The 244,882-nt window shown below is 40.6% G+C and overlaps 13 protein-coding genes across 24 annotated transcripts; 5 read left to right on the top strand and 8 right to left on the bottom strand.

The window, feature by feature from the left end:
• The first annotated feature begins 849 nt into the window (after nucleotides 1-849).
• rbmx (RNA binding motif protein X-linked) lies at nucleotides 850-4,549 on the top strand. Its single transcript, XM_018660312.2, is given in 9 exon segments — nucleotides 850-903; nucleotides 905-968; nucleotides 1,690-1,796; nucleotides 1,879-2,044; nucleotides 2,188-2,331; nucleotides 2,563-2,680; nucleotides 2,812-2,940; nucleotides 3,026-3,117; nucleotides 3,927-4,549. Coding segments are annotated over 9 exon segments (1,155 nt in total). The 5' UTR covers nucleotides 850-858; the 3' UTR covers nucleotides 4,217-4,549.
• A 1,884-nt stretch (nucleotides 4,550-6,433) lies between these two features.
• Nucleotides 6,434-30,231, top strand: arhgef6 (Rac/Cdc42 guanine nucleotide exchange factor (GEF) 6). 2 transcript variants are annotated; one of them, XM_018660309.2, is made up of 22 exons: nucleotides 6,434-6,739; nucleotides 7,868-7,951; nucleotides 9,924-10,008; nucleotides 12,761-12,882; nucleotides 13,059-13,263; nucleotides 13,983-14,035; nucleotides 14,694-14,788; nucleotides 15,044-15,139; nucleotides 15,976-16,098; nucleotides 18,205-18,343; nucleotides 18,587-18,646; nucleotides 19,839-19,985; nucleotides 21,256-21,342; nucleotides 21,693-21,774; nucleotides 22,258-22,373; nucleotides 22,601-22,780; nucleotides 24,028-24,048; nucleotides 25,753-25,849; nucleotides 26,271-26,357; nucleotides 26,555-26,654; nucleotides 26,887-26,941; nucleotides 27,663-30,231. In XM_018660309.2, the coding sequence occupies exons 1-22, from the start codon at nucleotides 6,575-6,577 to the stop codon at nucleotides 27,783-27,785; spliced, it is 2,322 nt and encodes a 773-aa protein (XP_018515825.1). In that variant the 5' UTR covers nucleotides 6,434-6,574; the 3' UTR covers nucleotides 27,786-30,231. The 2 variants fall into 2 exon arrangements, with proteins under 2 accessions (XP_018515825.1, XP_018515826.1); XM_018660310.2 differs by lacking the exon at nucleotides 24,028-24,048.
• cd40lg (CD40 ligand) lies at nucleotides 28,926-33,879 on the bottom strand. Its single transcript, XM_018660311.2, has 4 exons — nucleotides 33,579-33,879; nucleotides 32,972-33,017; nucleotides 32,773-32,862; nucleotides 28,926-32,650 (listed from the first exon to the last, which is right to left on the bottom strand). Exons 1-4 carry the CDS (start codon nucleotides 33,774-33,776, stop codon nucleotides 32,277-32,279), a joined length of 708 nt encoding a protein of 235 aa, XP_018515827.1. The 5' UTR covers nucleotides 33,777-33,879; the 3' UTR covers nucleotides 28,926-32,276.
• A 1,590-nt stretch (nucleotides 33,880-35,469) lies between these two features.
• Nucleotides 35,470-42,047, bottom strand: tmtops3a (teleost multiple tissue opsin 3a). Its single transcript, XM_051072465.1, is given in 5 exon segments — nucleotides 35,470-36,093; nucleotides 36,095-36,151; nucleotides 36,726-36,959; nucleotides 39,677-40,005; nucleotides 41,334-42,047. Coding segments are annotated over 5 exon segments (1,161 nt in total). The 5' UTR covers nucleotides 41,707-42,047; the 3' UTR covers nucleotides 35,470-35,925.
• A 4,734-nt stretch (nucleotides 42,048-46,781) lies between these two features.
• On the bottom strand, nucleotides 46,782-50,455 carry vgll1 (vestigial like family member 1). Its single transcript, XM_018660160.2, is given in 5 exon segments — nucleotides 46,782-48,337; nucleotides 49,056-49,231; nucleotides 49,233-49,419; nucleotides 49,522-49,724; nucleotides 50,216-50,455. Coding segments are annotated over 4 exon segments (591 nt in total). The 5' UTR covers nucleotides 49,712-49,724; nucleotides 50,216-50,455; the 3' UTR covers nucleotides 46,782-48,299.
• Nucleotides 50,456-50,941: 486 nt separating this feature from the next.
• On the bottom strand, nucleotides 50,942-58,803 carry adgrg4a (adhesion G protein-coupled receptor G4a). Its single transcript, XM_018660159.2, has 20 exons — nucleotides 58,723-58,803; nucleotides 58,409-58,494; nucleotides 58,255-58,326; nucleotides 58,122-58,149; nucleotides 57,942-57,964; nucleotides 57,630-57,772; nucleotides 57,409-57,538; nucleotides 56,366-56,472; nucleotides 56,009-56,225; nucleotides 55,741-55,906; nucleotides 55,221-55,364; nucleotides 54,213-54,347; nucleotides 54,058-54,103; nucleotides 53,774-53,877; nucleotides 53,325-53,446; nucleotides 52,644-52,912; nucleotides 52,362-52,464; nucleotides 51,860-52,140; nucleotides 51,652-51,753; nucleotides 50,942-51,520 (listed from the first exon to the last, which is right to left on the bottom strand). Exons 3-20 carry the CDS (start codon nucleotides 58,293-58,295, stop codon nucleotides 51,378-51,380), a joined length of 2,304 nt encoding a protein of 767 aa, XP_018515675.1. The 5' UTR covers nucleotides 58,296-58,326; nucleotides 58,409-58,494; nucleotides 58,723-58,803; the 3' UTR covers nucleotides 50,942-51,377.
• Nucleotides 58,804-58,930: 127 nt separating this feature from the next.
• On the bottom strand, nucleotides 58,931-62,327 carry LOC127139004 (uncharacterized). Its single transcript, XM_051072608.1, has 9 exons — nucleotides 62,180-62,327; nucleotides 61,962-62,072; nucleotides 61,018-61,644; nucleotides 60,669-60,751; nucleotides 60,512-60,570; nucleotides 60,156-60,210; nucleotides 59,882-59,919; nucleotides 59,554-59,702; nucleotides 58,931-58,998 (listed from the first exon to the last, which is right to left on the bottom strand). Exons 2-9 carry the CDS (start codon nucleotides 62,026-62,028, stop codon nucleotides 58,931-58,933), a joined length of 1,146 nt encoding a protein of 381 aa, XP_050928565.1. The 5' UTR covers nucleotides 62,029-62,072; nucleotides 62,180-62,327.
• A 6,348-nt stretch (nucleotides 62,328-68,675) lies between these two features.
• On the top strand, nucleotides 68,676-95,875 carry map7d3 (MAP7 domain containing 3). 9 transcript variants are annotated; one of them, XM_018660236.1, is made up of 20 exons: nucleotides 68,676-68,829; nucleotides 76,343-76,444; nucleotides 76,788-76,868; nucleotides 77,226-77,389; nucleotides 77,746-77,857; nucleotides 78,811-78,894; nucleotides 79,667-79,774; nucleotides 80,529-80,618; nucleotides 81,065-81,163; nucleotides 83,130-83,255; nucleotides 85,159-85,298; nucleotides 88,023-88,153; nucleotides 88,296-88,516; nucleotides 90,120-90,249; nucleotides 90,474-90,759; nucleotides 90,986-91,039; nucleotides 91,154-91,223; nucleotides 91,414-91,591; nucleotides 92,504-92,796; nucleotides 92,878-95,875. In XM_018660236.1, the coding sequence occupies exons 1-20, from the start codon at nucleotides 68,691-68,693 to the stop codon at nucleotides 92,883-92,885; spliced, it is 2,616 nt and encodes an 871-aa protein (XP_018515752.1). In that variant the 5' UTR covers nucleotides 68,676-68,690; the 3' UTR covers nucleotides 92,886-95,875. The 9 variants fall into 9 exon arrangements, with proteins under 9 accessions (XP_018515752.1, XP_018515753.1, XP_018515756.1 ...); XM_018660237.2 differs by having other exon boundaries at nucleotides 85,183-85,298; XM_018660240.2 differs by lacking the exon at nucleotides 83,130-83,255.
• A 47-nt stretch (nucleotides 95,876-95,922) lies between these two features.
• fhl1a (four and a half LIM domains 1a) lies at nucleotides 95,923-109,361 on the bottom strand. 3 transcript variants are annotated; one of them, XM_018660248.2, is made up of 6 exons: nucleotides 109,193-109,361; nucleotides 99,297-99,478; nucleotides 98,300-98,477; nucleotides 97,218-97,387; nucleotides 96,882-97,068; nucleotides 95,923-96,750 (listed from the first exon to the last, which is right to left on the bottom strand). In XM_018660248.2, the coding sequence occupies exons 2-6, from the start codon at nucleotides 99,450-99,452 to the stop codon at nucleotides 96,596-96,598; spliced, it is 846 nt and encodes a 281-aa protein (XP_018515764.1). In that variant the 5' UTR covers nucleotides 99,453-99,478; nucleotides 109,193-109,361; the 3' UTR covers nucleotides 95,923-96,595. The 3 variants fall into 3 exon arrangements, with proteins under 3 accessions (XP_018515764.1, XP_018515763.1, XP_018515765.1); XM_018660247.2 differs by having other exon boundaries at nucleotides 109,154-109,318; XM_018660249.2 differs by lacking the exon at nucleotides 109,193-109,361 and adding an exon at nucleotides 102,360-102,523.
• Nucleotides 109,362-111,924: 2,563 nt separating this feature from the next.
• Nucleotides 111,925-126,199, bottom strand: slc9a6a (solute carrier family 9 member A6a). The gene is made up of 16 exons (XM_018660246.2): nucleotides 125,551-126,199; nucleotides 123,833-124,032; nucleotides 122,568-122,645; nucleotides 122,238-122,314; nucleotides 121,924-122,036; nucleotides 121,346-121,451; nucleotides 119,460-119,601; nucleotides 118,965-119,070; nucleotides 118,583-118,671; nucleotides 117,848-117,961; nucleotides 117,467-117,578; nucleotides 117,087-117,240; nucleotides 116,791-116,821; nucleotides 116,596-116,681; nucleotides 115,810-115,915; nucleotides 111,925-115,535 (listed from the first exon to the last, which is right to left on the bottom strand). Exons 1-16 carry the CDS (start codon nucleotides 125,843-125,845, stop codon nucleotides 115,266-115,268), a joined length of 2,079 nt encoding a protein of 692 aa, XP_018515762.1. The 5' UTR covers nucleotides 125,846-126,199; the 3' UTR covers nucleotides 111,925-115,265.
• Nucleotides 126,200-126,645: 446 nt separating this feature from the next.
• Nucleotides 126,646-134,812, top strand: taf7 (TAF7 RNA polymerase II, TATA box binding protein (TBP)-associated factor). The gene is made up of 12 exons (XM_018660298.2): nucleotides 126,646-127,004; nucleotides 127,984-128,060; nucleotides 128,156-128,234; nucleotides 128,763-128,896; nucleotides 129,096-129,216; nucleotides 129,362-129,420; nucleotides 129,909-129,981; nucleotides 130,614-130,727; nucleotides 131,607-131,801; nucleotides 133,223-133,335; nucleotides 133,902-133,961; nucleotides 134,354-134,812. Exons 1-12 carry the CDS (start codon nucleotides 126,986-126,988, stop codon nucleotides 134,396-134,398), a joined length of 1,089 nt encoding a protein of 362 aa, XP_018515814.1. The 5' UTR covers nucleotides 126,646-126,985; the 3' UTR covers nucleotides 134,399-134,812.
• Nucleotides 134,813-134,875: 63 nt separating this feature from the next.
• Nucleotides 134,876-146,901, top strand: LOC108872548 (uncharacterized). Its single transcript, XM_018660292.2, has 9 exons — nucleotides 134,876-135,013; nucleotides 135,189-135,545; nucleotides 136,620-136,799; nucleotides 137,167-137,355; nucleotides 138,442-138,618; nucleotides 139,234-139,375; nucleotides 141,780-142,369; nucleotides 143,126-143,270; nucleotides 143,911-146,901. Exons 2-9 carry the CDS (start codon nucleotides 135,237-135,239, stop codon nucleotides 144,630-144,632), a joined length of 2,454 nt encoding a protein of 817 aa, XP_018515808.1. The 5' UTR covers nucleotides 134,876-135,013; nucleotides 135,189-135,236; the 3' UTR covers nucleotides 144,633-146,901.
• drp2 (dystrophin related protein 2) lies at nucleotides 144,917-222,323 on the bottom strand. The gene is given in 25 exon segments (XM_051072466.1): nucleotides 144,917-148,449; nucleotides 148,924-149,010; nucleotides 149,154-149,271; nucleotides 151,731-151,983; nucleotides 154,149-154,295; nucleotides 156,757-156,822; nucleotides 161,751-161,816; nucleotides 163,580-163,716; nucleotides 164,641-164,752; nucleotides 165,314-165,480; nucleotides 168,007-168,164; nucleotides 170,826-170,911; nucleotides 173,642-173,706; nucleotides 173,708-173,844; nucleotides 175,446-175,520; nucleotides 176,120-176,181; nucleotides 177,776-177,836; nucleotides 179,426-179,504; nucleotides 184,458-184,604; nucleotides 186,982-187,138; nucleotides 188,476-188,587; nucleotides 189,151-189,271; nucleotides 201,569-201,726; nucleotides 217,820-217,994; nucleotides 222,118-222,323. Coding segments are annotated over 22 exon segments (2,427 nt in total). The 5' UTR covers nucleotides 189,266-189,271; nucleotides 201,569-201,726; nucleotides 217,820-217,994; nucleotides 222,118-222,323; the 3' UTR covers nucleotides 144,917-148,429.
• Nucleotides 222,324-244,882: the final 22,559 nt, after the last annotated feature.

Consider the following 244,882-nt stretch of genomic DNA (forward strand, 5'->3'; position numbering starts at 1 on the left):
TTTCTTCTTTTCTTTAAAAATCACTTGAAATGACAAAGGAACTTTTAGTTCCCATCCATTTAAAGATGTGTTTTGCTCATAATTACTTCACTTGGATGCTGTTGTGTGGAATGATGTACAGTATGTGCAGAGTTTGAGTTCATATTTATGTGCTAAAGGGGAAAATATTCTCTGAGCTCGTCTTAAATCTAAATAAAAGTTTGTTGAGTTTTGAAAGAGGAGTAGAGATAACATAAGAGGTTATTGAACTTAATGTGTTAAAGCTGGAGATTTTTGCACATTTTGGTGGGAATCCATCAGAAGATGATTGCTTTGAATGTGTTCATGTTACAGTACAAAATTATAGAATAAAATCATCTTATTTCGTGGTTTTGGACTGTAGGTGGCAGTGTTAGGTAGTGGAGCGTCTACTCTGCCGAAGAGAGACGGAAGAAGAAGAAAAAGGAGGAGGAGCGGGGGGGAGAGAGAGAAACCGTTGTTCACCGAAGCTCATCCACATCCGCGGCGTAGCGTAGATAGCCGCTAGCTGCTCGCTTTCACCCTTAACATATATTTCACCGTGGTATTGTTGTTCATGTTTTAAAAGTAGCGTGTTTGTATTTACACAGTTAAACAGTTTCGTTAGTGGCGGGAATATTTGCTAGCTAGCGTTAGCTAAGTAACTAACTACAACCACTGGCACGTTTATCGCCATTTTGCGCATTCAACAGCCCAAGACTTTCGCCAGCAGCAAGGTAACAACCACAGACATGTCTGGATGCTGAGGACTGGAACCGCTTTGCATGCTTATACCCAACGGTCAAAATCCCAGTGACTTAATACGACCCTTGTTTTGTCGCAGGTGGTGGATTTTGCAGCATGGCAGAGGCAGACCGACCAGGGAAGCTCTTCATCGGTGGACTGCAACACGGAGACCACCGAGAAGGCCCTGGAGCAGTACTTCAGTAAATATGGCAGGATTGTCGAAGGTGTGAATGGAGCCACTGGCCATCTTATTCTCAATTATTACCGTGTTTCATTCTGGATGAAATATAAAATGTTAAAAACGTTCAACAGTATTACTTTACTTTTCAAATTGGTCAGTTTTTGCTGGTCCGTGCTTTTCAATGTGGGCCAAATGTGTGTCCTAACTTGGCTGTCTAAAGTTACCCAATGTCTGCTTGGGTGAATTTCAGCGAGGCCCGTTTTCTGAATGAGTTTTTCAAAAATCTGTGAACAGTTTATTCGTACCTATTTTTGATATTAGACGTGTTTAAAAATAGATTGAAATATTAATGTGAACTTAAACTTTTGGTACAAAGTTGTCTAGATTTTTAAATATTATTATTATTATGGTGCACAATTGGCTATTTTTTCCATCTTACTCCAGTCCACCAATTTCACATCACTTAACATGATGTGAAACTATTATAGCTACCCATAGAAGTTGTACTGACTTACAGTTGAACTGTAAAATTATCATTTTACAGTTCAACTGTAAAATTAAAAAGTTCTGCACAGAGAAGGAAGCATATTGGATTTGGCTTTTAGCTTAGTCAGTAAAGTGGGGGTCAGAACTGAGAATATGCAAATTTAAACTGCTGTAAAACAGGTTTTTGTTGTACTGATGTCAGTCAAAAATGTTTTCAGCCGAAACTTGTAGTCACAAAGTAACAAGCTCTGTTCTCACTCCACGTTTCTTCATTTCAGTTCTTTTGATGAAGGACCGTGAAACAAACAAATCAAGAGGGTTTGCTTTTGTTACTTTTGAGAGTCCTGCTGATGCAAAAGATGCAGCTCGCGAGATGAATGGAAAGGTAAGCACAGTCTTTAATCAGCCATGAACTTTAAGAAATCTACTTGAAACTGTGATTGCAATGGTTAGTTTCTCTACCACAGTCTCTCGATGGCAAACCTATCAAAGTGGAGCAAGCTACAAAGCCTCAGTTTGAGAGCGGTGGCAGACGAGGGCCTCCACCCATACACTCGCGCAGTCGTGGTCCACCCAGAGGCCCCCGTGGTTCCCGGGGAGGCCCTGGTGGTATGAGGGGCCCACCATCCAGAGGTTATTTTTTATGAATTTTATTTGGTTGGTTAAGTGTGTAAAATTATAGAATGTTTACAATAGTAAGACAGCCTACCAATGTATTTTCTGCAATGCTTTGTTTGAACATAGTATATTAATATATTCATGTCTTGTCTGTTAAGACTACTATGATAATTCAGGGAACGTAGAACCCTTCTTTAAAGGGATGTCGTCCAGAGGCCCCCCTCCAATGAAGAGAGGACCCCCAGTACGTAATGGAGGCCCCCCACCCAAGAGACCTGCCCCATCTGGTCCCATGAGTAGACGTAAGTGTGAGGGAATTCTGTTGGTACTATGTCAATGTAAATTCACCCAGAGTTGTGTAATTGTACTGGCTGGATACCCACTGATTCCCTGCTTTGATGTGGATTGGAATTAAAGATTTAATGGTCTCAGAATTTATCTTCTAGCTCTCCTCCAGCTAGATGAGCTGCTTGTATCTCAGGGTTGTTTGGTGGATTAATGAGTCTGGTTTGTCTTTGCTTTGCATATACTAGCACCCATGTCGAGGGACAGGGATCCCTATGGTCCGCCGCCTCCTCGCAGAGACTCCATGATGTCCAGGAGGGATGATTATCCATCACCACGAGATGACCATTACAACTCAAAAGACAGGTAGGACATTGCAAAAACGTTTTTGCATTTCTTGAGATTAAAAAAGTACTTAAAATATTTGTTTATAATTTCTGCACAGTGTACTCCTGCTTACAATTTATACCTTAACTGAATTGTGTCTTGTTTTACAGCTACTCCAGTCGGGATTATAATTCCAGAGATTCCAGGGACTATGGACCCCCTCCCAGAGATTACTCATACAGAGAATACTCCAATTCCAGTTCTCGAGATGACTATGGGTCTATGTCAAGAGGATACAGGTATGTGTATGAGTTGATACTGAAGGTTAGAAAATGAGATTGTATCACACCTGGTCATCAAATATAAACTCCTTTTATTGTGTAGTGATCGTGATGGTTATGGGGGAGGCCGGGAACCCAGAAGTTATATGGACCGTCCAAGTGGTGGCTCCTACCGAGATTCATATGATGGTTACGGTAAGATATGACTCCATTAGTGTAACAACAAAAGATAACTGTGGCTGCGGCACAAAGAGGAGCTGCACAAATAACCAAACAAATCATAGCATTCACTCCCGCAATCTCCACAAGAAGCTGCAGTTTTTTCCCCTCCCCAGAGGAAACAACATTGTAGGCAGCCTCTTAATTTTTTTTTTTTCCTTTACCTTTGCCGCATCCCTGACCTGCAACCCATGTTGCATATTTTCATTCTATTAGAAATCTATAACCATTGGCATCTCAACTTCAAAATGAAATTCTATTGAAAAGATGTCTCATTACCGTTGCATTCATCAAAAGAATGTTTGTGGCAATGTCATGCAGAAATTACGCAGAATATTTAATGTGCCCCAGAGAGTTTTCAACCATAAGGAGCCCCAAAAAGTCCCTGGAAACATCTGTTGACCACTCAGAATGTGTTGCCTAGCAAAGCACTCCCTCAAGGAGTAACCTTCACAAAACCATCAAGACAACTCCTGAAAACCTCGTCCTTAACCAGCAGTTCTAACTCTTGGAGCTCTAAAAGGAAAATGGCTTCTCAAATCAATGGCATGCTGACATGGGTAACACTGCCCATTTATTCCATGTGCTTGGATATGTTACTGCCCATATCAACTAAATATCCATTTTAAATTTTAAGATCGTTACCATCATGGGACATTTAAACATGTCGTCCATTAAATTTATTTGTCACAGAATGAATTCTATTGGCAAAAAATGAGCACTTGACAGTGCAAGAAAATGTATAAATTAAACCTTGCCAATTACCTGACCCATTGACCCTGCAGGTAACTCTCGCAGCGCCCCACCATCACGGGGCCCCCCACCATCCTATGGTGGGAGCAGTGGAAGCAGTCGTTACGATGACTATGGCAGCAGTTCCCGGGATGGCTATGGCAGTCGTGACAGTTACCCCAGCAGTCGGAGTGACCCATATCCACCTAGCCGTGGTGAGCGAATGGGCAGGCAGGAGAGGGGCCCAGCTCCCCCTGTCGAGAGAGGCTACCCTCCTCGTGATTCATACAGCAGCTCAAGTCCGTGGAGGGCCACGTGGTGGCCGTGGTGGCAATCGAGCTGATAGAGGAATGGCTCGCAGCAGATACTGAACTGAACTTGGAAATCACATTAAAGCAAACGTTAGTTTCCGTGCACAGTAAAACACGTGTTTTGGAAGAAATCTGACAACAAGACCAACTAGCCATGTCTGTGGAAATATGAAGCTTAGCTTTGAACTGTATCTTGACTTTCCCAGTTTTTTATGTGTAAATTTTTTTTTAAGTATTTCTCTTGCTCATGTAACAGTACAGTTACCAAGTGAGTGTTCGTTTTTGTACATTCAGTGCTGTTGGAATCTGCAATGCCCTATAAGTCTGGCTTTCCTACTCTAATAAAGCTTTTAGTTGTACCTTGACCACTGCTCATCGATTTTCAAAACAAGATCAGAGACAGTAACGTGAATGCTAATGAACAAGATGATCTCCTTTACCAAGTTCTCTGCAGAGCTTAGGTGAGTCACTGCTTGTGCTATATAAATAGCCAAGTGAGTTGAGTTCATTTTTAACACAAATGTACTTCCAACTGGACGCTGCTGTTTTCAAGGGTTAGGCAAATGTTACTGTCAAAATGTTCCAATGTAGTTCCCTTGGAAATGGATCCATCACCCTAGAGCCATTTGATGGCATGCAACGACAAAACCAAAGGCAACAACAACCAAATGCAACTCGACTGATAGTCAACAGCTGGTAAGCAAAGCAAACCTCTTTGTTTCTCATCTGTAAATGAGTTTCTCATTGTCCTGTATTGCAGTCTCCACTCAAAAGGGTGCTGTTCAAGACAACTTTTGCCTCAGGGGAAAAAAGAAAAAAAGGAGGTCGACTAAATGAGCCTTTTCCATTGTAGTCCGTTTTCATCAGCTAAAATTGTCAAATGTGCAGCAGCATCCCAAGACATTTCGTCCCTTTTCAACAATGAAACTTTTAACAGCCATTTTGCCAACTGAGCCCTCAAAACAATACCCTTTTTTTGCCAAACCAATCGTCCAACCTCAGTAAAATGATTGGCACCAGTGCATTTTTTTGTCTAGTTATTTGTAACAAGTTTTTCTTGGTTAAAAATTAAAAGCCATTTTTAAATTAAGAGCCATTTTCTCAGTATCAAAACCTTTTCCACAAGCATGCCAATTCAAACAATGGAGACCTCTGGAAGAACACCATCGTCCTAACTACCAAACTGGAAACAATCGCTGAAGCGAATTTGCAGTCGGACCAAGGACTACAATATCATCTTAAGATATTTTATAAATACATGATTAAGACTAGGGCAATTTGTTAATATTGTGTTCTCATTGCAGGATGAACGGCTCTCCAAGGCAACTGCCCTTGCAACATACCTGAATTGTGTCCTCAAGGCATTGGACCAATGAAGCCACAGTGCACCAGTGCAGGTACTCACCAACCAGACTAGTCCTTATCTCTTAATTACCTATTTTGAACAACCTAAGAACTATACCAGTAGAAGTTAGCATGGAGGAACACCATTAGAGGTCATGAATTCTCAACTGTCGATATGTAATCAGTTGTTTTTAATGTTATCTGTATTTCAGATGCTGGCACAGGCTTCTGGTGGAAGTGATGGTTGAGACTTCAAGCAGATCGACGTGTTGAGAGTGGAAGAACACAGACTGAGGATTTGCTCAAATAAACAATCTCTGCTGTTTTCAATAAAGGCATTAAAAAGAGCTTTGTTATGTTTTTTTGTTTTGTTTTTTTGTTTTTTTTTTGTCATGAAAGCAGGATGCAATTAGTACAATTCTCCACAAAAGTATTTCAGATATTAACAAGTGAGTGTTTTAAATGGAGCTAACGGTGTCTGGTTTGATCTTTTGTTATAGTTTTTTATAACCTCCACTGTGAAGTCACTGAAGTTTTAGATCATGTGATTGCCTTCTGTAAATATACAGTCAGCATAATAGCATGGGTTTCCATGCTAGTGTCACATCGAATGTCAGCAGACTCCCATGTCAGGTCCCACTGATCACATATCCAGAGTACAGTAGGTGCATATTTTTCTTGAAAAATATGTGATGCACAACAGATATCAGGTCTCTGGTGGTGTTTTCTGATCCACGCTGCGGTTTAACTTGTAATATAATATAAGAGAAAAATGCCCTCTGCCAGCATGTGCTACTTCACGCAGGGAAAAAAGAGACTCCTGTCTATTGTTGAGGTGCCTATTTGCCAGTAGGGGTGATCATCAGTTTTGCGTGTAGAAACAGCGTCGTCCTTCCCCCCACCGCCTCTTTTTTTTTTTTTTTTTTTTAAACTTGTAGCAGAAGTGCGGATGTGAGTTGCATATTGATACGGAACAGGCCGCCAGTTTTTTATTTATTTATTTTTTTTAGCAATGCGTGCTTAGGCAATGATCATTTTGTGGAGCTATGAATCCAGAGGAGCAGACTGTAACGTGGTTGATATCACTAGGAGTGCTCAGCTCGCCTAAGAAGAATATAGCGGACCCGGAGGAGTTTTTGAAAACATCGCTCAAGGATGGGGTCGTCCTGTGCAAGCTCACGGAGCGGCTCATACCTGGCTTCACTCCCAAGGTGAGTAGCTGATTTAAGTTAACTTAAGTCAACAAATGGCGAGCGATCAACCGCTCTGGTTGTAAGGAAGGGAGGGGTTTGATGAAAGTGATACCGACAAGAACTTCTCCCTGCAGCAGGCCTTTCATTTTTTCCCCCTGTAGCTCGCGGTACTCGGGGTCGCGTAAGTTTTTTTTGATGTTGTCGTTCCGCGCGAGGCGCTTTGTGCATCGAATTAAAGGTGCATTTTAGCGACTTTTCAGATGCGAGATATCAAGATGTGGTTTCCTGTGGAGCGAAGCAAAAATGTTCCGCATTCTTGACACGAGCGAGTCGGTGTGAACACCCACCAAAAGCAGGACAAACTGAGTAGCAAGAGAGCGTGAAACATGACCACAGGCCGTACAGGGGAGGTGGAGCAGGGAGGGGGATTTCAACTACACTCGCAGTGTTTAAAACAACTTTTTTTATTTATAACTCGAGAAACACAGTCAACGTGAATCGCATATGTTTAGTTGTCAAGATTACAAAAGTTGATCATGATAAATAACAGTTGCAAAGACGGTTCGTCACTTCCTCCTGAAAGACTCGGCTCTTCCCGATGCGACCTCCTCTTTCAGAAAGCGGCGTCAATGTAAGTGGAAACAACGAGAATAAAACCGGAAGTAGTAACTTCTCTCTTGCGTGCTTTACTTTTCTGCTTAGTTTGTTGCTCGTTCTCCCGACTGTCATACATTTCTCTTAAAATAAATGGTTGGGCTTTTATTACAAGCAGCGACAAGTCTCATTTGCCCTTCAATATATATTTTTAACCGTTGGAACGCGGAGGTTAAAAGGGATTTTATTTTGAAAGTTGAAAAAGTGAGCGGATGTTTTGCTTAAATCTGGTTACTTTGACGTTTTCTGTGGCGTTTATGGTTATGTGTGCATGAAGGAGACACAGGAAGAATCCACAGTTATTTTGTCAAACTGCGGGTTACCTCATTCGGATTACTACGATTGTGTTACTTTATGCGCTTTTACATGTAACTAGAAGGACAGTAGCGTCGGTCCGGAGCGTTAGCGAAGTGCTTGTGTCAGATGTCTATCTCATAGACTAAACCGAGGTATTTGTTTATATATTTATTTCGTCTGTGTGTGTGTGCTCAGTATTGCCAGGATCCGAGGACTGAAGCCGACTGCATTTCCAACATCAGGGAGTTTTTAAGAGGATGCTCATCCTTGAAAGTGGAGGTAAGTTGAATTCAAGTGTGTTGTCTGTCAAGTTTCATGCACCAAACCTTACGGTGTGTTTTGACACGGGCTGATCTTTCTCTGTCATTATCTCCTTACTTATCCCTCTTAGCCCACTGCAGTTCACGGAGGAGACTTAAACGCACATTCTTCATGCTTGTGTTGTGACCCAGCTTACCCTGCTTGGCATATGTTTTCCTCACACGTCCATGTGGAGTGAGCCACATTAACAGGCATGCTGTCAGTCACTCCCACTGACCAGATCAGAGGGGAACTGTTGGCCTAAATGGGCACAACTTAGGTTTCAACAGTGTTTACTTCCAATAAAATGCCATTTCTCTTTCACGCTGCAGTGCCTTGATTTTTGTTTTGTTGCAAGTTAATAAATTCCCTATGGGCATACACTGCAGACCTGTATTGCTAAAAACATGTCCCTTCTATTAGAAAGGGTCAAATCATTTGCAGATGTTGGGAGTTTTCTCTGTCTCTGCACCAGCCTGTTTGTGACTGCCACAACTGGACAGCAGTTTTTTCCTCCAGCTTTATAAATAATCTTTTCTGGTCTTGAATCACATCAGTTGGTTTCTTTAAACAACTAATTGAGTCAGCAAGCCTGGCTCACTGCAAAGTCAAGTGGCTCAGTAGTTCTGCCCAGCTGGCTTGTTATGTCTGGGAGGTCCCCTTTGCTTTTATCCATCATCCCTGCCTTAGCCCATAATTAGACCTTTTGTGGCCAGCCAGTAACTCTTGGGCAGAGGTTTTTTGGAGAGTCACTGTCAAATGTATCAGCCAGGGGATGTCTGTGGCGTTACAGTGAGCCCTGCCCATCCTTTGGTCAGTGATGTGATCATGGTTAGGGAACTTTTTCTTTCTTTTTCTTTTGCCACAGCAAATAGTGACTGCTTGTCCTGTGACTGCACAAAGAGAGCAGTCATACTGCTTTCACTTCTGCCCTGAGATGCAGAAAGAGGAAGCACCAATTACTGCTCCAGGCCTCAGATTTTTTTTTTGCTGTGTTATTAACTGCATGAGATGATTTGTCTGCTCTGATTTTATACACGACAACAGTCATTTAGAGTAACATGTATTCATAACACGTGTCATCAAAACTGCTTACCCTAACCACGGTCAAGGTCTCAGTCCTGACAACAGTTGTTTCTGATCGAGGTCAATACGGTGATGTAAGACCCATTCACGCTTTCATTTTGTTTTATCAGTGCAAATGGATTTTTCCAGTCTTTTCTATCTTTAAAACCAGTGGTGCAAAAATCATTATGCATAAAGCTAACATTGTATCCTCACCATTTTTTTTACAAGATGAAAAGCAAAATGAGTAAATTCTGGTAATCAAGTAGAGCCCTAAGGCTGGTCCCATACCTAAAGATGTAGTGGTCACACCTGCTTTAACTCTGAATGAGGTCATACACAACTCATGACCAAGGCTGTACTACTCAAACTCTATATTTAAGATGTTTTATTTAAAATGTGAAACCTTACACGCTGGAGGAAAGAAGATAGCTGTCTGAGACAGAGTGAGCGAGCGAGCAGTGTGAGTGTGTGAGCATCTATGAATCGCAAATGAGTCTGGCACTGTCTGTTTTATTACAAACCACTAAGTCACAAAATATGGGTCATGCTCAACATGTCAGTTTTTATCTCGGTCTTGTTATAGGCTTTTTTTTTTTCAAAACCCTGTGTGTATTTCATTGTGTGTGTGTTTCTTTCTATTGTTTGTGTTGCAGCCTGGAATGACTCTCTCTCTCTCTCTCTTTCTCTCTCTCACTCTGTCTGTGTGCACTTAGCAAGCATTACTTAGATCAGTGCAATCAGTGGAAAAAGTTGTAATTTTGACGTTCTCTTCTGCCACATCTGATGCATTCCAGTTTGTATGGACAGATGGTTTGGGGATTTTTTGATTCATTTTTTTATTTTTTGGGTCTGATAGCATCTTCTCTTTTCCTCCTCCATCCAGGGGTTTGAACCAGAGTGGTTATACACTGGCGAGAATTTTGGCAAAGTACTGACCACTTTGCTGGCGGTCAACTTTGCCACACAAGGTAAGAGCTTTCTCTGTACTTCCTATTCCCCAAACTGCGGACTGCTTGATAGTATTTACACTTGTAGTAAATGTCAGTCCCCATAAATGTGCCTGTCATGAGTAAACAGTGTGTGAAGCTACATATTAGTAGTGGCTAGCTGGTCTTTTTCCTCATCTGTATGCTATGATGGTGGTTTTGCATTTTTCACTTTTGTCCACGCAGCCATTCCAAATCATGATTGGGTGTGTTGCCCATGGGCAGCTGGCATGGCAGTGTGTGTTTGTGTCATGCTGGGTGCCATATTTACTCATGTGCATCCATAGCCTGATACGCTATGAATAATAGCCATCTTTGTCGATTTTATTTGAACATTCAAATTAAGCTCCAGTGTGACGCAAAATGCCTTATGTGACTGAATATACTGTATGTGTGAGTGTATGCATTTCAGACACACATACACCACCACCACCCCCGCTCAAGTACATTTCCTCAATAAGGACACAGCATAAAATGGTTCGCAGTGCAGCAGCCCCACAGCAGTTTAGGGCTAATTGCTTTGCTCGAGAGTCCTTGTGTGGGGGCACTGAAGAGGTAATACCAGTTCCTCCCCCTAGTTTCCAGCTTGCAGCTGCCTGAGACCCAGCAGCCATAGAATTATTCAGTCAGCATTTTTAGACCAATCTGCCACCTCTGCATGCTTTATAATAGATGCATAATGTTCCAGGCTATTTGAGAACATGTGTTTGTGTGACATTCCCGTATGTAAACAGAGTAACAGGATATGCACCTAGATGACAGTGAAGATGGATTATGATATTAGGGCTGTGGCTAATGATTATTTCCATGGTTGATTATTCTGCTGATTATGTTTCAGATGAACTGACCAGTCTATAGATGTCAGAGTGTTGTGAAAATAGACCACTGCAGTTTGCCAGAGCCTTTTTGTCTGAATCCAGATATTCGATTTACAGTTATGTAAAACAGACAAAGGCCCAAAATCATCACAATTTAGAGGCTATCAGCAGGAAATGTTTGGCATTTTTTGCTTGATAAATGACTTTAAATGATTAATTCCCCATCAAAATTATTGTGAATCCACTTTCAGTGTTTTGATCCATCAGTGAATCGGCTAATTGTTTCCACACTACATGACGTTACCTGCTGCATCTTAATTCCTTTTGTGATTTGTTACACTTGCCATCACTTTGTTAATGCATGATCAATCTCTTGAGTGCACATAAATGGAGGAGAGGATGCATGCCACAATGTGAGATGTGGAGCAAAAGCCACTGCTGGTGCTGGGCTCTGCTTGATATGCAAATCTTTTATAGGCTGTCTGTGCCCAGCAGCTGTTGCTCCCATCTTCAGAAGTGAAGTTGATTTGAAGTGGATTAGTCACAAGTTAGCTGATGCGATCAAACACAAGAGGACCTCTCTGTTTTTTGTTTTTTTTTCATGTTCCTCAACCAGGCCTTATTTTTCCCCTGCCCCACGAGTTTCTGCGCTCAGCGTTTGTTTGTTTAGGGTAAATGCTTTGAACATTGCTTGCGCACAGAAATAACAGCGGTAACCACAGAGCTTAGCTGACAGACGGGCTTGTTAGGATTCTCTGTGTGTGTGTGTGTGGGGAGTGGCATGTGGGATCCATGAGTCCCACCAAGCAGTACATGTGGACTGTCCCGCTGCCTTCTGTGTCATTTTCACTGTATCAGCCATGCCTCAGTGCGATGCACCCTGACGTCTCAGCATATGGAAGGCAGTAGGGACTTTCCAGCAGTCTTCCCATCTTAACATACATTACATAGATTCCAGATGATATGCTGATAAAACAAAATCACACAAAAAGTGTTACCATAGCACTTTTTACTGCCTGTAAGTGAAAGTGCACCAAAGCGTTTGTCAACTTTATAGCCTCTGAGCTGAACTCCTTATTGGATCTGAATTAAAGGTTACTAAGGCTAATGGCAGCACGCTCATTATTTTTTTATTCTCCTGTAATTTTCAATAGGATTAGACAGTTGACCTGGCTGGCATCCAGTTGGCATTTGAGAGGGAGCCTTCAGTGGGTGTGTTCCTGCTCGTTAGCCTGTAAGAGGCTGCAGGGCTGCCATGTGTCACTTTTCAAGTGAGCACTGGCAACAAAATTGCTACCTCCGTCAGTGCATCTCAAGGATTGCACTCACACACTGCAGGACAGCTGGCAGCTACTGACCTTAAATCACTGCTCCTCTGCTGCAGTGGCTCAGCGATGACACTGTAGAGGGTTTGTAACATAAATTTGATTTAGATTTTTGTCTCTCCACAAGTCACCCTCTAGACTGCATGTCGGATAAGAGGCAGCGCTGGAGGAAATTATGTTAAATAACACACAGACTGAATGAGCGACCGCTCAGACATATTTATATAATAATCTATAAGCAGCATGTTGCCTTCCTTTTTGCAGCTGCTTGATCTTTTTTTTGGAGCGCTTTGCCAGTTTTGGTTAAATCAGATGATTTCTATCTGGCATTGTAAATGTGTGTGCCCGTGTGTGCACATGTTCACTGTCCTGAGGCTGTGCAGAGTGAACGGACCATACTCGCATGAATTATCATCAAGTTGTCATCCCCCAAAGTATGTGCACCTGCGTCAACTGTGATGATGATGATGATGATGATGCTGATGATGCTGATGATGCTGTGTATATGGGTGCGTGTTTTCAAGGAGAAGTTCAAATGCCAGTTCAACCGAAATAACAGAAGCTTCATATTTCCCCTGTGTGTGTCCATAGACTGTGCTGCTGAGAGGTCATGTCCGCAGTCTGGCGCCCCCTCTCCTAGTCAGTCGACGTCTTCACACACACTCTCCTCTGCCAAATCCAAAGGCTCTCTGCGCAGACAATCCAAATCAGTGGTATGGTCTCTTTTCTTTATATCTACATTTTCTGTCTTTCTGTTTGTGTTTCTGCTTTCTTCTCACTTCTCGTGCTTGAAGCTTTCCCCATTTTGTACATTGTTTGCATTTAATTTGTCAGATCATTTAGTACACACTCCATGACATTTGAGTTTGCTGACATCCACTCTAACCAGGAGATGTCTGAGAACGGCGGAGGTGGGCAGCTGATGGTGAAGGCTCGCTTCAACTTCAAACAGAATAACGAGGATGAGCTGTCCTTCAGTAAAGGTGAATTGATCCTTGTGACGCGGCAGGAGGAGGGAGGATGGTGGGAGGGAACTCTCAACGGCAAGACAGGCTGGTTTCCCAGTAACTACGTCCGGGAGGTCAAACCCTGCGGTGAGTTGGGCCACTCAATAAGGACCCTGAATTCATGAGTTTGATGGTGCTATTTAACACCTTATTTTGGAAGTGTAATGATCTTGCTATAGTAGATATTATGGTGCAGTGGCAAGAAATTTTATGATGAAAAATGTCCTGCAAAATAGATATATGACCACTTGATTTTTTTGACATTATTTGTGTTTCAACACGTATCATAAACACTTATTAACTGTGAATGAAATGTGTATGTGCAGGAGAGAATATGAGACAGGAATGCTGAGGTCTCATTAAGATGCGTCTGTTTCAAATGATGTAACCGTCAGTGCCCACATACTCACATGCCAGTGATAAACATGGTGACAGTGGAGGAGGTCATAATAATGTGCCCCCAGTGTTGTAGACAGCGGCGGCTCTGAGGCCATTAAATACATTGCAACATGTGGACAGAGAATTTTTTTTCACTAATATTATCCACCATTTAAAAAATGTATTTGTCTTTTGTATTTTTAGTCTGAAAAAAAGATTTTTATCTGTTGTATTCAGTGACTAGTGTGAACCATTTACCAAATATTCTCTTTAAGAAATGATCATAAAATGTCAAATTGATCGATGAGTTTCTTGTTATTACCCGAATGTTTAGTATAATCTTTAAAAAAAATCTTTTTTCTGATTATTATGAGTTAGTTCTGAGGAACGTGACAGTCCTTATATACAATTACTTATCTCCTCTACAGAGAAGCCAGTGTCTCCTAAAGGAACTCCACTGACCAAGAACTACTACAGTGTGGTGAGTGTGAATTCTCAGATGGTTTTTTCTGTGTGCTATTCTCTGTCAGTTAGCTTACATTAACAAGACCTGTTTGTTCATACAGATCGAACTCTAGCTGGGTTTTTTTTGTATGTTCTGTGTCTGTTATATATACAGTATGTATGGTGGTCAAAATGCAGGTTTGGTTACTATTAATAAATACTGAGTGATTTGTCCTGATCAAACACAGCAGTAAGGACATCATACATTTGACATCATGTTATTTGCTCAGTCATTATTATCATATATCACTCTGTTAGTAAAACAAAATGAGATGAGCTCTGGATTCTAGTTCATTGTTCTATTATTTATGTCTGTCACAAATGCTTTATGACCCTCTAATCAGTATGCCCTTATCAGTCTCGTTGTGTTGTCTCATTTTTAACTCAACAGATAAGTAACTTCTCCTTTTCAAATCACACTCTGTTGCCTCTGTATGACTGTCTTCTCACTGTTTAAGTGAACTAAAAATAAAGTGTCGATGTAGTACTGTGGACCAGTAAAGACCAAAAAAACACCCAGATTTTCAGACATTTTCTGTATTATAAAGCAGATTTTACATTCTGGAAGTACTGTGTTTTCCTGGAGTCTGACAACATTAACATGAAGCATGCTGCTGATTGTGTTGCTTTTGCAGGTGGTACAGGACATCTTGGAACATGAGCGGGAGTTTGTCAAAGAATTACATACAGTGCTGAGCTGTTACCTACGACCCTTGCAAGCCAGTGACAAGTAAGGGCAATGACGAGAAAACGTGACAGATCCATTAATGGGCACAAGTTAAGGCAGAGGGCAGTGTGGATTACCAGGAAAATCTCTGGGTTGATTGGATGAACCAAAAATTCTTGAATTTCACTGTCTTAATTTCTACTACACTACATAAGAAATAAAGGTTTTCAGAAATGTGTCAATATTGTATTCTTTTGTTGTGCATGTTGCAGTACAGTCATTGTTGCCTCAAATTAAGCTAAATGTGTTTGTATTCAGGCTGAGCAGTGCTGACAGCGCCACCCTGTGTGGAAACCTGGAGGAGATCCTCACCTTCCAGCAAGGACTATGTGTGGCTTTGGAAGACTGCACCAAGTAAGTCATGCTGGACACGGACCTCCATGAAAACCTTTATAGTTTGATCAGTTATATTCGACTTCAGTTAGAGCTATGTCAGTGTTTGGACCACAGTGTACACTCTCCTGTGCTTCTTCTGTAAGACATACTCAAGTGCCTTCAGAAGACAGTTTTAGATTTCATTTATTTTTTAGCTCATTTACTACACTGTACACAAACTATACATACAGACTATACAGTGCTCTGCAAAGCATACCATGCTTGATTATATTTTTGCAATCACTTCCTTCCTCCCAAGCATCTCTTCCTTTTCACTTCTCTATGAAGCAAATGTCAACTTGCAAAAACTGATATATTGTTTTAAATAAGCAATTTATGATAGTGAGTATGAAACCCAGTATACATTTATCAAAGTTGCTATCTTTGCACATATCGATTTGAAAAAGTCCTCAGGTGCATTCATGCACTGGTTGAGAAACTCTTGAGTTCCAAAACTGCTGGAAACAAATGTCTGCCTTCAGGGGAAGGAAAATATGTTCATACATCTAAGAAGGCATGGTATACTTTTGAAAAAGGCCTGCAGGAATGTGAGGTGTGTACAGTGTAGTACAGGGTTTTCAAAAAATGCAAGAACAGTCTTATATGCTCCTTGTCAGTAAAAACGTCTTTGGCAGGATAGATCTTATAGACAGCCTGAATAACGGTAGCTTATCAGTTATTTGGAAATGATACATTATGTCATCATTACAAACTCTTGATCTTTTTCCATACCTCTGTGTCATTTCCCCACCCTATTTCATTTTCTTCACTCTTTCTACCTCTGTGACCTTGTCCCCATATCTCCGACTTTGCAGAGTCCCAGAGGGCCAGCAGCGAGTGGCAGGCTGCTATTTAAACCTGATGTGTCAGATCAAGACTCTGTACCTGGCTTACTGTTCCAGCCACCCTTCAGCTGTCTGCATCCTCACTGACCACAGGTCTGTAGCCCCTCTGTCTCATCACAACGACTTTGATTAATGTAGTGTAACTTTCGGGGCTCACAGTCCTGCATTTTTTTAATTGTTTTTTATTGACTTAAATGTCCCTCATGGTTCTAGACTCACTCATCTGATGAGGTCTACAACTTTGTACTAGTCTTTCAAACAATTATCCACTGGTTCCCACCCGAGGGTTTGGGATTCCCACAAAGAGTCACAAGATGATCATGACCCGTTGAATTCATAAGATAAGATAAGATAATCCTTTATTAGTCCCACAATGTAAATTGAACCATTGTGGGACTAATAAAGGATTATCTTATCTTATCTGATGTTATGAATTGAACAGGTCATGAATTGATTTCCTCACTAGGAAATGAGCCTTTGAACTCTTATTTTAGCTTTTTTCTTGTGACGTCTGCATAGTCTTGAGGCTCTTAAAAATTATTAATATTTAACAGTCTGAGAAGAGAAAATCAATATTTGATCAAACTCAACTGGTGCTCCCTGTAATGTCAAAGGCCAAAAAAATTTCTTTTATAAAGCTGAGAAAAATTGTCATGGGTCACCGTTGTGGTATTTCTAGGACTACTGCATGTTGTTTTCTGCTGATAAGTTGTATTTTAACTTTTAGCCACAAGGTGTCAGGCTTCCCATCTGTAAATCAAGAGACTGAACTGACTGAGTAGCTGCACCAAGTTCTTGTGTGCTGAGTTTCCTTCACTCCATTTCTCATTAATATATATAATTCTCATTGAGTGGGAACTGCTGTTATGAATCTGCATTGCACAGATCACAGTCACTGTGAAATGGCAAAATGGTCATGGTGCAGTTTAAACGATACAGGCTTGAGTAATGTAGAAGCGGCTCGGCAGGTTCTACACTGGGAGGTGCAGGTTAAGTTGAATTACACACAGGAAGAAGCCAACTGTCTGTTGACAGGATGTATAGTTGTGGTTACGGTGACAGGCAAGCAAGGCGCTTTTTCACAGTAAGCACATTTGCGTTTCAGTAGAAAGAACCCTTCTTTGTAACATTCACATTTACTCAATGTTACCAGGTAGTGCTGCTCCAGGATACTGTATGATTTAAGTTCTGAATCTGTCGAAGCAAGTTGGCAAGTTTGCAGTGAAGTGAACATGTTGCATTTGTTTTGGCAAATTGCAAAAAAAACAAATTGCTGACTAATTTACATCTTTCTAACTTTCTTAACACCATCAGAGTTGCAAGTGGTCTTTTTACACATTGACCACAGATCTGATATATGATCACAGTGTTGGTGTTTTTTGCAGCAATGACACATAAATGGAGACAAAGTGGTTACATACAGTATGAAACCCACTCTCCACAACTCATTAGAAAGTGATTGATTTTATTTAATAGGTATCATATCAAAGATATTATTTTAATACTGTACCATGGAAATGAATCGAGTATATAGCAACATGTTGCCACAAAGCTGTTTTGTATTTTAGCTCTAACTTTCTGACAAAGGTGGGATTATATGAAATTATGGGGGTCTATTTGATGCAGACCCCTTCTTTTCCCTGGCAGTTAAGGTCGACTGCTGCTATCTGCTGTTAAAAGCCAAACTGCAACTCTGTCTATTGTTAAATACTGAAAAGAGTAGTCCTGTCATTTTCTTTTATATACATCCTGTTACTATTCTTAACTCTGTATCACAGAAGGGCGTATAATCAATATACAGTATATGATGATGTGGTTTCCTGCTATGCGCTATACATAGTGAATAAATATAGTATATAATTAAAGTGTGCATTTTTCAAATAAATATTTAGCAGTTTTTTTTTCAACTCAACCCACACAGATAACATTGTGCAATAATTAATGTTGAATTAGATTCAATTTATTCCAAGCAGTAATGCAATAAAATGATTAAATTCTTGTGATCGCATTAAAGGTTTTATGGTACCATTGAATTCTCCTGTCATCAGAAATCTGCATCTTTTGAAGTGTCTTTGAGCCATGACCTATCAGAGTGCTCTGTACTCTGTATTCCTGTTGAAAAAAAATCTAAAATCATAAATAAAAAATCATTACCCAGAGCTGTGCATTAAAAGTGTGTGTTTGTGTGTGTTTTAACAGTGAGGAACTAGACAAGTTCATGGAGAGCCAGGGAGCAAGTGCTCCAGGGATCCTGACCCTGACCTCCAGTCTCAGTAAGCCCTTCATGAGGTTCGACAAGTACCCGACCCTGCTGCAGGAGCTGGAGAGACATGTGGAGGTACAGGATGAAATGCCTAAATATATACTGAAATAAACAAAGAACTGACCACTAAAATCTGACAGTGTATATAAATGGAAAGCTAAGAACCCTGTGAATGGGTCTTTGTCTTCAAGTCTCTGACTTCCTTTCTATATCACAGGATATCTAGTATTCACACTTTCCTTGCCTTAAGATTTAGGGGGCAGCGGCCCGATTTGAGCTGCTGTGTATGATTTAATGTGTTGTTCATTTCCACCACAGGAAGCCCACCCAGACTACACTGACATTGTAAAGGCAACAGCTGCATTTAGGAGCCTAGTGGTAAGTGTGGAAATTCAGAGGGCTCTTCATACTTAAATGAGCCTTAACCTATATAATCTTTGCTCGTCTCCAGGAAGGATTAGGCCTCCTCTTTTTTTATCAGCACAGAACAAGCCTCAGTCAAACAACCTGTAAGCCTCTCATGTCAATTTTCAATTACTGGACTGCAGGATTTTCTGGATTTCTTGTTTTTGTTCATTTATTAATTTTTGTCCCCCAGCAAATTTCAAGACACTGCTTTGTGTTGATGATGTCACCCTCTTTGTCGTAGTACTTCACAATCAAGCACAGCTTAATGAATGTGCCTGAGCTTTTTTTTTTCTTTCTTTTTTTTGGTGTATGTGTTCTCTGCTGCATGTTAAGTGATAAGGTTGTTCCTATTGTGGGTGTGAACTGAAATGCCATCTTAGAGGAGTTGGATTTGAAATGAGCAACCGCATTGCACTTGAGCGAACATTATTCTGAGACACAATTTCCCCAGTATAGCGCTGAGTTCTTTGTAAGAATACATAAGGTGAGTCACACGTGTTTCTTCAACAGAGCCGCACAGGAAAGTGGGGGAAAAAAAAGCATTCACGCGCCACTGACAATTGTAATTTGCAAGTCTCCAGTTTTTGTGTTTGTGTGTTTTGAATGTGTGGTTGGGTGGGCAGACACCAAGAAATGCTAGTTACCTCTCTGCAGTGCTCTATATACTGAACCTTTTTTTGCATCCTTTCTTGTATAATGCGCAGTGGAAAATGGCAGATGTTGCATTGTCATTTTTCCTGCTTGAAGAGGGAGAACCCCTGCTTAGCACCTGAAAATGTACTTTTTTATGTTTCAGGTTACTCCTTATACCTTTGAGAAAGAAGTAAAAGAAAAAACACATAGAAATTACATTGACAATAAATATTGGAAGTAAACAGTTACATTTTCTGAAGCCATACCTATGGTGGTCGAAAATCCCCTGCTGTTGATTCTTCAGTATTTCTAAAAGTCACGTAACCACAAGAGTAGGTGTCACAGTTTTGACATTATGGGTTTTGGACTGAAAGTCTTTGAATCCAGAAATCTGCAAATTGATATGAATAATAATATTTGTCCAAAGCAGCCCTGGGAATCTAACTGTTTCAGTGAATTATGAAATAATGTGTCATGTTCATATGCTGATGTATATACATATTTTGTATGTGTCCACATGCGTGTTTAGACGCAGTGCCAGGAACTGCGGAAGCGCAAAAACCTGGAGCTCCAGATCTTGTCGGAACCAGTGCGGGGCTGGGAGGGGGACAGCATGAAGAGTCTGGGTCACGTAGCCTACATGTCCCAGGTCCACGTGAAAAATGGGTCCAGTGAGGTGAGAGACGTTTCTGGTTTGACGCAGTGCTGGGTGACCAGAGCTAGCATCAGTAGTCCTTTTTTTGCCATCTAATTGGTAGGAGTTGGCAGTCCTAGTGAGACATGAAGATTAGAGTCCTGTGGGTTCCATTCAGTCAAAGAGGAGAGCTAGGCATCTTAGGGAGAAAACTGTCAAAGGATTTACTGCTTTACTGGGCACAAAATTTGCCTTAGAATGCACAAACAGTTCTGTGTGCGTCTTTTCTCATCTTCTGAATTCTTTGGTATAGTTTAACCAGTCTTTTCTTGAAACCTTAAAATGATCATATCTGTTTCTCAGTTAAGCGGACTGGGTATCTTTCCTGTGGTGACACACAATTGTCATAACTGTCTTCAAATTTACCCCACTATCTAAACTGCTGCATTGGCTTTCTTTAGTTAAAGAAAAGTACAATAAAGATAAATAAAACAGAGTTTTTCCCTTTCGTGATTCCCCCCATGTGACTTAGTCATCCATCAAAAATGTTTTATATTGGTTCATTTTATATTTCATATTTTTTACTGGATTTAGAATGCATGTTGTTTTTGATGCAGGTAAGCACATAGAGGAAGTGTGAACGTCACCTTTAGGTGAAGTGTTCCAGATGTGTTTGACTAACGCGAAGTCTCACTATTACGGGCTAACCCGGCAGTGTGTCATTATTTAAAAGAAATGTTTCTAAATGTGTGACAGGGTTCCATGTGTCTGTAAATCGTGTGTTCAAGACCGCCCTCCTTCGTTGCTACTTCAGTATCCCCACACAAGTGTCAAAACAGAAACCCATGTAGGCCATTTGCAGACTGAGAAGCCAACTCCTCTTTTTGTGTGGTTTCTGTGTAGGGGTCGACTTTGAGTTGGTGGTTGGAAGAAAGCCCAATATATAGACTTGGATTCACCCTGTTATAATCACTGCCAACCGCTTTCCAACCACCAGATCGGTCACCGTACTTGTTTCATAACTCAACCTTTCTTGTTAACTCATCTCGGTTTCCATTCATGTAAAACAACAACAGCTTTGCTAAACTGGTAACTAGTTGCTACCTGGAGCTAAAATATGCCAGTGTGAGCTTTAATGTTGGTTTCGCATCAGTGGGTGCAAAATAAACTGGCACACATTTGGTTTTTGATGAGCAATATGATGAACAGGTGCGGCTGCAGCCACATTCCTGTCAGTGAAGGAGACTAACTAGTTGCAGCCTAAACTAAAAGGTCACATTGCAACCAAGTCTTTCTTGTTTCTCTCTTACAGGAAAAAGAGGAGCGCTATTTAATGCTTTTCCCTAATGTGTTGGTAATGCTCTCTGCCAGTCCCCGAATGAGTGGCTTTATTTATCAGGTGAGCTACAGTGTATATGTCCCCTACATTAATCCTTAATATGATCCTCAATTTACCTCCAGTGGAATCTAGTGAAGCACAGGGTTTTGTCCAAGATTTCTGTTGCTTCCCCAGTGAAATGGTGATGAATGGAATTTCATTTGCAGTAATTTAAAGGATTTAATAGCAACTCTTAATATTTGAACAACTATCTGCATGGATAGATACCACTAAAAGTTTGAGTGAGAATACCACTTATCATTTTTATGCGCACATAATTCCATCTTATTCCATGAATTTCAGGTGATAACAACATACCATGGCTACATACATGATGTCTTATGTCCTCTCCCTTTCTTTGTCTCATTCAGGGAAAACTGCCACTGACAGGCACCACAGTAACAAGACATGTAGAGGATGCAGACACTGCCCACTATGCCTTTGAAATCACAGGTTTGCATCTGAAGCTCTGGAGAAATATATAACCCATCTTCATTAGTTTAGCTGAGGATACAGCAGTAATACAGTAGAATGAGTTGAACCTCAGACCAGCTGCGGGACTGTGACTTCAAAAGAGTTGTTGCTTCAACCTCAACTAACTAATTCATAGGACAGTGCTCTGAAAATTTCAGTTTGTACTAGCCGCCGAGGTAGCCCCTCTCCCGGTAAAATATTCATGCTGGTGTCTGTACATAGTTAATAAAAATGTAATAGATTTGCCCTATTTTTTCTAAGAGAGCAGTCTACTGCACACATGAAATGAGAGAAAGCATTAACAGATAAACAGTGCTACAGCCACACAGCGTGAAATACTAAATTGCTGAAATAGACTGACATAATTGCCAGATCTCTATTTTTGTGGTTTTGCTATGTGTTGACTCTTGTCAGCCGTATGTAACTTTCACTGAAGGAAGTGTGTTTGTGCGTGTGTTGCAGGAAGTATGATCGATCGTATTACAGTGTTCTGCAGTAGTCCTCAGGAGCTGCAGGAGTGGCTGGAGCACCTTCAGCCCTTCTCCAAAGGAGGTAGCCCTGCAGGCACCATCTCAAAGGTCAGGACACATCACACACACACACACTCTCTCTCTCACACATATACAGTGTAAAGTCAAAACAGTACTAACAATAAACCCTACACCATGCTGAAGTGTGAAAAACCTTTTGAAGAGATTCTCACTCTAAAGTGATAAACATGACACTCCTCTTTCACTGCACATATCACTGCATATATGATTGTCACATACTTGCTTGTCTTCTCTCCTTTGCGTGTCCCACATAGACTGTAGAAGGAAAGCCACTGAGCATGGTCGGCACCCCTACTCACCTGTCCCACCTGGGCAGCCTCAGCGCCATCAGCCGTGGCCCCCTGGAGCCGCCAAAGATCAGCAAGCCCTGGTCTCTCAGCTGTCTGCGTCCCGCACCTCCCCTCAAACCCTCCGCTGCCCTGGGCTACAAAGAGGTAGGACGTTGAAGAGACAGCGCAGACAAACCCACACAAACTTGATATGCATCTCAGCAAAAGCAGTCAAACAGTAAATTGTTACTCAGAAACCACAAGAAGTCCCCCTTCTCTACAAGTCCCCCTCTGTTTCTTTTTCTATCTCTACTTTATTCAACCCTCCAGTTTTCTGTTTTACGCAAAGGTTTCCACCAAACACACAAGTACAATTGACATGCTCACATACCTTTAATCCATTAATTGACACCTATTCAGCAGGTAAAAGTACTCTCATTAGATGAGAATAGATTGAGTTGTCCAATCACACAGTAACTGTGCTGCTCATCAAAGAAACAAACCTTTATTAACCACTCCCTGGTGACATTTGACATGTTTACAATAACTTCAACTCTATGTGGTCACAGGCTCTTAAAGCCTTGTATTGCACTGTGATAACAACAGGAAAACGCTTCCCACATACAGATTAGCGCTTTGAACAAAGCGTGGGCCAGCTAGATAAAGCATACGGTGACTGTGGAAGTCAGCAGCAGCAAATATTAGTATAACATTATTGATTATACAGCAGATAGGACAGATTTGAAGCTACTGCCCGAAACATCAGAGGTTATGCTGTTTTTCTGAGGAAGTTCATTCCAGTAACAGCAGCAAGATCACCAAGTCTGTGACTGGGACTGAGTTGAACCACTGCTTATGAGCCACTTGTCTTCGGTGAGAGTGACAACGCTCTCTCTGTCATCCTCGTGGGAGGCACAAGTTTTCACATACAGTAGTTATCAGTCAGCACTTTAAAACTTTCAGTTTTCAGGGTCTCCCACAGTCTGGTGATGTGTTGAGATGTATATATATATATATATATATATACAGCCTCGATACGCTTTAATACTAAATATACTTGTATATAAACTCTATATATAAACTCATTCTTGTCAATGTGAGAATAAAATAGGCTTGCAGCTAGCTGGGTCTTTTTTCTCTGCCATGCAGAGATTGCATGCATAGTCCTCTGAATGCATAACCTTCTTGCTGCCAGTTTCCCCATTTCTCCACGTCTTTGTTTATTTTTTAAGTTTTTTTTGTTTTGTTTTTTTACATTAAATAATCACTTTAGGCTGCATAGACAAAGAATAGGTGAATGGCAGAGTGGGTGTAAAAATGTTCACCATTAACTCTCTATCACATCCTTCTCTCATCGTATTTTTCATGCACATTTCCCCTTTTTCTCTCTTTCTCCCTCTTGCCTTCTGTAGAGGATGTCTTATATCATGAAGGTAAGGGTAGATTACACTGTGTTTCTATCCGTGTGTGTGGGTAAGGATGTGGGTTGGGTTGTGGGGGTGGGGGGTCGAATAGGGTTGCCTGTGTGTGCGTGTGCGTGTGTGTTTGCCCCAGTGTTGAGCTAGCATGCCATTGCTCTGTTTGCTTCACTCCTCCCTCATTGTCAACTGTTGGTTTCCTGTTTTCTGTGGCCCTGCGTGTCTGCATTTTTTTCTCTCTCTCTCATTCCCTGTAGTGAGTCAAAGCGCCACTCACCAAAAAAAAAACTTTCTCATCTAAAAAAAAAAATAGTAACTTGTACTAGTGTTGCTATTTTGGAAATCTAGACACAGAATGCAAAGTGCAGTCAAATCTACTGTCATTCATCCCTAAATGTATTTGCAAATGTCACATTTGAATAATCAGCAGCCCAAATATGCTGTCATAGGTCACATAATCTCTCTCTCTTTCCAAGTTGGGCTCATGTCTCTGGAAAACCTGGTGGGAACTGTTCCATGCATAATGGTGCACAGATTTATTAGACATCACAATAAAACACACCAATCTTCGCCAGGTGACGTTAAACAAAACTGCAAACTCCTTGTGTCTGTAAGCATCTTGTGAATTTCCTCTACTCTGGAGTGACCATAAAAATCAATAATTCAGTTTTGAAATATCACAGAACATGTGTGCGCTGTGCCTAATCCATCGCCGGTGTATTACAAGCAGGTGGATGGTGTGAAACGCAGGCAGTCTCGGCACCAAAATTGCAGCGTGCCTCCGAATTGCCCTTGGCATGCCACCTCATGCCACCTCTCCTCCCACTGAGTCCCCAGAACACCTGATGCTGCTGCTGCTGCACTGACGTGAATCCCAGAGTCTCTTCAAAGGTTCAGAGAGACGTGATTCAGTCAGTTATTCCTCCTGATTCTTAAAGAGTCTGCGGTTAAGTTTCAGGATACCCCGTGAAAGGGTTTACTACCTTATTACCCATTGCGTATTTCCCTGAGATTCTCCGTTCCAGCCAAGGGCGTGGTACAAATGACACGGTGTAAAGCATTATGAGAAAGTATTGCGCATAATTTGCAAGTTAACTCCATAGTGTCAGACTCGTATAAGCACGTCAGCAGTTACTCTCAGTAAGTTAATTATTCATCACACCTCGGCTTTTAATGTACCCAGGCGAGAAAGCAGTCATTGCACCTGTTTTCACCCTAAAATCAACCCAGCAGAGAAAAGGAAAGTCTGCCACTCATAAAACCATAAAACCACATCATTGTGGTTTTATATAGTTTAAGAATAATGTATACCTTTTTCCCTGTCTTTGTAAACATTGTAGCTCACAGGTAAAGCTTGAGTATTTTATTCTTCTGCCCTGACCTGCCCTGAGGTACCTGTAAAAATGTGGATATTTTATTTAATTAAATCTTTGGTTTTCTTTATGCTTTTTGTATAACTTTTATCAGGCAGGATTCACGTTAGCACAGATCGAATACATGGGTGGTTTGGTCACAGTCATCACCACGTGCTTGCTGCCTTGTTTGTTGATGGTTATTTTGTTCCTTGATGTTGTTTGTTTTATAAGGGATGCGCGTCCCTGTGAGCTTGCATTCTGTTTGGTTTGGAGTCTTGGCTTTTACAGGTGTGTGTAGCAGTGTGTTTGTGTGTGTGTGTTTGAGGAGAGAGATGGTCTAAATTTTCACTTTGCGCTCCTCTAGGACTCCAGTAAGAGCCCGCGGCCCATGAAGAAGTTCCTGCCGGGCAACAGGAAGAAAGAGCGGAAGCCCTCTGACGACGAGGTTCAAATTAGGAAAAGTAGGAGTTTGATTTTACTGTTTTATCAAGGTTTATAGGAGGCATGAGAGCTTGCCTTATACAGGCCTCTGTTGCTTTACAAATACAAATTTCAGTTGTTTTTGTGGTTTTAATGCTGCTGTTGGTCATGATGGTAATTGACGGTTGTTTTCATGTTGAAAATAAAACTGAAAGTCGTGTATACAGTTGAGCTATAACTGGAATTAAATCGGTTTGACAAAAAGTGCTGTAGTGTTGTGTGAGCCAGTGTGTCATTTTGGAAACCACCCCTGAGGTCTCTGCAGCCCATTCTTTACATGAATAGTATAGAGGAGTGTGCATATTACAAGACCCCAGGGATATGTGTGACGCCACAACACCACCTGCTCAACGAAACCCCCAAGTGTGTATTTATGATATTGGCAATCTCTGCTTTTGTCAGGCACAGCCGCTCTAGAGGAGGATGCTCAGATACTGAGGGTGATTGAGGCGTACTGCACAGGAGCCAGCCTGCACCAGACCACTACAGGTTTGTGTGTGTGTGTGTGTGTGTGTGTGTGTGTGTGTGTGGTTTTTTTGACAACAGACAAATTGTTAATTTAATTCCTTCCTAGATTGCATGTCTTCAACAACTGATACAGCCATGAATCAAGCTTTCCCATTAATTTGTGTGTGTGTGTGTGTGTGTGTGTGTGTGTGTGTGTGTGTGTGTGTGTGTATATGCAGCGGTGCGGAAAGAGTGCATCCCTCAGGTGCTTCTGCCAGAGGAAGAGAAGATCATTGTGGAGGAGATGAAGAGCAACGGGCAGACAGTTATTGAGGAAAAGTAAGCATGTTATTACTTCCATTTACTTGTTGTGACAAAAAAAGAATTTGTCATTATTTGTGTTTGGATCTTGATTTTCTCTGTAATTAGATTCAGAAATATGATATTGATCCTGTTCAGGCTGCTGAGGCATGAATCTTCACACAGAATGACCTTGATTTTGAAGCCAGCATAACCTTTGTATACAAATGTGTTAGGAAATGGTGCTTTATTTTCTGTTTCTCTCTTTCAGGAGCCTAGTTGATGCTGTGTACGCTTTGAAAGATGAGGTTCACGAACTGAAAAAGGTGCGAGTTTTGTTTGACCAATGCACTGAATGTGCTTGAATGTGCTTGAATGTGTTGAATGTGTGAAGACAGTGTCGCTGAAGTCAGCAACACACCTTTCTGTCCCACTTGTTAACGGACTGTGCTTGTTTACATTTTTGGTGGGTTACAGACACAGTTGAATGTACTCAGATGTAGGATTGTTTTTTTTTTGTTGTTGTTTTTGAGGAGGTCAGATATCAATACATGAAAATGAAAAAATCTGATAATGTTTATGGCATTCATTTCTTTAACAGAAATACATAATAAACAATTTCCAATGTTATTTACAATTAACAACTTTATCATCAAAAGTAACAGCAAATATGATGATAATTGTAGATTTTCAAGGGAAAACTAAAAATTAAAATGTATAAATAATTGAAAACTAGAAATAAAAGTACTCAAAACTAAATTAACACTCATTGAGGAAAAAACTAACTCAAATATAAAATGACACCAATGAATTATTACTGCATTATTTACCACTACAACTACATTTGCCCTATTTTGCATTCATAAGCCCTGATAAACATTTAATCAGTGCTTTATAACATACTACAATATGCCACCATATGCCAATATTCATTAAAGTATTAACCATTTATTAAATGTTTCTATGCAACCTATTAAGGCTAAATAGGGCCTGTATATTTGAGTCACACATTCTGTTAAATACTGCTGTTGTCTGGGTGTTTTACAGGAGAATAAGTGGATGAAGCAGTTTCTGGAGGAGGAGCAGAAGTCTCGGAAAGAGCTGGAGAGAGTGGTCAGAAAACTGGCCAAGCAGAAGAATGATTGTGCTTGGGATGACGGCAGCCACTGAACACATCCCCTACTGCCATCCTCATCCTAGTTTGGCTGTGAGTGTATGGGTACATTTGTGAGAGCATGCTTGCAGAGGGACAGGAAGAGTCAGGTGTGTTTGTGTGTGTGTTTTTGTGTATCTGTCTATGTCGCGTCTCCATATTTCAATCACACATAGCGGAGTCGGACTCTCTGACGACGATACTTGGAGTTTTCCCTCGCTTCAAGTGCAGGAGCTTGATTTTGACATTATGATGAAATCTTATCTGTCTTCCTGATCCAGCCTCACTAGATGAGACTACAAATATGCTTCCTACTGAAGCAGCTCAGCTAAACCAAGACTGATTCAAAATGGGATGTTTCAAACATAACTGCCTCCTGGCTACTAGCACTGTGAACACTCCCCAGAAAATAGAGCAATCCTGGACAAGGACAAAACAAGTTCTCCGCTGCTTCTTTTGCTTCATTTGGAAATAGAAAAGGAGTCTGAAGCCATCGAGTCCAATGGGTGTTCTCATGCATGCACTTCTGTTACCAAGACAGATTTTCTTCTCTTCGCATCATGACGTTTTTGTCATTGTCATATTTTATTTCTCACAAGGGCCCTGACTGGGGGGAAAAGGATTTATTGAGCTTTCATGAGCATGTGTGATTCGCATTTTTCTAACATCCTAGACATTCACATTACGAGTCTCCAGGCTGTTTTGTAGGCGTTTAAGCAAGTCAGACAGGTTAGCTCATTGTCTTACATTCAGTTGTTTCCAAATGCAGTTCCCTTGACTGTTTATTTAAAACCTGCATGAATGTACAGTGTTTCTACAGTACGAATTCTGCATCAGAAATGTGATAATCAAGATATTCAGATATATAGTCCAAAGCTATCAGGGATGCAGCTGCATAATAAAATAGAAAAGGCTTAACTATGTATCATTTATTATAGAGTATGCAAATAATGTCACCCCTGCTCTTCTCACTAAAAATATATTCAATTATCATTTTACCATATTTAGCCTGGCTTTATTTTGGATTTTTAAAAAATACTCTTTATTTATTGTTCACCCAAGCATTTAATTGTGGTGTTAGCCGTATAGATATAGTTTTGCTGCCTTTATATCTGTCTGAAATTTTATTAAACTACACTGATGTGTAAAGGCAGAAAAAATATCCTTGTATGGCCAAGGGAAAATAGACATGTTTTTCATCACAAAAGAGGAAATATGACTTAAATAATGAGTCTGAGGTTTTTGTGTGCATCCTCTACGGCCTCCTAGCAAGTTCCCGCAGAGCTGATGGAGACAGACTGAGGAAATAAACGGAGAGATTTATTTGTTGGCATAGAGTAGAGCTCAACTGTTTAAGTGCCTCCCAAAGGGGTCAATAAACTTAAAGAGAGTTTAAGACCAGACTGGGACTAAACGCGTGATTTATACTGAAAGTGTCGGAGATGGATAGTTGTAATATTTTAATGAGAATGGCTCAAGCTTATTGGTCGTATATCGGGTCTGAAAAAACAAACAGGGCTCTGCTTGCTATTTAAGATGCAGCCTCTTTGCAAGGACCCACAGCGGTACATTTCCTCATGTGGTTGAGCTGTGTGTGCACTGTCAACACTGTTATCTACTGCAGAGCAGCAGTGGATGCTATTGAAATGCAATAAGTGACTGCTTTACTGACTGACCTCTGGGTTAGTCCCAGCATGGTTGGCCAGATTTGGATAAACTGCAATAATGAATGAATTAACCCAATTTATTAACCAAAAGGGCCAGGCCATGTGGTTTAGCCACCACGCTGTTAGGCTGCTCATTATGTTCCATTTGCCTTTATTTAATCAAGTCTCTTGCTATTGATGATTGTTTCAAGTTTCGCTGACCAGGTCCAAATTTTCATTACAAATGATACAAAATGTAATAATACTGTAATACTGTACAACCCCTGTTGGGAAGTGCTGTTTTTGGTGCACCTCTTTACAGGGAGGTCAGAGCACTGTGTAGGGTACAAGGCAGCACTGGTACACCTGCAGCAGAGTCGCTGTCTTGCTCGAGGGCACTAAAGCAAGGTAAATTCTTGCACAGGTGCACTGTTCCTGTCTGGACATACAGTTAGCAAGCAGATTCTCTTACAGAGACTCCACCACCTGTAAAGATGTGTGACTCTGTCTCATCATATCTTTGCTGTTGAGATTAACGTTGCTTTTTCTGTATTTTAAATTGTTTTCATCAAGTATAACTTACTGTAGTTTTCAATTCCCAATAGCCTCAGTGAGCACTTACTGGTGGGAGGGGGCTGAACTCCGGTTTCATCTTTCTTTATTTGAAATTACGTCTCCAGACCACTGTGTGTATTATTTTTGAAAGGTTGTTCTATGCAATTATTGTTGTTGCAAGTATTGTATTGCTTTTTTTTCTAGACACTCTGTACTTTATGTTTGGTATGGTCATTCTTTTATTAAAAATTTAATATAACAAGTGGAGTTTAACTTTCGACATCAATTTCACAAAGTGAGAAATGGAAAACTCCAAAAGATTTCAAACCCGTTTTACGAACCACACGGCATGAACCGAGTGTTCCCTCATTCATACTGGAAAATCCACCAAGTGAGGCTTTTCCATGCAGCACTCAGCACATGTGCGGTTCAGGAATTTGTAGGTTGATTCAGATTCGGTAGCAAGAAACCCTTTACATGGAAGGAGTGACTAGAATAGATGACATCCTGTGAGAGTGCGTCGCCTCTGCATCTGTACACACCTCCATAGATATTCACATTTTCCATGCTGTTCTACTCATGTGAAACACTGTCTGAAGTGCTGACTTTAGATTTGCACTGCATTGCATTCTACTTTTGATGTCTTGCAAGGAGGGGTAGAACTTTTTTAGATTACTCACCCAGTATTTTTAAAACCTTGTATTAGTCACCAAACAGGTTAAAGTTACTTTTAACTCATACCTGTAGAACATGGTGTAGGAAGTGATTAAATAAAAAAACAGGTCAGCGTCTGAACTGTACGTGTGTATTTACACAGGTGATTTTTCATGTTTTCCCCCTTTCATTTACTACAAATCCAGAATACTTCACATTACTGAAAACTATCAAAAACCATGCTGTAGTGTTTCAGATTTTGTAATACTTTTTCCTCCCTTTTAGGCCGCCAATGGTCTAAATTCAATTTTACATAGTAATCAAATGGCACTGACTCAAATATTGCTTTAGTAGTGTAATCCATCACAGTGAATCTTAACTCTGTGGAATATATAATGACTATAGTCATTTGTGTGTACTGTACCAGCACAACAGTAAAGAGCAGGAATGAAAAAAGTTCATTGTGATGGATTACACAACTCAAGTTTCAAGAGTCTGAAAAATAATAATGATTCATGCACTGTATGGAAATGAATGGAAACCAATGGCTGCTTGGAAAGAGGGAAAAATATATGACAAAAGTGGAAAGTCTGCAGCTTGCTTTGAGATAATTATCAGCAGTAGAATAACATGTAGGTGATTTAGAAAAACACTTGCGTTGTCCTTAAAATAATCACATGCTGACACTGAAATTGTTTCCCACAGAGGTGATCTTTCCCATACCACTGAAAACCACAAGCAGTTTGATGCACATAGATATATATATATATATGTATATAAATACACACATACACTTTCAAAATGATAGGTATTAATGATGATAGTTAACCCTCTAAAGAGGTAACCTACATCTTGAATGGTCTTGTTTCTTGTGGCTTAACATCATGAGAAGATGCATGTTTGCCGTGTGGTTTCCTGTGTCCTAGAAATTCAAAACCATAGTGGAACAGACTGAACTAGAACACACCATGCAGTGGGTTTTGTACATTATGATGATAAAAGTCTGAGTTTTGAGTAGGAAATAGAGGATTATTTTGGTTATGTCAGAAGAGTATTGGTGGTCTTCAACAAATTTAACTATGCTCATAATGATGACCTGAATATTTTTAACCTGTTTGGTAACCCTGACCCTTAAGCATCTCAACACTGATTATTTTTAGGACTAAAACTTTTTTCTTTTTTTTAACCAAAAATGGCAACACATCTTTTTTTTTTACACTATTTAAAATATTCTGCATGTGCACACAGTATGCCGGTGTAATCCAACACTAAAAATATATAATATGTGGTGCTTTAGTCTAATGTCTGTATCTCCTTTACTTCTAACTCTCTCCTTAAATGGGTAGATGCAAGACAAACTGATGAGAGAAGAAATATTTTAGATTAAATAGAAAAGTTTCATTTCACAGTCATACATTCTCATTTACATCAATAAATACAGAACAACCATTCTCAATACTACCACAGAAATACAACACACAATTATATCTAATTTAATAAATTATAGTTTAGGAATGTGGTCTTTGTCTCTGAAATCCATGAAAATGATTACCGATCCAGAGTATTTAACAGTGTTCTCAGTAGATTTATATCCAAGTCCATCCACCTAAAAAGTCTTCAGCTTAGGTCCGTGCACATGCTCATATAAAAGTCCTACAGTTGGTACATCCCAAAGGTTGTGGCTCCTTCAGTATAGCTCACCAGTGAAAGGTTTTCTGTCCAGACACCGAGCTGGTTTCCCTTCTCCAGTCTGATCACCTCTCCCTGTGTGGCCGTGCACAGACCAGACGATTTCCCAGGGTGGCTGCCCAGGCTGCAGTAGGCCTGCATCACAATCTTTTCCTTTTCTGTCTTGCTCTTCCTCAGCATGATTCTGCTGGTCAGTGGGTTCACCGCGTCACCCTTGGAGAATGTCACCCTGGAGTAGACGTAGTAGTCACCAGACTGCAGGACGGTCAACCAACTGCCATAGAAATAGTTGATGTTCCTACGAACTGAGTGGTTCGTGTCCCACTGGAGATAACCAGCTGGAGAAATAGAGGGAGACGTTAAAGCAATATTCTTGAAAATGCTATCAGTCTTGACTTTTTGGCCATTTCTGATTGCATTTTTTAAAATTCTAAATATATAAATTTCATAAATTCCTCACATGTAGCTTTATCTGCTGTTTCCGAGAGAACCACCATGCCTGCCAAGGCTTTGTAGAAAGTTTCCTGTTTTTCTGCCGAGTGAAAGGCAGCTGGAGAAGAGAGTAAAGATCTGGTCAGACACATTTTTGAGACTGGATTTTTGTATGGAACTTAATGTACAAGATTACTTTCAAGAAGAAACAAATGACATGAATGTACCTTTTCCTCCTTCAGTTGAGGGAGGATTTTGTGGTGATTGTTTTTCCTGCAGGGATGAATAAAGTAGATCAGTAACAGGTAGGACAATATGCTGCATGTAGATTCTCCTATGATACTTATTATATATGTATAATATTCCTAATGAAATATCTTTCTATATTCATAAAACATTGTCACAAAATGCTTGTCTTGTAACAAGACACTGCTGTTAATATGACACTTCACCTGCTTTTTGAAGAGCATTTCCTGTGTTTCAGATCAGATGTGTGAATTTAAACAGATCTATTTCAGTACCCTGGTATGAGCAAACTAATGTGCAGTGCTACATACAGTTGTTTCATGGTTTAGAATAAAAGCGAGTTAATTTGCAAATTAAATTGAAATAATTGTTTAATAATTGTCTTTTCTTTTATTTAAACTTGATTTTTAAGTTTAATAGTAGTTGAAGATTTTAAAAAATAATAATTTTTAAACCATCACCTTTATAAATAAAAATATGAAGTATAAATATTTTAACTTGTAATGCCTTTGAAGATTGTTGCATAATTGCTTTAAAAATACACACAGTAGAGTTAGCATTATCTTTTCTATAAGAGAGAATATTTACCATTTTTTCAGTGTACAGATAGATGAATCCTCCAACAGACAGCAATAAATGCAGCACCACTACACCAACCAAGAATCGGATGAGAGGCTTGTTGTGGCCTGGTGATGGAAGTGGAGCTGGGATGAGGACCGGGTGGGACCTGTTGAGGCGCGGAGGCACCGGCGGAGGAGCCAGGCTGGTCTGGTAAGTGTTGATCATGGTAGAGAGGAGTGATGAAATGTAGAGTTGCCTGGCGTCCCTGACATGCCATGCACTTATGAACTGCTGCTCTCACAAGCAACTGAGTTTTACTCTCACTACTTCCTGGAAGCTCTGAAGCCTTGAAGATGTGACCTTTGGTGAGTGCATGTGTGTATGTGTGCATACATGTGAGATACCTTGTTGCATTTTTTTATCCTTCCTTTCTGTAAGATGTCACAATGCTATGTGACCTTGAATTACTCAGTATTTCTGTCAGTGTGGCAACACCTCTGTTCTTGGCAAGTAAAAACCAAATTTCTATGATATGTAGTGTAATGTAGTATTGCGTATAATAACTTAAAAGTATTTAAAGTAGGTGACATTACACAGAGCATACCCAGAATACCTATGTATTGAATGTCCAATGGTATTTTCACTCAGTTTTGATGCTGTAGTCGTTTTTTGAGACAGGGCAGCTGCAGCAAATAGATGTGAGTTTAAGAGTCATACTAGAAGCAGGAAATAACACATTTACCAGACATTTCTCTTAATAAAACATCAATGTGATTTCTCAGTGACCACTTCAGAAAATATATGTCCAATCATTTCTCACAATTTTCACAATGTTGTTTTAACTATTTTAGATTATATTTGCCTTTTAAAAAGTATACATCGGACAAACCACTGATTAGTACAGCCTGTTAAATGTTTCCTGAATTCAGTTCAGTTCACTTTGACTTGAAAGAAATTTATTCAGATGCGTGGCGAGGTAGTAGTCTGTGAAAATAACCACAGAATATCTAACTCTGCTTGGTTGTGGTCGCGCCCTTGTCTGGGATGTGACCCACTAATGTTTTTCATCGTAGCCACACATCCTGATGAAGCTACTGTGAAACATTTCTAATGTGGCATGTTCACCCAATTAGTCACAGAGTGCTGTATAAAACTTTAGTTAACTACATCTGCATCATTATCGTATGATAGTTAAGCTGAATACAGACAGAGACTGTTGAACAGCTAACATTTTAGTTTAACTAACAATAAATTATTGATAGTTTTAGGGTAAAACATGAGTTTCTTGTGTTTAACACAGGCTCAAAAATAGCTATACTGGGTAAATAACCCAAGAAACAGAAACAAATACACACACATACAAAAATAACAGTAACACTACTGGTAAAAGTTAATCCAGTACTGGTGGTGCTTTTAAACCACACTGTATGCCACACAACCACACAATATGTATAATATACTGTACAATACAGTATGTGTGCTGTACAGTGACAATAACAATAACTAGAAATGGATGGATATATAAGAGAAAGCATTTCTGATCCACAAAAGTTTATTGATTTCTCTAAACTTGAATTTTTCCTTTTCTCCTTTTTTTATGTACACAGCATATATATATATATATATAGTTGTGGTGATGCAGCTGCTGGGAGACAACAGCAATGTTCATATAAATAGCATGTTTCATGTAGACATCTTTTGCAATGGCTCATGGCCTCCCCTAGTGGTTCAAAAATACCCTCAGCTGTAAACATATGCATACCGAGTATTTATACATCCAGACAATATGTATAAATACTCTGTCTCCCTTATGTTAAATTACCCCTTTTTCTCTCCATTAAGTAGCATATTCCATATTGTGGAAAAAGAGACAAGAAAACAGGATGTTACAAAATTAAAGACACTTGTACGTGGATGTCTAAATGATAAGCAGGGTTGGACTTTATTTTTATGTAAAGCATGAAAGACATTCAATGATTTGTAATTTTTAAAAATATGTACATCTCAGAGAGTCTCTCAGAGAACTGAGAGCTGCTAAAACTTGTCAAACACATACATAACATATTTTCAGAGCATAAATTCAAAATATATACTGTACACTGGCATTTCCATGTGTGCTGGAAGTTCAACACAGGACCAAGTAAAATTAGCTTTTAAGTAAGAGGGTGAACTGCATGGCACTGAGTTTACATTCAAATGTTAAAGAGCTGACTGTGACATTCATCATCATATGTAAAATCAATGGCAGGGTGTTGAGAGATAGAAGGCAAATATGTGTCTTTTAGTTGCACTTTGGATCCTGGACATTCAAACACAGAAAAAAACACATTAGTTTTAACTTTCACAGTCTGTCTGAAAAAGATGACAAAAACTCTTATGGAGTGTAGTGGACGACAAGTGTGTGGCGTTCAATGTGCCGGCTGCAGAGGGCAGCATTTCTGGAGCTGCTGTGGATCTGAGGTTGCACAGAGCTGAGGGAGGCTCGTCTGTGAATGGGGAAGAAACCATAAAGCTGTGTCCTCGGTGTCGGGTGATCCTCTCCTTTGAACAGACTTTGGTTCCCCGCTGCACTTTATGAAGGCCACAAAGCATCTATAAAACTGTGTAAAAGCACAAAATAGAGGATGATCACTCCCAGTAAACAATGATTTGGTAGTTTAGGTCATTTTCCGTTCAAAAGACATTTAGAAATCAAAGTTAAAATTGGGATAAATTTGGTTGGAAAAGTGAACGTTTTCATTTAACCAGTATTTGAACAAACAGCAGTGTCAAGCAGGACCTAATTAAACATTAAAATATAGTCACAGAAATGCTGTTTAAGCAATAGTTATGTGCAACCTAGACAATAAAAACACTTTGCCAGGGTTTCCTCAAGATAAAATGTCATGTATTCTCAGTAGAAACATGTCATGGCCATAAATGGCTACAAGGGAAGGAGAGCTCTTGAAAGAAAGCATGCCATCTAGTGTGCTGTCTGTAGCACCTGATGAGTGGTGATAAAGGCACTGAGAGAAATGACTGATGAGACTGAGCTGCATCCTCAGTCCCACAGAAGCACAGCTGAGTATTCAGTCATATACAACAGATGTAAAACACACTTCAATCTAGTGGCAAATGCAGCAGAGACAGGGATACTGGGTCATCATTCGTCACCGCCCTGCCCAGGTCTCTCACCTGGTTGTTGAAGAACATGTAGATGACAGGGTTGATGACGGTGCTGAACTTGGCCAGGACCGAGGGCACCACACTAGCCATGGGAGTGACCAGTCCCAGGCGCCCGAAGGTAGCCATCAGGGCCATGATGCCGTAGGGCATCCAGCACAGCATGTAGCAGGACACCATGGACAGCACCATCACCAAAATGTGCTGCTCTCTGCGCTGAGCTGCCAGCAGATTGATCTTACCCACCTAGAGACGTGAAAAAGGAGGAGAGGAAGAAGTACAGCAGTTAAATCTTTTTTGACAATAATTTTTACCCATCACAGACTTAAATACTGAGTTTTCCTTGCTTTGCCATGTTTTTGCTACATTCATTATCTGACATTGTCCTGTTACTGATTACATCAAATCCACACTGTGTATGTAGCATTTGTAAATTTCTGTCTTTGGATCCCATCCAGTGATATTATTTTTAAAAAAGACACACGCAGCAGTGCATCTAAATTCACTCCTCCCTCACCTGATAAAGATCCCACCTGTTGACATTTTCTATTCTGCAATAACAAGCCAAAATAACAGTTGACAATTATTGTCAAATATGTATTAAGGTCACAAGGTAGTGTAAATTCAATTAGAAAACAATTAGACTTGCAATGTGATCTGTGAATGACTGCTGGATCTATTAGATCACTTCAGATGTTACAGTATCCATAGAAACACTCATTAGAAAAATACTACATGGTTTAAGTTTGGCCAGCAGCAGTGTGGCACCATACATACATACTCTGCCGTGCTTCATTACATTTGTCCTGCTGGTTTCCTCTGATGTACTGTACATGTGGGCTAAAATTAGCTCAGATATGTCATAAGCCAAATGGTTACAGCCGTGTCTCATCTGCTGCGACTCACTTCCTTGGTATTGATTTCATACCTCTGTGGTCACCGCCTTGTGTAATTACCACTGTGATGCTCATCACCATGCATCATGAATGAATAAGGAATGTCTGCCTGATGACCCACCCACCCACACACACACACACACACAGACTTCCAACCCTCCCCCCAGAGGAGAAAACCCTGCCCTCTCTGTCAAGTTACTGCATATCTGTCACACACTCAATTACCCCTCATGTTGTGTAGAATTAGGTCATAACCTCTGTTGCTCTGTATCCTCGATCTCCTATCATGTGATAACTATTCTGACAACGTTCAATCAGCAGTGATTTCTGCATAGCTGAACTTGTGTTCTGTTTTAAATATTACCTACAGAGAGACTGTGAGAAGCATCTCGGTTAAATCACAGTAGCAGCTGATTTTGATAGAAAAACTTAAGATGTAATTCAACAGAGGGACTAAAATATGACAGATAAACTCAAGAAGACTACAGAATTGTGCTCCAGTAGTTGAAATACATATATATTTTTCAAATGAGTCTTTTGGAATAAAATTGTATATTTTTGTTTGGAAATGTGTCCAATATCAATTCAAAAAGACACAGTTAGGTAAGAATAAATCTGTGAAGTGTGTGTGAGTTCATAGAAGAAGCTTTACAGACAGCATCGTGAATTCAATCTAAATGCGATGCTGTCATGCGAAGAAAAAAAAAATCCAAGATTGATCCGCCGTGATGCTGTTGAATAAATGTCATCGCTCCCTCTGACGTGTCAGTTTCAGTCACCTTTGAGAAGCCACCAGAAGGCTCTACACACTGATTGCTCCATTTCTAAGAAAAGCCTAAGGCAGGGCTCTCAGTTGGAGGGTGAGTAGTGCACGTTTGAGCCCCCACTCCCACCCCCCATTCAGCAATACAGTAATCAAGTCTGCAAAGCCCTGACTCCTCTGCTCTCCTGGTCTGACTCCCTTAGGTGCATAGAGGCAAAAAAAAAGATGGAGGTGCTTACATAATAGCAGGTATCCATTAGTAACGGGTTGCTTCCACAACCTAAAAATACCTTCTAGGTGATTCATTAATAGGAGTAGTAGCAGCCAAGAGCATGGAGGGACACAACATCAATTGGGAGCCCTTTATTATCACTTATTTGTGTGACTGGCAGGTTTATGTAAGCCCCACCGAGGTGGGGATGAGTCACTGGAAACAGAGGGGGGGGGGGTCATTGCCCTCAAGAACACAGCTGGGTTCTGAAGCCACCCACTCCCCCGAAGACATTTTCCCTATTTCTATCTCCTGCTGGATAAATTGACTGTAAGATTGTAAACACAGAGCTCTGGCTTCTAGGATTATCTGGCTTGATGTTGCTTGAAATTACCTTGAAAACACATGACCAAGTGTCTGTGGGAGTTTGACAGGCATCAGTCAACCTCTGAGCCACAATCTTACATCCCAAGCAGCAGAGTCCACTTTAGCAGAGCTATTAAGACTTCATAGCTGAGCAGATGGACGTGGTGAAAGGCAGCACATTATCCTGAGAAAATTACAGGTCTGTACATGCAGTTTGTGCCATATGTGTTTTATACTGAACCTTTGTAAATGAGTGTATGGTTTGCTGAGAGTGCAGAGAATGCCAAAGATAATGTGCTCGTACAATGTGTCCAGCCATATTAAATACAACAGTGGAAAAACCTGCAAATTGAGTGGAGAAACACAATGGCCGTGCCTCCATACATAGGGCATGCGGTCACTAACTGGTTTGATGTATGCAAAAATGATGTGAACCATATGCAATCGGTAGATTTCAACCCAACTGAATGCCTATGGGAGATTTTGGTCCAACGTGTTAGACAGAGCTCTCCACCACCATCATCAAAATGCCAATATCTTTTAGAAGAATGGTATTCCACCCCTCCGGTAGAGTTTGTGAGGCTTGTATAAACAATACTGAGGCACACTGAAGCTATTCTGCTGGCTGGTGGTGGCCTTACTAAGAGATTTTATGTTGGTATTTCTTTTAATATGTTACCCATCTGTGCAGAGAAGGAAGGACAAGTGAAACATCGGTGACCCTCACCCTCCTGATTGCAACAAGGATTCTGCCGTAAGAGTAGACCATAAGCAGAAGGGGCAGCAGCAGACAGAAGATGAACAGACACAACACATATGACACGCTGGTGGGCGAGCGGAGGTGCCACTGGACGGAACACGTGGTGCCAGGTCCCTCTGGCCCGTAGCTGCTCCAACCCAGGAAAGGCGGCAACGTCCAGAAGAGAGAGTAGAGCCAGGAGCCTCCGACACAGAACCAGGCTTTCCTGAAGTCTGAGATGTCAGCCTGGGAGGAACGCAGTACAGTGGTGTAGCGCTCGTAGGAGAGAATGGACAGAGACACCAGGGACACAATCCCTTGTGAAGAAAGAGAGGAGAAAACAGTCAGGTCAGTATCAGTTGGTCCACCAGTTTGGCTCAGATTGAAATATGATTTGATGGATTACCATGACATTTCCTACACACATTTGTAGTTCATACACACTGAATCCTAAAAACTTTGGTGATCAATTTCCTCTAGTGCCACCATGAGGTTTAATTTGTGGTTAGCGGATGGGTCACCATGAACTTTGGCTGCAGATATTCAACCCCTGACATTAAGCACCATCATCACAAACATTTCCCAGAATGCCCCCAGTCAGCCAGCAGAGAGAAGGTATAATCTTGTCATTCACAACTCCTCACCCATGTAAACAAATAGTTGAATTTAAAAAAAATAAGTGACCTTCTCATTCAAAAAGTCTTGGTCCAAAGTTAGGTTGAATTTGCCCTTTAACATGTAACGATGTTTGTGAATGTGTGTGTGAGAGAGATTGTGTGTTTATCTTTCCTCCACATTGAATAGCGCATGAATGTGTGTGTGTGTGTGTGTGTGTGTGTGTGTGTGTGTGTGTCAGCTGTGACTCATCAGTAAAATGAGATTATACAAGTTTTTCTTTTGTCCAACCAGCACAAAAACAGGATGCACAAAACCTTCAACAAGCTTTAGTTAAAGTTCTTATCTGCCCTCTGTAGGCCTGCTGTGTTTGTGCACTGTAGAGTATGGTGGGGGTGGTGTTCAGGATTCAAAAGAGGAAAAAAAGGTCAAGGGAGCAAAACTAAGTCCATCAAATGACACATTGGATCAATCATCCTCACTTCTGCAGCAGTGCTGTATGTCACCGTCTTCCTCATCATGGTGTTGTAAATCTCAGAGCTGTGTTTGGTCTTAATTTCTCAAATAACCATAGTCTTAAGTAGCCAGTCAAATGTACTGATGATATTGTCATTTAAAAGAAACTGAAGAATCTGTCTTCTGTGATGTCCTCCCTTGTCTTTTGGTTGATTCAACCAGTGGTGTAAAGTAGCTGGGCAAAATACATGTATTAATGTACTGCACTTAAGTTCAATTTTAAAATACTTGTAGTAGTATTTTCACAATATGCTGCTTTACAGATTCACTCTTCTACATTTCAGAGAGACATATTGTCCACTACATGGACTCTACAGGTACTACTTACATTGCACGTTGAGATTTTAGACGATAGAACCTCTTCTTCCATATCTGCCTATGACTAAATCATCAGTAATGCCATGTCTAACTTTAAACTTTCTGAATTCATCAACTTTTAACTCAAGTTAGTGGAAAACAGTCGACGACAGACAAAAGATTCTATATTTGCTGTCACTGCACGTGTGTGACTTACCAAAGAGGGAATTGGCGAACCCGTACCACTTGCAGCCGTACTCTCCGATGAGCCACCTCCCGTGCAGACTCGCAGCAAAACTGAAGGGTGTCCCGAAAAGACAAACGAGGATGTCGCTCAGGCTGATGTTCAACAGGATGAGATTGATGGGCGTCCAGAGGGAGCGAAACTTCGCGAAAACGAGCAGAGCCAGGAAGTTGTTGAGGATACCCGCCACTAAGATGAAGCCGAGGCATACCGCCACCACCGTGTGGCCGGTCCGGCTCAGCCCGCCGGGGCTCTGGGACGTCGTCGGGGAGTCCGTGCTGAGGTTTGAGCTGGAGAGAGAGCTGTCTGTGGTGCTGAAATTACAACCGCGTATGTGGACGACCATAGCAGTGAGAGGGGAGCATAGGAGCCGGACACACACTCACGCTCACTCACACACCGACACACACACACACATAAACAGCGAGAAGTCCTGCACAGACCCGGTACAACAGCTCTGCCCGCTGCGAGGGCCAATATAACACAGTCATAAGAGTGTCAGGAGAGTTGACTGTGCCCTGTGCTCTTCTTTATACCTGCACCCTTATAACAAATGCAAACACCCCCCACCTCCTTTTCTCCCTGCCACACACAAACACTCACTTCCCTTTCTTTCTTACCCTCTCTTCAGTTATTATAATGTGTCCTTTTGAGCACAATGGCCTGTGTAAATAGAATAAATCTACCAATTTATTGCTTTCAAGCTGCAAATGCAATGCCTTTCAAGGCGTTGTGCTGAGCTCATTTTCAGACGTGAATCAAATTCGCACAGTTACACCGACTTCCACTGGGTTTTTCGGATTTTTCACGGCAGATATAGGCCAGATCAAGCGATTATCCAAAATGAAGTTATAATTTTTACAGTCACACTGGAGAGAATTACTCCCGGCGTTCCGCTTCAGAAGTACAAATTTTGGTCTCATGGTTTTTGCTAAGCTGTGCATTTCATATTCATCGCTGCTTTCTGTGCCAGACTTCTCCTGTGTGTGTGTGTGTGTGTGTGTGTGTAGACGCATACAGTTGGTTCAACTGAGCGCAAAGTAAGTCACCAACAAAGAAAGTTTTGCACCTGATCAGCATTTTCTTTTTTGCACAGTCTCCCATACAATGAACTAACCAATGTTTTTGTGTGTTTTATCCTATTTAAATCACATCAACCATTTTCCAAATTGTCCTTACAGACAGCCACCACTTCCCATCTATTTCTGGATTGTGTGAACTTATAGAAACATCTTTCAGATCATGTAGAAAATCTAAGTCTAAATTGGTACAATTCAGATGTTACTGCACGTTAATGCAGTGAGGACATCTGCCATGCAGCACACATGATGCTCACAGCCATGGATTACATCATTCAAATCAGAATGAACAAATGGAAATCACTTGTCAATAGTCAGTAGTGATTGACCAGCCTGATTATGCCGGACACAAGGGAGGAAGAGGGATTATGGTTTCAAGCCTGAATGGCTGCTGAATCCATGAGTGCCTCCTGGTGAACTGCAGATTGTCTCCTGTTCCTGCTCCACGCCTGCTGCCAATCTTCTTCCAAAGTCCCTTCGATCCATAGCTGCTGCAGCTTTTTTTGCACCTGATATTGGCTTTGTTACACCACTGACTCCTTGTGAGCCCTATAAGGCAAAGAGAAATGAGGTGTTGCTCTAATGGGCACCTGCTTTTATTTACTGATCCTGAATTGGAAGCCTGCAGGTTTGGTTCAGATTTACTCTGAACCAAAACTCTTCTGCGCTTTCTATTCATTTTTACATCTGTATCAGTGTATGTCTGCATTAGTGCAGCAACAAAAAGGAAATTCTGTTAAACAAAATATTGCTTATGTAACTTGTGTGTAATTGTGTGCTTTTTTTTTTTTTTTTTCATTTTTAAATTCTGTCAGCCACAATGACGTATGATTTTAACAAACAGAAATGACATTGTGACTCTGATCAGTCAAGGATGACAGTGTCCTGATTTTTTTTTTTTTTCACATTACTTCTATGACGCTGTCAAGTTAAGCTTTAGGAGCTGCGTGTTTCAAATAAAGTCAAATGAGGAATCAAAGACTGTTCAGGGACCCAACGGACAGCTACAGCTGATGTAACTCTGATTTAATGTGTTAGCAGGTAACCTGAGAATCATACATACATACATTTTGGAGGATGTGATGAGGAATGTTGCAGTGTGTGCACTGAATAAGAGTTCTTTAAATGCAAGGTTAGCTCATACCATAAAAAATCATAGAGTGAAATATTAGAGGGATTGAGCTGCATCTCCTCTGAAGACAAAGTCCACCTGAAGGATTTTCCTCCACATTTCCAACAAGAACAAACTAGTTCAGAATACACACCAATTTAAGAAGGAGATACAATAAGAACAGCTATCTGCAACACTTGGTAGAAATACCAAAACAGCCCACTGTTCTTGAGCTATTTTTGTACAAAGGACAGATAAAATATTTTCAGAGGTGGGTGGACATAGAGAGCAAATCAATAGAAAATGATTGGCTGATACTGAGGGAAAGGTTAGAAAGTGGAGAGATCAATTAATAATTAAAGGACTGTGAGGATTAAGCAATTTCATCCAAATACCAACAGAATACCTAAAAAGACAGTGTTATGGCACAGCTACTGAGTGAGATTTTATCACTGGATTGTTTTGTCAAGCTTACATTATCTGAGCCAGGTCTGAATAATGTCGGCATGATGGGATTCAGCAGAAAATAAGTCCTGCTTCATGTTGATTATGCCTAGTAATTGTAATGTCTTGATGACTACAGTGTGTTAAATACCATCTTCAGTAAGTTTCCAGTGTGGTCAAATGACACATTACCATAATAGTGACATCATTGAAACTCTTGGCTAGTTTGTCCTGTCATGTACATATACTTGCAAGATGGTTTCTGAATAACAGAGGCATTTAAAGGCTAGGAAACATTAAGTGAAATAAGTAATGTAAGCTAACTCTTTTGGTGAAATTACTGCGCAAACACTGAGACCATGCATGGCATTCACAAAAGAGGAAAAATGTAGCCCTTATCTTGTAATTATGACTTACTATCTCATCAATACAAGAAAAGATCTCATATTTAACATTTAATGTAAAATATTTCTTTAACATATTAATATTTAAACTTCTATTCATTAAATATATATATAGGAAACTCTCCAAACAATTATAACATTCATATTACTCAGTGATATTGATATCTCTCACTGTCTCAAACCAAGGAGGAAACAAAAGTGAACTGAACCAGATAGTGTCCTCTCAAAAGACCATGATTGATAATCACCATAACCTTTTCTCATAATTACCAGATCAGCATCTCATCTCATAATTATAAGACCCTAAGTCATAATTATGACATACTTTGTGAATGCAGTATGCTTCAATAATGATTATACTCTAAACTTCCATACTGTCTTTCAAACATTGTGTTCAAGGCCACTACATATAAAAAGCAAGCAGCAGGTCATTATCTAAACTCAGATAATACACTTTTGTCCACCTCATGTATGACCATGAGGGCAGGATAAATGACAGAAACTACATCCTCCAACATGACCTCTCTGAGACAGTTTTTTTTTTTTTTTTATATAAAACTGAACATTAATCCTCCCTTAAGAAAGGATTAATTACAATATCAGACTGCACTCATTTTAGCTAGGTGTGCCTAATAAACTGACAACTGGTTATATATAAGAAGTCTATATATAGACTGTGTAGGCATCATGCACATATGCTTTTGTGCACAATTATTGCCAACAAATGTGTTATGTGACTGTTCATCAGTGACAACAGGCTAAGATATTTCCACGCACTGGCACTGTCCCATTTTTAATACAGGCATAGTTTGACGCTTTAGCCTGATTATGAGATGTTGGATCCCTGGGCACAGTGCACAGTCACATGAAATGCCTACACTTGGCTTGGGGGTCCATAAGCCCTCAGGAACACTGCCCAGTGAGCCAGTTGGGTAACCCAACCATGGTTTATGCAATACCAGATGGGAAAAACTGATATTAGCACAGCACCATCTATAATCCCCCCTCATCATGTGGAGACAGATACACCCCCATCTGTGGTCATGAATGGTGTCTGCAGTTAGATGTGGATATTGTCATCATGTCTCCTGACTGACAATTAAAAAGAGCAAATTGTTGAGCTAACATTGAACATATCTGACTTATGATGTGTTGCAGATGGATAATCTCAGTTTCATTATGACTGGAAATGGATAAGAAGGAACAAATCCAGTCCAATGTGAAAACAAAGCTTTTATTGTCCCTTGTTTTTAGATAATTACCAACAGTGTGAGGAACTCAGACATGAAGTATTTAAATCTTTCTTTTCAAGCACATGAATTTCAGCTTTGCAATGGCCATACTTGGGCATGCTTCTAGGGATGGAAAATAGTTCACCACTTTGATCCAGACTAAAACATCTCAACTGCTATTGCTTGGATTGGCTGAAAATTTTAGACCGATATTCATGGTGCCCAGACATGGAGTTCTGTGATCCAACTTGCCACTTCCTCTTGCACCACAATGAGACTAACATCTGTGGTTTTGAATTAAATGATTCAACAACTATTGGTTTGTCAAAATATCAGTTTGTGTGATACTTACAAAACTAATTACATCAGCTGTAACTTGTGTTTACTGCTAATTAAAATATGTTAGCATGCTCATATGCTAAAATAAGATGGTGAACATCATGCCAGCTAAACATCAGCATGCTATCATTGTCATTGTCAACATGTGAGAATGCTAATTGTAGCATTAAGCTCAAAGTAGTACTCAGCCTAGCTACAGCCTCACACAGCTCCATCTGTAACATGGATGTAGGCCATTAGTCTTGTTAGCACCATGCTAACAAGATGTGTAACTTCCTCAAGTTAACTTCATAGTAAATTTCTGTCTACTTCCAAATATTAACACGTTTCAAAAAGTGTCATCTAGGTGTAAAACTTTAATAAACCTCCTCACAAAGTCTCAGGTAAAGCTTGTATTGAAACAAACAAACAAACCCAAAGTGTGAATATGTCCCAATAATGAAGAGAGACCTCTAAACTTCTAATTCAATACAGCCACTGTAGTGGCCCCAGTTTTGATTAGGCTATTGCACCATCTGAATGAAACAGGTCAGGTGGATGTGTAAAAAGATAAAATCACAAACAGGTGAATAGAGCTGAGGATGTGCAATGTGTGTACTCACACATTGAAGCTTGAAGCCTGACACTTTCTGTGTCATTTAGGAATTCACTGTTTGTGCTGCACTCTAATGTAGCTCTGGTGAGTTCACTCATTAGACTCCACACAGCAGCAGATCTCTGTTCAGCAGTAAGAAAACAAATTTACACCTGTTCCTGGGTTGAGTGTGGGAGGAAAACTTGACTGTCAATTAAAGAGACCCAGAGAACCGTGCTTTTAGTTTAATTGCATCAGTTTTTATTTTAAAAACAAAAATTATTTCTATTTCCCAATGCCATTTTTGATCAACTCTTTGTTAATTAAGCATAGCCAGTTACAGGGTGTGATTGGCTGTCGGTTCACTCTGATCAAGGCACTTGGCAACGTGTAATTTATTTATTTATTTATCACTGAACCCCTAGGATTTCCACATTCTCAATAAGTAAAGGAAGTATTAAAATTATTTACCTGAGAAAAAGTTTGGATAAAACACTACACTGCTCCATTACAAGTAAAAGCCCTGCATTCATCAATTTTATAGTCTAAAAGTATGAAAGTATCAGTGACTAAATGTACTTCAAAGTATCAAAAAATTATTCATTGAGGAGAATAACCATTTGTTGATCATTATTATTTGAGTGCTACTGTATTGTTGTAGTTGGGTGAGCTGAAGCTAATTGAACTATTTTGCACTGTTGGATAGTTTTCTCCATTTTAATGTGTATTTTAAAGAGTGTTTTGTGATGTTAAATCTTAATCTAAAATGTAACTATAAATATAGCTGTCAATAAAATGCAGTGATATAAAATATGTGCTATTTCCCTTTGAAATATGGTAGAATCGAAGAATAATGTAGCATAAAGTGGAAGTCTGTCAAAATTGTACTTGAGTAAATGGTAGTTATTTTCCATCAGTCATCATATGTCTTTTATGTCTTTGTACATCAAACATCGTATACAGTACATCATTTAGATTGTGGTATCAATCTTGCCATTAGGTGTCACTATTGTTCACTTGAACAATAGTGACACCTAATAATGACAATAGTGGATTGCTCTCTGACGCTCATTACTATACAAAGCCACTGACAGTATGGTATTTGATAGCATTTCACTTCATACAGTTTTTACTTTTTACTCTTTTTTTTAAGTTTGAGTATGATTCCATTTTTGTACAGTACACAACACTTTTCAAAGATTAGCTTAAATTTAAGATGACAGAAAACAAGTCATTAACATTACATCACTATTCTTCATCACTAAAATCAACGACTAAAACTCCTCCAGGTCAACTACAGACAGATATTAACATCAATATTTATACACTCAAGAGGCTCACAATGTTGTAATGTAATACTGGTCCATTTACTGGTGTAGGCCCATTAAGATAAGTGCCTGATAGGCACAAGAAAATGCCCTTCATCCAACTCCACCGCAAAGGGAGCAACAACATATACAGTGCTCAGAGATCTACTAGAGGAATGTCAGAGTTGAAGAACAGGTTTGTCAGAGAGTGTTCCCTTTTAGAAAGGTTGTTCCAGTTGGTACATGCTGACGTACTGAGCTCATATCACTGAGAAATGGAGAGAGTAAGGGAATGGAAGCGCTGCAGTCTCTTCTCAGATGACAGTCAAGAGGCCTGTTGGACGAGTAAAACGGCTGACAGCCACCCAAATGAACAGAAAGGCATCTGTTTTAAATGTATGTTGTGTAGTTGAAGCCGTTCTCTATCTCTGCTGCTCCAGTCACTCTCTTCAGTACCAGTACAAATCCTTCTTGTCCAGACGCCGCTCTGACAGAAAGGAGACAAAACATAATGACTTCTATCCAGCTCTAATGGCTGTACATGAATAAGACTGTATCTTTTTCAAACAGTGGCATGTCTTAGAACAACACAGACAAATTTCTGAGCATTTGCCAAGGAATGAGGAAGTCTGGAACTAATAAACACATCCCTAACACATAGTCCCTAAAGAACACCAGATAGGATTAGTTAATGATAGGTTGTGTAATGATCTGTAAACCCTCATACTTCATACTTTTTACTTCTATTATTGATTAACTCAAAGTCAGGTGCTTAATTGTTGCTTTTAAGTGAAGAGGTAGTGCATTACGCCTGCTCTGTAGGTATGCATCATGACCAACAAATGAACATGAATGTTAATGTTAATGTGCTCTGGAAAAACTCAGTTGAGTAATGACTAATGAATTTCCTGTACTTTCATAAAAATAGAAACACACAGGTGCATAATAAGGAAGTAACACGGGTTACGTGCCATGTAGCTACTGATTAGGAGTTCATGCTGTGTTCCAGTAACATCCAAAAATGCTGAAATCTACACTTCCCATCATGCAACTTGTTTATAATAATAATTTATTTGGGATTTGGAAATCTCCCACAGAGCCACATAGGACAAAGTGTTATCAGTTTATTTATCTGAGGTGCAGGTATTTTTATCTCACTGACTGAAAAGCTTTTCTAAGATGCTGTATTGTAGCTGCAGACTTACCAGGTTCAAATGCTACAGCAGGGTCTACAGACTCTCTGAACCCTTGAGGCATCGTCCAGCTGGGAAGCAGTTCTGGCTTGGAGCTGGAGGCTATGCCGGGTCCCATCTCACCCCGGTCACTGTGCAGCAGGTTGAGTAGGGACGTGGCGTATTGCTGTCCAGTGAGGCTCAGCCCTTCTTGGGACAGGGGGTGATATGCGATAGATGGCAAACCCGGGCCCTCTCCTGCCCTGGTGGCGAGCTGAGTGCCATGAGCCAGGGGCATCGTCTGCGGGGCCGAAGGCAAGGAGACGTCCTGCTAAAGGAGGGGCCTGTGACTCTGTGTAAGAGTCAAGGGCACTGCCCTGACAGGTGCTGGTGTCTTCTGCAGGCGAATAGAGAAAGAAGCCATGCAGTGAGGATGGATGGGGTTGATTGTCTTGTTTGTAGTCAGGTAGGTCACAAGCTGTTGATTTTATGTGCTTACCTGATTTAATAGTTTTACGTAGTTTCTTTGCCTTTGCTGCCGGAGCCTTGGCCTTGCAGTTTTTACCTAGAGCTCGTGTGAAGTGAGCATCCACCATGCTGTTGATGTCTCCCTGGAAATAAGTCAGGATGACACACTGAGAATGCTCCTCCACCTTCACAGCTCTCGGACTTTCTGTTCTGTCCTCCATGGGTCAGTGGTGACTGAAAACAGAGACAAAACAAGATCATGTCAACTTACTGTTGAAAAGGCACGTCAAACTGAACTCTTCTTAAGTGGAGTTGACTCCCTCCTTATCTGTTTATCAGAAGCACTTTTTACACTTAACTTGTCCTGGATGATTCATGTCATGGACTGCTGACTGCCTTTGAGGCACTCTGATTAGTTTCCCATGAAATGTCCAAACATAAAAGTCAATAACCTTTCACTTTAGAAAATCTTATGGCCATAGAAATTGTGTCTTTTGGTAACATCTTGTACTCACAGTGCATGACAGTCTCCATAATGGCAAGTGAATTTGTACAATAAGCTGTTCAAGGATTACATCAACATTTGTGCTTGAACAGTAGTGAACACGTAGTCACGTAGAAGTGATAGCAAATAAAATATTGTATATAACCTCAATGAACGTCTGATAATTCCATCATCATTTTTTCCATACACATTTAATTTTGAAGTAACGCACTTCCCTTACCTGCCCTGATGATTGACCAAAGATGACCAGGGAGTGAGTCCTGGCATTGACTGGTTGATCAAAGTAAAGGTGAGCAGCAGTCAAAATAGTTGGAAAAAATGTCACCTGGTTTCAGCTTAAACATCAGAGTCATTGATTAGATTCGAAGAACCACCATCGGTCACCTTCCCTCTCTTCCTCTAAGCTACAGACAAAACATTTTTCGCTACTACAGATCCTGCAGACGTACTCGATGTCTTAGACTGGGAGGGCGTGTGGTGCTTCACAGCTATGAACAAAATGCCATCCAGCGAGTTCCTCCAGAACCTGAACGCCACCTTATTATAACATTCCTCAGCCATAGTGTCAAGAAGTTGAAGACAGTTTAACTGTAGCTGTAAAGTTATTTGCTGGTGAGATGTCTGCAGGTGTATGAGGCTAGTGTCATATTAAATTAAAAAAAAAAAAATCAACATCATGGATATAATAACATAAAGTAAAACCTCTTGAGCTGTGAGACAGTATAACATGAATATTTTACACAGCAAAGATTTCTACCAATAATCACAGACACAAAAAAAACATATAAAGAACCAATGATGTCTTCAGCTGTTCATAACCTTTTTTTTAAATGCCCATGGTAACAATAACAGATCGAACTGTTTCACGCCAGTGTCTTTTTATCATTGAAGATAATAAAACATTAATTCTGATCCAAAATAGAGGCAAATAACCACAGTTTCTCATTTATCTTTTATTTTTCATTGTGCAGATTTCATGTGCAAAACAAAGACAAAAGTATACTGGAAACATTAAATCACAAAAGAAGGTTTCAACAAAACTGATGTTTTTGTTGTTGTTTTAATCACAGTAACAGCGGAATAAATTTTACTGAAATTTGAGAGCAACTATATAGAAAGATGGTTTAATGTCTTACAAATAACCAAAATACTTTTGCTCTCAGAGACTGTCCTTTTCATTCAGTTTCCCTTCCATTCCATTTAAATGAAAACATCTTACAACCACCACTGCTACATTACATTTACATTACATCACTTTACTATTTTTACACACAGAGAAGAATATTTTTCCAGGCTTTAACCACTCAGTTATACATTAAGAGCAGTCTACAACAGAGATGGTTCATCTCTGAATGAATGAATGAACGGCCTACTCATGCCCCCTAGTGGTGATGATTTTGCACTGAGCTTGTGGAGGAGTCGGAGACCTTCCTGATGGTGAAGGTGCTGTTAGAGGCGCCAGAGTTAGAGTTAACAAGATTGTTCTTTTTGCCGCGACCACCCACTGTTACAGAGTGGCTCCAGTCTGAACACAGGGGACAAAAAAAGAGAGAAAACAATGGACCATGACTCTGTTGAAATACATCCTATCACCATCTGGCCAATATACTACGATACTGTATGTCCGCAAACATTGCTTCACTTTACAACAGGTACCTGAGTAATCACCAAGTCTGAAACGTCCGCAGCAGAGGTGGATTCTCCACTGTTTCCTCACATTCTCCTTCATCAAACAGTGGAACAGAAAAACAAAGAACCCTGGGACACAAGAGCAGAGATAGTAAACACAGTCGTCATAACAGAATTATAAATGTGTTGTAAATGACATGCTCCCCTGTAACTAATAACTACAGCTCATACTCACCCTGCAGAGTGTTGAAGATGGTGAACAGGTACATCAGAACAACTCTACCCGGCCCAAAGGAAAAGAAGCCCATTGACCAAGTCAGGCCTAACAGAACGGTGAGACTGGCCACTGCCCTCAAGTCCTGCAGGGAGCTGCGGCTGTTTGCTGAGGGCATATTGGCACTCATCTGTCTGATCTGGATCAGAACCACGATGAACACAGAGGTGTTGCACAGCAGGATCAGAAGAACAAATGCCACCACCGTCACGTAGAAGAAGACATCATTCTGCAGCCAGCAGCTGGGGGTGGGGGGTTGGTCATGTCATTTACACTAGGATTTATGATGAATGCCATCATAAGATGCCACTAAGTGATTTCTGAAAATTTCTCAATATCCCTGGTACAACTTTTCATTTTATGTATTTTATCAGGCACTTAAGATCTAAAGATCTCACAATTTTATAACACTATTCAGACTCCCAAAATAGACTTTCAACTACAGCCCAGTGCTTGTACTTACAACGGGTCACTGGATTCAATGACTGTAGCCTCTTTAGCGATAGCGTTGCCATAAGCATCTTTATCTATAGCCAGCACCAGGCTAACTATAACCAGAGGGACACCTGTAAAAAAACACACACAAAATCCTAATTCACTCTGCTCACTCAGATCAGAGAAAACTAAACATATTCTACCAACCCCGACCAATCAAAATGCATTCCTGATCCCAATAAGCCAATCAAAGCAAACGAACCCTGGACTTTTGCCTTTTTAGTAAAGAGTGCTTAAAGTCCTGTCTTACCCCATCCTACAGCACAGAACTTGAAGATGTAGGAAGGAATATATGTGTTGAAGACCTTGACCAGGGCGAGATACATGTGTATGGCCTCCAGGCCCATCCAGGTGAAAGAGGCCAGCAGGAAGTAGTGCAGCGTTGCAGCGGTGGCAATGCACAGGCCGTAGTTGGAGAAGGATGAGAGCCAGGAGTCAAGAAGGAAGAGCATGCTCAGCCCCAGCAGGGCGGCTGACAGGTTGATGAGGATCTTCGATGGGTAGTCCCGACGCAGCTTCCTGAAGTGTACAGGAGAAATACATTCAGAGATTTCATTGAAATGAAAAAAAAAAAAAAAAACAGTTCTTACTCAAGGTCTAATGTTGAACAGTGTCATGATAATTTCAAGAAAGCTCCAGAAAAGCTGGTAAGCGGACCTTGAGTTGGAACTGTTTTGTCAGATTTTTATTTCCAAAATCAAGAATGAACTTTGATATTTAAGATTCAAACTTTTATTATAAAACACACATTCTGTAAATTTAAAGTGTTCTGGTTATTTCACTAACTAACTTTAACCCTAGTCTCTAATTTAAAACAATGCAGCAGCATCACAGCTAATGTGCAGTCTCCACACATTAAGGTTCTTCCTTCATTCTCTTTTGCGAATTGTTTCAATGTGATGAGTCACTAGTGTCAGTGTATGTGACTCACTCAAAAGTGAGGTAGGTGAGTAGAGTGATGCCCAGAAAGATGGAGGATATACCACAACCAAGATATGAAATCAAAGTCAGAATCAGACTGTCAGTCTCACTGGTGTTGGTTCTGGATACATCCTGAAACATAATATACAAAGAGGACAAAATTTATATTTAAAGCCTGTATTTTAACATATCCAATGTTAGTGTCCCCTGGTGGTAGCATCAAAACTATGGCACTATGGCAGGCAGTAGTGTAAGATGTGAAAACCATCATAATTATTTGAATAATAATCATGAAATTACCTTTCAAAAAAATCACATTGTAGCTTTAACATCATCATCTTGCATCACTGGCAGAAAGAAAAGCAGTCAGCCACTGAGCAGACTGCACACATTATGCTGGTGCTTGTGGGGGTTGTTTGTTCCCTGGTTTGATTTATAAAAAGCAGCCCAATGACTCACCAGGAGCACAGCGAAATGTGTGAGGTGATCACAGAGACAGCTGGTCTGATAAGAAGAAATACTCCGCGTTTCACAACCTCTGCTGTTCCAACCACCCTGCCCACCTGACACACAGACACACACAAACACACACCGACAAAAACACACGCAATGTTTGATTAAAAGCTCAGGCGTTCAGGGGACTCACTGGTTCCTAAAAAGTTCTACAAGGCTCAGACTACAAATCATCTAAATCCAAATGTAAACACATAAAATATATATACAATAGATAATGATCAACTCACTGTTCTTCTGGAAATCCCAAAACATACATTGTACTGTGTCTCCTGACTGTAAAAAAAAACAAAAAAAAAAACAAAAAACAAACAGGGAAGTGATGATGATCAAATACAAAACCCTTCCTCTTAATGAGCTGAAATGCATGGCACTAATTTCTCACCAGTTTGGGATTTTGATGAGTGAGGGTCACCACCACTCGATCCGTCAGGTTGAAGACATGAGTGTTATTGATACTGGCAGATACTATAAAGGAGTTCAATGTCCAGTTGCTCTGTGTTGCATTCATGTATGGGTCCTGGTAAACATTAAATAGTGGTTACATTAACTGTGGCAGGACTATAAATTACAGTAGTTAAGTAGCGGTAGCAATGTTTTACTGACTTCGTTGGTCAATAAAATATGCTACAGAAAGAGCTCAGATTTGTCATATTTAAACCATTTTGATACTAGAGTTGTTTTGTTGTTGTTTCTTGTGGAATAGTTTGTCATTTTGGTAAATTTTGCTCATTCTCTTAGGTTAAATGGAAAGACCACAGTACTTCTCTCATATCTGTGCAGTTAAAAAGGTTCTACAGCTAGGAACTGGTTAGCTTAGCTTTGCCTAAAGACTGGAAACAGGGGGAGACAGCCAGTCTGGCTCTGTCCAAAGGAAACAAAATCCATCCACCATATCTTGTTTGTTGAGTCGAATCAATCAATTAAAAACCAAACTGCAAGAACAGGGAGTCACTGCACCCAGCCAAGAAATAGAAAACTCTTATTTTTCATCTATGCTTTTAGAAAAGGTTTTAACAAACAAGATGTATAAATTGCTGAGCTTTAGAGGTGCTGGCACATGAATTTTGCTACTTTTGGGTGGAGCCAAACTAACTGTTTCCTCTGTTTCAGTCTTTAAGCTAAGCGAAGCTCCTGACTATAGCTTGATTTTTACTCCACAGATATGAAAGTGGTATTAATTCTCTGATCTAACTCCAGGAAAGAAGGCGAATAATTGTATTTTCCCAAATGTTGAACTGCCCCTTTAAAATGACACAGTAGAGCATTATATATTATAGTTTCTTCAGTCTTTCTGAAATAGTAGCAAGTAGCAAAAGTAAGAACAATGAAAATGAGAAAAGAAAAGAACAAGATGACAAATAGCAGCAAGAGAAGAGTTAAATGAGGGTACCTGAAAGAGGTCATTTGTTCCATAAAACTGAAACTGAACACGACTTGTGTTTTTTGTGAAAAAGTTGTAGAGCGTGGAGGGCAGAGAGATAGTTGCATTGGTGTTTGGGAGTGGTTCACTCACAAAACTCTTGTTCACAAAGGTCTGAAAGACAAAAATAATGATACTGATAATAATGTTTGTGGATCACAATGCTACAGTATATTTACGTTTTAAATATATAGCATTTGTTTCCTGTGTCAATCTAAAAATGGTGTTTCAAATCTAAATCTTGTCACTGAAGCTGTTTTTCGTTGACTACTAGTTTTCCCATGATTGTCATTTGCTTTATCATTGAAGCTTAATGTGCCATGAGGCCACAATATCTGTTTATTAACTCTATTTCCTGCATTTCCTGACCATTCAAGCATGTTAATGCAACACAAATTGACCTTAAGCAGTCAGGTGGAACCAATTTTGGAGTTACAAAAATATCTAAATGCCCTCACAATAGTATATCATCACATTCATAATGCCTTACCTTTGGAATCAGGACAGATGAAACTGATGATGCGCCAAAGGTGAGGCCACTGAATCTATCTGTATCTGCGTTTATCATGGAAAGCGCCAGTGAGGGAGCTGTTACACTTACAGATTCACCTTGGAAATCCATATTGTCCCCCATTCTATCTGTCAGATTAAGGATACTTTTGCCAGAAACAAAAGACAGATAGATTAACAAGACAATAATACTAAAAAAGAAAAAATCTACTGAGACTGATCAAACTCCCACTTCCCTCTCTACTCACTTATTAGCCACAGGTGTGACATTAGTCTTGGAAAGCAGGAGATCAGCAATGATATTGACAATGGCAGCACCAACAGCAGGCCGGATGACACTGACATCAACCACTTCATTGAGCTTCTCCACTACTGAATTCAACTCAGAAGAAGTGAGCCTGTCACTGTTACCTAACTGAACATCCACAAGGTCCTGAATTATGTCCACAACTTCAGCTCCGTTACCTAGAAATCAATAATGTCATAAATGCTTTTCAATGTGTATATATATATACAATAGCTTTAGTTGATGCTTTTCTGAAACTGCCTTATTCCTTTTTATACAGTATTATAGGAATAGACCTGTACATGACTAATGACCTTACCAGCAGTGACTGTAATATTGTCAAGGTCTGATATGATCACAAGTTGGTTGCAGTGTCTCATATCAGGCTCAGCCCAGCTGGTCGTGTCAGTTTCAATGTGTAACTTACTGAAAAGAGAAGACAGTCAGAGGGAACAGAACTGAAAGAGGCAATAAAGACAATAAATATTCTCTCTAGTCCATTTCTGATTGGTTGGGTTCTCGTTTAATTTGTCCCACAAAGTATATTCTACCTCTAGCTTGCCTCCTCAGCTAGTAAGATCATTGTCAGTTTCCAACAAAGGGTGGTAAAAAATACAAACCACCTGTCAACTGTGGATGATTGTCGTAATAAGCGTCAAGCCAGTCTTTCACTAAGAGGCCATAAAACTGATTACCCATATTACTCAATCATTTCCCTTGGAGTGATATTTGTATCAAACTTGGCAGAGATGATGTAAGGAAAATTGAAGCCCTTCATTACACTAATAATTCACTCATAGGAAATTGATTTTCGTCTGAGCTGCAGGCTGGCAGGGATCCATGAGCATGTGTGGGGTCAGAGCTTGTGTGCAGAGTGGGAGGAGTGGTTGGAACAGGACAATGTAATTGAGGGAATTTTCTCGTCTTGCCGAGCGGTCTCTATGGAAACAGATTGTTCTGACGAAGATGAACAGGATCTGTACAAGTAAATACAGCAATATAACCCCCAAAAATCTACTTTTTCCACGTATTTCATCACCAGGATGAATATCAGCTTGAATGACTCACCCTCAGCATGGTATGAATAGACCCCTGAATATTACCACATTTCGTCTCAATTATAAACCAAGAAATGGTATATTATTATATGAAAGACACTGTGTAACACTCTCCTTTATAATACCAAACAATAAAATGTCAAATCTTTATGTACATTATGATAAGCTATGCTAATAGAGAAGAGTTTTGAATCATTTTTGACATGAGTTTGGGTCATAATTTTGCAATGTGGTAATTATGTTTTTATTGTCTCTGGCCAAATACCAAATCCTCTGGGTAAAAAGGAAATTGGTCATGTCTTACCAAAGCCTGTAAGCTCTTTCTGACTTTGGTTTTTTGCATGCCATTTCTTGATTGACTTGTGGAAATGCTTCAGGCCAAATATACTCCCCATAGATAGTTGAAGTAGTTTCTTCCAAGCAATTTTTTGGCACTGAAAAAGAAAAGGAAATACTTGATGTTGCCATGTCTTATTCCATAACTAAACATATATTTCTCTTCTTACTCTTAGAAAGCCATTTTACCTATGTGGTTGATTTCCACATCCATAGCTTGAATTACAATGGATCCATTTGCATACTTTGATGTCAGTGCAGCATTAATGAAAGCTCTAATTTCTGCAGCACTGTTGAGGTTGTATTCCTGAACATGGAAGGTACAGTAGTATCTGTCAATGAAACATACAGTTAATGGTAACAATAACACTGGTTTGAACCACAATGGTTCACTTTAGTCAGTTCTGAATGAAATACAAATTAAGTTGTGTACAGTATGACAAAACAGGCAGTACAGGTAGCTTTTAGTATAATAATTCTTGTCTCTCTCCAGTCACCTACTGTTTTTGTTGGTTGTAGGAAGTCTGAAAGAAAAGAGACCAGAGAGATAATGAAATGCAAATATCAATTGTTGCAGTGGTATGTGATATTATTCCTGGGATTACCCAAAACTGTAAAATGAATGGCATTTATATTATTTTTATTTATTGATCTTGTTACTAAACTGAAGGGCACACTCACTGTCTGTCCATTGTTTTGTTCCATGTTCCTATGAAATGTTACAGATGATTACAAACCAATCAGAGCTTTAATATAACAATATTAAAAGCAGGATGCTAGTTAAGCAACAATAAATTAACCCTGTGCTACCCACCTGCCGACATTCTCCTTTATGTTTAGATTCAGTACAAGCATGGTTCGATTCACCTTCCAGAGCTTCCTTCACCTTATGTCAATGGATAACAATTCAGTGTAAGTATATTTTCAGGAAAAAATAGTTTTCAACTACAATAATGTGAGTTTCTTACCCATTTCTCAATGATATCCTTTGGGTATGTAGGGCTGCCAGTCATAGTTAAGTTCATATTAACTCTTAAGAATGTATCTGGCCCAACTGCAGGGAAGAAAAGACAGATGGTTTGTGTGTTTTGTCACAATAATGACAAATTCAAAAGGCAATTCTGAATCAAACCAAACATCTGGCGAAAAAGTTGTTCTGTCATTTGTTCTTCCATGCTGCTTTACAGCAAAAATATGAAGAATGTCCTCTTGTGGGAGGGTAAAGATCATAACTGAAGAGGAATGAAGAAGCTGCATTAACTGAGCTGTTTGGTGAACTGACCTACAGTCTCATTGAGATCTGGCTCTCCTGTTGTCGAAATGTTAGCTGGGCGAGCTGGAGGGCTTTGAGTTGGACCAGTTTTCTGTGAATGGAATGGCACAAACAGACTGATAAAGAAAATGGAATTAATAGTGTGTTTATGAACCAATATGTCAAAGTCCATAGTGCTGGAAAGCACCAGCACTACACGACATGATCATTCTTTCTTTCATCCCTTACCCGATGTAGTTACACCAGTACTGACAGTTGTTGATGGTTCTGTCATGGGGAATAACTCTGAAAGAAACAATATATTTATTGTTATTTATTATTGTTGTTATAATTGTATATATTAGAAATAGCATAACATCTGACAGAAATGGAAATATTGTAATCTTCTTATAATGAAGTGTCCCTCATTTCTTGTCATTTATTAAGTAATTTCAGAAACACAGAAATGTGCTCTCGGGCTTTTACGTACTTCCTGTTTTCATATATGCAACATCCTTTTAATTCAGCCACTTAACAGTTGCAGTGAAAGTGCATGGTAAATTGAATCAATTTAATGGATTTGTTAATGTTCACACCTCAAGTGGACGTTTCAAGTCAAACCCAGAATTTGCTTTAATGTCTATAAAACTGAACAAATATTATTCATTATACATTATGTTTGTAAATACACTTCAAGAGATCGACGTCATGTGATGTGAACATACATCCTTTTTAAGACAATAATAATGGTCATAAAAATGTGTGTTGGTTAATCTTTGATGAATTATCCATTTACAACAATGGATGCATTTTGCATGTGTACATGAGAAGCCTGTCATGTGCTGTACAGACTATACGTACCCGCAGGAAGTATGCTGATGCTAGAGGGGTCAGCTGTCAGGTTGAGGAAGTTGTAAAAGAAGGGCAAACTCAACCGTGCAGTAATATCTGTCTGAACCTCTCCTACATTAGCAGCAGGATCCACATTCACATAGACTTCACAGCTAAAACTGGAAGTAAACCACAAGAACAGGAGTTAAATCTACATGTAAACTCTTCTACACCTACAGGTTTGGATAATATTTGGCTTTGTCCATCTTCCCTTGTGCCATGCAGGCCTCATGTGCACTGCAATTATTAAGATCCTTCTCAAGTCAGAAAGTTTTTATAGGTCTTGAATTCATCTCACCACATGTCACAGGTGGAGTCTGATAATGCTCTTGATCCCTGAAAATACAGACATCTTTATTAAGGGGTTGTATGATTTTACTCAATCAATCACAGCTGGTTGCTCTTAATATAATAATACCTCAATGCTCTCATACATCATTCATTTCCTCAGTAAATAACATTACCCCAGTCTAAAAAAGTCTTTCATCTGTTCTCTAATCTGATCGGATTTGAGGATATTGCTGCTTCTTTTCCATGGAAAATCAAACTGTGGACTCTTAATAGTGCTGTACCTGAGGTTGTTGCACATGTAGAGCAGCTGAATTATTAACCACGCGGCAGATATGGCTATATGGAAACACAGATAACAGAAATTACAGACAGGAGTGCTCTCAAAGACTGCAGTCATGTTAGAGTATACACTACATTTAAACTTATAAAGTACCAATCACCTCATTTACTGCCAATACACACACAGCTATTCTGTATTGATGAGAAACCAGCTGAAAGTGGTAGAAGTATATCATAGTATAACATTTACATTGGGCATTTTTGATACTTTAAGTATGTTTACCTACATAAATGACCTGTATACTTCCTCTACTACTGCCACTTGAGAGGAGTGTTCCACTAACAGAAGTTGTGTTACCTTGGGGATGACACTGAAATGTCATGGACAGAGATGTTATGAGGGAAAATGCTCTCCAGCTGATAAGAGATGACAACAGAGGAAGATTAATTTGAATGGTTTGTTCAGAGGCAGTGGCTACCAAATTCCAATGACATGTTCAAGTAATTCTTCATACCCAGTTTCTGGTGACTCCCACCAGTGTGACTGAACAGTTTCCAGATGCCAGTGTCCACATTTTGATTTTGTAGAGTGACCATGCTAGGCAAAGAAAAAGAAGCAAAGAGAATGACTGCTTTAAAATATGCACTTCCACTGCTGAACTAAGGAATGTGTGGTTTACCTTTTCTTTGACCTTTAACTGTGAATACTGAGCCACATAGTGTATTATCTGCACACTTATTCAACTCTCACCTACAGTAGATTGCCTTATAAGGAAAACTGGTGAGGAAACTATTTTTTAGAATCTAGACAGCTCAAAGGGAATGAATGTGACATGCAGTAGAAAGAGGTCATACTGTATTTACCACAATATAGGCTGTTGTCAGGCACAGGAAAGCAGTCATGTGTCCAGTGCCTGAGGTCCCAGCTCACCACATCTCCATCTGCACAGCTCTGCCTCCTCAGGTCCTCAGCATTCCATTCTCTGGCCCATATCCTGAACAGACCAATCTCACCGATAAGGTCATTCTCAGTCTCTGGCTGCACTTTACCATTTGCGTCCACATTATGAGAAACCCCCAAAGTGAGCGTGCCGTTTGGGGCCAGTCGTTGGGCTAGGGTGCGATTCACTGGGGCCTCACCCAGAATGGTGTTGTTGATGTAGACCCTCAGCCTCTGAGCTTGGCTCGACCAGGTGAGACAGACAGAGTACCATTCCTTCAGTCTCAGATTGCTTTCCAGGGTCTGTTCCACTCCAAACAGCAATACAGTGAGCTGTGTAGTTGTGCCCCTAATCCCAAGCTCTACATCTATACCTCCTGGTGCTTTGTAGACAAAAGCTGTCCACTTTGCTGCAATATTGTGGCGTAAGAGTATGCATACACTCAGCTCTGTAAGGGCCGGTACCACAACTTTGGAGTCTAGCTGCCACAGACACGGACGAATACCAAACTGCCCCTTCTTACCCCACAGGCTGGTACCAACAGAGGCATCTGTAATGACAAATTGGTAGAGAAAACACAGACAGATGAATATGTAAACTAGAAGTTTTCAACCATAAAAATGTTGAAAGTAATATGAGATCTAATTTTTTAAAATGGATCCCATCAAATAATCAGTTATTCTCAGTGGCTTTCATTGCAGTTCAGATCTTAGTTGCCCCCACAAATGGCAGTAAAATGTCACAAATACAATAAAAAGACAATAGGACACACTTTTTGTATTTGCAGCTATTACTCTGTGTGATATTTTGTACTACTTCAAAAACTGTCAAGCACTTTAAAGTTATTTAATTGGTCTGAAATCTTACTTGAACCCAGAAGACACAGTGATAGCTGTATACACAGGCAGATGGTTAAAGGAGACGGGGAGCTCATGACAGCAAACAAAAGGCTCTCACTGTCAGTCAAGTGGTCATCTGCTGAAAGGTGACAATAATTTAAAAAATTGTTTTTATTACAGTCACCATTAAGAAATAACACATATCTAACTTACATCCGTGTGGCCAAATAAATAACTGAGACTTACCATGCTCCTCTCCTTGCTATGATCCAATCCAAATTTTAAACTATTTTGTGAGAAATTAAGCAGTCAGTATTAGTTCATGTGAAGCTGGCTGAGCCACTGCTGACTGGTGTCACTTTATTTCTCTATAAGAAGACCTCCACGCCCTCTCCCTTTAGTTCCTTGAGTTACTCATTAATCACTGGCAATAAACGTAACTAACAAGCACGATAACGATTAAAATCATGACTTTGTGAAACCACTGCAAATGTGAATCTCAGAATTCTGTCATTTAAGTTCTTTATGCTCTGTAATTGCGCCTGGTTTTAGTATTTAGAGTTTCAGTGACTTAGTAAATTTTAATGTGAAGAATTATCCTTACAGGGCTTAAAGTTTAAAGACAAGACTCAGGGATGTTGAGAAGCAGTCGTTGACACACACCCTTGTTTGTGTAGATGCAGATACAGATGCACCACTGTATAACAAGCTTGATATTTAGGGTTCTTATGCAAATGTCCTTTTTTAAAATTCCTTCTGATTCTGATTTATCACATTAATATAAAATGTCATCCATCTAGATTTTGAATGCTTCTAATGCTGTTTTACCATAGAAACATTATACTTCACTGAGGAGAGAGCATATTAAACAAGTTCAATATGCTCTTGGTTTGGCTCAGACTACAGGTCTGTGAGGATGTGTAAATTTTCTGCAAACAGTCAAAATAATATTCTTGTATTACTCTTGTGCTTTGCAATAATCATCAGGTGATAAGTGCACAAACACATCTAATTGGCTTTTCTGTGTGACGTGTGACATGTGACGGTCATGTCTGCCTTCTTCTCAGCAATATAGACCTGAAAGAATGGCAAGTCCATAATGCAGCCCTCCTTTAAGTCTAAACAATTTAAACAGCCAATGTATGTCAATAACTCCACCTTTTTTATGTCCATAATATCCTGTCAGCGGTGGTGTAATGGTTTGAACAAGACATGATGTTTTTTTGGTCAATTTTATGGCTCCATGCTACCACTATGTGGTCAAACAGTATATTGCAACTGTATAATTACGTCTAATTCAGTTTGGGGAGTGTTTAATGATTCACAGCATAGGTCTCAGCCTCAGCTTGACTCTCCTCAGTGAAAGTAATGACAAAGGACAATACAATACTGGTAGCAATAGCAAAGATTTTATATCAGTTTGTAGACACACAGACACACGCAGACACACAAAGCATCTTTGTTGGCAACAGGCTTATTAACAAGGGTCTCATTCATGCATTTTATTTCCCTTCCCTCCTCCTCCGTCCCTCCCTGTCTGGGAGGCTGAAGCCAAGAAAAAAAAAAAAAACGGGTTCCCCTGAAGAAATGTGAGAAGACCAGGTGTGACGTGGGATGCCCAGGTGGGGGACCTGAAAGTCTCGCATTCATTGGTGCATCTGGTTGAGAGTTTAGTTAGGAACCTCTCTTGCGTCACAAGTGATGCAGAATTAGGGGGATTCCCAAAGATCTTTCCCACTACTGTCTCCCTCTGCTGAACAGGGAGCAGCTTTAAGGGAGGCAAACTACACCTGACGACCACTGGTAGGGGCAGCAGATTTGAGAGGACACTATTTACATTTATACTGATCATTTGAAACTTGCCAGTAAGTTCTTATTGCTTTTCCCTGCTATACTGCAGCTTCTGAGGATATGCTGTTCTTTTGTTATCAGCTATCTATATGTGGGTTTCCCTCATTCAGAGAGAATACATACTTTTTTTTAAGGTTGCGGTTTCATTGTGGCAAGGAAGAGGTTACTACTTGGTGAAGGATCATGGACATTTTGCCAATTGGAGTTTGTCTCTGTGCTGCTCTGCTTTTGGTTAGTCTGACCTTCAAAGAAATTTCAGTTTACAGATTTGACTGTGTGATGCTGTGTGGTTACCTGGTAATCATTAATTTCGATGGTGGTACCTTTACTCAAGTACTGTATTTAAGTGGAATATTGATGTACAAGCAACTTATTTAGTTTCATGTTACAATTTTAAGTACATTACGCTGATAGTCTGGAAATGCAGGACCTTTACTCAGATTTAAGTATTTCTCTCCTACTGCTTATTTTAAATGTGTATTTCTTCAGGTTTGGTGTATGCAGGTGCAATCTGAGCAGAGCTGTGATCAAACAGAGTTCTTACACCCTAATGGCACCTGTGTTGCATGTCCTGTGTGTGGACCTGGAGAACAGCTCTCAGAGGTAACACATTCAGCACATTAAAGTGCTAGCACTGTTTTTTTCTTTGTAGATCTTGGCTCCAAGTTTAAATTGTGCGTCATTCTCAGGACTGTGGCTTTGGAGATGGTGGTGAAGGTGTGTGTATGCTGTGCGAAGGAGGGAGGTTCAGCCCTGATACAAGTGTGGCTCCCTGCAGAAGATGCACCCAGTGCAATCTGCTGAACCGTCTGGAGAAGACAGCATGTTCACTCACCAGTGATGCCCTGTGTGGACAGTGCCTCCCAGGGTGAGATACACCCACAGTGCCAGCTTGCTAAACTAAACATCCATCATTTGATAAGGGCTAGAATTTGTTTAGGTTTTAAGTGTGCAAATGTGGTTGTGTGTACAGGTATTATGAACTCAGGAGTATGACTGGGGAAGTGGAGCTGCCCTGTGTGCCTTGTTACAACCATGACACGGTCCATAAAGAGTGTTTGCTTTTCACAGCTCAAGGCTCTAAAGGAGGTACGATCCAGACACAAACCATGGACTGAATGACAGCACAGTCTTAATGAGCTTGTATAAATAGCTTTTTTGATTGGTGATTTTTCAGAAATGTAGTCAAGGAAAAGTTAAATGTATTGTTCTCTGACAGAGACAACGGTCACTGTGCCCAAGGGAAATTTCAAAGAACCTGAAGAGAGGAGTGAGTAACTGAAAATTCACAAAATACTTGTTTCTTACATTCAATTTGACTTGACATATTTTGTATTTGTTTAATCAAGGGGTAAAAGAAGAAACATTTTCAATGGTCCTGATTGCTTCAGCAACAGCTTCCTCAATCTTCCTCACTGCTCTGCTGCTTTGGGCCTTTCTACTGACTGCTGAGAGGTTCAGTGAGTTGTACGCATAGTGTTTGAGATTTCTGCTCCTTTTCTCCATTTGTCTGTCGTTTGCTTGGCTAAACTTGGACCATATACACTTGTTGCAATATTCAGAGCAGGTTCCAGAGTATTGTCCTGGGCCCGAGGGACTATTGTCTGCAGCAGATCTTCAGTACTCACCTTTGTCCAGCCACACAGAGAGAACAGTGGAACAATCAGAGGCTCCTTCACAGACAGGTGCTCCAGCTGATGATTCCTCGAGGTACAGTATTTTCCAAATACCACATACTAAACAATTACTCACTCAGTTTACCTCTATCAGCCCCTAAGTAATTGTTTACAATAATTGCATCCCTTCCCAGAGGCCCAAACTCACTGAACCATGAGAATGAGGTGCATCCTACTTCTATTGTGATTAATGTCACCACCAACATCAAGCCCTCCAGTCAGAGGAAAGAGGACATCACAGAGGGGGACCAGCAAAGTAGCTGTTACACCACAGAGGAGGTAGTGTGGTCTAATACGTCTATATTGTTAGGTTCATGGCAGTGATAGTGCTAAAAACACACATTTTTCCTCTAAATAAAATACACTGTTGTTCATAAAAACTCACTGCTTGAGAATTCAAAATGAAACAGAATTTTGTAGCGATCATACTGATATACTGTGGTTACTAAACAGTGACTCTAATAATACCATTGCTGTAAGGTCATGTGGTTAGTATGGTCTGCACACATTGAGCCATGCAGATAGTTTTGGTTTTATTTGTTGAGGTTTCAATGTGTCCACTGCTCAGACTTCTGCCATCTCCCCGGTACATCTGGAATGAACTGAAGACCAAAGCACGGAAAAATTACATTTGGAAAAAGCAGTAGCAATGTTCCTTCCCAGAGGCAATGTGCCAAGTAATCCACAGACCTCACTGTCAATAGTTTTCCTGAGTTCTTTTAAAGAACTGCTTTTAAAGAAAGGGAGAAAGAAAGAAAGAAAAGAGAACTATTAATCAAAGGTCCACAGTCTGTATCAGTTTCTGAGAAGCAGTTGTTATGCCTTTGTACCAGATTAATTGATTAATCTGTCAAATGCTGTCAAATCCCAAGCTATTCCATTGTAATGATATGAAACAAAGAAAAGCTGTAAATGGAAAAGATTTGGTCTTCTACTTGATTAATGACATGTATAGCTGACATTAATAAATTAACAAACTAATGTATTAATCAGTTTATCAGAGTCAGTTGTGACTTTGTCTTACCTTCTTGTCTTATCTATGTCAATATCAGATGGAGCAAAACCTGCAGGCAATATGGGAGCTGGCTCAGAGTATGTATGTTTTCCTCAAACCATAGCACCTGTGCCATATGCAGAATAACTGAAATCACTCACTGATTTTGACCATAAAAGGGCCCATGAATTTTGTGGGTACATTTTGGGCTCATTTCTAAAGTTCATGCTGAAGATTGTTCTTTGACTCTGTCCAGGTCACAGTATTGAGGTGCTCGACTATGACTCAGTCCAGGACTTGTCCCTGCTGCTTGACTCCGCTGACAACAGGAACATGTTGAGGAGACTGGGGTGGTCTTTGGGTGTCCCACCTCAGGTCATCGCTCATCTCCAGGGCTTCCAGGACCTCTTTCAATATCTGCGCACCTCCACCTACACACTGCTCCCCCAGCTGGCCCAGGCTGCCGCACTCCTGCCTAATCCTGAAGTTGTTGCTAGGATACACAGAGCTGTGGTTAACAAATGACCACTTAGACCCTAAGGATGTGTTACCATGACTTCAACTGTTACACAGTATTTCTGACCCACTTTGTATGATGACACTGTTACCAACTGGATCACCCAATACACCTGACACATATTGTTGAAACACAAAGACATTCTTCCCACTGAACTTGATTAATTTTGAATGAAATGTGATGTTTTTGTACCTGAGAGACTGACCTCCAACACCTTGTTGTCTCTTTTGTGTGTTCTACAAGTGCCATCTGAATAAATCAATCATTTTAAGTCATTATTATTGCATATTAAATAACACAATATCCAGGTCACTGCAACTGAACCCTGCATGCGGTGTTACTTCCTGTTTACCGTGTAAAATAGATGAGAGGCCCTCTGGCTGAAGCATGTGAGACAGACCAGGACAGAGGATGCAGTGTTCATAGCAAGAGAAAGAACATAGAGCCCTGAGAAAATGTGTTATTCTCTCACTGGGAGAAGTTTGCCAACTGACCATTTTCCCTGATCTCCGATTCTGCAGATTCTTCAGCACATTAAATCTGGTAAGGATAAGATTTCTTGTTCTCTTTTGCTACTTTTCAAAAGCAAATGATGATTGAAATGTCTTATTTACGATCTATCTTCCTTCTGCTCTGAAAACTCTTAATCTCAGGATCCTGATGAAAAATATTTTATATCATGAAAATATTCTATTTGTTTAACTGAACAACTTCTTCTTGTTCCATTAAGTATTATAGCTGCTTTTATATCACTGAAACTTACTCACTGGTGTTGTCAGCATCTCTTGTGGCTAAGCTTTCAATTTATTAACACGCAATAACTAGCTCACTAACGCTAGGGGGCACTCTTTACAGTCATGGCAAATGTGTGTGTGTATTTTTCTGGCAACTCCTTAGATCGTGTATTAAAAAGATGAATCACTACTAAGTAATATTTGGCGTATTAGCGCAACTTTTCGTCATTGGTGAAAAGTAAGTACTTTTACTTAAGTACTGTTCAGTATCTATCTCGCAGTCATCAACAGACACAGTCCAGTAACATACATTATTATGAAACGGTCCGCCCTGCATGATGAGCATAACTTTAACTTTTGATACTTTAAGTATATCTTGATGTTACTACTTTTGTAGCTACTTTTGCTTAAGTGAAATTATGTTTGTAGAACTTTTACGTGTCACATTTTTATTATTGCTATAATTACCTACTTACTAAGTAGTGCTCGTTTATGGTTGGAAGCATCACGTAAACAGAAAGGAGTTGAAAAATGCTACAGTCTCTCCCGTCATTGTCCTTGAGAATGTGGAAGCTCGAATGACATGGAATTTTTTTTATTTTTTATTTTTATTTTTTTTTTTTTTACTGTAAGCTCTTGACCTAATAAAAAAAAACTCTGCAGTGTTGCGTTTGTTGTCCACAAACTAAAAAAAAAAATTTTTTATGTTTAAGATGAATGGCTTTGACATATATATATATATATATATATATATATATGTGTGTGTGTGTGTGTGTGTGTGTGTGTGTGTGTGTGTGTGTGTGTGTGTGTGTGTGTGTGTGTATACATACACACACACACACACACACACACACACACACACACACACAGGGATAGCTGCAGTTGTTTCCATTCACACAGCAGCATTTTGAGTGTTTTGCTCTTCCGCCCTTTGAGACGCGAAAATGTGTCAGAGTGAGACCTCTTAATATACAACTACTCTTTGATGTCCACGTCCCCGTGGTGTCCGAGTTCTACCGGCTGCGATGTGTTACGCGCCCCTGCTTTAGAAAAAACAGAGAAGGAAAACTTCATAGAAATGGCGGAGGGTGCAACGACTCTCAAAGGCTTGCGAGCCCAAATGGGTAAGAAAAACCTTGGCAGTCGTGGTTACTTGTTAACTCATTTGTGTCTCGCAGGGTAGTAAGCACTTTGTGATGTTTGCTGGCAACTGCCGCCGCTCACCGGGTTATTTGAACGTGTTGTAACGCGGCCAGCTTTTCTGGCTAATAACGTTAGCTCGCTGTCCGGTTATTTGCCGACAATGGACGCGGAAAATTATATTACACGTTATAAAGTGGTTTGAACTCAACAAACCTATTGAGCTTATAGTGAGATATTATCGTAGAAGCCACAACGAGCAGGTTTAACTGAGTGAAAGTTAAGTAGCTACTAGTTGTTAGCTAAAGTTGCAACGTTTTATGTTGTTTCCCCAGAACCGGTTGACATATCACGACTTAACTTGTCTGGCGCTTAGCTCACCTAGCTCTGCTTTAGCTTTGATTTTATCGCATTTTAATCACGTTGTTTGACGAAGTGCTGATGTTTGAATGTGTGAGTATACACAGACAAACTCTGTGTGCTTTGTAAACGGAGCTAACTGCTTTGTAACTGACAAACGACAGTAGCTTAGATAGCGTTGCTCATCACTCGGGGATTATTGTCAAAAGTGATCTGCTGTCCCTGTCAGGAAGAGTTCAGGAACCGCATTGCTCTTAAAGTTGACAGCGATCTGTGTTAGTGCCCACCGTAGAAACCAACAGCTTGTTTTCTCTGACCACAGATCAGCCGGTTCGTGGTAACGATACATTTGCAGTTTTATAGCCTCCTGCTTAAAACTCTTCCTATTCAAAGTGCTCTGTTCTCTCCTATAACCATCGGCTGCCAGTTATGCATATATATTGACATATGGCATAACCCCCTCCAGTCTGCAGGGAGTGTAACTATAACAATGTCTGACCTAAATTTGAGATAAAGCTGGATTGTCAGACACAGAAGTCTGATAGGAGAATACCGTGTGTCTGCACGTTGCTTTTCTTGAAATGTCTCGATGCAGTGATAAGTAAAAGCCACATTGCATTTATGTAAATAATACTATGTGGGCCAATTCTGGCAGCAAAGTCTTTATCACTGCTTTTCAGCTATGCCTCAGCTGGCCTCTTTTAGGCAGACTTAGACATGGATGTTTACTGTGTCTGCATCTGCGGGCATGAATGCACAGTTTGTTATGACTCGAGCTGCAGTTGGACTGACGGTTTTTTAGTGTTAAGAGGGAGTTTTCTGCATACCCAGTGTGGGTGTAGGCATGTTTTACTCCTGGCAACAACTGGACCATATTTAGTGCAGCTCTTGTTCCTGTTTCCCTTCACTTTTCCATTCAGTATTTTCAATCTGGAATTCACATCCACCCACTTCTGTGGTTTTATGAAAATATCCACCAAGTTTAAAGTGATGCTGAAATGATGGAGTCCTGGCTTTGTGAGGAATAAAAGGATCTTCTGGACAAAAGTTTTGCTCGGCCCTCAGTCAGGGCAGGGGACTGACAATAATAAAATAATGTTAGGAATCTAGCTCGTGTGCACGGCCATTTCCACAAGAATGTGAGCAAGGAGAAAATGTACCCTGCTATTATGAAGGAAGATCACACTGCTGCAAGTCACACTGCAAGGTTATCCTCATCCTGGCTAAGGATCTGGTACTGCAGAATTAAAAGCATGAGAAATATTTCTGAACTGGTCTGATTTGACCAGAGGAGGAAATGGACCAGCCTCAGTTTCAGTGTGCACAGCGTCCTGGATCTGTCCACTTAGCCTTGCTTTTCCAGCACAAGTTTCCCACCCTCGTCGTTCTAAGGTTTTAAATTGACTAGTAGGATGTGTTACAGTATACACGCACACACACCAAAGATTTGAATGGCAAAACGTGTCAATTTGTATAAGCTATAACTATGATCAGTGTGTTATGTGAAGTCTTGTTCATAAGGCATCAGTTTATGGTTATACATCATAATTATTTCTAGTTTTTTTTTTTTTTTTGGGGGGGGGGGGAGTGGGGTTAATTGTTGTTTTTCTTTCATTTTAACTCTGGTCCTTAATTCCCCTTTGAAGCCAGTTAAAAATTCATCTCATGAGAGTCACTTTCTCTTGTTGATTGCAAACAACTTCATAAAAATGGGAAGCACCTTGTCTTTGGGGCACAGTGTCAAAGTTTAATGTGGTGCATTAGCCACAGACAGCATTAATATCAGATGTTTGAATGAGGGGTTTAGCAGATGTCAGAATTTATGTATTTCTCCTAAAATGTTGGAACAGGGATGTTTGGTTCGGCACTGTTGGTTCCAACTTGTTTTGGTTTAGTAAGGCTTATAATCCAAATAATTACAGGTTGTAATAGATAAGTTTTTAAGACCATATTATACTATATACTGACCATATTTTTTCTCAACCAAGATTAAGCAATAAAACAAAATAATAAATAATAAAGCTGTAAGTACTCCCAATCACTTCTTTTATCTTAAAGAAACAGATAATAGAGTCAAGAGGAATTGTATTAATAATTATAATCAATAGTGGATTTGCAAATGATTAAATCCTTTTAATACCCATCTCTGCAAGAGTCTGTAGTCCCTATGAAACTGGGATGTGTAATCATTATCCTACTAGTACTGGAAATAGCCAAGGCTTACCTTTGCATGAACAGGTCTAGAGTAATCCCACAGAAGATCTAGTGTGTTTGTGTGTGCATGTGAGTGCATGTTTGTGAGCATGCATCAGCGGTGTTATCTGAGGACCTGAAATCTTGAGCCAGCAATGCGTAGCTCTGTGCTGTGGAAAGCCAAGAATGTTAATGTTTTCTTCACAATATAAGGCGGTCTCACTGATCTGAGTAAAATAAATTAAAGAAAAAGAACTATTTGTTGGCTCAGGTTTTTTCACAGTAAATTCACCTGTTATATTTGGAGTGAAAAGTCCCTGCATGCCATTACTGCTCAATGCCAAATGGTCGTCCACCCGCAGACACTTCCTGTGCAACAAGCTACGTAATTATACCATGCTGCAAGGCACTATAAAGGCTGCAGTTAGCAGTAGGGACAGAAAAAATACATGACCAGCTAATCTAACTCCTACTTCTCTCTTATATTGTGTGTGTGCTTGTGTGTGTTTGTGAGATTCCCAAAATACAAAGCTCTTGCCTGCTATTTAGGGAACTAGCATTTGATCAGTGCTAGCATCAGACTGGAAGTATAATGAAGGCTGGCCTGTTTCCTGTTTAGTGTTTTTGTCTGGACTGCAGAGCCAGGTCATCACTGGACCCCTTGGTGGTGTTTACTGCTGCCATAATAACCCAGCAGCCCCTCAGTGTGTATGTGCTGCAGCCAGAATGTTTTTCTGGTGTTTTCTGTGCATCTCCTACTTCCTTAAATAGTTGCATGATGTTGTCATCAGTATCACAGTAGCTGTGCCAATTTCTATTCAATGAATATGTCACAATATGACCAACTGGATTAATCACAGGCTAAAATACATTGAGCTACATCACATGAAACTACATGATGATTTCTTTTGATGACTGCATGATGAATGAGCAGATATGGCACAATTCACCCACTACAGACAGAGTATTTAACTCTAAATTTTTTTCCAAGACTACCACCTACACTGAGCAATGGATTATCTAGCTCAGATAATTCCATCCATCAGTCTGGTGTATATTTTGTTGCCAGATGAACTCTATCCTGTTGAAGCAGAGTGTGTCTGCAGCAGCGATGATGTATGCTAATGTGTGCAAATCTCCATAGTGATGGAGTGACGAGAGACAGTCCTTCTGATTGGCTCTTTCTTTTATTTCTGTGAGCACACCTGGCTCTCTTGAGGTCTGTTGGGAAAACAGGACCTCTTCCCCCATCTCATCAGAGCACTTCAATCAACACATGAATGTGCATGTCAGCAGAGAGTATGTTCTTTTTATTCCAAGGTTTCTGTTTATGACTTGGTCTTATTTTGCTGCTTTCTTATCTCTAAAAAGTAATAGGTTCACTGAGTGGGTGCATCTTCTGTGGTTGTTTCACCCAGGAATTCAGCAAGATCTTAACACCATCATTGTTTGTGACAGAAAGGTTTATTAAACTGGATATTAAAGCTCTTGATTTACCTCTAAAGCAAGAGTCTGTATAGTTTTAGGTAAACAGCTGTTACCTACTTAGCTCCTTTGCTTTCCTGTCTGCTTTTACTTCCCTCTAAAAATAACAGTGCATTTGCTAATGCCAGTTAGCTTGAAGTGTGAAGTCTGTCCTGCCATGATTCATCAAAATATAGCCCCTTCATCGACTGTACTCTGAATCTACCAACCATGGGTTACAATATGAGTATCAATTCATTCACAAGGTGATTCTGCTGATAAATACACTGCATATTACACAGTCCAAATGTGAAATAATTGTTGCTTGTGAGTTGACACTTGTCAGATGAGTCAGCCTTCAAAGCTTTACCACTCTGTTCTGTTTATTTGACTATGAATCATCTCATTTTAGAGTCCATGTCTGCCTTTATACAGGTCTAAGTTGAGAGGCACTTCATTCATCCCGAGCTGCTCTGTTAATCACTAAGCAACAGTTACCTTGTTACAGAGTGCTTGGCATTCTTTTTTTTTTCAGCCTTTTTTTGCCCTCATATGAAGGTGGAGATAAATGGAAAAAAGTGAGATATGATGTGAAACAAAGATTCTGGGCCAGATTCAAGGTCAGGACATTTCAGTTACATGATCTGCATAACTGATCACTGAGCCATCAAGATTCAGCAGTTTAGCATCTTTTTTGTTCCAGACAGATAAATGCGTTTTAATTTTGAATGTGATTCCTTCATGCCCATGAAATAGATTGTTTTTTTCCTCTGAATACAGACCAGCTTCTTTAGGCCACAGTGCCCTGTCTGTTTTTCCAATCTATTCTCTTGAATAAAGAGAATGTCTGTGTTGTCAGGAGGTTAATAGCGGTTTCTCCAGTGTCCTAGAATCTATCTGCTAACTTATACTGATACTTATACTAAACAGAGTGCAGTGTGATACTCTGCTCACATGCATGATAGTTTGCTAAATAAATACAGAGCAAACTTTGTATTATTTTGAGTTTCTGCATGTTTTATAGTATGTTTGGTGTTTAGTCTATTATTTGTGGTGTTGTAGGGCTCCCACCACATGCACAGTGGCACAGAACTGGTGATTAGTGGAGAAATTGGTGAAATTAGTTACTCTTGTGTATTGAAAAGTGCAGTCAAATCACAGGCATCTTCACTGACCCAACATTTGGCTTACTCACCAGTGCAGTTGATGGAGGAAGTCTATAGGGACTCAGCTGCAGACTTTGACCTTTCAGAATCATTGACTGGAGAGCATTGATGCTGCTGCAGAATACAGATAATCAGTTCCTTGGCAATCACTTGCCCTGTTAGCTCTCTCTCTCTGTTTGGCTCCTGGTCTACCTGATATATGGTTTGTTATAGCTACATTAAGAAGATTGTTTTGTCAAAAATGTGTGTTAAATAAGCAGTTTTAAAACATCTGTACAGATTTTCCTTTGGTTCAGATGTGCAGTTCAGGTGTAAAAGCATATTTGATAGTTATCTACGTGTACAAAGCTTTTCACTGAATTTGTTCATCTAAGCAGGGCCTTTTGTCATTTCTGCTTTCCAGAGAAATCCAGATTTGTAGAATTTTAATGACATTTCTGATTATGACATTATTGCAGGGAGATCATATAAATTTGTGTGATTGTTGTTGTGTGATACTTATCAATATTGCCAGATAAAATTATACCCACCCCTATTTTTGATATGACCTATGGCAAAGAAGAGCAGATTTTAAAATTGAACATCTGCATTATGTTGGAAAGAAACAATAGAAATGTAGGAGTACTAGAGACTTTGTTATAGAGGAGCGGCTACTACAACCTGAACATAGCAAGACCATAAAAAATGAAGCAGTACATGTTGAGCCAGTGTAATGACACAACAGCTGTCATCAATTGCAGATAGAGACTGTCACGTTTTAGTCTTGCTCCCAGTAAGACAGTGTTGTTAGTGTGGTTATGCCCTCCTTGGAGGGTGCATATGATCATGACTCATCACACCATGCCACAAGTGTGTTATACCAAGCAAATAGAAATTGTGTGTTTCTTATCTTGTCTCTTCCCCTTTGGAAGATGAGCTAGAGGCAGTACCATTCTACAGAGTACAACAGTAGTTTGGCTTTTTTCTGACACTATATCAGACAGATGAAGCTGTTTTTTTCCTCTCATTTTGATGAACAAATCTGATTTTCATTTATTTTTCCACATTTTTCCTACCTTCCAAGTTGTTGTTGCTTTCATTGATTTAGGTAAAATACGGCATTAGTAAGGCATGTGAATGCATGGCTTTTCACCAGCCCAACCAGAGCTTTCTAAACAATGCGCAAAACATGAATCAGTGGGATGTTAAGTACATGTGATTTGTACTACAGTAAATGGGGTAAAATTTGTAGAAGGACTGTGGTCACGGTGACATAAGTATGAATATAATTGAAAGTTTAATTATCATTATTATTAATTTTAATGATTGTGGCAACAGTAGAATTTTATGTTAGTGATGGAGATGGTGAGAGACTTTCAGAACACAGCTCAAAGTTTTCATCAATAATGTGAATATCACATGACTGACCATCGTTTTGCCCCTTAGTCAGCAGTTCTGTAATGCTGAATACACAGAGGGAAAGAGACCAGAGAAAAGGCTGATATTACAGCTCATAAAGCTTGATCATGTCCACACCGTTTCCTTCCTTCCTGCCCCTTGTATCGCCTAACTGTGATTTTTCCTGTGTATAGTTTTGACTGAAGAAAGTTCCTTTGACCCTGTGGTGGTCCTGGTGGAGAGAATTGATGTATTTGCTACCTTTTTAAAAGCACATTTGTAACCCCTGCCTTAATCTGAAATTGCTCAATAGCCTGTTCATATCAGAAAAAAACATTTGTGTGCACACTCATATTTTCTCATTGTGGTGATAGAAATCACATCCACAAAGAAAATCAGTCCAAACAGTAAAATAAATCAATTTGCTGTAAGGATGATATATGTATTGACACAGGAAGGCTTATGTTGATATTCTGGTTTGTCAAGATGGATTAGCCAGTGCAGTGGAAATTTGTCCTATATTTGTTATGCTGTGCACCCCTGGGCATATCAGCGTTTTACCAGGAAGGTCACAACGGTTTGATTCCAGACATGTTTCTTACAGCAGCCCATCCCTCCCAGCTTGTCAGAGAAGGCTGTGTATGGCTGGCTACAGGGTTTACCATGAGCGGGGGGTTATGTCTGATGGCTGAATAGCTGGATTGTTCTGTTCCTTCAAATCCGCTGGATCTCTCTAGAACTAGCATTCCTATGGAGAGCAAACAAAGCACAGAGGAAAAACAGCTGATTTTAACTCCAGTAGCTCGGAGTATTCCATCCAAAGCTATTCTGATTCCTTCATATTATGTGATGTACCTGCTTTGTCAGACATGACATTATGTGACTCTAGTTCTCTGTGTGTAAACTACGAGTGTCTTGTCTGTTTTCCCACACACAGCTGCAGCTGCACAGGCACAAGCTGAGGAGCGGCGCAGCCTGGCAGGGAACAGTCCAGGACCTACAACCAACACACCAGCTAAACCTCAAGGGTGTAGGCCAGGTAAATGACACCACACCTTGACACAGAAACAGATTGGTTCTCACAGATACTGCCCCGTCCCCACTCTATTGTCTTCCATAATCTGAACCTATTAGATGCAACACAATCCACTTCCACCACCCTCTCAGTGTGGCTTGCTGCAGGTAAACCTAAGTCGTCATCTTATTACTGTAGCAGCTGACAAATCTCATTAATGACAGTCACAGGCATACATCTGCCTACTTGATTCAAAGCCTTTGTAATGCTACACTGCATTGTAATCTTCCCTTGTGTTCTCTATATATGCATTGCTACATGTTTTACTCTTTAATCACACACTGTATTCACATGTATGTTTTTGCAGTCCTTGACGGCGCCACACTAAGAATAGACGACCGACTGCGAGTGGCAAAAGAGAGGCGAGAGGAGGCAGAGAGACAACAGGGTAAGAGGGTGATGCCAGTTTTGTGTGAAATTATTTTAGCCAAAGCCAGCTCTAATCTCTTTAACTGCATGTGAAGTTTTCCCTGTTAAATGCACAGAGATAACAAAATGTATTTCTTGTTAAAACAGAAAATTGTAGTATTTTGGTGCCAATAATTTTCTCATTAACCACAGTTTCACTAAAGTAATTATTATTAAATATGATGAATTCCATCATGTACAGATATTTTAGAAAGTCCTTGTTGTTCTTAACAGAGGGATTATTACTTTAAGGCTTTTTGCAAATATAACAAGACAACATACTAATAAATAACTTTTTTCCTCTGTCCATGCTTGCACATACTGTATATGCGGTCAGCTTTGCGAGAGTCTCAGATCATGGAGCGGGAGCGCAAGGCCAAGCTGCAGGTGGAGCGTCAGATGGAGGAGCGTCAGAAAAAGGTTGAGGAACAGCGAAGGAAGGAGGAGCAGAAACGATTGGCTGTGGAGGAGAAGAGGAAGCAGAAACAGGAAGAGGAAAAGGTAGCTGCAGCCTGGGTAGAAGCAGAGTCTGTGAGCCTTAGAACTTACTGTTGCTCAGTTAATTTGACTCGTGGACAAAAAAGAATTACATTTGCATAGAAATATGAGTTTATGTTGCAGTGTTTCCGTTATAGATTAAAAAAAGAGAAAACCTATTGTCATTCTCCATATACAATATTCAGTATAAAGGGGAAGTGCTATTGTGAAATAACAAATATCAGATACAATAACAAAAACAAGTACAAACTTACGTAGTACAAAAGTTAAATGCAGTGAATGCTTTAGGTTTAGAGATGAATGTTGTTCTGCTCTACATGACTTGCATTTTCTCTTCCTCTGCCCTTGCTGTGTTGCAGGAGCACTATGAGGCGGTGATGCGGCGGACATTGGAACGTAGTCAGAGAGTGGAGCAGAGGCAGAAAAGATGGTCTTGGGGAGGACTGTCCACAGACTCCGATGGACGAACAGGTAGAGGGTCTTTGCTTCACCTCACCTTTCTTTTTTGCTTTTCTGTTTAGTTTGACTTCAATCATCCACTTGCAGCAGCGCCTTAAAGAGGCAGTTGGGATATGTGGAGAGTGCCTCACATCTTGAAAAAAGATGTGAAAATTCACAGTGTGATTGTGATTGTGTTTCACCCAGCTGTTTCCCATCTTTTCGTTATTCAAAACAATACAATACAGCGAGGTGACTGCACCTTTTTACTTTTTCACCAGGAAAATCTAGGAGAGTAAGATGCTGCAGTCACATTCAGGGTAAATAGCATCACTTCAAGAAATTATCAGAAGCAGCTATATTAACTAGACCTTGATAGTAGCTAGTTGGGTGTCAGTCAGGCATAAATGCATAACATACATTTTTTTAAAGCTTGTCACCTTAATAAGTTCAAATCAAAATGCCCAAACTACGATGTAAAACTGTGAAAGTGGTGCTGTCAGATGTTACCTATCTGTCAACAACTGTAAAAGCCCAGTTCTGGTTTTTCAATAAAGCAAACTCATAAAATCCAATTCATTGACTGAATTTAGAAAAATTACATGTAAATAACAGCTGTACCTGTCGTCTGTAATGCTCTCACAATGCAACATGCATGAGATCACGCAATTCCTCTATACAGCTCCTAACATTGTCTTCTGCAGAAATCTGCTTAAATATAACATTTGTAACTTTAAACCACACGGGCCATTTAGATAACATTTTGTTCATATTGTTGCGGTATCAACTGATGTCTCCAGAGTTAATTTGGTGCCAAAGTTGTAAATACTCAGGCCAGTGTATTTAGTTCTTTAGTCACTAGGTGTAAAATAAAGTCTGATGGCAGACAGCCAGGTTTCTCCATCATCTCTCTCTCCTTGTATGAGGGATGTGCCTCATCTTCTTGTATTTTATCGCTCCTCCCTGAGAGCTGTCTTTTCCCACAGGAGACTCTGATGCCAGCGCCTCATCTCCAGTAACTATAGTTATCTCCCCTGCCTCACCAGAAAAGCCACCAAGGAGTCGACAAGGTTCTATTTGTTGATAATTTGCTCACAAATGTAGCAACACAGCATGGGCTGGCACTGGTACTACAGATAGCATGGTTACCCACTGTTCCTCCCACCAACACCCCCTCACCCCACCAACCCGCACCTGCAGTCTAACTGGCAGTTTTTCACTAACAGTTGTTGTATGTTCTGAATGTGCCTTGGGCTGGTTGAATAGCTGAAAGTGTAGCTTTAGGTTTTTCACTCATTCACACTGTTGAGCACTTGGGCCACATGGGCAACTTCGCATGGGAGCCTAATTGAATGTGCCAAAAAATGGGACTAATATCACCTCTGGATTCTCTGGCTCAGATCATGTAATGCTATTGATGCTCTCTTCTTTGGCGTGGTCAATCATTAGCATCTATTGTTTACTAACCACAATGCCTGGCTCTGAAACCACAACAACTATGTTATGGTTTTTTTAAACTGTACATTGTCATGTTAAACATGATATTTACCAGTAAATATATACTCTATCTCATCTGTTTTGTTAAATATCTGTCATCAAATGTGCATTGCATTAGTAGCACATTAGATTAATGGATGAATAGGAATATTATATCAGTCTATACAGTTATGTAATTTTATTTTGGGCGTATTAATGATGGCACATATCACCCATTGCATATTAGGGGTATTAGGATCTTGCAGAACCTTGTAATCCTTTATGTGCACCCAAATCACCTCCCCCATTGGCTAGCCTCTAGTGTAAACCCCGCCTCCCTTGTCTGTCTTTCCTCCTCCCTCTTAGTGGACAAGCGCTCCACATCCACCATGAACCTGAAGCAGCCGTCCGAGGCTGGCATCAGCAAACGCCTATCCTCTTCCTCTGCCACCCTCATCAAATCTCCTGACAAAAGTAAGTCTCCTCTACACCCACCTCCTCATTTGCTTCTTCTCCCACTCCCTCCTTCCCTTCCTCCCACTCTCCCTGCATTCCAGTGCTGTGTCTTAACCAAGGTAGTACGTTCCAGACGGTCTATTATCAGCCAGATAAATGTTTTTCTGTGATTATTCGTGTACTGAAATCTACCAAGTGATAAAGGTGTAGATAATCTGGAGCAAACCCATTTTCTCTGCAAGCTTAAAGTGAACTCTGACCTCTATCCTCTTCATGTCCAGGATTTTTCACACAGGCTCAATGGAGCACAGACAGACTGGTAAAAATGCTTTAGCTCTCTGTCTCTGGTTCCAGCTAATGATAAATTAGCATCACCTCCCAATTCTGCCACATCTATTCACTGTGCACTTCTGCAAAATATAATGAATGAAAATATAATTTCCGAATCTTAAGGGGTCCCAAGCACCAAATGATTTCTTAACAAATGTTCTGTCATACTGGTATAGATGGCAATTTTGATTCAGAAGCAGTGTATTTGATTCTTGCAGAAAAAAAATCAACACAATCAGTTGATTCATATCTCTCCACAGCTTCTAAGGGCTGCCAGTGCCATTTTTCCTCTTTATTTCTCAACTTGTTTAATAATTATGCTGCCACTCTTCCTTTTCCCAGGCCTGTGAATACATTATAAAAAGTCTGAGAGACTTTTGTACCATTCACAAGAAGACTGTTGTGTGAATTCACCATTGGGTGTTTCATCATTGTCCCTCAGGTGTTAAGCCAAGGAGTTCGTCTTGTAACCGGTTGCCTAGCAATGGCAGTGCCAGTAAGGAAGACGGCAAAAAGCTTGTGGAACAGACAGGTGCAAAAGATCCCCTCTCCATCCCACACTATGCTTTCATAACTAAGATGGTGTACAGCACACAATTTTCCAAACCACTACAGGTTATAGAGAAAATATTTCCATTACAATATTCAGCTCTGTCACAGCTATGGTAACCACATAGCAAGCTGACTTTGTACATACTAATGGGTTAAACATTCATAACTACAGGTCCCCTGTCGTACTATTAATATTGTACTAATCTAATTTAGAGTGTATCAGGTAGTATGATCAGATGAGGCAGTTACTCTTCTCTGTGTATTTAGCCAACTTTGAAACTGGGGCATCAGCTGCTGTCAGCGCTAGCCTGGTGACTCACATAAAACCTAATGAACTGCACATGATGCGTAAACTTGTCTTTGGGGATTCCTTGTTGACTCCTTCCTAGTGCCTGCTTGGCTGTAACTCCACTTTCATGTCCGTAGGCCGTTCCGTGAAGAAGAGAAGTTCCTCCCTCACTCGAGTAAGTGTGGGCAGAGCACAGACCCCTGCCAAGCCTGATAAGGGGACAACGGATGATCAAGGTGGCTAGCATGAACAATCAGCAATAATTTTTTTTCATGCCCCTATCTGCATCGCTGAGGCCTCCCTCTCTGAATAACAAGCATGTGGCTCTGATGTTAATGGCTTGCTCATTATGAATCTGCTCGGTTTTTTAAAGCCCTTAACAATACTGTCTGCAACTGAGAGGTTTTAGGGATAACATTCTCATCGGGCTCATTTCAGTGTCATGGAGCTACAAAGGACTTTTAACTGGTCAGCTCTTCTTGCTACATATTCACTCTGTCCATCCATGCTCTCCTTCACCCTCTCATTGACTACTGAATTACTCCTAGCAGCTGCTAAGCTTCTGTACACTGTTATTTGTCTGTCTTTTACTGGGAACACTGTGCTCGTTCCAACTGTGCCAGAAACTCTCTGCTGTCTCACTCTACCAGATCCTGTGCCGTGGCATGTTCCTCACTGACAGCTGATCTTGTTTTAACCTTTCGTATCGTTTTCTTTTCAAGTGTCACCCAAGGAATGGTTTTGTTGTGTGTTGTGTGTCTGCACTAACACAGCATATTGTTTTGTTGTCACAGGGTGTTGATTGTTTTCTCCCTCCCAGATGATGTCATGACTGGATTTAAGTCACTGGGCTCGTGCTTCAGTGTGGTGTGTGTCAGTGCCATCCCACCATAGCACCCCCAGAGCACAGAAATGACCACAGAAACTCACTGCAGTCTATGCATTGCCATTAACCACCAGTGCTTTTGTTTGTCCAATACCCATGTCAGCCTCTTCATGTCGATGAGTTGTAAAAAAGGTCCTGTCCTGTACAGATGTATGTTCTGTGTGGTTAACCTGAACATTAATGCAACACAGCTACCATCATTCATACTGACTTCTCATCTGCAATTAAACGATTAGTTTAAAGTTACTTAGCCCCAAATCTCTCACACACCATTCTCTTTATGACTGTAACCTTATCACAGACTACTAAACCAGATACTTCATACTTGGGTGCAGAGCAGCGAGCCATGCTGCCATGCTCCAGGGGCTAGCTCTCATCAGCTAACAAAAAACAAGTCTGTCGACAACAGATGTCCTCTCAGTAAGGGGCTCCAAAAGGAAGTGTGACTCTGCAATCTCCTTTTGAAGAGGTAGTGTTTAGGGACTTGTGGCAAAATCAACCCGTCAACACTTTAAATTGTTCTGGTATGACTTCTACTTTGTAGCTGAGGTAGCAATGACCTAAATGGGGGATTGTTAATTCTTTTATTCCATGAAAGCAAGAGTTCTTTGTGTCTGCTGTGAAATCAAGGTATATAATAGTGCTTTTATAACATGCTGACTTGCTCAGTGCCAGCCGTTGTACTACTGAGAGAGCTGTGGTTGGACTCTGTATTTTAATTTGTTGATTCAAATTTGGCACCCTCTCTAACTCAGCCATTGAAAAAATTGAACAGTAGAAAGCTAAAGAACTCTTGTCTGGTCACAGTCACTTGCCCTCTCACTTTTAGTCTGTTTCACTTCTCATCTTCCTACACAATAGTATTCCTCTACTGTCTTTGAAGTTCACTAATGGTTTGTTTTTCCCCATCAGCACACCTTCCCCTGGCTCAAGGAACCATTGATTTGACCTCATTGTCTACTTTAACTACTGTCCTAACTGATCTTCAGTTACCAGACAATCAGTCTTTGGTCTGTCCCAGTATTCTTCCATGGTGTTCTTTCCTTACTGTCTTTCACTGCCAGTCCTCACTTTATTAACAAGATAAAGACAGTTGATAAGGAGCCCATGTAAGGTTATTGACACAAACCGTAACCTTTGGTTCTTCTATGTTGATTCTTTCCTGTTGGTTAAATCAAATGGTGACCTTTCTAAACGTCATTGACCCCCCCACCCCCTCTTTGTTTTGCCTTGTCATCCCCCATTCTTGCCCACTCTGTCCTCCTTGGCCTCTTTGTTCTTCTCTACTGTTTTCGGGTGGTTTTTCGGCCGTGTAGCTCGCAGGCCTCCGGCCGGTACTGTGGATGGAGGGGTCCTTAGTCGCCTGCTCACCCCCACCCAGGCCTCACTAGCTAGGAGCAAGAGCGCCGCTGCCCTGTCCGCTGAAGGAACAGATGCTCCAGGTAACCTCCACACAGGAGACCCTGACAGAGAAGAAGGATGGCTAGATACAGATCCTGGGCCTTCCTACTTACTTTTATTATATCAGTAAAAAGTCAACCCAGTCACCCCCAGAATGACTTCACTAGATCTGAGCGCATCCCCACACCCTGCTGCAGACCCTCATGCTTTTGGAACAGTCCTTTGAGAGCAAATGGTGGCCTCTTAGTGGTGGTGGAATTATAGATGTCGCTGCAGCCCTCTTTGTTTAAAAGCAGCTATTGTAACAATCAGCTGTTTATGTGATGTACATAGTTATTATTTGTTGCAAAGTACACTCATGTGAGAGTGCATAGTTACTCAGTAAATATTGACACACACACACACACACACACACTTGGGCCCCAGCTCACATGCACATTCAGATTCAACACAATTGGCTGTTGTGTGCTGAGCTGGGCTGAGCAGGGCAGGCTTGGCCAGGAACATTTCTCTGCATCTGAGGAGCCTCAGGGTCCATGCTGGGAGATTTGCTCTAAGCTGCTTACCTGGTTGGTTCTTGTTACGTCAGAGCAAGACTGATGTGCTGTTGCATGTGTTCTCATAGGGAGACCATGGTGCTGGGAACTCCCAACACATGGTGCTGAAATAGTAATTACTGGCATTTCCATAGATTATAAACTTGAAGTCACATTTTTCAAAATCAGTACATCCCCATTTTGCTACAAGATTCTGGGTTGCACATTTTGTAGTAAAGTATGCTCTGAGCCCATCTAGGTGGGTTTTTATGTCTCACTGAATGACTTGCATGCTTTGGGTTTTAAATTAAGCATTTCTTTGTTTTATGCTAAAATAAGGAAAGCTCTGCAGCACGTAGGCTGTCGTTGAACCCTAGACAACACTTATTGAATCTCCTGAAACACACTGATGAATACTGCCTTTTCTTCTTGTTGACTGTATGTTTCTAAGCATATAAAGGACCATACTGTAAAGTAGTGACTCACTTCAAAGCTCCAGCTGTATTCCTAGTATTGGTTTTAGGTTGTGGTGTTTATTGACCGGCCATTACAAACCCATTAGCAGCCATAGAACTTCTGCTAAGTATAGCCCCAGCAGAAACATGACACATCCGCATTAGCAGCCGCAGTGGTAGCTCATGGCAGGGTAAGTTTCATAGTCACTGTAGCTGCTCAGTATGCAGTCAGAATGAATTACAGAACACAATTGCGACCAGGCTGTGGCAGGGAGAGTTCTCCAGGTCTCGGGATTATCACTGCTAATCCCTCAGTCTGACACAGCAAGCTCATAACCAGTGGACTACAGTATTTCCTTCAGCAGAAGGACTCAAAGACTGCAAATTACTCATCTAGTTACTGTATCTGAACACAACAAGTGACACTATCAACATTCATGTTGTGTGTTTATTGTACTAATAAATCTGTGTGACGTGTGTGCAGTGTCAGTGTTGGTTGTACTGTGTTGGTGGTAGGTATTGTGTAGTGTGTGCTGTGCTGTGGTGCTGGGTGTTCAGGTTTGTTCATGTTATGTCCAGAAGCTTTGGCACCTGTGGAGTATCTGGGGCTTTTATGAGATTGCTGCTCTCTGCTCTTCATGTCTCCAGTAATCTCCTGCCCCTAATCAAACCTTGAGAAATCAAGCTGATGCCTGCTAAAAGTGCTATACCTAACAAATGGCTTTTTTGTGCTCTTGTCCCCTTACAAAAACACTCCTCTGCATTTCTTCCGACCATCATCTGCTCTTTCCTCTTCTCTGTTTTTCTCTCCCGCTTTCCATCTCTCTTTCCATCCACTCTCTTTATTCTTCTCCCCTTTTGCTCTTTGCTGCTTTGCTGCCCAACTCGACCGCTTGTCACACCTCCCATTGGTTGTGCTCCCCTGGCCCTGCGATGACTGTGTCCTTTACCAGAGTGTCACCTGTGTCCTCGCTCAGCCTCTGCGAGTCCCCTGCACCCACCGCGTGGACCTGTGCGCAGCCGTAGCATTGACCGGCAGAAGAGCGGCATGACCACGTCTGTTTCAGCTGACGGAGCCCTTGACCCTTCACTGGTGAGAACACACATCATTGTTAACATTACTAACACTGCTGGCCTTCAGAGAAGGCTGTTTGAATCAGACATTTACGAGAAGAAATATGTTAATGATCAGCTGCAGTAGAAGCTTTCACTGCAGATTGTTTGATTGCCCCACTGTCTCCCTTCACTGTCTGTTCTCCCTAACTCATGCAAGTATCCATACTTACCATGCATCTAGCTGTAGCTGACAGGCTGATGTTATTTCCCAGAGGAGAACTGTTTGCTTGTACAGTAGTGAAGGGGAAAGTTGCTGACAATGATTAGATAATGTTGCATTTAGTGGGTCCAGTCACTCATACTTTTGCATAATTTACCTGAGCTGGGTACCCAGCTGTCAGTGTTGTATGAAAAAAACCTTGCTGTAACATAACATATGTTTGTTAAACTGTCAACAATAATATATCAGTTTGAGAATTGTATTGATTATTTTTACAGTGTGTAAAAGTAATCTGAAGGATAATGTTGAATTATTCTACAGCACTGTGTCAGTCAGTTTGCATTTCACTGGTGGAGTAACCTGAAAGCAAGGCTTTAGATTGTAACTCTGATCTTATCCATATTCAAATTACAGAGTTAGAATAGATACATTTAAGTTAGTACATGTGTGAGACCGTGAGAACTTGATGAGAGGGAGTATGACAGTCTGCTTGTGGAAATCAAGATTGATATGATATCAAAAAAGATTTTTAGAAAATTGGATAAAATTAGGATACAATTTAGAGAATATTTTGCAGCTCAAAGTAATTCCTGGAAAATAACAGTGCCGTGTTTGTAAAACCACACTAGTTAATTACCAACAATGTTATGGTATTGTTGTGTGAAAGTAATTGAATTTGACTTGAAAAAGATGGACAGACTACAAAAGCATTTTATAGTTGACACATAATTTAATTGTTGGTAGCTCTAAAAGAGAGGGGTATATTTTCCAGAAGCTGACTAGAAACCAGCATGAAGTTGAGGCAATGACAATAAATGTATTCGTTAGTACAATGAGATGTCATTACGCAGAGAAATATGTGGATGTCACCAGAGACTTTGATTCATACGTGCATATCCGGCTACATTTGCCTGTCAAAGTACTTCTGCAGGATGCTAACCATAGGGAAATGTTGTTCCCCCAGCTGCTGTTTGACCTTTGCTGGTTACTCATAATTGAACTTGTTCCTACATTGGCAGAATTTTATCCTATGTGCTACCACTCATAAGTGATTTTTCAGATGTTCTTAGTTGGTGGCCTACAGTGCCTGGTTCTCTCTTATAACCGGACTGCCATCCCCCTCCTTCTCCTCTTCCTTCTCTTCCTCCTCTGAGGCTGTGAAGGGCCCCATTGTCACAGCATGAGACAAAGGGATTCACAGTGGCCTGATTATAGACAGATCATCCCATGCAAAGCACACCCCACCCTGACCCAGGGGCCTAATGTTAAAAGCTTTTGACTTTCCTCACCTTCTCATTGTCTTCTTTCCTCCACATGTGCAGATTAGTGTTGAGATAATTGAAATTCACGGCCTTATTCTTATCACTCAGGCACTGCATGACACTTGGTTAAAATGTCCACTACATTAGTTTGCCTGCCTACAGTGGGGATATTTCTTTCAATAAATGATCCAAAGGTGTATAAGAAAAAAATCAATCAAAAAATCAGCTCTGTAGGTTTTCTGGAATATTCCTTGTATCCATCCTTTGCTTGTGAGAGGATATAATGAGGGGTTTAGGATCATGTTGGTACTGCTGTGTGTGTATTTGCTATCAATTCTGTCCTGCATACAATGACACTGTGTCTATATACTGTTCTTGCTGCAGTGCTATAATGACAGAAATAGGAAATGAATGTCTCGTCCCTGTTATGAAACTGTGCAATTGCATGTTTACTGTCCCTCTTTTTCTTTCCTGTTCTCTCAAGAGGATGATGATCAAGCTGTGTGACCACAGCTAAAATGGCTTCTTATGTTCATAAAGATAATGCATTGTATCAATTTTTTCAGTGCTTTATATTTGTGTCTGTCTGGGTGTCACATGAGTGACCTCACTGTGCCCCATTGTTATCATGTTTACAGTGCCAAACAAAGCACATGGACATTAAAAATAGATGAATTAAAACCTGATCCATGGCCTCCTTCAGCACTGTGTCACCTTTTGATGTTAGTGAAACTAAAAGAGGCAGAGGCTGAATTAAATGGTCAGTCTTCGTTTTAGTTACATTTACTTTGTGTATTTTCTACTTGATTTTATATAAATTCCTGTTTCTATCTAAATATAAGGGCAGTTCTTTTACATAGACAAATGGTCCCCAAGACCAGATGTAGGGATCAGAAGATGATAAGTGGGATTAAAAAAAAAATACAATATTTCAGCTACATAAAATGATGTTTTTGATGATGTTTGATGATTTTTCTCATTTTGTGGGGCCTTAAAATCCTTGACATAATCTCAGAAGGAAAATTTGCTCTTTGGTTTAAATGTTTACAATTTATGTCCACATTAGAGTCATAAAGTATGTTGTGGACTGATCCCTTTTTAATGCCAATACAACTTAGTCACATAATTTAAAACTGTTTTGTTTATGACGTAGTGATATTTAAATTGACATTGAGATAGGCTAAAGTGTTGTGGATTAGTTGTGCACTCCTACAATAATCTTACTTCAGAGGTTGTCATAAATTCCTTTTTCTACTTCTTCTTTTCTGTTGAACTACAGAAGGACAAGCCGTTAACATCACCTGGGGGGCAACGTCCCGCCTCCCCATCCACCACCCTGGGACGCAACCGCTCACCGTCCCCAGCCCCCAATCCAGCTCCAAAGAGGACCCCCTCACCGGCAGCAGCCAAGTAAGGCAATAAGCCTTCTCCAATACAGCTTTAGTGATTTAGATATATTTATTTTAGATTCTCTTAAGGGATTGAAAGCAGCCTCTCATTTTAATTTGATTATAATACACAAAAGGACATAACTCACACTTTATTCTTACAGGCAAAGTTCCAAAACACGCCCACCCTCACCTGGTGCAATGAAACAGCGTCCCCCATCGCCCCAACCTACATCAGCCAAACCCCCACCCATCCAGAAACCAGCACTCACTCCAACAGGGCCCCCTACTTTGCGAAAGAGAGACTCAAAGTCCAAGGAGCTGTGTTCTGTCCAGGCTGTGGCTCCTCAGTCCTCTGACACCAGCAAAACCAAAGACAAAGATGGTGAGTTGGTGAATTCTCAGTGTTAAGTAAGCACCTCACAGTATGAATGTGTTGTTGTACTGCAAAAAAATATGTAAGCTGTTTCGTATTAATACAAAACATGTGATATAGCTTCATATAAAGGCAAAAATAAGAGTCATAGTCAAGTGACAGATTTTGATTATCCAGTACCAGTATTTGCCAAGTGTGATTCTGTGTTATTCTGGTGACCAGGATGTTCGCACTGGTGCATCCAGACATGCTTCAATTTCAGAGAATACAGTGACACAGCAGAAAAAGCTGAAATCTTTTTGATTTCAAGTGAGTGAATATGACTGAAGTTTTTAGCCATGGAGGTCCAAACCTACAACATTCTCAAAAAGGAAGTAATTTCTTTGTTCTGGCATTTTACCAAGGCACCTCTTGTTCCAGATAATTACCTATGAATAACTGGGTGTCCCTTAATCTGCTGCAAGTAAATATTGTTATACAAAAGCTTTTTGCTAAAAAGGAGGAAATAATACCAAGAGGGAGGGTTTTTGCAATAAGATTATAATAATTAAAACAAAAAAGAGTCCCTTTGGTAATTTGAATTGTTAATACTACAGAAAAAAGATGTAAGAGTATTACTCCAATTGTATTTTCAACAAGTTCAAGTTTTTCATAATGTTAGCTAACTTGGCCACTTGCATGGGAGCCACAGTAATGGAGTGTTCCTTGTTCCCTTTTGAACTCCTGCTCTCTGTCTCTTTCTCTGTTACCAGCGTTACTTAGAGCTGCACCTTCACTTTGAACAGACTAAAAATACATCCTCTGTGATTGTAGTTTAATACTGCCTCAAGGAACAGTCTATTTGGTTATCATCTGTTTTAATAGATGTGTGTTACTGTGCTGCAAACTGACGTGGCAGAAGCTCAGTTTGCAATAAATCTCAGTGGAGCAGGAGACCTATTAAGTCCCAGCTGGAGTCACATCCTGTTACAGATCTAGGGTTGTTGCTGCTGCTGCCACCTCATGGAGAGAATCATGCTCTGCAAGATAAAATTGCTTGGTAATGGTTTGATACTAAGGCCCACAGGGTAAAGACTGTTACAGTCCTATGCGTTACATTTGTGTTAAAACAAAAATGTTGTAGAAGACACAAATTATTTTTTTCCCTATGTAATTTGATATCATTTAAGTATATATTGTGATATAGTAACTTTTAAGTAAATCACAAATTAAATACCTCATACATTAAAGTACTGATCGTGTTAAAGTCTTGGTCACATTGACACAAAGATCACATAAAAATCTAATTGCTATATCCTCTTCACTGATTGGCACCACTGCCTTCCATAACCTAATAATTATAAAAGATATTAAAGGGATAAATACTGTTATAGAAAAGACAAACTAATATATATCATCACTTTGCTCTAACTCTAATGTATACTCCTACATAGCATGATTGGAGCAGAGATTTATCATGTGAAAGTTACACAAGTCAGTATCAATCATCACTCATCCCCCAGTCACCACATCCTGATGCTTTGGCTTCAGGTCAGCACTACAATGAGAAATCGCTGACAGAGTGACAGAAGGTGCTAAATGTATCTTCTACATTTGTCTTTTCACCTGTCAGACTCTAAGGCCTCGACGGGCACCAACTCAGCTGCTGAGGCAGCCAAGATCCTGGCGGAGAATCGCAGACTGATGCGAGAGCAGAAGGAGAGAGAGGAGCAGCTCCGGGTACAGAAGGAGGAAGAGGAGAGGTGAGGATGCTGAATTGTCAAGTGAATCCCTTGTTTTATCTCCCACAAGGATCATTTTGTTGTCACTTTGATTATGACAAGGATGCAGCAGTTATGATAACAGCCAAGTACCATCAACAACACTGATACAATTGCTTTTAAAATGTTCTCAAGAGGACTTTAGATGTTAAGTGAAACTGAGTATATTGTCAAACATTTGCTGCTGTTTCTTATCCCTATCCCAGGCTGAGAAAGGAAGAAGAAAAACGTTTAGCAGAGGAGGCTCGACTAAAGCGCCTGGAGGAGGAGAAGAAGCTTGCAGAGGAGAGAAAACTGAAAGAAGAAGAAGATGCCCGCCTGGCAGAGGAGGAGCGGGTGAGGCTGGCAGAAGAGGAGGCACTGAAACAGGCTGAGCTCCAGAGGGAACGGGAGGAGGCCGAGGCCAAAGCTCAGGAGGAGGCAGAGAGAGTCCGTCAGGAGAGAGACCGCATCATGCAGCAGAACCAGCAAGAACGAATGGAGAGGAAGAAGGTGAGATGCTTGGATAGAGGAGAGAACCCTCTTTTTAGTTAGGTCTTGCTTTATCATCAAGATCGAATAGTGTTTGTGAAGAACTTGAGGCTTTGTTTAGAACAGCAGTCTGACACAGAAAACTAAACTGGTGCACTGATCACTGTAACAATGAATGCTTCATAATGTAACAGCATTTTGTAGAAGAAATCATTTATAAAAATATTCTGTATTCTTTTAATTTCAGAGAATTGAAGAAATAATGAAGAGAACTAGAAAAGGGGACCCAAGTGACCTGAAGGTGAGCTCACATTTACTCAGCCTGCATATCTTTAAGTGTTTGTGGAGGAAATCCTCCACACTGAGTGTGTGTGTGTTAACATCTTGATCGTGTCTGCCTGTCGTTCCTGTGCAGAGAGATGATGATAAATGCTCAGATGAGAATGGAGATGAGGGAGGGGACCAGAAAAACTGTGAAACCAAGAGTAAGTGATTCAGGATATCAGAGTGCATGAAACTTTAGGCATCACTGCATTTTTTAATTTGGTATTTTGTCATTGAGAGTGAAGGCATGTCTTTTCCATCTTTGTTTTTGTTTGCATATACTTTACATAAATACCTTGTTTGTGTGGATTTACATAATTCTCTATGTCTCATCCAAATCCATTTCCTCAGTTGACGGCCTAGCCCAGGTGGATGACATCGCCGGGGAGACTGACAGAGATGAGTGCAGTCTGTCTTCTGGCGAGCCGGTGAAACAAGAGGGGCCCCTGGGCAGTGTCAACGGAAAATCAGAGACTGATGACAAGGAGAATAACAATGGCATAAGCACAGACGAGACTCAGGCAGTAAGGTATGACTGCAGAAAAGAGCATTGCTATGAAACACCCAAAAAACTGCAAAGTCACGTACACTCCAAAAATAAGTGAGGAAACTGGAGACAGGCTCAGACTTCTGTTGACAGTACTATAATTGTTAACTGCTGAAAATTTACCAGCTTGAATAAAAATATGGCACCTGCACGATGTGTTTAGATCAGAGGAGATCATATTGATGCAAAACAAAACACCCACAGCTGCTGGTTTGTATGTAAAAGCCCACACAACAGCAACTGCATGTCAACTCTCCATAAAAGCACCAATCTCCAAGCTCCTAGCTTAGACCCAGGACATCAAACTAATGCATTAACAAAATTAAGATATTTTTTGTTTTTTATAAACACTCACCATTACATACATACATACTCATGTCTTTTCCTCAATATACTTTACCTAGCCTGCCCAGTTAGTGTCTTCATCATTTGTGATGTGAAAACATCTGATTTCCACACAGACAGACAGTTGAGAGGGTTTGGTGTCTTCTCAGCTGACAACACAAATCATCAACTTGTAGGTGGCAGCTCTAAAATTAATGTACTTATGACCCATATTTAAGGATTTTTTTCTCCAGTAGGGGAGGGAAGTCAGAAAGTAATGAGAGATGGACCAACATCGGTTTTTGCCTTTATGTGGGATTGTTTGTTTGCTTAACCTGCTGCCACCACAACCTGATCCCAGATAGGCTGCAGAGGATGGATGGATGGTTGGATGGGTTCTTTGCTGAAAAACCCCAGCCATATCCTTTGTTGGACTGGATTTCTTTCTGTCATCATGCACTCACTTCTCTCCCTCTCACTCTGTTACAAAGTTGGGTTGTGTTTTGTCTTTTATCCCCCAAATCATTTCCTAACTGCCTCCCCCTCCTCCCTTCCCCCTCCTCATTCCAGCCCAGTTCCTAAAGGCCGCCTTGTCGAGGGTTCAGAGTTCCTGAATGAACAGGACTCAGCCAAAGTGGGGCTAGTCTCGAGTCTGAATGGTAAATCCAACCAGTGGAGCTTTGAGGAACTCATTGACCTCAACGTTCACTCTAAGACTCGGCCCCTCATCGAGGCAGAGGACTGTAACCAGGTCTTGATCAACTGTGATGGGAGCTCAGATGGGACCAGGGTAGCCTTCGAGGACAAGGGAACCCCTGTCAACACCCTGCATTCCCCTAATCAGCCCATAGAGGCCCTTTCAGGTGAGGAGTCAGTTACTCATTCATATAGTGGAAACGCACCTTCAAGATAAACCATAACTCTTTTCTCCTTTGTCTTTGCAGAGATTTGATGCTGCAGCTGTCACTGAGAAGCCTCTCACTGTTGCACTCCTAAAGTTCCTGTCCAGCTGAGCTCCTTTAAAAAAAAAAAAATCCTCTACCAGTTCCAAACATCTTCCTCCTCTTTGTCCTTCTCCTCTTCCAGAGGAAGAAGCACAAGGTGAAGTGGAAAGACCACCCTAAGTGCTACATTTCCAGCCTACATGATGAGGAAACAATTATATTAAAATTATATATTAAAGAACGTTATTCTTCAGGGAAATTCCATATATTCCTTCAATGTACTTGCTTCAGGTCTCTTTCCTCTTCGTCTTGTGTTTAGTTCTTCTCCAGATGTTTTTTTTTCTATGTTGTGTCCAATTTTGATGATGTTTTTTAAGAGCGTTGTCTTTGTCAGGGGTGCGTTGTTGTAATTTATTAATTTTGGCTTCTTTGTTATTGTAATTATTGTTATTATATGTCTAGTTTTTTTTCTCTTCTAAGAGAATATTCCAGGACACATGCACGTTAGGCTACGTGAATATGAGGAAAATATTGTGAGTTAATGGAAGGAACGTTATTACACTCGGTTCTGTTGGGGGGGGGGGGGGGGTTTGCATGTGATTCATCTAAATTTACTTGACCGGCTGTTTTTTGCAGCATCCAGCAATATGGCCTTACCATTTTTCCCCCCAACTTCTAATTTTTAAGTGTGAATATACTAAATTGTTTGTGCTGAAGCTCATACACGCACAGGTTAGCAGCCTCACATCATGTGCTTACAGTTTGGGGGGCAGGGGGGGTTGATTCTGTATTCATACTCTTTATCAGATCTCTTCACACACCTGTCTCCCAGCTTCCAGCTTTCTCTCCCTGTGTTTCCTTCTTCTTCTTCTCCACTAGAGGGATTCAGGAGCAGAGCTGTTACATTTGATGCTGAGGAGTGTTGAGATTAAAGACAACACTGTAGTGAATTCACATGTTCGGTGAAGTAGGAGCAGTTTGTTGATTTAGGGCTCACGGTCCATTTAGGTTTTATTTTTTACATATGTATATAGACTGTATGTTTACTAACATCATTGTAATTTACAGAATTTGAGTTGCATCCAGTTTTAGTCTCATCTAAAGTGATGACTCCACCGACTGCATCTGTTTCACTGTTTAGATAACCCTAACTGTGACGCACCACCTTAACACAGGCGAAGTCCATTAGTTTCATTCATAGCTGCCTCAGAACTTCTTAAGGTAGCATGTGTTTGTTACTGAACTGAACTTGAATGTTTGGCTGTTCTGTCATGATATCCAGAGTTCACCTTTACTGAAACTAGAAATCAGGTTTTCAATTATCTGGTTTTAATTTGAGCTTTACCAACACATCCACACACACACACCTCCATCCATCCCATCCTCCATCATTAATTCCATTTCTTTTCCTACTAATATCCTTCTTAAAATTCCTGTCAAACTAGCTGCTGCATCTGACAAAATGCATTTCAACTATTTTTTATAATATAAAATTTGGCTGTTTGTTTATATCTGAAAATACATTTCTACATATATTTAAGTGTTATTGTATTGTGTATATAATCAGTATTAGGCAAGTGAAGCCATGTTTAGGAGGGAGTGGTGTCAGGATGTGGATAATTGAAGTCTCTGTGTATGTGCTATAAGTTTAATGTTTCTGTTCTTGACACGGGCCCTGTGACAGCGTAGTCAGGTTAGGTTTGGGCAGCCTGGAAAGTCAACATTTACATGAAGCCCTCTTCCATGAGAGCTCTGCAAAACAAGGGCCCAAGTGGGGACCCTCTACACGTTTCTCAAAATATGGTGTGTGTGTGTGTGTGTATATTTGAGAGCTTTCAGTCCTGTATCTCCAAGCCCTAGTTTTTGATATCACCTCACTAAGACTAAACAAGTTGACATTTTGATGGTGAGCAGAGCTCTTACAGCCCTCAGTGACGTGTCTGACCCATGAAAACAGTCGTAGCTGTGCCTATGTTTTATATAATGTCAAAGGATGTTGGTCTGGTTGGCATATCAGCCCAGTTTGCAACCATTCTCCTTTGTAGCATGAGGCAGGGCACATCCACTAAACAGAATATGACATGGGGCAGACTTTTTTTCCATATTGTTTTCTGTGTGTTCTGCGTTTTTTAATTAACTCTATTGAAATCTTGAAATTCCCCATGCTTGAATAATCCAAGCATAAAGTTTGGGGACCTTGATTTTTGCCTTGTTCTCTGCTGTCTAACTAAAATCTCTTTGTATATAAAGACTAAGGGGCTTTTAGATCTTAGCTTTGATTAGTAAGCTCAAAGAATGTTAACAGACTCCATAAACCGTCCTCCATTATTTACCATGTCTCTCAAAGCTGCTGGCTTTTAGCTTTCATACATTATCCATCTAGAAAACAGGACACTCTTTGCACTGTCACAAATTACTCGCTGTATTATAAGAATGGTTACTGAGGAGTAGCTTTACTGTACAGACTCGTAGGAAAGTTGTGTGATATTCTGGAAGAAAAGCAAGTCATTACTCTCTGGTTTGTTCCTGCTCAGATGTTTTAAAAGTCTCATTCATAACCCATAACTTGCCTATACCCAAACTCCGCCCAAACCTTCCCTATTCTTCTTTCCACTCATGAGTAGCACCTGTTGAGGGGGCTGTTGTAGCTGCTGCTTGAACAGATGCTGTATCTATTCCAGGTCCTGCTGCATCTTTGAGGACTTGAGTACAGAGCGGACTGCTCGTAGTCCTCAACATTGATAACAATAGGATAGAACGGTGCCTTAGATTGAGAGTTAGTATTTTTATCGTATCACAGTTAACTAAGAAAGCTTGTCTTTACCTCAGCCTCGACAATCAGTCTACCCAACCAGGGCAACTGTGTGAATATGAATCGTTCTCTGGAAGATTTACAAACCTAACAATGCCCTTCCACAAGTAAAATTTGTACTGTAAATATATCTAAAGTGTACTGAGATGATACAAACTGTTAAAACAATAAAGTCTTGCAGAAATATTCCTGTGCCGTATTTCAAATTTCTTTCTGTAAAGAAAAAAACAGGCTTCATATCGCTTCCTCTTTTATTCTTGTTCACTCATAAAGTCTTGAGTACATGAGAATACATATTTCAGCATCAATCTCAAAAACCTAATTTGTATTTTAAATTCACTCTCTTAACTTTTTTGAAAATTCTCATAATCCATTCAAGCATTCAGAGACCGAACAGACTATTAATCAAAGCTGGTATGTATGAGCAGCAGTATGCATTTAAAAAGCATTTTATTCTTTCTGAAAGATTCCAGTAAGGCACTGAAAAGGCTTTGTGTCTCATAAAGCTGCACAGAATCCTGGATTAGATTAGACTAACAGCGCATATCTCATCTCAATCCCACAAAAAACATTCTGTTGCCATGTTAGTATCCAACCCCTGACGCTAAAACAAGTTGCAGTAATGTATATGTAGATAAATGATTCAAGCTAGTGCATATTTAGTTGAAATGCCAGCTTCGTAAAGAGAAGGTTCACCAAAATTGACTGTTATGACAATTTTATGCAAATTCAGAAGCAGAGTAAAGTTTCTGTCATTTATGAGATCTTAAATTCACACTCGAAAAATCCCAAAAGGGGAATTCTATGAGAAAACATGCTCTTTCTTTGCACAGTAACAGTCTAAAAGTCAGTTTTGGTGTAATTTCCACTTTAAACAGTGATAATCTGCACAGCTGACTGTGCAGTTCACAGCTTCTTAGCGCAGTCGGGGCAGTAGATGTGATCTCCACTGATGACAAAGCGCTTGTTGGCCAGGGAGAGGCTGCACTTCTTGCAGTTGAAGCAGTACTCGTGCCAGGAGTAGCCCTCATAGTTCACCACATTGGTGCCATGGCCAAACCCTAGGGAGACAAAGACAGGACTATGACTAAAAATGTGTCTAACATTTAAAATTTCCCCAGAATTAATTATGTAAAACAAATGTCAAGCTACACAATTGTTTTAGCACTGGTTTCTGTTCATTTCTCCTGACCTGTGATGGGGTTCTTGCACCCATGGCACTTCTTGGCTACATCAGTCTTGTAGCAGTCCACGCAGTAAACGTGGTTCTCATGGGAAGTGAAGCGAGTTTGTGCCAGAGGTTTGCGGCAGGTGCTGCACACAAAACACTCGGAGTGCCAGGGCTGGTCCTGGTAGCTGATCCCTCCAGAGGTGATGGGCTGAGAGCAACACAGAGAGACACTTTGATCACGATATAGATATGCTGTAGGTGACAGCATGAGCTCTTCCAGACTTGCAAACAGTAGCAAACTGATGAATATTTTTTTTACAGTCATAAAACATACACTGATACAATCAGTGCTTGTACCTGCTTGCAGTGGAAGCATTTCTTGGCAAACTTCTTATCATGGCAGGGAGCACAGTAGATGTCATCGCCCTTGGTCAGGAAACTCTGCGTGCGGATTGGCTGCTTACATTCAAAGCAGGTGAAGCATTCCTCATGCCACACCTTGTTCTTGTACTCCACGTTCTGGGCACCTGAGACACAAACACAACATAAAAACAGCCACTTGAACTGAAAGTTAATGGAGTTTTCACCCCTTCACATACAGTATAGTTTCCCCTTTATGGTTTATTCATGCTCCTGTTTTAGAAATCATTTTATTCGCACTGTTTAACATTATCATATATTTTGTATCAGCTTGTTCATTGAAGCTTCATGATGCTTTTACTGAGTGAAATATTCAAACCCCACATTATGTTTTAATTATTATATCTTCAAATTTAAGCCTAACATATTTGGTATCTTTGGAAACATTGAGATCTCAATTAAAATTTAAAATAAAGGTCTTTTGGTTTGAATGTAATTTGCAGACACATTATCAGTTTGCAATGAGTGACCCACCGGCAGGCCGCTTCTTGATGAGAGTGGTACAAATGAGGAAGCTGGCTATTCTTAGAGCTCTAGGATAACCGGTAAGAATAACCTCTATTTATATAGCACTTGAGTCGATTACACAGTGCTTTATATAGAGACAATACCAGAGAGAGGTCAAAACAGGTGCAGCAAAAATAGCATTACAAAAACATCAGAGAGGATTATACAGAGTTGAAGCCCTGATGTGATCTGCCCTTTCTTTCTTTAAAGCCCCCCAAAAAAGTTTCAAATGCTTCTTATTTATCTGTAACATGAAATATTTGTGACTAAATAAGCAACTGTGTGGGTGTGTTTTCATCAGATTGGAAAGAAATGGAAATATGTGATATTACATTCCAACTGAGCCCTGCCCAGTTCACAGCAATAACATGAGCACAGATGAAAATACAGATATCTCACAACTGTTCCAACTTTGGTGGAAAATTGTGCACTCACTGGCCCACATCAGAAACCAGGGGATAAAACAGGTCTTCAGGGCCTTTAAAAAACAAAAGTATTAACAGCAAACCCACCTGGCATGACCACCTTATAGCAGCCCTGGCACCGGTTGCCATCCTCCCGGGAGCCACACTTGCCGCACATTATCTTGCCATCATCCCGTGCGCTGAAGGGCTCGCTGGCCAGCGGCTTGTAGCACTTGGCACAGCGGAAGCAGTCCTCATGCCAGTAGCGGTTCTTATGGTGCAGCTCCTGAACACAGAGGGAGGAAGGTGCAGGGGTGAGCAGAGGCTACCCTCATTGAGTTCTCGCTCAAACCTCATTAAAGTGGAGTTTGTTTACTCGTCATGTGGACTAAGGCCTGGGGCCAGACTACGGAACAGGCCCATGTGGCAGGCATTAAAGTGGAGATGAAGTGAACTGGGATGTGGTGAGCCATGAAGGAGTTAGGGGGACTTGAAATGGTGGAAATGCGACATAAAGTATTTAAGCCCCATTAGTAGTAATGACACGTCTTTTTCACACATTTAACTGAGTGTGACTGAGTGGTGAGAGTAGTTTGGAAGCACAGGATAGTGCTGGATGACAGGCATGTTGTATAACAGATACAGACACAGCTCTCTGAACAAATGAGAGATGACTGGTGAAAACACACACACACACACACACGAGTAGATACAGTGTCTTTCTTTCACTCACTTTTATATCATTTTAAGACCCATATTAGTATTTTCACTTTGCTTCAGTTTCATTATGGAAAATTGTCCCCCTATATTTTCAGAGATTACTGTGTATTTAATGTATGTCCAAACCCACCCATCAGCCACAACATTAAAACCACTAACACCTAAACATTGTTGTAGACCAAGCACAGCCCCCTCAAGCTGCCAAAACAGCTCTGGGCCTCCATGGATCTGGTTTGTTCCAGTGCATCCCACAGATGCTGGATGAGATGGGGGATACCATGTTAAATGTTGCAGAGTTTCACCTGACCCTGTCTGTGGTCATTTTTATCTTTATATGCTTTGGTCATGTCTTCTTTCACTCATCCACCACGCACACTCTTTTCACCTTGGAATCGGCACCAATGGGGCGTCTGCACTCGGCGCAGGTGTTGGCACAGAGCTTATCGAAGCACTTGGTGCACACGTGTTTTTCATCCTTCTTCACATACTTCTTCCCGTGCAGGTTGTCGCGGCAGTAGTAGCAGTCGAAGCGGTCAGTCATGGTGGAGGTGAGATAGCTCTTGGGACCTGTGGGGAAAAACACAAAAGATTGTCAGACAGTGGACTTTGCAGAGCTTCTGTCCTCCTTTCACGAGGTGATATTCCAGGAGACACCAGATGGGGACAGTGTTGCCTTTTATAACACACGTACAAGACTCACTGAACAATGCAAGTCAGAGCTAGATGGCCCCAATCAGCAATGACAAATCTATTTTTTATCCAGTAACACAATTTAAACATCATACAGATCAAAAGTTATTCAGTGAGGGAAAAAAGAACAAATGAAAACAAACAAAAATCAGTGACAACAAATCCCACACATCAGCAGCAAAGTGATGCCCAAAGCAGTTAGTGTGCTGTATATCTGACCTTTGTACCTTACAATGCAGAACAAATCAATGCAGAAATACAACAAAGTCTGCATTGGAGGAGGAAAATGTTATGTTTTTCTGTGTTTTCCCATTAAGACACAGTGAGATGCAGCTCTAACAGCAACATACCAAACCGCTGAGAGAAGTGCGAGTGATGTAAAAAAAGAAGAAAAAAAAGCAGCCCACAGATGTCTGCTTGTTGTCTGTGTGCTTTCTGGCCTGCAGAGTTTTTTTTTTTTTTATCAAGCTCTCTCTGGAAAGCTTAGCTCATATTTTTAGACTGTCTGGCTCATTCCCTTCAACCCCCCACCTCGAAGACCTCCACCACCCCTTGCTCTTTCTCCCTCTCTCTTTTGCCTGCATTTTAGCCAGGTCATTTTATTGGCTCTTAGCGTAAACACTGTAAACTGAGTTGCCTTTTCTGCGTCTTCATTCATCAACATTCCTGCGCTCCCTATCACAGGCAGCATCCACTGGGAGCAGGCCCGAGTGGTTTCCTGGAACAACTGCGCTGAGGGGTGGAGTGTGTGGACATATAAAGCTTTATCTACATCACTTTAAAGCCCCCACTCTCTCTCTCTCCCTCTCTCTGTCTCTCTCATGGGATGTCAGGAAGAGCAGCTGAACAGTGTGTGAACTTTAGCGAAAGTGATTTATTCAGTGCGACAGATATCATTTTAATCCGGTCAGTACAACAGCAGCAATGGAGGAAACAATGGGCGGAATGGCATTTTGTTCTAGTGACCATAGGAACGATGAAAATATTTATGAAAGGGGACTGCAGCTATTTAGGTGGGATGTGCTACAAGGCCGTGTGAAAGACATGAGCTTCCCTGAGTGTGGTATGTGCCCCCGGTGAGTGTGGATGGATAGATGTAGGAGGGCTTTGGAGAAACAGAACTATCTGCAGCTGTGCAGCAGGGATAAAGACTAGTCTGAGTTCTGACACACCCCACTCCGCCTACCCACCTCCAGTTAATGGCAGTAAAACAGGCAAAAACCCACCCAGTCCAACATAGTCAATCATGTCAAATCACACACAGCAGAGGTCTATTTTAGACTTGGACTCTATTTAAAGAACATTGACCTTCCAGAGGGGACAAATGGAGAAGGATGCAGAGTGATGACTACTGGGACTATGCAGCTATTGTGGCACCAGTTTAGACACGTCCAGTACTTTAATCTTTTGTTACAAACTGCATGACAGCTGCTCCATGTCAAACAGGCGTGGTATGTACCGATGGTCAGCTGTGAAGGGAGAGGAGTACACCACTGTGGCTCCCTTTGGGGTTGAGTCCCATTTAGTGGGAAAAGGTCAGAGTGAGACCAGTTTGAGGGGTGAGTCAGACACTGGATTGAGTGGATCAAGGACAGAATGACCCAGTGAGTCTATCAGCTAAATCAACAGCTACATTGTCTAAACTTTCTGTTCTCTGCCACATTGACAGCGTGTTCTTGTAAAAGTAGGCCTCCTACACAATCAGGTCATTTTTAACATAATCACATCTCGTTATCACGGTGCTATGCAGAAAAAATAAATGCGTTACAGAAAAGTTGAAAAGAGAGTGCAACGAAACCCTGGATCTGACTGTTCCTTTGCCTTCCAATATGTGTCAAGAAATGAGAAAGGGAAGAGACCTTTTAAGACCCTAGATTTCTACTACAAGATAATTCTTTTAATATCGTATAACTACAAATCATTGGTCATCTGACCACAGTAAAGGCATGAGCAAAAAATGCTTTGATGCACTAGTTAAACATTTCCATGTGGTTTCATTTTTATCTAAATGAAAAAGCACAGGTCTGTAGCAGTGCATCAGTATAGCACAATCAGCAGTGCAATACAGTTTTTAAATAGGACTTTCCAACTAGAGCAATGGACAATTTCAGATTTTATACTTTGTTTACTTTGTTTATACCAAGTTTTACTTTATGGGTACAGAACCACACACTTCTCAAGCTAAATAAACTATTTAAAATCCTTTTCACTATCTGAAAATGCACTGCCAAAAAGGTGAAAGCAGGGCTGTTCTTGACTATTTTAGATTATATTCTTGGGCACTCAAGCATTGCTGCCATTCATTTTGCTGACAAAGGTTGTTTGAACATGTTACAGATCAATAAAATACCAGCAAAAGCTCCAAAAAGCTGAGCAGACCTTTGAATTTAGATTATATTGTTGATGAACTTTGCCCCCTCAAACAAGTTCATTTTAAAGAAGCACATAAACTGGGGGAGTTCTTCCTTTATGGGTAGAGAAAATCCTCCTACTTCTCAAGCTGAAATAAACCTCTGTCAAATCCTATGGGACAATATCTGAAAATGCACTGTCAAAAAAGTTAACATTTTGGAGATACATAGTTTTCACAGGACAGCAACAGTATGTCAAACATCCTTTTACAAATTCACCTTAGATCTATGACAATTCCTCCTGAGCTTACACATACCAATAATATACAAATTTTACACTTATTACAAAACATAATACAGTAACTTATTTAAAATCCCATGCTATCGCCAGCTTTTCTTATTTTTACCTGAGTGTTTGTAGAAAGTCATGTTTGGTTCCAGTCAGGAGGAAAAGAAGAAGGAGAAAAGAAAGACAATACAAGGACAGGAGGAGACAGTAGCATCCACAGAAGGTCAAACCCCGAGACCATACGCTGCGTTAAGTTATGGGGGTCTGTATATACCCCTCTGTGACCCACACACCCCCGACCCCATGTCCAAATCCAAGCTTAGGCCCCTCCAGTCCTTTTTAGGGTATGCATTAGAGAATAGAGCAGATGAGAGAGAGTATGATGCTGAGGGGGATAGATTAGGTGATAGAGATTGGATTCCACTGCTGTAACATCAGAAGGTAAAAAATGGCCACAAGAGATAACAGATACTCCCACTGCCCTGACATAAAAAAGTTTTGTTAGAGTGTTCAGATCATGTACAGATGACATGTTGGATCACTTAACATCATAACTCAAAGGGATGACTCACTCAGGAGGAGCAAGTTGATATTATTGACTGAGCTGAGGAAAGACAAAGTGTGGTGCAGTGTTATGTAAGTATTGTATCTCTTCTTATATTCTCAGCTGTGTGTGTGGATGTAAATATACAGCTATAATTCACATGTTCCAGGTGATGGTGTGCTATGCTGAAAACTTAGCTTTAAAGTGAGCCAGAGTAGGATATTTTAGAATGGGAGAAAAGAAAATTACTATTATTGATGAATTCTTTTCTGTTCACTTGGTGATTTTTTTTATTCCAAGAGAGAATATTTCCATTAAAGCTCAAAGAAACACCCTGTGTATTCCTGATAGAAAAGCAAAAGGGAAGCAAAAAAAAAAACAAAAAAAAAAAAAAAAAAAAAAACAAGTGCTATTTCACCTGCGACAACAGTTGTTTTGGCCAGTTGGGGGCAGTATAAACAAGTTGTGAACAGCCTCTCGTCACCTTTAAAGTTGATATGGTGAACTTGTTGGCTAACAGTTTTTACCCATCCAGCGGTTATGTAGTAGCAGCTCCCGCTGACTGATCTTTAACTGCTATAAATGCTCCATTGTGTTCACCAGCTAGCTGATACCTGTTTCTGTCTGCTATTTGGTGCTGAGCAGGTAGTGTACAGTGATTTTTTTAGAGCTTTTTTACTGCAAACATTTGTTTACTGTGGCTAAAAATTATGCCGTGAGAGTTGAGTTCTGATTCAAAGACTCTTAAAATCTCTGTGGAGCTGAAGGTAGCTGCAGAGTCAAACAATAACTCTATCTGTGTTTGTCCCTATGAAAGTAAACACATTAAACACAGTAATTTGATTCATAGTTAGAATAATAATAATCACAGCACTTTAAATTCACTTAAATATTACTGTTTCTATCACTACATCAGGATTATCATTATCATCATTATCATTATCTATTCTGCAGTGCAGCAAATGTGGCACTACAGACGGCACTTTACACTGATTGGTTTTGGACCTTTAGAGTCAGATGAGCTTAAATACAGAAATATAGGATCATTATGGGAATGAGAGGAGACTGAGAGCCTCAAGAGCCCGGCTAAGACAGGAAATAAATCAGTTTGTTAGACTCACAATAAACTCACTGACCTCAGTCAGAACCATAATACTTCAGCTTTCAAAGGAAAGACTCATTTCTAACTATATTAAATGGCCTTCTTCATACATTAGACACCAAACAAATCAATACAGTGAGCTAGCTTGTATGTGTGTGTATGTGTGTGTGTGTGTGTGTGTGTGTGTGTGTGTGTTTGTGCACAGTTGTTTAAAGGGCATCTGGTTGTAATTACAGATTTGATTTGGTCCATTACCATGGAACACAACATTACATCTGTCCCCTTTTATAATCTGTCTCCCAATTACTCTAAACCCACAAAGACTAATTAATGTGCAAGAAGGCGCCATGACTCCCAGCCTACAAAAACCTCCCTAACAGATGAACAGCTCTGCGTGTTACAACAGGAAATTTGTTCTTCCTCCAATATGTCTTTACATACTCATTTACTCATTTACATAGTCCAGTTTCAATTTAATTTCTCTCTGCTCCAAGATAATCTGCAGTGTTGGACTTGTGGAGATTTTGAGGTCTGGAAAGACTGAATAGGTGATAAGATTCTTTCCAAACTAACAATACTAACTGATGGAGTAATGCACTGGTTTACAGCCATATGGTCGACGACAAATCATTTTAATCAAACTAAAAACAACACAAAACAAACTTGGTAACCACCTGGTTTTATGTTCTAATAGACATTTCCCTCTTCTTGCCATACAGTAATTTGTATATAACAAATATGGAAATATATTACCCTGTACCAGCCAAATATCAAGTGTTGAGTGAAAGTGTTTCCTGAGGAAATTTCCCATGTTTTTTTATGTATGAACGCCACCAAAAATCCAACCGGTGAAACAATAAAATCAAGAAACACTTTATCTTTCTCAGTATTGTGGGAAAAACAGCCAAATTTCCACTTGAGTATATTTATTGCTATTGTAGCTAATTAGCTTTTTAAATTGCAGGACATGTTTGCTAATCTACTGTCTTCCTGTTTTGATTTTCTGATATAAACTACATCTGGCCTCACGTTGTGCACTGCATATTAACAATCTCATCTGGTGACCCTGTTAACTCCCAGTGACTGTTGTCCTGACAGACAATAAAGCTAGAATGTAGCACCCACCTCCCCACCTGCCATCTCCAAAGCCTCAGATCATCTGGAAAAATAAACACAACTAAAAATATATTTTTTCCAAATATGAGAATCTGGGTTAATTATGTAGCTGGTGATGTGACGAATTTGCCATTTTTATATTTTTAGGAAAAAGAGGCATAAGGCTTTTAAAACTGTCGCTGCATAAAGTATATGCTTTTGAAAGCTATCATGAAATGCAGTGCACACTATGAATTGTTTGTTATGTGTTGCTCCTTGGCTACAAGCATGCCATCTGTCACCTCTAGATTTGAGACACACAGAAACAGGAAATCTGACCTGTACTTCCTGAACAAATGAGAGCAAATATCTCAGTATGACTGGAGGAAGCAACCAGCCTCTTCACACTGTTATGGTTACTGTTAGTGTATATGTGTTTGAGAGCTTGTTTCTTGACGTGAACCCTTGCCCTGGACATCCATGCGTCTCAGTCACCCTCCAAATCTGGTTAGCGGGCAGACAGACCAGTGACAGACTGAGCCACACTGTCTCTGTCAGGGGAGCAGTGACTCACCATGTACACACACACAGAAAAACAGAGCAACAAGACACACGCTGTCATTTGTTCGCACACAGAGCTGTATTACAACACGGACATAAGGTCAGAAAGGAAGAAATCAAGGGCGTGGTTGCAAGACCCAGACACTCTGAGGTCAAATATGTGTGGACAAAAGGCCACGAGGGGAGCTCTATCAACACACTAACACTCCTGTCCAAAGGATATGGCTCGGATAGGAGTGTTGGTAACACACAAACATTCAGACACACACACAAGCACTTTCAGATAAAGCCCTCACTGTAGGCCAACAGCACTTCAGCTCTCACTAGTCTCATATGACTCTCGCCCTTCAACACTGAAAAAGGCAGTCCATTCTGCTGATGCATGGAGCAAGATGTTACAGAGAAGAAAAGATCCAGTGAGTTTGACTATGGGTTCAACATTTCAGTAAGGATACATAAAAACTGTCATAAAACATAAATTCTTCACAGACAGGGCACGTCAGTTTGTGTGACACATGGCATTTTTCTCAAGACTTGCATCACTCAACCCTCAGAGAGTCAGTGTGATACCAGGTTACACCATAAAAATGATCCAAAAAAACCCCCACTATTTTTTGTATCTTACGGCCTTTATCCTCCCACTGTGGGCCAGCAGACTGCACTTAACAGTGAAGCTTCAGTTACATAACCCATGTATCATTTCTCACTCTGTGTCAGACTGAGCTTGGGCAGTTTTAGCATAAAGATAGAAGAGCTTGTTTTTAGGGACACATGAAATCAGCTATGGAAAGTACATTTACTCGGGTACTCTAATCAAGTACAAGTTTGACATAGTATTACTTTACTGAGTATTTTACATTTTGCTCCATTATGTTTATACTTTATCTGATATACAAAACAGATTATCAGCCTCTATAATATGATTTGTTATAGACCTACACCTAAAGTAGTTCAAATTAACTCCTCCTCCATTGACCAGCTACAACAATAAAATGGCTCTTACATGGTAATGCATCAGTGATAATACTGTAAATTCTCTGAATGGGGCCATTTTTATATTTGTATTTGTATTATGTTTCTATCGATGGGTAAACACAATGAGCATGTGTTATCTGCAGTAAGATAACTTTATTTATACATCATTTAGAGACAAGCTGAGGGGGCTTTAAAACAATATCTCATTTATGTTTGTAGACCACAGAGAAGTTTGAAATAAAGAAATATTAAAGAAGTATTAACATTTTTAGTTGAGTCTGTGCTGAAAAAAAGGACACCATGCATGTGGAGTAAGGAGAGTTTAAAATGTGCTGACCAAAGACAAAAATGAAAGTCAGCAAAAATTAAATGAGTATTGACTCCAGAGGGATAAGTACAATTTGCTGATAATACTCTTAAATGTGTTTACTTAGGTGACATTTTTAATGCAGGACTATTACTTCTAAGAATAAATTTGTACTGTGGTATTCATACTTTTACTGAGAACTTCTTCCTCCTCCATAACTGCATGAAATCATGAACGCACTGGCTTCTTCTCTTTAGAAATCTTACATAAGGGATCCAACCCTTTCATTTCTTTCTCACTTTCCTCCTTGTTCATTCACAAAGCAATCATGTGCCTTTCAGCTGAGGCTTTCCCCTGGCTGAAGAGGAGAAACATCAGTACAGGACGAGCGGTTCTGCATCCACAGGAGAGGATATTGCCTCACTCAGGCCGCACAGACAGACAAGCAGCATTGCCTATTTAGGAGTCTTGTGCTGAGCTGGTGAGTGTGCCGTTTCATGTGTTTCATCAACTCAGTCATCTACACACAGCCACACCCTCTCTCCCCCTCTCTCTCTCTTTCTCTGTCGCTCTGCTCCATTTGCAAGAATAAAAGAAATGATGAAACGGTCTTCTCAACAAAAGCACGTCTCTGCCTGAATAAACTGCAGGCACCAAAGTTCCCATGCAGTCGCTTCAGTGTGGCAAATATCCTGCTGCTGGCCTGATGGAGAGGAGACCTCACAGGCACTGACTCACAACAGCTTCACTGAAGATTGCTATAAATTATACACCACATACAAGGCTTTATGAATGAATAATCTGTAACTGCGCTGATGGATTTGTACAGTGCCTTTGTGCTGATTTTACATCAAATTTTAAAAATAAAACACGTCCATTATACATATTATAGTCTTTAATGTGATTTATAAATTGCTACATGAAAATAAAAAGCGAGCTCTAAGGAAAGAGCAGCCTTTTCAACTTGAAAGTGGGTTAATTTATTACTCAGTGACGTACAAAGTTTTTATAGCTTTTGAAGGATGGTGAAGTCATACTGGAGCCACAAGGAGGTCCAGTGTGCCAGAGAAAGGATCATAATCTCCAGGTCTCTTTAATGACATCATGCATTTGGTTTGGCAGCTGCCCAAACCCAAAGGGAGGAGGCAGTAGGCTGATGTATGTTTTAACAGTTTCTCATTTTACCTTCGGGCTCTGCTGTTCATTATACAGACACCAGCATCACTGCAGCACAATAACGTATATATTGTTTGAGCTATATCTACAGATACAGATTTACTGCAGCAACTAGTCCTGCAACTATTTACTGCCATGTTGTGTTGGATTGCATCACATTGTATGGTTTACGTTTAGACAGTATGAGGGCTTTTCAAAATATGTGGCACAGTCCAGTACAACAGTCCCACTATAACGATGACACCTCCCAGACACTGTCAAACAATACTTAACACCATAAGCTTCATTAGTAGGTTTATTTATGACAAGGCTGTTGCAGTGGGTTACATTACATACTGTACTATGATACAGTGCCTAACTCCTATGTTTTTTTTCCCCAGTGTATTTGAATCATAACTGATGAGTTATTGGTTATGCGTAGTGGAGGAAGTAGGGCTCTTTTACTTTAGCAAACGTAGTACTACCACGAAGTTCTACATTCAAAATGAAGATTTATATATCAATGTAACATGATTACATCAATATTTATGAGGCATTAACATGTAAACACTGCTTTAACGTTGTAGCTGGGTGTGATGCTAAGTTTAACTGCTTCATATTTTATGAAGTGAGCATATGTTTTGTATCTATACTCTTAATCTGAGAATTAACTGGCAGTTATAGCTGTGAAACTGAGTAAAAAGTACAATGTTCCGCAGTAGAGGACATGTATAAAGTAGCAAAAAAAAGAAAGAAAACACAGACAGGAAATAGAACTGGAAAGGATTATCACTGAAATAAAAAGTCCAAGAGTCAAAAGTTAACTTGCTCTCACAAATTAAAAATAGAAAAACATGAGTGTGTATGATGGACATAAATATAAATAGCTCAAAATTAGCGCTATTGCAGCGCATCACCTGTTGCACAGCGCAACACCACAGTGCCCAAAATGATCAGGTGCACTCAGAAATTTGTCGCACTTATTTCAATAGTTTTTAGTTTTTAGTTCTGTGTGACGGAACATTAGACCGAAAGTATGTCGGATATGTCACTCTGATTAGACAGCTGCGATTACCCTTCTGACATAACTGCTCTTAAGTGAACCAAATAACATCCTTCTTATACTTTTTTTCCTGTCGCGTTACATGTTTAATATCACCTGAAGTGAATTACCTGATAATGTGAGTGAACCCAGCTGTGGTCTGGACTCACCTCTTTCCAAAAAGCGAACAGATGAAGCGTCTTTCACTCGACAGCCAGCAGCGTGTCCGGTGGGTTTGGCCGAGAGGTAAAATCTGCGGAGGCAACGCAGCTTTAAAGGACAGAGGGAGCAGAGAAAAAAAACATCGTTCAGGACATGAGCCAAACCTCTGTAAGCTCTCATAAACAATGACCTCAACTAGGAATTTACAAGCTCTCTCAGAAAAGTTCTCATTGGCCCTGAACTCGAAGCAAACGGGATCATGAAGAAAATGAAACTTTTTTTTTTTTTTTTTTTTTGGCATCCACAAGCACTGACACTTAAATATGACCTCTCTGTGTCGGAGGCAGGTCTGCAGTGGATTCTTCACTTAATGTTATTAATGATCCTGACATTATTTCTGCTGTTTACAATATGTGGACTGCCTGGTTAAGTTGACACACTTTTGTGCTACTTGTGTATTGGCCTCACTCGTCTCCTTCTTTGGTAATGAATAGAGGAATTACATCAAGATGACTCATTCTTAACCCAAAGTAAATACTTGCAGCCTGTAAACTTAACCCTCTAATTTGATCCATTGCAATTACACATCCCTGATTAAATGGCCAGAAGGTGTCCATGCTGTTATACAACACAGATGCCAGCTTTTATATAAACGGTGTCATTGAGACTAAACGGCCGCTTGCATCCGAAGTCCACAGGGATAAACATCTTACTCTCAGTCTTAGAAAAAGGTGAGAGTGAGGATGCGTTGCCAGGAAGAAGGAATGACGGGAGGATTCTATGGTTATAAGTTCATGTTTGTTGTGTTTTAAGGTGTCAGAGTTACTTAAACATCAGGCCAAAATATGACTTCTTATGAAATACAGCCCCATTTTCCTGCAACAGAGGTACAATAAATGTCTTAACCATGCATATCTGCACATGTATCTACTTATAAATAACCACTCAGTTGGTGACCCACAGGATTCCTCTGTTGGTATAATTAACAAACATTAATACTGTTGTTACATCAAAACAGTGTTGATTTTCTTCTGTCCTGAGCATCAGGTTGGAGATGTTTTACTGTGCACATTTGCAAGAGTTAAGAGCAGGTTTTCATTTTATGAAAGCAGCATTTCACTAAACAAACAAGAAGCCAGTATTTACTGGATGAATTCAAATGTGACAGAAGGTGCAAATAATAAAATGCAGTCACTTCCTGTGGTAGAAGGAGCCAAATTTTTCTGTTAACAAGAGAAAAAAACCACCGGAGTTAGAGACATTTTCGTCATCAGTGAGGCATTTGTCATGATCAACATCAGCAACGCTGGTGAATGAGTGGGAATCAAGCTTAAACACAAACAGCTTGATAGAGATAGATAGAGAGAGAGAGAGAGAGAGAGAGAGAGAGAGAGAGAGAGAGAGAGAGAGAGAGAGAGATGCTCAAGCCTGAGCTAAGTTGCTCTTTAAAACTACTATTTCCTCCCTGGACTGTTACTCCACTATACAGACATTCTTGAGCAGACTGAAGGGAGTTGTGCCCATATTAGGAACATGTTACCTGATATCTGGCACAAATTGAGCCTGGGAGAATAAAATGCCATCAGTCTTGGCTGCGCAGGGTGTGGCTTTTCACATTAACACCACTCTGCTCCTTTATCTTGGACAGATGAGTGAAATTTATCATAGCAACATATTTTGGGAGGTGAAAAGAGAAGGACATAAAACTGTGGAGAACAGTGGGGGACTAAGAAGTGATTATTGCATGAAAAGATGAGAATGACACATATTTCACATGGTTTCACCTGTTACCAGACAACCAAGTTTACAATTCTTCGACTTTTTTGTGTCACAATCATAACACTGGCCCCAATCAATCAAGCAAACAAAACGACTCATGTGTTTTTTTTTTTTTTTTTTTTTTTTTTTTTTTAACTTTTCCTTCATGACAACACATTTACTAGACAAAAGCTTGGGTGTCATTTTGTTCATTAGAATCTTGTGAAAATGCCGTGGACTATTTTAGCGCTCAGATATGTGAGATCTCCCACAAATGATCAAAAAGCTGAGGTGCGACTTTACTGTCATGAGTACAAACACGCTACAAGATGAAAACCAGCTGCTGCAGTGATGTAGGGATCCTAAGAGGCTTTACACAGATACAATCAGGAGATTTGGAGCTTTCAAACAATGTATAATTTGTCAAAGCTGTGTGAAGACCAGCACAGACCAAAACACATTTTAAGTAGCGCAACCAAGGCTAAGGTGTCCCACAGGTGGGACGGTGTAGGAGATTATTGGATTACAAAGCCAAGCATAATACAACAATGACCAGTTCAACCAAAGTGAGTGATTTCCTCTTCTCACATACTTTGGCCTGAAAAAACACAATTTTCTGCAGCAGAAATATTGTATGTTTTCCCAGGTTGGGAACCACTGTGCTCTTTATTTTTGGGGATAACTCTCCTGTTGACCAAGGCCACCCAGCCCCAGTCTGAAGCTGAGTTCATTCCACTGAAATATTTGAAGATTTTTAATAGCTTGTAGGGCTGGGCTTCATGCCATATTCCGAGACTATGAAGATTATAAACCTGTTCTTAGCATAACAAGAAAATCCCTTCTCTGATTTATGCAACTCAAATAAAATCATTTCTGACACTAATCTTGTTTCACATTTCTTGTGGATGAGATGGTCTGTGAAGCTCGACAGCCACGTTCTTACACAGCCCAGACATCCACTAAAAAAAGGAAGTGAGGTAAATGAGGAGGCCATTACAGCGAGGGCTTTAATCAAAAGCACAGGCTTCTATTTATTGACCGTTGCACGCACACGAACAGGTGAGAGTATATTTACACAGATGTAAACAGTCAGTACCTGCATCACAGAGGAAACGAGAGGACACAACATCTCCCTCTTTCTCTCTCACACATGCACACACACATACAAGTACACACATCCATGTATGCTTGCAGGCATCAACACTCACACACATTCACTCAGAGAGAATTTGCAGTATAAAGATAGAGTGGACTGTCTGAAAACACAGAGCACAGCAGGCCTCTTTGGTCAGCTACTTTAGACAAGATTTCCAATGGTCAAAGCCTATCACAAGTCACCATTCAGAGAACGGAGAGAGAGAGCGAGAACACATACTGGCAGAGCAGTGGGCAAATACCAAAAACCTATAGGAGCGTTTGTAGATTTCACATTTTTTTTAATGTGTCAGTTGAAGAACAGTGGCACACAATTCTGCTCGTATATATTTTTAGACTTTTTTTTCTCCAAAGAGTCTTCTCCACCATCAGAGGAGGATGAATGATTCATGCTCTGCAGAAGACATGGCAACAGCATTTAAACAGCGATTTGTTGCAAACATACATACGTAAGTACCTGAATGGAAAAGTGTTAAGATGGGGCAACAGTATGAAAGGTCTGCCACTGCAAATGTGGAAATAATTCTTTACAAAGTAACATCAATGAACCAACTTAATGTCTACTATAATATCATTTCACCATTCGTTAAACTGACATGACGTTGCTCATTTTTCCACAACCTTCCAAAACATAAGGTAAATAATTATAATAAAAAAGCAGCTGTTAGATAAAACAAACGTCGCAGCAGTAAAACAGAAACACATTCTCAAAGGATGAGTGCAAATGATTCAGCTTTTTCTTTCACTTCATTATTTCCCTTCTACAAAGTAAAATTCAACAATAACACAGACAAAAAGTATAAAATGTTGGAAAGAATAAATCGTTTCCTGGATAATGTGATGTCAAGAGGCATGCCTGATAAAAAAAAAAGTCAACACTTTCAGTAAGAAGTTCCTGCACAGCAGAAGATAACTGTGGGAGGAAAAGCGATAGTCTAAAAGCCTGCTCTTCCTTCCACCTCTGTATCATCCTCAATATACGAGCACACACACAAACAGAGGCCTAACTATCCTCCCTCATCCATTTCTCCTTTCTTTAACCTCATCCTCCTGCATCCATTTTGCATTCACCCCTTTTTTTTTTCTCCTTCGGCTCACCATGAGGGTAAAATGCAAGACTGTTGTGTTCAACTAAGTCACCGAGTGTTTTTATGGCATCTGTCCACATCAACAAAGCGTTGCCAGGGTGACATCCTATCAATGCTTCCTGTTAAACCCGCATTAACAGCTGCTATACTCCGCACCCGAAGGAGGTCACAGAACCTTCCATTCTTCTTGTACACCCACCGAAACAGCCTCCACAGTGTACGACAGACTAAAATAAAACTATAAGTTAAATGTAACATATCCATCCATAAGTAACATTTTAATAGCACATACTTTTATGATTTAATGCGTCTTAAATCCTGTTTAACCATCAAACCATAAATCCTAAAGAACAGCAGAGAAAAACGTCCAGCATATAAACAATTACTGTTGCTCTATTCTGGCAAACCTCCTACTGATGAACTGCCACAGTACCAACAGAAATATCTGCTCATATCAGGGATGAATTGATTAAAAAAATCATGAGACCCTTCCTGTATTGTTTAATGATTTCTTGACCCTCATTTTATAAAATTGAGAAAAAATTACTCTGCAACAATTTCAATAACTGATTTTTAAAGAAAATTGTCTAGAATTTACTGAATCCAGCTCCTGAATTCAAAATATTTATTACTGTTTTTGGTCTTGTGTGATTGCAAAATGAGTATCTTTGGGTTTCTAACTGTAGATCAGAAAAAAACAAGACATTAAAATATATCAGCTTTAGCTCCGAGAGCTCTTTAGCTCAATCAGTTCTCTCATTTGCCAAACTCTCACTCACAAAAATACCGGCGTGCTTACCAATAACATGGTACTAAGTTCCTTTAGTGTCAAATTCATGTATCTATATGTGTTTTCATTTAATGAGAAAATCAGATTCAAAATCTCAACAATGTAATGACTGTGATAGAAAATGTGTGCACAAAGCTGAAAAATGAGTATGAAAAATGTGATTCAGCTTAAAGTCATTTAAGCTCTGTTGCTAAAAAGAATATAAAACACTTGTAAGGTTGTCTGCATTCAGTTTTCACAAAATGTCAAAATGCAGGACAGAAATGGCACTAAGCTTTCCTCATTTGGATCTCGTTTTCAGAACAACAGCCCTTCCTTCTGCTGTGAGCGACATCAGCTTCTAAAATAAGGTGTAAAGTCCCTCTGTATGTCACAGTCATAGGTCATTGGGAGAGATCCACAACTTTCACTGCCAGGTTTACTCTGCATCAGTGGCGTTACATTGTTACACACTATTTACAGGCAAGTAGCACAAACTGACAGCCCAAACACCCACTGAGTATATTGCTACCTTATGGACAGAGGTGTTGGTTTTATTTTTTGGGATTTTTTTCTTCTTTTTTTTCCTTCTTTTTTTTTTACAAAGGAAAACTACAACTGCATGACTGCCCATCCTCAACCAGCTCTGCTTCCCAGAGCTGATCCAGCATGAGTTGCCAGGTTTAAAACTACATTTCCCAGGCACTTGATTGTAACCAAATGTACAGTAAAGTTGTCCACTGGGTCAGCATGTCTCTGTTGCACAGAGAGAAGGCAGCAACATTCAAAGTCAGACCCAAAACACAAAAGCCCTCAACCTCCCATACAAAGAAAACAACAAGCATCCTCAGCATGCATATCAAAGTTATAGTACTCTTGTGATATACTGTACGTCAACAAATTAGCTAGTGGTTGGTACTTGCATTTACACACTAACACATGCTGCTAGACCTCTGTGCAATGCTACAGTAAGGTGACTGTCACACAAAGTTAAGCCAAACTAAGAGAAACTGACTTTCAAATGAATGCTGCAAATAAATAAGACTATATTACAGTTGTGGCAGATGCCAGAAAGGTGTGGAAATGAGCAGAATGAGAATGAGGTAGAGACAGTGATTTGCCGCCAGAGGAAGTAGGAAAATGTTGTTGTGAGGGAAAAAGAAGCGAGAGGAATGAGGCAAGATGCGAGAGCAAAACAGAAAAAAAGTGGAAGGATGAAAAGGAGAGGGGACAAGTACTGGTCTTTTGCTCGATGGCTCGGGTCAGTGTGAATTGGACGGTTGTCTGGGTCTGCGATCGAAAAGGCTATCTTCACATCCGCAGGCGGTGGTGTGGGTCTGTGAAGGGCGGCTCCGAGTCGTCCATAGGCAGCACCAGGCGTGTGCCCCTCATCACCAGCTCGTGATCTCCATACGTTAACTCTCTGTCCAAGTCATCGGAGGTGGCGCCGGCGAAGGCTGGACCGCCACTGGTGTGGGTGCCTGAGCCATCTGTGCTGACTGTGATGTCACCATAGGTCAGGTTAATGTCGCCGTCTGTCAGGATGAGGTCAGAGTCGTCATCCTTCAATTGGCCTTCATTCTGGGGAGGAGAGGAAAGAAGTCAGATACATACAGAAGAGCATGTAACTTCATTCCTCTGTAACCAGTGCATAAAGTGAACTTTTTCCCAGTAATAGATTTCAAAATCTTGCTTGTGTTTATTATCTTTTCCTCATCTGCCTGTAGAGAGCCAAAACACTTCAAGCTGAGCCTCTGTGCCTCATGATTCATCAAAATAACTTTTTTCCATCCGTTAATATCAGATAAAAACACTGTTCCGTCAGAAATAGCTCCTGTATGAACCAGCGTCTGACCTCATAGGCCTGAGGGCTGGTGAGGAAGCGGGCGAGGGGGCCGCAGCAGGGAGGCAGCGTGGCTGTGAGAGGGGGGCCGCTGTGAGTCAGGATGGGCTTCAGGTAGCTGGAGAGGGGGCTCGAGTGAAGGACAGTTTACATAGAAAACACGTACTAAGAGGGTGTAAGACACAATAAACAGAAACAGAGACCCCTGTATAGCGTGATTAATAAATTCTGGGTAGATCTTAAAAGTCTGTTGTTCTTGTTCATTTTAAAAGGACAAACCAGGCGAATATGAAGCAATTCAATCAAGTCATTTACATAAAAATATACTTAACATAATGACCTTGATATCCTTACCCAATAAAAGAGATAATTTGTCCTCCAATCTGTACATGGCACTCCCTCTGCTGTCTGACACTGTGAACTACAGCAGTCACCACTCAGGTGGCCTGAGGTATGTTAAATGCCACTTGCAGTCATCTAGTAGCCTACGATTATGCCATTACACATTTACCAGGTTCTTATAAAGTTGTAGTCAGCTCAAAGCCCTGACAGGAAAACATGCAGTAACGGCAGTCTAAAGCTAAAATCTAAAAAAAGCTAAAATCGTAATTTTAGCATTAGAGAGTTTTTATAGTTCTATAGTTGTTCAGAAAAGTGACAAAAATGACAACACACAATTTTTGAACACATAAAAATAAAGTTGTGTTGTTGTTTTGTCTTGACTTTTATTAATCACTGTCGCTCTAGACAAATGACTTCTCTCTTGATAAAAAGAATTCATTTGTCACAAAAGGATACTTGTGGTCAAAGTTGTACCAAATTCTGAAAAGCCAGGCACTTTCTTGTTTGGTGCTTCTTCTCTCTGATCCCTCAGCGATACTCATCTAAAGAAAAAAAGAAGTAAAATGTTTGGTTTTTTAGGTATTTTCTTTTTGGTCACATTATGTATCAGTCACAGTATACTTATCAGTCTTTCACAAGGGACACACTCACAGAGTTATCTTGATCAGAGTCCACTCCCACCCTGTAAAAAAGAGAAAACAGGAGACACATGTAAATTGCAACTGTCAGAGTATGGCAGAGTAGTGTTGAGAAGCGTGTTTCCCCCGTTTAACAAGTTCCTGAGCAGCAAGGTTCCAAGAGAAGGTGGGTGTAATGCATATAAAGGGCCTGGGGCATTAACTAGAGCAGGGCCAAAGGTTATACTGAATAATTCTTGGAGTTTTATCCCAGCGGGGGTTGAGTCAAACAGGGGGACAAGCAGTAAGGGAGGGGGAAGGGAGGCGTACCGTATGCGCTGGCAGGACAGCATCTGGGTGGTGCCACCTCCACAAATCCAAACTGTGAAGAAGACCACGAGGAGAGTGGTGGAGAACATCATCTGACGGGCGTATGTCGCTGTGTCCCTGATGGACAGGGCAAAAGTCATCGCACCTCGTAGTCCTACAGAATGGCACATGGCACAGAGGATTTTATAAACAAACAAGCATGCAGGTTTCTCTAGAAGACAAATCAGATGATCTCTCTGTCTTTTAATCTACTCAAAGTGGGTTGCAAGGAACTAGAAAGTGATCCAGTGCATCCACAAGGTGCAGAGGCTTCTTGACTCCCATTTTTGACAGTTACAGTGTGCATGATAAACGTTTTCTTGTATTGGTGTACCACTAACCTGCAAACATCATCATGTGCTGGAAGTTGGATCTGATCTTGTTGCGTCGTCCCAGATTAAGAAGGAATGAGAGAGGATAGATGTTAGCGGCTCTTCCCAGGAACACTGCCAGCTGGGTGGGAAGGAAGTTAAGGAGAGGAGAGGACGACAACAACAACAACAACAAAAAAAAACTTTACTGCCCCTTTAAATTGATTACCATTGGCATCTTGGTGGTTTGTTTTTAATACTGTGGGAACGTCTTTCTTTAGCAACTAAAAATGGCTGAAAACGGTGACTGCTCCACATTCCTATGCCAATACTAAAATGTGAGTGAAAGCAGCCAGTTCTGATGGTCATCAGGCATTGCGTGCACAATGTAGATTCAAATGCAAAAGATACAAAAGCTCCAACAATGAACATCGGATTAAAGACGTGGTTCTGGAAGGTGAACAGGGTCAGACCCATGTAGGAGAAAATGAAGTTCTCTGCCAGGAAATTCAGTAGCTCAAACAGCTGCAACACACAGGAAACAACATCAAATTCTTTAGATGACAGTGGCCTTAGTAGATGTACGGATTAATATAAAAAAAAAAAAAAAAAAACGATGAAAATGAGAGTTACTAGGAAACACAGTTAGACAAATTTAATAGCTGAATACACTTAACTAGCATGGCTTTGGCTACAAAAACTAAATTGCACATTTAAATTATTTTATTTAATTTGAAAGGAAAAATATCTGAAAGTAGGAAGTTTTTATTCTTGGATTCTGTTTTCATTAATAATACACCTCTGTCTTTCGCTCAAACATTGTTTCGGTTAGTCAAACCTTGTTGTCTGTTACACTGTGTGTAGAGCGACGTGCAGTGAGCATTTATTGTGACATTATCATTCCAACAGTGCAGGTGGCTGATTGAAACAATAACTACTGCTTTGCCAACAAACCAATTACTATCATACCATCATAGCTTGTAAACTAACGCACAGCTTCATTAGCTGTGTGACTTTTCCATTGCACTTTAACTGTGTGCCAGTTTCAAAATATTTTACCACTTTCAAAATAAAGGTGCAAATACAACACAATACTTGAAAAAGAACAGAATGGGGGCAGTGGTGTTGTTTTATTTCACGTCTGACCTGTTTGGTCCTGTCCTGGGACTCAGGGGACAGGTTGTTGTAAGTGTAGTGAGCCTGAGTGATCCCACAGAACAGCACTGCTACCACACCTGCAACACACCAAAAATGGCAAGGATTGAAAAAGAGGGAAGTTAGAGGATCAGTAAACACTGATTGCTAACAACACAATGCATTGACAATGTGGTTAAGCTCGTCTCTTTACAGGAACATTTTGTTTGCTCTCCCAACAACACTTCAGAGGCAGACCACATGTCCCCCAGCTGAAACACAGTCACTGTATCCCAATTACTAATCACAGTAAAATGACAGTATACTGTCATTGCTATGGTGGTTTCAGTGCCATGCTTGAATGTGTGCGTGTGTGCGTGTGTGTGTGTGTTACCTGTGAAACCACAAGCCTCAGCCAACAGGAATGTGCTCCATGACATGAGGAAGAAGAGAGCCGTCTCTAACAGCTGGAAATCCCTCAGCTTGGTGAACTTGGTCACGTACATTCAACAGTCAAGGAGTTGAACAAGACACTCAGACACTGTTAAATGAATTCTAATTACGCTTTATGCATGATTTAGCATAACATCTAAGAAATATGAGAATTGTCCTTATTTTAAAATATTGTTACATTTCAAATGGATTCTTCAACAAGAAAGTCCTGTTATCTACACATTTTTATCTTATTTTTTCTCTGTTGTTTTACAAACACCAAGATCGTACCTCTCAGTATCTATTAAATTACAGGTACTTCTGAAGTGTGATATTTTACACAAACCCATTTAACACAGGTATATTAGTTGCAACTGAGCAAATAATTTGACATTGATCTTGAGATCTTGATTTTTAAACTACTGCTAAATAAGTAATGAAACAACAGAAAAGATATGAGAGCAGTGACGACTCCAGTTGCCACTCCCAGAGCAAAAGAGCCGCTGAAGACTCCGAGGAAAATCCCAAAAGACTTCAGCATCGCCATGACCTCAAAGGTGTGACTGTTGTCTCCTTCTGGCTGGTATGCTACTATTGACCTGACGTGAGACAAAATGCAACCATTTAATGGCAAATATGTGCAAAAGAAGTGTAAATCTTGTCTTACATTACAACAACTGACCACAGCTGAAGGTTTATACACTTATTTTGCAACTTATTAAGCGGACGCTGAAGCCTGCATACAGAAAATGAAGCATGTATATTTGCACAATATGATGTAACTGTACTGTAAATAGTTGTCTTATCAGGCAAATATTCTACGATCTACCACTATGCTAGGTCTCTTAGTATAGGATTGAGAAGAGGTGTGCCTCTGTTGCTGAAAAGGCCTTCACTCATGTAAACTGGGGGACTGTCCTTTACACTGTATACACACAGGTAAGTCTCCACTAAGGTTAATTTTCCTCAACATATAAACCCATAAACCCTTTGGATGGAACAATAGATAACTAAAAACACTAAATGTTATGGTGTAGTTTTGGTTCACTTTACTGCCACTACCATTAGGAAAGCCAACGAAACGAAAAGAGGAACCTTGTTTGTGTTTACATGTGGCTAAATACACATTTTTTTATGGTAGAAAAAGGGGGAAAACATGTTCTGCCGGTACAGGAAGAATAAATAGACCGCAGGGCTTTTTACTTCCTCTAAGAGAATTAAAGCCAAATAAAGAGTCTGCTTTGAAAATCATGAGGACAGAAAAATTCCAGTAACTGGTAACACAACAAACTCATTGACACAGAGTCTGTGTCACAGCAACCATGCACGGTACAGTGTCTTCATGAGAGAAAGAGAGAACTTCATACACCAACTCTGTGTCACCTGGTAGTTGAGTATCAACTATCCCAATACTCATACTCACAAGATCAGGACCATACTTGGGTCAAGTAACTTTTGAGACTAATTTAGTTTCCTGGTTTTAAAGTGGAGTCTGAGATGAAAAGGATGTTATCTCAGTGGAATTATTTAAAATTTAGCAGGGCAGTTGTCGTTATGAAAAAACATTTTTAAATACTTAAAAATGTTTCTTTGTAGCAGTTTTGTGACAAAATGGAATTAAAGTGGCAAACTTCATTTCCAAATAATAGTTTCAAAAAGTACTTGACCAAGTCTGAAAGATTTATTCCCCCTCTCCATCCACAGCCACCCCACACATTCACAAAACAAATCACCGGGCATTTTGTTTTTAAGCACTCCTGGCTTTGTGCCCTCTCCTTGACTTCTGTATATACACTATCTCCAAATATAATAGGAATGTACTCTTAGCTGCCTCTTGACAACAGAAATGGTTAACCAAAAAAAGCAAAAATAAATGAATAAATAATGAAATGTTCTGCATCTCCGGTTGACTGAGCCAGGGTATAAAAACAAATGGCCGGTAATTTGTCATGTTGGTCCCAAGGCACTGCAAAGGCACATGCTCTACTTAGTGCACCCGTTCAATGGGCTGGTCAGAGTCTCTCCACAGGGATGAGCCGCTCCACCGTGCCTGCTATTATAATTTATAATTCTGTGGAAATAATAACAGGTTTATGTAGAGCAGGAGAAAAACTGAGCGTTAGCTTGGGAGCCATCTGACTGATTAGCACGACGGTAATGAGAAGCTGATATTAGGTTAGTTAAAGGTCACTGGTCAATCAATAAAAAAAAAAGCATGATTTGAACTTGCAGCATTTCTCTCAGACAAACAGTAACTAAGCAGCCGTGCACACATTCAAAGACATTTAGCACAGATGCAGATTTGAACTTTGTGTGTTGACGTCTAAATGACAGACGACTTACGAGGACAGAACCACGGCCACGGCATCGTTGAGGACGCTCTCTCCAAACAGCAGAGCGTACAGATCCACGTCTACCTGCAGCTCGTTGAAGATAGCCAGGACCGTCACTGTGAAATAAAGAGAAACAGAAATGATAAACATCACAGAGCGAGAGGGCAACAAGAGATTCCAAATCTATACACTTTAAACAAAACATTTGTGTATGAAAGGGGCTATATACATTGAATTAAAAAGAACATATTAATGCTAAAATTGCAGTATTTTGGAATTACGTGTGCAAGAAATGAACAATACTGTTATGCAATATAAAATATTTGGATTATCAGACGCTATTCCAAGTACAATCTGAGAATTTGACATTAATTGACATTAGTTTTCTCCAAGTTTTTATAAAGGTTTTTTTGTGTTTTCAGAGCTTTTTACAGACCTGCTGCACCACAGAAACACTGTTAAATATTTAGTTTTATGATTAATTGTTTTTTCCTGTGTCCTGTTAGTGAGAATGTGTCCTACAGGCTATAATTTACACAACCTGTAAGCAGGAAAAAAACTCTGAAGGCAGAGGACCAGCATACACACCAGGGTCTGTGGCAGAGACAATGGCTCCAAAGAAGAGGCAATCGGTGAAGAAGAAGTCTCCATCCAGCTGTCCCACCTGCTTCATTAGCATCACACAACCGTACATCAGCAGCCTGACGAGAGAAAACAGGCGGTTTTGCACATGATCATCATAAACAACACTGACTTTAATGGCATTATGGGCACGTAAACACCACAGTAACTGACACATATAAATTCTTTTGTGCATATTGGGATACAATATAGAGTTGCATATGTGAACTCAGAAGGATGTTTGTCTTAGTGTTTTCTTTTTTGGAAATGAACATTCTTACCCAATAATAAAACAGGAAATGACTGTTCCCAGAAAGGCATAAGCCAGGATAGATCCCATGTTACGGAAAAAGTGTCTCTGAAAGACAAAACAATTTAACACATCAACACTCATCTACATACTGGCTATAATCGAAGTCATTCATCTTCACTGAATGCATCAATGCATCTACAGATGAGAAGGAATAAGTGGATTTTAGCATTTCATAAAAGAGGACATTGTTTCATTGACTAGTGTTAAGTCAAACAAGTGTTACAAGTATTCACTCTGTAATTAATGAGCATTTATTTCTTATGAAGCAGCAGGAAGAGTGGTTGAAATGCTACTGTACCCTTTTTAAGCTGTAGCCAGCATGGAAGATTATGGGTGGTAGGAGAATATTGAAGAACACTTCAGGGTCAAAGGTCACCTGAGTCACATACACACACAAAAACAATCATCATATCCTATTATTATGTGACAACATCACATGTCAGGCAGTTCTGAATCACTGCGATAAGGAATGAAACAAAATACCTTTAAGACAAAGTTGTTTTAATGGATACTTCTAGGCTGTTGCATTATTTGATAACATAAAGTAATTAATTAATCATAAATGACACATCTGGGACAGCTTGCAGGACAATCAACAAAGTTGTTAATCAACATACAGCACTTTGTTAAATGACAATATGGGAAAAGGGGACAGCTTTTATTTACAGGCAGAGACAAAAACTTTACAGCTAAAATCATTTTTAGACCTGAATCTAGAACAGTGCTGTATTAAAATGTGTCTGTATGTGGTTTTGGTCCGTGATGAGTTAGGTTTGACTCATTTCACATTGTGGAATGGTCATGAACAAATCTCTATCACCAGTCAACAATACTATGACCTAAAACGTGCAGCCACTGTAGCAGTTGGTTAACTTGTTGCTAGTTGGTTATGATCTCCTATAGAATACAAGGTAGCATTTCAGTGCTATTTAACAGACAACCTAAAAGAACTAGAGGTCGGACAATTCACATGACCATTGTATAAAAGGTAGTTATTTAATAATAAGTAATAAGTCTTACTCATTTTTTTGAGAGAGGCTTATATGCCCTTTTAGGTCAGGCTTTGGATTCCTTAAATTGATTTTATAATATATAAACAGAAAAGCTATTTAATATGCAGAATGGAGACTTGATGGGGCAATTAAAAACACAAAACCAGATGCAACTAACATTGACTGTCATTATCACTGATCCTGACAATGACTTCTTTGAGTAAATTATTAATAATTGTGTCTGTATAATGTCATGTCTGTATAAATCTAAAAACACTCAGTTATCTATTATATGTGACAAAGACTTGCAGCAAATTCTCATGTTTGAACCACTGGAATCAGCAAATGTTTGGGATTGTTGCTTAAATAAAATAACTTAAATATTGAACTGATTGTCAAAATAACTGCTGATTAATTCATTGTTTCAGCACTATATGTTAAAGCAGGAAGAGGTAACATGAAAACTATAGAAAGACAAGGAACTTTGCAATACATTCATAAGACACAATCAACACAACTTGTTGTAATCAGACATCAAACGTCTGCCGGACAGTAATATGACTGTCTTTACCTTTCGCAGCATCTCATTATCCTGCACATCGTTCACCTCGTTGGCACTGATCTCCCCTTTCAGAGTGTATTCATAGAACTTGCCGCTGACATTGACCAGCAGAGTGGCGGGGCTGGCGTTAACATGGCAGCTCAGGGTGACGTTGCTTACATCCCGAGGAACATGGATGCCATAGCGCAAGACCACACCAACGAGTAAGCCTGAGAAAAGTGTTACAAAAAAAGCAAAACAAAAAGGAAACAGAGGGGAGAGTTGATCAATGTCAGTTGTTTAAGGTTGCAACATAGAGACCAAAATCAATGGAGAGATGTCACTACAGGAGTGATGGTAGGGTTGTCGTGGTTGTGGGGCCTCACAGAGCCAAATTAAATGTCATATGCTCAGATTGTGCCATGAAATTTATTCTGGAAAACATCACTTTGAGAATTAATTGCCCTGTCAGATATGTACCAGACAAATTAGGAATACTATGTGTTGAGATGATGACTCTCTTTGTTAGAGGTCCCACACAGCCCCTCAGGTGTTCAGTAACTGTTATAGTACTATGACAGCTGATTATACCTGCAGTCAGGAGGAAGTTGAGTGGATCTACCCTGGGGATTACATTAAATCACTGAACATAACACACTTATTACAGTGATAACATGTAAGCTGACATGGTCACAGGTGAAACAAAACTAACCAGAGAGGGAAAAGTGAGTCAAACACATGTCCACTCTTTCTATGTAGAGGTCTAGAATTTTCATATCAGACATTTTGACTTATCAGGCACAAAAAGCAAATACTGTTAATGGCGGCTCTGTTCTATTTAACTACTCCAGTTACAGAGGTCAGTGATTGAGCATGCACAATACAAAGACCCGGAACTGACCAGTGAATGCAGCCATTATTATTGTTATTAACTACAGCTCTGCTCTTCCTGCTCTGACACATGTAGACTCTGCTGTGAAAAAATGCCCATCAGGCTGCAGAAGTGAAACCACCTGTGTGGGTGGACTATGGGTGTATGCTGAGGTTTCAGCTGGCATTGAAACTAGTTATTAAAGGAACAAAATATAACATGATTCTACTTCGGCATAAACTGCATTGCATCCATTCAACAAATTGTTTTAGAGGTTGGCACACTCTCCAAATCACTCCAGTTAAAAATTGGGAGCAAAGACCAATGAAGGCCTAATGAGCTGCAGAGGTGGAGGAAGTACTCACATCTCTTACCTAAAGGACAAATGGTTTGTGATGCATTAATGTGTTCTTCACTTTAATGCAGCTGGTAAAGGTGGGAAATTTGAGTTACTTTATATTCACCACTGTCAGGTGTAGGAGGGGTTTATTTTGGTGGCTGAGTGAAGGAGGAAACAGTCAATCACCTACTGTGTCGCTGCACGAAATAACGTCTATTTCAAGCACATTTATCCCCGGCTTTACCAGACCACAGTGTAGAGAAGTGAGATTTTGGGCTTTCTTATGCTACAGTAGTTTTCTCCGGGGGCCCAGAATGCTTAGCTGCTTAGATGTCATTTTGAAGACCACGCAGGGTGCAGAGGAGGTGTTAATGTTGCCGTAACTAAGCTTGTTACCTTGCAGCTTGTTCCCTCAAACAAGCTGCGGATAATGCACTGAAATGCGCGGCAGCTTAGCGATAACATGCAATCATTTCAAGTCTAATCGTCAGTATAAAATGAGAGTAAATGCACTGATGACGTCTATCTGTCTCTCACCATAAATCATCGCTAGCCCGGTTTCATGCAGAAACCTGAACCGCCGGTGTTTGAACAACCAGATGGTCAGGATTGTGAGGGTGAGGAGCAGGATGAAGATGAGCAGGTCTGCGCTGTCCTGCCTGTGGCTCTCCTCAGCCTTTTTCTCTGTAACGATGTTCTCCATGGCACTGTCCTCCTCCGGAGGTAATGATGCTCGGCACACACAGATGCACACAGACAAGCTCACTAGCACGAGCAGCCACAGCGTCCTCGTCGCCCTCCACGCACTGTTGACAGTCACTTTAAACACCATTTCGGCTGGTCAGCGATCAAATGCTGCGATGTCGTCGTGGATAAAAGCAAACTTTGTGCAAATATCATTCGCGAACTGGGGGCGGAGTAGACAGCAGAAAGACGACGGCAACAGAGGTATCGATTCCGGCCCGGAAGCGAAAACTAATTTTTCCAGAAAGTATATCGTGTTTATTTCGATGTAAAAGCACAGTAGCGAAATTTTGCTAGTTTAAATCAGCTCCGACGCATAAACATTAACATAGCGTATAGTGTGTAATTGATACGACTTGGGAACGAACAAAGACATATATCTGGTCGTTTTCCACGACGTATTTCCACAACTGATGACGCTAGTTCTAACCGATAACTCTTATTGTGAAATCGCCGATTTTCATCACCCTGAACCGGAAGTGAGATGCATAGCAAGATAATTTCTTATTTCTGTTATATATTGACCAACGTGGCGCTTATGTGAGATTACAGTTTCATGATTGATAAAATAGATTTTTCAGAAAATGTAAAGATTCAGGTTTTTCCCAGGGCATTTTATTTTGTTTCAGTACATGTATTTATTCAAATATAGTATATAATATAATAATAGTACTACTATGCAAAAACAGCAAATAGTAATTTTAATATTTAACTAAATAGGTCTTGTAGAATATTTTTCTAAATAATTTAAATACAGTCAATGCCTATGTTGTGTTTTTCCCAAATCTCGTCCGCGTAATAAATCTCGCGATAGACATAAAACGGAAATTAATGTGACGTTTCCTTTTATCGGAAATTATTAATTTCCAGGGGGTATCTTTCATATCAAGTAATGTTTGTCCTTAATCAGTGAAGCCAGCGCGCAAATACGGCTGTACTTGTATAATATAGCTTTTGTCATGTTTTCATATACACGCAGACTGATTTTAATTGGAATTTAAAACATACAATGAAGTGTATGACTGGGGTGCCGTAAAGTCTTAGAAGCAAATTTTCCGAGGTGGACTTGAATGTAGCAAGACTCAATACAGTAGACCGTCGTCTCTTTTTTCCGATAGTTAACCTGCGTCGATTTTAAATGATAATATTCACCCTTGCCTTCCTGGGTGTTATTTTTATCATTTAAACATATTTATGCGGTTGCACCATCCAAACTACCAAGACGAAGATGACTTCTAAACTGAAAGGTACACTACAATCCTATGCCATTAATTTAACCTGCTAAGCTAACGATAGCGGGTTAGCCCTGTCTTTTGTAAACATGCTGTCTGTGCTAATGCAGTTGTGATTAAATTAATCATTAATGATAACAAATTATTAAAATTACGTTATGTGAACTACATTGAATTGTCCACAGTTGAAAATTTGTAGGGGGTTTATCAAAGCTGGCTGTAGCCAGCTCACCATAACCCTGCTGAATTAGCTTTAACGTTATACAACGTAATACACAAATCATGATAGAAAAGAAAGATGATAGAAAACCATATATTCCAAGATACATAATTATGTACGCGTTTTCATTGCTCTGACAAAGTTAACTGTGATGTATTAATGTCTATAGGCAAAACTCTATAGACTTAATGTAAACCAAGAAGCCTTAGTGTAAACGTAATGCATAACAAGAAGAATCAACATACAGCACCAGTGCAGAATAGAAATATTAGGGTACATGTAGCAAGAAGTGAAACAAGTCAGAATATGAAAAGGTACATATGAACTTTCTTAAGAGATACAGTGTTGGTATATGATAAGTATTACAAGCCGTTAGAACTGTTAGATTGTGAAAGTCACTTCAAAATGCTATTCCGTTTTGTTGCAGCTCTTAAAACCAAATGCACTTTGATTTTAGTGTATCCATTTAGATGGCTAGAAGTGGTTACAGATGTTCTAAGAGGTTTAGTCTGAGAGTAGCTTTCTAAAATCTCATAAATATGAGATGAAATTAGGTCCAAATACCAGACTATCCAAGCAGTAATGTACTGCATCATTTCTGTTCCTATCCTATCCCTTGTTAATACTAGTAAGATAGGTTCAATTGTATAGTTGCACAGTATGTTTCATAGTATGTTTCAAGTGAATTGTTTACATTGTAGATTCAAAAATGCATGTGAAACAAGAAGTAAGAATTTTACCACTTTGTCCACTGGTGATGTGTTTTGATTCCAGTTGGGAAGGTTGGCTCCAAGAATAAGGAAGATGCTCCTTATGAGCTGGAGAGCCAGTTTATTCTCAGGCTGCCTTTGGTGAGACTTGTACAAATTGATTATTTCTATTAAACTAATTCTGACCATTTCCTGAATGATGACGTGGATTCATTTTTTTCTTGTTTGTTTTACAGGAGTATGCTTCAACAGTTAGAAGGATTGCCCAGTCTAGCAGTATGAACATGAAAGACAGACTCACCATCGAGTTGCATCGTAAGCTGGTTTATCAGTTGTCACAGTACTGGTGTTGAGAGTGATGTGTGATGTCACTATTCAAACACCAATTTAATCTGTCTTCATAATGAGGTTATTCATTTGAGGCCATTTTTTAAAAGCAACACTATTTAACATTTACTGAGCTGCGCGATGCTAGTGCACTAAATTCTGTTGGGCTCTGCATCTGAGCGGTTAAAAGTTAAGAAAGAAAAGTTAATATATCTATCATAAACCTACATTTTTAGTCTTTGCAGTTTGTAATTAGGGATGGAACTGGCATTGTTATGATTTGTATTTTCTGTTTTGTCGTTTGGTTGAAGTGTCAGGAGGGGTACCTATCTTCTACCAAATAATCATATGCATCATATCAGCTAATGCATGTCTGAAACACATGTTTTCCACCTACATTTGTGATCCCTGTTTTTCAGCTGAACAGTGACAGCTGTATCTGGATTGCAGTGGTTACTGCACTCTCACTCACAGCTTCTCATTATAATCAAACACATTCATTCCTCCTGTTTGTAGCTGATGGTCGTCATGGCATAGTGAGAGTAGACCGTGTCCCTTTGGCCTGCAAACTCGTGGATCTGCCCTGTATGATTGAGTCTCTGAAAACTGTGGACAAGAAGACATTTTACAAAACTGCTGATGTCTGCCAGGTAAACCACTGCAGTGGAATTAAATTTAGGATGTCATCTTCTTTAGATATACTGTGCGTTAATTATAAGATGTGATATTCATACAAAAATTGGATACATATTTGTTGCTAAATTTAGGACATTATTGTAATTTTATTACAAATCAAATCAGTGGAGTACAATAAATCATTTACTGTTCATTTTTGCATCCACGGTTTAGATGCTGGTCTGTACACTAGATGGAGACCTTTACCCTCCTTTAGAGGAGCCAACTGGCACCGACCCTAAGAGCAAGAAGAAGGACAAAGACAAGGACAAGAAATTCATTTGGAACCATGGCAGTGAGTAGACAGTCATCTACACACAACAGCTTTTTGAGCTGTTAGTGCTGAAAATTTGGCACATCAGCAATTCAAGAGGCATAGTTGCCCTCCACAGCTGATTGAGCCATTTTGACTTCACTAATCCTGTTATTTTGGTCTCCAGTCACCTGCCCTCTGAAGAACACACGCAAGAGGAGATTTCGGAAGACTGCAAAAAAGAAGGTTTTGGCATTTCCATTTCCCCTTCAGTGCTCCCTTCCCCTTTCCCATCAGTCTCTTTAGCATCCTGTCTGATGAGCCTTCTCTTTCCTAGGCTCTCTTCCAACAAGACATTTACATTTCATAAAACAGGAACTGTGGTGAAAGTGAAAAATAAGATTTACATATAAATAAAGCCTTTCCATCTTAGTTTGCCCCAAAGGCATGCAAAAAAAGCAATTTCACTATTGCTTTGATCAAAGTGAAAGCGAGTGTGCCTGAGCACTACACTTCTGCTTTGTCTTTTGAATAAATCTTCCTGAAGTTGCAGAGCCGAACCATATTGATTTGGCCCCTTCTGTTTTTAATCACTAATGTGCGTGTTGGCACCCGGCCAGCTGCTACCTTTTGTGTGTGAGTGTGTAAGAGAGAGAGAGAGGGACCGAGGAAGAGAGCAAGAGTGATGCCACTAACACTACATGTAACCCAATCTCTCTCTCTCTCTCCCTCAGTACATTGAATCTCCTGATGTGGAAAAGGAGGTGAAGAGATTGCTGAGCACAGACGCAGAAGCTGTCAGTGTCCGTATCCTTTTAGACACCCACCAATATTTTGAATGTCAGTCTTGCCCAAAAAGCTGATGGGTGTATGTAACCAAGAAAAGAAATGGTGTTAAATATATAGCAGTAGTTCTTACTGTTTTATATTTTTAGGACAATCATAACCTCATTCTTATCTAACATCCAAAAGGTTGATCTAAGGCCCAAGCGGGTGTCCTGACTCCCGCCTCGCTCACCTGACGTGACTCTATCTAATGCCTTTGTGAGAGAGATGCACTTTGCAAGGAGACTATTAGTGCTCTAATGAAACTCTAAACTCGCCTGACAGAATAAGAGCACAGCAGGGCTGCTCTGAGTGGCTGCTTGCTGTGTGTTAATTGAGATGGACTGTTCATTATCATTGCTTAGTTGGTCACAGCGAAGTAAGATTCTAATTATAGTTTTAGAGTTTGCATGCAGCAGCAGACATACACATGACACAATAATGAATGTTAAAGTTGAGGCTGTCCTGTGGAGTATCATCTGGTTTTTACCCTTCGAGTCTATTTTAAAAGAGAGTTTGAGTTTCATGTACAGAAGTGAGTCGTTTACTGTAGGAATCTGAAGGCTGAGAGCAGTTCTACACATGATGTGTTGACCTTCACCCGCGATGTTCAGGGTGGGAAGTAATAGCAGAAGATGAGTCCAAGGAAGCAGACCAGCACGGCTCACTGGCCAACCTGGACTCCTCACCTGGCACCTCAGGACACAAGATGGGTCATGGGTCCTCTGGTAAGTGAAACATGTTTTCATTAGTAAATCATGATGAATAAGATGTAGTGGGCTTCATTAGCATGGTGCCTCCTCTGCTCAGTTAAAGCAGTAAAACCACATGGCTATAGCCTATAGGAATACAAAGCAATTAATGGCAGATCAACATTGTATTTCTGAGGCTGATATGGATATTAGTATTTGAGAATAAAAAAATTGTCTCAATTTTTTACATAATCAAGTACCATGCCAAACATTTTTATAAGGATCTGTTAAATTTATCAGGAATATGACCAAGAGATAGACAAAGTCTGACATTGTACCTTAGAATGTAAGCCTATAGCTCTTATGATTGCCCTGACTGTTCAGTACTTTCTTTGATACTCCACCCCTCACCAACAAAGGTGTCTCACTTGAACACCACACTCTTGATAGCCTTTGCCTCAGTGGTATGAACTCGAAATAGAGCGCACCCAAGCATCAGTTATTCTTTGGCCTTAAGATTATTTTTGCCTCTGGATTTCCCGGAGGCAACTTCCTAGCACCTGGGTGCACAGTAAATGCTGGCACTTACAGTTACATCAGTGAGGGTGTGCATGAGTGGCATGAGTAATATTTCATTTTGCAGCTGAAAACCACTTACTTGCTTCCTGCTTTCTGAATGTACCATGCAACAATCTATAGTTGGTTCATGCTTCTATGACTTGGTACAGTTTTTCTTTGCCACATAAGCAAGACTGTTCATAGAGCCACAAGAATGCTGGGTGTCTGGAAGTCCACTGTAGTAATACCTGGTTTATGACTGTTGTCTCCCTGAACTTGCTAAAACCCAATCAAGTGTTCCAAATTCTCACTGTTTCCATCTTTATGTCCATGTTAATAACAATATCACATGATCAGCCCAACGTGACGAACTGAGGGAGATCTTCAACGATATCAGCAGCTCCAGTGAGGATGAAGAGGACGAAGGAGACCGGCACGAGGACGAGGACCTAAATATCATGGACACAGAGGATGATCTGGTCCGACAGCTCCAAGACAAACTCAACGAGTCTGATTCTACACAGCATGAAAGTGACAGAAACAACCAAATAGGTGAGGGCATATCAGGGTTTTTGTATAGATCCAGAGGAATATTCGAGCATTGCAGTTGGGTTGGTCGGGCGAAACAAGCAATTTCATCCTGGCAGCTTGGGCCATAATCAGCACCTTTAAAGTTTTCTGTATTTTTATAGAGTAAACAAGCAATCAAATGATAAGATAAAATTGTTATAAAATACTGTTTACACAGAATGGAATACGTTTAGAGACTCCTGGACAAAAAAAAAAAACTTTTTTGCATCAATGGTTTAGATGGTGGAGGGTGCATGTTTATGTATATCTCTTCTAAAAGTGAGCATGTGCACTTGTTAAAGCCATGCTGGAAAATCTGTGTGTGTGTGTGTATATACCTAGGTGGATGAAGTAAGTGTGGCATTAGAATTATGCAATCATTCAAGCTGTGTCTGAAACTTGTATTTACACCTCAGAGTGCACACTGATTCTTTCAGCCGTCTTACGCGGCACACCAACAGTCTTTCATTTTTCAGTGGTAGCGGTCATGAGAACTTGGCATGCTGAGTTCAGAACAGACTTGAAGACCAGAGACAGTCTGAGATTAAATGAAATCAAATCCCGCTCGTACTTGTCAAAGCAGAGGTCAAAAATAAACTTAGCCAGGCGTCTGGACTTCTAATCAGAGCTGAGTTTTCTAGGTCACACATCACACAGACATTCAGATGAATATCCCTACTTTCACGTGAACACTCACACTGCCCCACAGAGATGCTCACACTGACAGCTCTCAGCTCTCCTTCTCAACTGGCCAGTCTGACAGGTGTTGTTGCTCAGCGTGAGGCTCAGACAGCTGTCCAGTCTGACAGCTCAATGCCTCCTTATCTACATACAGCGAGCTGCACTGTTATCAGTCCAGCAGAGCCTTTCCTGTTTTTCAGAGTCTGGCTGTGCATGTATCTGGCAACTGGCAAAGCTGTAAGAAATGGGTCTGCAGGGACCACTCCCTGCTTGATTTTTGCATATTAGATGGGCTGTATCACAGGAATGAGAAAAAGAGGATAGATATAATTAGTATGGAAGGTAGTTGATGGTGATGGAGCCACAGGTTGTTGTGAAACACTATCACTTTGGCTGAATGTAATGGGAACCCTCTGTGAGGCCCAGAGCAGACTGATTCAGTTGTGTCTTTTAGTGCTTCGGCCTGCTGGCTCACGTCCTCTTAAATGGATTTGTTGTTCCCATTAACTGCAATTTGTCAAACTGAAATGGAGGCATCCTTGTGGTTCAACAAGCTAAGGTGCATACCTTGTCCTCCTGGCTTTACGAATGCAGCGTCTCTCTCAAATCCAGCTTTTTCTGTCTAGTCTTCACTGCACAAGAAGCATAAATGGTGTCTAGAGTGTTTTTTTGTGTGTTTTTATGAGAGTCATAACATGTGAACCTCCTGCTGTTCCCTGCAGTTATGGAGTATCAGGTGCAGATCAACAGCATCAAGGCCAAGCTCCAGGATACCCGTGCCAGGAAGAAACAGCAGGAGGAGCTCATCATGAAAGTGGAAAACCAGGCTCTCAAAGTAAGCAGTGAAAACACACACGCACACACGCCACACACACACACACACAGACACACACACACAGTCTTTCGGAAACTGGGTCTTCATGTACAGAAACATAAATAAGAACATGCAGATGAGCTTGGAGGCAGAAATCTTCAGACAGCATAAGTTCTCTCAACAGTGATGTGAAAACAAAAACAGCTGATTATACACAGAACATTATTTTGTTTCTGGTCATTTTAAAGCCTTGAAATGCCATTAAAATTCATTGTTCTGCCACGCACTCTTTAGTGGAGACTTTACAATGACTGAAACATGAGCAGACATGGCCCTTTTTTACGTTGCCATTTAGAGCTCTCATTTCCTGGTGTTTTGGGACCGTCAAAGCCCCATCTCCAGTCGTTATTATCACAGTCGCAGGGAAAAGGTCAGCTGTCTCTGACTGGCATTCCAAGTGGCCTTTCTGTCAGGGAGGAGATAGTGACATGAGCAGCCCAGGCAGACACACATTTAAAGCCATCACAGTTTAATGAGGCTCAGCGTGTCGACTTGAACAAATCTTGTTTGTCCCTCTCTTCTCTCAGAACCGTTTCCAGGCCTTGTTGGATGAGATTATTCAGCAGGAGGAGCGGGAGATGGAGCAGGTAAGGACCTTTTCGTAAAACCCGAGGATCAGTGCTCGCCATGAGCTTTCTACAGCTTTAAGCACTTGGCATGAATTTACCTTGAATTAATGTCAGATACCATGTTAGCAGATGGCATTGTGCTTGCTGTCCTTTATAAATCCAACAGTTTTTGTGCCTAATAGCAAGTTTAAATTCTATCACATGAAATTTAATTTGCCAGCCGCTACCAGCAGTGTCTTTTTTGCAGCTATGGCATAGTGGCCACCCACTGTCTAGGGTTGTTGTTTGTATTGACAAATGAAGGCAGCAAATTAATGTGAAAAGACATGTTAATCATCATCCACTTACCTTCCAATTACACCCCGGGGCTGTCGGGCATCAATCATGCCTTCTATTTTCTGCTCCAACAGCTGGCCTCCCTGCAGGAGCAGCTGGACTCACTGATAGAGAAGTGACCACCAGGGGGCAGCCTCATGTCATCCTCAGCCACACACACACACACACACACACACACACACACTCTCACAATCACCATGAAGAGGAGGAGAAGCGTCTTCATCCAGGGAGGAGGGAGTCATCATTAGCTAACTTGCTGTGTCATTCCTTTCAGTTTGTCATTTTCATACATTACACATACAGCACACTGATTTTTTTAATATTAAAGATGAATAGATTTCATTAAGTTGACAGAATTTGTTGTTAACTACTATGTGACAAAAGTATTTGGTCAGCTTCAAGGAGGTGAATATCATGTCTGTTTTGTTTGCCATCGTGAAGCTAACCCACTTTTACTCAAACGAAACATCTTTGTATTTCATTACCTGTATGTAGAATAAATTACACAAATTGACACGAGTCAAAACTGTCAACTTCATTGTCTTTATTTATTTATTCAATCTGTTGTGTCAAGTCAAGATGTTTCTAATTTTGCAATTTTTTGAATGTAATCTTAGTGTTGGGTGTGGTTACAGGTGAAGTACAGCAAAGATGTGGTCAGAGGTGAAACAGGCTTGAAACTTCCAACCAGAGAGAGCAGCAAAGCGTGGTCAAGTCAAGTGTCAAGTTAGTCTGTAAGTAGTTACTATGATTTAAGGTTTAAAGGCTACTTCCTGTCCACTCCCACCATGACCGGACAGGTAAGTCAGTAAACCATCATTACGTCAACAGATTACTCTCCTTCTAGAATGATCTTTACTTGTTCAAGAGTAATCTAGGCCTTTCTTGTCCTCATGATTCTGGGCCCAGTGGTCATCCCCGCCTCGCCGGCTCCTTCCTGCAGGGATTGCCGCACCAATGGCAGGGGTAGGCAAGGGATTAGCTCCTCAGATTAAAGTGGCCATCTCCAAACCCTGCCTAATCCTGCCATCTGTCAGAGAGCAGCTAACCAGCCAAGGCACTCTCCACAGGCTAATTAGAAAGCCAGAGGAACACAGACCTAGAGAGGAAAAAAGAAATCTCCGAAACACACAGACTTTTCTGTCTGGTAGTGCTCAAGACAGCGTGACGATGGAGGAGACGTATCTTCTCAACCATCCAGGGGTCAGGAAGAAGATTCTGGCTGGAGGCACAGGACCGCTGCCACACTTTCCACCTGGGACAAAGGTAGTCAAAGTCAATAGTAAATCTGATGACCTAAATAATACAAGAGTCAAATCTGAGCGAATGATTCCTTGCATAATTACTATTGTGATGTAATTAATGTACCACAGAAAATGTCTATTTTTAGCTGTGCCTTACGTTGCCCACTTCAATTAGATTCTGTTGAATTATTCATGAAGCGAGGAAATTTATTCTGTAGCTGGCTCTTTCACACAGAGCAAACATTTGGTCAACCAAATTGCAACATGTTTTTTGGCACAGTGTCTGTGTTTCTGTTCATCCACTGATCTGCTGGTCGCCGCCTTTTTTCCCTCCTAGTCACATCCAGCCATATGGCACCGAGCCTGGACACTGTGACAAACATTTTCCATGACAATGCCAGCATGAATTTCCATTTACCTGTGTGTCTGTATTACAGTGTGTGCGTGTTGACTCTCCGGTGAGGTGATTCCCAGTCGCTCACACAGTTATCAGACCATTATACACAATCTGTTAAGCTATAAATAGAAGGTTACATGGAGCCAACATAATTTTACAGTCAGGGTGATGGTAAGGCTTTTTAAGTCTTTCACATGCACACAGATGGAACACATAATGAAAACCAGCATGTCCATGTTATGTAAGAAGTGTGAAATATATCATGACAGAATTCAGATCAGAATTCCATATTGTATATGATAATTAAGTTTAGAAAAATGACAACAAGATAAAAGCAGAAAAGAAAAAAAGATATGCATATGAAGCTTTAAAAGCAATAATAGGATTGTGAACAGCTGCATATTGTCCCAGTTAAATTGGATTTATTAACATGTGCATCCATATATCCACATAAATATATTCATAAATGAATTAAATTACAAACATGTCCCCCTTTATCTAACGTTGTATATTCTGCAAGCCAAATTAACATTTGCACTAAGTGGAAAATCTTAGAACAGATGTGTGGATCATTCAAGGACTTCCTGAAAAATATACTTTTTTTTGTTAGATTTTTTAATGTATTTTTAACAAAATCCTCAATCATTAAACCCCTCTCTCTAAATCCTCTTGTCCCTCCACTGCTTCCTACAATCCAAGCTGGTGTTCCACTTCCAGACGCTGTTGGACAACTTCGAGCGGACGGTCATCGATGACAGCCGACTGGCTGGCAGGCCAGCTGAGATCTTTGTCGGAAAGTTGTTCAAGATGGAAGTCTGGGAGACCCTGCTGACATCCATGAGGGTTGGAGAAGTGGCTGAGTTCTGGTGTGATGCCATAGTGAGTTGAACCATAGACTTCACACACTCACATTTGGATATTAAGACCCTAAAAGAGGTCCTAATGAGTTTTCATGAGTGAGAAAGGGAAGCTTTTCCTTCTCATTATGATGCACATGAATCAACCTACTGCAGCCTCCTACATGCTTAGCATCATAAACACAAACAGAGCAATCTTTTTGTGCAAATTTGAGTGTTTTTCCTTCTGGAGTAAAATGTCATTTGCAAGTAAAATCGTGGGTGTTTTTTTTCTCTTGTAGGACTGATTGGCACAGGCTGCCAGCACCAGGGGGTTAGCGTGATTAAGTGCTCCTATGTGTTGTTGCAGACACACTGTTTATGTTTTTGTTGATGTTATCATTTTGCAGCACACAGGGTTGTACCCGATTGTGTCCAAGGGAATGAGGCTGATTGCTCAAGGGAAAGACCCCTTAGAGGGCCAGAGACACATGTGCGGCATGGGAAACCTGTTCCATTATCACTCCACCGGCTTCCCAGAGCTGGATGAGCTCATGAGAACCCCTCAACCACTTATATTTATCATGGAGCTGCTGCAGGTAAGCACCAGTGGCAAAATCCTGTACATCACACTGGATAACGTAAGTGGAAGACAGTGTTGAACAATCAGCTGTCTTATCATTTTTTTAATAAACAGCTTTTCTCAGATTTTGGCATCTGTAAACATAGGCTCACACTAAAAAAGAAAAAGAAAAAAGACACATTTACTTATTCATCCAACCCTCCCCCAGTTCTGAGGCTTTTACACATTACTTTCTAAAATCCACTGACAGAAATGACAAAACTCAAGTCCCTCTCTCCCTAAAACATTCAGCTTTGAAATAATATATCATCCAAAACAAGCCTGAAACTCAGCAGGAGGTCCAGCACCGGCAGCAGTAAATTAACATCTTCCCCATTTCACATTTCACAATGCACAATGTCTTTATGTGCATGAGCTGACAACTACTCAGTGGCGGAATAAGTAGTCAGTTCGCAATACCACAATGTAAAAATACTCCAGTAAAGGTCTGAGTACAAGTAAAAGTATTTCCAGCAAAATGTATTTCCAGAGAAAAAGTACTCATCATGCATAACTGTCCTCTCTGAGTTTTAAACTCTGGAGCTCCCTTTGTTTTTGTATTTGTATTTGCACCACATAATAGTTTATGCACGCAAGTTATTATCTTGTGCAACAACATAAAACAAATATTTTTTCAAGACTTCATGAGCTGCTCTATTAGTTTTGTTACAGGGCCTGGTAAAACTTAATCAATGTTATTGGCGACCTCACTTAAATCCAGCTGTAACAGGTGTAATCAGCCACATAACTGAAAACAATTGTGTGGGTATGCATGGCCTTAACTCTGTAATAATGCATCATGTTTTAAAACTTGATCATATGTTTTGTAAAATCAAAGTTACTAATAACTATAGCTGTAAAATTAATGTAGTGGAGCAGGAGTACAAATGACCATAAATTGAAAATACTAACTGTCAAAACTGTCCTCAGGTACATTACCTGAGTAAATGTACTTAGTTTCTTTCCACCACTGCAATTGTTATTTACTATAGACTTGTGGAGTTTTTCTCCTTTTGAAGTTTTTTGTTCTGTTGTGCACTCCTCCTGCCCCTGCTGTTTCCAGGTGGGAGACCCCATGTCCTACCACAGAGAATCGTGGATGATGGAGAAAGATGAAAAGCTACAGATGGTGCCAATTCTCCACATGCAGGGCAATGCACTGGTCAAGCAGAGACAATTCAGAGAGGCCGCCAGCAAGTACAAAGAGGCTGTCCTGCTGCTGAAAACAGTCCAGTCCAGAGTGAGCAAAGGATGAGGGAAGAGAGATTGTGTGGAGGGTGGAAATGACTGATGTGCAGAGTTGTGAATTTTGACATTTTCTCAGGATATTTTAGGTTTTTGGGACATGCAACTCCTGCTCTTTCCCAGTGGGACATTCCTGTTTTCCTGTTTTGCTCTGCTTCACTGTGTCCCTCATTACAGGCAATAGAGTGGGAGGGCTGGTAAAAGAAAGAGGCGAGAAAGAGAACTGACAAGGACTGTCTAGGATAAGAGGGGGGTGTAAGGATGGAGGAATACTGGAGGGAGAACAAGTTGTGTATGAGATGTTTTGATAAGAGAGCATGTTGGATTCTTTTGTGTGTTAGAGTGATTTTTGGCAGCTTTAGACGTATTCACAAGTTTGATGTTGAAGGCTTACAGATAGTTGGCCTGTGTGCAAACAGCAAATAAAGCTCTGTTAGGCAGAGATGAGGCTTTTGGTATCCTTCAGTGTCCCAAAGCCATGTCATGTTTGAATCCTAGTGAAAATATGCAAACCTACTGGATCTGGATAAAGTATTAAAATGTGTGAGAGAAGCAGCATAACAGCACTGATTGTATTCTTGTTCTTCCATCTCTGCATGTGTGTGTTTAGGAAATGCCTGGTGATATAGACTACATCAACTTGGGCCGAATGATTATCCCCCTGGAGCTGAACTACTGCCAGTGTATGTTGGAGCTGGAGGAGTATTATGAGGTTATAGAGCACACCACCGAACTGCTGGAGAAGCACAAAGGTAAAGGCATGCTGGGATAGAGTTGTAAGGATTGTAAGGTATTTTGATTATTAATTAATCATCATTTTTGGCACAGAAACAGATATTTAATTAACAGTTTTCAGGGAGAGATGACTGAGCACACTTTTTCTTTCCCAGTGTCCCAGGGTCTTTGAAACCATGTATTTTCTTGGTAGAGTTCTAAAAGTTTAGGAAATCTCAATTTTTTGCACAGTAGTAGATAAGATAAGACCACTTTTGTGTCTGTCCATTAAAAATTAAGAAAAGCAAGCTAGCTGTGTGCCCTAGATGCTTTCAGTTTTTATGCTAAGTTAACTGTTTCCTGGTTGTACAGTGATGCCATTCTCACATCTGTTAAGTAAGTATGAAGCTATAGGCAGGGTGCAGTTAACTTTGCTCAGCATAAAGCCTGAAAGTGCAGGAAAACTGTTATGGTGGCTCTGTTAGCCCCACAACTTGTTGTTTTTACACTTTGGTTTTTGTACAAGAAACAGGTTAGCTGTTTCCCCTAAGCTATGTTAGGCTAATTGTCTCTGCCTATAGACTGATACACCCAAATATGAGGATAGCATCGTATTTAACAAACATGAGAGTAGCAGTAGATATCTTATCTAACTCTCTTTAAGAAAGCAAATAAGGGTATTACCCAAAATATCAAAATATTCTTTGTGAAGGACTGCATGAATAGCTGCTCAGTAGTGAGTAAAATAGGAGCCTGCACAGAGTTTCTTCCACCCCTGGACATAAGTGACAAACAATAATTTCAAAGTGTTGTAAAAAGCTGACATGTCAGGGTCAGATGTCTGTGCTGGGTTTATTGCAGAGGCTATTGCATCATTGCTGTTGTAGCTGTGTATTCAGTGAGAGTGTGTAGGAGGGCTGAAGTTGACATAACTCAAGGTTTTACAGTGGGAGCAGCCCTGGGAATGGTACTGTCATACCCATGGCTACTCATATAATCCTGGAGGAGCTCACATGCTGGCACAGTCTCTACTTCAGAGCCTTATGAATTATGCCCCTCATCCAGAGACAGGATCCACTGAGGCAGTCTTTATTTTACTCTCTGTCCCTCAGCCTGTTTTAAATTTGTCTTTGTGTTATTTGTGGCAGGAGGAGGGGGTGTGTACAATTGTGAATGTGTGTGCCTGATGTGTGTGCACGGTGCCTGTGTGGCAGGAGGAAGAAGTGGGTAAACTTGCTTGTGAATGAGCATGAGAGTGAAACAGTATTGTGGAAGTGATGGACAGGAGTTTGTGAGCTCCACTGGCCCAGTCCAAGCTGTCGTCACAAAGCTGCAGCCCTCTTCATGAGACCCATGTGAATAATCCATTCCACACCAGCATCGCTCCACCTTTTCCTCCTCCGCTTTTCAGCCTGTTGTTATTTCCCTTTTCCAGCTCTACCTTTAGTTTCATTTCCCGTCTATTCACACTTCTGTCTCCTTTTGTTCTCTATTTCACTTGTATTCTTCTCCCTGTTGTTGATTCTCTCGTCATCAATATCATGTTGTCTGTATCAGTTCAAGTCAGCCACTTTACTGCTGTTTTCATCCTTTCAACCCTGTTGTTCTTTAGAGAAGAACCCAATGGTGGCTCACTGCAGTGTCTCTGCTTTTGCCAGAGGCGACAAAGAAATCTGTTTAAATGTTGGCTGAATGAAGATTTAGCGTAGAGGGAAATTAAATGCAGAGGAACAGAAAAATGGAAGCATCAGTGGGTATCTAAAACAAGCACATGAGTCTACTCTGCTGAAACAGAGGCATTGTGTGTGTGTGTGTGTGTGTGTGTGCGCGTGCATGTTTGTATCCGTTTGTCAGATATGAGTCAAGGTTTAAAGGATTCATTTGACATTTTCTTGGCCAGGCTCGGTAACTGCCCATAAAAAGGTGAATTTTTGTACACTTTCAAACAGACTAAACAAGAAGATGAGTACAACGTATTCATTGGTGAGCTTTGAAGGTGGTGCACGGATTTTGTAAATGTTGAGCAGAACTAGGTTACTTGTTTCCCAAACTTCCAGTAAGCCAAGCTAATCAGCAGCTGCCTGTAGTTTCATATTTAATGGACTGACAAAAAAGTGGCATCTGTCTTCTCATCTAAATAAGCATAGAAGCATATATACCAAAATGATGTTGATCTTTTGCTTTACAGTATAAGGGTTTAGTGAGGACTAAGATGCAGCATGTATACATTTTTTGTTTATTTTCTTTTGGCACACAAAATGCTGATGAGGAATACACATATACACCAGCACACTGTCTTAAATGCAGACAAATCACCCCCTCAGCCTCAGCAGACAGAGCAAGTTTATTATTGAGTATCTCTACGTTGGACATCAATAACTCTGTTGTTATTGGCGCTTTTTCCCCTTCGTGTTGTGTTTTTGTTGTTTTCCTGTGCCTCAGACTGTGTGAAGGGCTACTACAAGAGGGCCAAAGCCCACGCTGCCGTGTGGAATGAAAAAGAAGCCCGGAGAGACTTTAACATGGTGGCCCACCTGGACATCACTCTGGCTTCTCTCGTCAACAGAGAGCTGAAGGCCCTGTCAGAGCGCATCAAGGAGAAATACTGGGAGGAGAAGGAGGCGTACTGGAACAAGCTGGAGAAAAAGGAGGACAAAAATAAAGAGGAGGAGGAGGAAGAGAGGGAAGACAAAGGAAAACAAGGAGATAGCAAAAATGTGACCACAGAGAGTAAAGATGAAGTGGGGGAAGAAAAAGGAAAAGACTCTCCGTCCTTAGACGAACTTGGAGGAGATAAAGAAGGCACGCTAAAGGTTACACTGGCTGAAGCAGGTAACAAGGAGGAGGCAAGCTCCTCTGAGATCAGTCCAAATGCTTCCCATAAAACAGAGGAAAAGGACTGGCAGCAGATGTTACGACTGGTCATGTTGCTGCAGAACGAAGGAAACTTCCTGATTAAAGAAAAGCACTTTGAGGAGGCTTCTGTAAAGTTCAAAGAGGCCATAGAATATGTGGACTTCCTTCAGAATAAGGTAAGAGCAATGGATTATGTAATGAATTTTTTTGAAATCAGGCACACAAGTGATAATGTGGTATTTTCTGAAAAATGAAATGTAAAATAAAACCTTTTGTTGTGATGACAGCTGTCCAGATGGACGCCAGGATTGATTCTCGCCATATTAAAAGCCACCAGTTCAATCCATTCAGCGAGATGAATAGTCAGATGTGCCAGAAAGTAGTCTTACAAAAGGATTTGTAGCTCATAAACTATAATCATCTGTCATTGTGGGGTTTTTTTGTTTTTTTTTTACTGAAGAGCAGCTGTGGCATTGTAGGTATGCTGGCGAAGTGTAGAGCACTGAAAGAGCACTAAAAATAACGGCTATCCACAGAGATATCACTCTGACAGCACTCGCCTGTGCTTCTTTTCCCCTCCCTCTTTTCTGCCACACCTTGCTGTCTAACCTCCCTCCTCACACCTTTCACACACAATTAACTCCCTCTTCTCATCAACCCCACCCTTCTCCGTCTTCAATTTGCCTCCTACTGTTCTTACATCCCTCCATACCCTTAACTCCTCTCTCTGTCAACACCCAATCTTCTTAAACATTCCTCCCAACCCTTTATATCGTAATGTCTTTTTCTGTTGTCACACACTTTTATACTTGTTTCATCTTTTCAACATTTCCTCCGCCATCCATCACCACCACCACCACCTCCTCCTCCTCCTCCTCTTCCTCTTCCACCCTCATCAACCCACCTCCCACCCATCCTCTCTGTGCACTCAGCAGGTGGATCGACAGGGCGACGACTGGGAGTCACTGGAGAAAGTGCGCCTTCCGCTGATTCTCAACCTCAGCCAGTGCATGCTGGAGCTGCAACAGCATCAGCAAGTGGTGGAGCTCACCGACAAGCTGCTGAAGAGGCATAAAGGTAATATATGTTAGTGTGAAGTTGGTGTTTGAGGCTGGGGAGGAAACAAAGTCATATTTTGATATAGAAATAGGTATATATACAGACATGCTCAGGGTTTTTTTTTTTTTCTCGCACACACATTTATTTTTTGTGCTTAAAAATATCAAGATCTGTTGCCGGTACAAATGTCTGGCCCTCAGCAAACGGCTGCCTTCACACTGCAACAATCCCTGATCTCTCTGTTTACCATGGAAAGAAGAAACCAAACATTCTCAACCACATTGCTGAGTCTCTCTTTTGTTCCCCCGGCACCCACCCATGGACATCACAGTCAAAAATGAATTCATTGTTTTCCTTTTGTTTCTGCTGTGACTGAATTATTTATAGTTGAGGCTGATGTGAATGGTTGTTCTTATGCTTTCCTTTTCCCTTCATTTACTTCTTTCTCCCAACTTTCCCTTACACTTTGCTGTCTCCTGTCTTACCACTGGCATCGAGTGCGCTTATTTCATCCTCCCTCTAGCATTTTCTTTTTTATGTTGAACTTTTAGTTCTACTGCTTTCCAGTTTGCATTCTTGCTGACCTCCTGTTGGGTCCTGTGGTCTTTTCATGCCAGTATTTCTACCATTCTCTCACTGTCTTTTTTGTACTCCATAGGTAACTTTAAGGCGGTGTACCAGCGGGCGAGAGCACATGCCGCTCTGTGCAATGAGGATGAAGCACGGAGGGACTTTGAAATGGTGGAGAAGTTGGACCCAAAGTTCAAGCCCTTTGTCCGCCAAGAGCTGAAAAAGCTGGGTGAGCGTGTCCGCACCATGCACACCCGACAGAATAAGACTTACTGGGATACGATGCAGGAGAAGTGGGGGCCAGGTGGAAGCAAGACGAAGAGAGCAGGGAGAAAGAAGAACATCAAATTTGCACAGAAAGCCACAGAGGAAAAAGCTGAGGCAGATAAGAAAACAGAGGAGAGTAAGATTGAGGAGAGAGAAAGCTCAGAGAAACCTGCCCCTGCTGGTAGAGAGGGAGGGGATGATGCAGAAGCAGAGAAAAGTTCAGATGTGAAAGAGGAACAGAGTAATAAAGAGCAAGGGAGCGGGAGAGCGAGTGAAGAGGGGTTAGATAATGAAAATATAGTGAGTGCTGTGGTTCATGAAGACGGCCAGGGTGCACCAGATAATCGAGCAACAGATAAAGATAGCGATCCTGCGCCCACCGGCACAGGCAAAGATAATGTAGTGAGCAAGAGATCAGCGTGCGATAAGGGCAGAAAGAAGGTCAAATGCCAATCAAGTGCTGCACCGGGCCCAAGCAGAACAAGCCAAGGGAACAAAGCCACCAATGGTAAGACAGGAAAGGGTGGCACTCAATCAGAATAGACCAATGGGTTGAAATTGTCTTGTGCAGAGCCAAAAGGCCACAGGGAGAAGCGGAAGGGCAGAGAGATGAATAGACCAAAAACTGAGAGAAAAGCAATATGGATGCAGACAGTGAACAGCCAAGCCTCAGCTCTCAACAGGAAATATTGATTCTGCCACATACAAGCCCAAATATAAACACAAGAAGAAAAATTAATATAAACAACCCTTACTCTGAGTTAAGTTTCATTATTCAATTCTCAGAGGGATGACTACAAGCACATAAAAAAGCAAAGGCAGACAGGGAGTTTGCCAAATACAAAGTTTTTATTTCTGTACACAAAGAGTAGAAAGCAGCCAGTAACCCACTTGTTATTACAGTAAAAAGCCTTTCTTCAGAAAACTTTTTATACAGATTAAAAACTCCAGAGAAAAGACAGCAAGAAGTGTTTGAGTGCTGGACAATAACAATAAAAATCATATAATCAAATAATAAAACAAATAATAAAACATTTGAATGATTAATGAGGTATATTAATGGTGATTTTAAACAGAAAAAAAAACACCTCAGTTCACCAGTAATGGATGAGTGTGTGGATGTGTTAGTGTTCTCAACTCCTTGTTTGAGGTTAGGTGATTTTGCCCTGTCATGTGTGAGGTGACATACAAGCACACGCGTCCTTGTCAGAAGCTCAGATAGCAATAAAGACAGGAGGGGAGGGTCAGACATTAAAGGCAGGAGAGTTAGTGATAGGGTGTGTTAGCGCGTGGGTCGACTACATGCAGTAACACAAGGGAGTGGAGAACGATCGCTGAGTGACTCTTGCCTCTGCCGAGAGCCTTTTTTTCTTCAATCACACAGCTTCAGTCACGCCACAGGGAGCAGGGTGTGTGCGTGTGTGTGTTAGCGCGTTAAAGTGTGTACATGGATCAGACCTCAGATGATCACACAGTCAGACAGAGATGAGTCTCGCCCTGTGACTCCTCTGCAGCTGGATGACCATGAAAGTCGAGTTCAGACGCCGGTGTCAAACAGCAGCAGAGTGACACACAGGGGACAGACTGTGTATGATAATGCGACTCACTGCCATTAAACCACCTGGTAAGAGTGTTTATTTCATTCTGCCTCCTAGAAAAATAAAAACAACAAATGTTGACATACGGCTCTGGGGGAATACTCTTTTTTTCATGCGCTGTCATGGTTACATCATTTTGTGTACCAACATAGAGAAGTATGGAGATAAGAGTGTGAGGGCGCTGGGTGATCATTAATGTGTAATGAGATGTGTGAATACCAATAAATAAATGTCTATGAATAAATATAGCTTGTCCTGGCTTTTTTTAAATTTCTCTTCCACAAGCTGAGCCGCTGCTGTTTGTTCTGACTTGTGAGAGCTTTAACAAAACAAATTGTTAAGCAGTGCTGCTGCAGAGATGGATTCAACAAATGATAATGACTATTTTCAGCAGCTTGACAGTGGCAGGCGTCAGTGGAGGTGGAAGTGATGAGGAGGAGGGTTGCATTTGGGAAACAAGACGCTCTCTCTTGCTTCCCTTAAGGCTATTAGCATTTGTCTTACAAACGGCACATCACCTTTTTTCCATCTTAGAAACCTGTGGAACTGCATCCTTGGGAACAGTTCCCTGGCAACGGTATCAAAACTTACAGGCGGTGAGTGCTGAGGAGGATGGTGTCAAAATTTAAGGTTTATTTGCCAAAAGGGGAAGAGCCTGTAATGAGAGAGCAGCACATGGGTTTCAAGTTCATGTATGTGAGGTCAGAGTGTCGCTTTAAGGTTTGGGATGAACTCTTAACTGATCTTTTCTGCATGAATGAGGCGGCACGACTGCTGAGAAACAGCCAGAGTTTACTTGTTTCAGGCAACCTCTTGTCCTGCTTGTGGAGATTTCGCTGTAGCAGGCACATCAAAATGGATCTCTCTCACCAGCCCTTGAGCAATAAATGGATTGTCGCCCCCCTCACTTTTTCCCCTCCATCTCTCAGATCTATATCTCCCCCAAGCATCCCTGGCTTCACAGGTTTGCTCACAAAAGCCCTATTTAAGTGGCTTCAACATATGGATGCTCACATGCCGTGATCCTCACTTTTCCCTTCTTTCCTGTTACTAGAAATTAACCAGCAGCCTGTCCAGGGACTGACAGACACTGATGCACAAACACACACTCCTGATGCAACCTCCCTTCCCTGAATGTAAAAGCACAACGATAAAAAAAAAAAAAAGTCCAGAGAGACAAACTTGTTTTATATGAATTCAGTGTGGGTTTAAGGCATTAAATGACTGTGCTATGTTTAGAACAGAATGCACCCTATGACCCTGATATGATGAGGGCAAAGCCATTTCAAGCACTCATCTTTTTGTAAATCTAAAAGCAATTAAGTCTGCATTAGCATGGGAAATTGAGGCATGTATAGTCAATAGCTACTGTTCTTTTTAAATCTACATGGAGAGGAGGGATTATTAAACCAGGGAAGGCTCACGCTGTAGTGGTGGTGGTGGTGTGTCTTGTGCCCCCCTGTAGTGTCTGGAATTGGCCTTGACAATATAGCGTGAGAGAAAGAGTTTGAGCCTGGCAGCACATTGCCTGGAGCCCCTTCTTTCTCTTTCTCTCCACACAGCAGGAGAGTACTAAGATCCCAGGGCGGACGCCTGCATGCTGATGTTTATCGGCAGACATTTCCTCAACAAAACCCAATTTCAGTTACAATACAAATTGGCTCAAAACTGAGAGCTTGTCTGAACCCCGCGAGCTGAGGAGATGAAATGGATCTCCATTTTTATGAAAGTGCGCGTCGCAGTCCTCGCTTTTAGTGAGGCAGCACAGCGCCTATTATTGATCATGCAGGGTTTGTGTGTTTGAGCACAATGAGGGGAGGGTGCATTATAAATAGGGAGCATGGATGTAGCAGCATACATGTGTGCGTGCGCGCATACAGTGGGAATGAGCGTAAAGGGCTCACTTAGGGAGAGGCGAGCGATGAGCGCGACAAGCAGTTTGAGAGGATTAGGGGAACACAGTGTGCGCACACAGAGGCGCTGCGCTAGCGGGCACTTTGGCTGTCTTAAATAAATCATGGATTTAACTGATGATGTGTCATTCTCACAAAGTAAATAAGCTTGTTGTGGGTGCTGTCAACTCCCTGACAATCTACACTACGCAGCCACATGAAATGCAGTCAGCCCAGCCCCTGATCTAGTTTACACAAGCGAGCTTCAACACACCACCTTAAAAAACAAACCAGAAATAACAACCATGATAACATTCAAGGAGGGGGGAAACACACTGAAGATACAGGCATTCTGACAAAACAAGGAGATATCCTTCTTTTTCCTTGCATTTTTTTTCCTTTTATGGAAGGTCCAATTTGTGCTGTGGACTGAAATAAAGCTTCACACCTCCGGACGACAACACAGATACTGGTAAGCACAGTGTCTTGGCTGGGCATTTTCCTTTTTTTATATATACTTCAAGTCTCTCCCTGACCTGCTGCTGCTGCCAACGTTAGTTTCCTTTGGCTCGTTAACACGGAGTCAGGCTGCGCCACTGAAGTTATCCGAACTTGGTCAAACGGACATCAGCTGTGAGCCTTCAGCAGTTTGCATGGAACAAAAAAGACTTTTAGTGCACACAAGTTCCGGTGGAGGGTTAGCTCTGGGTCTCATAGCTGCTGTGGTGGTCACAGGGAGGGAGGGGCGGTGTCCTGCGGCCTGGATCTCAGCCGTTCATGGAGCTCCACCCGCTCGCCATCAGGTGTCCTCTCAGGCTTTCACTCTGCTGCTCCAGGCTCAACTCTGGGGTTAGATGTGTGAGGTGGTGCCTGAAATTAGGAAACAGAAGAACAGGGGGGACAAAATGGAAAAGCTTTTGCAATTTTAGAAACACATGCACAAGACTCAGAAAATGTTCTTGGTTTAACTAAGAAGGCTGTAATTATGATAATCCCTCTCTTTGTTCAATTTACAGGCTTTGGACTGCCCAGCAAATTGTGTTTTAAATGCTACGGGACAATTTGCAAAGTGTGTGAACACTGACGCTCTCCTTCTCTCTGTGCTACTGTCTCTGACTCTCTTTATCTTACTCCTCCTCCCTGCCATTTAATCACCCTGTCCCTCCCTCCATCCTTCCCTCCCCCTGACAATCGACCCACAGCAGTACATATTTGCTCTCCTCTCCATCTCTCGCTCTCCCGCGGGTGATGGAGGAGCGGAGAGTGTGCCTTTGAAGCGTGAGGTGAGGTGCGGCGCTACACGGTGGTGGCAAAGATCCGTGCAGCAGCACCAGACAAACTCACCCGGTTCTGAAGGGAAGACGTTTCTCAGCTGCTCGATGACTTCCTGGAGCTGCAGCACCGTGTCCTGCTCGTGCTCCATGTCATCTCCTGATACACACACACACACACACACACACACAGAGAAAATGTTGTTGGATAAGGGTGGGGTGGGAGGGGTTGATGCATTGTTTCACATTCAACGTGCATGCATGTGTCAAGCCCAAATCTCGGCCTGGCTGCACGTCGCTGACCTGCTGCTTCAGTGTCAGTGGTCTCTCTGCTGGCCGGCTCCCCGTGGTGACCCCCTCCAGACACAGGAGAAGACAGGGTTGACGGTTCTGATCCGTTGGCCTCCGAATCATCTTTGGGCTGTTTTTTTTTTTTAAGGGACGAGATTTATTATCATTCAATCCAAATAACTGCTCATATCCATCATGTCACATATAATGAATGGGATGGTTAATGGTACTCAGCCTGCCATCCTCAACTGGCATCTTTTTTTTAAAAAAAAAAGAAATATTGTTCAACAGCTGTTACACAAAAACCATCAGGTTACTGCGATTTGTGCTTTGCTGGATAAAAAGAAAGCAAATTGCACTGCATATAGCAGCATTGCAGAAAACACACTGACAGAGGTGAATCCAGATCTCAAACTACAATCAAAGATGCATAATATAACTCTTGAGGATATTATATGCAACCTACAATCTTTTCTACTGTTTTTAGCAACACTGTAGCAATACTCATGAGGTGAGTAAGTTCAGTAGTTGCAGCGGAACTGAAGTGTCTGCAGAGATTGGGAGGAATTCATACATATACTTCCACAGACTACAAAGGCAGATTCTACAGATTTTATTTTTTGAGGAAATGAAACTGTGATATTGGTCCAGGGAGAAAAGGATGATATGAATTTGAATAGCTTTTTTTTCTACCCAGGCATACAGTATACCCCCACTTCCTCTGCAACCATCTCTCCACTGCCACACTCTCTTTTGCCTTCATTTGCAATTTCCAAGCCTTTAACCTGAAGACGAAGCATCATGTCCCTCTTTCTTAGTGTCTTTCTCCTGTTGTGGCTCACTCCATCTGCTTTCTCTTTATTCAGTGACCTGCATGTGCAATTTGCATCTGTAATCCCGGTGCTAACAATTTGCACTTTCCTGTTACAGCAGCCTAGTAACTGTTAGCTGCCACTCTTGTACTCATCTCTTTCTCACACCTTTCCTTTAGCCTGCAGTACATCTTTTTATATTACATTCCAGAGTGTCCTGAGGCTTATCCTCTTTCTTAACTCTTCCAAAACTGTATTTTTTTGTACTCCTACTAGAGGTATTTGTATCTTACCTTATCATATCTTCAGAGTTCAAATCTGACATTTTCAGAGAAGCTGTATTTTCAGTTTTTTTAATTATATGTACCATCTTTGCATTTTTGTACATTAAGAATGCTATGTGAAGCCCAACCCTAACCCTAACCCTATCACATATAGTATACAAATGTTGAACGCATCTCTGTGACTTCTTTATTCAAACTGCAGCTGCAGTTAACCAAAGCCCCACAGAACACACACTGTTGATGAATACTTGATGTTTCTTATTTCTAAACTCTACTTATACATACTAACATCTGTCTTTTATACAGAGTCAATTAATATCATACAAGACTAGAAGAGAGTTATGTCTCAGATTAACAGAAATATAAATTGAGACACAGTCTGTACCAATGCCAAGGCCTCACATAACCCCCATCATCAATTCATTCATTTTAAAGTTTCACTATAGGACCTGTCATATATGACATTTCACGTCACATAGTAAATCTCATGGGATTATCTTCCCACCCTTATTTTTCATCTTGCCCACCTGGAACTCTAGACTTCCTCATACACATGGGATTACCCATAAGTACATTTCTTTTGGCAGGAAACTGTACGCACCATCTCCACCTTGACAAATAGAAATGTTCCAATGGATCCAGCCCTTCAGCTCCTTAATAACTCCTACTATTCCCCGAAAAAGGCAGGTAAGATATGCCTGACTGGTATGTCAGCGGCCAAGAAGCTCAGCGTTGGATATCTCCACAAACTTTGACATTAAAACACCGGCTCAACAGTCTTCTGGAGGCTATGTTTGACGAACTATCAGCTGCTCCGATAAAGAAGCCACTTCTACTGTTGTTGGCTCATGGGAGAGACTTCCTACTACCTTGACCTGTCACTGTGAATGACAGATTTTCTTTAACTGTTAATATATTAATTAATCTAAAACCTGTACTTTTTCTATTACATCCCATGCACAGCAGCATGTTGAAGTTTGTGCCGTTGTAACTGAACAATTGGCATATTTTCCATCAGAGATTTTACACATGGTACCAGCTAAAAGCTGGCATACGCTATGTAATGTAAGCTCTGCCAAAAGGGGCACACAGGCTCAACACACTCACTACATGATATTTAGAATTTGAATTAAGATAAGAGAGGGTGAGATTTGGGTAAGACTAGCACACAGGTCAATATCAGGTACAGGCTCATAAGGTAAGGGTTATAGTAAGATTTTAACCCACTGAACCATAACAATGTCGCCTACAATACTGAGCCTATTTATAAATTACCATTTAATTTTTTTTCATTGTTTCTTAGTATTGTTTACAGTTATGGATGCAGAACAGAGTACAAGAAACTGATGGGTCTGGAGCAAGAGGACTTTTTACCGCTTTTCAGTATTTCAATATATAGTGGAAATACTCTGGAAAAGAAAGTCGTCATACTGACTGCTCAGCTCTCTCCACAACACCTAATCATGATCATCATGCCTCGCACAGAGGTGTACCTGTAGCAGTAGCTCCCTGAGCCTGCGCAGCTGGGACTCCAGCTGTTTGTTGTGGTCCTCCAGGATCTGCATGCGGGTCTCCAGGCGCGTCTTGTGTTGACGGAGAACTCGTGCCTCGGCCAGGAGCTCCTCATCCTGCTGCTCTCCCGCTGTGGGTGAACCCGGGCCGCCTTCTCCAGCCTCAGTCAGCATGGGAACTGATGCCGCCTCTTCATGCTTCCACTTTAGCCGTCTGTACTCGCCCTGCAGCACCCTGAGGACCCACAGTGGAGGACAGATGGAGGGATAAACACAGGCCCACGGGTTGGGGCAGCATACAAAACATATACACACACAACTAGAGACATTCCAGCTCCTACCTGACACAAACAGAAATGTAACTATGTATAATAATCTGACATGTTGCGCTTAAGAGTTTCATGATTAGAGTAAATTCACTACAGCCATAAACACATAAAAACAATGCAGCAAGGGGCTAATGTTGACATCCGACCACATGGAGCGCAATCAACTTTGTTTTTAATATAAGCTGCTCTCAATCAGTTCTTCCTCTTGCTCACGTGTGTGACACTAGGGCCGTTAACTGATTGCTCGCTGTGCTGTGAAGCATTACTAAAGGTACAGCAATCTATTTGTGTGCTTGAAAATCGTGGTGCAGAACATGCTGGTTTATTTAAGTGCTAAATTAGTTTTGTAACATTCTGTGTTTTGTTGATATTGGCTTTATGTCCCCATTGTTCAGGGTCTCACAGACTCCTTTGTTGTGTGTGCAAAATAAATAACAACTGTTAAATTAATCAATTTAAAAAAAAAAAAAAGAATCCAGATTCTGATCTTGTTAAAACCCAATAGAGGAAAAGTATTGAACTGATAACCCTTCTCCTGGAAACAAACTAGACATCATTATGGAAATTGCTGTAAAGCACTGTTATTACACCAAATAAGTAATATAAGTTAACAGTTAGTTGTATATTTATTTTATATATATTTGTTAGCTAGAAAGTCATTCACATATAAGGAAGTGTTTAATGTGCTATCTCAATTTGTGACTTTACTAATGTTTTTGGTCAATAAGACCTCAGAGAGGTCACACTCCTACTGTTAAAGGACTCCAAAAATAAAAATATTAAAGAAAACAACATGTCTAGCATGTGAGAAGGATAGTGCAGCATAAAAAGTGTAGTAATCATCACAGGCTTGAAGCAGCTAAAAATCATCCATGTTTTACAGCAGGATAGCTGAGACTTCTGATACATGTCATCAGGTCTAAATTGGGTTTATATGCAATTATCTCAAAATCAGGGAAAAGCTGATCGGTATCATGGTGATAAAATAATGTTTAATATATATTTTAGCTTGTTAAAGAGGGTCTGGAGTTTCCTGAACCCCAAAAACCAGATTAGAGTTAAAGGTGTTTAATTCTGGTATTGATTTGTTTTTCAGATATGAGGCACATGAGAGCCACAGGAGAGGATATATAAACTAAACTACAGCAGCCACTGTATTCATCAACAGGGACACCAAAGCACACTGCAGTGCCATAACAGCAGGCTTACTTTGTAGAAAAGCTGAACTGGGTCAAGGTTTCAGACAACCACAGGCCACAAGTCTGTGTGTGTGTGTGAATGTGAGGTCACAACCGAACTGAAGACAAAAGAAATTATTCATATGAATCATTCACATAGAGGTTGCCTCTAGTAACCAATTAAGTGGAGAACAGGAAATGAATTTGCATCATTTATGGAAAATATCTGAACCTCTTAGCTACTCGGACACAAATTCAAATTCAGGCATTAACATCTCAACCAATGTGTTTGAGGTGCTTTACACTTACACACCCTTAATGGACTCTTCCTGTTTCATTCTGTCGGACACTGTCAACTGTCAAGCTGATGCAATACATGATTTACAAGTGTTCCCATTTTCCTGTCAGGTATACACACCAAAAATGTGTCTTGTTTTCTTAAGGCTGTTGAAAAGGATTTAGAGTGTGAAAGTGTTTACTCTCTTCAGGAGGTCTGCAAATGGTAGCAGACATACCGAAAAGAATGTAATGCCAACAGACACACACGCACATATTTGTGTTTTTTATGCTTCTGGGGAGCTTTACTGATGAAAATCTCTCCTCAATCCACTGCTACAAGTCTTATCCCAAACCTTGATTTAAACCTCATTCATTCAAATTTATAACCGAATCAAATTCAACACAGTCCTCCATGCTTACAAAAACAGCAAGTTTTACAGATGTGATGGAGTTGGTTTATTTTGTTGTGCTTCCAATATAGCTCAAAGGGATTGATTGTGTATGAAAACAAACTGTAAGGAGTCCACCACCCAGAGAAACAGGGAAATGTACCAAGCTCCAGACTCGGTGCGCCATGTCCTAAAACATGTTTTGTTTTTTTCCTGGCTACAGACCTGTTTTCGTTCTCCAGGCGGGCCAGGGTGCGCTGGAGCTGCTCCTTGTCCTGGTGCTCCAGGTGAGCCAGCAGCATGTGCTGTCCGCAGGGTGAGTCATGGTCCAGGGCTGGGCTGGAGTGACGCAGGAGGTACTGATCTTCATCCCTGAGTCCCCCACACAGGAGACAGCACACTGAGCCACCAGCACACAGCCACCAGCAGCACAAAGCAGAGCCAGGGACGGCATGGGAGAGCAGACAGGCCAAAGCAAGGCAAGCAAGCAGGACGAGGAGGGGTATGACAGGACAAGACACGATGGGACAGGACACCATGACAGAGGCATTGCACTGCGCCAGGTTTAAAATCCAAAAATTAAATGTTGCGTAATAAACTTGGCTCACCACACCATTAAAAACCCACTCACATTTATTATAAATGGAAGGTGGACAGTATAAGCTACAGGACAGTATAATTCCCCAAACACTGACTTGACTTTATTGATAATGGAGCAGGAAACTTAATGTGTATCTCTATGATACCTATGGCTGTAAAACAATAAATGCATCTATAAAAGTTTGGCAATTCTTTTATTGGAAAGACAGCTGTTTGTCAATTTTTATGTTGCAGTAATGCTTTGGGCAATGAAGCAAACTACTTTATTGAGCCAAAGTTAAAAGCAAGTTAAAGACTTGCATTGTAATTCCACATTATGCCTAGTTTAAACAGACTGCTTATGTATAGAGAAGGCCAGATCCATTTCTTTACCTGTTTTATCTTTTAAGAAAATTAAGTTATGTATTATTATCATACCAGCTTTGGGTCAGAAATGATAAGTAAAAATTCTGTATAGACATTCATAGGGATCTTGTCATGGTTATGCAGTATTTCCTGTATTTTACACAATTTTACACTTAATTTCGACTCAGCGTAAGTGATATCTGTAAAAATTTCTCACTAAATTAAAAGCAGTTTTACATAACATTTACATTTTGGTCATAATAATATGAAAAGTTATCTGCTATTATATCAAATTAACCTGCTTCTACTACTTTACATTGGCTTACATTAGCCATGTCAGTGGAGAAATCAACTAACTAATATTTGCAAGTTAAATAATTTGGATTATGCAAATAAATCATGACAACACACTTTAAATACTGCTGATATAGAATTCAAACCATTCTTTTTAGAGAAATTATAAACATAGCATATATTTATCATTAACAAAAAACACTGATTATACTATGGATATAATACCAACTTATGGAAGACTGAAGGTTCCACTGACCTTTGCATCTTAGGGTTTAATGATCTTCATGTCAATTACCTGGCACTAGGCAGCAACAGTGAACTCAGAACAATGCTTGCAGGTGGGGCATAATGGCTGCACATGCAGGCAGTGTGGTTCAGGACAAAGAACTGTATGATGACAGCCAAACACCAGCTGGAGGCACAGATAGCACAGCAGTATGTGCAGAGCCATGCAGCAGGAAAAACAGAGAGGCACTGACAGACAGAGGGACTGGTTCGCAGGATAAGAACAACAAGATACAAGGGCACAAGAGCAGAAAACAACACCACTACACATAACGGGTAGAAGTGAAGTGTCGTGCATACAGACACACACTCCCAGGCAGGGAATTATACACAGATACAGATGCAGATGCAGATATTACTGTATATGCACATGCGCTGATATACACACAATGTTGTGACAAAGCTCCATCCAAGCAATGCTCTAGATACATGCACATTGAAACAAAGATATTGGGAGCAGGCTTCAGAAGCACAGATGTCAGGAGTAAAAAGTGTTGCACTGCTGAAAAATAGTGTAGTTTTGTCAAAGCCTAAAACTATCTTTTAATGTGGTGTCAATCACAGCTTTCTCTCAGAAGAGACACATAAAACACGCCTGAAAAGAAAAAATGAGCACACTTTACAACACACACACACACCTGGAGCCCTAGAGGACCTGGCAACACTCTGCACAGAGCTGCTATGCATGCAACCTTGACTTTAAAACGCAATAGAAAAGGAAAACTATCTCAGAGAAGGAGGGAACGGTTGACAACCCACATAGATGTCAACAAAATAAGACATGGAAACACACAAATACATGATCCCATACAACCCCAAACACTCTCAATACCTTATACTTTCCCAGATTTCCACAATGAGGACTCACCTTCCTGGCTGCCTCATTCACATCAAACATTCCTATTCTTCTTACTGCTGTAACCTCGTCACCGCCCTGCCACTCACCCACCCTGTGCAAACACACAAACATTCTTCCCCCTCTCTCCTTAGCAGGGGCTTTGTGTATCTACCCACAGCCACAGACTTTAATCACAGCAGGCATGTGCATGATGAAGGGGGACTCTGTGCATGCTGTTCGCTCGCTGTGGGTCGTTTTCATTATGTGGCTGATTATTTATGTGATTACCCAAGCTTACCCTAACAGTCGAACATACATGAACAAGCCTGAGCACACACATAAACACAGAAAATAATCAGTCTATTGAGAGGAAAGGGTGTGCACACACAAAACACACATCCACTCCTCCCATGAAAGGCTGTGGTTGTAGGGAGGAGGTTCGTAGTGTGTTGGGGGTGGCGGCATACTCACAGACTTTCATCAGGAGACAGGCTGTCCGTGAAGAATGAACAATTCTGGCTCTCCATTTCCGCCAATCTATATACACACAGGTGCGCGCGCACACACACACGCACCACACACACACACACACACACACCAAGGAGGGATGTGACACATAAACACACATATGTATACAAACAGACACACAAAAGAGAAATACAAGAGACTGAATGAGAGAGAGCAATACAGATACTATCACACACTGGGGAAATATGTTTCACCAAACACAAGATAAAACAAACAATTGAAGCAGTTTAGCCTTTAAGTAGTATGGATAAGACCTCTGGCCTTTTAGTATTATGGACTGAAATTCAACAGCAAGCTGTCCAGAAACATCTGACTGACAAGACTGCAGAGTGGCAGAAATTCAAATTGCCATAGAGCACAAACTATAAAGATGTCCACAAGGAGGGAGGATAAAATCCTGATAAAATACTGTACACTGTCTAACAGCATGCAGGCAATAAAAAAAAGCCTTTTAGAAGTGTGTTGCTGTCCAGCACCATGGAAAGCAACTGTAGTGTGTGTGTGTGTGTGTGTGTGTGTGTGTGTGTGTGTGTGTGTGTGTGTGTGTGTGTGTGTGTGTGTGAGTGAGTGAGTGAGTGTGAGGAAGCAGCGAGGGAGCTGCTGTGTGGCTTTTCAGGACCAAGGACAGCACTTCTAGTTCTGCATTAAGTCCTGCTGACTGTCAGTGGACGGCTGCTCAGTACGCACTGCTCTGTAAGCTGTTTCACTATAATATAAAACTAAATTTGCTGCGGTAGCAGAAAAATGCATTGTATGTAATGTAATGTATTAACTATTCACATTCCCACATGTACATTGAAGTTTTTCTCATTGTAATTCCTGTGTAAAAGATCAAAATCCACAGTCCTTGCTCTTTGTAAAAAACTTTTATAAAGACTTTTCTACACAGAATGTGGTTCATATGAGGTTTCAGCAGTCTGAGTCAGACAGATCAGGTGGATATCTTTCAAAATTACAGTCTTTTCAGTTCAAAACTCCTGTTTTATGTTTCCTCAGATGATGGTTCCTTGCTGAACAAAAGTAAAAACAACTCTCATGAATCAGTCTGCTGAAGCTTTATATTAGCTTCAGCTTAACTTCTGAATGCATTTTTACACCGAATGAAGACTGTGAATTTATACCCCATTACTTACATTAAAGTCACATTAAGAGGCATCTCTTAAGGACCAGGAGCAATTAAGACAGACTTGAAATAATGTGAATCTGTGCTTTTAAGTGCATATTTTGACTAATGCCTATTCAAGCATATACAGTATTATGTATTATGACTAATATACTAGTTCTAGCAAACATCAGAAGAAACACTACTCCCACGTTATCAAATTATTTAGTTCAGCCTCTTATGCTCTTGGAGAGTGCAACTAGTTTTCTTTATATCACATTTTTGGTGTTTCATGGTTGATATACTTACAGACGATTGCAAGCTAGAAACCAGTCTGGGGACTGCCTGCCTTCCGAAAGGGATTTCATAAAATCATTAGTTGTGTTTTCTTTGTGTGTGTATTTATGTTCAGTATTGCCCAGATAACAATTAAAAGCTAATTCTTTGCAGAATTATTATTACCAACAGTAGTGTCAACAGCCCACAATGCAGCCACAAAACTTGTTTTAATACTGCTTCTCCTTGATGAAAAACCTTTGGTCTCCATCTCTATCACCTTCGCCTCCTCCACCCACGTATGTAGCTTATACCTGAATGCAATATGAATGCCACCCATTCTCTGGCAACTGTTAAGAGGGTAATGTAGGAAGACACGACCTTAAGTAGATGTAGGCTGAGACATGAGAAGTGGGTACACCACAAAGGTAATTCATCACAAACCACTGCTGCTGAATGTCACATGTTAATGATACATAACAGAGTTAGATGATCAAACGGTGGGTTCCTCCTTCAAGCAAGGTAATTAACCAGTGCAGAGAATCAACCCACAGATGCTAATGTGCTATGAGCCTTCTGGCTGCTCACATACATACATACACACACATGTGCTACATGAAAGCAGACTGCAGCATTCCTGGTATACACACAAACACACACACACTCCTCCGTGCTGCATCATCTTTCGCAGAGTGTCGTCAGCTGAAAGAGTGAGGGATAGGGAGGAGGAGGGGTGAGTGATGTAGAGGCTGTCAGGGACATCCACATTACATCCTATTTCTCTCCAGCGTCCAATGAGACCATAACATTGGGAAATTTAGGATTTATCCATGTCCTGTTACAGGAAGCTCCGCCCATGAACCTGACCACTTGTAATTCAATCTGCGATACCATTCATCAGCGAGCACTCCGCAGACCTAGAGCCACAGTCAGATACAACAGCAAATGAGAAAGGAAAGGGGAGAGAGTAAATGGAAAGAATAGTGTGTGGTTATGTGTGTGTGTGTGTGTGTGTGTGTGTGTGTGTGTGTGTGTGGATGTCTTGTACATACATGTGTGTTTAGCTTAATGCATGAATGTAAATGGATGTGAGAGGAAATGAGAAACGGGAGAGAGAGCGAGGGTAAGAGAAGAGAAATCCTAACAGAGTTTTAAGGTTTTTTTTTTCAGCTTCTTCTCATCCATCCCCTATGTCAAAGCAGTGCTAATGATGAAAGGAATCAACTCTATTCCTGCATCAATATAGGGGGAGGGGCAAGGGATAGACAGAAAGAGAGAGAGAGAGGAAAGGACAGAGGCTGTCTCAGTATTTGACATGCCTACAAATCTGACTTCCCTAACCTCAAACATCAAATACTTTATCTCCTTTGAGATGACTGGAGAACTACATTATTGCTTCGGATTAACATGTATAACCCTCATTGGCTGAAGGGCACTCTGACACACACACACACACACACACAGAGCACACAGAGAGACTCCCACACACCTGTCTAATATGTCATCCCAGGGAAAGAATTTCAGACACTGACCTGCCAGGGATGACTTTCAGTATTTTGATATCAGCTTGACTTTCCATTAGTGTTCAAAGTGAGCAGTGACTTAAGATTAATGGAATGAATTCAAATAAGAAAGCTGATTTCTCCCTTTATATCCTATATCAACTGACAGGTAGAGAGAAGAAAGAAAGAAAGAAAGAAAGAAAGAAAGAAAGAAAGAAAGAAAGAAAGAAAGAAAGAAAGAAAGAAAGAAAGAAAGAAAGCATGATTGAAGTCAATTCTGCATACTGCTAGAGTACAGATAAAATAGTCACCATTGCCATAATAAGGACTGTCTACTCGTATTATGATGGGGCTCAGATCATGCTGGAAAATAAGAGGAGTGTGCTCACACTGCCAATTCTCAGTCATTTCTAGCCAGTATAATTCCTTTATAGCCACTGGACCCATGCAATACTGGTCAATCAACTACACATGGAAGTGGGACAAAATAACAAAAACACAGTACAATATACAAGCACATTTATATAGCTCTCATCTTTGCTAAGCCTCTTATCTTTTTCCCTCTCATTCACCCACTCAAATACACACAAACAACTGTCATGCAACTGTCATGCAAGGCACTGGCCTTACCATCAGCTGGCATTCATTGTCTTGCTCAAGGACGCACTGACATGAGGAAGTGGAGATCGATCCACCAACCCTGCAATTAGTGGCTGCCCAAAACAGCATGCAGCCCAGTTCAGCATAGTGTTGTCATTTTGGGACACTATTTGACAGCATAGCTGGGTGATGATAGGTTACTAATTGCTTCTTATACAGGAAAAAAGAGGCTTCAGAAACAAAAACTCCTGATGTGGAGGCTTGCCATGAGTGAAGTTGCTATGGTACAAGAAAGATACAGTGGGCACAAAAAAAAAAAAAAAACTATATTCAGCCGTGGGAGTTCTTCTGGCAGTTTTCTCAGCAGGTCGAGGAAGAGCAGACAAACTTTCTCTGTGAGTGTGTCTCATTTTATACTAAATTAGACTGTTGCACCGTGACCACTTTTCCATTTCTGTTCTTCCAGTTTATTTGGGTGAGGGCTGTTGGCAGCTACAATCAGTGTATTATGCTGATTAAGATTTTTTCTGAGTGACTCAAGAGCTGTTTGAAGCAAATTGTACTGTAATTGGCAACAAATGAGAAAATGTAAGAGGATGTAACAGAAAAAGATATTAAAGAATGGAGAGGAAGAAAGGGCTAGAAGAGAGAGAGCAAGAGACAGAAAAAGAGGGGGAAATAAATGTGTGGGTGGGAGACAATAGAAGAGAGGGATCAAAGATAAGAATGAAAGAGAAAAAAGGCAAATGGAAAACAGGAGAAGGGGAAAAAAAAGGAGAGATAACAGGGGTAAAGAGGACAATTGTGCCTGCTCTCTTGCTGGTGTGTGTTCCCTCTGTTTTGGCAGGATGTAAAGCAGTTGTGTGTAAGAGCCTCAGGGTAGTAATACACAATGGCACACTTACCAGCACACACACATTGTACCATACACACTCTCCAGGCTCTGTGGAAACTAGGGACATGTGTGTCCAGCTCTGTGGGCAGAGCTGCCAGGAGTGTGGGGAGTCCACTGCTGTGCCCTGTTTATAACCTGTCAGACAGACACTAATCCACACCTGACAGCTCCCAGGTGACCAATGGGCTCACTGCCCTAGCAAGTGACAAGCCGCTAGGCACGCTGAACGCCGCTGACCTCCACACACACATGCACATACACACACAAAACAACTACAAACTGCTCTGCTTGTGTGCGCCAGTGTGTGTTTGCGTGGAGAATAAGAGTGAAGGAAACTGCTGGGCAGTACAGTTTCCACCCTGGCTGGAGTACTGTGCACCATGCAGCCAAATCAATACTTCAATCAGTGTGTGTAGAAGACAAAAGGGTGAGGGAGGTAGGAGCAGTAGGTGGAGTGAATATAAAGAAGAACTGGGGGTTGATTTGGGAAAGGGGAAAGTGAAAGAGGGAGAGATTTTGTTGAAATGATTTGATATACAGCACAGCACAGTGAGCCACATACCTGCTGGCATAATGTTCAATCCTGCTGTGTGTGTCAGCGTGGGGCAGCTTGGGTGAGGAGCAAGGCCTGGGAACAACAGAAACCAACATCAATACTTCACCAAGGCATTTTTAACACACTCAAAGTGTGAATGTGTGGTTACAGAAAATCTAAACTTAATCCACCCATACTGCTGTAATCCAGGAGAAGAGTTTTATTTGTCAACATGTAAAACTTTCTTGTAGGATGGAAAGATTCAATTTATTTCACAGCAAAGGAAAGAAGGGAATGTACATTTAAGAAAGTGCTGCACTGTGTAGCATTTCCATTTCACACCAATTCAGACCTCTACTCCATTACATCTCAGAGGAAAATGTAATTTTTACTTACTACATTTATGTCAGATAACTAAAATTAGTATTTACTTTGCAGATTAAGATTTTACACACAAAACACAAGATGGTCTTAAAATATGATGCAATTTCACTGATTAAACTCCTGGTTCCCAACATTTTTGGCCTGTGACCTTTGTGACAGAAGGAGAGGCTCATTTCAGATTCAGCACAATTGCAAGCAAAGTAAATTCAGAGATGAAGATGAAGACACACCCGCGTGAGTTCAAAGTGTTTCAGTCTGAGCAAACAATCAACACATATCCCAGGGCTTTATCAATCTGCTTTCTGAACATACAGAGATGAGAGATAAAAGAGGAAAGGCTGGAGGGAAATGACAGAATGAAGAGTCTCTAGCAACACAAACAAACAGGCTCACTCCCACAGAAACAATCTTGTTAACTCCTATACAGTTGGTACATTTGCTATTTGGGGCGAATAAACACGAATGGTCCAGCGGTCAAATTTGTGCAAATGATGCAAGATCAAAATTAATTTCTGACTGAACAGACCTTTATTACAGGTTGCATGTCTATTAGATGTTCAACCAAAGAGTGATGTTCCCATCTCAGATAGTTTAATTTAAAAGTTATTTGAGGCATGACGAGGCAAAACTATCCAATATTTCACACACACAAAAAGATTTTGAGAAAAGTCAGAAAAATGAACACAATTTTGTGCTGCAGAAAATCTTCAACTCCTCAGATTCTCAGATTTATCTTGGGAGTTCAACCACTGTATGAAAACTAGTGTAGAAGAATATATATGTATATATATATACACACACACACACACCACACACACACATATAAATATATTAGTGTAACAGGGTTACAAGGGTTATTCTATACTACAAGTATTTTACATTTTGATATTTTGTACATTTGGATAATAAATTTTGAATGCAGAGGTTTTACAGGTAATGGAGTATTTCTATATTGCTGTATTGCTATATTTACTTAAGTAAAGCATCTGAATACTTTACCTAGCACTGGAGTCTCAAATCTGCTCTGTCAGCAGAGGGAGAGATTAAGTTGTGTAATGTTTGTTTGAGGTTATAAGATGACCTTAGTGGCACAAGCAGACAAAACATGAACCCATGATCACGCTAAATCTGTGTAGCTACTATCACAGCCCTGAGCCATGCTTCTTGATGATCTCGTGGATTTTAGTCTCATAGCTCTTGTTTTTCCCTTTGGGTGAGATTTGCTCATGCGAGCACAGCATCTGACCCAAACTGAGATCACAGGAATAACATTATGTTAATTCAGAACACAGAGCTGTCCCTTTCACCCATCTCAGCTAGTCAGAGTGCCCCAAATTGTCAGAGCGTGATAATTAGCCGACAGCAGCAGGAGTTTATATGTGTGTAAGTGAGACAGGAAGTGAGAGATAGATGACAGAGAGGCAGAGACGGAGAGACGACTGTGTTTGCGAGTGTTTATGTGTGGGACTCACGTCTCCGAGCTCTCAGCTTCCAGCACAGATTGCACTGGCAGGTAACCTCTCTGAGGGTGTTTGGTGAAGTACTGCTTCGACCTGAACTTATTCTTCAGAGTCTTGGCAAAGTCCCTCATCTTCTCCCCCGAGGTCGTCTGGAGTGTGATTTAGAAGTCAAGGGGGTTGGGAGGTGGTGGTGGTGGTGGGGGGTATAGGAGAGGTGAGGGGTGGCAGTGGTGGTGGTGGAAGCAGCAGAAGTGGATGGGGGTGGTGGGGGGAGTGGGGAGGTGGTGAGACAAATCACACTGCTTAAGAATTCTTAGAAATGTTGCTTTCTCCAGAATGACCTTATCTGAAATTTGCCCACTCTGTCTCAAGGCTGGTTTGTCTTACTTTCACTTTACTAACTTATTCCTCCATCTGCTTTCTCATTCACTTTCTGCTGCTGCTCTCTCTCTCTCTGCATCCTTACCTTTCTATGCTGTTTCAAACATTCCCTGTTTTCTCACTCTCTGGCTCTCTAGCTCCTGCTCTCTCTATCATAATAGAAATCTGTGGGTGCCTGCCTGCCTAGCCATTGTAAAAAAACTGTATCCAACTAATATAAAATATTGTCCAGTGGGGGAAAAAAAATCATTGTACAGCTGGCCCTTTGCCATATTTTACAGCTAAGAATTGATTAGAGATTAAATCTGGCACCATCTCAGTACATCCCAGCACTCCAGCTACAGTGCTACAGCTACTCCTTTGGAATGAACTTAACTTCAGAGACTGTGCCTGCAGTCGCTTAAGACTTGGGTTTTAGTGGGGTTTAGTGTGCAATGTGTGTTCCAAACAGCACTTTATATGTGCACTATGTGAGCCAAAAATGATGTTACTGCTGAGTGGTACTCAATCTCTGCATACCACAGATCTGGACAAGGCAGTGTAAGCATATGTTAACAGTATACACTTGGAGATCTTACAGCAGAGTGGCAACTAATCTATGTCTGGAAGCAGGGGTCAGGAGATGGTAGTTTTATTCGTCCCTGAAGCCTTGAATTTGTATTCAGTTAAAGTACAACTAATGTTTGTCTTACTGGGGTGTAGTATTCCATGATGGGGTAGTGCAGCTTCTTTCCCTTGGTAGTGCGGCCGGTTAGAAAACATGTCTGACAGATGTCCACATTGAACTGCTTCAGACTGCGATACCTGTAAAGATCAATATAACAGAGAGGCTGAACTGATGTTTGCAAGAGAACAGACAGAGTAGAGGGTGTGTGTGTGTGTGTGTGTGTGTGTGTGTAGAAAGAAAAAAGGCTTGGTGCATGTCTGTGTATTGATGGGATGATCTCCACTACAGCCACATGTCTTCTTAGTTCCAGGAGTGAGGAGGACAACACGCACTCACAGCAACTTAGCTTCCTACAGCAGACTGTAGGAAGAATTAAAACAGTGGGAAGCTGAGCTTGAGGTGAAGAGTTCGGAAGACAACCGTGTTTTCATTATATATTTGAATCACTATTCACCTGAGAAACGCTCCAACAAGCCTTCATCTGGTGAGTAATGATTCTTATATATTATGAAAACAGAAAACACCAGCTGCCTTATCAAAATTGATTTCTTTGCTTCTCTCTTTCACCTACTTGTAATTAACAAGCAGTAATTACTGTACAAAAACCATTTTAAAAGGTTTTTTAATCAAATATTTTTGAGTGTTTTTACTGTTTTATTTATGTGTGTTCATTTTCCCACTCACCCAGGCATGCCTACCTGAAGCCCTTGATGGGACATTGTTTGCAGACGTAGCACTTGGCTTGATGCTTGGTGGACTCTGCAGCAGCCACGCGGTGGAGGACTGGCAGCCAAACCATCGACTGGGGCTCGAGGCTCATCCACTCCAGGAAGTGAGACACCTCAATGGCAGGTTTCCCTGGGGCCTGGAAAAGGAAGGTGGGAGGGAGGAAAGAAGAGCAAGAGACTGTAAACAATCCAAATATAGACCAACATTAGGCCAGTACATAAAGTAATGAGAGGAGAATGTGTGCTTCCTTTCCAAAGGTTGTCCTGCAGTGAGCTATTGTAGAAAAAAGGAATCAAAGAGAATAGAAAAGATAAGAGAGGGAAAGAGAAGGCGCAAGAAGATGTACTACATTGTGGGATGTCTTTTGCTTTTATGGAGCTACTTAAACAATTATAAGGCTAAAACAGAGCAGACATAAACACTGCTTTGGTGTGTATGCTATATGTGTGTTTGTGTGTACAGATGCTGTCCATCTCTCCCAAAGACACCTTGTTAAAAATTCCAGCAAGTGGGATAAAAAGGAAGTCAACCTAATAAAAGAATGACTCGCCAAGCGCTGAAAATCCGTGATGTGCTAAATTCTCATTAAGTCTGCATCAGAGATGCATTAAGAGGTTGATTTCCCTAGGGCTTCCTCTACTGCTCAAGCAGAGTAGCATAATAAATGTGTGTGTGTGTGTGTGTGTGTGTGTGTGTGTGTGTGTGTGTGTGTGTGTGTGTGTGTGCGCCTGCGGATCACACAGACTGTGAGGTGTACAGAGGTGTAGAGTCTCCCAGGGATGAAGGAGCTCCTCTCTGATAGTAGAGTAGCCAGCTTCGCTCCATGTGGGAGGTCAAATAGCAGCCCCTTGCATACCGAACACCTGGAAACATCTCTGACTATGCTGAGCACGCTGCTGCATCACAAAGCAGCACTGTGAACAGATGGGATGCTTTAAACATCATTGGAAAAGTAGAGTGATAAACATCCAGTTATCCATCAAAACTCTGCTTTGTGCACCATATATCCACTAAACAGTAGCAGGAAGAATCAGAGAACAACATTTCTCACAAAATATAGACCTGTTTAGGAAATGTTGAGGTTATTCCACCAGTTGAATTTGCCCCAATAACCTCTGCACATACCATAGCACCCTTGGCAATATCATATTGTTCTGAATACCCTACATATTCTGTGTCTGAAGTCGATTTCATCTTCTCCTCTGCCAGCAGAGTCTAATAGTCAGTGTCTATGTGAGGTGGCAGCAAATGCTGTACCCACATTTCCAAAAACTGACATCACTCACTTCCATGCCAAGTGATAAACGGGCAAATGGGTCACCCCCCAGTTCACATTACATGGATATTTTATCTACAACTAAATGCCCTGAGATGGCGCAAATTGAGAAAGCAATTGATTTTAATCAGCCGTAGCTGATACAGGAAGCATGGACCAGAATGGGGTGTATATAATTAGGATCTGCCTTGAAAATGAGGGAATTAAAAGGCTTTGCATGGGCCACCTTCCAAAAGAGCCGTGGCCTGCTCCTAACAACTCAGTAATTATCCGAATTGAATGTCACATAGTAAAGTTCCTGCAACCTGAGCCGAACATACAAGTTGAGACACATTTTGAAAGAGGGAAAGATTAATTAATTAATGCTTTGGACATAACTCCTCATTAGGTGTTAATCTCTGCGCTACTGGACTCTGTCACCTCACTTAATCATATCGATATTCCAGTAGATCAAATCATTTATGCAACTTTCCCAATTAAAGTTCTTGGATTTCACCTACAGTATGTGTATGGGTGGTAACATCATGCATTATCTACCACTGACTGTATCTTATGTGCATTAAAAGCAATGCAATGCAATATTAATGTGATGTAATGTTTGTAAGGCAACATCCTGACTATGTGTGGGGCAGTTGGGGATTCCTTAGGTAGAATAATTAGAACCTCTCCATTTCCTGAGATGGTGCATTTAACTACTTCTTCCTCTGCAGGAAAAGTTGAACTCTGCTGATGTCAGTAAAACACAACAGGGTTCACATAACTGGCAGCTTCCTGGTGTGACAACATTATTTTTTAATTTTTGCTTTTGATGGAAAGCATCCAAAGGCTAATGTTTGATTAAACCATTCATTTTTTAAGTTTAAAATTCTGTTTCTGTTTTTGTAATACTGTCTTGGCACAGATAACTTTGCACTGCTCTGATTATCTGGAGGTCACATTGTTTTTCTACACGTTAATTAATAGGCTAGCAGGTTTGTGCTACAATAGCATTATCAAAAGGGTTTTCAAGGTCATCCTCAAATTTCTCATTGGGGCAATCAAGCTGTTGATTCAAGCACCGAAACTATCACACAGTCTTACAGTACTGTCCTGTGGTGGTCAGTCTTTCACATGCTTCACATGTGAATATGATGGTCCACCAGAGACACAGGGACACTAAAATCTTCACAGCTGCAGTAGCTGAATCTTGTGACTGATATATCAACACTAGAGCAGCGTTTATCAGATCAAATGGAGTAAGGTGAATTCACAGTATATTCCAGACGAGATGATTCCATCTGCTTGGTCTGTAGTACGTGTGTAGCAAACTATACATGTATCAATGCATGTAATGTATCAGTGAATGTGTTTGGGGCATGACATGCATGTATGTAACTGCGTCCTCACCATGCGGAAGCAGCTACGAACACTCGGCTCCACGTTGCTGCCTCCGAAAGCGGCGACTTCACCCAACTGGCGGGGGATCTGGATGGCTTCATGGAGCAGAAGGCTGAGGTGACGCTGGTCTGTCAAACCTCCGGGGCCAGACACCTGACGGAATAAGTCTGCGAAAAATACAGTTATACATCAATTATGCAGTAGCTAATCTGATTATACAACAGTGAGTGTAACTGCATTAATTGTGCACTGCATTTGTATGCATGAAAAACAGTTATTTGCATTTGTATAATCACATCTGTATTTTCCTACACATCTACATCTGTTGATTTAGAGCATTTCTATATAATACTATACATGCTGGGCTGTCAAAATGTAAATTATGAATTTCACCCCAAAGATTCAAGCAGGCATTAAGAATTTAGAAAGTACAGCACTGAAGAATAATAGCATAACTTAGCATGAACATAAAAACTTTATGTTGAGTTTGTCAATAAAACAGCAATATATCTGGTTTTCATCTATTTTTTAACAATGACCCTCCAGGCAACGAGCTTACCAACCTAGTTTTGTGGAATAAAACTCACTTGAGTGACATATAGACAGAGACAGGATCAGTATTAGTGGTCTGGCTGGTTTGCTTGGAGATGAAAGAGCTGCATAAGTGGAGTCTTGTCAGGTTCTGAATGAGGCCTTTACCAAGCTAGCTGGGTCTCTGCCTGTCACTGAGGAGATGAATGCTGACAGGCGTGTGAGGGTGCTGCACAATGCCAGTATAAGCATCCCATGTATCCCCTTCTCTGTGTACTTATTCAACCCTACAGGGACAACACTTGGCTTTAACACCTGCATGCTAAACAGCCTCCTCTATATAGTCCTCATAACCAGAGCTGAAGCATGTTTGACATTTTAAATGTTCACATTTAGCTGTTTAATAGAGATGAGGTTTGGACATGTTTTATGGAGACCACAGTATATATCTCTATTACATCAGAAACATGCAGCTTGCAATGCTGCGAAACCTGCAGTGAGATAACGTATCCCTGGATTTGGCTGAACAAGCCACAAACTTTCTGAACAGTCATTACGAAGTCTGTTTGTGATATGTTTGTCTGTTTCTTTGATATGTTTTGATTAATTACTACTTAGTATGAGCTACCTTTTTACTAAATTGGGGTTGTACTGACACAGTTTTAGCTGGAAAACCCCTAGTAATGTGTACTATACTATAGTACATACTATACTATAGTACACATTACTATTTACCTACTATAGTAGGTAAACATTGGTCAGTCAGTACCATATATAGGCTGCACTTAGTCAGCACTGTGCATCAGAATAATACTAAGCTCAGCATGCTAACATGATGCAGTGACAATGCTAACATCCTGATGTTTTTGGGGTATAATGTTTACCATGGACACCATCTTAGCTTAGCACGTTAGCTTGCGGATTTGTACAGATGAGGCTGATGGAAATGTCACACAGTTTTCAGGTATCTGGTCAGAAACCAAAGTAAAGGACAAATGAAATCATTGGAAATTCATCCAATTGTGACATTCTCTCCGGACAGACTATGCTGTCCCCGGCCATGTGGCTAAAACATAACAAAAGCAACATAATTGAGTTTGTCCAGTTTGTCCAAGATTAAGTAAGATGAAACTACCAGTGTGAATCCAGTGTACACTTTGTAATCTCAGTTTTCACAACATGATGCCAGTCTGGGGTTTAGTTTGCTTTGGTGCTTTCATGCAGCAAATATAAAATAAAGTCATACCCTGCAACTTTATGGACTATTTCTTGTCTCAGATTTATTTAGAAATGATTTTAGGCATGTAATTTTGAAGAAACGAACATGCTCTCAAATAGCCACCAGGTTTTTCTGATATAATAAATTAGAAGCAGAGGCCAGAGACAGAATGTGCACAGGCAAATGTTAAATAAAAGAAAGTAAGATGTAGTATGAAAAATTACTGTTACCATAAACTAGAGTAATTAAACTACTTTTTGAAGTAATAATGACAAGCATATTTCTTTTCTGAATCACAGCCAAATACTGGTAATGATGGAATAAACACCCACCATCTGTATCTCAAAGGGGGCTGATGCAAATGCTTCAGATTTACTTGCAAATATTATTCCAGTGATGTCTGGAGCTGGCAAAAACGAGATCATTCAGAGAAATGACAAACTGTTAAGGCCACCACATGTCTACCTGAACCCAGAAAAAGAGGGCTGACTCACCCCAGGGACCATTCAATTGAAGGCAAATCTGTTATCTTTCAGTTTTTAAGAGCTGACACAGATGGTGTGCCAAGCATGAATAATCCTGGCATGGGCAGTGTTGTCTCAGAACCTGTTTCAACTACAAGCTGTTCCAGGTCCAACTATCAGCAGCTCAAATGCCGGCTCTCATTTTACCTATATTTACAGGATGACTCGTAAACTGGGGTTACAACTGAACAGTAAAAACATATCTCAGACTGGAGCGGTGCACTAATAAAATATTACAGCATAATTTATAATCGAAAAAGGAGAGGGGGAGCAGGCCTAGATTTTTGCTAGCTGACTTGTGAAGAAAAATGAGAGTCAGAGCCATAGAAAGGGAGTGTTCATGAATGGTGTCTTTGGCAAGCAATCCTTTTAAGGTCCCTGGTGGACTTTGTAGAGGTAAAGAAAGCTTTCTCCATTATGGAAGCAGAGTCATTTCCTCCATTAGACTAAGTGGATGTCTTTATGTAATACTGGCAATCACTGCCGTTTTGTTTTGGCTCATTGTTTGCAGTGGGGGGAGATGCATTAGGCACATGAGCGAACATCAGACTCACATTTGTACTTCTCCTGGACGTCTGCATTGCACAGGCTCACCAGTCCCATCTTGAAGCTCAGGACTCGCATTTTGCCATTTCGAGCACTAGGAAAAAGAAAGACAACAGCGAGAGGAATGTTAAAAAAGCTTCATGGTTCGAATACTTGAATGGCAAATTATTCTAAAATCACAGTGTACTGTGTCATGATAATATATTCATACGTTGGCTGAGCCCTGCTGGGAGGGACAAAGTGTAGAGGAATTATGTGGGTCAAAGCAGTACAGTACAGGTCAGCGCAACAGTGTGAAATTGTATTAGAGCACATCCAGAGTAACTAAAGGGACAGGGGACTTGATGAAGTGTTGTGTCCATGGTTTTATGCCCAGAGGAGCATTAATAAGCTCACATACACCACAATGTCGCAGGGTCACTTAGAGACAAATATACACGCACGCATACTGCATAAACACACCCATGAATTACACACACACATCCAGTATTTGGAGTTTCCCAAGCTGAATAAATTGTCTGATCACTGGCCAATGGCAAGGCCAGTGAGATGAATGCTGCTGTGCTCTGACCTGAGCCCAAAAAGGTCACATTAACTTTTTTTCCAGCTTGAAATAAAAGGGGTGATATGACGGGAATTAAGAGGTAAACACACACCACCACTGTGCCTGTTTGGAATTCACAGTTCTGGCGCCAAAACAGCCAGAAAAAACTAAATTGTGCTGAGCTGAACAGCATTGGCAGAAACCACAGGCTTATCAAATTAACATTTGAATTGTTAAGTGAGAAATAAAAAACACCACATTCATCAGAGATCATCAGATCAATGAAGTATAAAATTGAATCAAAGAGTGAGTTAATTTTTCAGAGCTGGATTTTTTTTGCTTTGAATGTGTTCAAAAGCAAAGTAGTGGTAGAAGTGAAACATTGCTCAGGCCAGACCATTAGACAACAGAAAATTGGAGTCACATGGAGAAAAATGAGGAGTCATACAGACAGCATTACTGTGGTTCCTCTATTATATTCGGGGCTGGAGTGGGTTCAGAGGAGCTAGAGAGCACATGGGGACGACTGGCTGTCAACACTTTTCACATGCACTTTCTGCTGTGTGCCTCATGCCATCTTCAATATGCACCTCTGCACTGCTCCCCAGGGGACACGTCACTCCCGCACACCCTGCTAGTGTGACATGTCTCTGGAGGACGGACACACAAACCTATATGCTGGCATGAATGGTGATATACTGTAATGAACATCCACTGGCATAAACACACAAACACACACATGCCACACAAGCATACACAGGCCTCATTCAGATTCACTGCTATTTATTGGAAAACAAAAAGCAATTACTGAAATTTATGCGGAGGGTAAAGTCTCTGATTGTCTCTCATTAGCAGCATGTAGTTAAGAGCTACCGACCAAATTTACTGCACTCATGGGGTTACTCCTGTATTTTTTGCGTCTATGCTCGCTGCTTTCTTTTTGGAGATGGCACAAAATAGTCAATCAGGAGCAAAGATGGGGAGAATGTTGGTGTGAAAGAGGATTTGTTTCTGCTGTGTCTCAGAAGGGATGATTGGCCCTCAGCCTGGACATCGTTACTGGAGCTTTAGTCATGCTGTGGCTCTTTATAGATATCTGTACAACAAGCCATTGAACTGGTTACATCAATCTGCAGACAGACCTCTGTTCTAGGACTCTGAGGATTTGTTCAAAATAGCTTTTATGGCAATGGTTTATAGTAGCATTTCTTCATCAACATGCAGTGTGTGTATGTGATATAAAATTACCTAATGCTCCATTATTTTTAACACTAACTGACTCTTGTGACCCAGTGTGATGTAAAACAGTCCTTTGCAGTGTTAAACCTGGCTCTGCAGCATTTCTAAACCTGATACAGACCTGTCATACTATATATCATTGGCCTAGATACTAACTTACATGACACACCCATTTCTAGCATTTAATGGTGCATTCTTGAGAGATTAAATATCAAATGAGAAAACGGGAATAGGAATCCACCAGAGGGAAGGTTACAGTCCAGATTTATGATGTCAGTCATATCTAAAGTAATAAAAACACAACCAACGCTGATTTCATTAAACTCAATAGAGTTCATGTATAATATAAAGTTGAGGCAAAGTGGCATCATACGTGTGTCCTATGTCAGGCTACAAGCTAAATTGCAAGAAATCTGAGAGGTATTTAATTTATACTGTAAATGCCTGCCATTGGTTTGAAATCTCCTGACTTAGAATAGGTCTCACAATGGACACTTTTTCAAAAAGTATTAAAATTGATGCAGCAGTCAAAGCCTGGTGTTTGCATTACCAATACAAGTACAATGCAACTGTTTTTTTTCCATCAGCGATCCGGGTGTGCTGTGCTATTAGCAGCTAATGTGGCCTCAAGTTGCAAGCAGAGATGGGCAACAGACGTCTGGTAAACTAATTTCTTTCCAGCTCCACACCTCACAGCTCTCTCTGGAGACACAAAAGGCTCAAACTTTTGCAACTTTTGTTCCAATATACAATAGTACTCCCCAAGACCTGCAGACTGTGATGTGTTGAACTGGCACTGTTCTCCTTTAACTAGTCATCCAGGTCAGTGACAAGTAATGAAACCATTTTGGATGATGGATTATGGGACTTAAACTTGTCAAGGTGGATGCTCATGTTGCTCATGTTGATCTGCTGGATCCAGCACATACAGAGTAACTAACTTGATTGTGTTGTTTAAAAAATGACTTCATGCAGCTTTCAACTCAAGTAGGGTCTAATAAATACTTCCCTCATTTCTAGATGGACTCACAGCTTACCCACCTGTCATAGACGTTGAGCAGCCAGTTAAGACACATGTCAACGCAAAGTGGAATGTTGACCAGGAATGGACCTCTCTTCCTCCAGTCGCTCATACAGAGCCGTCAGACCGTGAATCACCTCCACGACATCCATCACGTGTTCCCCCTGCTGCAGCTCCTGCTCCCGAAACACCTCCACAAGGCTGCTCAACGCTACCAAATCCACTAAAAACATACATAAATAGGTTACATAGATACCTGGGGAAAACAAACTCATGTGCATTCTGCTGTGCACTAGGATAATTTGTAATTTATGTGCACATTTTATTGTGACTATATGCATGTGCTTTTTGATGAGGCGCATGTTGTGTGCAATATGCATGTGTGAGAGATTGGTATTTGAAATTTGATCTTTCTTAATATAGTCCGAAATAAGGTAAATGGATTAACTGAAGCTTAAAAGTACATTCACAGGCATGCATATTCAGATGCTGAAATGTAAATACCTATGTTCATACATACATGACTGCACATTCACTTTCCAAACACATACAGACACACACACAGTAGGATCATCATCCTCACCTTAGCAAATGAGAGCACAAGCAACAGCAGTGCTTATTCACCCTTTTTTCCCACTTAAGCCCTACCAGATGTTTCAAGAGCAGTGACACAAATTTGATTTCGCTCTTCTAAACTAATTTGATGGCCCATCCCTTGGAGTGGAGCTAAAAGGGTGTCCGTTGATGCCAGGTATAATTGGATAGCATGATAATGAGGTAGAACAGAGAGGAGATAACAGGAGTATTCTCAGAGTTGGGAGGGAATCACCTAAAAATGTATTTCTGATGGGCTCTTGCATGGCACTGCTCAATCATTCACAAAGTGTGCTGAGAGAAAGAGTGAGAATTCTGCAGTTATCAAGGCTGCCTGGCAATTAAATTCTGTAACAATATCAACTAGTAGACCAGAGGAGGGTGAGATAAGAAAGCAGGCAAGGGAAAGAAAGAGGGGGAGTTGTTGAAAGAGGTTTTTCACAGCGGTCCAAGTATGCCGAGTTTTTTATTACAGAAACTCGGGACATGGAATGGAGAGAGAGGTTTGGAGGAAGGCTGCAAGAGAAGGAAGAGACGGAGAAGGAAATGCGGTGAACATGAGTAAGTGGCAGTGGCAAATACGGGCATATAGGGTATGAGTGGGAGTTAGAGTGCTGCAAGTGATGGACAAGATTAAGGGGTCGAAAGCACAAAAGCTTGAGGAGGTGAAAAACCAAGGGATCAAAGACAACACAAAATCATCATGAAGAGAAGCACTGTCAGAAAAAATAGGCAGAAAGTGAGACTGTCTGGTCCATGGAGGATACAATAAGTGCTGTGACCCTGATGGGGCAACACATTCCAGCCTCAATCATGCAGCAAAAACTAATTGCCTTCTCTTTTGTCACTCAAATGGACCAATTATTAGCTCTAATTACCTCGCATGCCAACAACCCAGGCCTTAATGAAAATGAGGAAGGATTCTGGTGGTAAAGTGGCTCTAGTAGTTCTTATTGAGTATATCAATACTTTAGATTGCTGCATTTTAAAGCCAATAATAGTGGAAAGAATGCAGAGAATATTTTCAACTACATTACAAGTATTGCAGAGAGGAGCAATGATTCCTTCGACAACTGAATAGAGAAATGTGCCACGGCTAATCGTTATATCTCATTCCCAAAGAGAGCTTGTCATAGTGGATTACTGATGGTGCAGGATAACAGCATATCACTAAACCAGCCATTCCGGCGCTGCAGACAGAAAATACCATCGACGAAATACCATACGTACATCTCAGAGCCTTCTGAACCCGCCGCAGCTTCATGGCTGTTCTGTATGCTGAGAACTTGATGTTGTTTAGATCCGCTAATGGAAGGAGAGAGAGAGAGAGAGAGAGAGAGAGAGAGAGAGAGAGAGAGAGAGAGAGAGGAAGTGATAGAAAGAGATTAGAGTAAATGAAATGATGAGGGGAACACAAACCCATTCTGCACCACTCCACCCTGCCATCGAGGAATTAGGCATCACTATCTTTCTCCATGTTTATCACACCATTGCAGAAGTCATTAGTAGTGTAGTGTACTGCTAATATTATCTGTGTGTGTGACTGTGCACAAGCACGTATGTGTCTGGGGGGAGCATGTGTATGCGGCAGCGTGTCTATCTCCCCTACCAGCTCCCCGTGTCAGATCAGATTAAGAGTAAAACACATGATGTCGTTTAATCACAATTAATTAAAGGCTAAGCGAAAAGCAATCACAGCGCTGGCAAATTGGGCCTCATAGGTTAATGACAGTAGCGATGTAGTCCCTACGGTGTTTGAAATACAGGGCCCTTAATGAGCTGTCTGACAGGGCCTTCAAAGCAGAAGCCCAGTGGTGCTGCACTGCTGGTGCTACTGCAGCCCAGTGGGGGTCCCGGGTGTATGAGCACGACTCGGAGAGTGCTTTAATTGTCTCCTTACTCACCCAGCGCTTGGTACAGTTCTGTCATCTTTGGATGGTCCCAGCATGTTGTCTGGGCCTGATGGCTGGGAGAAGACAGGGGAAAAATGAAACAAAAGGCAGGTGAATTTGTGAAGCAGGCAAGAATGGAGGCGCACATTTTCAGGCCAGAAAGATCAAAGTAAAATGGAGCACAAATGAGCCGAGGGAGCAGAGACAGGCAGGTGGGGCAGACAGTAAAAGGGGGGAGATCAGAGGGTAGTAAAGTGAGAGAGAAAGAGAAAAGTGAGAGGGCAGGATAGGGCAGCCGTTGTTTACAAGAGATTTCAGGCCTGTAAAGTACAGACACACGTCAGACGTGATAAAGGAGTCAGGTTCAGGCATCAAAGTTACATCCCACTGATGCTCTACTGGAGATACACTGCCAGTAACTTAAAGGCAGAAATGCCAACCTGTACATGCACGTAAAAAAACACATTTACATCACCTTCCTATCGTACTACCAGCTCTATGAGCCCATTCAGAAAATGTAGTGTGAAAAAAACAGATCCAATAAAAAAAAATGACAAGTGCAGCAAAATAAATGAGAAACCCCAAAGCAGGAAGTCTGCCAGCACCCAGGGGCCTTTTAGGGCAGCACTCATCGTTTTACCTGTGCAAGCACTCATTGATTGGTACCCAGAGGACTGCTACGCAGACACTACTCCCACCCCCATTGGTACAGTAATATAGCCCATGAAGAATTGACTAGCAGACTAAAATTGCACCCAAGAGGTTTCATTGCAAATGATTAAGAAAATAAATACTCATAGTCTCCAGCACAAACGCTTGCAAACCTGCACACATAAAAATACCATTCTCTAGGCATAAACACATACCTATCTCTAAACACACACACTCACACTTGCAGTTCATTGATAAAACTGACAGGAATCTAAAGGTGAAATAGTATTGACGAGATAAATAGATAAACAGATGAGTGCTCAGGTAAATAGCGCTCACGGTAGCTCAATAGAGTTACTCTCTGAATCATTTAGTATTTATCTGCTCTCAAACGGTTACTCTGTATAAATGTTTGGGCAGTGGAAAGATCTTTGAAAATGTGAGTCAAGCTGTGCTTAAGTAAAGATGATGAGAGTTAATTCTACATTAAAAACTACTGCTTTAGAGGCTTAGATCAGTCAGGTCATGAGCTATGAAGATAATGGCACAGACAGCAAGATTGCAGCTTATGTTTGAAATTTCATGGGAACTGTAGAAATGTCAGATAATCAAATAATCTGATACTAGGGATACTACCAGGAACAGTTTGTCAGGGAGACTAATAAAAGAAACCCTAAATGAGAGATTGATTTTTTTCACAGAAGCTCATGGAATAGAGCTGAATGAATAAAAAAATGAATAAAAGTGGTATTAGTTCTCTGTTAAAGTTAAAGTGCTCTTAAAGTATAAAGCATGACTCCTAACCATTTCACCAACTTTTTGATGTGATGAAACAGCACCATTTGAAGCCGTTTTGAATTGTCTCCCATTGAGAAGTCCCAACAAAGGAATACTGCCAGTCAATCAAAGTGGTAGATTTTGAATAATACAACAAACAGACTGTTTCCTCCTAACCTGCCAAGGAAAAAGTACATACATTCCCACAATTGCAGACAGTGACCGTAAAGTTGCACTTACTTGATGTAGTAGGGCACTTTGTTTGGCGAGATGGCACGCTCCCATGGTATCTGCACTGAGCCTGCGCAAACACACAGAAACAAAATCAGTTTCAAAATAGGCATGTCATGCGTGAAAAGCCATTGTGTACAATGTCCCTGACAGCGTGTCCAGACACCGTGTCCATTCAGATTCAGACCTTCTTAACAGAGCTGCTCTGGTGCAAAACAGGCACTGTAAAGCCAAAGGGACAGGTCTATTGTGTGGGGTTTCCACAGAGTGTCGGTTTGTTTGGCACAGCCTAATAGAATATGGGGAGGTAGAGGAGCCGGTGAGACAGGCAGGGCGAGTGTAGTGTTTAAACCGGCCTCCAAACTGAACCACAGGGGGTTCAGCTGAGGATCAAAGAGGACAGACTGCACTGGAATAAGCAAGAGGCAGATACAGTGATACAGAAGCATACATGCAATCACACACACATCATGTCATTGTTCATAACTGTATTCTGAGGTGGTGCAATGCAGACTTTTATGTGAAAAATACTCACACGTACAAACACTGACTCACAAATGCAGAGGTAAAAGAAGTATTCAGATCCTTTAATTAAGTAAAAGCACCAAAACCACACTAAAAAATAATCCACTACAAGTAAAGGTCTTGCATTAAAACCATACTCAAATAAAACTACATTAGTACTATCAGCAATATGACCTTAAAGTAACAAAAGGAAAGGTATTCAATGTGCAGAAAGATGTCTCTTCTGGAGCATGACAAGGACCCCTAACTAGATGGGTAACAGATCAGAAAGGTTGGGAAAGGTTGAGTAACTATAGGTGTCAGATAAATGTGTAGTGGAGTAAAACATACAACAATTCCAAAAAGTAGCATAAAATGGGAATACTTAAGTAAAGTACAAGTTCCTGAAATAGTACTGGAGTACAATCCTTGAGTAAATGAACTTAGTTATATTCCACCTTCCTATGTAAAATAAGCACTGTATGCTCTATAATATTTTTACTATGTGCTATATCAGACAAGATAACATACTGAAATATAGCGTGCAGTGACTGTGCTGGCAGTGGAGTAGTGGTATATAAGCCCCAGTGTGGCATTTCTGAGCCAGCGTGACAGCAGTAAAACTGGATGGGGTTGGTGAGGACATTTGAGATGCACAAGTACAGAGCACCACTTCAGATACACTCACACGCAGTGCCCTGCAACACACAGCTTTTCCACTTCTTCATCAGTTTAAACTAGGCAAAGTAAATCTCATTTTTAGCCCCCCTGCTACGTCTCTGTAGCCTTTGAAGAGCAGCAGGTAAAAGAAGAGACAGAATTCACAAATATGTATCTCTGTTCAAATGAGAGCAATGGCTGTTGTGATGAGCATCACTGGGGATGCTTATTGCAACAGAGTGCTGGAACTCACGAAGACAGATGAACAAAGCCTGCCAGCTCCACCTCTAACCCAAATACACAGACAAACACAAACATGCAAGTACAAACACACACAGGCAAGCGGCATTTTACAGCCTCATCACAGCAAAACTGTAATACACCTAACCTTCTTTTCATCCACCCCTCACACTACAAGACGGTGCCTTGGCACAGCACAGGACAGATTGGTGCGACATGAGGCACCAACTTCAAATAGAAGAAGAGGACTCTTACTGGAAAGGAAGTGCTGCGATCCGGGGCCAAAGTCTCTATGTGCATCCTGGAGCTGCTTCAGCCGCTCCTCTATGGACCCCTGAGGACACACACACACACACACACACACACACACACACACACACACACACTTAAGTCAAAGGGAATCCTGCTGTTCATCCCTCTTCACCACAAATCCCCACAATAGAGATGCACACACACAGACCACCTGCTTCTCCTCCATTAGTTAACTTCAGAATATAAATTATGTCTTTTTCCTCTGCTGCCCCTCTTGAAGGACTTTGAAAGCCTTTGAAGAGCAGCAGGTAAGGAAACGAAGACAGAGATTACAAAATAATATATTTTGTTGAAACGAGGACAGCGGTTCCTGGTTGCAGTGTCAGTGTGGAAAAGAGTTGGAGGAAAATAAGATGAAATGAGAGAGAATTGGGAATGGGAGGAGGGTGGATGGGGGGTGACAAAGCCTCACATGTGCTGCGTCAATAACCATGGAGACTGAGTTGACAAAATTAAGTTTGCCATTGCCTTTGTAAAAGCATTTCACATCAGTTTTATTTCCCACCAAATGGGATTTAGCCTGTCTAATCCTGGTTTATTTGAAATGTATTGGATTTGGCACATGAATCATTGTCAGCTGAATGTTTGAAACACGTCCTCAAACAATGGGAGGTAAATCCACTCGCGGTGAGGTAGAGAGGCAGATAAAGAAAGGGAGAGAGAAAGGAGAAAATGTGAGGGGCCTTTAAACTTCAAAGAGCAGCACAGGCAATGAGTCATAATGTGTGAAGTTAGATACATTAAGTTAGTATTTCTCAGTGTAGGCATGTCATTGCTCCCTCACCAGAAAATAAAACAATATAATCTAGAGCGTGATTTAAATTGCTTGGGATTAATATAGCATTGTCAATGTGCCGTGGAGATGTTACTGCCAACTGTTCGGTGTTGTACAATCTATTTGTTGTACAGGCAATTTGGGCTGCCATAAGGAAGACAAATGACTAAATTATCCATGATCGACAAATATTAGCAAATCAAATTTGGAAATACATTTTCGCTGGCGTCTGAGCAGCCAAAACCAACAGGGCACAGGATGTTGCTGGGATTTAGCATTTCTCATTTTAATTAAGAGAGAAATGAGACACGGAGAGGGAGACAAAGAAAAGGGTTTCTCCATTCTGCCTGCTTTCACACAAAGATGTCAGGTCAGCGCATCCCATTGCACTGAAATGAATTAATGTGGATGGTAGATACGGCAGATTGACTGACGAGCAAGGCTTGAAGATGGCTGCAATACACAGAAAAATGTTTTTTCTCCTCTCTAAAACCTTGTGAAACACCTTTCTCTTACTACATCACTTGATGATGTCACAGTAATTCTGAGGCCAGTCCAAGATTTGGGAGATGAGTATCTGCTGGTGACTATGGATACTAAAAGCCTTTTTAATAATGCTGGTCATCAGGGAGGATAAGACACTCTCACTTACTTCCTGAATCAAAGACTAGAGGACACACTGCCTACTGAAGCACACAGTGCATCAAAGATTTAGCAGAAATTATCCTGTAAAAGAACTTTTTCATGAAAACTCTTTTTACCTCCAAAGCAAAGGGACATCAAAGGGCAGCAAGATGAGTCCCAATTTCTGTTCTTTCTATGTAGCTCTCTCTGAAAAAGAATGTGTAATGAGTCCCAACAATCCCTTCCTAAAATACATGGGACTGTGGCGACAATTTGTAGCAGATGTCTCCTTGATAATTTAAGTTTCAGAAAGTGCTTTATTGGAGTTTTATGAATGGTTTTAACGATCACTTAAATTTCCCTGTGCATCGTGACCCTTGACGAAAGAAAAACTTTCAGACATTTTAATTGAAACAGAAAGAAGGTAGGCTGCTGATGTGTATAAAAATAAGACTGACAGATGTTTCTATTTATAAATGTGAGCTCAATCCTTCCCACACAGGAAAAAAGGCTGCCGATCGGTTATAATGGCTGCATTTGTAGAATAAGAAGTGCCTTGCTGGTGTTTGAGCAAAGAGCACTTGAACCTGTTCAGGTTGGTCAAACATGTAGCCTAAAAAAGGATCGACACAGCTAGAAATAACCATAAGAACCTTACACAGCCTTTAACAAGCTGTGCCCAAATCCAAACTAATTCAGTATGTAAACTACATACTAACAGTCATAGTATACTGTTTTATCAGTTAGTACACAGATGCATCAACATACTTTTATACTGACAGGAAACGACACAGTAAGTGTGATGTCAGATGTCACTCAAACTGCAGCTTTGGAAAACAGCTAATTAAACTCCACATTGAGACATGAAAATATAATTTCCTAAAATTTAAAGCTTTGAAAGTTTTTGTTTTACAAGAGATTTTTTGAGCTGTTTCACCACCACCTACAATCTATTTTATTATTTTTTTAGCTGCAAGCTGCTGCTCCTCCATTTACTTTGTACATTGCATTGTGGGAGAACAGTGTGCATCAAGAGCACACTCACAAAAACGACTGTATTGAGTATGCATAATGTGTGGTTTCAGGATACTTTATTTTGTCACTTCTCTTGCATGAACACACTCCTGCTTAGAATCAGTAAGTAGCATGGATTTAGGAGATGGTGTAAGAATAGACAAATGGTTGCATTTGCTAATTTGCACTCAACACAATGGAAACATATTCCAGAGTATTGGACAAACTGAAATTGTGACCAGATGATGGCACTAGATGAAAAGTCAAGGAGTCACCAGCATAGTTACAATTCATCCTGAGGGGGAAATGAATGTCTGTCCAGTCAAACAGCTGTTGAGTTATTTCACTTAAAACCACATGTGAGTCTTATGATGAAGAAGTCAGAGAATAACCAAAGTCAATAAAAATCATCCTCTTGGGACCATGAATGTACAAAATTTCCCCACAAAGAGATATTTAAGATTAAACCAAAGTTGTCATCACCTAGAGCAATGCTGCTTGCATGGCTGAAAACTCCCTAAATCTTTCCATGAACTGTTACCTGCAATGCTCCAACTTAAGCCAACATGCTGAGAAAATCCTCAGAGCGCCAGCATGTGACTCTGTCTAGCTGTGATTAGCTGCTACAAACAATCCAATAGGTTTCACTCAGAGGATGGAGACTTAACTTGAGGGAATTGACTTTATTTGGATTACTTAGAGGAGAGAGCACACAAAAACACTGGCTTACAAATCAAACCCACAGTTAGTCAATACTGATCTGCTCTGTTTTGTTGTGTTATGTTCTCCTCATGAACTGTTTCACTGTGGGCAACTTCAGGACCACAGAGTCAACGCAAAAGCCTTCAAGAGTCAGGGAATGGTGACTCTTCAAAGTGGATACTGAAAAGTACTTTCTAAGAATTGTTGAAAGGACATTCATATCATCACATTCACACAACAGAGAGACGGAAAAGGGGAGAAGCTGGAGTGGAAATTAAAACATTATGACAAGCCCACGAAGGACAAGCTGTGAAGAATGTGTCATGAAGGTTATCTAATGGGAACAGGGTGTTCTCACATGAGGTGCAGTGAAGGCTGAGTGGGTTTTGTTGTGCTTGTTAGAGCACTACAGAGGTTGCTAATGGAGACTGCAGCCTAAGCTTGAAAATTGCACCCCTCCAAGTTACTGTAATGCTCACTGGATAATGCATCCATACATTCAGCAAAGCACTGAAGGGAGGGCAAGTCTAGTTCAATGAAACCAAGGAATGTTATTGAAAATTTTAAAAGGCTTTTTCATCATTCATTCATCTACTCTGCTGCTCTTCTCACTTGAACTTACAAGTCATGATGTGTAAAAATACCAAAGATCTGGTCTGTGCAGCAACTCTACATATTAAGATTCTGACTCATAGTTACACTCTATAACTAATGAACGCCATCAAAATGTTTTTCTCTCATCTCCTTTACGCGAGTTCATTAAAAAATATTGAGCTCAATTCATCACAGGAATGGAGTGCTGCTAACACAACAACAGCTGTTAGAAAACAGGTCCATGCTTGGAATTTGATGTCTGACTTTTGGGACAACATTAATACAATATTAATACAAACTCACCACTTGCTGCAGCTACATCACAGTAATAGACATGTTGTCTACTATGAAGCAGCCGCAGCAAGTGGTGAGTGTGCACTAATATTGTAGTAATGACATACTGGAGACACTGATGTTAGTTTAGCAAATCGGTCAGGTTTTAACCAGGGATAGAAGTCTGTCTAAACACACAGTTGAACATGTTTACCACAGTTGTATTGGCTCAATAAACCTCTGTAAACCTTCCACCTGTTCAAACCCACCTCTGCTGGCCTTGACTTATGTTAACAAACCATATAGTTAAACATTCAGGTTTTAGTCCATTTACTGTAACAACTGACCACTTTGTAAACCACACTTGTTACAGGAATTTGACTTCTGACTACTATTCAAGGTATCTGTTAGTTTCTATTGATTCTGCTTCTTTTTCATTTCCTGTCACTGCGATGGGTTACAAAACATGAGCAATGACCTCTTAACTGTGTGTGAAATTAACTGAAGTGAGCAGAAAAAAATAGCTGGCCTGGAACTGTGGGTAAACTAAAACCAAAACACAGCATTCTGGTGGTGTAAAGTCTAAGATACTGAGCATGTCACTGATAGGGATACCAGGGGTCTTTGCTTAATACATTCCTCTATTGTCCTTTATCTAATAATAATGAACTGTACAGTCTGCATTCAAAAAGTGAGCAAAAATGTCACATACACAAGATTTATAGAACTTCTCATTGCCCACATGACCCTTCATTCATCCCCTAAAACAAACCACTTCTCCCTTAACAAGCTCAAAAAAGATATAAAAGACATAAAACAGTTGTAAGCCTGAGGTGAGGGCACCACTGGAGCCTCACACATACCCTCAACTTACATTAGGACAAACATTACACGTGAAATGACTCTCCAATGCCTCCCTTGAATTTGACTGCTGGAAAAGCTGCTGCTGACAATGTCAAATAGATACCACACAGACCCGGCAGCGAACCCTACCTGAAGCACTTTCCATCTGCTATTGAGATGCTCCAGGGCGCGGGCGTTCTCCATCGACAAGTGGACATCGGAGATCGCCAGCTGGTGGGCCAGATCATTGATGTGCTTCATGCCCTCCTTCACCTGGGTCAGCTCCTCCTTAAATAACTGCAGTGGCACGAGAGAGAGCGAGATGAGCAGAGGGTTGGAGAGGTGGATGGAAAAGGGAGCGGTGGAATAAATGAGCAGGAGAAAACTGATGAAATACAAAACATATTAAATATAGAAAAAATTCAGGCTCAGGCAGGATGAGAGAGCAGCACAAATATCCAGTCTGGACAAACTCCACACAGATTAAATAAAGAACAAAAATCAATTGAAATGTGATCCATTATAGCTTTCAGCTCTGTTTTAGAAACAATTTGGCAGCGACCATGTATTAACTTACTAAATCAAAGGGAATGTATGATGATATTGGACTAGTACCAGCCTCTGTTCATTGTAGATTTTAAATGTGAACAATGAGGGAAATAAAGGTTATATTTATATCATATTTAAAGAGTAAACAGTGTCTAACTCAGGATACAACATAACAATAATGGACTGTGTGCGTGTGTGGGAAGCTCATGTGTACATATGGTCTATTTACTAATGATTTTGCACTGTTGACCCCTGAATATCTGGATATGTTGCCTCTGGAATATTCTATGTTCAGTTAAATATTTTTGTTTAACTGGCTGCATGTTTCATAAAACAAAGCATGTTCATGTGATTTACAATTGATAGAAATTGTGCTATTACTCCTGTATCTGATAAGGTGAGGGTGTAATGTCTCATTAAAGGTGCTATCAAGAGCTTCAGCCATCGTTGCATTTACAAGACAAGAGGTTAGGATATGGCCTCTACTCTGGACAGCACTACTTCTTCATCTTCTCATGTTGGACCGAGGGCAGACTGGACGCTACAGTGACTCACTATCACTAGGTGGCTAGCTGGTTAGCATGCTAACTTCAGTAGAAAAAAAGAATTGATAAAAATGGAAGCAAAGCAAGAGTTAACATTGGTATTGCTCTCCACTGGTGAAAAAAACACTTGGTGAGTTGGCTTGGCTTTGCTGTTGACTTAAAAAACATTTTGCAACCTCAACAGCGCCATATGTTAGTTGAAATGAACGTATAGCGGTGTACTACCAAATACTCCCAGGGACTGTTACGAGAAAGTCTGCCTATTTGACATGTTGTTTTTGTGATTACCTTTTGAAAACTGATGTCTTGATATTGTCAATGTACAATAGAGACCTACTGTAAATAAAAGATTGGAAGTGAGATGCACAGCACTATTCACCAAACTAGTAAACTACATTGCAACATACTGAGCCCTAGGACAGCCTGAAGTGCACTTTTTTTCCTGGGAGCTAACTTCCCTACATTTCTTCCTCAGGGTGCCATCTGAATGACAGAAATGTGAAAGTCAACACTGGCACACAAATGTTGCTGAAAACTAATTAAGGTTTCGTGTTTACCAAGACGAGTGATCTACTGTAACTCTGTGGAAGCTCATCTTCACATTGTATAGAGGTGAAATTCACCAAATGGCATCTTTTGATGATGGGGAATTAATTTCCGATATCTGCAAACATGGGGGATTGTGTTTAGACATCACTAGAAACAATGTCAAAACGGAGAGGCAAAGAGGGAGAGGCAAGAAATGACTTACAAAAAAATGCCTCAGCAAGTGTGCACATTTGTTTGGCAACATACAGTATGTCAGTCAGCAGAAAATTTATCTGCAACAACTTCGATAATTGATTATAGCTTAAGTAATTAACATTTTAGAATGTGTGCGCATAACGTGTGTATGATTGTGTCCTATTTGCACGCATTAATGTCTGCTTTCATATGTGCATATGTCTGTGTGTTAAGTGTAAGTGAGTGAGGGAGGACACATGAGGCTAAGTGACAAGCCTGCCCTAAAGACTGAGCTGAGCATGTGCTGGCTGTGACAGGAGTCCAAACAGTGACATGATTATTGTGAAGTGCCCTCACTTCTAATGAATGGCGCCACACAATTATAGGCAGCGGCGGCACTCGGCACTCCATAATGACTAAACCAATGACCTGCCATTTGTTTAACAACATCTATTCAACTGAGGATTGTAACCCCTGCCATCTCAGTGTGTCAGTTTGAAGAGCCACGTCCTTGTCATCATCTGTCAGATCACAGCCACTTCAACAGGAATGTGTACACAGGCAAGCAAAACAAAACCTTTTAAAGCACACACAGCCTAATGCAGATCTCTCATTAATTCATGAGAAACATACCACTGCTGAGTTTTTGTGAATAAAAAAAAACAGATGTCACTGGATGTTTGTTTATGACATGTCAAAGTGTCACAATATGTGTTTTTTCAGGGTTAGCCGGAGGCAATTACCTCAAAGGGGACAATTAAGTTACTTCCGCAGGTAAAACCAATGTACAAGCATGTGTGTGAGAGAGATAAAGAAAAGGCGAATGTATGTGGGGAGGGTTTTTTGTGTCGGTCTACCTTGGTAGCGTCTATGTGGTCCTGCAGAGAGTCGATGAAGAGGTCTCCCACAGGCTCCCAGGCGTCTCTCACCCCCTCTGCCTGCTCCAGGGCCACTGCTAGCTCCTCCATTGCTGCCTGGATCTGAAGTAGACGCTCTAACGTCCTCTCCATGTGTCTGGGGTTTCGTTGAAAATGTCATTACAGGTAACTACCTGCACCATTACAATTTGGGGCTAATACAAGCAACGGCATTCACATCATGTATTCAAATTTACAGAAATCATTTCAGGAGAGCTGTGTGCTATGTGCATATTTTTATATCAGCATTTCTCTATGTAAAGAACGCAATTTAATATTCTGAAAAATAAGCTGAATTTTCAATGATCTAAAACTTGATAAATGTGTTTTGCTAATTACATCTATAATGGATTATACGTGCCACATTTTTTCATCAGGTTATGGTAATTGTATTGTGTGTAATGTATTGTTGCAGCATAACCCTGCTACAGATCAACAGCACAGCCACAGGGAGAAAAAAACACTCTCAACTTTAAAGCTCTAAAAGTTACAGGAATATTTCTGTTGTATGGTAAAAATAAATAAATAAATAACAACCAATGTATATGCTTTTTTCCACCACATATCTTTCGTTTTCAAAAATGTAAAAATTTAAAATGAAAAAAGATATACCCCAAAGGGAAAAAAAAATGAAAGAGCTGATCTTTCATTCCTTATCAGGGATTACACCTTTATTCAAGCATCATCCAGTTCTTCACTCATGAAAAAAAAAAAAACTCCTTGACCTTATAGTTTTACCTTTCAAGTGACAGAGAAAAGAAACTTGTTTTGCTTTTGAAATTTGCTCAGTGGGTTTTGGAGTGGTCTCATGAGTACACAGCCTGTATAATTTACCAAACCCAGAATACCTATAACTATTAATTTGACTGAGAAATAATCACCAAAACTGGAACTGCAAGGCTCTCGGGGGATTAAAAAAAATGCTGCTATCCTGAACAGAGATATGAGTCAAAGTCCTGTGCTTTTTATTAGTATTAACAATAATGAGACTGGTGAAGAGTGGTTGAGGAGTGTACTTACCTAAAGTATCAAAAAATAAAAGTACTCATTATGCAGAAAAATTGTGAAACTTTGGTGGAGCTGCTAACAACTCATAGACATCTGAAATATGACAAAGTCCCTTAACTAAACTCTGATTTTATGTAAAAGTTAACAAACCAATCAGGAATAAGTTTGGGAATGACCAGTTTAATCTTTAACTATGTGTTATATTTTATATGCTCTATTTTATATGCTTAGCATACATAGTTAATGTGAAATCTTAATCTGTAAAGTAACTAGTAATTAAAGCTGCCAGATAAACATAGTGTGCAATATTTTACCCTGAAATGTTGTGGACTAGAAGTATAAAGTAGCATCCAATGGAATGTAAATTTACCCTCCACCACACATAGTCTGAGCAGGATACACACAATGTAAAGAGAAGTGTCTGACCTATGGCGATCCACACAGCGCGCCGTCAGCTTCTCCCATAGGTCGCTGGCCACGTTTGCCTGCTTCCATACTGAACGGCTCACATTCAAGATCCGCCGGCGAGGAGACACCTCTGCAGAGGGTGTGAGAGGTTAGACTGGGTCACGCAGGGGTAAAGAGGATAAAGGTACAAAGAGCAAGTAAAAAATAGAGGAGACAGAGATATAACACTGTGGAGAGGAGAGAAGGGGTTAGAGGTCAGACAAAGAGAAGAGCAATGATCGGAGAGGGACGGTGTACCAACTTCTTGAGAGGGAAGGGGGCATAAACAAGTTGGAGAACAAGGAGAGCACAGTAAGGTAGATTGCTTTAGTACTCCCCAGGTGAGCATCCAGTGGTGAGAGCCAAACATTACGAGGAGGAGATGTGGGCAGAGAAACAGCCAAGCTTACTGTATTATTGATCTGAGCAGATGGTGCTGTAGAGCTGGTGAACTAGAGCTAATTGGTCCCAACCCGGACACTTTCCCTAAACTCAGTGTGACACCAGAGGATGGATCACTGCTAATAACTACTAATGGAAGAATTCACCTGCATGGGTCCAACCAAATTAACTCTGGGGGTTCAGCTGAGGCGGTTTGTGAGTAGGATATTTTGGCTGGCGCAGCAGTTGGCACAGAGTATGAAGGGAGCAGACCTTTTCCGTCGGTCAGGGTCTCCTCTGGCTCCTGGAAGGGGTGCTGAGCCAGAAAGGCCTGGGCAGACTCCAACACTGAGTAGATGAACGGCCCGCGAGACTTGACATCCTCCATGAATGCCTGCCGGGAGACAAACAGAGGAGGGGAAAGTGTTTTTAAGTGGAGGAGAATGAAAGTCCAAAGTGAAGTGCTGGTTCCTCCAAATGGAGGAAGATGAGTCATGCAGGGCAAGCTGGCCTTCTGCCTACTTCTCAAAATGAGACAACCTTGCCTAATATAAATGACTGGTGCATTCTAATGCTGGAAAAATTGGTTGACTGACTGAAAATTACTGAGCCACAATTTCAATTATTGAATGATTTCTCAAGCAAAAATACCAATCAATGAGTGGTTCCAGCTTTCCAAGTATGTAAATTTGCTGCTATTTTATTCATTGATGAAGGTGGTATGGTCTAATGTCTGTCACATTCAGGTCTGCACCAAGGTCTTTAATCACTGAAAGGTTTTGTTAAGGGCCATCATGTGTTAGCGAGACAATATGAACTCCAATGGCATGAAGCTGACTGAGGCTGATGAGGAAGTAGGCAATCTAGGAATCTTCCTAGATTCAATGAATGCTACAACCATGAGGACCACTGCCTGTGTGGCTACAGTGTTTCCAGTGTCAATATAACCAAGTATTTGCTCTCCACTAAACTCAGTACTACCGTCTTTTTTCTTTTCAGCGACATGATCCCTCAGTGCAGTGCACAAGGTAACAGTAAATCCAGGATCTGTTGAAATGCAATTGTACCATCTGCATATAATCTCTGTGTGTAGTTAACTTCTCTCTGACTTAATCGTATGCCTTTGGAGAATATAAGTGTAGTTGCACATCTCACAAAACACTGCTGTCTCATTTCCTCAGAATCTCTCTGGGCCATGTAATTGATTGAGATGAGAACATTAGCACATTGGTTGAGACCTCGACCTAAGTTTTCTGCACGCACCTATAAGCTGATCCTGCACTGCATTTGCTTGCCGTTTCAGTGTTTTCAGCGGGGCTGCCCCCTAAAAGTCCATGACTCCAGTTCGACTTGCATTTTGTCAATAGAATCGCTGCCCTTTTTTTTTTAGCTGTCACTGTAAACAGAGCAATAAAGAAACAACAGCATGGCAGGCTGCAAACTTTACAAACCGAGTCTTGTCTCAAAATAACCTCACCACAAAACGAACTGTGATCTAAGATGAGTAAAAGAAATAAAGAGTAGAACGATATAATCAATTTTATTAATTTAGCACTTTTCTTAACAAAGTTAAAAAGTGCTTCACAGAAAAATTATGAAGAAAAGCAAAAAGACCAGAAAATGAATACAATTAAACCAATTAAACCAACCACAGAGCTCATAAAACAACTGGGGATTAAATAAAGTTTAAAAATATAAAAAAGGGTATAGAACATATAAATATCATAAAACCTAAAGACGAAAAAAGAACTAAGGATGTAGCCTGTCAATCTCAATAAACAGGGTTTTTTTTTTAAACAGTCTTGGGGCTGTAGTATCACTATATGAGACCTGGGAATAACCAGCAGAGCCCCATCCACTGATCTTAGTGAACGCCCAGGCACATTCATATATCAATAAATCCTTGATTTAATCTGATATAAAGCTATTTAATCAGCAGTTTTTTGAATAAATGCAAACAAAACCTTCAAAAACATCACCTTGAAACAAAACAATTAATCAAAATCTAAATCTAAATTAGACATTCAAAAACCAAATAACAGGATAATTCATGATGAAAACAATAGTTAGCTGCATGAGAGCAGTGTCCAGCTTTATCAACAGAAAGCAGAAAGCCCTCAAACTACTAACAAATTGTAAATACCATTGGGAAACTAGAACAAATTCTAGGATCCCCAGTACGAGTTGTGATGTTTCACACCAACACATGGTGGAAAACTGGCAAACATTGTGCCATGTTAAGGGTAAATACATTTGTAGTCCCATCTCATAGGAACAAATGCGTGACAAAAAAGTGGAGGAGGATATTCCAATGCCAAAAGGAATCTATTTATTTCATGTGCACTGTTGCCAACACACCTTACAGACCCTGTAATTCAACAGACTTAAATGGGCTAATAGACACACAGCAATGGGCAGTCAGGAGAGAGGCCTAGCATAAACTCCTCTGCTTTAGCTAGGTGTGGTCACACAACTGGTAAAGATACCAGAATCAATACATATATGTGTATGAATATTCATTAAAACTGTTTCATATCCATATAATCTAACTACATCAAGTGTTTTGTAGTATTCTTTCTTATCCACAGGATAAAGGGTGATGTACTAAGTGTTGTACAGATAGTAAAACCTGTACAACTAACGTGTTTTTGGGGCTAGAGGAATAGACCTGCCTTTACTTGGCTTCTATTTATCTGTAAATCCCAGTGATTCACAACACGCCCAGGCTGCTAACAAGAACAAATAGGAGTTTATGTCTGACTTCCATTACTCACATCCTGCAGTGGCGTTTGCACTGGTCTAGTTCAAGTGATGTATCACCAGTGACCAGTGACCAGTGACCACCTGAGTGAAAATAACTGGCCCAACAGTTTAAAAAAAAACAAACAAAAAAAAAAAAAAAAAAAAAAAAAAAAAAAAAAAACAAAAAAACCCCAAACAAAACAAAAAAAAAAAAAAAAAAAACAAAACAAAAAAACAAACAAAAAAAACCCCAGCCCTCTCAAGATATTTTCAGACTTTTAAGAGTTAACAAGGATTGATGAGGTTTCCTGAATGCACCATTAGGTAACAGATTGTGAGACACTGACACTTCCTTTGTCCTCCAAATTTGGCCAAAAGAAGACTGCATTTCTTGGTCACAACTGGAGGAGCCTTTGAAATGAAACGATCTTTGTCAGCCCGTTATTGCAGATTCATTTTAGAAACGTGGACTTGGGAAGAACCTAAAATTAGACACAACAATGAAGAGAAATTGGAATCAAGGGGAAAAAAGGACACTGTAGTTACAGCATGATGGTAAATCATGAAAATGAATCTGTAATGTCAGTTATAAAGTAATTGCCACACCAAGAATGGGTTTCAAAAACATATTAGAGTAGTCTGCAGTGTTTGGCCTGTCTTAATTTTAATCCTAAATTAGCCCAATACAATTTATACAGTTTCATAAAAATGAAATAAAAACTTTAACTCTAAACCAAGAGCAACATTTCCATGGCAACCATCTACCAATGTTGTGATGTGAGTAATGAAAAGACGAAAAAAGAGCAGAGTATCTTGGGCAACACTGGAAGCTTTTTGTATTGTGTTTCAAGGAATTTTACTGAAAACAAAAAAAACAAAACATCCTATAACTGTTGATTTCTTCCAGAGGGCAAATATTTTCTGCTGTTGTGAACAGATCAGAGCAGGACAGCTTGATGTATTGCTTTGTCAGCCATGTTTTTCTTTAGTTTTTTAAGAGTCTTTATTTATCCATAATTCATCTCAAATCGGTCCTACTTAAGACAGTCAAGAACTAGACAGCTTTGTGCAATGGTCTAACAGTTTGATCTAAGCCATAGTCAGTCTGCCTCTGTGAAACCAGCCCCATAATAAGTAAGACTGTAGCAGCGAAGTACTGAGCATACTGAACTGAGCAAAGATGTGTTTTCAACTTTTATTTTGTGAGGGGAGAAATATGTCATTTTGTCTTTAAAAGGCTTGTTTTAAGATGACATAATGACACAAAGGCTGAAGAGCAAGGATATATATATATATATATATATATATATATATATGTAAGAAACACCAAAGCAAACATGAGAGAACCCATGTTTGAATACATGGGTTTTCTATAGCAGTCACTGACACACATACACACACACACACACACCACACACACACTCACTAGCACTGATCTACTGGCAGGACCACATGAGATTACATGGCTGTCTGCTTCTGCTGAGAGCCCAGGGCGCAGTAGGGGACCAAATCTACTGGGAGCACTGGTCAGTTGGCCTGCTCGCACTGAAGAGCCAATTAGCTGGAGAGCAGGACTCCACTGGTCCACATTCAACAGCACTCCACTATGCAAATTACAGAGGAGCAGCTCAGTGTGTAAGAAGACACACACTTACAGCACTCCACAGATACCCAGAGCATCCCCAGGGCCTTGAAGAAAGCCAGTGTGTCAACCTTCTTCATTCTCCTACACTAATCTTTGTTCTGTATAAAACACACTGCAGGTGTGTGAATTAATGCCAGGGATATTCCCTCTCTTCAAAGTAATTTATTTAGGTAAAGCCAGCGTCCTCAATCCTCTTACGGTATGAAGAGATTACAATTTCAGCTGAAAATCTACATTACTAGCTGGAATTAGCAGGGTTGCGTGGTTGCAGCAGTGACAGTGTTTCAGTGCCTATTAAAAAAAATAAAAAACAAAACCCAGGACCAGAGCCCAGCAGGCCTGATAACACCCAGCAAGCACAGTTAAACAGCCCCAAATGAAACGCCAGCAAACACCAGCCGGCACCGAGCAAACATGCAAAAGTGTGTAACGGTGGGGAGCTGTGGCCTGAGATAAGATTCCCAGTGCAACAGTCATGAAGAAAACCTGCTGTCTGTCTTTTCTCCTCTTCCTCTCTCACACTCTTTCTCTAATCACAAACAAATTCCTCCCACAAGCTCACATCCTCACTCTCTCTTGCTTCCTTCCTTTCCTTCTCCTTTACCATCTTCTCATCCTCTTCAGCTTTTCTATTCTCTCCGTCCTCTGTTTAGCTGCTTTGCCGCCCAAAGAGGAGCTGAGCCATGGATTCCCTGAGCCAGCTGTCATGTTAAAACTTTAATTCCAGCTAAATTTCACACTCAGAGGCCTCATCTTTGGTTGAAGGAACATTAAGAGCGAAGCCTTCAGATCAGATTAAGATACATTATGCATGGAGGAGAGAGAGTCAGGGAGGAAATGACTTCATTGACTTGGTCTAAACATGTTGATGGCATTCCTTTTGACAAGACAGAGGAGGATAAATTTTCATTTCATTTTCTCTCTTCCATGAGGCAGAGAAGATACTGCAGCTGCAACAGATTCAGAAAATCCCTCCCATTGCCAGAAATGCTCACTTATCTCAACGTCCAAACACACAAGACTCACAAATGTATCTTCCAACCCAAACTCCCTGCCACTTACCACCCCAAATACACACACAGTGAACATGCTCCCAAACCATGCAGATGCACACGCACGGGGGGAGAAAAAAAGTAGCACAGAGGGAACTCGTTCTCCCACACACAAAAACGACATCAGAATAAATCCACTTAAGATCAATAATTCACATTTCTTAAAACGCTTTAATTCTCTATAGAAAACTGGGATGCAATTTCCCTCTCTGCTTTGTCAGAAAAGTTTTAGAGCGACCAGACGCTCGGGAAGCGGAGGCATCTCAGATTATAAAGGCATGCTGTGCTGAAAATGGGACGTTTGAGAGAGGAGAGGAGAGGAGAGGAGAGGAAAGGGGGATCAGTGATGTTCAATAGCAAATACTGCTGAATGACTTAGTGCAGAGTCAAAGATGCTGTGTGAGGTGAAAAGGACAGGTATATGCTGGAGTTCTGAAAACAATGGGAAATTAGTTATTGTAGCCTGACACGCTGATTTAGCCTGATTTTGACCAAAAACCGTACTTCCTCTCACATTCCTAGCTCAGTCAAAATCTACACAGAAATATATAGACAGTTTATTGGGATAGCCTCTTGAGATGAACCATCTCAAAAGGGGGTCCTTAACACAGGTACACAGACAATACAACATAAAACAAAACAGCACATATCAAACGTACACATACACAACTCTTCCACTCCATAAACACCGATTCTCTTTGTTATGCCACAATATATTGAAAATAAGTAAATAAATACATCAATAATTAAATAAATAAATAAACAAAGTTTTACATATTTTACAAGCACTTACACAAAAGGTGAAACTTTCTTATGTGTGAATATATATACGTGTATACATATGTACACACATACATACGTTATGCATACATACCTATGCATAATTTGAAGCAAGAACAGGGTGTTTGAAGGTGATTAAAAAGAGATGCCTTAAATATATGAAAATAAGTAAAAGATCTAAATGAGCTAGGCAGGGAGTTCCAATCAGATGGGGTTTTAACTTTAAATGAACTTTGACCAATTTCTTTAGAAATTCTGGGAACAGAGAAGAAAGGGTGCTCAGTATATCTTTAATTGTATGATGATCTAAGTGGAATTGAGAATTGAATTAGTAGGAAGGATGACTGAAGAAAATACATTTGAAAATAAAATGAAACCAGTGAAAATTCCTTCTAAATTTAGGTGCTAACCAATTCAGCAACTCTTCCATAAAACAGTGATGTGTTTGATAAGGACACCTTAAAACACATCTGCAGAGACTGTTGTAGACTACATTGAGAGAGCCAAGACTTGTTTCTGAAGTATTTTGATAAATAATATCTGCATAATCTACAATTGGTGGTATCAGTTGTGACATAATTCATTTCCTAATCTATAAGGTAAAGCAATTAATGGAGCAATAGAATATTCATAGACTGCAATTTATTTTTATTATCACTAAGTTAATATGAGGCTTAAAAGAGAGCTGAGAATCAAACCAGAGACCAAGGTATTTAATGCCCTCCACTTTCTCAGGTGGTGCCCCATCAAGGACATGTTACACATATTTTTGGATTTAGTGCAACTCATACTTCAACACTGGATATCATCATTTCTGATCAACCATTGCAAATAAATGTCCATAAATCCACTTAGTAATCATAGGAAAAATACACTCCTTATAAGTCCACAGCTTGCCTGGGAATTATCATGTTTTTAAGTTTTCTTCAGTATCAAAGTAATCTAGTAATATTTGTCTGCACATCCAATTTTACACAGCAAACAGGAACTGCCAATGGTGCAAATTTGCCAAAGCTGGGGGGGGACAGGGTGGGGTTTGTGCATCACTAAAGCCCCTTTTACACAGAGATCGTGCTATATAACCATTAAGAAGACCCTTGATTATGCCACCTTAACTTGTTTACACTGCAACCAAACAAAGTGAGCATGTGGCTGTGGCGTGTGATATTTGAGATACTATACCAGCATTGTGGAATCAGAGGTGTGACGTGTATCACAGCTCGATATGCTGGCTCTCCCTTTTACACAGACATCGATCCAGCTCTGTGAATACTTCCACTGCCAGCCTAAAGGTGGGACAATGACACCCCCCTCCATTCCAACTTTATACATAATAGTGAGGTGAAATAACAGTACAACATTCCCACCTTGAACAGGCTGTGTGAAAGGTAACACCATTAACACTGGAGAGACAGTTGTGGAAAGAGCAAACAGCAATTGTGGGGAGAGGAAAGGGGAAAGAAACAACTGCAGGATGGTGTAACATGTAAGGTTTTTTTTCTTTGTCCTGTTAATTGGGAGGCCAATTTCACAGCGCACCAGCTGCGGTTAGGGATTGGAGTGGGGTGACGCGGGAGCCACAAACCTCTCACTGTCAATACAAGTCGCCTCTCAGAGACACTGCACAAACTGACAGGAAAGAAAATTGGAAACAGGGTGGAAAGGGAAACTCTGCTGTAGTTACAGAACCAATTACGAGTGTGTGTGAATGTATGGTGTGTGGCTGTGTGTGTGTGTGTGTGTGTGTGTGTGTGTGTGTGTGTGTGTGCGCGCGGGTGTGCTCATGCATGTCTACACTAGTTCCAGTTCGTGAGATGCATCACCCATAACTGAGGTGATTTACTGAGAAATGAAAGAGCATCCTGAACATCCCAGGTTGCGTTTCTCCAAATACTTCCTGTCACACAGAGGGAGGAATTCAATGAGGATAAATTTTAATGGTTCTACCCTTCACACACACCGTCAAGTACATTTTAATGCCATAATTTAAATCTTTATTGTTTTCTTGATTTAGATATGATGGGAGTTCAATATAATTTTATTTTAAAAATCTGAATTAAAAGCGTGATCTCTGCTACGACTTAGCTATTGCATCAGAGTCAGTTTGTTTTCGGAGCTATTTTTGAACAGGCCGACAAACTGTATGAGTACGACAGGCGCACACACACTCACATCTGCCTGCTGGGCAATTCTTGTCTGTACCAACTTTATGAGAGTCTGCCCCAACTCAGTGCACACAGGGCTATATAACATGTCAATTAAAAAGATTTCAGTGGGGAGACTTTCCTCCCTTAAGGGCATCCTGGGATTTTTGTTATTGTCCCACCACTGGGTATTTTTAACACACAGGAAAGCCATTTATTTTGTTTTGATCTTTCCAATAAAACAAACGCTACTGACATAACATTGAAACTCTCTCTAATCATTTTGTCATCTTGCCAGATCAATGAAGTCTGATACAAAAGCCCTTGTAAATTGAAAATATGTATGTGTTAATGTTACAAGTGACCAGAGGCGTTTTGGTCAGTGTGACAACATTGCGAAGCACGGTCCACCCACACCGGTGTTTTCACTTATTTTTGGTATGTGAAGGCCTGGGCACTGCAAAACAGTGTATTCCTGAAATATGCAGCTTCAGGAGCCTGGTGATAGAGTAACTACTCATTCTGCTGGTTGATGAAATACTGTAACCGGTGAAATAAGCCAGCCGGGAACATGCTAACTCCTTGTCAGTCACAGAAGCCTAGTTTCTCTGGATCGTCATTTAATTCAATAAAGGATTCCTTAAGAGAGGTTTAGTTCATTAGCTTGTTCACTAACATGTCGGTAAGTTCACGTAGTTTATTCCAAAAACATTTTCATACCATCAAGTCTTATAACGTCTCTGCTAACCATTACATTTTTGTGGAAAAGTAAAAATTAAAAAGAAATGGATGGTCCAACTTCCAGTCCCCCTGAGGTTACCCATGCAAAGACGGTGTCAGTATTGGTCAACAATGCAAATTGGGAGTGTCAAAATTTATCAGAGTGAATCCACTGATTCTGAGGTTCCATTGGAATTAATTGAATTTGCTGTGAAATTTTGTTGTTTTAAATCCTGGTGCGAACAGGCTTCTCTGATGATAGTTTTGTGGCATCTGTTAGTGTGGAAACTTTACCACACTTTACCGCACTTTACATCCTGTCATCATGGACACATATGGAACATAAAAACAGCTTTAATCAGCCAAAATAACAAAATACACTTGTGTGGGTGTGCAGGTGCTAAAAAGAGAAACCGAGAACCCCATGAGACAAAAGCGTCTCATCCGAATGTACAGTATATTTAATGAGTGATGAGGATGGGTAAAAGACTTCTGCACACATACAGATGTTTATTTTTGTTTGTAGTTTTAAAAAAAGATACAAATAAAACACTTAAAAAAATAACTTTATATGTGGCATCTGTAAAAACACAATTACAGTGCTTTATGGTAAATACAAGAGAGTTTTAAGATGAGATTTAAAACAGAATACTGAATTAGTGTTCCACAGACTTCTCCCTGTGGCTTGGATTGTACCTTATTTGCACATCACTTTGGACAAAAGCAGCTCCCAAGTAATAAATAAATGTAAATGTAGTTTTAAGTGTGTCCAACTCACTTCTAACTAGCTCTGGCATCACAGTGACACAGAAAACACAGGCTAATTTAAATTAGTATATAACAAAAACAAAACATTTCATAATTTTTCAAATCATATTCACTGAATCAACAGCAACTTTTGCTTCTTGATACCTCCTGTATTATTTTCAATTGCCCTCCTAGAGATCGATTAAGTTTTATATAATTTTATTATATTCTTGGTGCAAAAGGGTGCAAAATTCATCTGTAGATTTTTGTTGCAGCTGTTATTGGTGAAATGGAATTTATCCTAAACAAGCTGTTAAAGCTCTAAGTTGTCTTGCTATAATTAACTAAAATCAATCCAGTATGGTCTGTACATGCCAACACAGACCTTGAGAAGACGTGTAGGAAGACCAAATAAATGAAATTTGTGTGTAAATATGTGTATACGGCTTGAAGAAGCCTGTTGTATGTTGTGAATGTTATTTGGCCTGTGTTCTTGAGAGGGAAAATTCATAGACAACATTTCTGGTGAACCCGTCACTCAACTGTGTCTTGCAGAATCAGCTGACAACCAGTAATTTAAGTCACATTATGATTCCAGTGTTTAAAGGCAAAATTGGTTCACTGCTCTCAATGTGAGGATGAAAATATCTATTGGAAAAACAAACAAGTGCTGATTTGTGCCACGATCAATGAAGTCTCAGTCTGTCAGAGTGTCAGCTTGTGTGCCCTTCCATCCACTACAAGCCCTTGAAGGGATTTAAAGGCCAGTTCAAATCACTGAACCATGGAGGAATTATCTGAAAAGGAGGAAGAGGTGGCTCACTCCTCTGTCAGCAATTCTAACTGATGTTCCCCAAAACCTTAAACTTAAATACTGAGGAAAACAAAATGTTAAAATGGCTAACCACTAGCTAATGACAACATTGCAGTTAGTATTGTTTTCAGTATTTGGTGTGCAACGAGAGTTTAGAAATTATTTTTTTTAAAAGCTCATTTGTGGCCTTTACTCAGCACACACATCATCATAAACTCAACACAGATGTAAACTGAGGTGAAACAGCTAATCCTCATGTGGCTCAGCATTAATTAAAGTGTTTCTTTTCTTAAGAGTCACTGAATACCTTAAAAATTACTGCACACTGCACTGTGCAGATTGTGTGTCTGTGTACAGTACGTGTAGCCCTTTGTCCTGCTACAACTAATCCCCCAGGCCACAGCTGTGAATAAGTCTGTAGTCAACATGTCTCGTTAAATAACAAGAAAATAAATCACTGATGGCTAAATCCTTTACTCCAAAACACACTGTGACTGTGTGAGTTGAGTTGAATGTCTTGTCAAATAGAAACAGTCTACTGCCTTATAGTTCAATCTGCTGCAACAATTAGTTGATTAATCAATTAGTTGATCATTATTTTTGATTATCAATTTCTTAAGGTAGCTATAATCAAAATATCTATATTTACAATATATCAAATGACAAAGTGTAATATGAAAGGGGTTACTCATAGTGATGAACCGAAAGAAAAATATCATCTGAATCTGCAGCGCTCCGTAGTTTTATAGAGGTTTACACTGAATTTCAGCTCATATTTTAGCTGTCCAGTCCACAACTTTAATATTTTGGCTCACTGTCACCACTGATATAGTGTTTTCAGCTGTAGCAGATAGCTGTTTTCTGCAGTTAACAACAAGCTGGTGAACATAGTGGAACATTTAGCTGCTAAAGTGCCACATACAGTATTTACAGGATTGGTAGAGACCAAAAAAGGGGTAAAAGAGAGGGAATATTGGACTTAAATTTGCAAGGTGGCCAGAGAAACATCTCATAATGAATGCTCACTAATGAAGGATAATGTTAGTTCAGGAACAGCACTGAAATAGCACGTATTGGTCCAGTTGGCTATTCATTCAGATGTACATCACAAAAATGAAACGACAAAAACGACAAACGACAACTTCCACTTCGGCAGCACTCCTCATTCATTTGAATGGGAGAAGTGAGATTATGCAACAAGGGGTGGCACATGGTGGGCTCCTCCAAAACAACTCAAAAATAGCTTGATCAGGTTGAACTTTTTCTAGCAACACGACAATGATGTCATCTGGCAAGGTGATGCACTGGCCAATGACGTAAGCAGACGATCAGGCCCAAAGACACCCACAGGAAGAAGATACTTTTACCAAGAGGCATTCTGCAGTTGTTCATAACACACATCTATGTGGCACGTGGCCTTACTGTGGTGATGTTCATGCCAACACCATTTCACTGTGTCTTTAAAACCATGTTTATTTGAGCATTCGATGAACCACTAATTTTCAGCAAAAAGGTGTTTGCACTGCATTTTGGAACTATTCTTTGGCACTCCCAACTCATACTGCAGTACACAAAGCTTCACTTTCATCAGTGGTATCAGCAACAGCTCAACTTCAAGAAATTATCTCCTATTGACTCAGACTGGACAATAAACTCAGCCTTGATCAGCATCTCTGATATCTACAAAAGCTGCCAGTGAAGACTCTCTGTTATCTGCAAACTCCCAGAGCTCTGTCTTGTTCCTCACCCATTGTCGCTGAAACTCCTATGATGATATACAGGGCCTTGGGCCTTGGTACTATAGGAGAAATACCTTCTGCTACACACACCAATAAACAAAATACCCCTGTGAATACATCCGTGTATGTATTTTGATGTCTGTATGTACAGTATCTATAGACTAATTTATGGATATATACAGGTCTTAAATGAGTAGGCATTCTGTGAAAATTAATTCCCCATTGGGCAGGAAAAAAGACTCTATCCCGTCAATATTTGTACTGAATGTGTAGCATTTGCACTGAAAATGTATAATTGTCCACTTTACCTGGTGGAACTCCCTCTGGTGCTGAACGGCCCCCACGTCGCCTCCTATGGGCAGCTGCTCCGACAGCTCTTCATCCTTGGCTGTCAGCCATTCTATGATCTCCTGTAGAGAGAGCTGCAGCTTCCCGCTGTTGTCAGGAGAACGCTTCAAGCCGCACCCTGCCAACACACACACATACACAGAGTTAGTCTAGCAAATTTTGACATTACTGTCACTATCTCCCACTGTCCAGAATGTCAACACAGTATTAACTTTGCCAACATCCAAAACTTCTTATTAAAAGATGTCAAATATATAGGATTTATACTTCAGCTGCAATCCATTAATGATGCATGGGTAACTTGGGCAGCTACTGTATATCAAGTTGCAGGTGTTCTCAAGAAAAACTGTCAGGATAAACATTAGAGCAACCTTGTGGACTCTGCTATGAGAAACTCAGCAGTTTACCGTCCCTGAGGGCTATAACTGTATTTGAAATTAATCAAGTGAGAATCAAATATGCCTGAGGTTTGATCACATCACTCCACACATTTCTGTATCAGAGTGCTGTATTTTAGCAGTATTACTGATGATTGTTGAATAGGCATGGAGTGGTGAGAAATATGATGAGTGATAATTAATTGATCATTTAGTTTGTCAATGGTATTATCATTACTGACTATCTGCTAAACCCCTCCACCAAACATTGATTATCCAATTATAGCTTAGCAACCGTAACTTGGTATGGCAGGTCTATCAAGCTTTGGACTTCTCCACATATTGAAGCAGTGTATAAGAGACAGCAGTGAGATTGATACTTGGGATCAAAAGAGTAAAAGCAAAGATGTGAGGAATGGTTTGATCACATCACTCTGCACAACTAACTAGCTTAATATGTACTGTGTGGGAGGCAGTCCTAGATGCTACAGGTCATGGCTCTGACGTGCTCTTTACAGGATTTGGGAAAGTTTACACTTCAGCAACCCATGCCAAACTCATGACTTGAGATATAACCTGAGCTTTAAAGGTTCCCTGTGGAGCACTTGACCTCTCATAGTGCTGTGGAGGTGTTTTTTTAAGTTTGGGTCCCTGTTTTATTTATCTTGTGCACACACATTCCTTCAACAGGTGGCAGTAACATTCCAACATATGCAGCAATTCACCAGCAAAGACGGTGAAGAAGAAGCCTGCTAAACAAATATGTATGTAAATGACACTGGCTGTAAAATTCTTAGAAAAAACACTATTTGTTAGACCTCAAGGATACACACAATTCATTATGGTAAATACACAGAATATAAACACAAACACTTGTTTGTTTACAAGAAAACCCTACAGGGCACGTTGAGTTTGTCCACATCCTAAAAGAACATCAAACATCAAAACATCAAAACTGAAACAAACTGTTTAAAATTATGAATGATGAAGAATCCAAACAGGGGTGTGTTTGAATGAAATAACAGACAGATCTTACATTTTTCCTAAGAGGAATAATTAAATCTACCCTGCTCATACCTCTACACTATTCTTTATTTCTGTTTTTTTATTTCTGTCTTCTACATGCATCAGCAATCATTAACCTTTTTGCTGGGTTCTCCTTTTACATTTAGCCAGCCAAAGACAGCAAGTCATGGAGCTAATGTTCACTAATAATCTAGCTGCAGCTGATAAAATGAGAAGCTGTTTTTGTCTACCTCTGTTTGACATCAGGGATCTAATGTTTAAAAAATGACTAAGCATTATGATAATAAATCTGCCACTATTATCACTGCGAACCACTGTGCAAGAATGAAAAGCTTGACAGTATCTTAGAAAGTCGGCTTTGTCATCCGTGTTAGGTGTTCGGTTACGTTTACTGTAAGAAATTACATCCAGCATTGTGTGATGCTTCATGATCCAAAACACCAATCCTTAATATGGAATCGCTATATGTTTCATGTCACGATAATGTTAGTCATAGTGAAACAAAGAGATAGTGTATACGTTGTGGCACATGAAAGAAAAGGTGAGAGACACAGAGTCACGATTTTCTGCTGCAGGTAAACCAGGAACAAACAACAGAAAGAATTTATCTGCTTGCCACCTGCGAGCAGCATGAGAGATATCTGAGGGAACCACAGCTCTTATATCAGTGGCACAGCTGGCACTGGAGGGCTGGGGAGGGTGGGGGTTGTGCGAAAGCGTCCCAGTGTTTCAATTACACACCAGAAGCCAGCACTCAAATATCATTATTCCTGCACATCACAATTTGCCAGCACTGTCACATCAGAGATGATGAGTGGGAGCAAGAGCAAGAGTCAGAAAAGAGTGTCACTGCTCACGACTGTAAATGAGGGGGAACACTGCAAAAATGTAATTGGACTGATATTCAGATGATAGCACGAATGAAGCCAGAGGAACACTTAAAGATGAAGTCTGAATGTAGTCACGAAATTCTGCAAAACATAGGTTTAACGTATGCGCTGCTAAATGATGAAGGGTCCAAGAAAATACTCATCCAGCGTGTCTGGTCCTGCACCATCAACAATGTCACATTAGCAACTGAAAAAGTACTGTAAGGCAATTTCCTGCAAACTGAATTTGGCACAGATGAGTTCTGACACATGAGGGATTAGGTATCACTTCGGGGATAGTTGATGCAGGAGGGCGTGTGGGAAAAGCTTTCAGACTTTAAAGGTAAAAAGACGGAAAGGTGAAATCAAGCTTGTAAGTGCACATTTCAGAATTGATAGGCCTCTTTGTTCAACCCTGTGTCAGGGAAACCTGTGTGAAGCAGACCGTGGTGTCCCCTAGCCTCTTGTTGCCCCTCCAGCTCTGCTCGCTGTGGTAATTGAATCAGAGAGGAACTGTTTTTCTGTGGCCCCTGCAAAAACAGGCTCTCAGCCCATAACAGCCGCGAATACACACAGTAACACACAAGTACACACAGCGTGAATGGAGTGAGGTTTCTGACTCAAATCAGAGCGAAACCCAGGCCTCGGATATGTCTAAGTAAGGTCGTCTATCAAAGGATGACCCTGGCACTATTGCAGAGGAGCTTCAAAACACTTCACGCCACACCAGCGGGTTCACACACTCATGCAGAAACATTCACAAACAAACACACATGCAGCTCACAGCACACTAACCCATCACTGCTACTTCCATTACACACACAGAGGGTGAGACAAATAGAGAGCTGCCTGTGCTGTAATGGAATCGTCGTCACATGGCAGGTGCTGCCAAGAACAACTGCTGCCCTGCTAAGCTGTAGGGAGGCCAGGCTAAAGGTCTGCCAGGATAGGAGGCTGACTGAAGGTATTTTATCTCCAGTAGAAACATCATGATATTAATTTAAGTGTTATGTATAGGCCAAGTTCTGCCGCATTAAATTAAGAGATGGGTTTTGAGCATGTGTCCAGAAATGCTGTGTCAAAAGGACCAAAGAGGAAACAGGTAGTGAGTGACTCTTTTGACTTACAGCTTAAAGCTGCATCACATGTTTATGGGCCACTCTGGGCCAGAGCAACAACCTACAAACACAACACTTACATATTATCACCCTATAAAGTTGGCATTGCAAGTTTCATAGCAAACCACTGTCTGTTTACGAATTCAGTGAACATTTGGAGTCATGTTTTTTTCCACCTGGTGAATGGAAGTCCAGTATTCATTCTCTTTCAGCTCTGTGTTGGTCTCCATTTCCTGAGGGTAATACTCAGCTATTTAGCTGCTAAATGCTCCACTATGTTCACCAGCTAGTCCCTTAATTAGTCTCTCTGCTGTTTGGTGCTGAGGAGGTGGTGAGGAGTTTTGTTTTTTTTCTCTCTCTTTTTCACTGAAAACAGCTGCCTAATACAGCTGAAAACAACTACGATGAGACTGGTGAACCAAAACAGTGTCACTGAGGCTGGAAAATCAAAACAATGGAGCTGAAAGATGCTGAAATGCTGCATAGAGCTGAGAGGTACTGCAGAATTAACTTACATTTCATTTCTTTCTATGAATTATTCATAAAAAAATATTGATTGGTGGAGTTTAAAAATAGGTATGTTGTTGATATGGTTTAAAGAGAAGTCTGATGATATGATTTAGTATTTTTGTTATTGTTAACAAATCATGTGAAAAGACCAAAACCAGCAGTAGTCTACATTAGTCTATCGCTCAATAATTTCTGACTTCCTCAGTCTGTCTGTGGTTTGTTCCTATTGAAGACGGAAATCTTTATAAAATGGGACATGAACATATATATTCACCTAAAAATCCCTTCTGTCATTTCTTTTGCAAAAACTACTTAAACAGACTTAAATAGTGTGTTTCTTGGGGAGTATATTCAGCTGCAGATTTGCTGCTCTAGAGAGTATTTACAGCACCAGGACTGTGTGTGTGTGTGTGTGTGTGGCAATGACTCAAAATAAACTACGGCGCCCAAATTCATGGAAATGCAGAGACATGTCACCCAGTGCAACAGTGTGGCTCACTGATGTGATTTAATAGTCTGGAGAAGGAAGCTATGAAAGGCTTTGGATACAAAGACAGAGAAGAGATACTTGTTGACTTATCCTTTAAGATTTAGGTTAAAGGCTAAGGAGTGCAATGTCAATGACGGTCCTCTGAAATGTAGAAATATAAACGTGTGTTGTGTGTTAGAGAGTGACTCACCTTCACGCCTTCAGTTTATTAGGAGGTGGGTTTATTTTGTTAAGTGCTCTTTGCTGTCAGTTTAGAATATATCTTTGACAACAAGGAATTTATCTGTCTGAGAATAACAAAAGGCTAAAATCACCAGAAATAAAATTGTTCATTTTGTGTTAGTTCTGTGTGTGTGTGTGTGTGTGTGTGTGTGTGTGTGTGTGCATCACCCTATCCCCGGCTGCTCAATGACACCGCACAAGCTTGATGACAACACTGGCGATAATCAATACGAATGGGGTAATGGAACGCTGAGTGACTTAAGTGCATGGCAGACATGCATCCTGTGTTTGTCTTCGACACGGGACACACTCAACATATGGAGTCGTTCATTTGGCAGCAGAGACAACGGCTTCAAGATTGAAAGACAGTTGGTCACACCAGGGAATACATGATGAGATAGGCTAAACTGAGATCGGTTGTCAAAATAAGAGGCATTGTCACAGTAAAGATTGTAGACCTTTTCATTTCCTGGATTAGCTTCATGCATAAGGATTCAGTGGAGATAATATATGCAGCTCAATATTCGAGAGACCAACCTTTGTTATGAATGTGAATACAAAGACTCATGCTGCAACAGCTGAGGTAACAATCAACATCCGTGTGTCCTTGACAACGACACTGAACTGCTATTAGTTCATCACTGTTGGTCGCTGTGGAGAGGAATCCTAATCACAATGTTTTGGGTGTAAATATAAAATTGCATCACTGTTTAACAAACCTTGAGCTTTGTATTCAGCGTAATTCAACTACAACTGTGTTGCATGCTAATTATTATTGTAGCCCAACATTTCTTGACAGTTAACAGGCAAAGTAAATAACATGGTCAAATAGAAATCCAGCTCCCCAATCAGTCAGAGAGATTACAGAGAGAAGCTTAGTGCTCGGTTCGATGATTAATTAATGCATAGGAGATAGGAGCAGTGTTTCTGCTGTTATAGGAGAGAGGAGCTAGCTAGTGTGTTGCCTCGGGGCCCAGAGAGGCTTTGAGCCTTGTTCAGCCCTGTTCCCATCTCCTTTCTTACCCCCTCTCTGTCTGTCTCTTCCTCTATCTCAGTTGCAGAGAGGTTGCAAAAGCTGGCAAAAAGTACGCAGGTCTGTGATGGGCGACGATGACACGGGAGCACTGCATTTAGTTGAAAAGGTATATATTCAAAGGTGTGTTTATTCTTTTTCACTGTTGAAAGCCTTAAAGTACATTGAGATGCAACATATTTACTTATGTTGTCACAGCCAGTTTGTTAAGATTAGTTTCAGGTTTGGGCAGACTGAAGAAATCATGATGGAGAGAGTTCGGTAGAACCAGGCTTGTCTCTGTTGTGTTGCATTGCAACGTATTGCACTGTGTCACCACAGCGAGGAAGTGCACAGACATTCTGAAATATAGATGTTGTGAACAGAAATAACACAGTATGAAGACTTAAGATTAAGTCCACTGTTACCATTGGTATCAATCAGAAATGTTACCAAATGGGGTCACAGTGACATACTCCTAGATTAAAAAAATGTTCGTATTGTCAAATAATTATTCGCATATTTAGACTAGAGTCTGAGTGGTGCTAAATTTTGCAGCTGAAATTGATATCCATTCTTAATTGCAAACACCTGTCCCCTTTACGCTAACTGCATTATTTCTTGATTTATTCAGTACTACTTTAACTTTGGGCGACCTGCAACCTAAACATCCTAAGGTTACCTTTACTAAGGTATCTATGAAACACATGTGCCCACATCACATGCTCTGATCACAGTTGCTCAGTGTACAGCGTATCTTATCCCAGTGTAATGAAAAGTCAGTATCAGACCCCAGACACCTGACCACTTGAAGCAGCTGGACTGAACATGCTGTGTTCACAAAATGAACGTAGACCACATGCAGACGCTGGGTGGTACCAAATGACAGCAGTAGGTAACTGAAAAATCTCAACGTCAATATCAACAAATCATGCAGCATGATAGTTGTAAACTACAAACAGCGTGTTCATTTTCGCCAGCCTTTCCTGGGTTCCTCTCTCTCTCTCTCTTTCTGCTTCCCTTTTTGATTTTCTCCTCCGTAGGGGTAGTGTGTGTCGCGTGTGATGCATTCAGGGACTTTTCTAATGGTGGAGGAGTTCTTACTGATGCCTTGCCTAAAGCGTCTCTCCCAACAGCCGTCTAACCGAGATTTGTGGGAAACACATTTAATGAGTGACAGGAGCAGACCAGCCACTGGGGCTGTTTCCCACAACTGGAAATACTGTACACGTTTTAGGATTTACAGCAGCTCACACCCACGGGGAATAGACTCCTGTAACAAATCCTGTACGGCTATACAAGGCAAGTTTGCATGCTTGTAGCTCCAAATGATAATAGAAGGTTAGAAAATAAGGAATTAAATAAACACATAAAATTAATAATTGCATGTTAACATCAGTTACCCCCAATATTGTGAGGTGTAAAATCAGCGAACTACACACAGTGTACTTTTTTAAAACCTGGCTGCTCTGAAAATAAGTTCACTTATCTTACACTGATGAATTCAGCTTTCTTTTGATTGTGCATTTCTGTTGTGCTTTTTAAAAGTCACTTTCCACTTTAAAGTTCCAAATCACAAATAAAACAAATTAGAGTTTCCTCCAGTGCAGCCTGATTATTATACTGTCATTCTGAAAAAGAAAACTGACTTGACTTGTGTACCTTTAAAAACAGAAATTAAACCTTCTTAAGAAGCTCGTCATCCTGTGTATCAGAGTGACTCATTGCTATAATTAACCCAAATTCAAACATTTAATGCATGAATCATGTGCTCTTCCTCATCATGCCCTTACAGTTTACAGATATAGAACTTCAAATGCCTCTGTAACATATATAGAGATGCCTACAGTATTTTCAGTAAACACAAACATGCTGTTATGAGCGTGTTGCAAACACTCATTCATTGTTTGCCTGACACCCTACAACAACATATAAAGATGTGGGTGAATCTTGTCCATTTAACGTATTCTGTCAAATGCAAATGCAGACACATGGATGTACAGAAAAGGAGAAGGAAAAGAAGAAAATCTAAATGTAATAGAAACGCAGAGTGTTGTTAATCCAGCAGATAGAGGAGGTGTGAGAGGTGCTGTGGGAAGAGAAGACACTTGAAAATAATGAAATATGACAAATAATAAGCCTGAGAGATCACTATTGAAACAGGTCGTAAGACAATCCCACTCTCCTTTTAAACCTAGTGCTGCATGTGTGGACACCATACAAAGAAGCAATAGCATTGTTCAGGCTTATTGTGTGTGTGTGTGTGTAAATGTAGGTGTTTTCCATCGGAATTATTGTTCCTTTTTACTGCACGTGTGTTGTGGTCATGGGAATGTAGATCTGTATGTTTATCACCATTTATGTGCATGAGAGCGTGCGTAGAATGCTGAGTGGATCGTGCAGAGAGCATAATTCCAATGGGTGGCTGCATTTGCTGGAATAAATATCAATAGCTTTCCACACAATAGTGCACAATTATTCCAAAGTCATTTCAGCAAATGCCAAAAAATTACATATGTTTATTTTCATGTTTTCAGCTGTAGTAAATATGACTCAAGTATGTGAGGTGGATGGTTAGACTGTTTGTTTTCCCTTTTCAAACCAACAGTCAATGTTAGTTTCTTTTGACCATGACCACAATTGTTCTTCGACCAAGTGTTTAGCACCGTAACGGTGACAACAGAGGTCTTCTAACCTTAACAAAGAAGTCATTTTAACCCAGGAGAGTTGTCCTGCTAATAGGAAGGTCAGATCAGATCAGCACTGAACTGATGGATACACATACCTATGTGTTACATTAATCTCATCTCTCCAGACAATCTATGCCACCTTCAAACATTTGTGTTCCTTGTGTATATATTTATGTTTCTTCTAAATAGTTTTTGCTTTTTGCTCTTTCTACTCCTTACTTCTACCTCTCTATATATAGTTTTTGTTTACTATCAATGCTCTTTAGCACCGATATACCAAGACAAATTCCTTGTATGTGCAAACTTACTAGGCAATAAAGTCTGATTGTGATTGTGATTCTGAGGGCATGAGCAAACAACTTATGGTAAAACATCTTAAATCTCAGCATCCTATGGAAGTATTCATTCACAGGCATTTTTAGTTAGTAGTCATCCAAGTCAATTTTTGTTTATAAAGCAGCCCTGTATCACTAATTTGCCTCAAGGTTCTTACTTTTATGTTTATGAGCAGTTAATTTACATTGTTATTGGCCATTTTTCTCCAATATTTGAGTCCAACTGCAGGATGAGATTGATGCACTAATTTGGTAAGAGCACCTGTTACCCCGTCTGACTTCCAGGACAAACTAAAAGTTAACTTTGATTGTTATGTAATATGCTTATTATGGATGGCTTATTTTGCCTGGTAGAGCAACTCAGCAAGAAGCTGACAAGAACAAAATATTACCATCTTGTTTTGGTAAAGTAGCAAATTGACTGTTTACTTACTGAGGACATTTTCCAGACTGAGATTCCATACTGAAACATGGGGTTTGGTGGGGACTGGGGCAGACAATTGTGATCAGTGATTAGTCATTTATCACACTGGCTCACTAAAGCACGGTGTGATCAATGTGCTGCCGGTCATTTGCTGCCAGACTCTAACAAATAACCAGCAGCTTTTGTAAGATGGAGAGAAATAATGAGAAACACAAGAACAAACAGTTCTTAGTGGCTGTTGCTGCTCAAGTCACTACCTCTCTCAGTAGAGTTCCCCTCTCATCCAAATACAGTGTTAGCAGAAGAAGAATTATCATTATTTCTCATGTTGTTGTTGTTGCCCTTGTTGCTGCTGATGTTAGCCTCACAATTATTACAATAATGAAGCCAGTAATCGGCTCCAGCAATCATTTCTTCTAGTGACTGAGCTAAGGTGGAACTCTTCTCCCCTCCACAACTATTTATTCTTTATTCTTCTCTTTCTCTGCTAATGAGACACTTGGTTTTGTGGTCAGTGTGTAGCAGCTTCTGGTCTTCCTGTCAAAAACCTCAGTGTTGCTGTTTTCATCGCATAGCTTTAAATACAACATTAGCTTCACGAAAACAGCTTCATTGTGCAAAAAAAGCTTTTGCACACCGTTAGCATATGGCACTGTGTAAGATCAATACACTTCAGAGACACCACAGTCTCTGTGGTCAGATTATCCTCTATTGAGTCAGTTAAACATGTACATCAGTGTGTTTTATTTGCCTACATTCATCACAATGACTCCACTGTTCAGTATCTTTCTGAACCAGCAAAAACATTCGAAGAGGGTTCAAAGTGAGAGTACATAAAGCCTCGGGCTGCAGTTGTCATTCAGGTACAGCTTTGGAATTGAAAACATTTTGCTGATTCACAGGTAGAAGAAGAACTGTTTAATTGTGCCTACAGAGGGCAAGTTAAAGTACTGGCTGATCTGCCTCCTAGTGAAGCAAAATGATACTGTAGCAGCAGCACAAGAGATTCAACATCAATGTTGCAGAAACGTGGTTTCTGTGTAGGAATATTTAGAGACATTTTAAATCACAATATCCTTGTCACAACAAATCAAAACACAAGACTGGGACCTGCTTTCACCTGAAAATTGATACCAGGCAACAACTAAATTTAATCGTTGTTTTATGATGCTGTTATAGATCCGCTCACTTCACTTCACAATATTTGTAGACACAGCAGTAAAACAAGTCAATTATGATCTATGATCTATTGACAAACACACAAAAAGTTGAATTTTCATTTATAAATCAAACTCCTCACCAATGTCTGAATATACTTTCATGCTCCACCTTTATGTGAACTTGTGGATCAGTGGACTTGTCCTCCTTTGACCTCCATATATGTCTTAGTTCGCAGGTCTTCACATAAACAGGACTAATCTGCAAAGCGTCTCCAATCCTCGAGCCCTTGTTGTTCTTACAGCTCCAACGGCACAATGTTTTTCAGTCCTTTGGGGGATTTGAATTGCACCATATAAGCCATTCAGCATGCCTGCGTACAGTGCGTGCACAAACCCTGATTATCTTCCTCCTGTTAGTCAAACAGACACTGTAGCAGTCCAAAAAGTCCAACATTGTCTCTAATCTGTGCAAGACCACCTCTGATTTGTTCTGCACCAGATGATGACTAAGAAGGCACAGTTCAGTGCTCTCCTCACAGCTTCACTCTTGTTTAATTTCAAAGTGGTAATTCAAATTATTCATGGGGCTCCTAATTCCCCAGTGGTTTGTTTTGTCATTAAAGTGTGTCAAAGTTTGTTTTTGTCAGCCCTGCCACCAGATATGGCATCTTTCCCAAAAGTCGTGAAGCTGTGATTCCTTCTTTAATAAATCCTCCTTCCCTGATTTACCAGCCTTTACCCAGTGTGATACACATGACATCAATGGCAGTTTCTCAGGGAAAGGAGAATGGGGCTTTGTGTGAGGGCTGAATTAATAATTACAAGGCTGAGGTAATTGATTAAGACATCAACAAGCTTACAAATGGAACATCAGGTAAAATCAAAAACCTGAAATGTGCTTCACATGTTCACATATTTGGCCTACAAGCTGAAAACACATCCATCAGTATCGCAGAGCAACACTGTGAAACTGAGCAAATATATACAGAGCATCCTGGAAAAATGCTGCCTCTTTCTTACTCTGAAATAAACCACTGAATCTCAAAATGATTCTCAGGCAGCAGTGGGAGAAAAATCTGTTTCAAGCTACTGAATGATTGATAGCTGAGTCCCACACACCTGCCGTCCCATCGCTAACCCCACTAACAGCACCAGGTTTTCACCCCTGACCCTGAACAATGGAATTATAATTAACATGTAATTGGAGCTTGATAAGTCCTGCAGGCAATGTACTGTAACTAGCCTGAGGATAATGTAGGGAAAGTGGGGCACAGAACCACCAAAGGGCATTGCGCTAAACCTGGGATGTCTGTAGAAGGCACTGGCAAGGATAAGAGGATAGGGGGAAGAACAGAGGTGGAGCAGTACAAGAAAAAAAAAACAGCAAAAGCAGAGAGGAAGAGGAGGAAGAGCAAAAAGGTAGAGACTGAATGAGAAAGTGAATGGGAAAAAAGAGACCTTGAATGAGAAGGGTTCCAACAGATAGCTTTACTTGTGAACAGAGACAGGAACATTGTGGTAATGACAAAAGCAGACAGAAACAAAAACAGACTAAGAGGTCTCCCCTTGCCCTCAGACAGACGCTGAGCGTGGGTGGTTGGCTCTCTGCAGTTATCTGAGCCATGCGGCAAATAAATTCATAGCATGCCACCGAGCCACCCACACCAACCCCGGGGGGCATTCCCTGCAGTGCAAAACAGTGGGCACCTCACTATGTGGCACGGCCCAAACCTCAACAATGCCTGATATTGTTACCGGTGCGGTTGACACTGTAATCAGCTTTGTTAGATGGAAAAAAATCTGTGTGTGAAGGAAGTTATAGTTCATACTTTCAACTGACTGGGTGAGATTTGTGATGATACAGCCACAAGCTGTTTTGTTTTTCACTGCTACAATATGCAAGAATAGGATGCAGTACAGCTGGTCACATCAATATGCCTTGACCATAACCACAAGTTAGAACAAGACTAAGTTCTGAATTATACTAGAACAGAACTAGTTTGTATGATGTGTCTGATCATGACGGACATCAAAAGTGTTCATTAAAACTCAAAAGCAGAGCTAAAAGATAGATGTTACAGAGAGAGGGGAGATGCAATATCTTTTAAGTTTGGGGATAACATCCCACTCTCTCCTGGAAGGCATTCACAGTGTTGCATACGGTCGTGCAACTAAATTCAGAGCATGGCATGCCGCCTTGCACATGAAAAGTGACAGAGATAGTTGTACTAAGTGGGCGTGAATGTCAGATTGTCTGTTTAAGAGAGTAACAGAAGTTGTCACACACAGCCCATCCCCTCAACTCCGACATTAGAAAAGTGTGGGAGGAGGGGGCTTCTGAAGCTTTTCGACTCTCTGACAAGCAGTGCTGATGAAGTATACTGATGCCTTGAGAGGCACAGCGCTGCTTTGAGCTGAATCAGCCTGTTATCATACTTACAGTTGCTAACTGGCACAAACCACAACGTACAGCTGAAGCTAATAGTTTGGCAGGTATCTGGGCATAAACCAAAGTACTGAACAAATACAATTTTTTACCAGCGGACATTAATGTCAATACCAAATTCACTGGCAATACATCAAACTCAAAACCATAAATGTGAATCTGGTTGCGCTAGAGGAAATGTCAGAGAATCTCCGAAGTCACAGAGGATACATCCTCTTGAGACGATACATCCTCTTGAAGATGTCTGTGCAAAATCTGATGGCAATTCGTTTGATAGTTGTTGAAATATTTTAGTAGGTGGACAGAGTGCATACTATACCATTAGTAAAAAAAATGGATGAGTAAATCCCAGCTGGCTGACCTCAGATCATTAAATTGCATGCACAAGTCAATTTGTCCCATTTGTTCCAAAGAGCTGTTCAAACACTCAACACACATCATATAACTATAGTAGGCTGACAAAGAGAGGGATTTGCTGGATTAAAAACAGATTTTACTTCATACTTTAAAATACATCATTCAAGTGTCTGATAATAAAAGACTAATGGAATGCAACAGGTGCACATGAACCTCTCATGTCTTTTCATAGAGAGATGACTCATTCGGACAAGTAATTGGTTGAGAAAGTTGTCATAAGATTCACGTTCTCTTTTTTCAAATGTGTTAAAGGCAGGTTCAGTCCAGGTGAACAGAGACAAATGCCAGATAATTACCTGATAGTGCCTTACATGAATCACAAAACCATTAGAAAAATAACTCAGCCTTTTCTAAAAGAGTCTCTACCGAGCAAATAGCAGAAATTCACTGAAACCTCCCACACTCTCATACTGTATTTTCTTACACAATAGTTACAGATGGTTGAATGGCTTCAGCAATATGCTCGAGGTAATAAATGTCTCTTTTATATATATTCATAATCATTCAGTGGTGATTATGATAGACATAGCACAATACACAGCTGTAGTCCACTTGTTTGAGGCTATTATCTCAATCCTGCATAAGACATTAAACCCCAAGTTGATATAGCACAAAGCACACAGCAATAAGAACAGCATGTCTACATTTTTTGCCAGTGGCATCAAAGTGCTATTTTGTCGTCGCTTAACACATGCAACACAGCTGGTGAGTGTGTGTACAGTGGCTCACAGTGTAATGATTTTGTTTAATTCCAATACAAGATGGCAAAAAAGTGATCAAACCCCTGACCCTCTGTTATCAGCACTGAGTCCAATTAGCTGAGTGACACCATGTCACACTGATAAATTCCCTGTGCCACTGCCATCTGTAAATGTTTAGAGAATGCATTTTGTTGCACTATTTAGTCCTTCCATTTCCATTTCCATTTCTGAGTGGTTTTTTTTTTTTGTTTTGTTTTTTTTTTTGAAATGGGAGAATACAGGCGTTTCACATCATGGTGATTGTTGTTACATTTATAATCCCCAAAGGATAAATCCTACAGACTCTAGTGATCCCCTGACTTCAGAACCACCAGCAGGTCAAAGTTTTCAGTTACCCAGTGAAATATCTCAACATCTATGGGACAGATTGACACAACATTTGGTACAAACATTCCTGGTTCCCAGAAGAGGGATCTTACAGATCTTGCTGATCCTCTGGCTTTTCCCTTAGCACCACTATGCAGCTGATTTGTGATTTTTAGTGAAATTTCTCAACAGGATTGCATTGAAATTTGTTACAGACATCCATGCAACCCTAAGAAAGATCTGTAGTCGCTTTGGTTATCCCGTCTTTTCATTTAGCGCACTGTTAGAGCAAATGCAAAACCGACATTCCCATCAGTCTCAGATATTAGCATGCTAACACACTAAAGTCAAATATGTTAAACATAACACCTGCTTAGCACCACCAACAACTTAAATCCAGTCAAGGTACAGTATACTATAGGGATAATGTACGAGAGACTTTAAAGGATAAAAGGAAGCAGCCATGACTTTTATTGGAGCAGAGCCTCAACCACCTGTCAATCAATGCCAGACAGGCTATTATAAAGCCAGTCGTCTGCACTTGTCCAACCGCTGGCATTAAACGCAGTCAGACGTTTCCTCTGGACAGCACTCACCCTCAAGGTTAGACAGCTTTTCAGTGAAGCTCCTTCTCATTCATTCATTCTTATATTTGTCTTTCACTCTGCCCCTCCCATTTCCCTGCATCCCATCTCTCTTCTGTGATGATTTCATACCAGCTGTCTGTTCTCTCTCTATCTATCTCTTTCTCTCGAGTCCTTCCTGAACACCCCAGCCCCCACTTCCTCTCTCAGCCTGATGAAGTCAGAGTGCAGCTCGGGTATAAACAGCCACTGCAGGCCATCCATAGTGATCTCATTACACAGGACTGCAGGGGAAACTGTCTTAACCAATTTCACAACTATCCTCCCTTAACCTCCCCCTCCCTCTTTCCTAGATACATCAGGGTCAAGTAAGCAATTAAGGGGCCAATTGTCTAAACAGAATGCCAGTTGAAGAAACAGAAATGATGCAGCAAACCTGGACAGTTTCCAATTAAGCATCAAAGATGAACATGAACGCCCTCTAATTGTTTTGCACTGGCAAACCTCTCGAGTGTTACTTGCACAATGGCAGTATTAACCCATATTATATCAATAATTAAGAAGCTGACTGGAAGAAGCACTGAAATATGCATTATTGTCTGACAGAACTTTATTAGACAATCCTTTTTTTTAAATTGCCTGAAAACTGACCATTAAGAGCAACAAGAAGAAAGGAAAAACAAACAGAGACAGAGACTATATATATATATATATATATATATATATATATATATATATATATATATGTATATAGATGTTAAACATCATTAAGCTCTACTCCCTTGTGTGACTGGCTTGACAGACACTTACACATATTAGAATAATGTTTCCTAGCAAATACAACCACAAAAAAAGCAACTGCCATACGGAATATTCAAGTACTAATTTCCCAGCAATTAAGAGTCTGTATAAAATGTCAACTTTGGTTAAGCCAAAAGCCATGAGATGTGTTTTAAAAGTGCATTTAAAAAGTGAAGGCAGGAAAGTGAAAGTGACATTTCTTTGCAAATTTCATCACTGCCTTTTGGTTTTGTGCCCTGATCTGTCCCAGACTGGAGTTGTGGCTCAAGAAACTTACAGCAAACCCAGTGAATCTCAATAACAAAAACACACAGTGATGGGAAGATGGTTGCTAACCAACAGTTAATATAAGACTGAACCTGATCAAATGTTTTGTTGGGAAAATGATCCAATGAAATCCAATGTACCCAGACAATGTCATGACTGAAATTAACATTTTTATTTATTTCTACAGCCAAAATGTAGGGTTCAGAAATGCAATGAGAAGCTTTGTTGCCATAGAGCTGAGGATCTCCATTGCAGTTGACAGAAAGTGCAGCCACTCTCTTCTGTCTGATACATACAGCAGGGAGGCTCTCAAAACATCCATCCCTCCAGACTGTTACAGATTTTTTTACAAAATGTCTTGTCCTCCAGCAAACACCAGTGTGAATGTCCTCTTACCGGATGTTATGAGACTTGCGCTTGATCTCGTTCCAGCAGAGGTTCATGTCTCCTGTTTGGTGCGGGCTGCCTCCTCTCAGTCTTCGGCACTCAGTCCCCTCCTCCTGCCCCTCACCGTCCACTGTGGACTGGCACGGCACACAGTGGCATCCCGGCCACGAGGGCCGCCCCGCAGCTAAACACAAACACACAGACAAAAGAGAAACAGCAAGATATGCCAAAGTGAGTACTATGGTTGTGACAGCTTTCTCTCCTATCGACCTCTCTCTAGTTCTCTCTAGTTGTCTGTCTTCCAGGGGTGCCAGTGTTAAGAGGTCTGTCAGAGTTGGTTGGCTGCACCTGGAGAGGGAGTGGCCTAGGGATATAAAAGGGCTGCTATCCTCTTTTGTTGCTGTGCAGCCAGACACCCTCCACATGGCCTTCACTTAAGATTAGTAACCACCCATACTTCACCCATGCCCACATACTTTGTACCACTGATGCCTAATATTCCCATATTTCATTATGAGTTGTTATGCTCAGTGTTATAAATACCTTTTTCACCTTTGTTCAGTGTGTGGACTCTCTCATTTGTTGCAGGTCCGGACCCAGGTTCATAACACAGTCAACTGCTGATAATGAATATTCTGTGTTGATATATAAAGCCAGTGAGGGTAGGATTAGGCTTTGGTGACCCCAGGAGTAGTATCAAAAAATAAAAAGATATATATATAGATATATATATATATACATATATATATTTTTTGTTTGTTTTTTGTTTTGTTTTTTTAAATCGCAGGCCTCTTTTCTGACACCCACTTAGAATGGATGACTAATAGCAACACGTACTACAAACTTGACAGGCTCCTTGACAGGCTATGGGCGGAGCCTAGGACTAACCTATGTCTAATTTGGACTGTGATAATTGACCTAAGCCTGATAGCTTATAATTAATGCTACAGTACATACCTGTATGTGTTTCTAATAAATAAGAAGAGGAGAACACAAAACTCAACAAACATGAAATTCACCAGTATTTTAGATTTAGCAGGTCTTTAAGCAGAGACCTGATTTAGGTCTGAGATAGAGGGAGCCCTTGAACACATTAATCCTGTATTTTAAAAAATAATCTGGTGAAAGACTAGAAGATTTATAGACTGTTGAGGGCAGAACCTCTAACCCGTCAGCCATAAAGTGACTGAGCATTAATCAATCATGATCAGTACAACAGTAAATCAGCAGACAGATACCTCTACCAGTCAGCCTCTGGTGAATATTCCTGCCTTATTAAAGAGAGCACAATGCACATTCACAGTTTGGCGATGCTCAAAACATGAAGCGCCACACAGAGCAAAAAAATCTAGCCAACAAATCAGAGGCATATTGAATAACTATGTCTTGCGTGTGAGCTAGAAAACCTGAATCATGAGACACCAGCAGTTTTATCCCATTATTCCATTCCATTAAACTCAGGGTAACAAACGCAGACAAAAAGCCTGTTTTTCACAGACTTTTAGAGTGAGAGAGCATGTGAAGCTAGACTTGAAGAGGTGCAAACCCCTTGATGGAGCTGGGGGGGAAAAAATATCACAGAAGCAGCCCACGCACACAAACACACACCATAGTAAGTGGCATTCAGGACAGGAGAAGCTTTTCCAGGTTCACAGGTCATGATAAATCTTGTGTTTGGCCACTGGGCTGTCAGAGGCTTCCTGTCTTTTCTGCTCATTTCACAACCTTTACCTGAGCAGCAGCAGCTGGGTTTCTCAGTTAACACCCTCAGCCTTATAACATACACACACACACAAACACACACACACACACACGCTATAACCAGGAGCTTTCCTTGTGTTTGGTCAGAAGGCTCTTATCACATCGTTTTTAAAATGCGCTTTAGATGTGTTTCTTGCCTGCAGTGGGCCACAACCTTTAGAGCAGCAGTCAGCCATCCATCTTATGCAATATACAACATACATACACATATTACATCCACTCAGATATACAGATAGCAAAAGACAAGATGCTCGAGTCAGCCAGAGGACTTTGTTGCAGCCAAAAAGTTTCCCTGGGTGCACTGCTCATGTTTATTACAGCTGCAACAATTAGTCGACTGTTTGATCATCAGAAACTTCATTGGCAACTAGCTAAATATATTTGGGTTTGGACCACTGGTCGGGCAAAAACAGACATTTGAGGACAACACCTTGAACAATGGGAAAAAGGGATGAAGAATTTTCACTATTTTCTGATATTTTATAGACTCAATAATTCATTGGTTACTCCAGAAAATAATGAAAAGATTATTCAGTAAAGAAAATAATTATTTGGATATGAATTTCTCAAGTTTTACTGTAAATAGACATTGCTACCATTTGGGTACATTTGCACATTTACCATAAAATACATCTCAGTTGTTTGATGCCTTGTTGCCTAAGGAATCCAGAAGAAGAATTTTTCCATTGCCTTTTCTGTATGGGATAATATGGGTTAAGGGTTAAGGTATCTTACATGCCACTTCCTTTCAAGTACTTCTCTCTGGAGCTCAGGTGGTTTATCTAAAACAAATTGAGCCCAAAATGAACCAGGAAGAAGGAACTTTTTTTGCAGTGTCAACATTTGAGTGAACCACTCCCCAGTGAGAGGGAGGGGGAAAAACCTGCTTGCAGCACACTCATCTCCCAATTCTTTATCTTTACCCTCCTCTCCTTCCTCTGTATATATTCATTATTCCTTCTACCTTTCTAGTTTGTTCTGCAGACCACCTCATCTCAGGTCGGTAGTTTTTTTGTTTTTTGTTTTTTTTATTTCAGTTTTACATGAATCATCGCCATCTTGTTCCCTCCCCTGTCTCTCGTTATCTCTCTGTTTCCTTCCCTCCCTTTTCTTCCACAGACAGCTCCTGTTAGTGTAGGTGAGTCTTGTATGAATCAGCAATACCCTGCACATCTCCTCCATTCTCTCCTGCTCTCACTGTCTCTTTCCTTTCGCTGGTAATCAGAGGTCACGTGTGACTCTGCATACTCCTCACTTGAGCTCAAGTGCCTCTAAAAATAATAACATAAACACCTTTGTATCCTGCGTACTCTGATTCACTTCACTGTTCTGTGTTTGTGAATAAAACATAGAAGTGAATGCCAGCAGAAAACCACACACGGCACGATAACGTTTAAAAGCATAACGGCAGCACAATTGTTAGTTTGCTTTGGAAAGATGCCTCTTCAAGATGTGAAATGGAGTTGAACAATGACAAACATCAACCACACCACTGCTAACACCAAGACAATACCCTGCGGGGGAAAGATAGCTCAGGGGAGAGGTTTGTTTCTGCAGTGAAGAGGGAGCAGAGTGACAGACAGCTCTGTCGGCGACCTCACATCTCTCTTCTTCCTCTTCAACTATTTCTCACAGAGCTACTAAAAGAGTTTCACATAAAGACACAAACTCGTACATCACTGCACCTGAAAGATTATACTGTATTTATAAACTTGTTTAAATATTTAGAAAAAAAAACAGCCCTCGTTTTGGATGCAAGACACATTAAAAGCCATCACAAAAGGGAAACGATGTCTCCAAAAATCATGTCATACAAATGCCTCTATTATCTGTGTCTTGTAGGCACACATCTGCATCACGCAGGCATGTATCAGCACCACAGTGCAAGACATTAGGTGGGTCTGTCTCCCGCTTTAAACTTCAAAAACATGAGTCAAGCTTTAAACATGCATTATTTACGGCCTTGATCGGATGTGGCGTTGCTCAGTCAAGCGTGTGGACTGCGTGTTTTCCAAAGATGCTGAAAAACCAGCAGAGATTTCACTGACATGCCACAAAGTGACACAGACAATATTCATCTTGCTGCTATGGCTACAGTTTTCACCTCCATGTCCTCCATGACTGTTTCCAACAGAAATCATAGCTTAACAGTTTTAAAAACTGCCCCAATTATGTGAACAGCACAGAGAGATTTTTCCTGCTGGGTTTTTTTTTTTCCTGACCACTCGAGCCGAGGCAACCTGAAGGGACATTTTTTCAGACAATATGCAAATTTTAAATCAAAGGAGTTGAAGATGATAAAAGATAGCACACAAGGCTTTTCTGGATTTCACAGCAAAAGAGAAAAGACAGTTCAATTGTGCAGATAAAGCATCAGAGGATCAAAGCCACTGTGCCGCTACACCATGTCTACACGTTGATATTAATCTGAAGGAATCAAGACTGTGGCTCAGATATCCCTGAGAAGCAATAAGATAGCTAGGATTTACTCTCATTACTGGAGCTCTGCAGACAAATGCAATTCTTTCTCAATGTGCAGTGCCTACCTTAGTGGTACAGACTTGCTGTGCCGCTCGACTCCAGTCTCAGACTCATGTTGTTAAACCTGTCACTGAGGGTAAATGAGTGTTGACATTATTTACCCTGTCTGTTGGTTGGCCTGGACAGAGAATGCTGAGATAAGTTGAAGCATGCAGGGAAGGATAGAAGTAACAAACAGGGAGAGAGAGTGAGGTAGGGAGGGTGTGGTGGGAAAGATAGACACAGCAGAGGGAGAGATGGGTGACCTAATAAGCAGAGACTTCTCTCTTGGTCAAAGACGTCTCTGTCCTTGTACATTCTTGCTCACACCTACACGTCCCCGGCACTCCCCACGACCAACGGGAAGAAAAGGCCATCTGCCTGATGTCCTTCGACCCACACACGCACTCACAAAAACCTGCATTAGTGGTTCTGGGAACAGTCTCAAGTCAGAGAGACATAAAAATAAAATAAATTCTTACAGTCCTACAGGAGAGGATTGCATTCCTACAAGATGTTCTCACAGTACACAAAATTGATTATAAGAAGTGCAATGGTCAAAGCCACTGAACAATGAAAAAGTGAAGAAATAACAAGTTCACAAAAGGTTATGTTTACACACTTTTTGAAATGAAGAGTGAGGACAAGTTAACATTTTCTAAATTTTAATTCTTGAGTTAGTTTTCCGTGTTTGGACTTTTAGTCAAACACAAGTTTTTGCACAGTCATTTATGGGCCCAGAGGATGAATCCTAAATAGGCTACTAATTATTAATGCTACAATGAAGTTGACTTTTGAGAGAAATATCTCCACAACTATTGGATGGATTGTCATAAAATGTTGTGCAGACAATCGTCTTCCCCTCAGGATGAAATGTAACCACTTTGTCGCCGCACTGACTTTTCACCGAACGCCATCATCAGGCAACAAATGTTAATGCTGCTAAAATGCTAAACTTAGATGCTGAACAAGGTCTGTGAGCATGTTAGCATGCAGACGTTAGCATTTAACAAAGCCTCCAAGAGCCACCATCCTGGCTATATACTCCTAGTCTTGTTGACAGTTTATGTTGCAAGTTATTTCATTTATTCAACCTGCATCTAACAAAAAGTCTCTTGAGATAGATTATCTCTTTCACAAGAGAGACATGACTGAAAAGGCAACATAGTTTAGTTATCGCAAAGTCATTAAAAAAAACCCCACTTAATTTTAAACTATTTTTCAACATTCACATATACCTCAAGAAGGCAGGACCTGAGAGGCATAAAAGAGACACCTTGATGTATTTACATTCCAAAGGAAACATTGTTGAAATCTGGCCTCTGAATGCCTGTTATGACGGCAGTGTTTAAAAATCTAATTTGTCTTGAAGGAGGGTGCATAGAATGAAAATGCAATTTTGCCAGGTTCAGAACAAACTAGGGGGACACTGAAGACTACCCATCTAGATCAGTGGTTCCCAGACAGATTTTTTGGCTTGTGACCCCTCTTCACAGGTTCTGGTCTTGTATGAATCATGAGGAATTCAAGTGTGAGTGTTTGTTTTTATTCTCTCTTTTAGATCATTTAGCTTCATTTGGAAGATTTGTAGAGGCTTAAAGAGATTAAAGTATTATTTCATGATAAAAGTAAGGAAAAAAAGATCATCTGTATAGTAACCCATATTTTTCTTTCAAATTTTGTTAATCACTATCTTTATCTTGGGACCCCTTGTGAGGTGTCACAACTTCCAAGCTGGGTACCACTGATCACGGATTACTGTTCACCACTGAGGATTAAAAGGATAAGGAGTGAAGAGACTTATGCAGGGTGAGGTGAAGGTCCAGCCAAAGGGGGCAAAGGTTTTCCTTAAGGGCATTTCACTCTCAGTTATAAAACATTCATATTAAAATATACATTGGGTGACAGATGGTGTGATTGTACTGAAATAGAAGTAATTCGGTGCTGTAATTGCGACCACATCCTTCTGTCAGCAGGCTAAAGCCAGCAACGATTTGTAATGCTTTCACACCCACAATTACAACACTCTACAGAAGTGATAAAGCCATTATGCACTGTCCAAAAGAACTGGCAAGAGCTGATACTGACGCCCAGAACTCAACGGCTGGGCTTCACTGAATGTGCCGAACACTGATTTAACTTCAACAAATAAATGCCAAGCCAACAATGACTCAGAGTATCAGTGTCCAGGAGGCCTGCTGCTAAACCAATACGAGCTGGTGCAATTGAACCCATGCATTTCTGTGAATGTGTGCCTGCATTTTGATGTATGTGTGTGTGTGTGTGTGTGTGTGTGTGTGTCCTGGCTTGTTTCAGTAGCAGGCTCCTGGCTTTGTGCCTGATGGGGGTAAGCGGAGGTTGGACCACTGCCTCCTTGCTGCTCTGTCCCGCTGTCCCACAGCCCTTCGACAGGCACCAGTTAGAAGAGAAAGGGGGATAACACACACACACACACACACACACACACACACACACACACACACACACACCCTCTAGCTCTTAGTCCCTCTCTGCTGTTGAAGCAGGATGAGCGAGCTGAGCTTCCCCTCACAGCTGCAACCGTCACACGCTGCTGGAGACTGGAGGGGCTCCAATGACACAGCACACACACATATTCACATAGGCCCTCTTCAGTATCAGCTATTAAATAGTAGGCATGCACAGAGACACACACGTACTGTAAAAAAAAAAAAGACATACACACACGCTTACAGTTACATCAGCTGTACCCTCCTACACCCCTGCTGGGTACAGGCAGCTGTCAAGCTGTTCCATTTCCCCCCTGAAACATCCTCGCACCCTTCCCAAGCTTGGCTCCTTTTGTCTGCAGATATGTGACGCAGTGATTTGCGATTTGAAGCACCCAACTGAACAGCAGGAGCAAGGAAAGGTTTTCACCTCCCTTCCTCCTGCCATCTTCCTCCTGTACCCTCATCATGACTGCACATTGTCATGCTCACAGTGTTTTGCCCTCCAACCAGATATTTCATTATCCTTCCTACTTTATTATCATTTCAATGACAAAGTAATTTCCCTCTGGAGAAAACATGCCATCCACACACTTATTTATATTTACATGCTGACATTCTTTCTTTCTTTTTTGTCCTGAAAAGATGGCTTTGAAGCGAGACCTCGCAGATGAAATAAGAGCTCAGCTGATATTAACATCATTATTGCTGTGGGTGGAAGTGAGGGAGTGTTATTTGAACACTTTATAGGACACTCGTTGTGTTGATTCTAGCATCTAGTGAGTAATGGTTACGCTTTTCATTCAACTGTATGAATGAGAGCAGCAGTGGAGGATCAATTGACTGCCTGAAAATATTATTCTGTGATCATTTGTTTTAATGTGTGTGTGGTGTGTGTGTGTGTGTGGTGTGTGTGTGTGTGTTAATGCATGCTAGGCTGTGTGCTGTCCTCACTGTGTCCTCATTTGGCCCTGTCTGGCTGTGATACTGTATGACTGTGTGAGCCCTGCAGTAGCCACATGAACAACTGTACTGGACAAGTCTCCAAATCACCCGAGTTAATTTTGTCTATTACTGAGTTTCAACGCTTAATTATACTTATATTAAATACTATAATACCCACAAGCTTAAGCTGCCTCCACTGTGGGGAAGAAGCCAGTCCACCGAGGAAATAAGAGCTGGAGCAAATTCAGAACAAGTTCTCGTTGCAAACTGGAAAAAAAATATGGCGCCATAGCTGCTGAATTAATCTAAATTGATCCATAATCTGAAGCTGACCTGAAGTTGAAGTGCTGAATTTATTACCAGATTTCTGCAAAGAGTGATCTTAATTGCAGCTTGCCAATAGTAGTGCAAGTGGCCAAATTTTAAGCTTGGTGATTGGATGGTTCTCAATGTTGGCTGGTTTCACATCATTTTATTTTATTTTTGTTTTTTGGCCACTTTGGGTCAAATTTTGTAAATAAACAGCTGTTAATGCTAATGTTGGCTATGCAGCCATAGCAAAAGCTAACATATAGCGCCTTTAAGTCCAAAGTTCACTCAAATTTTAGCTCTGTTTCTGGTCTCTATCAACTCCTCAGGTAAATGTCTGGCTCTGTAGCTGAATGGTGCAAGTGAACCAAACTGCATTAAAATTGAGCCATAAAACCAAAATAATGACATGAAAGGCACTGTAAAGGTAGAGCTGAGGGAAACTGAGTCAGGTGACAGTAATTCTGTCAGTTATGACACTACAGAGGACGCAGTTCACATTAAAAGCAAACATTTGATCCATGGTCAATAATATAAATCTATGTATTACAGCAACTTTCAGTTTTTATATTAACTAGTGCTCTGATTTTTTTTTAAATCAAAGTTAAAAATATTTTCTAATGCAGTTGCTGATGAAGACTTGGAAGTGCTCAAAATGCCAGTAACCTAACATATGCAAAGGGCATGACTTTTACTTCAAAAACCCAGGACAGGAATAACTTCTCTCACTTCATAACTTTGCTCTGTGTTCTCTCAAGATGCTGCCACCCATTTACAGAAAACCAGTTGATTTGTTTTGAAAACAGGCTGAGATACTCTTAATACACTGACAGATTTTTTCACTTGAAGAAAATAAGACTTTTAACGCTCTATAGCAAACACAAATTTCTTGGTAAGATTAAGTTATTTTTGCAGTGTGCCCTGAGTGGTCTCTGCTTCAAACACCTCTCCCAGCAAGGAACAGATCACGGGCAAATGTCCACTTTACTTGGCTGTTTTGTTGAAGCCACTGGTACAGACAGCATCCTAATGAGCTTATTGTGAACACTTTCCATTTTTATTTCATACAGTCATCTTCGTTTCTCCTGCTGTCTCTCTCTCTTTTTTTTCTCAAGAAAATTGAATTTACAGCTGTGCAACCGTTAATGAAAGCTCAAAAACCTCATGCAATTTCACGTACGGCTTGTTTAACCATAGTGTATTTCACTCGGTGTGTGGGTGTGTATGTGTGCACATTGCATGCAAATATTCACCTTGAGATTCATATGTCATCTGTTCAATTATGTTTATAACTAATGAACAGGGCTTAATAGAGTTAAGATTTAAAGAGCCATTTCTAGCCGTTGAATCTATTTTAGGGAAGCAGATGACAGTTGAGATATTTCATCTTGTATCAAACAAAAAAAAAAAAAAACAGCTCCTTTCCTATAAAACAGTTCCTGAAAATGACAAGCAGATATGAATCAAAGTAACAAATTAAAAACAGAGGACCACAGGGCTTGAAATTACCAGCGAAGGCATCACAAAATGAACTTGGCTCATTTTAGAGATGTTAAAGCTCATTACTTAAGCAAAAGCAAAAACGGTGATTAACTTAACAGATTGGAATACTTTTCTCGGGTGAATGACTTCAAGCGCACCTTTGGCAAACTTGAGTGAGCAGACTGAAAAATACATGGGCTGAGAAAGCAGAGGACTGAGCAGCTAGATGTAAAAAGAAATTTTGCTGTGGGTTTGGAATACGATACAATTGTTGGTATTCAGTCCACTTTAACTCAAAATTAAGTGTCTTAAAACATCCTGACAATGTCATTTTCATAATGTAAACCTTATAAAAGGAAGTGTTTAGTAATGCAATGTTGTGCTTAGGATGTATGCAATCCCATTAGTCTATAGTGATGTAATGTATGCAGTGTGTGACAAGGCAGCTGGCAAAGAACTAAAGCACAGCAACAAAGCAGAGCACCACTAAAGAGGATTTAAAACATATCAGTCCGTATCTTAAACAGATTATTTGGTCAGTCCTTTATAACTATATCAAAAGGCATTTTGGGGATTAGCCAAGACAAAAAACTATTAGTCTCAAAGGAGTTCATATTGTGGCCCCAGCTGCATTGTTTTGAGTGTCGCACAAAAATATTAAAAAGTCAATAAATTAAGGCGTTCTCTTGTGTTTGAAATACCCAATTAATAACAAGTGCATCTGTTCTGTTTAGACTTAATTAAAGAAAATTAACACAAAGAAATGCACGTACCGCCTTACAATTATCGTGCTGATTAAAAGTCAACCCCGTCATTGCTTCCTAACATGCAGTGATGTGTGGAGAGGGAACGCCTGCTTCAGAAAAGAGGTAATTTAGCAAACCCCTAGTTGAAATTCTTGCTAATTAAGAAGAGTTTCTTCTACTGCAAAGACTATGAGATGAAATATTCTGCTGGGAAAGAATGCATAAATGATATAAAGTCAGCTCAAGTTTAAAACAAAAACATATTACATTCTTCTCTCTAATAGTTTCTTTTTTTCCTCAGCTCTTAACTGATCCTCATTTTTAGGGTCACAAATCAACATCAACAGTTGCAATACATATGCAACAAAGAAAAAGCATCATGCAGAGAGAAGCAACTTGTATGTAGTTACAGAATTAAGTTCTACCATTTATAAATGTCCTCAGATATGTGCATTCAGTAAAATTACCTTGTACAAATATTCAAAAATTGCAACCATTTGGGCCTGAAACCAAATGATGCATTACTTGGTCCTGAAACAAACAGGGTGGATCAGAAAACCTTGTGAGTCTACTGTGATTAAACACCCAGTGCAAATAATAAATCCATTCCATTCATCCATCCATCCCAACAAAAAGTCACAAGTAATTTGGTTTAGTGATGGCACAGCAGCCGACAACAACATAAAAATAATGCAAATTAAAATTCAGGGTTTTGTTATAGCCTTGAGTAGCATTTGGGATTAATAGTGCATGTATAAAACAGCTGGCATCCTCTGAACTGAAGCAGCTAAAGTGAGCATTTTCTAATCTGAGTTTTAAATTATTAAAATAACAGAGAGAGCATAAAAGCATAAAATAAAAGTTAGACTAAAATACATATTTTAATTTCATTTTCACAGGGTAGGTACTGCTGACCTTGTCTAACCTGACTGCACACCATTTACCTGACTTTGGTTCCAAGTAATGCATTTGCGCCGCTTTCACCAATAACAGCTTTGTTTATTTGGTATAATACAAGCTGGGCTCCTGCTCAAAAATGTCATTTAACAAACAAGTACTTGCTTTTATTTATCCTAACATATTCTCATTACACCCAGCTAGATAGAGCTGAGAAGGTCTGAATAATGAATTTTTTCAGTATCTGTGACAAGACACTTGAGTTTTGATGGAAATTTTCTTCAACAACAAAGTCCAACTTCTAAAATGCATTAATGTTTAGTGTTGTCTTATTGGAATAAGCTAAGAATATTACATAAAGCATAAAACTAATAAAATATTAATTTAAAAGTCAGGAAATAAATTATTAAACTCCAAATAAACAAGGTGAGTCTAACTAGTCAGTGCTGATTTTCATTACTTAGTTTTCAGTCCTCTATGCTAATACAATTCATTTTAAATTTTAAAAACTTAAAAGCAATAATAATAAAACATTTTGATAGCTGCCTTAATAATATGCTGTTTCTTAACAGCAATATACTTTTACCATGGTCAAGAATGAACTTTCAATTCAAATGAATCCTAAAATGCAGTAAATGTAGCTTACTGTACATCAAGCTAAATCTGACATGTTAACACTGGGTACTGGGCTAATTCATTCAAAAAGGTTTTATTTTCTGACTGTTACTCATACCACTTTGTGTCAGATGCAGAACACAAACAACTTTGAAATTAGCCAATATGAGTTTCTATAGAGGAACGAAACACACCAGTTCTCAAAGCTGGTGTTATTACAGAAGTAAACTGGATCTGTATTCTGCCTAAAATAAACAAAGCCTGACATGATATGCATAAAAGGCAGAGAAACAAAGACTGTGTGAATTATTATCTGCTGGAACTACAGTTGTTTACTTTCACAATGCATGCACTGTTAACTATGTTAGTCATTGAAGCTAAAGGTGAGCATATGTCATGTGATTTTATTGATGTTGTACATCAGAATCAGCCTTTCTGCACAGCCAAAACCAAGGCTGTTATGTATTTAACCTGCCTGACTTTACACTTGTGAACTGTACCTGTATGTTAACGTCATTCATTTCTGTGCTGTACTTCTAATGGGGATCTAACGTTGATCTTTCTTTCGGTTAGTATCTTTTCCCTGGTTCTAAAAAACATCAACTGCTAGTTTCTAGTTTTGTGAATCCAATTTCCTTGCTACTGGACTAATTTATTTTGACAATACAATGTAAAATGTTTGTTTTTTGTGTCTTATCTTTGTCTGAAATCACTGTCATTAAAATCACTAATACTCTTCGACAACTGCTCCCAGTTTAAAACTGCAAAAGCCAACTCTTTATTGGAACCCTGCTGCAGAGCTGTGCACCTGAAGATTGACTGAAAGATTGACAGAGGCAGATATGAATGTGTGACATGTTACAAAACATCTAATTTCAAGTCAGAACTGTGAAATTATAAAAAATATTGCTCAAAACACCCCAGAGACAGGGTTTTGTATCTAAGGGAGAATAAGGTATAATCACTGAAAATTCACAGCAACTGTGTATAGAGTGCCGGTATGTGCTAATGATGAACATCCGCTGTAATAAAAGCAGCAGAAAGCACAAATCAACAGGGAAAGCGCTTTAATGGATTCAACACTCTACCGAGGCTCATTTGAAAGCACGAATCTCATTATAACAACAAGAAAAAGGCTTTTGACAGGGAATGGTGTGACATTTGGCTCTCTGCTCAACTGTCCACACTCTCTGGCCTGTCAACCTTGTCACTTCTTATTTGCTGAGGGAGCCATAGAGATTCCAATAGACAGGAATCTGGTTGACAGCTTGGTGTCCATTAAAAAGGTGACAATGAATTCCACAGAATATCTGCCGCCTACGGTGTGAGCTGCAGCTACAGCATAAATCAGAGTCTGACTGAGAAAGAGCAGTACTGAGCAGCAGTGCACGTTGCCAAACAGTGGAGGAGATGCAAAACACACAGGAGACGTACAAATTTAACAAACATCACAACAGAAATAGAAAATGCAACATTGATGCTTTGCCTGTGTCACAAAACACTGGGACATTAACTCTGTGGCTGACTAACTATGTAATTGGGACAGGCACAAATCCAGTGTGAAAGCAGCTGTTTGCGTAAACAGGGTCATGTCTGTTTTCCTCTCACTGAACACAAATAAATATATTAAAAAAATATGTTTAGAGAATCATTTACATGCACCAAAACAGGACAGAGTAAATGGAAAACACTTGGATGAAATTGGGACAATGAATGAGCACCAGTGGAGGAGCAAAGAGCTTAAGTTAGATGAGAAAATGAGCATTTCAATTCTTCAAAACCTAACCTAAATACCAAGTCAAACGTGAATAAAATCAATGCCCAAGCACTGTATGGTGCTGATTAGACGTAAGTAGATTGCAGAAAGAAGAAGAAGAAAGAAAGGGAGAGAATAATTTGTTTCCATTAGATGAATCTAGGGTGAATTTCAATGCACTAATGAAGAGCTAATGATAGAGGAGAGTTTAAAACATTCAGGTACTTCTCATCTGCGGTGAAACTCTGAGACCCACATTAACATACCCTCCCTTCTTTTTACCCTTCTTTATGCCCTCAATTCAAGGTCTATTCATATGGACTCCTTTTGATTACTTCAGGGATTCCACCCATAGGAGAGTAAATCCTGCTCCAGACGCAGACAACATTTGCCATATATCATCACACGTGGGACAGGATTGCAAATCTGGTTGGAAAAGAAAATGCTGAATAGGCCTTGCAAACACACTCCCAAACAAACTGTCCTTTCAGCGAAGGACAGTAGGCAGAGAGCTGGACTGGAAAGAACTGACCTGACATTTAAGGCTACTGAATATACCGCTGCATAAAAAAAATTAACTCTGAATGAATCATTTCTCCTGAGTTTGGACCAAGTTTGGTACATAAAACAAGCAGCTTATTACGACCCATAGTTATGTTTTATTGTTAAGTGACCTCTAGCGGGCGTAGTAATTAGAGTAAAAGAGGAAGCCAGATGACGTAGACACAGTGGAGGAGATTGGGGTGGACAGGATGGGTCGACAAAACAAAGGACTCTCTCACAAATGGCCGCTTTTCGTTTCCAGTTTGAAACAAAAAGTTGCTGAAACAAAAAAGTCATTGTTTGTTTTATCCAATGACCCCTCCACACCCTTAACTGCACGTTCATTACTGTAACCATGATGATGAAAGTTGTCTAACTTAAACCAAACTACTATCCTTTCCCAAACCTAACCAACTGAATTTCGTGCCTTTGTCGCTCCTATGGGTGGTATCAGGCTGTAGAGACAAACAAACAATATGGTTGTTCCAGGTTGGAGGACTTGTTGGACATAACAGTATGTTCCAGCAAGCTATGTACGAGTGGTGAAGGCTGTTAAATGATAAACAATAGTCAACTAACATTTTTTTCAGCTAAAGCCCAGGGAGAGTAAATGCAGGTGTCAGGCCGGTAGAAACGAAAAAAATATATTCTGTAATGGAACATTTCCACAATCCTAAATGTGAGCCTCATGTCATTAAATTGTAGCCAGTCAAGTTTCTTTTCTACTTTTTTAACATGCTGATGGATGATCAGTCTCATTAATGGAGGAAATAGATTATACCTCAGTTCTTCCTGTCCATTTAGTAGCAATAAATAACATTCATTCTATCCTTCTAAGCAAAAATAATAGGGTCAGTTTTGTGTTTTTATAAGTAAAAGTAGTAATTAACAGTACAAAAATACTCTTAGAAGAGAATTACACACAATGGTTGCTTTTTTAAAACTGCAGCCAAGAAGGAGTTGATTTTCACTACTTTATATATTGTTGAGTAGTTACATCTACAACAATTTTCTAAGCTGATCAGTTTTGGAAGTAAAATCTTAGTCTGCATAGGGCAAGTAACCCAAGTTAAATGAACATAAGTGCCCTGGTGACCTGGAGGTTTAATACACTGACTATGCACTGTTTGTGGTCTTTGTTTCAAGTCATTCCTCCTTTGTCTCCTCTCATTTTCACAAATACAAATGTTGCCAGATCTCAGACCTGAACTGAATGAGTTAAATGAGCGAGTAAGTTAAAAATGGAGAATCACCAGCGAGGTCGCTGTAGCCTGGGACAGCACAGATGGCCCAAGCAGCACTGAGGTGCCAGCTTTAATCTATACCTCCCACCGGTCTGTGCCACACAGGTGACAGGGACACATTTGATCTGCAGCCTGACAGTGAAAAACCAATCACTTGTCAAAATGTCTGTATACATTTGCTGCTCTTCTCTGAGCAGCATACTTTGCCCTCTTAGTGCCAACTCATCACAAAGTCAGAACACACACAGAGCACATTGGGGTTGACACTGACAAGTTCTCATGAAATAATTATGGTCCGATTCCCAGCCAAACCTAGACAGAGAACTCATACGGGACATGGCATCAACCCAAGTAGTTTCTTATTTATCCACTCAGGCTTCTTATGTAATATACAACACTGCAAACAGATTCTGTTAGGAGCACTGCTCCAGAGTATGATCAAGGTTTTCCATATGATCATGCAAGTTCTGTTTGATTTTTGCTGTCAAAGTTTGAAGCCACTAATGTTCGCTACAGTTCCTCATATTGCTACTACCGAAGGTGTTGCTGGGGGAGGAGGAATGAAAGGTCAATGACTATGGCTCTGTGAGTGCAACAACAAATGCTGCCCCCTGTAAAGATCATTTAAACACTAAGCTATAGCTGACTATATCACCGTGTTTCTGCTTGAGTTTCTCCACTAACACCTAAAGGAAACAACCTATAATCAATGTGCAAATAAGTTTTTTTTTCACATATGTTTTCCCACCTTTCCACCTTAATTTAAGTCTTATAAATATTTGAAGCGCCACACATAGTGCACCCACAAATGATGGAAGGAAGACCTAAATCTCACTGTGTCTTTTTCGTGCTCCAGTGACGATGGAGCCCCGGTGGAAAGCAAGTCCTTAATCAAGTGTCTAAGCAGACTCATAAACCATCCTGAAAGGCCTCCCTTAGGCACCTTGCTGAGTAAACAATACCATCACTCTGTCATGATCCCAAATTAAGATATTACCACATGCATGTAATTAACATTTGTATTCAAGCCCATAACTATATTTCATTTTGATTAAATAAATATTGAGCGGCACCTCCATGAGAAATGCTGTTTTTTTCTTTCTTTTTTTTTTTCTTTTTTGCAAGGAGCAGTAACTGGATTAAATGGAAGGGATTTTTTCAAAAGCAGAAAACAGGACATGGAAGGTATTTGTGGAGCACAAAAATAGCAAAACCCCCCATCAAAGCAAGTCCTCGCTCCTCTTCTCTAGGGGGAAAAAATAAAAATTGAGGCGGTGGCCCTGCTTCAGAAGTGAGCGTTGTCCACAGTGGCACATCTAGCTTTTATGGGCCAGCCGTCAGCAAGGAGGAAGTGAAGAGAGAGCTGGTACATGGTGACATGTCTCATTTTTTTAAAAAGAATTGGCCTGTGGGAGACAGGTAGCCATGAAGAAGTGAGAGAGCAGTGTACCGTGACTGTTGGTGTAGAAACTTTAACAAATGAAGTTTAATCTTTTCAGACACTGTCACTATCATCCTTTTAAAATATACCATCTTAATGCTCTTTTTACTAGAATAATTACAAAAGAAAAGTCATTAAATACAAGGAGAGGTGACATTGTTAACAAAAGAATACAGAGAAGGTTATGGTTAGCTTGTAAGCCTAGAATAGGATCAAAAGTGTGAGGCTACAACAGTTTCACGCCTGCAGCCAGCCAATATATACCGTCTCTCAAGTGAGAAAACATAGGAGCAAGGGAGTGAGAGGAGACTGAAGGAGAAGAGGCTTTGAAGATCACATTGCTGCCATGCAATGTGGTGTTTGGTTCCCCATCAACAGCCCAGAAAAAGACGCTCTCTTCCTCCAGTTATCTGCACCACTTCCTTTTTTTTCCCTTCCTCGTTACCTCCTGATCTTTTACTCAATCCCAGAGATGATAGGAGATGTTAAGGAGGATGGTGGCGTTGTCTTGTGTCTCTCATGTTCTTTTTATCCAAATTAGCCTCAGGTTGTCGCAAACTACCTGTCACCAGCGCCACACAGAGAAAAAAGACAGAGGCAATGAGTGACAGGGGAAAGTGTGGTGATGAGGGACGGTGGGAGAGCTGAGGAAAACAACAGCGAAACAGTCGATGAGAGACGAGGAACTGAGTGGGAAAGAGCTTAGCAGTAATCAACAAGGGCGAGCCCCACCGGAGGATGCACATTCTCTGAAGACACAAATCAACATTTCTAGGAAAACGACTTGCTTAGACAAAGACTTTTTTTAAGGGTAGAGGAGAAAGTGGAGAGTGAAAGAGATAACAAGATGATACAAGAAAGAGGGAAAGACAATTAAGCCAAGAAAGACACAACATGCAGCAGTTTTATTGGCAAAATCGCTGTTGCAAACACAGTGGTCTGAGAGAGACAGGAGCTATTTCTGAACTCACCACAAACCTTGCACTGGTGACAGGAAGATTGCCAGTATCTTCAGCTGCATGTCACACCCACCAGTGCTCCACACACCACCCTCACCCCCCACCCTCATATGCACCGTACCAGGTTTCAAACTCAGCTGACTGTGCTCAGCTCCACGCTATTGTTCTGAGAGGTATCAGTCACAGTAATGAAACACGCTGCCGTCATGGTGACGCCTGTAGCACCTCTCTCCACTCGGCCTCAGATTTTCTCTCCCTGTTATTCTTTGCGTGTTTTGTTCGGCATCATTTAGTTACCTCTCTCCCTCTCTCTCTCTCTCAGCCTCTCCACATTATGCAGTTACATCCGCCTTCAGTTCAGTGAAATAGACCTTTTTCACAGCAGAGCCTTCGACCTGTCATAGTAGGAAAAGCACAGGTGCCGGCATGCTCAGCACCAGAGCTCTCAAGCTGCAGTGCTTAAATAGAGGGGAACCATCATTTGTGTTATTAATTCCACCTGTGCCTTTCCTGCTATGACCATTCAAAATATCTGCTCAGAAAAGGTCGCATTCAGCACTGAAGAGGAATGTCATGGATCAATTTAGGTAATAAAGAAACATTGAACAGAGCGATAATAGACTCTAAACTGTCTGTGGACCTTTTCAGTGAAGATATTTTGACACAGTAGGAAAAGCACAGGTATAAAGAATAAAACTAATGATGGCTGAATTCCATTTAGCTGCTGCATTTTCACAGTCTTGGAAAAGAGCAAAGCCATTGTTATTGTTATTAGTAACCGTGCTTGTCCACTTATGACAAGTCAAAAAGCCTATAAGAACAATTTAAGTGTTGGCAGTCTGATAGCTAGATTTCCATGGCTGAACGTAATTAAAATGGCGAATAAATCAAATCCATTCATCCATGTTCTTCAAATATGGATGTTGCTGCAAAAAAAGCTACAAATTCTAAAACTTCAATATCCAACCAAATGTGAAATATGGTCTCAATCTTCTTTTTTGTTCCTGCCTTGACAGAAATGTGTTTTTCCAAAACATTATGTTCATCACAGTGAAGGTGACCTTTGACCTTTTGGATATATCAGTTCATCGTTTTATCCTTCATTCATATGAATTTGTCAAACGAAAAATGTGTGTTTAGAGGGCACAGTGACCCTGACTGTTGACCTGTGACCACCAAATTCTAATCACTTCAGCCATGGGTCCATGTGAGTATTTGTGCCGAATCTGGAGAAATTCCCTCAAGGTGCTCCCTGAGATATCAGGTTCACAAGAATGGGAGAGACAGATGGACGGACTGAAAACATAACGACTCCAGCCGTGGCTCTCACCAGCACAGAGGCATAAAAATGTTAAAAGGAAATGCGAATTAATGTCTGCTCACATCCACTACTGTTATGCAAACGGGATAAGTTGGTTACAGCTGCTTGGTTATAAATTGCTGTTGGTGCTGGTTTTCCTGTTATGTACCATTAATACCACTGCAGAAGAACAAAGTGCAACAAGAAAACATAACATAAGGACCATTAGGCAAACCTCAAACAATGAAAAACAATGTATAAAATATGATGGAAATGTGGCATTTGTGTTTATTTAATGTCTCCTTATCACACAGATCTGATGTTTTCATCTGCTCCTATTTTCTCCTCAGTGTAGCAGAAGCTTCAGTGGACAGTCTGTGTCCAATAGACACAGACAACAGACTCCTGCAGCAACTGATCTGTTGTGCCGAGGTGAGAAAGTATGCAGGGTCTGAACTTGTCTCAAGCACTCTTTGTTTTTTTTTCTCTAGAAAACTATGTCTGTCACTTTTCAGTTTGACACTAAATGCCTTTGAGGAGAGACTCTCTCACCCTTATCCCCATTTGTACCATTCATCGCTGCTTGCCCTTTTCTGTGACTGCAGGCTTTTTTCACCCCACCCCCACTGTGGCCGCTCAGAACAGCTATAAACACACTTTTGCCTTCAGATGTGGAGAGACTACATTCTTTACAAACCAGTTTTGTTCCGAGCATACTGTATCACAGCCTTTTGTCTCAATTGTCTATGTTACTTGCTGTAGTGGTTTCCTGAATGCTTGTACCTGCTCTTGTCTAACTTCCAGCTCCGATGTTGTGGTTTTCTGCCTTTATCCTCAAGATTTATTTACCTGCGCTGACCGACATTTGAGTATAGCCTGTTTTTACTAAATCTGCCTTGTCCCAGGAGTCTGCTTTTGGGTCCCACTTCATTAAATGTAACAACCATATGATTCAATCCATCTGAGCAGCAAGGCTACATTTCTAAACCTACATAAAAATTTCAGATGTTAAAGGAAAGCAAAACAGTTTCACTCTAACAGCAGCACTCAAGAGACCAAGCAGTAGCAGATTGCAAGCTAAATACATCTCTCTCCCCTGGTAAGTATGTGTGTGTGTTTGTTAGATGGCAGGCTGGCTAAGACGTTGGCCATCACTGGGGGTTCTGGTCACGCTATTCTGCCTGGCATTATTACACCACCCATCACTCAGGCCCACTGTGTACATTATTCATGCCCCCGGAGGAGTTCGTCAGAGGCTGTGACCGCAGGTGCTGTGACAGCACTCTCAATCACAGGCGCCCACGCCGTCTGCTCATCCGACCTCACCGTGACATGGCAACCCGTGGTCCAGACTCAGTTCAGCGGTGGAATCAGGCCCAGAGCTGGGGCGTCCATTCACAAGTTAATCCAAACATAAAATAATCTGGGAACCGCATTCATTGGTGGCTTTGTGTTTTAGATGAAAGCTCCGGGGTCTAAGGCGCCTGCCACACAAATAACGACCCGTGCCACACATATCAGCTCACGCCTGTCAACTTTAGCACACTCCTGGGTAACAGATAGCCAGGGGATTTTATTAACTTGTTTGTTCAATTTCACAGAGCCGCATAACTCCTGCTGCCATCACACATGCAAACCCAGAACCTCTAAAAGCAGCAAAGCCTGTGAGCCGGGATGTGTGCATTTCCACTCTGCCGCTCAGATGTGTCCTGTCATCATTCACGGCGACGAGCAAATTCTAGTGGTACACCTTTCTGCTGACAAAGTGAAGAGAAGCCTGTGAGGCTGTTTACCTAATATTACTGCAATTGATCCATTTACATGTGATCTCTCACAGCTGTCCTGCTTCCCGCGTTCACCGTTTAATCAGACGTTAGAGGCAGTCAAGGTGAGCTGTCACTGGCCAAATGTGGTGTTATTTATGACTCTGCCTGCCTGATAATGTGGGTAAGGACTGCCACATCAGAGCCATTTTACCGCAGCATGATATCATTCAAAAGTGGTGGACCAAGAGTTGCCTACAGAACTCTGGAGAGAAACATCTGCCCTCTGTAATTATTCTTTTCAGCCAATCACACCTGTGGTATTTAAGCACAAACAGAACAGTGTCAGTGAGATAACAACATGCTACCATAAGCTTTTAAATAGATAAGTTGAAAGGGGAAGGCTAGATATGCAGTGGAAGTTTACTTTGGCATTTTTCAATGTGTTCTCAGCTGAAAATTCAGAGTTTCATTTTGTAATAGCCTGGCTGCAACTCAAATAATCAAGTCAGCAGTGAATAATCTGCATGAACATGATGAGAAATTCAACTGTGGTGCTAACCAGTAATAACTGGATGAGGAGCTGGTACTGACAAAGACACTGTAAAAATATTCAGTCAGTTTAGCCAGTTTGACAAGAAAATCTGAAGCAAGTTAATCAGCGATGAGGAAATTCATGCATTTCTTCTAAGTGATACTGAGCTTTGGCAGAATCTTGAGCTGTTCTTACACATGGGTTCAAATATCGCTGATTATCTTTTTACACTCCTGCCAAGCCCTGTGAGTGGGAAACAGCATTTTTCCCTCTTTCCTGTAACATCTGGTGAAATGGGATCTCAGATCTTTAGCATCTTGCAGAACTCGAACAAACCGTATTCTGCACAACATAAGACAACAAATCTTCTTACTAATTTTGGTAAAGTAAAAGAATTTATTCATGTTATACTACACCTCGACTTTCACAGGCTTGCTGCTTGCCCTAAGATGTTACAGACTGAGTACAAAGAGATAAGTAACACATTTACCACTAAAAAGTGTTAAAAATCATTTTTTACATTAGTTTTTAGAATGACATATTGGCGCAATTCCCTTTGTTCTGATTGTTTATGTGCTGGAAGGGGGATTTTGTGACCTATTTGGCCGTGCAATGATAGTAAACAGAGACGGAAAAACTGAATCTCCATTTCGTACTCATGTAGCTGATGAAAATGAGTGAGAATTTGGACTAAAATCATGACGAGAATGCTAAGCAACCCAAGGGTCTGTTCAAGTTCAATATATTTTTTAAGCCTGTCAGTATATGGAGTATAACTAAATGTTCTAACTGTTTATTATGCTTGTGCACAGCATGACCTTTGCATGCCGTCCTCAGTTTTCTCAGGTTCAGTTTGAATATGAATATGAACGTGAATATGATGTGTGGTTGTCTGTCTGTGTTACCCCTGTGATGAACTGGCAAGCTGCCTGTTTCACTGGATTGTGCTGAGATGATTTGGACAGACTTCAGCCCTCATGGAAATGAGTAAATGGATATGAAAATAACCTTCGATCGATAGATCGATAGATTGATAGATCGATAGATCGATAGATAGATACCGAAGAGCTATGCCTTGGGAATGCAAAACATCACAAATATGTCCATTCTCCTTCTTGTTAAACTCTAGCTAAAAACAGCAGACCTGTCCTCATCACTCATACACATACCCTTCTCCAACAACAGCTATGGAGTAATGAATGTGTTGACTTCTGCAGAGAGTGCCTGCCTCCACCACTATAAGCAGGGATTAACTTCTTCCTAATGAAGGGCAATTCTGTGCTGGTATTAGGACCAATGGATACCAATGAAAAGACCTTATGTCCCTCACCCTCACAATTACTGTGCTCCAGGATTAGCACTAAAGGTGTGGAAATGTCTACAGAAAATGCAGGCTGATAAACAGCGGTGTACACACAAACACATAGCGACCATGCATACCAACACCCACAGTCATATAATCATGACATCTACAGAAGTTCAAACAGCTATATGTGCCTTTTATAGGTTCATATATAAAGCAGAAACACACGCATACACAAAAGATCAATGACTGTTCCCCCTGAGCCCCAGTTTGATCGCTCCACTAATGGCTCATAACACATTAGAGTGGCAGCATCACATACACATTCAGAAGCCACCCAGCTACTTCTCAGTCACCTCCACTCAAGGAAAGGGGTGATAATGGTCCCGCCTGCATGAAAGACAGGGCGCAATGTGTGATGCTTCCCTATCCCCTACACAGGTAAATGATGAGGGAGTATAATTCATTCTTCTCACTGGGACGATAACAATGATAGGTCTTATAAATAGTAGTTTTATCATATCAGATAATATTAAGCTAACCTAGAGGTGGAAGAATACTCAGATCTGCTGTTTTAAGTAAAAGTACCAATAGAGCAATGTAAATACTCCAGTACAAGTCAAAATTGTTGATTAAATGACCGTGGTTTGGCGTTAACATCATCAACAGCAAACGACCTATGTAACCACTTGGTTAAGGTTCAAGAACAATTGTGATCATGTTTAAAGGAAACCAACGCTTGACTGTCCAGTGTTTTGTGTGTGTTGTTTTTTTGTTTTTTTTTAATGCTTTGTCGCACCCACCCCAACCTTCTCGCTGCACAGACTTTGTAGCAAAGACCTCTTTTGCTAACATCAGAATTACTACGGCTGCTAAAAGGTTTTGTCATTTGAATGTAAACATCATTTTAGCACACATGACATTTGAGTGCAGCTCTTGAGTAAATATAAGTTATTTTTCACCATCAACCTAAGCTATAGCTTTACCTCACACACAGATACAAACATAGCAGCTAGTGAGGCACTTTGCTTTGAAACAGCCCGTTCAGAAGGGAAATTAAACGACTGCACCTGCTTCAGCTGTTTTAAAACACTGATGTTATTACTTTTTTCAGTGCACTGCCCCTACACAATAATGGTACTTATGCATAAATGATAATCACATTTCCTCACTGTTGCTCTTGGTGACATCCCTGCTTATATATAAATTATGTACACATCTACTTAAGTGTTACCCGCTAAGCTACATTATGGCCCCATGTTCTGCCTTTTTTTTTTTAACTCTCTCTTTCACTGTACACAACTCCAATCTCGTTATACTTTTAGTATAATGACAATAAAGGGCATTCTAACATTAAACATGTTTGCGAACTGTCTATGGAAAAAAGACGTTCAATTAATACTTGAGTGCAATTTTTCACTCAATCATGTATGCAGTATGGGGTCTCGTGTAAAATAATAGAAACCATATTTCAAATCAAATCATAGCTGTTACTTCAAGCAAGGCTGAAGTCATAATGTTGTAATTCAGGAGTTAATTGACAAAGCAGCATGTGATTCTCAAGGACATCCATCATAAATGATCCGGATGAATTTATAATTTCTTCCACCTTTATGGAAATTTAAATTTGATGTAAAAATTGCATTTACAGAACGCCAAAAATACCCACCTCTCCCTCAGGATTTTACTGAAAAAATAAATATATTTAAAAAATCTGCTGTACCAGCGAGATAGCCTGCATACATAATATCAGCATTTATGGTCATCTGTCTGCTGAGGTGAAAGTGTGTACTCGGAGCTAATTGGCTTCAATATGGCATAAAACAAGCCTTTAATCTAACTCATGCTCTCCTAATCACACTGCCCCGTAATAACAATATCAGAAATCAAATTAATGGTGAGAACAGGTCTTGCTGTGGGCAGGCAGGGTAAGTGGGGGGAGACATCGTCAGCCTGAGATGAAATGTAATTTGGATGGAGGACGGAGGAGAAGGGGAAATGTTCTGAGGGAACTGGAGCAAGCATCTGTCTCCAACGAAGGAAATGTCAGCTCCTGTTAATCTTATCTGAATGGCTGCTTGCTGACGTGGATTTAATTCTACACAAGCGCATGCCGGCTAACTTGTGCGACTGCAAGCCAGACTGACTGTACACATATGCATATACATATGCATGCAAGGCTAAACACCATAACATTCCACAAACAAAATCACAAAAAATATATAAAATACAAAAACAAAACACAACAATATTTCACAAAACAGAAAAGGTGGAAACAACAACTCTTCTTCGTGAGTTTCTAAAACTGTAGTTGTGTTTTCTGAAACTTTGCGTTTTCTGTAACATTGCTTTTGTCAAACATTGTTGTGCTTTGCACCTCAGGGCCACATATATAGAAACACATATGCAAAACACCATCCTCACACACCACTGACCCACACCTCACCACCCAACCCGTGCACACACACATAAATTCTTGTTTCCACAAATGGGAACATCGAGATGCAGCGAACATAAACAATACACCCTTACCTCCCACATATTCCCACACCGGCGTAAAGACGAACTACTGCCCATTTACCCATCTACACTTCAATAAAACGCACAACCACACACACAAACACACACACACACACACACTGGAGGAACAAACAGTAACGCTGATTCTGTCAAGAAGCTATATCTCTGTTCCCTCACCACCCCCATTCCCTAAGCATTACCCATCATTCTCAAAGGCGACAGGCAAAGAGAGTGAGGGAGAGATACATGCTAAGTGAAATGGGAAATAAAGGAGTGAAGAGGAGGAGTGGGAGATGTGACAGCAAAAAGGGAGGCTAGTGAGAAGAGGGAGAGGATGATAGGGGAGTGCCACATTTGCTCATCCTCAGGGCCTGCTACACCACACCCGGAGCCAGTCCTCTGGAGAATGACACATGCATGCATGGCGGCTTCTAGCTCGTCGCAAGGCACGGGACAACAAGGAAGGAAGAGGAACAAGTAAAACGAAAGAGGGAGGCAAATGAAAGAAGAGACGAGAAGATTAAACTGTGACAAGGGAGTAAAGAAGTGGAATTACAGAGTCAAAGAGAGTGGAAAGAGTGGAGGAGGAAAAACGTGATGTGGAACATGATGCTCCCAGAAGCCACTGCGTTGGGTCTTTGACACTGTGACATGCTCAGGGACATTAAGGGTTGGCAAGCAGGCTTAGCAGCCTTGAACATAGATTAGCAGAGAGCCACAGGAGCAGTGAGTGATGCTAACACTGAGCTCTGCAGTGAGGAGATCCTTCTATGGTCACATGAGGGTTTTAAAAACCTAAAGCACTAATATGATGTTGATATATTTAGCCAGCTTCAGATGAACCGAGTAATCATGTGCTTTATACTTTATTAACACATGGATTATGATATAAAGCAGAAAATTATGCAGCAAAGGTTATATGGTAATACGTGGGAATGAGCATAGACAGAGGAATTATAGGCTGTGAGCTTCGGCGGGGATAAAGCTCAGGGAAACATGTTGATGATTGCTGTTCATAATACTTTGTTGTTGATTAGCATAGGAATACAGTGGTGTGGGTGCTGCCACATTAGCTCATTGTCGTGCACACTTGGCTGGGGATGTTCTGTGACACAGGAGTGCAGCAACATGAGGAGAGGCTAATTTCTGCGGTTGAACAGATGAACACATTAGGGCAGGGGCTTTTGGTGCGGTTTCAGCACGGGTTTGTATCTAAACAATAAAGAGCACGGACTGCACTCGCAGACTGTCAATCATCAGCCCCGACTATAATACACCAGCCCACAGATAAGAGAGGAGGAAAAGGGAGAGAGGAAAATCTCCCTCGCTGACAAAGAATTGTAAACCCTTCTCAAATGTCTTGGAGCGAGATAACATTTTAACAGGCTGCAACTCTAAAACCAGATCTCTTATGTGCAGCAGTTGAGCCGAGGCAGTGTTCCCTCATGCCACACCAGTTGGATGACAGAGTAAGCACTGCACAGCACTAATTTCCAACTGCCAACCCTGGGCATTGAGCTGGGCCCACATCGCCAGAATCGGCGCAACCTCATTGTGTATCTACACACAAGCCCCTGCCTTTTTTCTGTCCAACAGCTACCTTTTATGACCTTCTCTAAGCTCCCTCCTTGTTCCCTCACTTCCCTCTGTGGTGCTCTGATGTGAAGACCGGGGCTGAAGCTCAGTAATTTGGAGTCAGAGATAAGGGCAGGCGGAGGATATTACTTGTGGGTAGACAGTGATTGAATTGGCTCCAGAGGGTCAAACACACCTAAATGACAAGTCGACGGAAACCCAGGACCCATTTATTCATCTCAGAGAAGCCGCGAACAACAGGGGCCCGCAACAACAGCTAAGTGTAGGCGGACCCGATGATGAAATGCACCGCAGAAGAGCTGGAGGGGAGAGCAGGGAGGAAAACAAAAGGACGTCATGGCTTGCTTCTCTCTTGGTGATCATGTGAGG

The sequence above is a fragment of the Lates calcarifer genome, linkage group LG8 (genome assembly GCF_001640805.2).
Source record: "Lates calcarifer isolate ASB-BC8 linkage group LG8, TLL_Latcal_v3, whole genome shotgun sequence".
Taxonomy (NCBI): domain Eukaryota; kingdom Metazoa; phylum Chordata; class Actinopteri; family Centropomidae; genus Lates; species Lates calcarifer.

Coding starts and splice junctions, on each gene's coding strand:
- arhgef6 (XM_018660309.2), top strand. CDS start 6,575: ATGAATCCAGAGGAGCAGACTGTAACGTGGTTGATATCACTAGGAGTG. Junction 7,952..9,923: donor GCTCATCCTTGAAAGTGGAG/GTAAGTTGAATT, acceptor TCCTCCATCCAG/GGGTTTGAACCAGAGTGGTT. Junction 14,036..14,693: donor CCAAGAACTACTACAGTGTG/GTGAGTGTGAAT, acceptor TTGCTTTTGCAG/GTGGTACAGGACATCTTGGA.
- cd40lg (XM_018660311.2), bottom strand. CDS start 33,776: ATGATCAACACTTACCAGACCAGCCTGGCTCCTCCGCCGGTGCCTCCG. Junction 32,863..32,971: donor CTCAACTGAAGGAGGAAAAG/GTACATTCATGT, acceptor TCTCTTCTCCAG/CTGCCTTTCACTCGGCAGAA. Junction 32,651..32,772: donor AACAGCAGATAAAGCTACAT/GTGAGGAATTTA, acceptor CTATTTCTCCAG/CTGGTTATCTCCAGTGGGAC.
- adgrg4a (XM_018660159.2), bottom strand. CDS start 58,295: ATGCTTGTACTGAATCTAAACATAAAGGAGAATGTCGGCAG. Junction 54,348..55,220: donor GAACAAATGACCTCTTTCAG/GTACCCTCATTT, acceptor AATGTTTACCAG/GACCCATACATGAATGCAAC. Junction 53,878..54,057: donor TTGGGATTTCCAGAAGAACA/GTGAGTTGATCA, acceptor TCTGTGTGTCAG/GTGGGCAGGGTGGTTGGAAC.
- LOC127139004 (XM_051072608.1), bottom strand. CDS start 62,028: ATGAGCTCCCCGTCTCCTTTAACCATCTGCCTGTGTATACAGCTATCA. Junction 60,752..61,017: donor TGACAACAGCCTATATTGTG/GTAAATACAGTA, acceptor TTCTTTGCCTAG/CATGGTCACTCTACAAAATC. Junction 59,703..59,881: donor GACTCCACCTGTGACATGTG/GTGAGATGAATT, acceptor GTTTACTTCCAG/TTTTAGCTGTGAAGTCTATG.
- map7d3 (XM_018660236.1), top strand. CDS start 68,691: ATGTCCACGTCCCCGTGGTGTCCGAGTTCTACCGGCTGCGATGTGTTA. Junction 88,154..88,295: donor CCCTCACCGGCAGCAGCCAA/GTAAGGCAATAA, acceptor TTATTCTTACAG/GCAAAGTTCCAAAACACGCC. Junction 91,040..91,153: donor GGGACCCAAGTGACCTGAAG/GTGAGCTCACAT, acceptor GTTCCTGTGCAG/AGAGATGATGATAAATGCTC.
- fhl1a (XM_018660249.2), bottom strand. CDS start 102,381: ATGACTTTCTACAAACACTCAG. Junction 99,479..102,359: donor GACTTTCTACAAACACTCAG/GTAAAAATAAGA, acceptor TTTTCCCCACAG/GTCCCAAGAGCTATCTCACC. Junction 97,069..97,217: donor AATGCTTCCACTGCAAGCAG/GTACAAGCACTG, acceptor TGTTGCTCTCAG/CCCATCACCTCTGGAGGGAT.
- slc9a6a (XM_018660246.2), bottom strand. CDS start 125,845: ATGGTGTTTAAAGTGACTGTCAACAGTGCGTGGAGGGCGACGAGGACG. Junction 122,037..122,237: donor ATTTCCTGTTTTATTATTGG/GTAAGAATGTTC, acceptor TTCTCTCGTCAG/GCTGCTGATGTACGGTTGTG. Junction 115,536..115,809: donor CCAGCCCTCAGGCCTATGAG/GTCAGACGCTGG, acceptor TCTCCTCCCCAG/AATGAAGGCCAATTGAAGGA.
- taf7 (XM_018660298.2), top strand. Junction 129,217..129,361: donor ATTCATTTGGAACCATGGCA/GTGAGTAGACAG, acceptor TTTGGTCTCCAG/TCACCTGCCCTCTGAAGAAC. Junction 129,421..129,908: donor GGAAGACTGCAAAAAAGAAG/GTTTTGGCATTT, acceptor TCTCTCCCTCAG/TACATTGAATCTCCTGATGT.
- LOC108872548 (XM_018660292.2), top strand. CDS start 135,237: ATGGCAGGGGTAGGCAAGGGATTAGCTCCTCAGATTAAAGTGGCCATC. Junction 139,376..141,779: donor ACTGCTGGAGAAGCACAAAG/GTAAAGGCATGC, acceptor CCTGTGCCTCAG/ACTGTGTGAAGGGCTACTAC. Junction 143,271..143,910: donor GCTGCTGAAGAGGCATAAAG/GTAATATATGTT, acceptor TGTACTCCATAG/GTAACTTTAAGGCGGTGTAC.